General features: G+C 40.4%; 1 protein-coding gene across 4 annotated transcripts; it reads right to left on the reverse strand.

Annotated features, from left to right (window-relative positions):
* Positions 1-46983: 46983 nt before the first annotated feature.
* On the reverse strand, positions 46984-219714 carry ARHGEF28 (Rho guanine nucleotide exchange factor 28). 4 transcript variants are annotated; one of them, XM_075179790.1, is made up of 34 exons: positions 219619-219714; positions 182971-183011; positions 168509-168656; positions 166675-166968; positions 151594-151777; positions 146898-147078; positions 140016-140085; positions 106304-106434; positions 104647-104942; positions 98488-98686; positions 97936-98047; positions 94968-95007; positions 90195-90318; positions 87301-87421; positions 85875-85930; positions 85213-85264; positions 82950-83097; positions 82590-82711; positions 82138-82278; positions 77888-78135; positions 75664-75786; positions 72390-72507; positions 68352-68606; positions 66087-66163; positions 63766-63944; positions 62913-63004; positions 61926-62108; positions 61688-61825; positions 60752-60837; positions 59587-59625; positions 55770-55817; positions 54993-55472; positions 53357-53624; positions 46984-50013 (listed from the first exon to the last, which is right to left on the reverse strand). In XM_075179790.1, exons 2-34 carry the CDS (start codon positions 183001-183003, stop codon positions 49838-49840), a joined length of 4962 nt encoding a protein of 1653 aa, XP_075035891.1. In that variant the 5' UTR covers positions 183004-183011; positions 219619-219714; the 3' UTR covers positions 46984-49837. The 4 variants fall into 4 exon arrangements, with proteins under 4 accessions (XP_075035891.1, XP_075035899.1, XP_075035917.1 ...); XM_075179798.1 differs by lacking the exons at positions 151594-151777; positions 166675-166968; positions 168509-168656; positions 182971-183011; positions 219619-219714 and adding an exon at positions 147301-147430; XM_075179816.1 differs by lacking the exons at positions 146898-147078; positions 151594-151777; positions 166675-166968; ... (1 more) ...; positions 182971-183011; positions 219619-219714 and adding an exon at positions 141358-141451.
* Positions 219715-249948: the final 30234 nt, after the last annotated feature.

Below are 249948 nucleotides of genomic sequence, written 5' to 3' on the forward strand. Positions count from 1 at the left end.
GACCTTTTTATCAGATGCTGCTATGGTATACTGAAGTAAAATTACATAAGTGTCAAAGGCTTTTATTGACAATTACATTAAGTTTATGCAAAGAGTCAATATTTGCATTGTTGCCGCTTCTAATTGAAGACTGCAATTCGACCCTAGCATGCTGCCAATAAACTTCTGGGCCATATACTGACTGATGGACTACTATTCTTGCCTAATCAATGCTTGGAGTTTGTCAGAATTTGTGGGTTTTTGCCTGTCCATCCGCCTCTTGAGGATTGACCACAAATTCTCAATGGGATTAAGGTCTGGGGAGTTTCCTGCCCATGAACTCAAAATTTCGATGTTTTGATCCCCGAGCTATTTAGTTATCACTTTTGCCTTACAGCAAGGTGCTCCATCATGCTGGAAAAGGCATTGTTCATCACCAAACTGTTCTTGGATAGTTGGGGAAAGATGCTCTTGGAGGATGTTTTGGTACCATTCTTTATTCATGGCTGTGTTCTTAGGCAAAATTATGAGTGAGTTCACTCCCTTGGCTGAGAAGCAACCCCACACATGAATGGTCTCAGGTTGCTTTACTGTTGGCATGACACAGGACTGATGGTAGAGCTCACCTTTCCTTCTCTGGACAAGCATTTTTCCAGATGCCTCAAACAAAAGGAGATTCATCAGAGAAAATTACTTTACCCCAGTCCTCAGCAATGCAATCCCTGTACCTTTTGCAGAACATCAGTCTGTCCCTGATGTTTTTCCTGAAGAGAAGTGCCTTCTTTGCTGACCTTCTTGACACCAGACCACCCTGCATAAGTCTTCGCTTCGCTGTGTGCACAGATGCACTCACACCTGCCAGCTGCCATTCCTGAGCAAGCTTTGCACTGGTGGTGCCCCGATCCCACAGATGAATCAACTTTAGGAGACAGTCCTGGCGCTTGCTGGACGTTCTTGGGCGCCCTGAAGCTTTCTTCACAACTATTGAACATCTCTCCTTGAAGTTCTTGATGACCCGATAAATGATTGATTTAGGTGCAATCTTACTAGCAGCAATAGCTTTGCCTGTGAAGCCCTTTTGAAGGATGACTGCACGTGTTTCAGTGCAGATAGCCATGGTTAACAGAGGAAGAACAATGATTTCAAGCACCACCTTCCTTTTAAAGCTTTCTGTCTGTTATTCTAACTCAATCAGCATGCGAGTGATCTCCAGCCTTGTCCTCATCAACATTCTCACCTGTGTTAACGAGAGAATCATTGACCTGCTGTCAGCTGGTCCTTTTGTGGCAGGGCTGAGATGCAGTGGAAATGTTTTTGGGATATAGTTCATTGTCATGGCAAAGAGGGACTTTAAATTAATTGCATTTCATCTGATCACTGTTCATGACATTCTGGAGTATATGCAGCAGACTTTGTGAAAAATAATATTTGTATCATCATCAATACTTTTGGCCATGACTGTACACAGATTGTACAGTCATTGACAGTATTTTTATTGCAAACGAGTAGGCTTTCAAACTCATAATTCATTTATTTGTCTGCAGATTAAAAAAAAGATCTGTGCATAAGTATTCAACCACATTTTGCTACAATAACAATTTTAAGTCTGTTAGGGGCAAGTTTCTACCAGGTTGCACAGTGTTTGGGAGTGATTTGTCCTTGCAGATTAGCTCCAGGTTGTTCAGGTTGGTTGGATGATGTTTATGGACTGCAGTTTTCACATAGTGTCACAGACTCAGTTGGATTGAGATCTGGACTTTGACTTTTCCATTGTAGAACATTCACCTTTTTGTTGTTCAACCATGTTAGTGTTGCTTTGGCCTTGTGTTGGGATCATTCAGCAGACTAAAGCAAGATGTCTCTCTGTATTTTGCACCATCCATCCATCCCTCCTTCAATTATTAACAAGATGCCCAGTCCCCGCTAAGCAAAATCCCTACAACATAATTTTGACCCCCCCCATACTTCACTGTGGATGCTGTTTGATGAGTAATGATCAGTGTTAAGTTTGCCACACATAGTGTTTTGATTTGGGGCCTGAAAGCTCAATTTTTGCATCATCTGACCACAAAACCTTATCAAACATTATAGCTGGGTTACCCTGTTGTTTTGGAAAACTCCAAACATGCTTTTATGTTGTTTTTCTTCAGTAATGGCTTCTTTCTAGCCATCCTCCCATACTGGTCAGTTGTATGCAGAGCTCTTGATATGGCTGACTGGTCACCATCACTCCAGTCTTAGCCACAGAACTCTGTAGCTCCTTCAAAGTGATAGTTGACTTCTCTGTGGCTTCCCGCACAAATCTACTTCCTGCTCTGATGCGGAGATTTGAGGAACGGCCTTGTCAAGGCAGTGCCTGTGTGGTATGATGCAGCCTCTATTTCCTCACAATTGGTACAACTGTGCTCACTGGGATATCCAAGCACTGGGATATTATTTTGTAGCCTTTTCTTATCTTGTGCATGTCTATAGCTTTATCTTTAATCTTCTTTGAATGCTCTTTAATCTTCATTTTCACAACTTTACTTCAGATTCACAGATTCACTGTCAGTATTACCAGTCTACCGGGGAATACACCTTCGGTGTATTCCTGTCGGTGTATCTGGTATTGGCGATCCGATCATTGTTCTAAAGATTACCATCGATTTGCAATAGGGGGTCTTCTATCCATAAAAGCTAAAAAAAATGTAATGATTCACAAGTAGACACTTATTGAAAGCCAATTGTTAGGGCAATATCTTTCATATGTGTAAAGCTTTCACATAGTGGGTTTGAATACTTACGCAAACATAATTTTCCTTTTTTTAAATAAAAACAAAGCAGTCAGATAATGAATCATGAGTTTGAAAATTTACTTTAAGATCTTGCTGTTTCACAATAAAGATATTGTCTGGAAGAATACATGTAAGTATAATTTGTAATCCATACAAATCTCTTAACATTTTAGGGGTCTGAATACTTACAAGTCACTGTAAATTGGCCTAGTTTTGGCAGAGGGAGCTACCATTATGATGGTTTCATAAGAGCTGGCCTACATGCTGGCTTTGTTACACGTGGCATCCTACTATTTAGGATTGAAGCTTGTACCCTAAGCCGTCCTAACCACTAGTCCCTCTTCTATTACAGAGAACATTCTCTCACTTTGTAGCTCAACATAATCCACTCATCGGATTATCTCATATGAAAGGATTTTTCTCATTCCATCAGTTACATTTTTACCTGATGGAAGTAAGAAAACATTTGGTGTATCCGCAATGAAAAAACTCCATCTCATTCCTACTGTGTCTCTGCTACATTCAAACCTAACACCAGCCTTTTTCCAAGAAGCCAATAAAAGTTCACATTGGAGGTCACTTACGAAGCACAAAACGGCGAGGCATAGTGAAAATTACCTTTTGTGCGTGTACCTACATTTTTGGTAAAGTGCCTGTCAGGTTCCGTCCCCGCTGATCCCCTGTCAGTCGGGGACGGACGCCTGCCTTCCGGGCCGTAGCACTCTGTTGCTAGGCAACAGACTCGCTGCGGCTTCCGCTCCCGGGTCCTGTCGGGCGCATGCGCCTAGCAACTCGACGCTACTTATCCCTCCTGAGTGCCGCCTCCTGGCTCCTCCAGTCACCTGATACCCTTTCTTATTTTAATCTGGCTCTGGCGCCATTAGTGTTCCTGGTTCTTCCTGCTCCTTTTCCCTGATTGTGCTGCAGTGTTCCTGCTCTCTCGTTGTGACCTCGGCTTGTTGACCATTCCTCTGGATTCTTACTGGTACCTTGCATTCCCAATTGGCTTGACCCAGACCGTCTGACTCTTCTACACTACACTGGCAACTGGCTAGTAGGACCGCGACCTGCGTGCCCTGTGCAGCAAAGTCCAAACCTCCTTGCAGGGGTTCCTGGCGAATACCAGGGGTACATTAGACTCCACACCTGCTAGTAGTGCTAATACCGGTTAGTGTTCTGCTCATTGTAGTCCTCAGTAGGCCTATGGCCTGAAAGTGCCCAGGTCTGCACAGCAAGATATCAGTGTTTGAGGAAGAGCAGAAGATTGCACAGGCTGAGGGGAGGAGTTGGAGTGAGGGCGTACCTTGCAAACTATGAAATAAGTGCATCGGTGGGCAGCTTATGGAAAATTGTAAAAATGAGAATTCATTTCGGAGAATATGATGATTACTACTATAAAGGGGTGAAGGGAGGTATTTCTTGTTCCTTATTGTGGGGAGAGGAGAACGGCCATTTTCACTCAGCGACAGGACATGAAATCTGTACCAGCTCAGAGCTTGTAGTCTTCAGGTATTTTCCTATTCCTTTAATGGGACACATTTTGCACCTCAATGTTGCACCTTGGCAAAGAGAGTGTATTTCTAAGCACATTCTGCGCAATGTAAACAAAAGCTTCACAAAATATTGAGATACAATAAAAACAATCCTGGTGTCCCCTCGCTCTGATTATTATCGTAGATTTGTAAGGCGCCGCAGTGCTCCGCAGCGCCGTACAGTAGGGAGAACAGGACATACATAAAACAGGACATACAAGTCAGACAAAATAAACGCAGACATGAAAACAAAGGGTATGGAGGACCCTGCTCATTAGAGAGCTTACATTCTAAGGGGAAGGGGGCACAGCTGAGACAAGAGGAGCGAGTGTGGCTTAGAGTGGAGATTGGGACAGCTGTGAGGGTGCATTAGTGTGAATAGTATCATCAGGGATAAGGTTTAACGTTAAAAAAAAGAGATGAGTTTTTAGAGAACGTCTAAAGCAGTTGTCAGGGAACAGGGGTAAATTACCCCAAATGGGGTAAAAATTTAATTCCCGGGGGTAATGCTGCAGATTCACAAGCTGTCAGTTGAATTGTAGACCCCTTTAAATGTGAATTTGATGTTGTACCAGAAGAGCCTCAAGGGTTGGCAGAGGCACTTCTTGAGCTTCAATGCAATAATGAAGCACGTATTGCATTTGAAAACAAAGCAGATCTGTCATATTTTTGGATGTCAACAGCTGCAAAGGCATTCAAAATTGCACATGAGGAGGCAGTCAAAAAGTTGCTGCCTTTTGCAACAACCTACCTTTGCAAAAAAGGATTTTCCACTCCAACGAACATAAAAACAAAGCAGAGAAATTGATTGGACGCTGAAGACTGTATCCAAATTGCTCTGACATCAAAATGCCCCAATATTGATACTCTAGAATCGAAAATGAAGCAACATCATTTCTCCAAAACCTGAAGTTTTGAAATTGAAGCTTTCAAAGAAATTTTTAAAAGATTCAATAAAATTTTGAATTGCAATAATTAATAATAAATAATAATTAATAATATATGATTTCCTTCTTTTCAAATCAAGGGGGTAATGTCAGCATATCTAAATATATTTGGGGGTGAAAGGTAAAAAAAATTCCCTGACCCCTGGTCTAAAGACTTGAAGGCTGTGGTAAAGCCTGATTGGGCGTGGTAGAGAATTCAATAATAATTGTAGGTGCGAGTGAGAAGTGGTTACCAGACACGAGACAAGGCGTAGGATAGAGGTTGCTATTAAGATATATTTACGGCCATAAATTAGCCTATACTGAGCAGCATTTTCAGAGAAAAACAGGAAAGTTTTCTATAATGAAAAGGGTTCTAAGAGATTGGACTCTGATGCAATACTTACACTTTACACTGATTTTTGCATCTCGCCACACCTCCAGTTTACATACATATCTCCAAAGAGTGGAGTGGTAGCACTTCTGCCTCACAGCAGCACTGGGATCATGAGTTCAATTCCCGACCATGGCCTTATCTGTGTGGATTTTGTATGTTCTCCTCGTATTTGTGTGACTTTCCTCTTACACTCCAAAAACATACTAGTAGGTTAGTTGGTTACTATTAAAATTGACCATAGTCTGTGTATGTCAGGGAGTTTAGACTGTAAGCTCCAATGGGGCAGGAACTGATGTGATTGAGTTCTCTGTACAGTGCTGTGGAATTAGTGGCCCTATATAAATAGCTGATGGTGAGCATAAGTGGGCACCTATACATACACAGAGCAGATCATCCAGGCTTATCAGTGCAAAACCAATGTCTTCTGTGATGTGCATTGATTGTGCTTTGTGAATGAGGCCTAGGGATCATATCATCTTTCTCTGCTTTCATGCTACTTACCTCGAGCTGCCTTTTCCCAGCAGGAAAATTAGTAGTGTGTCGTGTGCCTTTGTGAGTCTTGTCTATAAATGTCATTTTCTAATCTCTTACCATGAATACCCCTATTGCTTACAGGGCTATTCACATGGCTGTTATTACATATAATATGCAGTTAGTGTTTCATATAGTCTTAATGTTTACATACATCTACGGAACAGGAAATAAATTAATCCTATAGGCTAAATGTAAGGTATATGTTCAATTGTTTGGAAAACTCATATATTGAGTGGCACCAGGCCAAACCGGTTACTTTGGTGCAGATTAAATGACCCAAACAAACTGCTGCAATCAAAATCGAATTTAATGTCAGCCAAGACCCAGTATGAACAATAGGAAGTCAAATAATACAAACAATAGTACACCAAAGTAAAACAGCCTTAGAGCCAGCGTAGATGTTAAATGTATCCTCATGTTTCACTACATGTAGAAAGTTTTCTAATAAGCCCATATTCATTCTCATGTTACAGCTCGGTTTAGCAGCTGACAATTTCATTACTCCAAATGTACGATTTGACAAATTGTTCCTTTTCCTCTAACTTCACGTATATCTATACAGCCCCAGGGTGGAATGAAAGGGTTTAATGTCTAAATGTTTTATTTATGGTGTCAAAAAGCTTTCAGCAGAACTAAAATCCCTGCAAGTTATTTAAATCTAAATTCGGAATCTAAAATAACATATTAAAATTAATATCTTACCTCTTGCTTAACTCATGTTGGAATTCATTACATCTCTTCCCAAATCTTAAATCGAATTTCAGTATCAAATGTGCTCCTCAAACTATAGTTACACAAGGGAAGGGAAGGGTGTCAATAAATTGCTCAGTGTTTTAAGACATCCTATTTAATAACAGTGCAAATAACAGCTGTATCCCAGCATTTAATGTCATTAGATATATGTGCGCAAAACTGATTACATTTAATATCTGAATGCGGTCTGTGGATTAAAGCACATTGTGCTAATTGTATTATGTAGGGTCATTTTAATAAAGGCACTCAATAATTATTTGTCTGGGGCCTATCAGAACTGGAGACCCTCCATTAGACATCCTAGTAATTAAGATGGGATACTAATGGTCGCTAAAACAAAAAAGGTAACAAAAAACAAATACAGCATAATATCAGTGGACAGTTAGGGGGTATATTTACTAAACTGTGGGTTTGAAAAAGTTGAGATGTTGTCAATAGCAACCAACCAGATTCTAGTTATCTATTTAGTACATTCTACTAAATGACAGCTAGAATCTGATTGGTTGATTGGGTATATAGTAAATATACCCCTGGAAGTTTTGTTGATCTCTATCCACTCTTGAGAAAAGGTGATTCACTTAACTTTTGGGGTACATGTATAAATTACTCATTGTCTTCAAAAGGATCATTGAGGTACATTTGCCAGATTATTATCAAAGATGCATGGAGACTCACTTATATAATATTTGCTTTGGGTCCACTCGTGTTTTGGACCCTCTGTCTGCAATAAACCTACATGAGCTGTAAATTCTAAATGTACTCTCACCAGGCAGGTGGTTTTGGGATTGTCAGTGTCATGTGGGACGCCAGAAGGTCTCAGTAAATCCTGCAGTTTTATTGAGCTGTCTAATAAAATATCTTCATAAAATGCTATATAAAAATGTGTGTATTTTGGTTTATAATTTGTTAACACTTCTGTGTTTTAAATAGCTATAAGGTATTTATTGAAAAGGAATATAGTAACCTACAAAATGTGCAAAGGATCTGTTCTTCTGCATGTGGGGTGTGTAGGGATGTAGCACATTTGAGAACAATATATTTCTCTAGCACTTTATTTAATGATTTACATACTGGTTAATACTCTCATCTGTTTTAATTAGGGGTGTGCACCGGGCACTTTTAGTGTTTTGTGTTTTGGGCTCTGATTAGCTTGAGGTTTTGGCTTCTGATTTGTTTTGCCAAAACACCTGACGAAAGGTTTTGGTTCTGATTTAGGGTTTTGGGTTCTGATTTATTTTTAAAAAAGCATAAAAAGCGCTAAAATCCAGTTTTCTGGGGGTTTTTTATACTCCTACGCTATTATTAACCTCAATAACATTCAATAACAATCATTTCCACTAATTTCCAGTCTATTCTGAACAGTTCACAATATTGTTTTTAGTCCAAAACGTTGCACCGAGGTAGCTTTCTGGACTGCGTAGTGGAGTGGCCCTGGTACCCAATTTGGTACAATACCTCCTCCAACTGGTCTTAATTCCACTGCACATATGGCTGCTCCTACCTCCTCCAACTGGTCTGAATTCCACTGCACAGATGGCGGACACCGGATGCACGTCTAACACCAACATAGCTGTTAAGGCCGCAGTTATCCGCTTTGCCATAGGATGACTACTGTCGTACTTTGTGCTCATGGCAAACGACTGTTGGACGGTCACATAATGCCAAAAAAAGAGGTGCAAGATGGAATTGTCCCTGAGCCCTCCCACCCTTATGTTGTTGAAATAGGACATGCACACTTTAACAAACCAATCATTTCAGCGACAGGGCCTACCAAACAACTGTGGCTGAAATGATTGGTTTGTTTGGGCCCCCACACCAAAAAAGCTATTCATCTCTCCCTGTACAAACTAAACTGGCTCTACTGAGGCAAGATGTTGTCCTCATCCTCATCCTCAGATTCCTCTCCCCCTTCAGTGTGTACTTCCTCATCCTCACACATTATCAATTCATCCCCGCTGGACTCCACAACCACAGGTCCCTCTGTAGTATCTGGAGGCCAGTGCTGTACTTGATTGAGGAATTGATAATTCATTTTTATGAACATCATTTTTTCAACGTTCTGCGGAAGCAACCTCCTTCGCCGCTCACTGACCAGGTTACCCGCTGCACTAAAAACTCTTTCGGAGTAAACACTGGAGGGGGGACAACTCAGGTAACTTGGGACTGCACAAACAATGAACGTAGTAATAGAAATGGCAGTTCCTCTTTTTTGGGACTGCACAAACAATCAACGTAGTGATAGAAATGGCAGTTCATCTTTTTTGGAACTACAAAAACAATGAACGTAGTAATAGAAATGACAGTTCCTCTTTTTTGGAACTACAGAAACAATGAACGTAGTAATAGAAAGGGCAGTTCCTCTTTTTTGGAACTACAGAAACTGTTATGTGCGTATTGTCGCTAACCAATAACGATTGTCGAACCTCGAGTTGTGTTTACAACGCACAAAGATTTATTCGCAAATAATAGAATATATATACTCAAGCGAAGTAATAGTAAATACAGCCGTTACTTATCGCAGGCGCTCTGGATCCAGTGCAGTCATTCAATCCTGAAGTCTGGGGACAAGATGTCTGCATGCTGGATCACAAGCTGCTGCTTCTATACACAATCAAATACAGTAATACAATGAAGATGGTATAGCTTGCATCTATTGTTCTAGGTCTCAGGAATGTCCAAGGGGTTGTCAATCATTGACTGGTTCATCCTAAGGAATCCAAAGGAGGGGGTCATCTCTGCAGGGGGTATGCTCTGCTCTTCCCGCCAAGATTCCTTAGTCTTAAGTAGTTCATAATTACCTATCATTCATAACTTGTGTATGCACTCTGCGATTCCCTCGCAGAGTGAACCAAACAGTAGGATATGTAACAAGGTTCATTATGATACCACTCACGATGTTATTCCTTCAACCCGTTCCGTATATTTCACTAATATGCATGTAACTCTGATATAACATATAAATACTACTATATTTCGACATAACTGACTATGTGTTGCAACTACCATTAATGTGTACTATTTTATAAGTATGCGTGTTTGTGCGAATGTATGGTAAAAGACCAATTACTGTTGCTGCCACGTGTAGTGGATGCGTACACCCTTTCACGCCGTAGCGTGCCCTTGTACGCCGTAGCGTACTGTACGCATCTTTTCAGACAAAGACAACCAAGTTTGCTAGACTTTAATTGAAATGACTTTATCCAATTTGCTGACTTCGACAAAACAATGAACGTTGTAATAGAAATGGCAGTTCCTCTTTTTTGGAACTACAGAAACAATGAACGTAGTAATAGAAATGACAGTTCCTCTTTTTTGGAACTACAGAAACAATGAACGCAGTAATAGAAATGGCAGTTCCTCTTTTTTGGGACTGCAAGAATATATTGCTCTATAATATTTTTTATACTTTTTCAATTATTTTTTAACATTTTTTTAAAAAAAAAAAATTGGTATTTTTTTTCAATTTTTAAATGATTTTTGGCTAATTAAAAAAATTGCTATGGACTTATCAGAAACAAATACAGGACAAAAGCACCACTGGACTCAGCAGCACAGACACTGGCCAAAGCACCACTGGAATCAGCAGGACAGAGCACTGGACAAAGTACTAATGGACTCAGCAGGACAAAGCACCACTTGACTAAAGTAATCAGCAGGACAGAGCACATCAACCTCCCTCTTCAGTAACCACAGGGAGAATGAAGATGGCCGCCGCGAGCGGGGCATTTATGAGATCCGAGTCTCGTGAGATCCGTCGCGAGACTTGGATGTCATAGCCTCATTTTTGCATTCCTTTGGCGGCCAGAAGTACCCGAACAGTGCTCGGATCCCGTCGGATCCGCACTGTTCGGGTGGGCTCGTATTAGCGAAATCCGAGCCCGCTCATCTCTAGTTTTAATTCATATCCTTAAGTTGGTAGCAAGATGATCTGAAAACACTAATATTTGTCTGATGAATGGAAAAGAATATTTATAATTGTCATAATCTCTTCAACACTAAGGTCTCTGTTTATTAAATGGAAAAAATCCCCATCTCCGGGTGTAGTGACTGGAGATGGGGCTTCTCCCTAACAAGGTGTTAGCGCACCAATAGAACTGCCATCACCAGAGGTAGCCACTGCCAGCAATGAGATTCACCAGGCCTCGCCAGCAACAGCTGCCCCATGTGGCAGCTTATTTAACAAGGATCGTGGGTGTACAAGTACCATTACTTCATTTTTCTGTTATCACAATTTCAGGATGCTGATAGAAGAAGATAATGAATTAACCGCATATCCAATGAGTCCCACAAAGGAGTAAGTTTTCTTACCAATCCCAGACCAGTATCACTCAGCTGCCCTGGCGATATTTTATTAATAAATTGTGGCCACATTCTCTCAATTTTAGGTTCATACACGCATCAGTATCAGGCCAATATGTTATCGGCACCAATAGCATTGTGCTTAAATTAAAATAAATATTTATATTTTTTTCTGTCACCAGAAAGAGGCATAAAATTAAATACATTACATGGATTTTCCTTTAAACTGTTGTACTGGACCGCCCTGGAGTATGGATCAGTAAAAGAATGAGAAGAATGACAACAGAAGCCGTAAGTCGAATGCATTTAAATTCATGTGTTTGTGCGTGTTGCATTTACTTATACATTCTGGGTTAAGTCTCCTGTATCTCCCAGTCAATAGTATTCACAGGGAGGGTCTTAAGCTTCTCTATATACTCACCCACCCCCCCCCCCCCCCCTCCCAGTGGATGCTGGGTCTCTTTGTTTGCTGCACTGAATAGGACACACATACAGGGGAACATGATGGCATGATGGTTCCCTGGCGGTGCACTGGTGCCATCACAAGCCTCTTTGGGCGGGACATGCTGGGGGGGTGAATGGCCAATGATCGGGGGAAGGGTAAAGGAGAAAATAGTGGGGGGGAATGACAGAAGAATGAGGGGAGAGGAAAAAGGGGGGGGAAGACAAAAACTAAAGAGAGAGAGAGGATATGGACAAATGTGGATAGAAGAGCAGACATAGTGGACTGGGAATCAGCCCCTTGGTGGTGACATCTGGTGAAATATTTTGCCTGATGCCAAGGGTACCTGTACTGCAAAACCTAACCTAAGTCCTTCTTATTTAGTAAGACAGACCAAGAACATGTTCACCATTCGTAATAAAACGCTACCCTAGAAGACTACAAAGCTATTAGTTATTTTTTTAAAATGATGTTTTTCTGTAATTTGTGAGCACGTAGATAAAGCAGAATCACATGATATACTGAACTACTGGTGACTTCTAGTACTTAATCTACTAACCAACTGCAGAGAAACAGAACATATATGACCTAAATATGACTTTATTTGGAGATGAAAGTGAAACGCTCAGGAATGCAATAGCATTTTAAACCTTTGAAATGGGAAAGTTTTAGGGGGATTGATAAATAGTTGTATTTATGTTTTTTAATCTGTCTTTGCTTTGTAATTGCAGATAAATGATAGTGCCTGCGTATGTTTCGCAGATGATGAACACATTATCTGTCTCCTGTCTATCATTTCATTCCAACCTCTGTGTGATATCAGGGATCAAGCACGCACTTAGAATAATAGGAATGCAGCATTTGTATAGAGAAAAAAACCTGCACGCTATAAAACCAATAAGTTCCTGCTTTACTTATTCCCACACAGAGGGCATCTCATGCACTAGCACATTCAGCTTATTTTTAACTACTTTAATTATTTTTTTTTACAAAACTAAAAAAAAAAGTCCTTTGTATCCAGCTCTGGGATTGAAAGGTGGATATAAAAACTGTGGGACTAACGGCAGGCATGACCTGAATAGCTGTCAGACAGTGGTAGTTGCAATGGTAAGCTGCTGCCACAAAGTAGACAGTCTAGTGAGAGATATGGCTGGGTTGATGACCTAAAGAACCACTATATGTAACAATGCAATATGCTTTATATGAAAAATGTATTCCCATATAGCGGAATAAGGGGAATAACAAATGTTGTTAGTGTGTGTGTGTGTGTGTGTGTGTGTGTGTAACATTCTGGAGATGTACAAAATAACTACTCAAAGGAGGTATACTTACTTTGCACAACATACTGAAATACTGAGCATATTACACATAGCAGTACCTTCCTCCCTATACACACATATTTCTCTACCAGTCGTGCACAACATTACAGTAGTGGTGCCAATCATTGTATAATCAGAGCCCACCATTCTCTAAGCTGAACCCACCAATATATAAGCATTGCCGTCCATCCTTCCATCACACCAGCAATTTTGCCATCGGCAGCTCCCACCATTATGACAATAATGTTCCTCATTGTACATATTACGCTGATGCTCAGCCACACTCCTCTCGCTTCCTACAGAAAGAAAGGGTCAGTACAGTGTAAGCTATGCAGTCATATGCAGTCATGCTCCCACACTCAGTAGAAGAGTTGTATTCAACCCACTCAGGCAGAGATGAGAAGGCACCATCTGGGACACACATCATTATATACTGAAGTCTGCAGGACGCAGGTCAACTCTTCCCTTCTGAGCCTACAACGTTTTCCAGGATTTGCTGTGCCAGGGACTATGCAATTAATCCCAGTCTGTCCAGGAAACCCAGACTGTTGGCAAGTATGCAACATTTATATTCACAAATACTAAATAAAAAGAAAATATGTAAATCATATGCTTGTAATTGCGTAGGATAGTGTTTTCATACTATGTGCATACATCCCAACTGTCCTGATTTCAGAGAGTGACAGTCCTGAATTTAGGGCTTTGTCCTGCTGTCCTGCATGGGGGGAGGGGACATGTTTGTCCCACGGGTGGAAATATTGGGGAAAGGGAGGTAACTACTGGGCAGCTTTATAACACTAGGCAGTACATTGGGGGCGTGTCATGGCATGGACAAGCCCCCATTTTGCCATGGCCACACCCCTTTCCTGCTGGAGGGGACAGATTTTACAGTGGCTATAAAAAGTATTCACCGCTTTGCCATTTGTTTTCACACTTTATTCATGGAATCAAACTTGATTTTGTTACCACTATGATGTCAACAACAAAAAGTCTCAAATGATTTTTCCTAATTAATTACAAAGAAAGAATAGATTTATGAAGTGTTCCAGCTATTGTTGTCCCATAGACAGAGGATAGTTTCTCTCATCTCTGCCATGGAAGACTGTAATGCTGTCAGAATTGCCAAAGCCAATCAGTGACTTGACTTCCCTAACAAGATCCCTCCATGTCTCTATATGTACAGCTGCTCAGTTTTGAAGTGCGGTCTGTTCTAGACAAATATTACAGATGTTCCCGTTGTATGACTACAACTGTTAGCAGGGTGTTATTTAGGTGTATTTATATGCATTATTTCGATCAATGATAGAACTGCGTATTTCAGAATAGAGGAAACTCGTCACTTACGGCATAAGCCGCGCATTTCTTTCATTTCAGCCATCTGTCAATTTATAACTTTTTTGACAGATTACATTATGATGCAAACTCAACTATCTTAAGAAAAAGATTTTAAAGGCGTTGGAAAAATGTCAGATTTGCACATTTTGACCTGTAACGCTGAAAGTGACTGTGTCACCATCTCAGAGAGTCTAGTATATTTCAACGTATTCCCACATTTCAACACTTTTTATACTGTTTTGTTATCAAATGAATCTGCACTCTCACTTACATTTGTAGTAAAAAGCAGTTATATATTCCCTACATGTCAATAAATGTTCCAATTAACATGGCTGAATGCACAGTATAGCAAATGTTGTTATTACAATAGAGATGTGTGCATTTGAGACTGATCATTAACGCAAAAGTTTACACATATTTCCGCAGCACAACCTGAAATGTCAGGAGCCTTAACCAAACATAAAACTAGACTATCTGGAAAGGAGAAGTGTAATCCTCTATCAACAACAAACACTCCAGAGGCTAAACTGCATGGTACTAATAACTGGTGAGGCGAATATAGCTGTATATGTTACTCAGAAGACAATGGATGTTCAATTGTGCTTTACAGTGTGCTCCGAGATGTGCCTATAATTTCATCTAAACAAACTGCTTCAATGGAGTATGTGTTATTATGTTTAGTTGATATCTTAATGAAAGTGAATTTTTAATCACTGAAAAGCCACCCAAGTAGGTAGAGTGTAGGAGTGTCCGCTACAGTGTCTGGGACCCAAACAAAACAAAGGACCAAAGCAATACCAGCGTATGTCATGACTCCCAACTGTCCCGATTTCGGCAGGACAGTCCTGATATTAGGGCTCTGTCCCGCTGTCCCATCCGGGCACATATTTGTCCCGCAGGTGGGAACGTTGGGAGTTATCTTCCGTCCACAGCTGCTCTGTGCTGCAGTATTTGGAGGGTGTGGGAGATGTCTAATGTGGTCACAACCAATGACCAGCTGAAACGCTGGGAGGTATATATGGTGCTATGGGCCACGTTAAATTTTAGCCACGCACCAGAATTCCCACACAACGAATATGAGGTAACTGTGCAAAATAACATATATCCCATATTATATATATATATATGCACGTATATGTGTGATTTTATATATATATATATATATATATATATATATATATATATATATATATATATATATATATATATATATCACACATACACACACACACATATACAAAACAAAAATACAGTTGTTGTCAGCGCTTATCCTTAACACTGAATATCTGTCAGTATCTAGCAAAGTGGAAACATGAGGTATTAGTTCATATTTTGATTAAAACATTTAAGCCTGCATCCCAATGTCATGGGTACCTCAATATATGCAGGTCCTACACTGACCTATATGCTTTAAACACCATTAAAACGCAGTTAAAATCAGATGCACTCACCTCCCAGGTATAGGGGCTTACATCTAGCAAGGGCTGGCTTGTGAGCCACACCCAAATGTGTCTTAAATAGGCTTGATGGACAGCTGCTATGACAAAAAGGCAATATTTTAAAACAAAACTAGAAGAAAAAAAACAAACCCGCACGCGGTATATCCCACATTATATATGGTACCAGCTACATGGCAATCAGCCCACGCTCGGTATATCCCATGTTATATATGGTACCAGCTGCATGGCAATATATATGCCCACATATGTATACAAAACAAAAGACAGTTGCTGTCAGACACTATATATCTCTGTATCTGCAAAATGAAAACGTGAGGTATTAGCTCATATTTTTAATCAAAACATTTAAGCCTGCATCCCAGCATCAAGGGTACCTCATTATATGCAGATCCTACACTGATCTATGGGTTTCAAACACCATTAAAATGCAGTAAAATCAAAGGCACTCACCTCCCAGGTATAGGGGCTTACATATAGCATATATAAAAATCCTACATATAAGCTTTAAAGAGCATCTGATGCTAATACAGAGTAGAGGAAGCCATTTTGTGACCAAACTAGTGAGAATGCAGCCTATACATTGATACTGATTTCCTGTAAATTTGTTGGCTATATTAAAAACCAGCTGCCTTCACAGTGTGCAGACGAGAGGTCAGTTTAACTTGCCATTTCACTGCTGTAAAAAACATACTTACAATGGATTGTAATGACTAAACCTGGCAAGGAAATGGTTAATCTGTGTGATTTGCTAGATACTGATGGTTTTATACACTTTAATGATCAGCATGAATGAATTATGATCTTCATCTGGATATTTGATAATATAACACTAATTATACTTTAATTAAATGCCTCCTTAAATTAGTTTTACTGAGCTAAGTTTTACAAAGTTATTAAGAATGTGTTGGGAAGCATGTAATTAAACGCACAAACTACAAGGAGGAGGTTATTCGATATTCATCTATACCCCATATTACATGCGCCTCTCCAAATCCCCTTTCTGAACACGCACTGCTAGGAAATATTACATGAGATAGGAGCCTTTATATAACGAACAGGGGCCTTATGAGACATGGTACTAATGCGCACTGAGCATTCAATGCAGCAGATAAGGTCATCAGGACACAGTAACCTCAATTAAATGTGCTAGGTCAGATACCCCTAGTTTTTAATTAATTCAGGGACATCTATGAAAAGTGGTGCACAGGAAAGAACTGTGAAGAAGTAACTTTATCTGCAGTAGGGGAGAAGTGCAGATGTGGGAGAGGAATTATTATCACAACGTAAGCAAGAAGTCTGGTCTGAAAAGAGAAGAGGAACAATGGTAGTGTATTGGCTGTTATTTGGCATTGTTCACAGAATATACGATAAGTGCTTCTGTACAAATGGTTATAAAATGTATATCTTTATAACTAAACTAGATCAATGGTAAGGGAGAGCTTACAAGGATGAGGGTAGAGTTAATGACACAAGTTCGTAATATCGTAAGTGATAGTGAAAACTCCATTACTGTTGTAAACTTTAATAACATAGCTCACATTCATCTGCAGTAAAAATAAGTAAAATAAAGCAAATTCATTCTCTTGTAGAGCCAATTATGCTCTATTGAAACTAGAGATGGGCGGGCTCAGTTCCCCGTGAACCGAACCCAGTCCAAACTTCACCTGTCCGAGTACCTCTCGCGCCAATTCGGATTCAAAATTGAGGCAAAACGTCATTGTGACGTCATCGGAGCTTGGTTCTCGCGATAATTGAAATCCATAAATAGCCGCCTCCACAGCAATCCATCGCCATTTGACAGAGGGAGAGAGCAGGGTTAGGTCGCAGGCAACATTAGAGCAGGGAACATTAGAGCATGGACAGAGCAATTATTCTTGCAATTCTTCTAGCAATTCTTCTAGCAGTAAGAGAGGAGGCATTTTTGCAAACCAACTGTTTGGAGTGTCATATTCCCTCCTACAGAAACTATTTTCTGGCTGCAGAAAGTCTTATCTAGCAGCACTATCTATTGAATATTTTGCACTACAAGTGCTTTGGGCTCATTAAAATGGATTCAAATTAGTCCACATACGAGCAGGATCAATAAGCAGGTGCTGGCACTAGTCCTGATGGTAGTCTTCCCTGTATGTCATCTGGTAAAGCCTATGTAAATGTACATAGTCTTTTTAAGTCAGGGAAACAAACAAAAAAAATAAAAAATGTAACCGTGTTGAAGAGAAAAAGAGCTGTAACAGATGAAAAGTAAAATGGCAAGAATTTTTTTTTGCCAACATGCCATTCTACACATGCAGTGGCAAAGAAACAATGAGGCCTTCGCCTTTCTCTATTACTGCCAGATATAAAAATGTTACTGAGCCTTCTTCTTGTAAGTTCACTCGCGAGCAAGCAAGACCAAGTAATTTGGAGTCCAAAAGTGGTGCACAAGTACTGTTACGTGTGAAAGCCAAGCTGCAAGAAAACAGTAAGGCATTAGAGAAACATGTATGCTCAGAATCAGAAATTACACCAATCCCTGAGGAGAGTCCATCCACGAGTGGTATGTGTAATCGTGACCATTCTGATAGTGTACCCATGAAGAAGGGCCATTTCAGCATTTCTGATGATGTGTGCCTGAACAGCCCGAGTGTAGCCAGTGATACACCAAGTGAGGATGACACTTTGGAATTAGAAGAGTATGAGGGCGAGATTTGGGTCGCCGACGAGGGCGCTGATGAGGATGCGGTTGATTGTGTAAGTCCTGCACCAGTGGCAGCAGTTCTGGCACGTAAGTTTCTGGCACCAATTTGCACTTTCCAAACATGACACAGGTGGCAGACCACAACAGTTTGACATCTGGCCTGGTTTGAAAAATTTGACCAAAAAATATGTGACCTTGCCCATAACTCCAACCAATTCTACTATTAACATGCAAAGGATGGTGGTGGGCCTAGCAGGTATTAAACTGTATTTTTCCTAATTTGCACTAATAGGGTTTGGGTGTAACATACACCCAAAGACGAGTGCTCAATTGCTAAGAGTCATTGTTGAAGAGGAAGACAAGCAGGCTTATATACTGCATTATATAGGTAACACCCAAAGAGAAGTGCTCAATTGCTAATTGTAATTTCTGAAATAGAAATAATAGGGCTGACAGTCCTGGTCTAAATCTGCAGTTACATTTTACTGTACCATTCAGAAACAGGAGAGGGGGCAGGGTTCAGTGCTAATCTTCCTCAAACAATACCAATTCATCCCCTTTTATTGGAATCTACCATCATAGAAATCTGTGTACTATGATGTAATTGCCGATAATGGGCTTCCAAATGGAATTAGTAGTTCATTTTAGGGCAGAGCTGTCACGATTTTTGGGCAATTCTTTTACAGCAGAGCAAATATCAAAGTGTTGTGTAAACTCATCTGCATCACCACTGTGTGTCTTGGGAAAGCAATTTTTTTTCCAACAAGCAGTTGCCAGAGAAACTTAAGGAGAACACGTCCTTACAAGATGTTGATAGCTCTTGGATCCTGGCAAAGCAAATTAAGTATTTAATCTGCAATTAAAATATAGTTAGCACATTTACTTTGTTTTATTTCATACGTTAAATTTCTGTAGCTCCTTGTCAAAATGTATTATTAACGCAATCACTTGACTCAAGCTAACCGTGTCTGCACTCTCTTCACAGGTGACTACTTCACTGGACTAAAGTACCCTCAAATGCTAGTCTTCTTGCAGCTGCTGCATTCTCCTACATGCTGTTGCAGAAACCAGAAAAACTCACCTGTTCCTTAAGGCCTACCAACCATCCATTTAACCTCTCATCTCTTCTGCTCATGCTCCCTTGACCCCTCTTCTCTCTCCCCCCTTTGATTCACTGGCTCCCTTTTGTGCCTGATTTTGTTTACCCTCCCTTAGGATGTAAGCTCGAATGTGCAGGGCCCTCTTCCCTCCAGTCTTCATACCCGTTCTTCTGCTCCGTCTCTACTGTATCTGCCCTTCCGGAGTTTCTGAAGTACTGGTACTGTGTGTTTATTGTTCTGTACTGTTCTACCCTGTATAGTCTACTGTATAGTCTACTGTTTGTACTGTGTGCGGCGCTGCGGAAACCCTACAAATAAACAATAATAATATGCCTCTTAGTGAAGCCGCTGATACACAGAGTAGCCTACTTCTGAAAAATGTGACGTACTTGGGTACATGCTGTTGCTGTCCCTGCTGGTGAAGGCGAATGACCAACCCAGTGGGTTGTCACAGTCATATAATCTTTAGTTTGCCCAGTTCCGCTTGTCCACATATCTGTGGTTAAGTGTACCGTGGGTAGAATGCCATTTTGAAGCCCAATAATAAAAATTTTACGAACCTTCCAGTACAGGTGAGTAATAGCTTTTCTAGTAAAATGGTACAGTGATGACATTTGCTAACAGGGACAGAACACCTCAATTAAATGTCTTAAACCAACTGTATTAATAGTGGACATTGGACGCAGATCTAATACTAGCATAGTACCCAGAGCGTCTGTGATCCACTTTGCGACTGGGTGACAGGTTTCATACTTGCTTCCTCTTGCAAAGGATTGTTTAACAGTCAATTGTTGCTTCTGGGGATATTGATGATGAAGGTGTTGGGGTGTAGATTGCAGGTGCTGGGATGTAGATGAGAGAAGGGAGGTAGGTGATGCTGGACTGCTTGTTGTTATTGTTTTTTAACCTAAGTTTCTGATTTTCCCAACAGCTTTCCATGAACTCGCTGAAAAATGACGTAACATGGATGAGGATCCTAGATGGTTAAGGTCCCTACCTCTACTGAGTGTGGCTTTAACAATGCTACAAATGGCTAGACAACTGTTGTCAGTATTTGTGTAAAAATAATTGCACACTTAAGAGGTGGATTTTTGGTCTTATGCCCAGGCATGACAATGGCCTTTTTCTTATCACTGGCAAGAACGGCAGCAATTTTTCTTTGAAAGTGTATGTGTCACTCACCGGACTGTTAGTGCCTCTAGGTTGGGACATGGGTCTCTCTCGTTCCTGCCGGCGCCTCTCCTGAGCCGCGGCCGTACGCCATCTCGACTAAGATTGCGCATGTGCAGAAACCCTAAACTGTTAATACCTCGCCTCTAGTCTCATTGGTTAATTAATCACCTCTCAGTACTTAAGGCACCTGTTGCCCTATTACCTTTGCCTGTTCTTGGTTCTCATTCCTTGAGACTCTGAGGTGTTTCCTGTGTCTGCTCGTGTTATCCGTTTGCTCTGAACAAGTCTCCTCTCCACATCGGTAGTAGAACTTACCCGCTGCAGACTACTCTCGCTACCTCCGTTACCTGCCTGCTTCTGGACAAGTCTTCTCTCCACATCGGTAGTAGAACTTATCCGCTGCAGACTACTCTCGCTACCTCCGTTACCTGCCTGCTCCTGGACAAGTCTCCTCTATACATCAAGGGTACAACTTGCCTATTGCAGACCACTCACGTTGCTCCGTTACATGCCTGCACCTGGACAAGTCTTCCCTTCACATCAGTGGTACAACTTGCCTATTGCAGACCACTCACGTTACTCCGTTCCACGCCTGCACCTGGACATGTCTTCCCTTCACATCAGTGGTACAACTTGCCTATTGCAGACCACTCACGTTACTCCGTTCCATGCCTGCACCTGGACAAGTCTTCTCTACACATCAGTGGTAAAACTTGCCTATTGCAGACCACTCACGTTACTCCGTTCCATGCCTGCGCCTGGACAAGTCTTCCCTTCACATCAGTGGTACAACTTGCCTATTGCAGACCACTCACGTTACTCCGTTCCATGCCTGCACCTGGACAAGTCTTCCCTTCACATCAGTGGTACAACTTGCCTATTGCAGACCACTAACGTTACTCTGTTCCATGCCTGCACCTGGACAAGTCTTCTCTACACATCAGTGGTAAAACTTGCCTATTGCAGACCACTCACGTTACTCCGTTCCATGCCTGCGCCTGGACAAGTCTTCCCTTCACATCAGTGGTACAACTTGCCAATTACAGACCACTCACGCTATTCTGTTGCACACCTGCGCTGGACAAGTCTTCTCTACATATCCGTGGTGAAACTTACCAGCTGTAGACCATTCATGTTTCCTTGTGATATAGCTACTACTCTGTATGGTACCTATTAGCTGGACTAAAGTCTACAAGTGCCTCTGTATTGTAGCTGCAAGTCGCTGACTCTTCTACTATATTGTTGATTGGTCTTTGCCTAACGTTATCCAGTTATCAAGTACTGGCCTGCTATATGCTACCCGCGTGCTAAGGCACTTGGACTCTTTCCTCATTTTATCCTAGTTTACTAAACTGCTGTACCATCACAGTTCCACAGTGCCAAGACTCAGCATTTATACTATTGACATTCCTTTCCTCTATTCTACTGTATGGTTCCACTGATTCACCACACTACCCAGGAGGTCCGCACTTCTGGTAAGTGTAGCTACACCTGGTGAATTCTGGGTAAAACTCCTAGTGCCCGTGACAGTATGAAAATCATATTGTGACCTATGAGGTGGTCAAAATTGAATGGAAATTAGTGATAGTGAGGTTAATAATAATTTAGGTACAAAATAATACCTAAATTAAGTTATTTTAGGCCAAAAAAATAATTTTTTTTAACAAATTGCAAAACAAAACCAAAACACGCAAGGGCGTTTTTGGCGAAACCAAAAAACACAAAGGTAAAACCAAAACACGGGGGTCAGTGACCATCTCTATTTGAAACCCATGACAAGGGTTAATAGTAAGGTTCTTGTACATTGGTCAGGACATTGTGTCCTATGTTATTGGGAAGTAGATTGTAAAATAATTGTGCATTTTCCAGTAATTTCACTTTAAGTCAGTCCTGACACCTCCTGCCAGAATATGTACTTTTCTTACCCAAGATGCTACCAAAGCTTTTATCCATTCTCTCATCTTCTGCCTTGACTACTGCAACCTCCTTCATTCCCCTCACCCATCTATCCCTGCTTTAATCCATTTTAAATGCCAAAGCAACACTGATCTTCCTCTCTCGTCGCTCCTCACTGCAAATTCCTACATTGGCTCCCTCTGTCCTCTAGAATCCAGTTAAAGCTACTCATCCTTACCTACAAAGCAACACTGCCCCTTCAAACATCTCAAATCTCATATCAAAATACTTATCGCTCACTTAGATCTACCTCTGACCTGCCTACGCCTCATCTCTGGCAATCATCTCCTACTCTCGCCTAAATGACTTTTCCCGTACCGCTACCCACTTATGGAATTCCATATCTTGCCCGATCAGACGTCCCACAACTCCCTGAAAATGCATCTCCTAATTTAAGTTTAAAACTATCCACACTAATGCACCCTTTATAGTCGCTACATTGACCCACACTCACTTCTCTAGTCTCAGCTGTGCCCACTTCCAATTTGAATGTAAGCATTTTTTTTCCGATAATTATTACAGAGAATTTTAAATACAATTGAGCCATAGGATTGGACATGGATTGCAGCTAATGGACATTAGACCTTAGAATACAACTAGTATCAGGGTCAGAGCATGAGGGGGTTGACTAGTGTCACTGGAATACCGCTGGTCCCTGAGAGGTGTCTCATATGGTTCTTAGATGGAGGGAATACAAATAACAGTAAAACAGTAAAACAAATAATGGAGACTGGAAATCTTCTTTAATTATAGATACCCAGTGTGAAGGATGGCGTTTGGTTGAAAAAATGGAAACAGATACACTATATGGACAAACTATTTGGCCACACCTAATTATTGAATTGACATTTTCAATCAGAGGTGTATAAAGTCAAGCACCTAGCCATTCAGTCTCCATTTGCAAACATTTGTGATCCAAAATGGGTTGTTCTGAAGAGCTCAGTGACATCAAGCGTGGTACTATGATAGGATGCCACCTTTGCAATAACACAGCTCATGAAAATCCCTGCTGGATATTCCATGGTCAACTGTAAGTGATATCATTAGAAAGTGGAAGCGTTTAGGAACAGCAGCAACTCAATCATGAAGCGGAAGACCATGTAAATCAAAGACCGGGGTCAACGAGTGCTTAGGCGCTGGTGCGTGAAAGTTGCCAACACTCTGCTGATTCCATAGCTAAGGAGTTCCAAACTTCCACTGGCATTAATGTAAGCACAGAAACTGCTGGCAGGAGCTTAAGTGTATAGGTTTCCATGGCCGAGCAGCTGCTTGCAAGCCTCACATCACCAAAACCACTGCCAAGCGTCAGATGGAGTGGTGTAAAGCACACCGACACTAGACTGTGGAGCAGTGGAAACATGTTCTGTGGAGTGATGAATCACGCTTCTCTGTTTAGCAGTCAGATGGGTGAGTCTGGATTTGCCAGGTGCCAGGAGAACGTTACCTGCCTGACTACACTATGCCAACTGTGAAATTTGGTGGAGGGATAATGTTATGGGGCTATTTTTCAGGGTTTGGGCTAGGTCCCTCTCCAGTGAAGGGCAATCTCAATGCTTTAGCATACAAAGTCATTTTGGACAATGCTATGCTTCCAACTTTGTGGCAACAATTTGGGGAAAGCCCTTGTCTATTCCAACATGGCTGTGCCCCAGTGCACAAAGCAAGGACTACAAAGACATGGATTGATGAGTTCGGTGTGGAAGAACTTGACTGGCCCGCACAGAGCCCTGACCTCAAATCCATCAAACATCTTTGGGATGTCCAACATCAGTGCCTGACCTCATAAATGCTCTACTGAATGAATGTGCACAAATTCCCACAGAAACACTCCAACATCTTGAGTGGAAGCTGTTATCACTGCAAAAGGAGGACCAACTCCATATTAAAGTGTATGTATTTGAATACAATGTCATTACAGTCCCTGTTAGTGTAAATGGTCAAGCATCCACATACTTTTGTCCATCTAGTACATATTGGATCTAACTTTAGTAAATTAGAGATCATGTGCGTTGTGAAATATATATTACTTTACCTTAAACTGCATAAAAAAAAGATAATACAACTGTATGTTTATATTTATAATGGTAGTAGAAGAAGAAAATAGATTCCTGTTCAACCGAGTCAAAAGCATTGTCGACAATGGCTTAGGCTTCACTGCTCTACAGTGTATGTTCATCACTGGAGGTTTCAAAACAGGCCAGAAGTGTATGTGAAAGAATAATGGGTTATACAGAATGTTCACATATCTATTCCCCAGCAGAGTTATAATTGGATATTTTCTTGCTTCCAGTCCCATATGTACAAATTCTACCACTTTATCATTTAACTCTATGACTTGTACACTAGCTCGCTCTACTCCCCTAGGAATGTGTTTTCTTCTAACAAGTGAAACAGAATACAATTTTATATTGAAACACTAACCAGTCGAGCTTTTGATATGAATAAAGTTCATCCAAACACAGTTGAGAGGACAATAATAATTTCCTGTTCTCAAAAAGTAGAAACTAATTAGTTTCTCACCAGATTTCATTTTGCAGAGGATATTTCTATGTCGAGTGAAGAATCCTCTTCATTTCCCATGTGATTTGCTTGATTTTTCTAAAGCATGTTTCATACTGTTGATGATAGAAATAAGAAGCCATACAAATGTGCACAGCATTACAACTAATGGTAAAGTATTTTGTTTTCTCCACATCCTAACCCCAGAGACCTCCAACAACAAAATCATCAATTCACAAGTGCAACAAGTAACAAAACCTCAAATATTATTCTCTTTCTGGGCACTTAATTAGATGACTCCGCTTTATTTGCAAGTATGCTTTCTATTCTCTTAAGTAGAACTTTTGGCTGTATGAGGCTTAATTAATAGAATGGACAATTTAATTTCAGTATTCTACTTTGCACTACTTGAATTTGGTCAAATTTTAGATTGTTTTGTTTTATTTCAGATAAGGCCTTCTTTAGCAGCATATTAGAATATATTGTTTACTTTGGGGTCTTATACGGGCAAGTAATGGGATAAAGGGGTAAAATAATTCCTAATTAGTGGCAACCCCAATATTTACACCAAAATACAATGTTCTAGTTCTCCTGAGTGCAGCACCCTGAGCCATGACCTGCGGCTATAGCTGTAATCATCAACTGCAAGGAGCAGGAATTAGTTTATTGTTCTAATTTTTTTTACTTTTAAGGTGTGTTTGTCCAGTTCTGACCACTGTATTCTATTCCCCGGTTATCTCCAGCACGTCTATGTACATACCTCACAACTGTCTTGATTTGTCGGATAGTCCAGATTTGCATAACTCAAATGGATTTGGCTTGCACAAAGCAGGCAGAGTTTCATACAAATTTTGGCATTTCTGGTCAGATTGGGGTGAAGTTTAGGCTGATTGAGGGTCTTATTGTGTCCCAGTATTGGGAGTCTAAATGCTGGGAGATATGCATGTGTAACCTATTAGCCAATCAGATCACAGGAATGCTCACAGCAGCAAAGAATGAGCGTGCTGATCTTGTGATTGGCTGTGACCTGTCTAATCATGTAATTAGGTTACTGAAGACATGTGAAAGGGGCAGTGTCATAATATGAGGATGGCAATGAACCCAAAGAAGAGAGAGACTTAGATAGTGGAAGGAGCAAGGTCCCTCAGTAGCACAAAGTAGTAATGTGAGGTTCCTGTCATACTGACGCAGAAATATCATGGTGTCAAACTCACCTCTCAATATGAAACAAAATTCATACACCAAGTTTGCTTTTTTTTCTTTAAATTACTTTTGGATGGCAACAACGGTGAGTGGAGTGTATTCCTCTACAAACTAACATTATTGGATTTGGTGTTAATCTGGACATAACTTGATGCCATAACGATACATAGCATTTTCCTTACCACTAAATGAGGAAGTGATTTGCATTCAGCACACAGCAGTCCCCTTTAACACAGTGTACGGACGATCCTGGGAGTAGGGATCAACTCATTTACGTCCTGCTCCTTCATGGGATACTTTAGTTTTTCTGTGACAGCCCGGCTCCATTGATGGTGCCACCCATGGGAATGCACAGTTGACATTAAGAGGCCATGTAAGAAAAAGTGTGTTGTAGGTATATTTAGCTAAAATATGGAACATATTTGTAAAACACCTCAGTTATGCGACCACTTATTTGGGGTGTCCTGTTGTTGTGCAGTATCCCACTTGTTTTTCCCTTCACTTCTACTCCTGCTTTGGCATGGGTGTGGCATTAACAACCAGGGGGTCCCCTACATACTAAAGGATGTAATCACTGTGGCAGTGTAGTCACCACTAGTTGCAGTGCAGTGCAAATGTAAATATTATGCACTAGGTCATCTCGAATCAAAACAAAAACTTTATTAAACGCTGTCTTCACCTCCAACACATAAGCAGATTTTTTTAAATCTTTTTGCATATAGATATATTCTGATAACTCATCCAGCATACAGTTAGCAGCAATAAAACAGTTGTGGCAGTTCACATAACCGGTTTCATGGGTGCAGTTGTTATACCACATCAGTCAGAGCTGATCATGTACACAGATGGTAGGCATCGACCAGAGGTTCTTATCCTCTTCTTTTGCACTCCATATTCTACATCAGGGACCCTCATCTACAACTATAGCCACACTGCCTTCATGTAGCAGTCCCCTCACGGTATGAGGGTACTTTCCAAGGGGGCATTCCTACTATGGCTTTGCAGACTGATTCCCCAATATCCAGGGTCCTTGCTTCATCCCTTTACTGAAACTGATAACTTTTAGGGTACACTTACAGATTATTTTCAGCAATTAGACATCCTAGCTATCAAGGATTCTTCCACTACAGACTTTCAGCCTCTCAATGTCTGACAACACTCCGCTGACTGCAGGGGCCAGTCAGAGAGCACCATCTTAAAACGGTGCTCTCTGAATGGGCGCTCTTTCCTCAAGACATATCTGCCGTGAACCCAGGTCCCAAAAGCCAGGGGAGCCCGGGGCATTGCCAAAATGGCTGTCTCTCTCCAAACACGGAAACTAGAGTCTCGGACTCTGGTCCCCAACATGATATTGGATGCTCCCATCAATGACGTGACCCATGTGTCACAGATAGCCTTTCCCGATGTGAGGCACTGACTCACTGTACTCGACATCTCCCCCTGGCGACATCTGCCGTCACCGGGGCCTACACGTAATGCTACATGCATTACACATGTATAGCATATTATAGAATTTTTACACAAATATATATTGGATTACTACCTCTAATAGTAGTCGTTGGGAGGTACAAGGGCAATATAGAGAATTAGAAGATTCTTGCACACAAGAGTAATAAGTTATATTTCATATAATATACCGTGTAAAAATAAAATGGTGTTTCAGTGCACGCCACACAAGCACTAGTGTGAGCAGTCCGCAGCACAATATGGTTATTTTATTGACATGGTGACATAACTGATTGTTGTACAATCGAAAATCCTGAAGTTATTTATTTTATGAAACAAACCTTTACTTAGGCCCAGGGGCGTAGGAACGAAAATTTTCATTGGGTGGGGGGGGGGGGGGCGCAAAAGGCTACTATAGGACTTGGAGCCCCTTTTATTTCCGTTTGGTCAACAGTTGTAAATGTCTGTAGATATACAAAGACTCCCAATCCTATGTTAATTTTTGTCAGAGTTTAAGGAGTAGACCAAAAATGTATTTATACATTATTAAATATTATTATTAATATTCAATAAGTACAATAGCTGTTAGATAGATAAATTCAATTGTTCATCTTAAAAATTAAAATTTTTCATACACATTAACGTAGTTTTTATTCAGATTTCATTGACAGCCTAATTTCATTTGATTGAGAGTATTTAAAAAAAAAAATGTATGTATCTAGCTCTCTGTCTATATGTCTCTACCTACACACACACTTCCAGACTGATCTTCCTCTCTCATCGCTCCACATCTGCTGCACCACTTTGCAAATCCCTACACTGGCTCCCTGTGTCCTCCAGAATCAAATTCAAATTACTCCCCTTTACCTACAAAGCCCTCAACAACACTACCCTTGCATTACATCTAAACTCACATATCAAAATACTCTCTCTCCCACCCACTAAGATCTATCTCTGACCTTTGACTTGTCTCATCTCTGGTAACCACCTCGCACTCCCACCTACAAGACTTCTCCCGTGCTGCTCACCACTGACGGAATTCCCTACCATGCTCAATCAGACTTTTCCACAGCCTTCAAATCTTTAGATGATCTTTGAAAACCCATCTTCGATAACACTATTCACACTAATGCACCCTCACAACTATTTCAATCTCCACTCTGAGCAACATTTTCTCCTCTTATTTCAGCTGTGCACTCTTCCCTTTAGAATGTAAGCTCTCTGATGAGCAGGGTCCTTTATACGCTTTGTTTTCATGTCTGCATTTTTTTTTGTCTACCTTTTATGTCCCTGTTTTATGTATATACCGTTTTCCCTCCTGTACAGCGCTGCAGAGCATTGCAGTGGCTTACAAATCTACGATAATAATAGTCACTGCCTCACTGGTTATGGTATGTGCTATAAATTTAAATTGCTATAGTTCATGTTTGTTACTGGAGGCACCGCACGAAATTCAAGGTAAAAGTAAAGTGAACAGTTGCTCATCATCAATTCAGATTATTTATTAAATGTTTATGAACTAAACAATTAAGAGTTTTTTTACATAAACAAATCAATCTGCATTAAATCTAGACTAAGGCAATCAATATTAAAGAACTAAGACAATCATTTAAAAAGTATCACGAGTTTAGAACAGATGCAATGACTTCAGAAAGTAGCATGAAGGCTTTGTGTAGAAGTTCATGAGGGGCGAAACACAGTCATTGCCTACCCAACAGAAATCACGAGGAAGCAACTGCCCCCCCCCCCCCCCCAGGTACCTACACCCCTGCATAGGCCTGGGGGTAAATGTATCACGATGCAATTTTTTTGGGCAATTTTAAATCAACGCAAATCTAGAGAGATCACCGGTGAAGTACAAAATCGCCATATGTATTAAGTAGGGATTTTGACTTTCCAGAATCAAAACTCTGGCGATTTGTGTCAATTTTAAAACACTTACGTTGTAGTCAAACCCCCCCGGAAATTAAACACAAGCTCGCCCGAGTTTCAACAGAAACTGAAACTTGCTTGAGATTGAACAGAAATAAAAGCATGTAGTTTCAGCTATCTGGTCAATGATAATATAACAGGAGGCACAATGGAGGTTTACATAAAGCATGTTTTTTTGCAGAAGAGGGGCAAAAATGATTATTAATTTTCTTCTTACTGAGTACAATTTATTTTAGGAATAAATTACTGGCCCAAATTTAATTTTAAATTATATGTAAGTTTTTTTTTAAAAAAAAAAATAATTATAGTGGCTGACTATTTCATCAACAGTGGGGCAATATTTATATTTTTATATGGTAACACTTAAAATTTTCTGATGGGGACACTATAAAAAGTACAGACTTGTGGCACAACAAGTGTCAGCATGCACATGAGCACTTGTAGTGCCACAAATCTATACTTTAAATGGTGACCTCATCTGGAAATATAAAGTGTTCCCATATCATAAAATGATTAATATTACCCCACTTACACTTACATATAATTTAAAATTAAATTTGGGCCACTACTTTATTCTAAAAATAAATTGTCCCCTGTAAGAATATTCCTAATCAATCATTTTTTCCCCTCTACAACCAAAAACATGGTTTATTTAAACTCCTATTTTGCCTCCAGTTATATAATAACATTACCCTGCAGTGTAACAGTGATGTGTTTGTCAATCTCGCCTATAGAAAGCAACGTGTTGTATCGGGCGATTTTGAATTCAAACTCAGACGAGGTTGTAAAATCACAGCTTCATATATTTGGTGATTTCTAGAGCTAGAGTGTTGGTACTGTGACTTGTAGAGATTTTGAGAATGGCGATTTTGAAACAAACACTCCTCTGGCGATTTTGAAACAAACACTCCTCTGGCGATTTTACATCAAATCGATGGTTAAAAAAAATCGGCAGGGGGAAAAAAATAAAATAAAAATAATCGCTGAAAATGCAAAATTGCAGCTTGGTACATTTACCCCCTGGAGTTTTACATGCTCTCTACCTGTTACCGCTACAATAATGCTGCAGAGCTCCATGTGTCTGGCCACCACCATATCCCAGCTGTAGGAAAATTTAAAGGTATCCTACTAATTATTAGAAGCAAGTCTTATGCTTGCAGGCATACAGATAATAAAACCAGGCACAACCTAGTACCCCTACAATGTTGCATTCTTGGTCCTAGTCCGTGTGGCCTTACCACATATTCATTTTCTTCCTTATAAATTGAACATGTTTTTAATATATGACCTTTTAAAATATTGCAAATGTTAGAATGACTGTTTCGTTGGCAGCCCATTTTGTTGCTGTTCTTCTTAACTCTTTAGGCAAACGTTCCACAAAGAAGAAATATCAAAGCCAGGAAAACGTTGCAAGAACAATATGACAAACTTTTCTAAAGAAATCTACAAAACTTATTTACAAGATTTGCTCAGGTGTAGAAAAATGGTGTAAAAACTGATAACGTATGAGTTCGATTTCACTAGACAAACTCTTGAGCGTTATCTATAGAGCATTACTAATACAAAGATGGGCAGCAGTTTCAAAGCTAAAGTAGGTGCTCAGCCTTGGGCTTTGAGGTAAGTGGAGGTGGTAATGCAATGTTGCCCACCCCTCCACCTGTACATTGAGTCTCCGGCTCTCAAACAGGATGCCGGGCAGGGTAGAACGACATCGAACTAATACGGCTTATCCTTTCTGCACTATGTTACCAACCAGTTGGTGCATTTGGTTGACTTTATAGAATGATATGTTCTTCTAGAAAAGCAGCCAAAAGAAACATTTTTATCACCAATAGCTTCTTTTGCCATATTCTCACACTGCAAAGATGGATTATAATAGTAAGAAGATACTAGTCACAGGAGAACAGAGGAGTGTAAAATTAAATTATAGTTTAGTGCACAAATGGAGTCAAACTGCGTTTAAGATGTTGTCAATTAATAATCTACAAAAAAAAAGTAATCCACCTCTTTAGAGGGGCACAATGTATACGGGGGAGAGGGAATTTCTGGACCACAATTATTTTTTTTATCCCGGACTAGGACCGTCCAGCAGGAAAGTAGGTGAGGGGGCAGGAGGATGTAGTGTTTGATGAATGGATGTGCCAAGGCGGGAGAGCATGGGATGGAAGGGAAATGGAAGAATTTGTATTTATTTCAAGTTGGGCACAGACTTAAAAAAAACAAAAAAAACAAAAAAACAACTTTATATAAACTACCACTAAATCTATATTTTACATTTAAAAAATTTTTTACTCCATGTTTTTATTTAGAAGTTGGTTTTAACATCATTGTCATTTTAATACTTCCTTCTAGAAAAAGGCACAACTTATAAATCATTAGACATATATACCATCAGCAGCTGAAGAGTCGCCATTGACTGCTATAAAGGTTTCTATTGGAGGATGATAGCTGCTTTCTCCCCTAATTGTTATGCTGATACTTCTGACACTTTCTGCATCATGTTTTCCTCATACCTCATCAATTGTACTGTAAGCTCATTTGTGAGCGGCCATCTTTACCTTCTGTTTTAGGATAGTGCATGTAATTTGTCTGTCATGTCATGACCCTCTCTATGTACAGTGCTGTGTAATATGTCAGTGCTATATATTAAACCAATGTCTTTGATATAGGATGAAAAGCTTACTCTATTTTTATATGTGATCATATTTCACTCAACTTTGAGCCTACTCCACTTTTATACAATATCCCCAGTAGAAGTGAATGCAATCTTTCCCTGGATATTCACTTTACTGACAAACACACAACCATTATATATTAGATTTCATACAATGCATTTTTCAAGAACTAGAATTAAACTTTTAGGTAGAAAATATAGTTTTTTTTTCCCACAAGATTTTGATTGTAATTGTTGCCAACCTGGTTTCTTGAACACTGAGGACATCATGTGGCTGACTTGGTAATGTCAAGATGAAAAGCTCCAAGACCTTTAGGGGCCTATTTACCAAACAGTGTACTCTTATTAAAGGACACTTACCGTGATTCTGGCGCACTTTGGAGTATCCTTGAAATTTATGATTGTTGCATCGCAGCAGATATCGTCAATATCTGCTGCTTTGCATTCTGTAACGTTTTTCTAAGCAGTCACCATCAGATAGTATGGGGACTGCTCCCTATCGCAAACTAACAAGTTCCGATAAAGAGATTTTTTCGGAAACTTTTTAGGCTAATGTTCCATCTTCGTAATTGGACTTTTCTTTACTTTTCATTTCTGTCCAGCTCTGCTCTGAAGAGCAGAGCTGGACAGCGCATGTGTAGAGGGATCATGTGATTCCCTCCCTGTCACATGACAACTGTTCGCTCTTCACACTGCACAGTAGGGTTCTCTGCGCGCATGCCCAATTTTTCGATCGGTGCATGCGCACAGGGATTCAAAGCAAGAAACCAGATCGCAATCAGGACTGCAAGTGAAGAGCAGTGTAAAGGTAAGTGCTATACTTCACAGGAACAGCCGTTTTCCAGAACGGCTGTTCCTGTGGAGATTTTTTAAATAAATATGCAGTGGTTGATAAATGTGCCCCTTAGACACCTTTAGTCTTACCCACTAGCATCAAAATACATTAGTTCACAAACTTTTAGATATTTTTAACACTAGTAAAAGTATGTAAAGATGTATGGGAATTAAACCCACCGGTTCCAATTACCCGATACCCAGTAGCATTTTAAATTGGGGCTAGGAGCACCCGTCTTATGGACACTGCCTGCACCATTTACTTGTGCTCACTGTTCGTGAATGCATTGTGGTCAATGAAGTGTCCTACATTAACCACGACTGCAAGTGCAATCACCACTGTAGGTCAACACTATAGTTCTGAGGAGTATCTATACTTTCTGGTTGCTGTACAGATCCTGAATGCAAAGTACCCAATACTCTGTCTATTCAGAGTCTCTTGAGTGTAGCCAAAGGTGTACTCAATGATCAATTGATCACTACCTGGTCCACTATCACTGCATTCCAGTGAATGCAGTGCAGGGCATGGTACAACAGGGGGATTTATTGACTGTTTTGCAGGAAAGCTGAGGTCTACAAAAAACATCAGAGGGCAACAACCTAACAGGTGACCTGTATGGAGCGAGAGTTAAAATTAGCCAATTTGCAGAAAACTATTGGATCGGGGGAAAAAAGCTCATCGGGCCAGAGAAAATATTTTATCTACTATGCCCTTAAACAAGCCGTCCATACAGCACCTCTTAACACATACTTGCCTACTTTTTCTAATTCCTCTCTGGGAGATCCAGGAGTGGAGGCTGTATGACATCTGTGGTGGGTGGCGTGATTTGGGCTCGTCACTAAGGCCACTGTCCTGAAAGCGGGACAGTGGCCTGATTTCCTGAGGGTTCAGTAGAACTACCCAAAATTTCTGAGTCTCCCAGACATTTTGGGAGACTAGGCAAGTATGTCTTAACCTTTGTACTAATGCCTTAGTCTTATTGACTGTGTGTATATTCCTGAAGTGGAACTGAACCGAAAAAATAAAAGCAAATGTAATTCCATCTAAGAAAAATTAAATTGAAGCCTTTATTAGAGACATTTTTTCAGACAACAAAACAACTGGTAGTCAACCTTCTCTACTTCTTTAATAAAACTCATTTTGATGAAGCTGAAGACAGAGCACAGTCATGTTATAAGAAGTTGTCCATCTGTACTATAATGAATATGAAGAACAGAAAGAGATTAAGTAGAATTTATTGTAGTGAACAATGTTTTATGACAGAAAAGTACAAATAACTTGAGTAACCAGACACAGGCAGGACAGAGATGATTAATCTGGAACATGGGCAACTCAAGGCTTGAATGAATGGCTGGCTAGTTTCCAAGGTACGAGATTTAGAACCGGAGTCATAAAGGCAGGCATACTGAGCGCATGGTGCAGTTGTCCTCAACAACACATAAATCAACTCTGCATAGTCCCGGAGTCAGCAAGGAATGGATCTCAAGACACGTGTGGTGTTGACTATGGGTGTACAATCATGGCCAAAGGTTTTGAGAATGACACAAGTATTGGTTTTAACAAAGTCAGCTGCTTCAGTGTTTTTAGATCTTTTTGTCAGATGTTGCTATGGTATACTGAAGTAAAATTACAAGCATTTTTTTGTCAAAGGCTTTTATTGACAATTACATTAAGTTTATGCAAAGAGTCAATATTTGCAATGTTGACCCTTCTTTTTGAAAACTTCTGCAGTTCGCCCTGGCATGCTGTCAATCAACTACCGGGCCACATACTGACTGATGGCCGCCCATTCTTGCCTAATCAATGCTTGGAGTTTGTCAGAATTTGTGGAGGGTTTTTTGTCCACCCGCCTCTGGAGGATTGACCACAAAGTTCTCAATGGGATTAAGGTCTGGCCATGAACCCAACATTTCAATGTTTTGATCCCTGGGCCACTTATGGCAAGGTGCTCCATCATGCTGGAAAAAGCATTGTTCGTCACCAAACTGTTCTTGGATGGTTGGGGTTGTTCTTAAAAGAATGTTTTGATACCATTCTTTATTCATGGCTGTGTTCTTAAGCAAAATTGTGAGTGAGCCCACTCCCTTGGCTGAGAAGCAACCCCACACATGAATGGTCTCAGGATGCTTTACTGTTGGCATGACACAGGACTGATGGTAGCACTCACCTTTCCTTCTCTGGACAAGCGTTTTTCCAGATGCTCTAAACAATCTAAAAGGGGATTCATCAGAGAAAATGACTTTACCCCAGTCCTCAGCAGTTCAATCCCTGTATCTTTTGTAGAATATCAGTCTGTCCTTGATATTTTACCTGGAGTAGTTGTTTCTTTCCTGGCCTTCTTGACAGTAAGCCATCTTCCAAAAGTCTTCGCCTCACTGTACATGCAGATGCACTCATCACACTTGCATGCTGCCATTCCTAAACAAGCTCTGAACTGGTGGTGCCCCGATCCCACAGCTGAATCAACTTTAGGAAACGGTCCAGGTACTTGCTGCACCTTCTCGGGCGCCCTGAAGCCTTTTTCACAACTATTGAACCTCTCTCCTTGAAGTTTTTGATTATCCTATACATAGTTGATTTAGGTGCAATCTTACTAGCAGCAATATCCTTGCTTGTGAAGCCCTTTTTCTGCAAAGCAATGATGACTGCACGTGTTTCCTTGCAGGTAACCATGGTTAACAGAGGAAGAACAATGATTTCAAGCACCATCCTCCTTTTAAAGCTTCCAGTCTGTTATTCTAACTCAATCAGCATGACAGAGTGATCTCCAGCCCTGTCCTCGTCAATTCTCTCACCTGTGTTAACGAGAGAATCACGGACCTGATGTCAGCTGGTCCTTTTGTGGCAGGCCTGAAATGTAGTGGAAATGTTGTTGCCATGGCAAAGAGGGACATTGAAATTAATTGCAATTCATCTGATCACTCTTCATGACATTCTGGAGTATATGCAAATTGCCATCATAAAAACTGAGGCAGCAGACTCTGTGAAAAATAATATTTGTGTCATTCTCAAAACTTTTGGCCCTGACTGTAGTTTCACTCTGATGTACTAGACCAGACACTGCAGGATGTGTGCCAGATGTATGTCGAATATGAAATCTCATTCAGGATTAGAAATGGAAATTGTACAAAAAAAAGTTTTTTCATAATTTTATTTTTCCGTTGATATGGTTAGGCTGTCCTTACTGTCTACTGTACCTAAAATACATTTTTATAGTTGCTCCTGATTGCAGGTTACTTGTCTATTTAGAAGAACCCTGGTACCATATAATATCCATTTCCTTTTTCACACACAGTAAATCCACAAATATATTTAGAAGAGGGTTAAGGTAATGATAACGAGGTCAAATTTATGATTCCATTCCAGTGAATTAAAAATGAACTTTTGTTATGGGGCTATAATAAAATCCTAAGAGCTTGTTCATTTTATGTTCAGCATTTAAATGTGTTTAATCAAAACTATAAACGGGGTTGATCAATGGATCTACGGTCCCTTGATTGGTTTCAGTTAGAACTCAAAGACATTGTTATAGCAGACTATAATGCTGTTTTTGTTCTCTGGTGTGCAAATAAGAATGGACTACAACTTTTCGCTATGACCGCCGTAGGGCTGAACAGTATACATAGGTACTGCACAAAGCCTGCCATAAAGTGGTAAAATGCCCCCGTCATAATGATTAGGCATTCAATAAAATCAAATAAAAATATAAATAAAAATAAGGCACTGCATGAGGCTTCTACAACCTGCTTATCAAACTGTTACATTTCATTATTATGCCAGATTTTAAAATGTTAAAAATACTGTAGTGCATGTATTAGTGGAGAGACTGCAGATCTGACCAGTCTTTGGAACTGTGCGTCATATGGAAACACTACAGGAATTAATGTAACATTTGACAGAGAAATAAGGAATGGAAAAGGTCATCTTTACTGAAAGGCTCTATAATTGCATTTAGTCTGGTTTTTGCGTTCTCATTGCCCTTTAAAGAGAACCGATTAACAGGACAGCATGATGGATAAAACCTGCAGCATTGATTGCATTTCATTTTTACAGAGCACCTGCTTACTACTTTGACTACAATTACAATTTTGGCCAGGGGAGATACCAGTTTTCTGCAGAGTATTCCCCCTTCTCTGTCACTCCTCTCTAGTAGAACTGCTAGTGAGCCATAAAATGTACATATCAGACAAATACAAGATCTTTACAGGGAAACCAACTATCATGAAAAAAAGAATGTTTTGAATGGTGTATGCATACCTCCCAACATTTGGGTAGCTGGCATGGCACCAAGGGGTGTGGCATCCTGCTGTGTGCTTATTTTTTTTATTGGGAGGTAGAAAATGCAACAAAATATAACCATGACAGTCGAAAACATAGAAACATTTGATACAAAGAAAAGGTTGTTCAACTTGTACATAATCAACAAATCACCCAAACGTCGGGAGCAGCCAGCTGTCAAAATCAGGCAGCTCAAATACACAGCAAGCATCACCAGGAGAGGCATGGGCAGAGGACACCCAGGTGTGAAAATATCATCGGGTAGTGATAGTGCAACTAGGGGATTATTAGCATATATCCGCAACTCACACCATGCCATATGATGGATCTCCTTTCTTGAACTCCTAATATACAGAAGTCTGGAAAGGTTTCTATCAGGCTTTCTCAAGTGTCAAGAAAATGTTTTACCCTGGAGTCCTTCTGTAAGGAGGTCTCAATCCAATCCATGCGGAACATGTGATAAAGATTCTCTCTAAAGGGCGAGAATATAGTTGGGAGTGTTCAGGGCCCAGATGTGGAGCACACTTTTTCAGGCCGCAGTCAAAATAGCGAGCAATAGTTTTCTACAGCCCCTGCTCACCTTGCAGTTTGTTGGTAATGTCCAAAAAACTGCCCACTCCAGGGACAAGGGAACTAGTTCACCAAATGTGTTATGGAAAATCTGGGTCCAGAAATGTTTAATTGGAGGACAGACCCAGAAGCAATGTGCCGATCAATAGTCGTATTTTGGTGACAGCCAAGTGAGTAAAGGCATTGAATGGATAAGAATTCATGCAGTCCTGAAAGTCTGAGTTGTGAAGCAAGGGAAGGTGCATGGAGGCATGAGGATTCAGGCGATACAGGTGGCAAACTAATTGTCAAAGTTCACGGAACTAGATTTCCTCGCAGGCCCGGGGCCTTATGGAGCTTCAGATTTTTGATTGCGAAGGCCACATCTTGTGGTGTAATATCACTTGCAGAGCTGCTCTTTCGTCCAATGTCAATGAGGATAACTTTACTTCTGTTAAGTGCTTAAATATCAAGTGGTAGTTAGGTGGGCCCCACTGTATAGTTTGGAGTAATATCCTGAAAATCTGCAAGAATCTTTGAGTCAGTGAGGAGTCTGGTGGAGGACGGTGATTTAAGAACTATATGGCCGGTATATTTCTGGGGTTTGGTTAAATTAGATAAAAGTTTGCCAACATTGTTGCCCCATCTAAAAAATGTATTATTTGCATATTCAATTTGTAATTTGGCTTAGGAAGTCAGGAAGCTTTCCAGCAGTTGGTGTGCTTCTCTGTGGGCAGCGAGAGTCGCTTCTGATTTGGTAGAGGCATGACAGGCATAAGTCTCTGAAGATGCTTTATGAAGGGCCTCATAAGTTTCCCTCGTCTTTTTATTATGGTTAAAAGACATATGTTATGATAAGGCCAAGAATGATCGCTTTCGAGGTTTCCCAGAAGAGTATGGTGTCATCCCAGTGGTCAATGTTGTCATCAAGGTATTCATCCCATTTAGGTCTCAAATACTGACGGAAATGCTTAGAACTATGCAGATGTGAAGGAATCCCTAGTGTCAAGTTTTCCGTCCTGAGTGTAGTAACAGAGAGAAAGAGAGATCATAGCATGGTCCGAAATAATGTCAGCTATGTCCACCGTGCAAACCAAGGGCATCAAGGAATTAGCCACGAGAATATAGTCTATCCATGAAGAGAGTCGTGGACGCTAGAGTAATAAGAGCATGTTCTGTCAGTCGGGTTCATGTAAGCGCCACAGATCCACCACACCTATCCACCAGTCCAAAGAAACAGTCAGAGTTAGTTGGTCTAGTATGGAGAGGAGTGCTAAACCTATCAAGTTTCAGATTTACAACAGAGTTAAAGTCAACTGCAATTATCAGGTTAGGGGTATCACGTTGCAAGGCCAGCTAGACAAGGGACCAAAAAATCTTGTTGTGCCACATTAGGGGCATAGATATTTAAGAGAGTAAAATTTGTGTCATTGATCTGCAGTTGGACGATCAAGTAGTGTCCATCAGGGTCCGCAACTGTGTTCAAAATAGTATATTGAAAGCGTCTAGCAATTACTATTGAAATCCCTCTAGAGTTTGTGACATATGGGGCTGCAATACAGTCCCCTATGCAGCCAACTCACAAGGCGAGACCGTCTGCGTCCCTCTAATGTGTCTCCTGTAAAAAGGCCACGTCAGTATAAGATCTTTTTAAGGTGGGCAATGACTTTCTTACATTTGATGGGGATATTCAGACCATCAACATTCCATGACACTAAAGTAAAAGTTTGTGGAGGCATTGGGAGGGAAAGGTCATGACACGTGGACTGCATGGCTAACCTGTCTCCACTAGTGGGTAGTATATAAGACGGACAATGTTTGAGAAGAGATCACTTAGAATCGCCTCAACGGGCAACATTAAATAATGGGAGTGAAAACTAAGGGACACGTTTCCACAAGTGATACAATAGGGATAGGACATTTAGGAACATTATGAAATATATACAAAACACAGTGTGATGCAATTATTAAACCTCAACCATTTTCTAACATTTTCCTAACCAAATCAAATAGCAAATGATCTCCGGAGGGTAAAACCAGAGATAAAAAACATATAACCAGGATGTATTGTGGGTATAGAGAGAACGTTCACGTTAAATTATCAAGATATATTGATTAGTCAACATAATTACTACTACTCATGGTCTCCTGATCAATAACTTAGGAAGGGCTATACAATTAATCAAGGTGGGGTGCGAGGAGATGCCTAGCCAGAGTGAATGCTTGAAGGTGACGTTTTGCCACAGCTGGGTCATCAAAAATACTAGTTCAGCCATTTTCGATCAATATGAGTTTGGCAGGTTACAGAAGTGCAAAGTGTCTTATTAGCAGCAAGTAATTTGCAAACAGGTGTAAATTCTTTGTATAGCGGAATAATCCTAGAAAATCAGTATTCTGTTTTCATTGATCACCAAATATTTCAGATGTCTGAAAGCTATTAGACAGATACGTAGATTTCAGGGACAAGAAAAAAATCCTAAGACAGGGCGAGGCCTGGTAATATCACTCTCCTTAGTCGGTCTCAAGCGATTGGCTCATTCTGTGTGTGGAGCTATCATTTCGTTATGAAGATTTTGGGCGACTTATTTCTTGGCTGAGAAAGGAAAATAGGTGAGGGCCTTTAACCGATTGCGGAATGCCTATGAACCAAAAGCTATTTATGCAGCTACTATTTTCCAGATCACATAGTTTTTCTTGCAGCTGGGACAATTGTTGGGACTGTTGTTCAGATTCATAACAATCAGTCATTAGATATACTACATAGTCGCTACACCCTAGGTTTAGGGGAAGCTGTGACGGCTATGTAGTATATACTATATAGTATATACTGTTATTTTCTGTTGAATTCATGTATGATAATGTATATTGTATGCAACCTTGTAATGTAATCTCAACACATGCTTTGCTAGATGACATGAGTTGAAAATAGCTAGACAAAGGAGAGATAGGATCTTGGAGGAGTTTGAAGACCTAAGTTGCAAACCACTTAAGCAGAACGAGCAGAGGTGAAAGATTCTCTGAGGTGACCAAACATTTATCTTAGTGATAGATAATTTACTTTGGAAAGCTGTGTGTCATTTTGGGAATCAATCTGACTTAATTGAAAGTGTAATTCCTAAGGTGGGGGTGAAGAGCCTGTAAGAAGGGTTTAAAATCTTCTGCTTTAGACATTACATTGTGCATTTCATGAGGGGGTCTATCAAGACTAAAATGTCCCATCCTTCTTAACTGTGTTCCCTCACATATCAGGTGTTAACTAGTAAGTAGTGACTTTGATTTCATTTCCTATTTTCTGAAACTCATTTGTGAAACATATTGTATGTCTTGTTATTAATTTTTGTAAATAAGCCTTGGAAACATTTTTAAGATTAAATAAATTTAATCTAATGTATTCTCCGTGATACTTTGTGAACTTACGAAGCCCAGGGAGGCTCATGCTACATAAGTATGTGATTTAAGTGTGAGACATTAATAAGTGGCTCTGGTGAATGTAAGGACACCAGAATAAAACCTTTGTGGTGGCAGAAAAGGTGTACTTATTGCTAAGTGACTAAGGCGACTCCAATCACGACCAGCTGTTCAGATTGCTGTATCTGGGACAGGCTGGGCGTTCGTGATATAGGGCATGGAGAACTGGGACTTGTTACTGTCTTTCCTGCCCATTCACCACTTCTGCCCCTTGGCGCGAAAGGCCATTTGCGTTTCCGTGCTCTGCGCCCTTACAGTGCCGAATGGTGAAGTTATATTGCTGTAAAATTAAACTCCATCTTAAAAGCTTTCCATTATCCCCAGAAACTATATTCAGCCAGTTTCAGGGATTATGGTCTGTAATAATGGTGAAATCCAATAAATACATGTAGGGCTGTAGCTTTTGCAGTGCCCATATAATGGCTAGGCACTCTCGTTCAATGGTCGCATAAGCCACCTCTCGGCGGAGTAGTTTTGGGTGCTCCTCCTCCTGCACTGTTACCTGTCTAAGGACAGCACCTAGTCCATAGTTAGACGCATCGGTCTGTACTATAAACCTCTGTTTAAATTCTGGGGCTTGTAGCACAGGGGACTGGGCCAGAGCAGATTTCAGAGCTGTAAATGCATTCTCACAATCCTAAGACAGATATTACCTGTTTTTTTGTGGTAAGGGGTCGGCCACTCTGTGATTGCCTCTACCTTGCCAGGCTCTGGGTGGAAGGTACCTACATGCCCCCCCAAGTACTGCACTTCACGCATGCCAGGTTGGCACTTCTCTGGCTTGATAATCAGACCTGCCTCACACACTATTCAAATGTATCAGGTGCTCCTCCCAGGTCTGGCTTAACACCTCAATGTCATCCAGGTAGGCAACTGCATGTCCCTCTTGGCTCTCTAGCAGGTCATTGACCAGAAGCTGGAAGGATGCAGGCGCATTTTTTATTCCAAAGAGCATGACCAAAAACTCTAAGCCTAAATGGCGTGATAAATGTGGAGTGCTCGTGTGCCTCGGGTGACAATGGGATCTGCCAGTACCCTCTACTGAGATCCATGATAGTGATGTAGCGTGCCTTGGCAAGCTGATCTAGTAGTTCATCTATCCTAGGCATAGGATAAGCATCAAACACTGTGGCATCAACCTCCTATAGTCTACACAGAACCTGGTGCCCCCACATTCCTTTGGAACCAGTATCACTGGGGCAACCCAATAACTGTGAGACTTTTGAATAATGCCTAGCCTCAACATCTCGTCTATTTCCAATTTCATTGCTTCTAGCACTTATAGGGAATTATGATATGCGGGCTGTCTGGTTGCCTGTGTTTACATGATGTGTGACCAAGTGTGTTTTTCTAGTTTTCCCTGTAAAATGGGACTGATAGGGCCGTAGCATGGCAGCTAGCTGCTCTAGCGGAGAGTCAGAGAGCTCTTCACTGCAGTGGGCGTCTGCTAGGGACCACTGCCTCTTCAGCAGCAGTTGCTAAAACTACCAAGGGGTCAGACTCCCGATAGTTCTCAGACAAGCTACACACAGCTAATACACAAGCTTCCCGTTCATAAGCTTTGAGCATGTTGATGTGATTTACCTTCTGCCACTACATAATTGACATGATTATTGCGCTATACTATGGTGTAGGGGCCCTCCGAGGCAGCTTGAAACTTGTTCTGCCGCATAGGGATCAGAACCAGAACCTTTTGCCACACCTCAAATATGCGTTCTCTTGCATTGCGGTCATACCACAACTTCTGTTTCGCCTACGCAACTTTCAGGTTGCTCTGTGCCATCCCCATTAAGGAATGCAATTTTCCACTGATTGCACTACATAGTGTACCACTGATGTTTCTGGGGTGATCAATTTCCCTTCCCACTCTTCCCTAATCAAATCTAACGGGCTGATCACCCGGCGCCTGTACAGGAGTTCAAAGGGTGAGAAGCCCGTGGATTCCTGCGGTACCTCACGGTATGCAAAGAGGAGGTGCGGCAGGGACCTCTCCCAGTCTCTTCCCTGCGACTCCACAAAAATCCTAAGCATTTATTTTAGGGTGCCATTAAGGCGTTCACACAGCCCGTTGGCCTGCGAGTGATACGGGGAAGTAAATAAATCATTCACTTTTACAAAGACTGCATGAGGTTAAACATGATCAGTTAACATTCCTTTTGGTAACCCGACCCTGGAGAAAATAGTTATAAGGGCTGCTACAGTCAGAATGTACTCTATCCCTGAGCTACTGGGAATGACTAGGGGACCCACAATATCCACGGCAACCTGTTCAAAGGGTTCTGATACGACGGGCAGGGGAATGAGAGGGGCCCTCCCCACATCACCAGACTTCCCAACAACCTGGCACACATGGCATGAGCGATAGTACTTGGCTATGTCAGTCAGCATGCCAAGCCAGTAAAAAAAAAAAAGAGCTTTAGTTCTGGCAACAGCCATTAAATGTCCTGCTAGGGGTATCTCATGGGCTACTTTCAGCAACACTTCCCTATAGGTTTGATGTACAACTAGTTGCCTGTCAGCAATTACATCTGGATGCATACTCGTGACACTTTTCTCTTTTTTCCCAAAAAATGCTATCTTACTTACTGTCAAGACTGGACTGATTGACCCTCCTCCTTACTGTCGATAAACTGGGATCAGTGTTTTGTTCTGTTTTAAAAGTGTCACTTCCAAGCTTGTCGGTGTTGCACACAGCATGAGGTTGTTAATTCAAATCAATGCCTGAATCTGCAGCTTCTACAGTGAGGGAGGGGGGTGAAGGGGAATAAGCTTCTAGTGAACTTCCCTCCATACTTTCAGGGGTTAATGCCAGCTCCTCTGTGCTGCTCTCCGGGTCACTACTGCTAAGACATTGGATACATTTTCACAATTTGGGTCACCTTCAGAACTGGGCACATGTAAATCGATCAGACTGCCTAAAACATAAGCAGACATAGTATCACATTTAGGCACAATCTCACATTTTGCCCTGATCGAATTCACAACCTAGGGGATTTAAAGTGTTAGTCTCTCCAACAAGAGAATTCTCAAACATATTGGCACATAATTCCTCCCTCTGCATCACAGGTACCTGCAAATCTGCATGAGTATTCTCAGCAGCACATGAAATTTCATTACATATTTTGGCACTCATGTTATGCTGGTCAGCAGAATTCACCTGAGGAAGAATAGAGTTAGTTTGCACCAGTGCATCAGAAATTACATCACTTTAATTTATATAAGCAGCGTGCATCCTTCCCAAATCAGTCGCCCACAGTACTGTGGCAGGCAGATTAGTACCCCAGCATCTTGTATTCCTCTGCCAGATCCCAATCTAGGTAAACACTCCGACGGCTGGTATAAATACAGGGAAGGTAAGCCCGAAGAGGGCCAGACTCCGGAGACCAAATGGGTTCCTCAATCAAGTAAATAAGCACGCACAGGTGTTAATGATGGTAAGCCCAGTACAAGGATGATCTTATAGTCCCCAAAATAATAGCAGTAGATATCCAATGTTAACAGATTATCGGGCAGCGTGCAGAGGGTGAATAAAACGCGGCCATCTTAGTTGCACTGCCCACCAGAAGCCATGCCTATCGCTTCTGGTGGGATAAGTTTCCCCATACTGTCCTCCCTTCCCTTTCATTGCTATGCTATTTCATGCACCACAGCAGTGAACAGACAATACTTCCCAACTTTCCCATCGGAGTTACAAAGCTGTATCTGGAAGCGATAGCAGGACAGAGCCCTCAAATAGGGACAGTACCACTAAATCAGGATGGTTGGGAGGTATGTGTATGCTTTTAAATGTAGGGCAGCGTCATTTAATCATTGTTACAGATAAAAACCATTCCATTTTTAGAATTGTATTGCGTTTTCAGAATCACTGTGTGCAGGAACATTGAGTTTGTCACAAATTCACTAGGAAGAATGGATGTGTACATGCTAGCAGTTGACACAACGGGACAAAGAGGCGCAGAGACCAACATGTCCCCAGTGTTCACCAGGGACCCCAGCGAGGAGTCCTCGCTGGGTGGAACGTGCATGTTGCGGCCCTCAATACCAGTTGCTAGCGAGGTAGCTGCAGTCAGTAGTAGGGGACAAGCCGGGGCAGAACGGACAATGAAGTACCGAGGCTCAATAAGCAGAGTAGTTTGAGTAACCAAGATCAGAACTAGGAGATCCAAACAGAACCAAATACATCAGGCAGAGTTATAGTCAAAAACAGACTGAAGTCAGAACCAGGATACCTAAACTGGATCAGAATCAAGGAGGACTGATCACAAGAACAAACATCAGATAACAGGAAAGGGGATTTTATACTCTGGTACGTGATCAGTGCCACAGACTGCCTTATAGGTAGTTCAATCAAGTTACCGGCAATAAGTGACATCAAACTGACCACAGATATAAAATATATAAGCAACAGGATGTGTATGTGCCAACAGGGCAGCAGAGGATTCAGAAGTCACGTCCCATTGCTTGGCCAGGGGGGTAAGCACTACTGGAACAAGGCACCCTTCCCTGCCGCACAGGAGGAGAGCTGGGACGGTGACGGACAGTCTCTAAAAGAAGTTTACATGGCAACTTGGTATTACTTGACGACATGTTTCTCCATTCAATTAGCCTGAATCAAACTACCTTGACCAGTGATGGGCACCCTGATACACCCATAACAATCAAAAGGGCAGCACATTACCTTTAATCTCAGTAATATGTTAGAACAATAAATTTCATCAAAGAAAGAGACACCTATATGTAATAATATATCAGCAGGCACTTTAAACAAGTACGACAAGTCATAACAAACAAATCTGACAATGAAGCAGGAAGGAGCTGCGGACCAGGTGTGAAGGCTCGGAGGGCCACATGTGGTCCTAGGGCTGAATGTTGCCCATCACTAACCTAGATTATAAACAACGAAGATAGCCAATTAGTGATAACACAGTACATTGTGGGGAAAAAACTGCAGTTAATTAAGACAATTATTTACTATCCAACAGTCCTAATTTTCCATGACGAAAAGAGGGCAGGACTTACCAACAGAGGGATGTGCCTTGACAATTTTTCCCCTGGAATGTTAGGAGCGTAATGTAGGGAGGTTTAAGAGATCAAAACAATGCAATTCTTAAATTTATCAACAAGCAGATAATACATAACTTTGCAACAGAAGCATTTGTATACGTTTCATATACATATATATATATATATATATATATATATATATTATAAATCTCAATGGCTTAATTCATGGATTTCAAACCAGATGTTTGCAAGAAAGATTTATTAATACCACAAAGAAAAAACTGTAAGCAGTCTATTAGTGTCACGTGGATGAATTGACAGGAGCAGTGACTGGTGATATATCAGTACAGGAAGTTAGAGCAACACGAACCTTTATTTTAAAACTTTATGCAATATTATTTATATATATATACACACACACACGCATACATATATACACACATATATATGTACACACATACATATACACACACGGCTGATTTGCATCCATTGTACAATCTCAGATTTTGCTGAATGGGAGCTAGCATTTTTATCTCTTACTAAGTCAGTGCAGTGGCGCACGCAGGGGGGGTTTTTGAGTCTCAAGAAACCCCCTCCGCTAACTAAGTGCCCACCATAGTGGCACTGTCCTATACAGCAGCCACGGCGCTGTCAAAGCGTCCGAGGCGCTGTCAAAGCGTCCGAGGCGGTGCTATATACAGCAGATCTCTCGCGTGTTTTTTTTTTGGGGGGGGGAAACCCCCCTGCGTGCGCCCCTGCAGTGGTACACTGCAGCATGAAATGCAAGCAAATAAAATCCTGGAAACAGAAACTTTTTGCTTGGACAGCCTACATTTCATATAAGCAAGTGAGGAGATGGAAAAAAAAAATCATCTGTAGCACTTACAATTATCACAACTGTGTTCCTATTTAGGTGGTATGTATAGTACATGTGGCATTGAAAATGTTTCTTACGGGAGGGGAAGCATTTTGGGAAGCACTGGACACCCCCCTGTGGTACATGACCATGCCTCTTCACCTGCAAGCTGCTGCACATTGTCCAGATTCCTCCACTTGGGTAACTGAGGAAAATATGGTGTTGCCCATAGCAACCAATCGGATGTGAGCTTAGATTTTCTAAACTATACTAGAAAATAACAAATCTAATTGGTTACTGTAGGCAATCCTTTATACACAGCTGCCTGTGGAACATTTTTTATGAATGCCCTCACAGACCCTAAAAGGGAAGTTATTTTTATTAACACGAGGCAGTAACAAGGGGTAACAGTCCATGACAACATTCTGTCAGCACACTGAATACTTGTCTGAAAAAAAAGAGGTGTTCTCGTATTCAAAGAAAGGTAGAAGAGCACAGGTCACCTCCTTAGCAAAATATCAGTTCCAGTTTAATTCAATATTAATAACTTTGAGCACCTCATTGTAATTATTTGGTTGGAGTCTATCAGAGCATCAGCCAAGCAGCTGACACACAAGAACTGCTCCTGACTGTTAGCCCCAGAGAATGATTTTGTAAAAATAACATTTCACAAAATGTCTCAAATATTAGAAGAGCGCCCAGTGAAATGAAATGTATAACATGCAATTTATCCTATCCTCAGACAAATCTAATTACAAAACAATTTAAAGAAGACCTACACACCTATACTTACTGGAGTCACCCACTCTGTGGGCTGGATCAGTATTCAGGCAATACATTTACTAAACCCCGGAGTGATCAATGAGGCATACCTCCGACATTGAGACATTGAGAATCGGAACAAAAGAAGCCCTGACCCCATTCTGCCCACAGATTGGCAAAACCCCTCCCATTTATGTGCAAGCCCGGCCCCTTTTGAAACACACAATTCAGGACTGTCCTGCCGAAATCAGTTGAGAGGTATGTTGACGCATGAACTTTTTGTGCGACAAAAAATTTGTGTCTATTATTGTTGTCATACCTTTGGATTACATACAGCAAGCTTTAAAAAAAAAACAGTTGCCATAAATGTATAGGGAATTATAGGGCACAACACATAATCCATTCACCCATTTAGTATTATTTAATGAAAGTGATGGTGTACATAGTCACTGGTATGCATGGATATAAACGGCTTACACGTGGTGTCGGACAGATAATAGAATGCACGTATGCATTTTCATTTTCTATACTATTTATGCTCCTGCAGCAACAGTGAGGTGATAAGTGACTGCTGGTCAGTGTTTTCTGAGCTTTTAGACATAGAACAAGTTGAATGAATTGATTTGATTTAAAGCTTCACTGAGAACTAATCTTCATTGTAAAAAAGAACAGATGTGCTCATGTTATCTTTACTTTTACACATAAATATTACCAATTTGTTTTACACCACAATTATAAAACAGCAATTACTATAGCTTAAATGGTATCCATTGCCTTCAGACAGCAGAGGCAGACATTCTGTGGGCTCAATCAGTACTGATGAGAATACTGCCTATCGATTCACTACAAACTTACGTCATTGCTGATACACGAGGCACTTTGTGCCTCACGCCTCACTGATGTTCCTGCTTTCTAGTGAATTCATTGCCTAAATATTGGCTCAGCCCACATACTGGCTGGCACCACAGTGTGGTAGGTTTGGATGCTGTATAATGCGCTGCTTGTAGACAGCTGACACATAGAGTTCTATTCATTGACACTCTGCAGAGATTTGGCAGGTTCAACCTGTGTTCATCTATCACTTGGAAAGGTGCTAAAGCTGTAAAAGGTACAGTTACAGCACGTAAAAAAAATAATAACTTAGCTGTTTTCCACAAGAAAAAAAAATAATAAAGTTTACCCCTTAACAGCTAAAGGGTACTTATAAAGCAGTCTCCAGGGCCAGACTTCATATTCATTAAATATTTGCTGTTTTGTCAATTTATTTAGTCCGATGAATAATCCATCAAAATCTTCTTGAAATAATATATACCAAATATCCTCTAGCATCAAGCAGATCTGTGAATTCAGATAACCTCTCTGAATCTAAAGTCCGTCTTGTAGCAGTGAATATAAGATTACTGAAGAGTCAATAAGGTATTAGTAGCAGATCATAGCACTGGTTGCACTGGGCTGATTTCAGTCACTGACCATAATGATAGCCAATATCTCAAAAATGGATATTTGCACCGTGTGCCTTATTTAAGAGGTACTGCCAATCAATGGCAATTCCTACAAACATATAAAGGGAATTACATTTACAATGTCTGTGATCTCATTTCAGAGACAATGGTTTACAGGTTCTACCAGCAAACAGAATTCTGGCACCAAACGTGACAAAGTTTCCTGCTTCCCATCAGATGTAAACAATATTCTCTTCCACCCGAACATTTTCTATGTCCTTTGGAGTGTCAGCATGGTGTGTTTTCATGGACTCTGAAGCTTGCGATGATTGAGAGGTCCCTGCGTTTAAATTGTGTCCTGAGGAAGCCAGTAATGTTCCACAGAAAATGACATGGGCTGCGTTAAGATCTGAAACACAACATATACATTATTAAAGTCAAAGTTGTAATGTGAGATCTTATTCCGTTAACTGCATAATGGGGGACATAAATTAAAGTTAATATGAAAAAAAAACTAATACTCTAACCTATAATTTTACAAGTATTAAATGCTGTAATCCCCTACAGGAAAGTATGATCTAATGTATTTCATTTTGGCTATAGCAGACATTGAACTGACTGTGTATTCCACCATATCTAACATCATTAGTTGATATGTTCCAGGACATTATACTTATTCCCTATTAGAAAATAGGAACCAAATGTGGTATTGAGACGTTGTTAAATATTCCTTTACCAATGTCTGAAATGTTTCAACAGGAAAAAATACATTTATCATACTTTTCTTCTCAATATGCCCTAGTCAGACATCCTTGATTTTGGCTGAATAACTTACATATTGAAGTGCACATAAGTGTCTGTTCTCCCAAACATGGAAACACCTGGAAATCTTATTGAACTCTGAAGATATTTCATCTTGCGTATTTTCCTGCAACCGTCCCACCATTGTGGCACAATGGTTAGCATTGCTGTCTCACAGTGCTGGGGTAGATTCTGTCTAGGGTTGAGCTTGTCTGTTATCCCTGTGTTTTGCCTGGGTTTCCTCCCACCATCCAAAGAATGAGTGAATGAGTGTGTGTGTGTGTGTGTGTGTGTGGTAGGGAATTTAGAATGCAAGCTCCAATGGGGCAGGAAGGGATTACATATTTCCTGTACAGCAGTGTGTATTACTGGTGCTATATAAACAATAAATAATAATAATAATAATAATGTTGGCACTTCCATATAGACTTAAAAGAAAAAAAAAAACAAAGAATAAAATTTTTCTGTCTTTGTTTGAAGAGCGTTCAGAAAAGAAAATGTGAATATGCTGTGTTTATGCTCTACCTTTGTATAAAAGAACCTTCTGTGGGAGATAGTTAATTTACAACTGTGGTCCCAGCTGCTGTTTTATTTGGGTAAGTGTGTCTAATTGTCTGCTGAGCACATGTCAAGGTGCTCACCCACAGCCGTGACAGACTCTGCAAAATGTACATGGTGTAAAAATGTCACTACAGAGTTCAATCCTTTCAGTAATATAAAGCACTGCCCAGTTTGGCCTCATTTAGGACTTAAATGTAATAACGAGTGTACATTGGGACGGAAACACTTGTGCAGGTGGAAGTTTCTATTACATTGGTCAAAGTGCACTTAACTGGAAAATCCTAGTCATTTACCAGGGAGAAAGAGGCTGTGGGTAATACGGAGTCTGCCGGTAAAATTAAAACACCTTCCCCTCAATGCCTTCTCCACCCCAACCAGCTAATTTAAATAAACAATCCAAATGAAATCTTGTTTTCCCACTTCAGCACAAAACTTGAGTTCCTTATTTGCCTACACTTAGTAAGGAGTGCCCCCAATCCGCTCAGCTCCTCTCATCTGACACTGCAAACGTTTGCACCCCCACACATTCATCTGATTCACCATCAAAACAGGTCCGTTAGTACAGCAGGGATGTCCCAAACAGCAATGTACATAAGACCGTTGGTGAGTTTGCTCCACACTCACCAGGCAGCCATAAGTGATCCTTGGTGTCCCTTCTGCTCCCCCCTCCCAATAAATCTCTGATAATCAAGTAAAGTTTTTTTGCCCGCAGTATACAGGTGGCAGATGGGGATTTTAAGCAGACGCACATATAGGAGAAGCCCTTCTCAATAGAAGGAAAATAGGTTTATTTATTAAATGTGAATACTATTATTTTAATGTTGGGGCTGGAGGAAGGCCTAATTATTAATCGTGGGTGCTATTGATTTAATGCTGGATCTGGCTGTAATTTTCTAAATGTAGCCATTTATTTTTTTCCAAATAGGTCCTTCAACATTCCAGGATCCGGACAAGCCACAACTAAAGAAACCAGAAGCCACAGGTGGTGAAAGTGAGAAGAACAGGTAGGAGAGAGCAGCAGATTGTGTTAAATGTTGTGATTCTAGTAGGGACAATGGCAATTTTTGGTGAGTATTGTGCCCAATGTAAGGTGCAGGCCAAGACTGAACTCTTTCTGTACATACTGCATTCTTTCTATACTACAGTGTGGTGCTAGATGTCCCGAAAGTCAGGAGTGCTGGGACATATGTCACGTTTTGGTGAATTCAGGACCTAGTGATTTTGATGTGCTAGCTACGCCCCAACGGCATATTGACAAGCCCCCAAATGTATGACCACACCCCTGAAAAATTTTGCACCGCCGCATGGCGGTGCAAAATCTTTTAGCTTACTCGACTATGAGGGCGGCCCCATGAATTTGTTGTACTGGGGCCCTGAATTCCTCTTGGCAGCCCTGCATGCCCACGTCCCCCCGGGAGGATCCCGGATGCCAAATACAAAAAGTTGGCAAGTATGATATAAATAGTTTTTTGTTTTTTTTTTTAAATCCATCAGATAAATCCTATGGGAAATCTTTCAATTATGTGACACAATATTACAAAAGACAGATATGATCTGCAACAGCATTCTGGGGACCAAATGAGGCAATGGAACGTGGCGGTCCTGAGAAACATCCCAGGACACAGTTCCAAAAAAGTGCTTTGCAGTACAGAGGCTGCTGTTTATGTATCCTTTCAAATAACAGCTTGTATGGAAGGGGTGGGGGGATGGGGGGAGGTCCGACGTGCACATATTCACCATAAGTCATCAGTTAAAAAACTAGAAAATGTCACCCCCATATGTAGAATATTTTTTTTTTCTGCTTAACGTTTTGCATGCTTAATACTGTTATTAATAAATAATGATTGTACCCATAATTTATAAGTCAATAGTTCCTCCTATGTTCTGAAGGGCCAGATAGCCCAAAGAGCACGCAGCTCCAGCAATCTCATGATGGCGGTTTGTAAAGTGCTGCTTTGTTAAACTGTGGTTTTCACACGTTTTGTTGGCCTTTAGTAAATCAAACCGCTTTAATCAAACTGCCCTTTAGTAAGTGTAGCCCTTAGACTGCAAGACAATCATTTTAGGCTATAAATATAATACATGGTAACACACGGTAGGAAACTTAATTAGGAAAAAAGGTAAAAAATGTAAAGAATACAATATTTGCTAAATAAAATTATGTAAGGATATTATCAGTACAGACTAAGTTTTATGGACAGAAAAAGGATTTCTCTTTTGGATTTTACAGCCTCTTAAAGAACAACTTAAAGTAAAATTGTGCCCCCCATATCCCTTCTTTCCAACCTCCCCTGGGGGGAAACCTTTTTCTTAAGAACGCTGCTATAAAGCAAAAAAATATATTCCATAAACATAAGACAAGAGCTAACTAGTTAGGAAACGGCTGTTACCATTGTTACAGGCATCTTTACTGCTGTGCCGGGAGGAATTCTCAAGGCTCTGTTGTCGGGATATTAAGGAGCTCCAGGGTTCATTAGAGCTGTCCACAGGGCTGGTCCTAGACGTCTCTACAAAGTCAGAGGTATTATCCACGTGAGCATCTGAATAAACCGAGTTTGGAAGTGTTGCAATATTGTTGAGCGATATATGACCCAGAGCATTGTTAATATAAACAGAGTCTTCATTTTGTAAACTGTCAGGCTGGGAGTTTCTTACACCCTGTTATATGAAGAGAAAGGTGAGAGTGAGCTCAGCTGCACCGTTTACAAGAACCAGAGAAGACTTAGCACGTCTACTTTTTCTAACACGTTTTCCCATAACCTCTGTCCTTGCTTTATTAAACTTGCAGTTTCGGGATGTGTTAATATAAAGAAATAACTTTCCATTTAGTTCAGGGAAATGCCTTTACGCACCCCTTAGTATAGTATATTTGTACATTTAATGACCTAGCCATACAATTAAATAGCTGTAAACGCTGTGCTGAGTACAGAGGTATTTGTATTGTTACACTTCTCACAACACAAATGGTGAGCGATGAATTAAGCATACAAACAAAAACGGAAATTGCACAATACACAGAATAAGTACAGTGCATTAAGTGTGGAGCCACCTTTCCTATAAACACAAATTCTTCCAGGAATTTATTACTTGCTAGCAAAAACACTTGTGATAAAAACCTACACTTACAGCATAGAAGCAAGGATTTAAAGTGCAAAAATATGTACAAAGTATCTGTAAGCCAACTACAACTTATGAACTGTCTATAAAGCACTGTGGAGTATGCTGGTAATATAGAAATGCATGATGACAATAATTAGCTCTGGTATATGTTTTCATTATACTCTTTAACCAAGGGATTTTGCTAGTAATCGACAATTGGAGAAAGGGGTTTTCACCAAGAATGGAACAATCTACCAGCATTGGTGTAGTTTAAAGGCCATGGTGCATAAACTACTTCTCCTACTGCCTTCATTGTATAACTATCAAACTCCCTTCACCTATATTCCCATTACATTTTTCATACTGTCACTTCTGAATGTCCACTTCGACCACTGATCCATATGGCATGCCAGGCATTATTCCCAGTCTCCTAATGCTGCTGGGGTGAGTACTGCAGTGAGCAGGGCCATCAGTTACAGTCACTAGATTTTCTAGCAGGTGACAAGCACTTGTTAGTGGTTGTTATCTGCACCCTGCATACAGCTATTATCCTTTGGGTGGATTGTAGGGTCTCACTGTTAAAACATGACAAAGGTGTCTTGGGGTTGGTCATAAATACAACCACTACAACCCACACTGGTACACAATGGCCAGACAACAAACTTAACTGGCATGAGAGCCCACTCAGGGTTTGACCCCGAGACTTAAAAATTTAAACTTTAGTTCTTTTGTTTTTCACCAACTTGCGGTTACTTATTCTACATCTTACAACGAGCAGCAACTATCAAAACATCCATGTTGGTAAACTGGATCATTTCAACACTAAAGAGGAAACACCTTTGTATTCATCTGCAGGACATTATTGCTACATATCATTCAAACACATCATGAAAGATAATACTGATGTGCTGATCTTACAGTAGCTACCTCTGTTGTATGGTGTGGGAACAGCAGCGGCAGGCTGTTCTGGCCAGTGAGCTTCCAGTGCTTGAGAAGCTTGCTCTGTACGCAGAGCTCTTCCCTTTCTTTCTCCACCAGCCTCTGACCTTCCTTCAGTCTGTCCACGTTTTGCTGGAAGTCCTGAAACTGCTGACTCAGCTCTTCCCTTTTCTCCTCCAGGAGATGCTCCTGACACTGGCACTCTCTCTCCCTCTGCTGGAGCATGCTCTCCTTCTCCTCCTGCTCCCTTTCCTTCTGGTCACACTCACGGGCCCAGCGCTGCTGTTCCTGATGAAACTGGTGCTGAAGTTTCTGCAAATTCACCACCTCTCCCCGGTGCTTCTCTAGGTGGCGGTACTGTTCCTGTAGGAGGGTCCCGCGGAGAGCAAAGCCCTTACTGCCCGGCTCATGATCCTGAAATAGCGCCTTGTGGAGTTCTATATGGCTGTCTTGCATGGCTACAGTAGCCTGCCAAGAGATGTAAGAGATGAATACATTTAGTCTATGGAACTGCAAACATGTAAAGAATTATTCTAGTTATGTTCTATTAAACTAGCCACTCATCTATATTCAAAGCATTTGCGTGCTTGTACTGACACCTAGTAAGTGATCTGTAACTTATCTGCCACACTCACTTTTCTGCAAATTCTACCTTGCTAAATGAACAGTACATATTATACACCATCAAATATGTCAAAACTATAGTCAATGCTACCTGGCTGCAAAGTTTATATTATGTAAAGAAGTACATTAACAAGCACACACCTGTATACTGTACAGGAGACGAGTCAGGTTTTGGATTGTTTGCAAAACCTAAAGGAAAGGGAAATAGAAGTTAAAAAAGTAAAATGAAAAAGTATTGATTTAGTCATGACTCATCTTTAGTAATCTCCCCTCAATATGAAGAATCAAAAGCTGGAGCGAGAAAGTTAGATGTCAGACATGAATCCAATTGAAAGTCATTGGCGGGACCTGAAGCGGGGTGTTCATGCAAGAAAGCCCACCATCATCCACCATCATCCATGTGTAAGGAGGAATGGGACAAAATTCCTCCAAGTCGATGTGTGGGACTGATCAACAAATACTGGAAACCTTTCCTTGAAGTCACTGCTGCTCACACCAGTTACTGCCAGTTACTGAAAGCCTCACATACTTTTTCCATCAAAGAAATGTAAAGGTTGGACCATATTGATCAAAAAATGAATGAAAAAGTATATCCTTATGTGTGGGTCCTCTTTATCTATTTTTTAAGACTTGGATTAAGTTCTGTATATATTTAGGGTCACATTTATGCCCAAAATCAGAAAATTCTAAAGGGTTGACAAACTTTCTAGCACATTGCACATGGAAATTAAGAGAACGTGGGAGTCACAAACTCATTTTTTTTTTATCATAGTTACTAAACTGTTCCTATGTTCCTAATTTCTGAGGGCTGACCTGCAGGTTTTAAAGATTTGTCCCTGGCAACGTCCATATTTTTTACTATTGATTAACTGCATAAAAAAAAACCTGTTATTTTTATTTATACAATAAGTGTCATTTTTACTATCCGTTTCGATTCTATACACTTCATTCTCACTTTTTTTCCTAAAGTAAATAATTACTGAAAAACAGTAGTTAAAAACCCAGCATAATATTAAACTCACTCTCCGTAGTCATGTCATGGTGTAGGGAGTGTAGTGCTGTCATATACTCAGCTGTCCGGCATCAAATGTCTCTATGAAATGTACGCAAAAGCTGTGGTAACTATGGAATATTATCCCACAAAAAGCCTGCACCCACTGGAGGCCGTTTACAAATGCACAAGATTAGCAGCAGTGCTCCTCGAAGTCGTACGTTAAAGGTGCACCAGGGCCACCGAGAGGGGGGGGAGCGGGTACTAATTACCCGGGCATGTCAGGAAGCCTGGGGGCCCTTGCACTGCTGATTTTTTATTTTTTTTTATTTATTTTTTTCAAAACGTTTTTTTTTCATTTATTTTTTTGCGGGGGGGGGGGGAGGCTTGGTCGTTGGTGGGGGGAGCAGTCTAGTTTAAAAAAAAAAAAAAAACATACTCACCTGATCGCGGCGCCGGCATCCCTCCTCTCTACTGCTCTGTGCTCCATTCAGACTGTCTGAATGCCGGGTGTGATGTCATCATGTCATGCCCAGCATTCAGTCAGTCTTGAGAAATGGAGCACAGAGTAGCAAAGAAGACCAAGAAAGGAGAAAAGGTAAGTGAAGGGAGGAAAACGAGGGGGGACACAGAGGGGTTAAAAAATGGGGGGAGCAGCATGACAGGGGTTAAAAAATGAGGGGGGCACAGAGGGGTTAAAAAAAACCGGGGAGGCAGCATGACAGAGGGGTTAAACAATGAGGGGGGCATAGAGGGGTTAAAAACGGGGGCAGCATGACGGAGGGGTTAAACAATGAGGGGGGGCACAGAGGGGTTAAAAACCGGGGGCAGCGAGGGGTTAAAAAACAGGGGTCAGCATGGCACAGTGGGGTTAAAAAATGGTGGGCAGCATGGCACAGTGGGGTTAAAAAGGGGTGGAGGCATGGCACAGTGGGATTGAAAAAGGGGGGGGGAGCAGCATAGTATAGTGTGATGAAGGGGAGCCAGATGAAGGGGGCAAAAGCAGCATGGAGGGCGCAGTGTGATCATAAGGCATGGCGATGATGAAGGGGCACATTATTGTAATATTGGAGCTGGAGTAGGGCCTAATTATTAATCGTGGATGGTATCGATTTAACGCCAGGGTTGTTTGGAATTATCTAAATGTAGCTATTCTTTTCCAAATAGGGCCCCCAGCATTCCAGGATCCAGACTAGCCGCAACTAAAGAAACATGCACTAACAGGTGGTGAAAGTGAGAAGAACAGGTAGGAGAGAGCAGGACAGTATGTGAAATGTTGTGATTCTAGTAGGGACAATGTCAATTTTTGGTGAGTGTTGTGCCCAATGTAAGGTGGAGGCCAAGACTGAACTCTTTGTGTACACACTGCATTTTTTCTATACTACACTTTGGTGCTAGACAACCTGAAAGTCAGGAGTGCTTGCACATATGTGACGCTCGGGCGAATTGAGAGCCTAGTGATTTTGATGTGTTAGCCACGCCCCAATGGCGCATTTCCACGCCCCCAAATGCATGACCACACCGCCGAAAAATACGGCGGCGCAATTTTTTTTTTAACATACTCAACTATGAGGGGGGCCCCATGAATTTGTTGTACCGGGGCCCTGAATTCCTCTTGGCAGCCCTGAGGTGCACCGGCCTCTGCAAACAGAGTGCAGAGAAGCTGAAACAGGGGCACTATGCAAAAGCATAAACTTTAAATCAAAGTCTATCCCCTTCCCCTGTAGTACCACCCATTCACTTACAAAAACTGTTTATTGTTCTCCTAATATTGCTCTGGTCAGCCTCAAATATGAATTATATAAATAACGAGAGTGGAGAGAAATGGAGGACTGTGTTCATCATAGGTGTCATGCTTGTGTTATTTTATTGCCACCTGTAATAGACACAGGACAGGCCTGGCCAACCTGTGGCTCTCCAGATGTTGTGAAACTACAAGCCCCAGCATGCTTTGCCAGTAGAAAGGCAGTCTATAGCTGTCAAGGCATGCTGGGACTTGTAGTTTCACAACACCTGGAGAGCCACAGGTTAGCCAGGCCTGGTATAGGACAACAACTGGTCTCCACCAGCTCTTAGCAGCTACAAAAGTCCTTCATGCAAGGGAAATGACTGAGCCCCCTGGCATGAAATGCTTTTGAAGACGGGCCCTGTCTCCTTCTGGGTGTGGTTGGTTTTTCCGGCTCTGAAAATCCCAACACACCTTACAGCGACAGTACAATAGCGAAGAGTATAGTAGGGACAAGGAGAAAATGTACACTTGCCATCTACCAGACAGGCACCACTTCCAAGTCGAATAAGCAGCACATGTAAAATGCGACTTTAAGAAATCTCTTTAGGAACAAATTACATCACTTGTAATGCGTCTGCATAATATAATACATGTGCCGCTCATTCAACTTGGAGGAAATGGTGCCTGTCTGGTAAATGGTAAGTGTACATTTTCTCCTTGTCGCTCTTATACTCTTCGCTATTGTAATGTCGCTGTGAGGTGTCGGGATTTTCAGAACCAGGAAAAAGACCACCACTGCTCCATCTCACTTCAATAATCCTGCTCCATAAACTGGAATTTTTCTACACTTTTCCTTAAAATAAGACACACTGGTGCACCCAATGTATGCTGAGCTAGGAATGCTATTACTCTGCCTACCCCCTACCCCCCCCCCCTTCCCCAAACTGCTGTCCCTCCGCAAATGTGCCTATATTGCTCAACAAACCTTTGCACCCCGGTGGAAATCTTGTGCATAGTGAGGTGCGTGATTTTCTAAGCTCTCCAAACTTACTGCTCTAGTCTACAGCACAGCCATTGGAGGGCAGTAAGAAAAAAAAATATTGACAAGCTTATATATAAACTCAATAATACAGTTCCAAATAATATACATTATACCAGTTCTTTCATACTACATATACACCTCAGAAGAGTTACACTTTATGAATAAGAATAATCTAATCAATTGGTTGGTCTGTTACCTCTGCTTGCTTATAGCCTGGGGAGTGTGCAAATTCAACCTATAAAACAGTAAAAATATATAAATATATATAAATATATTTAATGTACGTGATATGTTCAGTAAACTATGCTTATTTCATGACCATGCCTTTCTCTGCAGAAGAATTGGCTTATGAACTTTGTATGGTCTATGAGTATAGAACAATTACGTTAAAAATTCATATATTATTCATAGATCTGCAGGGTCTTATAGATGCAGGCTCCTATATCTATCAGAAGAACAACACGTAACAAGTGACTCACAATCTCTCTGCTTTAGTATACCGTGATCCCCTATTAATGCCATTTATCTAAACTGAACCACCATGATTCAGAACACAGAAAATACTAAATTGAATATTAGAAACAGATGTGGCTGATTACATATAATCGCTATGAAAACACATTAATGCAGCTGAATTATGGCATTGTCATACATCACTATAGTTTAAAGAGTAGACCAATAAGTCAGTAATCCTGGTTCTTAAATCAGTATTGGCCCAGGTAACCCCCTTGTCAGTAGTTAACGGCTGCCCTATGCTTTATGAACCACAAGCTCATTTCAAATGGTATTGGGTTTTTTTAGTTACATCAGGGTCATTGGCTCGCCCAATGTCTTTACTTAGCACCATCTTGTGTTCAGAATGAGTATAACAAGTAGTTCTCAGTCCTCCAGATATGACCACAGCTTTGTGTTCCAGTAGTCATAGCACACAATTGTTGTAAAGTTTAGCAACAATCATATTCTCTGGGACATTATATTGACTTTAAGATATTGTTTTATGTTTAATCTTATAAGTTGTTATCTGCTCTTAAATTTAAGCTGTGCTATAGCAATGCAAAACCCATGATCTAACCCCTCTCCTCCACATACATAGTTTAGCATATTTTAGCCATTAAAGTCCAAATGTTATTGCTTGAACTGTCAGCAGCAGATACTGCATATTTCAAATGGTGTACTATTGGATCAGAATTAGTAAACATGTCTAGTAATTTCTCTTTACTTTAAGGTACTTTTCTTGGATGAAAATATCAAACTTTTGTCAACACTTGTGAAAACAAAAATAAATGTAAAAGTTTGCGGAAGATGCAAATCTGCATTTATGTCCTATGTGTTCAAAGCAATGTACAGAAGGCACCGGTTACCTTTTCTTCAGGGAAAGACACGTCCACATAACTCACTACTTGATCAGTATTACACGAGTCCTCCTCTCTTACGTCAGCAGATAGGGCTGAGAAAGACCAAAGACATTTTTATACAGTAGATGAAGTATAAAACGGCACATTTAAATATGGTTCACGCTTAAGGCACAAACACTTTTATATATAATACAAGTGATTATATTGTATGTAAATAATAGAAGTATAAACGTAGTTCTTATGCCAACGCTACTAATTGTCGAGTTCATCATTTCAGTGTTCATTAGACAAAATGTGCATTATAAGGTATAACTCACCCCTTATTGTAAATTATTATGGATATTAGAAGTCACCTTGGAGATTCGTGACCTGTACAAAAGTCATGTGTTTGTTTTTTCAGTAGTGGCCATTATATCATACATATCTTATAATGAAAGCAACAAGGCTACATTGAGAGGATTCTCAATGTATTAGATATGCTCAGTACACAGACAAATTGTAATTGAAATTCCTTAAAATAAAAGTTTCCTCCTCTATAACTGAGCACATGTAAAGTGTGTGAAGGAGAGAAGCCTCTCTCTACAGAATCTGACAGCATGTCAGAGACACACTCTACCGAACACTTCACAAAGGGCATCACTTACATTAGGATATTTTCTTCTATACTTTGAAGCTGCGCCAACATATTTTGGGTGATTTGATGCTCTATTCACTATTGATGTCATTACATTTTAAGCACCAATAAACCTAAGATGCAATAAGGTTGATATAAGAGAAGTACAACAAATCAAACACAATCACATATATATATAACAAATTAAAAATATATGTAAATGTTTCAGACACATATAAGAACTGGAGATTTGTTACTTTTTCTTTTACATCTGTGCGTATGATTTTACAACTGTTTTTGGCTGAGAACATTGGAACACAGCTACTTACAGTTGTAGTGAAGCTCGTCGGCCTCCTCAAATGGATTGGTGCTGGAGTAGCCCTGAGATCTGCTGGGTGTCTCGCAGTGCTCTGCTGACCAGGTTAAAGTCTCCATTTGTGATGTTAATGATATGTAGAGGCTTTCAGCTTTTCAAAATGAAAAGGGCAAAAGATTAATTTACATATCCTATTATAAGAACGTATGTGAGGGCTGCAGTTCAACAACATCCTGCTTGGTAAAACCAACCTTCTTTTAGTGCAGCCGCCAGCAAGGATGCAGCCTGTGGGATCTCTCCGGAATCGGCCTTAATGAGAAGCTGTGGCTCCAGGTGCCTCTCTTTCCCCCCACACAGAGCCACCAGTTCAGCAAAGTTCTGCAGCTTCTCTTCCAAACAACTACAAATCTGCTGGTCGTGGTAGCTCAAAACTTCTGCAAAAATAATGTACAAGTTCCCATCATGAAAGCTTAATGATTTCCTGAGTTGTTTCTAAGCTTAGGATTCCCCACAATGCTTTACACAGAAGCCTTCTGCCCCAGTTTCCCTGTCTCCCCGAACTTACAAGCGGAGACAAAGGAGGACAACAGGGCTGGCTCCAGGGTGACAGGAGAATTCTGGGATTAGATCAGGGTCTCCAACAAATATCTCTGTGACATTGTAATCCGATGCACTGAATACAGTTATATAGGCTGATAGTAAATAAAATAAGATTCTTGAGCAGACTCTTTTTTTTTTTTTTTTTTATACTTACTGCGGAGTACTTCCATTAACTCACACATTATATTAAAAGAAAAAAAAAAAACAGATACTTTTACATAATTAGGTATTTTAATACAATGCACACTAAAACTTGCTTTGTAGTAATAACTTGTGTGAATATCGCTGGGTTTTGAATCATCAGCCATGAAAGCCTTAACTATAAAAACACATATTACAAGTTAGTAACGTAACTTATTTGCATACCGAGCAATATTTCAAATGTCCAAAGTAGGAAACCAGATCAGTTATAAGACACATTTATCTTTATGTTATTTTTTTTCTAGACATTCAGCTTTATCAGAAATAAGCACACTGGAGACTACTGCAAATTTTGAAGCCAAAAAGATACTTTTTCGTTCCCTCCTATCCAAAAAGGAAAGAGGGGGATTTGGATCCAGAAGTCGGACAACCGACATGTATGTAGTTAGACAATGCTCACTCATGATTAATAAGCACTAGGACTCTTGTATACAAACCTTGATATTTTTGGGTTTTTGCTACTTGTGCTTCAGCAACCCGCTTATCTTCATCAGATTCACAGGTCTTTCCTTCTTCTTCTTCCGGACAACTTTGAAATAGTAAGAGTTAAAAGAAAAAGATTTATAAGAGCAACTATAAAAGACAATAAGAAAACAATATGTAATCCCACTGGCTGACAAATGGATCTCTCTATTACTGTGAATTTTAAAACAAAACTATCTTCTAACAAACAAGCACCCTAATTTGATGCTACTCTGTTTATTTTATTGTTTATGTATCAATAAACATCAATGTTTTTTTTGTTTTTTTAAATGGAAGTTGGTAAACAAGCCCAGCTCCCAAATACACACACAAATATGGGGTTATTTAGTTGAATGCATGTGAACTAAAAGGTGCATTTTTCGTGTTATAATACCATAAAATGCTATGCTATTCCTATAATAGGGTTGCTTCTAATTATTAGAGAGGGAACCCCCCCTAACCTTAAGCACTCTTTCAGCACGGTGGCTCAGTGGTTACAGTGCTGGGGTCATGAGTTTGATTCCCGACCTTATCTGTGAGGACTTTGTATGTTCTCCCTGTGTTTGCGTAGTTTTTCCCCCAGGTGCTCCGGTTTCCTCCCACACTCCAAAAACAATGTAGGTTAATTGGCTGCTGACAAAAGTTTGTGTGTGTGTCTGTGTTATTTCGTGTATTTGTGTGTGTGAATTTAGACTTCAAGCTCCAATTCGGAATAAGTTGCTTCTTCAGAGATTTACATGAACAGTGTCAGTGGCATCTGTCTTCCATCCATGTCATCCTCGGAAATCCCAGGGAGTAAAGCACTGACATTAGGAATGATGTTGTTACCTCTGTACAGCGTCCTGTATCTGCCTCATCCAAGAGTTACGTTCTTCTTTGGAACTCGTGTGAATTTCATACATTTCGGGCCCAGCAGATGATGCACTTATTAAAAACATCCCACGTTCCTCATTGGCCACTTCTCGCACTATCAGTTTTTGGAGAGGAATGACTGGCGGTTTCTGATCCTGTATTAAAGATTAAAAATAAACCACATTTACTAAGCAATACAAATATCACACTTTCATTTAAAAGATCATAGAGTATTCAAGAATGAATATATCAAATATAACTGTCTGACCTGGGACCACCATCAATGTAGCAGTTGTACCTTTAGTATCTACAAAACATCCTTAAACTTATTTTGTAAAAGGGTATGGAGGGCAGTCATTGGGGGTCATCAAATGTAAAACTAATGCAGAGAACAGCTACAAACTGGAAGCAGCATGACCCTCCCTTATTCCCTGACTTAAAAAAAAATCCTCCATATGAGTGTATGGAGAACATTACATAATATTTACATCATAAGCAAACCAAATTTATGGGCCCCTTGGTACTTGACGCACCTGCCTCCCTTCAAGGGCGCCAACCCCTCTTTGACCTGCAAAGTTTAAAAATATCTACCATACATACTTGTGGATGCTTCTGGGTCCCTTGCAAACCCAGCTGGAATGAGCCTCAAAATTGTATAAAATATGTTTGCTATATTATGGTTATTTATATATTCTGTCAATAGTGGAGTTCATTTATTGATAGATTAGTTTATGAAGATTACTTTTAATATGTACCTGTCCCCTCCCCCTACCCCCTTTGTTTTAATTCTTCCCTTCCCCATTACGATTTTGAAAAACAATGAAGAAATAATTCTGCTTCATATTGAAATATGTATATTGCATATATTTATAAATACAAAGTTTAAAAAACAACTGCAAATATAAGAACAAGAATATCACCAGTAAGGCTAGGTACACACTGAAGAATGTTTTGATCAATGTGTTATCGTCAACAATTGTACCTATGATTGAAGGTTGGATTGGTCGGTCGATTCATGTGTCCACATTATAAACAATTTTTGGAAGACCAACCCCACGGCCACCGATTTTTCATACACTGGTATACACTTGCATACAGCAGCACATAACTGACATACGGAGTGGGTAAAAGAGGTTTACTATTGATCCTCCATTAAGAGCATATTATTCCCATTTGCCTGACGTTCTGACACCTCACCACATGGGAGAGATAGAGATATCTTAAATTTACATCCACACGCCCAGAAAGGATTCGCTGTTTGAGGAACTATCGGCAGTTGGTCGAGAAATTGGTTGTGATTTTCTCCACACTGCAGGATTGGAAGGCGGTTGGAACGAGATATATAGTTCTGCTGACCAATCAAGTGAAATGACGATCGGTACTTTGAAAACAATCTACCTAGCTTAAGATACACTAATAGCTATACAAATAGCTTTTTACAGTGCAAGGGCCATGTGAGTATCTGCATTAGCATTATAGCCAACTGTCAGGCTATTATGAATCAAAGAAAACACCACTGAGACAGAGCAGAAGGAATGTAACTTGAGACAAGTCAAATGCACAGATCATAACCATGCCCAGGTGGATTCGATTGCTAGTATTTCTTCCTAATGTGAGCAGCCAGGTAACGCTGCATTAACACCGGAATTCTTATGTCTATGTAAATATTCCTCTCTGTCCCCTAATGATTCGTTCAGCTAACCTACAGATGGTTTCCAGAAGATATGTTGTATACTATACCAAAATCTGTCTGATGTATTGTGTTTCTATCAATCTGGTACTTTGTATTTATATGGCAAATTCTATTAGTATGTGAAATAGCTATTTTTGCCAGTTAAGATTTCGTTATAAAGTATTTATTACTTTTAATATTTTCCCGCTAATATTAAAACATTTAAATTTTTGCGAACCCATCATGTTTATTAAATGTTTATATCTAATTATTAAATTATATTTTTTAATAAAGTTCTATTGCGCCTCACAAAGAACTCTAGCAGATATTGTTTGTTGTTGTTGCAATGTAAGTGCTTACGAATCGCGTGCAACCACTATGGGAGGCCACTAATGGAAGGTTATATTTTACAATATAATCTATGTATTTTTTTCATTAGAAACAGAATTGACTGCAAAGCCAGTTACAAGGAGACAAAGTTCTCTTGTTGTGCTGTAACGAGTCTGGGTTTGGTACAGTATTTGCAGCTGGCAGTACATCCTCTTTTCACACGCTGGCTCTAACCAGATCATCGCTTAAATTTATAAGAACAGTTTATTCCAAGACATTCGAGTTACAAACTTACCACGGCAGCAAATATATACTTTTGATCCTTTTCTTGAAGAAACAGCAACACGTCGGTTAATAGAAGCGCTTGGATATCTTCAAGGGGGGAGAAAAATGTAAAAAAAGTTTCTTCATTTCACTTTATAAATCTTTTCTCTGGATCTAACTTTTACATGTGGCAACGTTTTTATTTCTAAACAAATATTAATTTAGTGTGAATGTTAATCATGAAGACAAGAGACAGCGTTCCCAAAAACAGTACAAGTGTGAGGGCTGCACTGTTCGTTCTCAGTCACTATTGCCCCTAAAGTATGAAATCCGGTGCAACGCGTTTCATGTTTATGTCATTCCTGCATGAGCCAGAATCATTCATCAGAACTGTAGGTTCTCAGTCCCAGAGCACAAATGGCACAAAGCCAGCAATATATTTAGCATCCAACAGTACAAATTATTACAAGAGTGTGATCTAGAGAATTGTAGTGCCAGACTTTTAAAAAATGTCCTACTTGTCTCCCAGATTTTAGAATAAAATATTCCTATCATAAAATATAAATATTGCCCGCTTGTGACATTTTGGGCTTGCCAAGAATAGTTGTTATTCCAAATCAATACTCCTACACTACATCCCATCCATCATTGCGGTGAACAGTTATTATAGTATATTTGCTAAAAGAAATGGGAAGTCAATCATTTCATACAATGATGACATCAACCGTTGAACTTAAGATAGACTTCTCCTCTATAAAAGCGGCCTTGCCCATCTTGATAGGCACTCCCAGTTTTGGCTGGTCAACCAGTATGTTTCTTAAAGTTGAAACTCTGATGAAAGGGCAACTGTAGGTGAGGGTCAGTCAGTAGGGTTAGGAGGCATCATCCAACTGTATAATTAGACCCCACAGTGAGTTCCAAATCACGCCATCATCCCTGGTATGCTGCATGTTCTCCAATTGCCGCTATCTAGGCTGCTTTACAAAATTATAAACTGTCCAATGTTCAAGCCTGTATGTCTAGGGGCAAACCAGATTTTCTATTGTTATTGGAAGAAGATTTGGAACCAATTTACATTCCTCACAGAAGAAGGAATCCTTCTATTGACAGCCTCCAGGTAAGTGCTGTGTGGTGGGCAGGGGGGGGTGTAAATATGGAATCAGTGTAAATTAAAAATGGAAACATGGAGGTGTGTGGAGGAATGACGAGGGGGGATACAAAACACAAAGGAATTAAAAATAGACGGGAGCATGAAAACGGGGATGGAAGGAGACTATGAAAAAGGGAAGAAGAAAAATCAGGCATGGAAAGTGACCGACAGCATCTATGAGGGAGAGAAAGTCAGAATTAATGGGTTAATCAAGGTGACAGCATGAATGTGTCAGGAACTTATCCAAGTGGCTGCACTACCAGCCAGGACTTAAGTGCCCCTCTGGGTGCTCTATCACCTGGGCCACGCATTAGCGGCTGCATGGACGATTCAGAACCAATATGCAGACACATGACCACGTGCACTTTCCTGATTGGTGCTTTGCACCTCTGTAACAGGGACTTGTCCTTTCAGTCACTGTGTTTCAGCAACCAACAAAGCGTACTTGGAATTGCTGGTAGATATTGGGCATTAATATGTCTGGCATTGCTGCTACATCCTGCGAAAATGTGCTCGACACTGATAGCACATGATGGACAACCCAACCCCTATTTTTTTTTTCTTACACAACTGCTGGCTCCTAACCTTGGCTCCTGGAAATTACTCTGTAACATGTTGAAGTCTGTCCAGCCTGGCTTTAAAAGTGAAACTGACAGAAACTGGTCTCCTGACGTTCTGCACAATCTCCCTCCTGCAATATGTACAGCCGATTGGTTTTTTTAATGAACACATTAAACATAATTAAGCCAGATTTTTCTTTTCACATACAGCTTTCTTCATGGACAATAGTCAGTGAAGCCACCACGTCTCAGTGGCTTAATCTAATGAATGTTTCCCTCAGAAAGTAAATGTTATATGGACAGATGGACTGATTGAGCTCATGCCAACTACCTTTGAATTAGTCTATATTTGTAATTTTTTTGTTTAGTGACAATGAATGTGTGGTGTGCAGGCAGTGTGTATGTTTTCTGGCACCTCCATTGTTACCTTATAAAAGCAAAATATTACATCTCAAATAAGAATGTTGGGCTTTAGGTGATCTCTAGTCTGACCTCCAGATTCTATTAGTTTTGGAAGGGAAGAATGTAATGGAACAAATAATATTTCCCAATATCAATGTAAAATGATAACTATTGATCTGATTACCTTTAAATCTCCCAGTGGCAGTTTTCCACAGGATGACCCCTCCATGTAGCAGCACCTGGTCCTTGCTCCTTAGATCCTGCTTTGTAAAGACCCGGCCGTTCTTCATTTTTGTCAACGTCTTATTTTCAATCTTGTTTACAAACTCTTCCAGCTTTTGTTTTCTTTCAAATTCCCTGACTCTTAAATCTACAGCAGCAATCATGTCCTTAATTAGGCAGAGGGATCGGCATAGGTCCTTGTGTTCCTCAGTCGCCTCTAAAAACGTGGCATGAGCAGGGTTAAGAGATGTAGTATATAACACACATGCAGCACCAACAACTGAGTAACCCAATGCTAGAATAAGTCATATCCACAATGTCCAGTAATCCAATATAGATAACACTGGTACAAAGCAGCCTAACCAATAAGTACAGCCCTATACATACAAGAACTGTGTTTGTGTGTCTGTTTATATACACCAATAAGCCACAACATTAAAACCACTGACAAGTGAAGTGAATAACATTATCTCATTACAACGGCACCTGTCAAGAGGTGGATATATTAGGCAGCAAGTGAACAGTCAGTTCTTGACATTGTTGTGTTGAAAGCAGGAAAAATGTGCAAGTGTAAGGATCTGAGAGACTCTGGCAATGGCCAAATTATGATGGCTAGACACCTGGGTCAGAGCATCTCCAAACGACCGGTCTTGTGGGGTGGTCCCGGTATGCAATCGTTAATACTTACCAAAAGTGGTCCAAGGAAGGATAACGGTGAACCGGCAACAGGGTCATGGGCGCCCAAAGCTCATTCAGGGACTGAAAGCTAACTTGGCTGGTCCAATCCCACAGAAGAATCACTGTAGCACAACTTATTGCAGAAGTTAATGCCGGCTATGATAGAAAGGTGTCAGAACACACAGTGCATCACACTGCGACAGCAAACCGGTCAGAGTGCCCATGGTGATACCTGTCCACCACCGAAAGCTCTATAATGGGCACGTGAGTACCAGAACTGGATCATGGAAAAGGAAGTTGGCCTGGTCTGAAAAACCACGTCATCTTTTACATCACGTGTGCAGCTGGGTGCATGTGTGTCATTTACCTGGGGAAGAGATGGCACCAGGATGCACTATCGGAAGAAGGCAAGTCAGCAGAGGCAGTGTGATACTTTGGACAATGTTCTACTAGGAAACCTTGGGTCCTGGTGTTCATTTGAATGATACTTTGACACGTATCACCTACCTAAACATTGCTGCAGTTCACCCCTTCACGGCACCGCTACAGCCCTACGACACTGTTCAGGAATGTGTTGACAAGTCAGAGCCATGGAGGCCCCACCTGGCAACTTACAGGACCTGCTGGTAACGTCTTAGTGCCAGATACCACCGGACACTTTCAGAGGGAGTCCATGCCTCGAAGGGTCAGAGCTGTTTTGGGTCACAAGGGGAATCTACACAATATTAGGTGGGTGGTTTGAAAGTTGCGGCTGATCGGTGTATATGTTTCCACATGTGTGAAATTATACTAATATAGATATCTATCTATATATAGATATAGATATAGATATATCTATATAGATATATATCTATATAGATATATATATATATATATATATATATATATATATTAGACACACGCACACATACATTACATATACACACACATAAATACATATATGCACATACATACACAAGTACATATATACAAACACTATATTTATTATTATCTCTGCAGTATAGAACTGATAAGATGTTAAAAGGCATGTGTTATACACTTCTGACATGGTCTATAATTATTATTATTATCGTAGATTTGTAAGGTGCCACAGTGCTCTGCTGTACAGTAGAGGAGACAGAACTTACATAAAACAAGGCAGACAAAATAAATGCAGACATGAAAACAAAGGGTATGAAGGACCCTGATTACATTCTAAGTGGAAGAGGACAAAACTGCAACAAAAGGAGAGAATGTGGCTTAGAGTGGAGATTGGGACAGCTGTGAGGGTGTATTAGTGTGAGTAGTATCATCAGGGATAAGATAAGCTTTAAAAAAAAAAAAAAGAGGTTTTTAGAAAGCGTATAAAGATTTGAAGGATGTGGGAAAGCCTGATTGGGCGTAGTAGAGAATTCCATAAGTTGGGAGCAGCACGAAAGAAGTCCTGTAGGCACGACTAAGAAGTGGTTACCAGAGACAAGACAAGGCGCAGGTCAGAGGTAGATCTAAGAGAACGGGACATTTTTTTTTATATGAGATTTGAGATGTATATAAGGGTGATGTCAGAGGCGGAGGTAGCGAGCTGTAGGCCCCGATGCAGGGAGGCGAGATGAGAGAACTGGGGCCCCCGACCCTCTGCATCTACCATGCAGCGGGCTCAATTATCTCCATGGGCCTCAATGTACCACGCCTGCTGCGCCAATGGTAGTTCTGCCACTGGGTGGTGTTGTTGTTGGACTTTGAAGGTAAAGGTGAGTAAGTTGAATTGATTCTGGAGAACACAGGGAGCCAGTGTAGGGATTTGCAAAGTGGTGCAGCAGATGTGGAGCGGTGAGAGAGGAAGATCAGTCTTGCAGTAGCATTTAGGATGTATTGAAGTGTGGATATATGGGTGTCAGAAATGCCAGATAGCAGGAGGCTGCAATAGTCAAGACGGGAGATGATGAGAGAATGGATAAGAGTTTTTGTAGCATGTTGAGTAAGAAAAGTGCGTATTCTGGCAATGTTTTTAAGGTGGAATCGAAAGACTGTGAGAGAGTCTGGATGTGAGGAATAAAGCATAGGGCAGAGTCAAGTGTGACACCAATGCAGGGAAACTGAGGAAATTAATATAACAATTTAACAAACTAAGATAACATACTATATCACAGATTAGCATATTTTGGGAGAACTGAAAACTGTGCCATTGTGATAAGGAAGAATCATTGTAGTGAAAATACTGTGTAGTAGATATCAGATATTAATATACTCTTATAGAGATTACTAAATAGTCCAGTACATCATTAACAAATGCAGTGTAACTACTGTGACCAATAAGACTTAAAGTAATAACTGCATTTATCCATACACATCCAAATATAGCGATCTTATTCATATAGTTATACTGATAACAACTTGCCAGCACATCTAATGAATACATGCAAGCAAAATGGCTTTTTTGTAAAGAGCCCCATTATAAAGATTGTGCTAATCTATTTTGCAGTTTGCATGTTATTTTAGAGGTCCTGACTAAACCCTTTTTCCGGTATGCACCCCCCTCTTCTTCACCCACCTAATTATGTTTCTCATTATAATACAATACACAGGGTGTTCCATAAGTGTGGAAACATCCTTTTGAAACAGAAATGAGTAAGGAAATATTAATCCAGTGTCTACACATATGATCTGAGTGTGAACAGTATGGTGGATATCTTGAAGCCGGGCATCTTAGATGTAATTCTAATTTTAAATTTTTATTAAAAGGTTGTTTCCACACTTCTGGACCACCCTGTATAAATAATCAACCATTATCAAGATAATGGCAGCTCATAGGGCTGGTGGATATACAAACAAGGTAGAAGCCTTGACCATGCTGCTGGCTTTATTATCAACAGAACCATTACATATAACTAATAGTTGTTCACCTATCAGACGTATAGTCTAGTTGCAGCAATGTAAGCATACATGTACAATTACTATATTTAAATGTGCTAATATTTGTATTACATTACTGTACATATATACCCTTGTAACATATCTATTTGTAAAAAAAATGTACCACAGTAAAGAATATTAATACAGTCAAGGCCTAGGGTAGAAAGACGTCCCCTTTAATGCAGGTAACATTTTCTAAGAACAGCATGTAAGTGCACCTGTTTACACATAGCGGAGGCAGCCATTTTGTGGTCCGAACCATTAATCCTACAAACGCATCTTATCAATTCACTATGAACTGGTGACATCACTGAGACACGGCCAGCATGAATATGGCAGTCTTCACAGTGTGCAGGCGATGGGTGCACTTTAATAACAGTGAAGGATAGCAAGAAGTTGCTTTTGGAGAAGTGAAGCCTGTGATACTGACCGGGTGTGTAGCGCAGTATCCTCTCCACAAGCACCGGGTACTTGGTGATGCGTTGCGTTACAAGGAGGATGCATTCAGGGATACCTCGCCGTCGAGCCTGTAGATTACTGTTTGTCACCTGTAAAAACAATATATATTTACTTAAGTCTTTAGACCACTGTTTACTTGTGAGTTTGATTTCTCAATAATATACAACAAAGCACTATAAGAGATATAATACAATTTCTTTTTACTGCACTTAAGTATGAAATATCCATGTTTACTCTGCAGAGACACATTCAATAGGGATATAGTGACATTTTGTTATTATTTCTATATGAATGATATCTTATTGGCAGATTTCATTAAAAAAAAATTACCACTTAGCTCTATCCTACAGCATTTATTCTGGATGACAAAGAAATTGTCATTCACACAAATGGCCACAGTGAGGAGCTGTGGTATAAGAAATATCAACCTGCCACCTGTTATCTTATTTTTATTTATTTAGCCAATACCAACCAAATCAAGCTTTTGTGGACACCCACTGTGCAAATAAGCTACTTTCTTTGATTTGATTATTCCAATGCTGATGGCTGCAACTCACTTAGTCAGCTGCATCCAGTATTTGGCTATCAATTTTCTGGCTTGAAAAAAAAAACATCCTCTGAATTAATGTTCTAAGACATTTTTGCTTAGCTCATCCTCAAGATACCCTATGGCAGAGGTGCTCAAACTCAGTCCACAAGAACTGCCAACAGTTCATGTTTTTAGGATTTCTTTAAACATTACCAGGGGAGTTAATATTTTTCTGGGTCAAGTTTTGAAACAACCTTCTTTTATTAGTTGATTTTTATTAGCCTAATCCTGTACTATGGAAGATGTAAAAGAAATCAACTGGAGTGAAAAGACTGGCATATATTTTAATACCAGAGGTGAGTACAGTAGAATTCAGGGATGCGGTACCTTTTTCCGGCTGAAAGAATGCAGACAGCATTTACACTGATAACAAAAATCAGATTACTGAGAGACCGACATACACGAAATACAGACTTACCCTAAAGATGGCTCATGTTAATTGTGACTACACAAAAGCCGGCTGTGAAATTGTCAGTTAAAATGGCCACACTGAGATTGCCGGATTTAAGGGGGCAATGGCAGGACCCAGTGCGTCTATGATGTAGCGCTAGGGTTAGGGTTACGATTAGGGTTAGGATTTCCACATTCTAGAAGCGCTGGGTCCTGCCATTGCCCCCTTAAATCCGGCACTCTCAGTACGGCTATTTTAACAGACGAGAATCCCAGAGCCGGCTTCTTGTGTAGTCGCAATTAACATGAGCCGTCTTTAGGGTAAATCTGTATTTCATGTATGTCAGTCTTGCAGTAATCTGCTTTTTGTTATCGGTTTAATTGTTGTCAGCCGATATAATCACTACCACTGGTATCCTCTAACTACAAGTGTTTTATCCAAGTATGCCTCACATTCGTCATAGACACACATAAGTAACAGTGTTTAAGTAAACTGAAAGCTCAGATGAATGTGTTCTCGATAAGTATCATTTGGAGTCAAATTGCTGAGCTTTCTTTAGGATATTCTAAGTCATTTTAAGATTAACATGAGAGGAGGAAGTAATTATATAAAGAATAGGTGGATCAGTTCGTCCAGTCTGATCTCAGTTTTCCAAGTAGAATGATCTGGTTTACAGAACAAACAACTTATGAGTTTGGTGACAGATGCTTTTTTGTAAGGTGTCTGAACAGATTGCCAGTTGGATAATAAGTAGTATATAGGTCATCAATATATACTACCACAGTCTCCTTACAGCCTGGAAAAAACCCTATAATAATAAGTTTACCCATCAGCATCCAGGAGAAGGGAATCTGGTCCACACGTTCCACACAGAAGATACAGAAAAATAATTTCAGGCAATTAAGGAACTTTGAACAAAGTCAGAAGGATTATTGCCCTCTGCTTTCTTGAGAACAACAGATCGCACCATGTTACAGTGCAGACAGTGTTCCAAGAAGCCTGTGTGATAAATCTGGAAACAGAATTTCAATGTCCATCATGTAAAGGACTGCGGTATATCATGCAATATAGTAGTGAAAGTAGGGCACAGTCAGCTTTATCTGTTGAAGGAGCCGATACTGTAGCAGGATCTTACAGCCAGCACTTAGCTGTTTCCGCAGTGTCGATTTTCCAAGCCATATTTGCAAACCTAACAGCACTGGGCCAAATCTCTAATTCCTGGTTATTATACAGCTTTTGAAGACGATCACTGACACTTACAAGTGGCTTCAGGGCAAGGCAAGTTTATAAAACAATAGTACCAGGATGGAGTTACTGCCGGCATGTACCTTTAAATCCAAGGCAAAGCCAAGTCCCACCACGCTGCTTTTTAATCAAATATTCTTTTATAAACCATAGGGTGTTGTGAAGAATTGTCTCAAATTAATTCCAAACTAAAACGGTCAGGGATTATATATTTATATACTGAAAACTAGGCTAGTAGTACATGTTAAGCACAATTTCTAAAAAAAACAAAAAAAAAACAAGATAACCAAAACTTTTTGAATCTTTTTATACTGCTGAGATGAAAAGGTAGAATTGTACTGTATGACTTGTCCAAGGACGGAAGAGACAAAACGAACTGGTGTATGTAACACATGGTATTTGTTACGCTGTTACAAGACTTTCTTATTTTTAATGTATTTTTTCTTTATTAAGTTTTAAAGACATCAATAATAATTGTACCACAATAACAGACAAAGTTGGTCAATTATCAAGGTAAAATACATTATGGCTTAATGAGATAATCAAATATATAATTTTATGATTTCAATATGAAGAAGAAAGAAGGAAGAGAATAGAGAAAGAAGGTAAGGGTAGAGGGAGGTGTTTCCTGGAATAATCAGAAGGTTACTATAACATCACTCTGGTGTTTCTGAAAACTGGTTTGTATAGAGATATTAAAGGTGTAGTTTAAGAGTCCCCATGAAGATGTATTTGCTGGATAGATAGGGATGTGAATTTTTCAATCATGAAATTCGAGCCAGGGACACCAAATGGCTAAATATTTTTTGCCTGCAATAATAAATTATTTGTCATTTCTTAAAGCTGTGAGGCCTCCTAATATTTTTACATTGTCCACGATGCAGGGGAACCAAGAGGAGTAACCCAGGCAAAATCCTCGTACAACCATGTGGGTCTGTGGACTGAGTTCTGTGTGTGTTACAGGCTATGTGATGCACCTGACAGTCTTATATGTGTAATAAGTGTGAAAATAAAACTTACTTTTATGAAGTTTTGGAACTTCTTGTTCTGCTGCAGCTCTTTAAACAAGTTCACAGCCTCAATGTGGTGGCTGCAGAATTCCCCATAAATCCGCTTCATTTTATCTGCATTCTCTGCTGAAAACTACATGAGAAACAAAAGCATGTAAGTCTCACCGGCATGTAAGCAAGTCTCACCGGCATGTAAGCAAGTCTCACCGGCATGTAAGCAAGTCTCACCGGCATGTAAGCAAGTCTCACCGGCATGCAAGTCTCACCGGCATGCAAGTCTCACCGGCATGCAAGTCTCACCGGCATGCAAGTCTCACCGGCATGTAATGAGCACACAAAAAACGAAAAACAATGGAGGTTCCGCATAAGAAAAGATTGAGAGAAGAAACAGCCCCGGTCCCAGCCAGACAAGGGGAGGAATCTTAGGTTGACAGACAGGGTGCACAGCCAGTTAGGGCAGAGATGTTAATCTGCTTTTTCTCCCAATGGGCCTGGCAGGCTTCCTGCTCCTCCCCTCTCATTCTCCCTGCTCCTCAGCTCTGTGAGGGCTGGATCATCCTCCACCACTAAGCACATGTGGGGCTGGTGCAAGTGCCTCATGTGTGCAGAAACCATGCAGCAGGCATGCACAGGAGACTGCCTACAACAACAACCGTCTGCAGATCAACCTAGCAGATTAATGTGGTGATGGTTGGGTGTTAATATAATGCAGAAGGAAGGTATGTCAGGATCCACCTCCCCCTGCACAAAACTGGGAAGATATACCCTATTGCATGCATTTATTACTATTATTGCTGCAGTACCTGGTGTATATTTATTATATTGTAACCTAGTAAGTTTGTAAACATCCACCCATTTTCAGGCCAGCATACTTGTACAACATTGTGAAACAGGAAACCACGTGTAAATTAGTATCTGGACTACTAAGGAATGGTGGAAAGTATAATCTTGACCACTGCATTCTATTAACACATGGGTGTGTTAATAGAGAAACTGCCCCAATTATGAAACATATAAATATTTGGAAATTAAAGATTATTGCAAATTGTGTTTAAATTCAATTTTAGATAATGTATTACTTACTGTGGCTAGTGTTATCTCCTGATGTTAAACATTAATGTGTAATATCACTTTGTTGTAATGTATCCTGTCTGCAAGAAGGCGGTCTGAAGGGAGTGCTGAAACAAGTTGCTATGGGATAGGTCTAGTCACCACATGACTTAACTAAAAGTCCTAAATTAATATCCCAGCACTCATATAAATAAATTAATAAGAATAGTACAAGAATATTTGAAATAGATTACATTTTGTAGCAAATTATAAATTCTGTAGCAAAATATAAATGTTAATATTTTATATTTAGCAATGAGATAAAAGTTTGTAGGGCCCAGCACAACACACAAAATAACAACAACCTTGCTTCTATTTGTTACGTTAAAGACAGATGGATGAGTAATCAGTCATAACAACTCATAGTATCTATATTTTCTGTATATTCTTCCAAAACTAATAATATATAGGTGGTAACTTGAACCAGATCGTCAACTAGAAGTCACACACACACCCCCTCCCCCAAAATAGAAGGTATATTCAAGTCTCTTTAATGACCATATACAAGGTGGACTGGTAAGCAAGTATAATATTATACTGCATGCTCTCATGTCTTCAATGGATTCCCATTACCAGTCAAGAAGCAGAATTTAACATATGTGGATAACCCAATTACAATTTTCTCCAGTATGTGGATTTCAATGGTTTATGGTCTTATTCAAGTTACCAATTATTATGTTGAAAAATATGAAGAGCCTATAAATTATTATTTTTAGGTGCACTTTAGGTGCAGAATGGATAAGGTAGCAGACAATTAACCTACTAGTATGTTTTTGGAGAGTGGGAGGAAACCAGAGCACCCGGAGGAAACCCAAGCAAACATGAGAACATACAAACTCCACACAGATAAGGCCATGGTTGGGAATTGAACTCTTGACCCCAGTGCTGAGAGGCGGAAGTGCTAACCACTAAGCCACCATGCTGCCCCAACATGACAGCTTTAGTCCAATGTTACTTATAAGATGGATCGCTCAGTGACAGGGGACAGCATGTTATTGTCTGTGAATGGGGCTGGGCCATGAAAGTTGGGAGCACTACTGGTCAAACAGAGAACATTATATTTGGTTTCTTTTCATTTTTCTATATATCAGATTGTTTATGCAAAATGACACCACATCCAGTACCTGCTGCACAAGGACATCTCCAATTCTATTGATCACAAAGTTCCTGTCATTGCCTTCCCTGGACTCCTGCTTCCGCTCCCTCAGGTTGCAGAAGAAGGACTTATGGCTCTCCAGCAGCTCGTCCAGGCACGGGAAGATTTTGTCCACAGTGCTGTGGTCCAGCTGCAGCTCCTCCTTCATCCCTTTCCTGAATATCTCAGACATAATGGACAGGGTCTGGATGTGATGCAGTTCCGTCTGCATGAGTTCTGCAACAACAACAGGATAATACAACAATCCTAAAAATAAATGATGGCTTGTAAAGCTGATATATCTCATATTTACAGGCTAGGAGGAAGTCGGGTTGTTTATTCATTTAAGTCATACTTATTCTTATAAATGAATAAACCCTGTCTCAACCTAGTGTCCAAAGTTCTACGTCTTCAGTTGCAATATAGGAGGGAACTTAATTTCAGAATGTTAGGAGGACAATGTTCTAATCAGTTTTAGGAGATAGACATGTATATAAAATATTCTTTGAATTACTATTTATCCCTTGACACAAATTGCAATGAGATTAGTCTGTAGGTAATTATTAAGGACTGCAAAAAAAGGAACAGGATACATGAACTCATTACAGGTCATTTGCGGTATAATTATATTCAATTTGTTTTCACTAACCAATTTTTATTTTTAAACCTTCCTCCATATTCACACTAATATCATTTTTATTATGATTAAATTCAGAAAGACAATTAGATGAGTAGCTTAGCATACACATAAATCAGTGGATCATATAATTAAATCTGCTCCAGCATACAGACAATTATACTAATTCCATATTTCTAAGTACATTTTTCTTATAGACACCAAGCACAAAAAAAACTAAACAAACCAGGTATATGAGCTGAAGACTTGTTATCCAAAGCCTTACAGAAATAACAGCTGCTGCTCAGTAACTTCGTCATACACCCAGACATGACCAAGTGCTTTTTCTGCAAACACTGTGAGGAGCACTGCTAAATAATGGAATGACAAACGGAATGCCAGGGATTGCATGGGAGGATTTGTAGATGTAGGCTAGTAGATATTTTTTTATGTCCTAATAACAGGGAAAAAAACCTTGAGAACAAGCCACAAGCAGTAAAAGGGCCGCCAGTATTGCACCTCCCTCATGTTGGCATCCTCTCGCAGTAAATGTGCTTTACAGTATACCAAGGACCAAGGCGCCTCTTAGGAAGTACTGTACACCTTGGTTTGCAAATATGCAAGTATTTCCTTCAAAGTACAAAAAGGTTTACAGAGTAAGATGGCGGCGTTTGCAGAGGAGCAGAACGTTGTACCTGTCTGTGGAGAGAATTGGATAGAGAGACGGCAATGCAGGACATTTTGTAGAACACTCCATTGCAAATAATGAGCCTTCAATTTGTGGAGTGAGATTATTGAAGGTAAAAGTGTGAAGATGTCCCAGGCAGCTAGAATATGGCGCCTTTCAGTCAACCTTACAGCTGACTCTGGGTATGATCTAGAAACTCCCCTTTGGTTCAGTACTGACCTGTGTGAGTTTTTACATATGGATTCTCCATGACGACCCATTGAGACTCCTGTTGATGAGATTTGGTCCCCAACACCTTATCATCTATATACTACATTCTTTTTGGTGGCTTTGGCGACAATGACCTCTTGGGTTTGCACGCTGCTTGGGAAGCTGACTTAGGTCTAATCAGGACTAGGGTAGGATACTTGACCTATAAGGTCTCTGCATATGCAAAATTTTGGCAGATTCAGGTTTTTATCCTGCATAGCGCGTATCTCACTCCTCTCTAAATCTAGTGGGGGCCATGCAATGACCTGTCCCAAATGTGGGGGCCAGTGGGGCACCTTCTGGCATCTCCTATGTGATTGTCCCATGGTATCTGTATTTTGGAGCAAAGTCATGGACTGCATATTGAAACTCTAAGTGGGAGGTACTCCCTATTAGATTGTGTCTTTTTGGACTAGACCTGGCGGGCAGGATGCATAAACTTATTAGACAGTTACTATCCACTTTGTTCATGTTGGCTAAAGTCATTATTGCCAGGAGGTGGATGGCACCAGGGCGGCGGAGTCTTGGTGACTGGTATGATGTGGTTAATGACAGTTGTGGCCACAAAAGATTCATGTACACTAGTTGTAACATGTTAGATAAGTATGAGAAGATTTGCTATAAATGGTGAACATCGCCCTTTGTCCTGTGAGACTTAGATTGTTGGATGTGAATGGGGCTAAGCAGACACCCAGTCACTCTCTCTGTTTCAATTATTTGCATTTCTTTTGGCAATCTGCATACCTGATGCATTGCTTATAGTTTCATATTATGCTGTTAAGTTGTTGCTACCTCTGCAGCAATTTGCCTTTCTACACTATTTGTATGAGTGACATATGTTAATTGCCCCTGACTGGGTGTAATTTGGGTTTTTGCTGTTTTGGTGGGAGAAACATGTTCAGAAATACCAATAAAACATGAAAAGAAAAGTGTAAAGAGGGAGCATTCCTTGGGAGGAATGACCGTACTAAAGTACAGTAACAGTGCCCCCTCACACACAAGATTAATTCAAGTCATAAAGGAGGTTAAGGAGAATTTTAGGAGAAAAATGCAAATTTAATGTCATTAAGAAGGTGGTTCTGCACAATGCGTGTTTTCACAGCAGAAAAGCATCCAAATGTGCGCAGAGTGGAACATCTAGGCGATACACAGGTGCACGCTCCGTAATTGAAGTCCAGTGTCTTTCATAGGAGAAGAAGTTCAGCAAGTTTAAATTGAAACATCTTCTGAGAATGTAAGACTCCCTGGGAAACAGGGCCAGCACATCTTACAATCTAATGCTCCATTCCAGATGAAAGGAACGCCTGAACTTCACATCTACTATTGTAGTACATAACCTTTGCCACTCTATCCAAATGGCCTTCAGATCTGCCAAAGAAATAGCAGACATGCCAATGGCAATGAATTGTGTTTGACCTGCATAAAACCTATTCTATCAGGACTCAGGATTTCCCGTTTTAGTCTCTAGACGATCGAATGTAAAAGCAAAGAAACTCTGTAATCCTCTGTTTACATTCAGCCAATGGAAAGAAACCATTTGACAAAGAACTATAAACACTACTGGATGAAGTCTGAAAATGACTCTTTGAAGAACATAAACAGGAACAAACTGTGGACAGTGTGGAAAAATGGATTTCCTCAGCCATTCTACTACAAAAACAGGGCTCAAACACATTGCATCAATACGACTTGTAAACTTCATCTCTTTAAATAATAATTTCAATTTACAGTTATTTATCCAGTGTTTTCTGGAGTGAAACACAGAAGAAATTGAACACTAAATTTATACCAGCATAATTATAACTGTGTTAAAGTTTTGTTACATAAAGTCAAGGGGGTATATTTACTAAACTGTGGGTTTGAAAAAGTGTAGATGTTGCCTATAGCAACCAATCAGATTCTAGTAATTTATTTAGTACATTCTACAAAATGACAGCTAGAACCTGATTGTTTGCTATTGGCAACATCTACACTTTTTATAACCCGCAGTTTAGTAAATATACCGCAAGGAGTTTTCTTTCCTGTGCTTGATAGGTTTTGTCCACGCACATAAGAGATGAGGGACAGCAATGAAATGTTTGTGTTCCACTTTTGCTTCGCCCCTGTAGAATATCATTTCTCACTGCATTTGTAAATTCCCATTCTGCAGCATTTACAGTCTATGTAAATACGGATGGTCAATTCATTGTACTGTGTGGTGTGGTTATGGTAGGAACTGAAACATTTAAGTTCAAATACCACCAATGAAACGTGACATTTTGGGGTCAATGCGTAATGATAGGAAAATATCTCATGAATCAATTTTTCTAATTTGCTTTGATGACTCTCGACCTCCCCTACCCAATGAGAGTGGGGTCCCCCCTGCTAAAGTAGAACGTAGCACCAGGTTAGACTGGGGCAGTCACACTATAACAGAGATCCTCAGAGTGGGTCCCCCAGTCATAGTGATACCCAGCACCTGCCTGGTCAATGCGGCTGGAGTTTCTATGTGGGGGCAACAAAATAAAATATGACTCCATTCCAAGAATCCTATTTAATTACCCCAAAGTACACACAGGATATTTACCCCCGTATCACAAAATTCATATTTCTATAGGTTGTCGCTTGTTATCTTCCCATAATACTACGGCCTCCAAGCAGAACAGTAGAAACTTTTACCATACAGAATTTTTGTAAAACTACTTACCAAAAATAACATCTTGTCTCTTAATCACATCTTTTTCTTGCTTAATGCAGAACGACGACTCCACCACTAAGCTCCATGACTCAGCTTCAAACTCCAGGGTATCACTGCTGAAGTCACTGGACAGAGCTGCGTCTTCAACATCTATGTAAAATGATAATCGCAAGCAGTTACTCATTTTATATTCTGTCCTAATGTTCTAAGTATAAGCTCTAGATTATTTAATGCGCTGCTGCCTATGAAATATTACTAATAAATATATCTTATTTATGAGATAACATTTTACAAATATAAAATGTGGCGTTTTCTAAAATATGTTATCTAATGCTATAAAGCCAATAATAACATTGGAATCTCTGAAGGAGCCCAGAGATTGATCAGACAATGTGCAGCTATAGTAAGACAGCGAGCTATATTATACACTTCAATAATGCAGCACAGAGCTGTAATTAAACCTTCAATGGCGAAAGAGTCAATCGATGGAGGGGTTCCCGTAGTTTGTAACAGCTCTTCTGAATGTGACCTGGATCTAGAGCCACTTGTGTCCCCGTCAGATTCCAATGACTGGTCTGATCTCCTATACAATGAGGTGTAACATGGTCATTATTAATATTTCACAGTTCCCAGGGAATAAAGTACATTGTGCAGTCCTAGATTAAATCAACATATGGAACACATCTCAGTGCTTAATATTGTAAGGGACACTGTACATGTCAATGGACAAATCACAGCTTCCACACAAGTAAGGAATAAGCGGTAAATACGCTTTTACAAATTCAATTTAATAAGTGCTTGTTGTCATAAATCTCACCGACCTGTCTATACTAGCTATGGTAACGCTTCTAGACAGGGGGCTTATCGATTGTGTAGAGTCTTTCTTCCCAGAACTTAGTCCAAGAGTCAATGACGTTGAGGGAGGAATAGCGGAGGGAAGCGGCTGTGGGATTTCCTTGAATGACGAATCTGTAATGTTAATAATAATAATAATTACATTTCACATAAATTAACAGATAACACATTGAAGAAATCATGTAATAAAAGAGAAGCATGTCCTCCTTTGAATGGTATCAGGAGAAAGCTTACATTTCATCAGCTAAACCATTGTCATGGTTTCTATTTGGGTTTATTAGCATGTAAAAGCAAATTATATATTATTTAAGGATAGATAGTGGTTTTGCAACCTAAAATAATTGCATGGGACATTTATATATGGAAAACCAAGCTCCAATCTGGGGTGAAACCCCACCAGGGTAGCATTCTAACGAAGGGAGCGAGTTTACTCTTGGACCACCCATATTGCAACGCAAGGGGTGCAAACACATTTTTAATTCATGCAGGGAAAATACTGGCAGCGTTTGCATATAGTACACTGGACAGCTTTATGTGTACATTGCAATTTAGTGTTGCTCTAGGACATGTCCTCTCCCAACTCCAAATCTAGAGATGGGGGGAGGGGGGGAGGGGGGGCATTGTTCCACCACCCCTGGGGCACCCTTCTAAGGTGCAGAGCTGCTCCTTTTTTTGCTTTGCTTCTAACTCTAAATGATTATCATTGTCTACACATGTTCTGTGCACCAGACATAAAACAAAGATAATTGCTGAGGATCAGTGCACATTGTGCACCTACTCGCACGGTCAATGAATGAATCCTTCTGTCTCATTTATAAGGTTCAGGATCAAGGAGAGATTATATAATTGATATAATATATAGATTGATCTAAATACACACTTTTATTTGGTTCACCTTATGTTTAGCAATAATAGATCCAACGTAAACTTGAACTGACGGCAGTTACTTAGTGACATCATATTTAGAATAGTCTTTCTGTACAAGCAGAATGACTACAGACAGTGAGTAGGAGAAAGATAAAAACAAATGTTTTCAAACAAATGTAAACACTTGAGAAAGGCCAGACTACATCTGTGGGCAGAACACAAAGCCTTACACCACTGAAATACTTTACTATTGTTACTGAGGAACTTGTCCATTATACTCTGAATGATCGGTCACCATTATAGAACAAAGAAAAACCACTCAGCTGCTAATTGCAGTCTAGGTCACCTTTGTCTATTGACACTTTTACCATTATTATTACTATGCTGTATAGTGCATATAGTTTTACATAGCACCATATGCAGAACATAGGTCTGCCCTTTCGCTTTTAACAGAAGTTTCATTGTTTTATGGCCTTAAACCCAGAGCTACACCTTCCTCATCTTAATCTACAGATATATAACCATACAAGATAACATTCATGCTGGTTTGGGCTCTCCATTTACTCTGAATTGCACAGCAAGCAACAAGGCATCTATATCTGAATATATAAGCTGTGAGCACATTGTTTAATCGTTAGATTATTGAATGCTGTTACTTTACATCAGAGACAATAACAGACCGCTATATTAAGAAAGGTGCTAGAAATATATTGCACCAGATGGTCTGCCTAGTACACACCAAGGTGCTCTTACTCTCTGCTAGTGGGACACCTCTATAACTAGAAGAGTGCCAAGGGATGCATTGAGGCAGGAAGTGCGCTGTGCATTAGCCAAAAGTCCAACCTCCTTATCAATTTAGTCCCACCCTTGTCAGGAACTAAAATATTTCCCTTTTCCTGCTTAAATACTTAGCTTGACTTAATCATGTTAGTGAGGGGACATCTAAATCAACTTAATTACAGGTGGCCCATTTATGTGCTTATAGCAGTATTATATATTGAGTAAAGTGTACAGAAAAACTGGGAGGTGCAAAATGTGTTTGTTTAAAACCATGAACCTCCGCTAGTGCAAAAATCAGTCATTTTACAGAGTGGAAATGGTCATACACCCCACCACACAGCACCCTCTCTATGAGCTCCAGGAGTGATACCAGTAACAGTCCCTGGTACTAGCGAGTACAGCATAGAGGACCGTACCACAGCACAAACAACAGGGGTATTACCGGGAATGTGTAAAGATGAAAAATTATTCACAGACAAGGTTACAGAGATTAAATAATAATAATAATAATAATAATAATAATAAGTATTTCAAAGGGGTGTACCTTGTCAGGTAGAGTATTTCTTTTTTTTTCTCACTTACTTGAAATGACAGCTGGTTGCTTGTACTTTGGATGATACCGGTCCTGAAATTTCTATGAAAAAAATAAATCTTTTTCAAGCATTAAATGGATATTTATTTTCCACACAGAAGTTTAACAGAATTGAAAGAACAGCCTGTAAAATATAAGTTAATATGTTCTGCAAAACAAGCATAACAAACTTGCCATTTAAAAAATACTTTTTTATTGTAATAGCTGTTCATATAATTAATCTTATATGACCCATATACAGTATGACAATAACCCTCCATTAAAAGGAGAACGCTTGGATCCAACTGATAGAATTATGGGCATCGTGCCACAGGATGACCACCATTTGCTGGGTGCTTACCTATGGTGAAACACTGCTTAGACCATTATCCAGGCTGTAGTGGACAGAGGGATTTGTTTCCAAGTGTGTCAGTGTGAATGAAATGCTGCCTGGACTAGTTACTAATCAGCTGACCAGACATAATGACCAGAGACCTACTTGAAAACAAAGTTCTTCAGCCCATGCAACCTAGAGAATAGTGGAGGGTGTATTTTAATAGACTGAGGGGGGTGATCGGTTACATTTAAATTATAAGTAAACCCAGAGCTTACTTTTAAGCAAAAGGGTGTCTGGAGTTGGGTATATAATTCTATATACAAGTGATTTATTCACCTTTGTACATGCTGGAGTAGCATCTTTGCAGGCCTTATGTACGTTCACATTACAATCTAAAATAAAAGGAAAATTCCTATTAAAACAGATAAAAAAAAAAAATGCACACAACCAAAAGTTACAATAACAGGTAGCAATATCAATGTAGGAAAAACGTCAAAGAAAATATGCTGGGCTTGTAATGCACTAAGTGACTGTGGAACTCTGCTCCCCATTGCACCATAGTGATTCCGCTGTCACGATGCCTCATGCAGCACTTTGACAGCGGGAACGGCTGTGCAGCGATAGCTGAACAGCGTTCTCCATTCACTATGTTATGATGATAGATTTTCTAATCAGAAAACTGCATGTACTAAAATGCTCCTCTGACAGATTTCTGTCTTTACTTTTAAAAAAAAGCTACTAAAAAAAAATGATTTAATTGGGAAATATACAGCTGGTTAAAACTGTAATGGAACTAATGATAGGAGATCAATGAAATGTTAGCAGTGAAATTCAAAACGTTTGCACTGACAGAACCTGCCAGCGGCTATTTAGAGGTACTGCACCCAATTTTTTAAAACACGTGCTTAATAAAGAAAAAAAAATACAATATTATTTTTCACAAAGTGAACAAGTGAAATTGGGTGCTTTAATATAAATGATAAGGTATTATTACATATATACAGACTTCACAGACAAGTGTGTCATCTATAGTTTACAGAACATCGAAATGTCACTCCCTGCAGGCTAAGGGAACACCCCCGGCCCTGCACACATACAGCTGGCCCTAGTCTACTTTTATATCACTCTCTTCCCATCATGTGTGTCTGTTCTAAAGCTGAAAACACTTCTACCCTTGAGACAATGTTTGCATGAATTTTGTGTTACTTGACCGATATGTTTTGAGAGGAAGTTTTAGATCATCATATATCATCTCATTTGAAAACAGAAAAAAAATAACAACAAAGTAAAGAAAATCAAAGACGAAAATGGGGTTGGCCCGTCACAGAGTTTACAAAAACATGTTGCATTGAAAACTCTTCTGGACAAGTCCATGAAGTGCCTGCTCTGCTTTCATCTTCCATTGATTCATCTTTGTCATTAGCAAGGGCGTGTTAGAGTAGAAGACTGCTATTATATTACCAGGGGTGTATCTAGGCAATCTACTTACTAAAGTGGTGCTTACTTATCTACCACACCAAGTACAGTACACATTTATAGGTGGATTGTTTAAAATATAATATATATATATATATAATATAAAAATCGACCAGCAAGTTAAATACCACAGATTCATGCTTTAACATCTAGAAAATTTGCATTTTTAAATGAATTCCCTGCATTTATACTGCTTTTATTATTTCTTTACTGTAGTAACATTTAACCCCTCTGTCATTGGTTTGCAGGTATGAAAGTAACATTATCACATCCATTGCTTACTTACTGGAACACTGTAAGGATTCCTTCCCAAGGAGAGCTTTCTCGCACACCAAACACGGTACCACGCCGGAGAACGTACCCACTACAAACTGGTGTCTGTTCACCTTCACATCCTTGTTTTTTGTCTTCATAGAATTTGCCCCAAAAAAGATAAAGGAATTAAACTCTACACAACCAACTTGCCACATATGCAGTGTTCCGTAAGTAATTACTCCCAACACCTCATAAGAAGTATGTATTGAGGCTAATAAAGCTCATTCTCATTAAATGAGATACAAGATGCTTCAGAATAACTCTGAGAATGTATTATCCCCAGGGAAAGACCAATTTACATTGTGGCTTTGAAAAGACCATAAATACATTTTTCTTTCAGCAAAGTGTTGTATTTTTAAAATGTACTGAAAGCAAGAAACAAACCATCAGCTGAGAATGACAGGTCATGAAATTCAAAGCTGTCCTGTGCAGTAACACACAAGTATTTCTGTTTCACTTTAATATAGATTTGTTGAGAAATATGGCTAGAAACCCAAAAAGAGCCACCTTATAGGTGAAATGGTAACACTCTAATATTTATCTAAGTACTTGCATATTTTTGTTTTATTTTTTTTTAAAAAGACACAAAAAAATTATTCATCTAAATTAGTTTAAATCAACTCCTGTTAAGTCTCTGTAACATTAATTTAATCACATAAATAGAAGCATGAGTCATGTTATTTAATCAATGAAATCTAATAAACCGGTCCATGCGTAAAATTTATTTTGCGTAAGCCTTGAAATGTTATGAGGATCATTATGTGCCCAATATGGAACGTTATGCTACTCTACTTTATAGAATTGCCCTTATGGAGAACACTTCAGATACCTTCAGTAAAACTTCTACATAAATACAGACATTTCACGTCTCTCAAATCTTTCAAGAGTCTTATTTCGCTCTAGTCTCCTGTTCTCCCTCAAACTTCTGGATTCTTGAGATCGGAAGTAATGGAGTCAAAAACAGACATGTATTACCACTTTGGTAGCTGTGAGAGAGTACAGTCATGGCCAAAAGTTTTGAGAATGACAAGTATTATTTTTCACAAAGTCTGCTTGCTCAGTTTTTATGATGCCAATTTGCATATACTCCAGAATGTCATGAAGAGTGATCAGATGAAATGCAATTAATTTTGAAGTCCCTCTTTGCCATGACAATAAACTTTATCCCAAAAACAACATTTCTACTGCATTTCAGCCCTGCCACAAAAGGACCAGTTGACATCAGGTCAGTGAATCTCTCAATATCCCAGGTGAGAGTGCTGATGAGCACAAGGCTGGAGATCACTCTGCCATGCTGATTAAGTTAGAATAACAGACTGGAAGTTTTAAAAGGAGGATGGTGCTTGCAATAATTGTTCATCCTCTGTTAACCATGGTTACCTGCAAGGAAACACGTGCAGTCATCATTGCTTTGCACAAAAAGGGCATCACAGGCAAGGATATTGCTGCTAGCTAAATCAACTATTTATCAAGAACTTCAAGGAGAGAGGTTCAATAGTTGTGAAGGCTTCAGGGCACCCAAGAACGTCCAGCAAGCGCCAGGACCGTCTCCTAAAGTTGATTCAGCTGTGGGATCGAAGTTCCACCAGTGCAGAGCTTGCTCAGGAATGGCAGCAGACAGGTGTGAGTGCATCTGCACAGACAGTGAGGCGAAGACTTTTGGAGAATGGCCTGGTGTGAAGAAGGCCAGCAAAGAAGCCACTTCTCTCCAGGAAAAGCACCGGGGACAGACTGATATTCTACAAAAGGTACAGGGATTGGACTGCTGAGGACTGGGATAAAGTAATTTTCTCTGATGAATGCCTTTTCATATTGTTTGGGGCATCTGGAAAAACGTTTGTCCGGAGAAGGAAAGGTGAGTGCTACCATCAGTCCTGTGTCATGCCAACAGGAAAGCATCCTGAGACCATTCACGTGTGGGGTTGCTTCTCAGCCAAGGGAGTGGGCTCACACACAATATTGCCTAAGAACACAGCCATGAATAAAGAATGGTACCAAAACATCCTCCAAGAGCAACTTCTCCCAACCATTCAAGAACAGTTCGGTGATGAACAATGCCTTTTCCAGCATGATGCCATAAAGCAAAAGTGATAACTAAGTGGCTCGGGGATCAAAACATCAAAATATAGGTCCATGGCCAGTAAACTCCCCAGACCTTAAACCCATTGAGATCTTGTGGTCAATCCTCAAGAGGCGGGTGGACAAACAAAAACCCACAAATTCTGACAAACTCCAAGCATTGATTAGGCAGCAATGGGCGGCCATCAGTCAGTATGTGGCCCAGAAGTTGACTGACAGCATGCCAGGCGAATTGCAGAAGTTTTTAAAAAGAAGGGTCAACACTGCAAATATTGACTCTTTGCATAAACTGTATGTGATTATGAAATGCTTGTAATTTTACTTCAGTATACAATAGCAACAAAAATGTCTAAAAACACAGAAGCAGCAAACTTTGTGAACAACAATACTTGAGCCATTCTCAAAACTTTTGGCCATGACTGTAGGCACACAGAGCAGTACAACAGAGGCCACGCTGCCATCCTCTAATTAATGAGACAGCTCTGGACAGAAGCAGTAGGTGGCTCTTCTCACCAGGGTACCATGACCGGTCTAGAGGTTGTGACAGCATATTGCCACTTCCCTTAGTGTGTTGAGGCAGCAGAGTGGGTCTACAGACTGGAGCAGGAAGCAGTAACACTTCTATATTGAATAACCACAAGCAAAGACTTGAGGAGTTTGTATATTGTTCTTTAGTCCTGCTTTTAGTGGTAACAGATACAATCAACCTACTTCTACACTCTGATATAAGCCCAAGTGTAATGTTGTTATGGTTATAAAAATGTAACACTAGGGGGCACTGGTCACCTTGCTTTTGTTCCGTGTGCTAGTCATCCTGCTCCGTAAGAAGCTGAAAGTGCGGCTGACTTTGTTTTTCTCGGATTCTGGTTTTGTAGGGGTCATATACCTGTCCCATTCCTCTTCTTCAATTCTAGAGAGAGAAAACCATTGTTTACAAAATATATTATATCCCAAGGCAGTAAACCAGACCCGACAACCTGTGTTTCTCTTTATAATTATACACTAACCTAAAAGAGAACTAAAAAATGTAATATTGTTTGTTTTGTATTTTATTTATATATTTTTAGAAACAGCATTTAAAACTGCAACATAAAAAAATACAGCAAACTTTGCATCCGGCTACAACCACTTAAAATATTTACTATAGAAAAACACACCTTGCGCTACATCCAAATTACACTCAAGACTTTCACCGCTCTCCAGTAAATAATTGGTTTACAGCATTTTACAAACTTTAAAACATTTTTTATTATTCTTTTGATGATACACACAAGGTAAACTCTTCTCTCAAGATCTGTCCACTGAGTTTCCTCTGAGAAAGGATTCATCAACATCATCATTTATATATAGTCCGCAAATTCCGCAGCACTTTACAATTGGCATTCAGCAGTTGTCTATTTTCCTACATCTAAGTTATGTTTTTGAATAATTTTGAATTATGGAAGAAAAACTGTAGCCAATTAATAGAATCATTTTGTTGATTCCACAAACTTTTTTTGTACGCTCCTGTTTTATTGTCCTTAAGTCCATGGGGTAAATGTATCAATCTGCGGTTTTTGCAAGTCGGCGATAATCAGCGACTTTGCAGGGCAGATATCAAACGGCAATATCTTTAAAGGCAAAGTAATGACATATTAATTATAATGAAGTTATGATAGATGAGCAAGGGCTCATACCCACTGGCGTTTTATTTGCATTTATAAATGTATTAAAAAATCAAGAATGCAAAAGCTTTTGATATTTAGTTCTATTGGTGTGTTCGAGATTAACGTAGGCTTCCAGATTAATTTATTTAAACATAAGAAAGATGGGATAGTGCTCTGTAAAATGCTACTGCAACTAAAATGTGAAGGGATGTAGTATTACTAGAAACAATGGTTTCTTGTGCCGTACCTGCTTAAAAAATGCACTTAAAAAAACTTCAGTGGGTATGAGCCCTAAGAGATATACAAGTCTGGGCCTATCTTATCTGCAGCGCAATAAAATAACACCCTCCTATTTCATCACACAAATAGTTATTTTTTTACCATGTATACAAATATTGTGTACATATAGTGTAATAAACTATAGATGTACCAGCCGGATGGGAAGCAGTAGCTTAAAATTTCTCACCTAATACTTAAAACCTGCTTGAAACATCTTCCTCTTTATAGGCTCACCTCTACGGACATATTATGTCTGCGTATTTTTCCCATTTTATGTGGTTATCAGAAGCCTTTGTGCATATACCCTTACATTGTGTAAAAGAAAAATGCTTTAATTATTATTTCAGTGCCTCAAAAAGTGTCTAGGTCTACCACATGGAAGAGTCATGATTGGAACAAGCTCCCTGCATTCAGTCAGACATCGGCAGGAACAGAATCCTATGAGGTTATCAGTACTAAGCGTTCCTTTACAAATATACGTGCACTGGAACGTAAGGCACACAATAAGGACTTGTGGTCACATCATTATATTTTACATCTAACAACACAATAAACATTTGTAATGTTATTTTATGTGACTACTATGTCTGGAATTTCCATTATGCAACAAAATGCCTTCTTACTGTAGTCACTGCTATTCATTACTCATACAATGGAAAACACCAAATAAAATTTGTGGTTAAAAATGGCATTTTTTTAATTAGAAGAAATTAAAAAAAAAACATTGGTAATTATATTTCCTAGCTTTGTGGTTTCTGACAGTTTTATGGTTTGGTCCAATAAGAAGTTTTTATGACCATACTTCTTCAGGAACTCCAGTTGGAGATCCCTCAATGTGCGAACTTGCCCAAGGGCCTACTCCTATTGCCAAGGAACACATTCCCATCAGCCGCAGCCCTTTCTTTATCATTGAACGATAATGAATCTGTAGTTTTGGCACATCTTCTTCTGACAATGATATTTTGTTTTGTTGTAGAAATGTCTGGGAGTCCAAATAGACATCTGCTGTGTTGGTACAAGATGACTCTTTCTCTTGTTCCTTACCCATCCATGTTGTTGTAAAATAAAACATATTACCTGGGCTGTTCTGAAGCTGTCTATCCTCTCCGACTCACCCACAACAAGAATGTTGTGCAGATATGGTCATATCTTTACTCCTTGCATCGTTAATTCTGCTACCAATTTAACTAGTGCCTTGGTGAAAGTTCTGCCAGCCCAAAAGGTAGACATCATACAAAACCTGAGAAATTTCCTGTTCTTTATGATATCCATAGATCTTCAGGATGCTTACTTTAATGCTCCTGTAGCAATAAAGTCCTCTTTGCTGACAAACTTGTGGAGTCTTCTAAAATTCAAAACCGTGCAAAAGGCTCCTGAAACTTTCTTGACAAGGAACAGTCTGGAATAAAAATCCCTTCCTACTTGCTCTGGGGAAAGCTGAGGAATTGCACTGATCCTCAATAGACCTTGCAAACTTACACCTCTATTTTGCTTGATGGAGTTTCTGACCGGACAAAGAAATTTCCTTTGGGGAAATGTCTGAATTCTATTCTATAACCTCTATTTATAATGTCAAACACCCACTGATCTGATATGAGGTGGGTCCACACTTCTGAAAAATGTTAAATTTTACCCCCTGTAATTGTTATTGAGGACTGTTCCTGACAATAGCAATTGTTGTGAGTTTTAATTTGTTGTTACATCATTAGGTCTACATGGCTGGAGGAACTGTCTAGGTGCAGTCTGGAATCGCTCTAGAATACTACCTTCCTGGCTTATAGCTGCTTGCCACCTTGGACTGTTGCAGAGACGATAAAGACGGTAAATTTCTAGTTCTGCGTTGTTGTGGAAACCAGTCTGATTTCTCACAAGACAACTAACCTAATTTTTCTCTAAAAAATGGATGGTTAGCCAGACTGTTCTTTGATTGGCGGTCTGCCCGCCCAAGGTCATAACCATAGAGTCCTCTTGCAACTGCTGCGGATGCCTTAGCTCTTGCAGAAAAAAAATAATAATATCCAAACATGCTTCACAGAGTAACTCTATACCCTTGGGCATAATTTTCACACTTTTACTAAATTGTGTCTGTTCACTTTTCCCTGGATGTTTGTATGGTGATTTTCACCCCATAATCCTATGGCTACTGAGGTCATAGCCACTGATTTTATAGTGATACAAGAAGAAACATGACTCCTTCCAGTGGAATAGTTGCCCTAGTAGACATAAGAGCTATGGCTGCATCTACTCTTGGAATTAAGCTCCACTTCTAAGGTCCTCATCCCCAAATGGATAGATCCGTTCCAGTCTTTGATGTTTCTTCACCTGGGTCCATTCATTATAGATTAACTCTTTCACAAAATGATGTACAGGAAAAATTCTAAGACACTCTTCAAAGAGAGAACCCTGAAATTGCAGTTTCACTCATTACAATGGACTTACAATATATATACATTTAAAAACACCCCAAAGTTAGGGGCTTACTGTGCTGTTACCACATGAGGCTGCTTGACTTGTTAGAAACGATAAGACAGCGCTCTCCGTTTGGACAGGGAACACTTATTTATAGCAGTTCCGAGTATTTTCCTGGTACCCAGTGATGGTTTGGTGCGCTCAAATGCGCAGACACAGCTCCAGCGCTCAAAGGGATGATATACTATACATTACCAACGCTACTCCTGGAGGTAGCAGCATGGCAGTCCCCTGGTCACCGAACTAACTTAAGCTTACCCCAAAAGTGGTGCGTCACTGGAATGAGAAAAACTCTGGTCTACAAACTTTCAAGCATTCTCTGAAAACCCACCTCTTCAGATAAGCTTATAATATTCCTCAACCACCCTCTTAACCTCACTAGATTATCATATTACCACCCGTTACACAATTTCACACAAGACAACTACCCCCTGACCAACATTGTTGTGTGACGGGATCATTTAGCTTACTAATCACTTTTACCTTTGCATTCTTGCTGGACCAAAATGCAAAATGTAGACTTAGCATCATGTATCAAACTCCCATTGTCCCATAGATTGTAATCTTGCGAACAGGGCCTTTTCACCTCTGTCTGTTTTACCCAGTTTATTAGTTTACTATGTTTGTCCCCAATTGTAAAGCGCTACGGAATATGTTGACGCTATATAAATAAATGATGATGATTATGATGATGATGAACCCAGCACACAAAAAAGTAAGAAACTCCTAACTTACCTGACAGAAAAAGAAGTGAGTTGAGAGGATAAGCTTACTTATATACTTTCTCTGAGGGGGTGGTTTTGTTTGACCTGCCTTTAGCTAAACAAAAAAAAGCAAACCCATAGACCAGGCTGCCATGGAAGAGTGAAGAGGAATAAAGAGATTATTGCATTAGCATCTACCATGGTGGTGCCTGCTGCCCTACTCAGCCCACCAACTACGCCAACGTGTGCCTACTGCTGAGTACAGTAGACAAAAGTCCCAGCAGAGCTACCAGGATCATGACCATAAAACGGTATAATCTAATGGTTTCATATTTCTTCAATATTTTACTTTGAGCTTTTAATTTACAAATTCTGACTGACAGTGTATTCAACATTCATACAACTATTTTGCTGCACAAAAAAAGTCCCCAATAACATACAGAGCACTAATACTACAGTACCTTTTTTCTCTTGATTGGTCGGGAAGGCTGTACGCTCGTTCTGTTAAAACAAATAAGCGTAAGATCCATTAGGTTATCACAGTAAAAGTCACTTGGTAAAAAATCCACCACCATGTTATCCTTTAAATCATAACACAATGTAACAAAATAAATAAATGTTAGTAGACTTAATTAGAACATCATCAATGCAAAAGTGGGCATCTAAAAATACAGTTACCCATTAATCTTTATGGTGTGACTTGGTAGCTGATAAAAGACAGACCTCAACATCCTTGGCCAAGTAGGCATATCATGCAGTGAGTTAACTAGTTCTTAGGGTCTGATGTAGCGTTGAACAGAAGAAGACCGCTATAGTGAAATTTTCCTTACAGCTCACGTACAGTAAAATGTGTTAAGATTAATGCGCACTTATGGAACGCTATACCTGCACACGAACAGTATATCAGGGGCGTGCAGACGTAGAGAAGAGCCCCCCTGGAGTTCCAGCCCAGTTACATTTCCAGATACATCTCTTTGCTATATTTTGGACTGGATGCTTCTAAAGCAGGGAGAAAACGAGCATGATATACCCCTGCAAAGCAGCAACCAGCACCAGGTGAAACCAGCCACAGCCCGGTCACCACAGGTTGGAATTTCCAAGAGAAATTGGACCCAAAGAAAACGTTCCTCAAGACTATGTCTTGTTGTTGTCCTACTGTGGGGTTTTTTTTTAATCGCCAGAGACTATTTCAGGACCAGAGAAAGAAGAGTCCCTATGGGGTTAGGATGTTTATAGATAAAAGAAGGCTTATTTTAAGGAAAACCACCCAGGTGGTACCTGGCAAGGCCCCATTACAGTAGCATAGGGCTGGGGGTGTCTGCGCAATATTTCTGGCCTTACTTACCTAGGGCATTCCTCCCCATACTGACAGGGCTGGGGTAGGTTTCCTAAGTCAACCAAAAGCTGCAGGTCTTCCTGTTATAGTGCAAACAGCCGACCCTGTACAGTAGATCATCATCAAGCTTATGAGAACTGCTATATCTTTCCTCTGGCCACTTCAAGATGCGTTCCTCATGTGGCTGCATATTCACATGCATTCTGAGTTACTCATATCTCGAGTTGTAACTCAAAATACACAATTAAAGCTGCACTTTTGCGATGGTACGCCTAGTCTGTAAATGTACAGCAGACCCTTCAAATGTAACAGACACTGGAGAGCCAAAGGCTGGCTGTCACTGTAATACTAGTTTATTTTAAATGGAAATAAATAATTAAATCATTTGAAGCATATAAGTAAAATAGTACAAAACAATGTCCCAAAAATCTCTATTGAGCCTTTATTAGAAGTTGAACAAGTAGAATTTAGGTCTCTGCCAAGATGACAATGTGTTACATAAGCTTGCTTTATAACACTCTAAGATCATCAGTTTTCCTACTGCAAATACATAGGTGATAATGAATTATTCTGCTAGCAGAAAAGCTGATTGCACACACAAAGGACGCTATGCTGTAGGCTTATTCTATAGAGTCACAAACAAGCCAACCAATGTAGCTAGGTTAAACGGACTGAAAGGTCAGGGCTACACGTGCACATATATTACTGATAGAAATCTAATACAACAGATTTCCATTTTATTGTGTCCAATAGAGCAAAATAGGTAAGTTGTTTTGTAGATGTCAAATTAAAGATGTTATAATGATATTACATGTAGGTTGACTCAATAAATAATTTTCATTAAAGTCAGTTAATCCGAACTGACAAAAAGTGCTTAACAAGAATTGTGCATTGGGGTGAAAGCTATGCAATTTGTGCAACTTTGCAGTGTAGGCCGGCCTTTTGCAGTACATGAAAGAGAGGACCACCACCTATTAGAGCATTAAAGTGAAAGACTGATGGAAGGAATTTATCATCATTTCCCTGGCCAACCCAGAGCTTTAACAAAGACGTAGGACCTGAACGAGGGTTCAGCATACGTCCAATTGCAGGCAGCAAAAATGAACTTTGCATCCCAGCAGGAGCGTGGCAAAATGTGTTTGGGTTAAGCATCACCTGCAAGTAGAGCACAGTATAGACGTGCACATGGAGATGTGTCCTAGTTAGACTTGGCTGTATCTCCAGATACTTTGGGCAAACGGACACATTAAATACTGCTAGTAAACTAAAAGCGTCCATATGTGTAGGCTGCAGGTGGCACGTGATGGAAGATTAACATGTTTAGTAGAGCCACCTAGAAACAGAAAACTGTACTGTGTGTACTATCTACATAAATGTTTAAAGAACATATTGGGCTGAATAAATTCCTTCCAATCTACAAGAAGAACATGCAGCAGGCCAGACTTCCGTTTCCCGTATCACCGCTGCATTACTTACTACCCGGGTGAAGGAGAGAGACTGATTTAGACAATGAAAGTGCCTGAAGAAGTGAGCGACCACTGTGGCTGAAAACACCGTCTACAAGCAGGAAAACATTCTTTACGCAGATACATGTGAGCCCGTGCTTCTAAAGGCCCATTTAATAAGGCATACAGCAAGCCTTGCAGCCAGACAACAGAACATGTGTTATTACTATGTTAGAAGCAGAATATATAAACATTTCTTTATTAACCTCGGCGAAGCACAGTTTAGTTGGGTAGGGTTAAACACAACATGGGGCTTATGTGCGAAATATTTAGATTTAGAAGTAAATGAGAGGGTCTGTTAAAATGGATGGCTCATCTGTTGCCAACTGGTGTAGTATTAATATACTTTTGCATTTAAATTATTATTATATGACTTTAATAGCAGCCCAAAAGGCAATAAAAACCTGTTTTATATTGCAATTGCCTACAACACCCAGTTTTTGTAAAAGCTGCAAGAATATAAAAAAAAAACATTTTTTATTTTCTTTTATCACAAAAGGATTAATATGGAAAGTATATATTCTACATACTACTAGTCCTGCTCGTCTTATTTCTTATACCTGGAATATCTAGAACATGAACGCTCACCTTCCCCAGGATCACCAATGGAAAGATCACGTGTCAAGCGAGGCTTCGCAAGAAAGTTTTTTGGAGAGGAACAAGAGTAAGAGCGGAATCTAAGACCAGAGGCCAAAGGATCCTGGGAAAAAAAATATATACATGATATATTTAAAAAGTGTAACTTACAGTGGATGCCTTTAACACATATTTACATAAAGATACATTTACTGACTGAGATTTGCAGAAATAATTAATGCCTAGCTGTTCAAAACATAAATTAAAACGTGCATTAAGGGGGAATTCAATTCTTTGCTGTGTGCCAGCAGATATCATGGTGCGGTAACGGAACATTGTCGATTTCCTGCAACTTTCTATGTGGTTCAAAGAAAAACTAGCGAAGACACAGCGCCACGGAGTTCCTTCACGGCCGTCCCGGACACACTCGGTGGCACATGGATGGGAATTGAGTTTCAAAAGTAATTTCAATTCCAACACTCTAGAAAAAAGTGATTTATTCCATACACATAAATTAAGGTAAACGACCACATGAAAAACAGCCCGATATCTGAATGTCATTACCTTACTGTGAGAGAAGGGTAAAGTTCCTGACTGTCCGATTTGGAAATGTTGATCAGCATTTGCCTCAGGTGAGTCCAACTCATCACCGCTGTTCCCAAGAAGGTCGGAGGAGTCCTCTTTAGCTGGAGAACTAGAATCGTGATATCTGCTGTATGTCCCCTCACCTTCACTGTCAGCATCAAGTCCATCTAAGCTGGAACTGCAAACAGGAGATGGTTGATCTCACAAGGTCAATAAAACATGTACACTATGCAAAACAACCCGAGTAGTAATGTGATGTTATTTCTACAGCCTTGTTAGCCATGCAGAGTACTGTACGTCACACAACTAATGAGATTCTGCTACCAGAATCTCATCAGAACCTCTCTGGCAGAGAACACAAACATGTTAAAGGTGATCTGTAACATTGTTTTTATGAATATACTTAAATTGATCATCTGCAAACATTATTTTTCTACTTCTTTAGGGCTTATATAAAATGTCATTTAAAAAAAAAAAAAAAAAGGCTGTAAACAAATGTAGACAAAACCTTACACTTCTTCAAAGCATGATATCAAAGTCTCTGCAGAGTAGTGTACCGATAACTTAACAAGGAATTCCATAGAACTCCATTATGTTGTATGAATTGTTGATGCTTATGAACGTTTAAAGTGCTGTGAACTGAAGGGAAGGGAACAGCCGTCATAAAGTGTGTGTGCGTGTACAGATTAATTTCTTTACATTATTTTCTTGGAAGATCAGCATCAAAACACATTTAACAGGCTTTACAAATGTGCGTTAAATGCATGAAATTAAGGCCCATGTGAGTTCATGTGGTTTATAATAACAAAGTTATCAGCTTAGCTGCAGCACTAAGGCTTCAACTAAGAGCTGCAACAAAGTGAAAATCAGCAGAATTGGTTATCTGCCAAGTTGGAATATAGTGAATAGCGAATGAAGGAGGAATTAGGAGCCTATATCTTTCAATTGATATCTACAGCTCTCAAGTAGATATGTAAGAAACAGCTTTTTTACAGTATATGTTTATTGTTCCCATAAGAAGACAGCATAAACAACGATTGTGGCAAATTATTTTATTATAGTTAGAGAAGTTTACTGCTATGTTGCACAAGTCCATAAAGCAGTTCAACAAGGTTTGGGCGTATTGGGCTATTCGAAAGGGAGATAAAAAGGCTTCTAACTAATAGTGTTTGAATCGTGGGGACCCACTAGGTTTCATTTGTGCATTTGCATTATTTTCATTTTCCCTCTATTGTGGGAGATATGTTGTTCATCATCGTCACAGATTCTACCAGCCTGTGTCTTGCTTTGATTTGCAAGTGTGATGCAGACTGATGTCTTGATTGTTTGGTTTAAAATGTTTAACAATCATTTAAATCAGTAATCTTTTTAACATCAATCATTGCGGCACGCTGTAAAAAGTTGCTTAGTAATTACCATTTTTCCTTGTTGTGTTTCTAAAGCTGCTATTAATGATTTATAGTTCTGCAGTGTCATGTAGCTACGAAAGCAACCACAGTCACATGATGTAGTGACGAGAGGCTTTGGAATGCCCCTCTGAGCTCAGTCTGCACTGTAAAATGTTCCCCTCCTTCCATCATATGACATGTTGAGAGTCTGAGAGAGTGACTGCCAGCCATAGTTGTTTACCCTCAAGAGAAATTTTGAAAAGGAGAATAATTTGTTGGAGGATAGCTAAAAAAAACAAAAAAAAAAAAAACTGACAGATGCATGCTTAAACGGTTCTTTGAATTTAAAAACATGTGGCATTCCCTTTTAAAATCACATACACTATCATAAGCCTGTAACTCTGTTATACTATACAGCAATGTAAACAGCGATATACACTACAAAAGTATTAAAACATGCAATATGCAAGGTGCTAGTAAACATTTAGGAGCCAAATGGAGATAATCCACAAACATCCTTATAGGGCTTATGAGAGGGACAGCTGGGAAAAAATGTTATTGTCTGCTAGAGTATTGAAAGCGCTTTAGTGTACTGTACAAAAGTGGCTTAAGTACCTTTCATAAGACTGCACCAAGGCCATAAAAAGGGCACTGCGACCGATGTCGCTGCACAGGGGAGTAAGGCCGTGAGGGTGTGCCAGGACTGCCATCTATTTGCCCTAGTAATACATGGCTAGCTCAATGGCCCCTGACATAGCTATACTTCCTGCTGGAAGTGAATGTGCAGCAACGCTATCTCCACACTCCCTACCTTTGTGACAGCCTTCCCTCTGTTCCCCGAGTATGTGGCTGTTTAGTTTAAACCCTCCATCCATGTGTGGAGTGAAAGCCTCTCTCCCCCTTCCTCCAATCAGCGTGTGACAGCCATCCCGCAATGCCCAGAGCTTGTGACAGTAATCACAAGCTCCTCAGTCTATGACAGTGCTCCCAACATCCCTACAGCCTGTGATAGACACACAGCCTGTGAGAGCACTTTCCCCTCCCTATAGCTTGTAACAGCCATCCGTCCATTCTCTCATTATTATTATTATTATTATTATTGTAGATGTGTAAGGCACCAAAGAGCTCTGCAGCACCGTACACTAGGGGAAACAGGACATACATACAAGGAAGACTTCATGAGAGAACTTACATTTTAAGTGGAAGAGGGCACAGCTGAAACAAGAGAAGTGAATGTGGCTTAGAGTGGAGATTGGGGCAGTGAAGGTGCATTAGTGTGAGTAGTATAAAAGGTAAGGATAAAATAAGCTCTAAGACAGAGATGGGTTTTGCTGTCTGAAAACAGCATCTAAAGATTTGAAGGCTGTGGGAAAGCCTGATTGGGCATGGTAGGGAATTCCATAAGTGGGGAGCAGCACGGGAGAAGTCCTGTAGGCGGCGGGAGTGAGAGGTGGTTACTAGACACGAGACAAGGCGCAGGTCAGAGGTAGATCTAAGAAGGCGAGAGGAAGAGTATTTTGAGATTTAAGGTGTATGCAGGGGTAGTGTTGGTGAGTAATTTGAATTTGATTCTGGAGGACACAAGGAGCCAGTGTAGGGACTTGTAAAGTGGTGCAGCAGATGTGGAGCAGTGAGAGAGGAAGATCAGTCTTGCAGCAGCATTTAGGATGGATTGAAGTGGATATATGGGTGTCAGGAATGCCAGAGAGCTGGAAGTTGCAATAGTCAAGATGGGAGATGATAAGAGAACGGATAAGAGTTTTGGTAGCACATTGGGTAAGTAAAGGGGCAAATCCTGGCAATGATTTTAAGGTGGAGTCGACAGAACTGGGAGAGAGTCTAGATGTGAGGAATAAAGCAGAGGCTGAAGTCAGGTGTGACATTCCTCTCTCAAGATGCCACCAAAACTATCATCCACGCACTCATCATCTCTATTATTGCAACCTACTCCTTACTGGCCTCCCCCGCTTCCATCTCTCCCCCCTCCGCTCTATACTCAATGTTGCTGCAAGACTCATCTTCCTTTCTCGACGCTCCTCCTCTGCCTCACCTTACACTGGCTCCCTTCCCCTACAGGATCCTTTTCAAACTCCTGACCATCACTTACAAGGCCCTCTCCCAATCCACTGCCCCCTATATCTCTAACCTCCTCTGCATTCACACTCCTGCCCGCTCCCTGCGCTCGGCCAATGACCGTCACCTCTCCTCCCCTCTCATGACCTCTTCCCACTCCAGAATCCAAGTCTTCTCCCGTGCAGCCCCCCTTCCCTGGAACGACCTCCCTCACTAAATAATAAAAATAATAATAATAATATGGTGTAAACATTCTGAATGTCAACATGTTCATTGTTGACATTCTGACTATATCCCCACTACAAGATATGGTGGGCACCAGAGTTCACTTTCGCCAAGGGCTCTAAAATGTCTAGTTCCAGCTCTGGACTGCACAACACTTGAAGTGGTAAGAGCAGTTTACACTAGGTAGGTAGGAGGTATTTCTTCTAACAGAAAACTTGCTTCTAATTACTTTTCTCTGGTGTCATTTCTATCACCCTGGAGGCAAAGCCCTGACATGCTGTTATCACAGTAATGATTGAAGTTCAATAACTTTGGCAAAGGATTCAGGTTACCATTTCTAAACGTACACACCCTTCATTTGCCTTTCTAAATGTTTATAGTCAAAAACACAGGCCTGAGAGCAGGTAAATCCTGCTGATACATCACTTCTGCACTGATGGGGTAAATTCAGTATCAGCACAAATAGATCACATATCACACTAATATAAGGAGGGACTGGTCTGGCAAAGATGAATGTGACCTATTTAAAGCAAGAAAAGTGAAGATAAACATAATATAGATTTTGTTCTAGATCACTAACATTACACAACCTGTTCCTAATATTACAATGTGTATTAGTGATACTGTGCTCCTACTTTTATTACCATCAGGTAAAAATTAATTCCATTATATATATATCACCCACTTGAGAACATCACCCTCATTATAACATACATTGAATCAGGAGAGAGCATTCTATATTCTACAAAAGGCTGATATTTCTGCACTGAAGCAATGTGTTTCTTTCAAAAGCTATTAAGTACTCTGTCACAAATCTCAACCAATGTTACATGTGAAAACAGATATATTTTGCTGGTGGCGGCCAATCAGCAAGTATAATCAGAATCATTGAAAAGTCACATTTTTGTCCCACCAAACTACACAGAACATGTTCCCAAGCAGCGTGAATCCCTTATCTCCAACTTCTAAGACGCTTTGGGGCTGAAGCAGTATTTGAACGCATTTCATTCTAAATTTTCAGGCATAAAATGTGTTAATTGCAAGTTGCATGCAGCGCTGCATCTGTAGCATATACGCCAGGTTTACACTTGTACCCAATTTTTGAAACATTTGTTTTAGAAAATACACATTTGCTATAGGGCTTGAATAAAATAAAACAAAAAAACTCAGGCATAAAAACACAGGTATAAAGCTCTTTGTTGATAAAATCCACTCATTAAAGCAAATAATATATGCACAAGCAATGATAAAAGCACCTATCAGCTTTAGAGGTGAATCCACTATCAGCCAATCAGAAGCGACTAGCTAGTGCAGGTGACTGTCTTCACCATCAGCGTGTACACAATGCACCTGCCCTCAAGCACCCTGAATTGATATGGCTTAGACACAAATATATTGCTGTCAGAGTGGGCCAGCATCTTACTGTCCTCAGCCAACATTAGGCCATCATTTCCCTACCGTCCCACATCTCCAGTCAAAACCAGGTGTCATATTCAAACAAATCTGCACTCGCACATACACCCTGTTTTGTGGACATGCCCAGAACCAATTTGTGTATTTTAAGCTAAGCAAGCAGTCATAAGTCTAACTCAGCATCAGTCCCTTTATCTTGTAAATTGTTGATTTTCTATTACATTAATATATCAGTAAAACAGTTGTCAGCATATTTTTAAAAAATTGAATTTTTTTTTTTTTTTTTATTTTAAAGTTAGCAACTTTGATATTGGATAACAATTCTAGAACTACTCAGAGGAAAGTATTGCAATTATGCCATTAGATAACAAGTATTTTTCTTGGAAACTTGGGGTGTATTTTGATTTTGTGTGCACTTGTGTTATAAACCCCGGATTTCACCACACAAAGCTATCAGTTTCACCTAACTATTTGGATTCCCTACAAAAGTACATGTTGATGAATAACATAGTAGTTCGTTTTTATTATTTTGGGTTTGGTTTTAAAAAAAAAAAAATTTTTAAATATGTTTTAAAAGATCTTAGTCATGGTGTTTAAACAACAACAACAACAACAACAAAATACTTTCTGCAGAAAACCCCAAGTCCCAAACATTCTGGATAAAAGTATCCATCTCTGAAAATATTACTTTGCATTACTTTGTATTACAGCTCTTCCACATAATACCATTCCCCTTATAATGTCACTCTCGCCGTCCGATACAAAAGAAAATAAGACATTTTTCTGCCACCATCCACTCTAGATAGGATGTCAGTATTGGACAGTGTGTCTAGCTGGCATTATAGAAAAGCAATAAATATAGTGATCTGTTTAATGACAGCAGCTTTGCTGAAACATTGCACAATACAGTTAAAGAGCAGAGTGAACAGACTGCTTCTCTGGCAGTAAATCTTCACCAGCTTAAGCTGTTTGTTGTTTTCTGCGCTACATTTTACTAATGCATTATGAGTATTACATATTTGATATTCATGTTGTTTACCTTCTTTTCTTGACATTTGTGTAAGCAGCATTTCTACCGGCACCATATCCCAGCGTTCTGCATTGTCGACTTGTGCCTCCAGGTGTGGAAACCCTAGAAGGCGAGATGTAGGCGGACGAGTCTGCACTTACTCCATTGTTTATCTCTGATGGGATATTCTCAGGGGAAGCACAGGCAGAGTGACTGGTATCTCTCTCAGAGCTCTCATATGCTGGGGTGGAGTCAGATGGTTCCATATAGGAAACATCGGTGCCAGCATTGTCCAGGTGAATGAAGCTGATATCTGAATCATTTACCTAAATATAAAGAAGATTTTACATGGACCATTTTACACATTTAGCACTTTGCAGCCTAACTAAGCCGGCTTACACTACTCATGGACAATTTAAGTAACCCTAACTGTATAAATTGGGCTTTGGGCAGCACAACGGCCTATTATTATTAATATTTATTTATAAGGCGTCCGCAGCGCCGTACAGAGACAAACAAAATTACAATACAATGGGAGACAGCACAGTACAGTAAACACAGCAACTCAGTAAGCTTAATGCACAGCTAGAGAGGGCGGGGAAGGGGGAGGGAGGATCCGCAAACGACGGGGCCCAAGAAGGAGGGTGCGGAAGACAGGGAGACCACCAGGGGGGAGGAGGGAGCGAGAGTGGATGTGGGGTGGAGGACCCTCGAGGAGGAGGGCTAAGTAGCTGGAGAGCAGAGTTAGAAGTGGTGGAAACAGGAGGAGAGATGGCCCTGCTCAGAGGAGCGTACAATCTAAGGGCCTAGTGGTTAGCACGTCTGCCTCACAGCACTGGGGTCATGAGTTCGATTCCCAACCATGGCCTTATCTGTGTGGGGTTTGTATGTTCTCCCTGTATTTGCATGGGTTTCCTCCGGGTGCTCCGGTTTCCTCCCACATTCCAAAAAACATACTGGTAGGTTAATTGGCTGCAATCGAAAATTGACCCTAGTCTACCCCTCTCTGTGAGTGTGAGTCAATAGTAGGGAATTTATACTGTAAGCTCCAATGGGGCAGGGACTGATGTGAATGAGTTCTCTGTACAGCGCTGCGGAATTAGTGGCGCTATATAAATAAATGATGGTGATAAAGCTCAATAGTTGTCTTATTAGTTGTGCGTACAAATCAGGTGTGAGGTTGACCAATTTTTGACCTAAGGTCTAATGGGTATATTTACTAAACTGTGGGTTTGAAAAAGTGTAGATGTTGCCTATAGCAACCAATCAGATTCTAGCTGTCATTTTGTAGAATGCACTAAATAAAAGATATAATCTGATTGGTTGCTTTAAGCAACATCTCCACCTTTTCAAACCCCCAGTTTAGTAAATATACCCGTAAGTCTATTTGTCTATCCCAAGATTTCCTGAAAAGTTCTATATCCTATAATCACTTGAGATTATATTTAATATGATCCACCCTGCAAACATATAATTTTGCTTTTATACAAATGTGGTTTTCTTTTTCACTCTTCTGAAAATCTAATAAAATCCCAAACACAATAGTGCTAAGTATGACCAATGTGGTTATTCTGGTTTTGTGTCATGCAGTACAAAAAGCAAAGGGGATTCTGTATATAGCCACCAAGAGCAAGCAATAAGACAGACTGCCTTTTTATATCCGCAAAAATGATTCAAGTGAACTTACTTCATCTACTACCATAGAGTTGACGTACACCTCATCATTCCCATTAAGAATGGCAGAGAGTCTGGCTGCAGCCAGCATAGTGGGTGGGTATTTCAGCCTCTTCAGGACATCTACTGATGAATGCCTTTTTTCTGCAAGAGACATAAACCCCAACAAATCATAATTTGGGAAGAAAAAATGTTACACAGCTATTGAATATTAACCCGATAGACATCTGGGGGTAAATGTATCAATATGCGGGTTCTTCAACACCCGCGTGTTCAGCCTCTTCCGCGATTAAATTTCAAGCGGCGCTGCATTGTAAAGGGAAGTTAACCCTTTACAATGCAACGCCGCTTGAAATTTAATCGCGGAAGAGGCTGAACACGCGGGTGTTGAAGAACCCGCATATTGATACATTTTCCCCCTGATGACAGATGCCTCACCATTTCATTCTGCTACACCATAAAAAGTTTTGGTAAAAATTTATTTACACGCTAACAATTTAGTTTGGATCCTATTGGCACTTTGGTCAAGGAGATAACTATATAAACTGAATAAAGCTTAGTTTCCTTAATCATTACTGCAATCTGTAATTGGAACAGTCACTGACCAGGGCCATTTATAAGCATCAACAGCAAAATTAAATGTGACCCTGCTATATATTATACAGTACTAGTAATAGTTATTGGTGTCATAGAAAATGTGAGCATATACATGTCATATACATGCCGGAGGCAGCTAAGAGGATGGACAGTTGGGAGTGGGAGCAGATTACGCTTATTTTGTAATTGAAACATTTGATGAAAGAGAAGCAAGGTGCCCAAGAGTAGGGGTGCCCATAGTTTTGGTACATGGGGTAACAGATCTCACCCGGGACAAGGCAGAGGGCTGTGGTCTTCCTCTGCATGCTGTTTACCATTAGATAAGGCTCAAGCACACGGAAGATCCAGCTGTAAAGAAGTGTTTCAGCACACATGTCCATCACTCCAAAAATGTTAGTGTGGATTATGCAAGATCAGCAATGGGTTAGGATTATGCAGAGCTTTCTTCTGTAATATTGCATGAATTCACGGCGGTTCACTAGCTGACACTAGAAATAGTAAAAGAACTCGGTGCTCTGGAGCTAGTGGGAAGCAGTGAGCAGGTCACAATTATCATTGGCAAAAGAACCACAAAACATACATTAGGGAAATAACTTTGAAAACATGCAGTCTTAAGAGATTTCTATGAGCAACAGCATGTGAATGTAGTATGCAGTTGAGCCTACAGGAAGGTAATCCAGCAAAGTCTGTTACAGGAGCTTCCACTCAGTTACCTGCTATGGACCACTCCCAATGTGGTGCAGGAATCACCAGCTGGCACAGGAGCTCTGCTAGATGTCTCCCTACCACAACGTCTCCAACACAACACTCAGTCCAAGACCACCACAGTAGGGTGCAAACCATGCCCATAGGCAAACCGAGAGGGGGGAGGGGGTCCTAGTGCCTGGAAACTCCCCTCCAAGCCTGTAGCACTGTATAATTGAGGTGGCTGGACCATGCTCCCGCTTCACACAGCTCTGCATGAAAAGGAAGAGCTGCGTGCACCTAACAGTAGTGCACGCAGCATTGCCTGTGCATACTATGGGGGTAGGCGAGCAGCCAAGCACTCTCTAAAATTATAGCCACGCCCCCATGCATGCTGGTCATGCCCACTGGCGGCGTGGTGTGGAAATCCCCCCTCTACAAATCCTGTGTTTGCCCCTGATGCCCCACTACCAACCAATACTAACTAACCTGGGCATCTCTGGCACAAGACAGATAGAATGGGGAGATCAACAATGCTGTTCTCTGGTCACACTTTAGGAACCCTTGATCCTGAGTGTCAGTTTTATGTTGTACAAATCCCGGGTCAGACATAGCTATCACAGAGACTCCTCTGCTTCCACTTATTGCTATGGTATTTAAATAAACATATAAATTAGTCAGATGCTATTAAGTTATATCATATAGAACGGTCCCATTTTGTATATGATAATCAGAACCATGGGCCGTGTTAGTAAATTTGCAGGCTACTTCACTAAAAACTCATGCTCTAGGAGCAAAGGTGTAATCAAGTGTTAACCATTCCCAGAGTATAAATGTGCTTTATACTCAATATATTTATATGTGAAATCATCCATTATAATAAAACAGAGTATATTTGTGTGCAATAATTGTGGTGCCAAGAGTTCGCTCATGCTTCATCCCAAACAATACCTCATGGTGGGCTACATACAGTTCAGAAATATCATTTATTTTTTAGGTCTAAGGATGTATGTAGAATGTAGAAAGTTTTAAGTTATTCCTCATCCACCTACCACACAAAATTATTTACACTTTGGTGCGAATGAGGCTTAGAACAGTTCACACCAGATGCAGATAACATTTTCTAGTCTTGTTTCTTATCTCCATGTCATGTATAGTACTGCTGTCTGTGGGGATAGTATAAGCTGTATGGCATGTAGATCAATGGATCTCTGTGCCATTTCCCAAAAAGTTCTCATATTTAGAGAAAACTCTTGTCTGGACAAGCTCATAGGGTCAGATGCATAGGTCAGTATAGATAAACCCTTATATTGACTCCCAAAAGTACAACAAGACCCAGCAAGCAAAGTTAACTATCAGCTGGATAGTAAGAGATAGTCTAACCCTTCATAATAACTGCTCCATTTATCAATAGTCACCCGGCCATATAGTCTGTCCAGTGATCTCTGTCCACACCAGTCCTCGGTGGCAACCAACTCAATGTGTAATCAGAGGAGAATGTAACGCATGGGACTCAGAACAAAGTTCTGGCTCAGGTTCGGGATGAGAGAACGGGGAACAGAAGCATTACACTAACAAGATATTTTTAGCCAGCAACAAGATACGACAAGCTGTGCATTTTTATGGAGATTACTGCATTTCTCTCTTCTGACAAGAGGCAGAGGTCCAAGCCACAATTCATCCATAGCCATCACTAATCCTGTACATGCACTCGGTTCGTCAGGGATTAAATTTACCTCTTAAACAAGAGAATGCTGAGGAGAATGATAAACAACGAAATGTGATCATTATGTTACAAACAGAAAGAACTATATTAACCCTTGAATGGCCGTACATTCACATGCTGTTGCTCATACAAGTCTCTTAAGACTGCATGTTGGCTAAGTAGTTAGCACTTATGCCTCACAGCGGTGGGGTCATGAGTTCAATTCCCGACCATGGCCTTATCTGTGAGTTTAAATGTTCTCCTCGTGTTCGCGTGGGTTTCCTCCGGGTGCTCTGGTTTCCTCCCACACTCCAAAAACATACTAGTTGGTTAATTGGCTGCTATTAAAATTGATCCTAGTCTGTGTGTCTGACTGTGTGTCTGTGTTAGGGAATTTCGACTGTAAGCTCCAATGGGGCAGGGACTGACGTGAATGAGTTCTCTGTACAGCACTGCGGAATCAGTGGCGCTATATAAATATATGGTGATGCTGATGATGTCAAAGTTATGTCCCTTTAATAATGTATGCTTTGTGGTTCTTTTGCCAATGAAAATTGTGCTCATTAACCGCACTACTTAAACTGTAAAAGTACACAATTAACAATTTAATAAGTCAATAATTATTTCATTACTTTCACGAGTAACATAATGGCACATGAAACACATCTGAGCAAAAATATTATAATAAAAATGCTATTTACGTTGTTTTAATTTACAGACTCTACTCACTGTGCTTCTGAGAAACTTTCTGCACTATCATGAAACAGCATAGGCGCATGGTATAGAGATCAATGGATCTTTGTTCCTTGTGGTTCTCTCATGCAGTATTCCATGTGGAATGTAATGAGGAAACACTTGTGTGGACCAGCCCTCAGTGTCTGATGCATAGGTCCATAGGGCAGCACAGTGGCCTAGTGGTTAGCACTTCTGCCTCACAGCACTGGGGTCATGAGTTTGATTCCCAACCATGGCCTTATCTGTGTGGAGTTTGTATGTTCTCCCTGTGTTTGCGTGGGTTTCCTCCGGGTGCTCCGGTTTCCTCCCACACTCCAAAAACATACTGGTAGGTTAATTGGCTGCTATCAAATTGTCTCTCTCTGTCTGTCGGTGTGTGTATGTGTGTGTGTTAGGAAATTTAGACTGTAAGCTCCAATGGGGCAGGGGCTGATGTGAATGAGTTCTCTGTACAGCGCTGCGGAATTAGTGGCGCTATATAAATAAATGATGATGATGATATGGGTAAACACTTCTATTGGTGCACAACAGAGTCTACAAGTCACAGCATGCCTTACCAGACCAATATAATACACAAATGACACAATATACATTCTCTTATTATAACTCCTGAAGGCTCTATATTACATGACAAGTAGTGACTGGGCTCTTTAAATCCTTTACCACATGTAAGTAAGGTGTGGGTTTATCAATAATGAAGGTGTAGGTTTTTGAACTAAGTGTTCACATAAGTGTTCCAGTTTTTCATTTAAAAATATGGGAGACTTCTTTTCTCTAGAGAGTAGCGATAGAACACATGTAAATTATACACATAATATATTTGTCACTTATGTCATTACAACTTGGTGTATTCAATGCACATGAAGTTCATATTAAACACAATGTGGCTTAAATGTATTCTTTATTGGCCTTATTAACAAGAAATAAAATCTACCGAACCTGCAGATTGCCCAAATTCTTAAAAAACCAACCTGCAGTGTCATATAGTTGTCATAGGCCAATCAATGTCCTCAGAGAACACTACCACTACACTAGGGCTCTCCAGTTGGACTGGGCTGGGGTAAATAAACCATTTTCTTAGCTCCCTCATTCTGCTGCTCTACATCACTTTCCAAAGCTTCTGTGAGGGGAAAAATGCTGCCCCTGATCCAGTACCCAGGCCCCATTGGAATATTTCCATTGTTTTAGTTTACATTATTTAATTGGAGAATCGGTTGTGTATTGCCCGTGTGTCTTTTATAGAACACTGGGAGTTATGCAGATGACCTCAATACCATGCTCAGCTATGTCAATCTGTACAATGATATAAAAAAAAATGCTGCAACATATTAAACTACACCTGTATGAATATTTAAATATACATAGCTATGTAATGCCTGGAGAGCACTAGTTCTGTTAGTTCCATATAAGTGTCTAAGGACATGTCAATATTCATACTTAAGAATTGTAATAATGATCTGCTTCAAATCAGTTTCACCTCTGAGTGCTAGATGTTAATTTTAGTATCGGTTACATTTTCTGTATATGGCTATATATAATAAAATAAGTGTTTACAATAAAGTATAATTGTGTCATGTTCATGACAAGTTGGGGACTATAGCCCCCTATCTCTGCATATTCTGCATAATGTCTGGGACTGTAATAATTCAAATGTACAGCAGTAAGTGTCCTTAAACTGTGTTCAACTCTTCTCTCCGGTACAAACCACACTCATACTCACAAATCCTATTGACAAAGCAAATTATTGGTTCTCCCCCTCAGGACTTGCACTGAGCAGCTACATATTTTGAATAAACCACACACTGAACAGAACAAGAATTCTTTTGACATTTGACTAATGCAGTGAAAAGAGTTTTGCACCTTTCTGCATGAATGGGTTACTAGGAGACAAAGATCTCATCTACCAGAAATAGAATCTCTATGGGGGATTAGTTGTGCCGTTTAGGTGTTGCTCGCTCTCCCTGTAATAGAGACGTCACAGGAGATGATCGGTCCACACACAGATAAGATATGTAAATTAAGTATCACTGAAGGTGCTCTACTTACAGGAAGAATGGGCCATTCACGGATCAGTGCCTGAACCACAGGTGACACATCTATGTTGAAGCACAGAAACCAGGAGAGGAATTCAGCCGCACACGTGTGTCTAATCATAGTGTGCCTAGACCCCTTAAAACTTGTTATGATTCAGACCCTCAACACTTGAAATTTAAATGTATTGAACATGATTTAGTAGATAAAATTGGTGGAGACTTTGAAAATCCACTCTGTTTTTCATTGTGACAATTTACAGTCTAAATACTGTCAGCTCTTTTGACCTCAATGATGGCTGTGACATTAGTCTTTTTTTGGACATGGACTATTTTGAGAGCATTAGAAAAAAAAAACGAGGATTTATAAAACCAAGAAAGAAGAAACAATCTACATGTGAGAAATGTCCGACAGGAGTCAAATAGCACATCAGACCGTGAATGTTATCTTATGATTCTTCGCTATGCTTGTCCCAGGAATGAACTTTCAGTTGAGCAACATAAAGAAAACGCATTGGGCTCACCGCCCGAAACCAAAGGACCCCGACTCCTTTCGTACAAGACAAAAGATCAAATTATCATGGCAAGCAGAACTACATACTGCACTCTTTTTGAGGGATCTAAACAACAGCTGGCTGGTGTAAACATTAAAAACTTAAAACGGACAGAGCTTCTGGCTACACTTTTACTTAGGGACGGTAGAATTAATAGATTGAAGGGGACTATCAATAAATATAAAAAACTATTTTAAATCCATCAAGAAACGACTATTTTAAAAAATGACACTTAAAAAGTATAAAAGCCTACTCTTCTGCCAACTCCGCCATCCACAAACTCATGCACTTTGGCAACAATATAAGCCCACAAAGCAAACCAGGGCCTGTGACATCACCAATATTTTGTACTGCGCCTCAGCTGTTTCCACAATGTGCAGGCGACAGGGAAGTCAAACCCTTGTGCAGCGTGCATCCATCCCACTGGCAGGGTAAGATGGTGAATATATCATCTGTATACAATGTAGGGAGCACAGCAGAGCGGTGTCGCAACCAGTGGTGATGAAAGTGAACAGCTCTGCGTGGTGATAAAAATGTGCGGATAATAAGCACATAAGGAAGATGTAAAAGATAAAGCAATCCTTTAGTAAAAAAGTCACAGGAGGGAAAGCCAGTACAGTGAGTCAGAAGGTAGACAAACTAAGCACATGAGGTTCCGACAACATTTCATGTAGAAATCACTACAAAAAGATGAAGCTAAAAAGAGAAAAATATGGAATAGAAGGAATAAAATGGGAAGAAACATAGAACAGGTCAGAGGAAACGAAAAGTAGAAGGGAAACAATTAAGGAGATCTTAATACTAAAGGGAGCACCTCAAAGATCTAACTTATAGTTCTAAGATATACCAAACATTTACATGAGACAAATCAGATCTTCACATTCTTCAACACTGAGAAATATTTAGAATACTGAGGTTTTATTATTATCCATCCGATTTTCTTTTCAATGCTTTGAAATCCAGAAAGCGCGACTTTGGCTACAGGGAAAAACAAAAATCAGCTTTTGTACACATCTGTTAGTACGCAGGTCTTTGTAAGCAGAAAAAAAAAATCTAAACAGGAACTGGGTGACAAATTTAAACCCAAGACAGAAAACATAATGGTCCTAAAATCTTCAGACCCAAATGGAAGAGCCCAATACACAAAGCAGACCTCGTTCTGACAGTACACTCAGATCTAGGATATGATGCTGTGCCAATGGGATACTATTAAAAATTCAATAGCATGGAGTTTGTTTGTTCTCCTCATGTTTGCGTGGGTTTCCTCCGGGTGCTCCGGTTTCCTCCCACACTCCAAAAACATACTAGTAGGTTAATTGTCTGCTATCAAAATGGACCCTAATCTCTCTCTGTCTGTGTAGACTAAGACTAAGCTCCAGTGGGGCAGGGACTGATGTGAGTGAGTTCTCTGTACAGCACTGCGGAATCAGTGGCGCTATATAAATAAATGGTGATGATGATGATGGATATAATGCAAATACATTTTTATGAAGCTCAGTTTTCCAGAAAAAAACATTTTTATTTTTTAGTTTTTATAAAGGGACCACAATGAACGGTTTCCTGGTGCAATTGGAAGGAAGTGGTTAGAGGAGTAGCTGAACATTGTGTGCCAGGTGTAATGGGTTCATGTAGACAATTACACCTGGACCAGTGTGGACCATCTTTATTCATGGGGTGATGGACATGTATATGAATGTTTGCTGGTCTGAGTGCAATAGAATCTATCGGACGGCTGGACATTTCAGCTGCTTAAGTCCATAAAATATTCCAACCGCACCTGTGATTAGCTGGGTATATGAGAAAATAAACTGCCCAGTTACCAATCACTTATATTAGAGTTATGCAACTTCAGAGACTATGAAGATTTTAGTGAGACAGACCCATCAGAATGTTTGGTATGATAATGTGTGCTTTTATTTATAATTACTAACTACTACATACCAAAAATTATACAGTTAAATGATGCAACATTGAAAGTAGAAAAACATGCATTTACAACAAGATGTCTGGGCAAGTGGTTTACATAACACACACACGTATAATGCCTTTACTGCTAATATATATCAGATGAGGTCTGTATCAGGGCTCTTTATGTTTACTACATGGTTGCTATACATATCCAATAATCATCTGACTTGATTATTTAATTACCATTCATTTTCTACATTTTCTCTTTCTTCTTTTACAAACAAAATAGAACAGGCCTTTCATAAGTCACATCATTTCGTGGGTTCACCAAAGAGACCATACCCCCAGCTGTGTGAACATGGTTTAATGTTTAACAACCCCACGTACTGCACAAATAGAGCCCGTGCTCTGTGCAATCAAACCACATTCTGTATATCTCTAAATTGCTACAGTGATGCTTTGGCCATAGACAGACATGATTAAATGGAAAATAAAACTAAATCACAACAACAAAGCTATCTCACAAAACTAGAGAGCTTAAATACAAAAAGAGAAGAGGAAAGAAGACTGTTGAAGTGGATTACATGCATCCATATAAACATTGGTCCCTAACAACTGGCTACGCCTTCCATATAAACTCAAAACTGCATTTTACAACATAGATCAATAAAAGATTCCAAAATATGGCTCTATAGGGCAAGGAAAGCATGGAAAGCTCACTATATATCTATATTAATATAGGTGAATTGTATGAAGTGGGTGTAAATGACTCTCTACAGCAGTTAGGTCTCATGTTGATATGGTTCACTCAAAGAGACTAGTAACATTTTTCAAACAGTTCTAGCAGAATGTAATCCTCATTCTGCATTTGGCCACAAGTATTCCCAATCCTACCAGAACCCATTAACCATCATCAATCAAACTCTATTTAATCACGTTTCTCAGTATATATAGTTTATGAATAAACAGTGTGAAATGATAATTTTGTGTAATGATGAAACAAAGGCGAAGGAGGTTGCTTTGTAGTGGTTACAGGGTAGGTTGCATGAGGTAAGGATATTGGGCAGGGAGGATGTGGAAGAAGGGGGGCAATAGAGTTAAGGTAAGGTAGGAGAGGCAGATGGGGCAGTGTGGAGAGTTATGGAAAGCAGTCAGTGTAGCGCGGCTACAGGTAAGATAAATGAAAGTTCTTCCTGATTAGGATCTTTCTTGTGCTACAAAAAGTTGTAAGATTTCAGCAAACATGATTTCAGTATGAGAAGAATAAAATAATGGTTTCTCTGTGTTTTAGCCTATTGTCCATTAAACCAATTTAAGCAGACATACCACACGCATCACTGACAAAACATTTACATTTTACAAAAATGTAACACCCCTTGCGGCATGAGAGACCGCTATGCACTTTGTGATGTCTTAAAAGGCTTGTTGAGAGAATCTGCAGAACTTAAGGGTATCAGTGTTCCGGTGGGGTATGTTGTGGTTTTAGTCAAAGCTTCAGCTTCTAGTTTGCGTCATGAGAGGCTAAGCTATACTCCAACCATTACCTGTCCGGTAAACCCAACTGCTGTGCGAGATCAAGTCTGGGCCGCAGAGATGGTGACGATACTTGAATGTGTAATGAGAGGCCAGTAATGTCATGAAAAGTTGAGTGTGTGAAGACTGAGTGCACAGTCAGGGTAGGAGGCTCCTAACATGTTCTGTATATGAGTCGAATGGTGTGAGCATGGGTGCTTGGTCTTAGAAGCTATGATTAATGTAAGCCAGTAGCAGGAGACACGTGGATGTGATTGTATCCGTGTAAACATAGAGGAGTCAGAGATCTGCACTACATGAGTGTCAGCTCTTATGCCTGACTCACTTTCTCTCCTCCCACTCCATTCTGTATTCTCTGCAATCAGGCTCGTCCCCAACATTCCACTGAAACGGCTCTCACAAGAGTGATCGATGATCTATTTTCTGAAAAAGTCTAAAGGTAATTTCTCCATACTCAGTCTAATGGACCTTTCTGCTGCCTTTGACACTGTTGATCACCTATTCTCCTACACACACACTTCACTCCATTGACCTTTGTGACAGAGTTTTTCCTAGTTCAGTTCCTATCTATCCAACTGCTCCTTTAGTGTTTCTACCTCTGGTCCATCCTCCCCTTCACTCCCACTATCTGTTGGGGTCCCACAAGGCTCTGCTCTTGGCCCTTTACTTTTATTATTGTACATCTCTACTCTTGGGGCACTAATTCACATGCTGCCTCCAGTACCATCTCTACACTGATGACACCCAAATCTATAGCTCTTCCCCTGACCTCTCCCCTTCTGTACTATCTTGTGTAACCAACGGTCTTTCTCCACATGGATGTCCCAACACTACCTAAAGTTCAATATGTCCAAAACAGAGCTTATTATCTTCCCTCCTGCCAGAATCACCACCTCCCATCAAATCTCCCTCACTGTTAATAACACCACAGTTTATCTCATTCTCCCAAGCCCGCTGCCGTTGTGTCACACTTGACACCGCCCTCTGCTTTATTCCTCACATCCGGACTAGTTTTGTCTATTCCACCTTAAAAATTTGCCATATTACACCCCTTTCTTACTCAACATACTACCAAAACTCTTATCAATTCTCTCATCATCTCCCGTCTTAACTACTGCAACCTCTTGCTATGTGCATTCCCGACACCCATATATCCATGCTTCAATCCATCCTAAATGCTGCTGGATGACTGATCTTCCTCTTTCACCGCTCCACATCTGCTGCACCACTGGCTCCCTCTGTCCAATTCAAATTACTCACCGTTACCTACAAAGCCCTCAACACCACCACCCTTTCATACATCTCAAATCTCATATCAAAATACTCTCCCTCCCGCCCTCTTAGATCTACCTCAGACCTCTGACCTGCGCCTTGTCTCGTCACAAACATTCACTCAAGCCTATGAGACTTCTCCCGCGCTGCTCCCCACTTATGGAATTCCCTACCAGGCTTTTCCACAGCCTTCACATCTTTAGACGTTCTCTAAAAACCCATCTCTTTTTTAAAGCACCCTCACAGTTGTTCCAATCTCCACTCTAAGCCACACTCACTCCTCTTGTCTCAGCTGTGCCCTATTCCACTTAGATTGTAAGCTCACTAATGAGCAGGTCCTCCATACCCTTTTATTTCATGTCTGCATTTATTTTGTCTGCCTTGTATGTCCTTGTTTTATGTATGTCCTGTTTTCCCTACTGTACGGCGCTGCGGAGCACTGTGGCGTCTTACAAATCTAATAATAATAATAATAACAACAACAAGTGAAACTTGTGCCTAAAGTTGTGAGAGGTAAATAAAGATTTACCTTATTTATTTCCATCAAGCTTGATGGCCGGGTGCCCATTCATTTCAACACTGGTAACTGTATACCGGTCCACCTGCTGTGGCTGCTCTTTATATACCTTGCTGTTATTAATGCTGCATGTGCAGGGACACCTGCTTCCTGTTCACCCACAAGACCCTGAGGTGAGAGAGAGACTGAGCTAAAGTTGGGTGGTTGACACAAGGGTTCTAAAAATGTAAGTGCAAGGACGAAATACACCACCCACCGGGCAAACAGGGGTACAGAAAGTGGAACCAGCACAAGATACAAAGTAACATATTGTTACATAACCTACAATATACGCGATTAGGAAAACACAATCCATTCAAGTGAAGGTTACAGAATATAGATCAAAGAAAATCACATTCCCTCTGTGGGCCACAATACAGTTCATTCTGTTGCATTTTTGTTACATACTCAAACCTTGTAAGATAAAAAAATAAATAAAGTGGAACTGTGGACATTGTTATATGTATTTACCAGCTAGGAAGTAAACGTGAAGTCTGCCACAGAAACTGTAATGAAATGAATGACGCAAGCTCATAAAATGAGATAAATCCACCAAACATCTGGCACAGTTTTACCAACACAGCGTAATTGTGAACCCTCCCATCTGTGTGTAGCGCACACAGTACTCGGACACAGCAGATTAACAAACAGAGAACAACTCTTATTTCTATTACATTTCTCACAATTAATCAAAGCAGGTTTTAGGTTTAAAACAATAATGAAGATTGAGTATAGATTTTATGGCTGGAGAGCTTCCCTGCATACCGTTACATTCTACATGATTATATCCCCCCCCAACAAACAGGATAAGTCTGCAATTAACTCTTCAGTTTCCTGGAGGTTTATAAAGAAGGACCACAGCAGGAAACTTCAGCTGCAGTATTGGATTTGATTAAATCACCAGTAAATAAAAAGAAAAGAAAGAAAATACTAAATATGATTGTCAGGGTGACTAATATCCCTCAATCTTTTGCAGGGGGTACATTATAACTTATAATACAGTAGAGTTTGACACACAAACATAAGAGAAACACACACTTTTCTTGTTTTTAATTGATATCATTTTTTATTATTCTTCTTCCTGCTGTAACATAAACCTAAATGTCCACCTGTTTAAATGTAAATATAGAATTGGCCACAGCACATAATAGTTTGGGAGCTGCAGCTACGAACCTCAGTCAGTCTCTCTCTATATCTATCTATATATATCTATCTATTGTGGCAAAGAGGGATATTTGCCACAGTTCCCCTATAAGGGAACAGGTAGGAAGACGGTTAGTCTGCAGCAGCAGGCTGCAGACAGGGTTAAGTTTTCCCTAGGTTCCTCTCATAGCGCGCGCACACACACACACACACATACAGGTGTTCCACATGGGTGTGATTGGTTTGCTGTGATTTGTTGTAGTGCTTGGTGTGGAGGAAAAGGACACTGTCTGTATGTGTGGGTGGCCCCACCGATGCCAGTAAGTGGCCGGTGAGCAGACAGGGAAGTAATGTCTAGCCAGATGTAGGTGGTGGGGATTTTCATGTACTGTTACTGGATATGATTACTGTACCAGCATTGGAGCTGTTTTACCATCCTGACAACTGCTAATAAACAGCTAAATGGTTCAGCATACCTGTGTCCAATTCCTGTGAATGGTGTACTTTCTCACACTATCTATATACACACACACGTATTTCATTTAATATAATTGCTATATGCAAACTGTTGCTCAGTGTGTGATTTATTGTATGAGAAAGCATGTATCAGAGCAGTCATGCTCTGATACATCCCTACCTGCTCACAGAGTGGATGGACAGCAGGTGCTGTTGAGAGAGTACGTCCCCTACATAAAAGGAAGTCCCTCCACCAATCACCAGCAAGCTCTCTCTTCCCTTGCTTCCTGCACTTGAGTATCAGAGAGTGTGGATTCCCTGTGATGTAAGGGAGGGGGGAGGTACTGTGTAAGTATAGCATGAGTGACACGTCTGTTTTGGACCTGCTCAATAAATGCTTCTATGAAGTTTCAGCATGATAATGAGGTTGCAGTGCATAAAAGTATATACCCCTGGAAAGGGGAGTAGAAAAACAGTAAGTGTTCCTTCTTTATAATGCCAACTTAAAATATGACCAAAATTGATGTTATAGTGAGATTGACATTATAAAGTGTGACATATAATGTTTATAATACATTGCAATGTACTTTTGTGCAGAAAATATACCTGGTGAAGGTGGTGTTATAAAGAAGGAGTACTGTAAATACAAATACACTAGAGTTTCTGGTGCCTATATAATAGTTAACTTTACTAGTCCCATCATTGTTCATTGTAAATAGGTTACACCATGCCTTGGAAGGCAGTAGTAGCGCTAGAGGCCCCAGGCAAAGGCTACCACCGCAGGAGATAACTGGCAATAGTTTTCACTTGGGGCTTTGATATAAAGGATAGATCCCTAAATCCATAGAAAACTCCAGTTGCCACCGGATGCAGGAGATTTCCTCTATTAATAAATAGACCTCATTTTGCTTCTGCCGATTGTAGTAGGAGAGGGATTCATTTTCTAAGAGGACTTTCTGCTAGATTTGGTCTATGGCAGATCAAGAAAAAAAAAAAAAAAGACATTCATTCAATTAAAGTGTATTTGAAAACCATGCATGTATATCTATTTACAGGTTTGGCATAATCGTCCGGGTTCTTAGGGATATTAGGACCAAAGAAGGGACCAGCCCTGCACTGCCCAGTTTGGGGCTGCTTTTCACTATAGAACAGGGACCCAATGCATGAAGTCTTCCTGGTCTAGTGGAAACCAGCCCTGGTTGTCCAATCTCAAGGGTTGGTTGAGAATTCTGTGACAACAAACTACCCATATTTATGGCTCTCTCTGCACTCTCAGGAATATTTGTTCTGTCCACAAAAAATAGAGGTATCCACGGTGCGTAAAAAAGACAGGGATGCATTATTCCCCAATACTTCACTTGTCCCATCTTTAAAAAGCAGAATATAACAGTCTGACAGACAATCTGTCACATCTAGGATACAGGCAACAGACAACCCACCAACCCCACCATGATTCTGTACATTAGTGGTTTCAGAAATAGGTTTCCAGAATTTTTTTCCTTTTAAACCTCATTTAGCGGCCACTATTTCCCACTGCTTTTATATAAGCATCACATTTTCTTTTTCCATTTCCTTCTAATTACACTGGGCCAGTTTCACACACATGTAACCAAAATTCAGAAGGTCATAATGCAAATAACTCGTTTTGAAGTTTAACAAAAAATAAATACGACACAAAACGTCAGTTTAATAAATACAAATCAACAGGTGCAGATGAAAAATAGGTAAACAGAATGTGAATACTAAATGAGCGTACGCCAATTCAATTCTTTATTTTCAGGTATGCTGTATATATGTATGTACAATGTATAAGGACTCTACCCAAATGTTTGACAAGAACTACATTTATGTCTCCTAGCCTGGACAAGATGCTCATAAAAAGATGCTGAAGATCGTTGATGCTGCAGTAGGAGCCACATATACATGTGTGTTGAAGACCACATGACTGTTAGTCAACACTATGCTCAGAATTTCACAATCTTTCCATCCGGCCTGCGCAAGCTAAATTCCGATGAACCATTATCCCTGCATCATACAGCGTTTGGCTGTATACTATGCTTAAATCAGTGAAATCAAATCTATGACCGGAGAATAACCCTTGTGGCTCGATTTAACATTGATCTATATGGTAATTTACCTTACAGCAAATACACTTTTGTGTACACAGTATATAAATTTATATTTAACAACAGTTAACAACAAATGACTTGGTCCCATTGGGCTAACATTTTTAAAAACCATAAAACATGGAACAGGGTGACGTTTTTTTCTGCCCATAAACACAATTTATAACTAAGTCCCCAATGCTATTCCTATTCCACCTTGTAATCTACATGCATTAGCAGTCTTAAGTCTGAAAAAGCAGCATTCAGAGGTAAACACTTCCAGTGGCAACAGCTATGGAACTCCTGGGGACATTAAAAGCACAAGAGACAGAATAGTCACTGACATATAAAAACAATCATTAAAGTCTAAATTTGGGTAAAAGACAAGAACACGGCAGTCATGCAGATCAACGCTATCCACAAGTATAATTTGCATCAATTCCTTCCTTTTTCGTCATGCCCAGAAAAAGTATGTTCTCTATTAACCAAAACAGGTAATGCAACAACATACAGCTACAAACCTTTGAAAGGCAAAACAAGGGAACATAAAAGAATATAATGCAGAAACACCTGTCTGGTATCACGGAACTAGAACGTCACCCCCCTGAGTTTATACAGGTATAAGAAGCAAGTGTCTCCCTAGACTATAACGCACAGCTGCTGACAACAGCTAGACACAGATCATCTGCTGTTGTCTTCAACAGTCAAAAGTGTCAGTTACAAGAAATATAGACAAGCTCTGATGAACACCTTCCACACAGGCAGTATAAAAAGAGAATATAACTGGAATCAAGTAACAAAAAAAAAAAACCAGTACAATATGGTCCATTATATGAAGAGAAGATTACATGTTCATAAAAATCATATCCATTATGTTACAATGTTTCCCCACCTGTTTGAAACACGGCATTGTGGGAAACCCCCAGCTACCTAAGTGATGGAAGGATTGAGAAAAAGAATGACAGCGTGCTCTGGCACTACCTTGTTTGGTTGGCTTCCTGTGAATCCTCATTTTGGGAAAGGAAGGCCAGGAGTAATTGAAAGGAGAGTCTGAATCAGAATCCATTCTTCAGTGGAGAAATAAACAGGTCCTGCTGTAACAGAGGCAACGAGGACTCCGGAGCTTCTTTAAAAAACACACAGATGATGTAAAATAGAGGAATGAGGAAAGCTGGATCAAATTGCCATCTCTGCCCAGGGGAGGGAGACGCTGCAAACGTTTGCTCTCTTTAGGCGCTCAGGCATGTAGACAGATCAGGCTGTACATATTAAATCAGAGGAGGGAATGCAGGGGAAAAACATGTACCAAAAAGTAGAGCTGCATCATGGTCCAGAGCTATTTCAGAGGTCAGTTGGTGCCAATGAATCATTAACTCACCTTTTCATTTCCATGCTAATGAAAACTGAGGCTGGGGTTTGTAAAGTACACTTGTAAGTAAACATTTGGAAAGGAGGGAATACAAAGAGATATAAGAACATAGGCAGTGTTTCACTTTACCGACAGTGATTCGTGATACTATTTGGCTTCTTGTGCTGAACGTATTTATTGGCTACTATTACTTTAACAAGCAGTCTAAGTTTGCTGTCTTAAAAAGTCACAAACAATACAAATCACAAAAAAACTAAATTATATATTATATATACACACACACACATACACACACACAAAAATATACAAAATTCTTTTCAGCAAAGTAATATTGTAATGCCCTGGAAAAAGCAATATCTGTATAAAAAGAATGTATGAATGTACAAAAATGTCACTTGAGAACCAAAATAAGGGGAGAAAAAAACATAAAAATTGGTTTGTTATGCATTTTTTTGGCCATTGTCCTGGAGTTAGACAGGGACTGTCATAGATTTAACGAGTCTGGCACCTTTAAAGTAGCGATGTAACCTTTTATAAAAGGACCCAGTGAGTGATTTACAGCAAGCACACCATTCTTACACTGTATCCCTGAACAACTCTCTGCACACAAGTCTTCTACTAAGACCTATTCGCAGCACCACCAACTGATTCACAGCAGATAATGTCTCACATCTCTTTAAGAGGTCTAGGAGCCACACAGCAAATAATAATGAATTATAATCCCCATACGTATTAGCCAAGCCACAATAAACATTTCAATAAGCTGTAGCGCAGTAATGTTCCTTTTTTTTTGGTTTAACAATCCACAGAGAAGAAGCCTGCTTGAGGATCAACTTAAATGTCAAATTTGGAGGACTATGATATTTGAGCCTGTTAACATTCCTTCTTTCACTTCAATTATTGTCCAAACTAGTGCGTCCGACAGTAGCGCTTCTGTACTCTCCATGAAATTAATTCCCTCCTCTGCATTTGTGTTTCAGCTAATGCATAGCAATGAAACAGTTTTTGAATGCAGCAGAATAAAGAATAAATATTTAAATGAAGCCTACACACTTGGTAATACGCCAGCCCTCTGGCAACAATTGCTATAATTTTGCAAATAGTCAAATCTGTATTTATGATGCAGAGATTTTAGGATTACAGTAACATTTTACAAGCGTGTTGATAGAGATAAACGAACAGAGAGTGAAAGGGTCACATTATTTATTAAACTAAGATAAAATTTAGCAGAAAGGTAAATGAACATTAGGCACAATAACTAATAACATTTTTACTAATTTGACAAACAGGTAGAACAGAAAGAAAGCACTTTAAGAGGCCACAGATAATGTGGCACACAACACTCTAGTACACAGATAAGAGATCTTTGACAATTATGGTTTATTAAACAGTCAGATTCTCATTTGTTCTCTTTCCATAAGGTCTAATTGGTTTGTTCCTAATGTTGTCCTTCGCTGTCCAGTAATTTCACTTTACTCATCAAGAACGTCACATGCCCAGGTGGTAACTTACTCTCTCGTCGCTGCATTACAAAATGCGTTGACAATTTAATTTTGCAAATGTTAGTGCTCCTGAACATGCTAAATCGGTTTATGAAAAAGATGTCTGTAACCTTAGCCTCATCAGCAGGGATTTGTGGGCCAAGACGGCAGCATCTGCAGAGAAGGAAAATGTTACACCTTCTGATGGGAAGGACTGGGCAGTTTGGGGGTGTTCCTAGCAGAGTTTGGGATAGACGCATGAATGTGCTTATATATTCACTCACATGCGAAAATTAGATAAGGGGCACAGGAGGAATATTTAGGAGTGTCCTCTGTTTTCAGGAGGGTCAACAGCATTTTCATCCCTGTAAACAGTGCATTACCATTGTCCTCTGGAAAATGTGACAGTTGCAAATACATCTGTGCACATGCTAGTTGCTCTGGAAACTGTTACAGTTAGTGAACTCTCCCTGTGCACCCACTGGGTGACCTGGAACATGTGACCTGCTGGGTGGTCTAGAAACTGTGACAGTTTTTTGCAGTCACATATATCAGAGCATCTTGCAAAGACCATGGCCAGCAATGTAACTTCAATGAAAGAAGTAATACATATATTGTAGTGTATAAAGAAATCATTTAGTTCCTTTCATATAGTGATTGATACATGTAATATAGTGTATAAAAAAAGTTATTGATTTCTGTTAATAAAGTAATTTAGCTATTACATTTCAGTCTACTTTAAGGCGGTTACCTTCTAGCTTCTCTAGTAAAAACATTAAAAGTGCCGCCGCCATGGTCAGCTATAGTGCCATCAATTCCACTGCGCTGTATCTGTTAAATGGTAATTGCAAATCTTCGTATAGCCTGCCACAGTAATTTATGTTAAGGAACAGACCAAATTTTTTTGCGCGATTGTGGATTTAATAAAAATAAAAATTATTCAAGGCACGACGCTTTTTTTTATTTTTTTTTTGTCAATTTTGACTTGCTTTTGCCATCTAGAAATGGTGATAATAAAAAAGGTTTTGGAGCAGTACATACATCGTTGTAAAATAAAGCTTTCAAAACAAAAACACGAGGAAGGTGTCGTTGACGAAAGCCAGTGAATCTTACTGCTGGCAAGGTGATCATCAGCAATGGTAGTGTCATTGTCAGCGGTAGCCCTATAATATATAGGGTGAAACAGAAAGAGCCATATTACCATTATAAAAAAAAAAAACCCTTAATAAATCTGCGACTAGAGTTTTCACTGATAATCCCTATTTCACATGGCATAAGCAATGTTCATATATATCTAGCATAAAACATTTGAGACCAAAGCAAAATTCCTATTCTGTGTTCAGTAGGTAAAAATTCAAAATTAAATTCAGTTTGGTCCAAATTTCTAATGGAAAGGTGATTGGCTATATAGATTAATGAGACAGGTGTGACAAGGAGTTATGTTCTACAGGCCTCACCAAGATTAACAGTAATTGGCATAAAATGACTGCAAGACCGAAACAAGTTGGTTTTGGCTGGTACAATTAATAGCTCCTTCACACAGGTGCTGGAAAAATGGATAAAATCTTAGAAAAACTAAAGCACACATTAGACAGGTTTTTGTCATGCATTTTTAATATTTCCCTTGTGTTTTCCATGCATTGTACTTTTACTAATAAAATGCATTGTACTGCTACTGCCCGATAAGACGAGCAGTAGGGCATGCAGTGTTCTAACATGTTAAATGCAGCATGAACATTTTAGAACACAGTGGCACTACTAACTATTTTACTGTTCTACTATTAATGTATTTTTCATGTCCTAATTTTATACATATTTCACTGCATACTTTTCTACAGGCGTCCATATGTACATATGCATATTACATCCACAGTTCAATAAATGGTGGAAGAGAAGTTTTAGTTTTTTCCTCTTCAATCCTGCAAATAGTTTAGGAATGACCCCAGTACTGTGCCCCATCAGCCGCCGTCGCAGAAAACGTACGAGTAATGTTATGAAAGAATGCCTCTTCCAAGCAAAAAAACAAGTAAATATATAACTCAAGATTAATCAATAATCTTCCTCCAAGCATCTAAGTAGAGCCGAAACAACCGGGCATGAATACTTGTGGTTTGGTATTTGCTGAGTTATAAACTGCACAATCTCTAACTTGTAACGTTGGTTTGTTACTCATATTCAAGTGGTTCCCAACCTTTTTGCCTTGTCATGTCATCTACAGACAGGCTACAGAAAAGTCATGACCGGAAGAAAAAAAAAAGAAAAAAAGCAGGAGAAATATTAGCAATTTCTTTTAATGTTGTATTAAAATTATTTTCACATCACACCCCCCTGTGCACATATTCCACTTGTTTCTAATAGTTTTCACCCACCACAGCTAAATTATAGTGACACATCCAGCCTCGCATGCAGACCTATAAATGCTCCATAGAATCAATGTTCTATATTGTCAAAATCTTAACAGACTGATTGCAATGGTTTAATCAATAAAATAAAAAAAAGCATCCAACATTAGTGTGACTAGACGCTTCTGTGCAGTTTTTAGACACCACCAGCGCCGATGCTAGGGTTCACGGCGCCCTAGGCAAAATTTCGCCGCACACCCCACCGCGGACACACTAAAAAAAAAACGTAGATTTTACTTACCTTTTCTCTAGCTGATCCGCGCCTTCTTCACACAGGAGGCGGAGTGATGCATTCTGGAAGGGGAGGGGGGCGCGGGGAAAGAACTTTATTCACACTGTCTGTCTGACAGTGTGATACTTCACAGATGCGCCGGACACTGAAAAACAGCGGCGGCGCTCTCCTGAGCCGCTGACTAGATTAGAAAATCTAGTCAGCGGCACCCTGCAGGTCCCGGCGCCCTAGGCAACTGCCTAAGGTTGCCTAATGGGAGCGCCGGGCCTGGACACCACATGATGCACAGTACATTACTGAATGAAATATAAAGGTCTGTAGTGGCCTGGATAGAAGATCATATAACACTGTATATAAAAGGAGCAAAGCAATACTATTTACACCACATTTATACACATAGCCATCAAACATTACTACATTATAGACTAAGGACCTGCTCTTGGCTTTCCTCCAGAGCCGGCAATTTGCCATTAGTACATGTTCACCCAGATTACATGGCTTTACTTGTAAAGAGGTGTATAGTATAACATTAAAAATAATGTCATACCAGCCATTTATTTTAGAAATGTTATCTTTCAGGTATTCAAGTTTCACACATTCCTCTTACTGACCGTAATTCAAGGTATGCAAAGGAAACAGACTAGACACATTCAGTAAGTATATTAAAGGGACTCAATACAACCCGATCACCGCTACTGTAACCTCGAGGAAAGGAATAAAGATGAGATGAATAAAGTTCTGTTTCAATGCACCATCAGCTGGTTACATTGGACATAGGTCTGCCAAAACATTGCAGGTAACATGGGACTATGGGATAGGACCCCCAACCAAGGAGTATATAGCTGTTCATCCATCTAAAGCATAACAGAGAAGCGCAGGCAAGTCCTGGTTTTTATTCCCAATTTTTTAACACTATAAATCATCATTGTTTATTTATAAGGCACCCCAGATTATACAACACTGTACAGCAAAGCTACATCAATACAAAACAAATTCCTACAGTAATAATAGACATAAATACAACAACTTTAGCATAAAACAAATACAGAAACACTTAACTAACATAGTAAATGGCACAAACAGCATACCACATACAGAGTACAATGTAACAGGGACATACAGAGAGGACTGAAAGACAGTAGCTTAAGAGTAGAGAGGACCCTGCCGGTGATAGCTTCTAAAGGGAGGGGAGAGATAGAAGAAGTGGACAGAGCAGACATGTGAGAGAGGGAACAGAAGGCAAAGTGGGGGTCTAGAAGAGGGGAGGATGAACAAGCTTGAAGAGTTTGGTTTTGAGGGAGAGTTTAAAGGATTTAAGGTTGGGGGATAGTCTTTTCTCCCTGTCTCTCCATTTCTCAGTTTGCCTTTCCTATGTATATGTTAGGAATTCCAGCAGCCAATACCACAAAACCCGGAGTCTGCTCCGAAAGTCCGGTGTTCACTGTTGCCCCTAGTGGTGGGGACAGACTTGGCTGCAGACTAACGGAGGGTCGTGAGATGGGTACCGGCTGCGAAGAACCCAGGAATCAGGAGTAATGGCAGACAGCGAATCCAGTAAACTAGTCGAGGTCAGAGGTCACTTGCAAGCAGGAGTAGTCGAAAACACGCCAAAGGTCGGGGTCACAGGCACGGTAGCGAGATCCAAGTTACAGGCTGAGAGGTCAAGGGTCACTGGCAAACAGGCAGAGTCAAAGTCCAGGCAGGGGTCATACACAAGAAATCAATCCACAGGTTGTCACCAACACGATACAGGAGCAGGCTAGCTGACAGGCAAACTGAACGCTAACACCGGCAGGGAGGCTAAGCCTTCCCTGCCTTATATACTGATATGGGCCAATCAGGGTTCAGCCCTGTGATGACAAGCAGGCTCAGACTTCCTAATGATGTTTAATTAGCCCGCAGGCTATACTTAGCGCATGTGCCCGGCTGCAGCGCTTAACACACTCAGCGTCCAGCCGTTGCCTTAGAAACGGTCGGGCCGAGTAACCGGAAGTGACGCCCTGGTCGTCATGGCGACGGCCGGGCCGCGGACGCCAATACAGGAAGGAGAGTCGCGGCGGTGCCCGTCGTGGCTCCTGACAGTATATCTATGAAACGTACCTTGCACATCGCGTTTGTATCTGTGTCCAAGATCTGACTATACGTTCAACACATCTGTCTATCCACCTATCTGTGTCTTGTTAGAAAACTAATCTGAGTTAATGTTCAATAAAAATGAGGATAGATGGTGGAGGGGACTTACAGGTGCCCAGAATACCCCCTCAAAACTCAGTGCTAACCACTAAGTCACTGTGCCATTGTCGTCTATTAGAATAAGGAATCTCCCCTAATTTTTCCTCGCAGCTGTATGGGGTGCAAGGAAAGAGGAGTGGAGATTTCAGTCTCAACATCATTGCGTTGCGTCTCTGTGAACTGTTCCGGAGACAACGCGCTGAATTGAATCCTTTAATTGGGAACGAAATGACTACAGTCTCACAATTTGAGCAGTTGTCATCGATTTAGCCCAAACTCAACATGTGGCCAAACAGGAAATTTATTTGCGTCCAGATATTGCCATATATAGGCACCTATAACTAAGCCAGCATACTTACATTATCATCATTTATAAGGCGCCACAAGATTTCCGCAGTGCCATACACAATACAAACAATAGACCGTACAGAGAAAAACAGTATAGAACAATAAACTAGTATTACCAAGACTCCAGAAGCTCCAGGCATAGCAATTATAGTGAGGCTGAGCAGAAGAAATGGTATAGAGACAGGAGGGTAGAGGGTCCTGCTCCTAACAGCTTACATCCTAAGGGGAGGGCAAACAGGAGGCAGGCACAAACGGAGCCAGCAGGGATCAAGCGCATAAAAGGTACTCTGCAAAGATAACTTTTAATCAGGAATATAGCAATACACGTTGCAGTATTTTTGAAATGTATTACTCATAGGAATAATGGTACTCTACTAATACACAACTTGTAAACAACTGGTAAAAAGGTACACATTTAAAAATTGTGATTTTAGGTTTGCGCTAAACAACTGAAACTTAAGAGTTTAAATAAAGAAATTGACTACAAGCCCATCATACTAGTAGAGCAGCTCCAAGAAGTAATTGGGTAAGAAAAGAAAACCTTTCATTGCAAGCCATGTTGCTCTAGTTGACAAACAACAGGAAGCCGGAGGAGTGTGTATGGGCTGATAGGATTCCTTGCTCTACTTAATCTCTGAAGATGGAAGAGACAAGAGCATTTCTGTGGGAAGCAAGATGCCAAACCAAAACAAAAAAGACTAAACATTTAGGGGGAAATCCTGTCACACATACATGCTAGAGAAATCCCACTGTGCATATCTTTGCAATTTATTTAAGAATAAATAGACACATTGGCAAAAAATATCCAATAATCCAGTGATAATTTGGACCCAAGAGAGACCAATGAGACACAAAGTGCCAGTGTGAGGCAACTGGAGTAATAACCCGATCAAGACTTTCAGTGTAGGACTACGAGCATGAAACCTTGTATCAGAAGACTAACAGAAAGACATGAATTCCAAAATTAGAATATGAAAGCTGCATAAACACTTTTGCTACTCAATATAACTAGATACTTTTTAGGCTGGGCACACACTACAGAAATCTTCTGCCGATGCAATATCTTTAAAGTTATTTTTAAAAAGTCACAATCAGCATGCCGATTCCTGGGTACACGCTAAAAACATTTCACACAATTTACCTTCAGATCTGTGCTCTTCCTGTCATAACCATCGGCTGAAAAGATTTGAAAAGACACTGCACACTCCATAGAGATCTATGGACACTGCCGGTCGTGAGTGCACACACACTGCAGAATTGGAATGTTCCATCGCTGAATGACATTTTTAGTTTGGTTTAAAAAAAATCAAATGAAATGATTCAATAAGCTTTGGAACGATAATCATTCATTCTTGCACTGTACACACTAATGCAATATCAGGCCGAACAGTCCTTTATCGTGTGAATGGCCTGACAATCAGCTGAACACACGGTAGTGTGTACCCAGCCTTAGCCTCACAGTCTCAATTTATTAGTGTTAAAGTGGACCACAATACCTACATCGCTGAGGCGATCCTACTGAATATATAGGCAGCATAATCATACACTATTAGTTCAGCTCACACAATAGCCGCCTCCCCTTTGTGTTAACAAAAATCCGCTATTTTATCCCTTCCCTGCAATACACGCAAGACATAACAAATCACAGGTGTGCTGGCCAACAGTGTATCCCCTATCATACAATTATGTATAACTGTACACACCCAGGCACTGTGTAATCACAGTATGGTAGGCAATCATTAGTATATGTACTGACTGAATCCATTAACAAACAAATAAATCAAGTAAAATTGTTGTTAGTAAAACACAGACCATAAACAATTTATTTGGGGACTAGTTCGCTTTCTACAACCTTGAGTTTCCAATGATCAATACACTAGATATATACACACATTTTTCTTCACAATTAACCCTTACTGACATAGTGCCAACATATAACACAGAACTTTACAGAGAATGTTTAATCATTTACATTATTACCTGCCTGTAATAGTCTAAACTCACAACCACACACACTAACATTAGTCATCCAGTATGTTTTTGAAATGTAAGTAGAAACCAGCACATGTAGAGGCAATCGGCACAAACATGGAGGGAAACATACAAACTCCACATAGATAAGGCCCTGGTTGGAGCTGCGGGACAGCAATGCTATCCACTGTACCAAAATACTGTCTATATATGTATAACACATACACACTCTGAACATTGTTTCAACAATGGAAACCATCATCATCATCACCATTTATTTATATAGCGCCACTAATTCCGCAGCGCTCTACAGAGAACTCACTTAAGTCCCTGCCTTATTGGAGCTTACAGTCTAAATTCCCTAACATACACACACACACACACACACACAGACTAGGGTCAATTTTTTGATAGCAGCCAATTAACCCACTAGTATGTTTTTGGAATGTTGGAGGAAACCAGAGCACCCGGAGGAAACCCATGCAGACACGGGGAGAACATACAAACTTCACACAGATAAGGCCATGGTCGGGAATTGAACTCATGACCCCTGCTGTGAAGCAGAAGTGCTAACCACTAAGATGCCGTGCTATTAACCATAGTTAATACCATACTTACCTACTCTACGGAATTCTGATAGTTCCGCCCAACCCAGGGGAGTGTAGGCCTTCCTCCCGTATGCCACCCGCTTCTGGTGAAGTGGCCAGAATGGGGGGCCTCAATGAAGCAATTTGTGAAATTCTAACCTTATCCACTGCGTCCCGATCATGCCTTCATGCTTTTTTGCCATGGGGAGCGTAGCCAAAATGACACTTCTTGCCAAATAATGATTCAAAAGTATATTTCAAATTATATGTGAAGATTCAGAAATTATTTTATTTCCTGTTCTCCAGTTCTTGCTATGAGACATCCTCCCTCCGACCAGGATATGGATGGGGATTATTTTTCCTTGTGGGGAAAAAAAGAACTTGCCAATATTAATATTAATGATAGATTAACAGACTGGTTTCATGTAGCCCAAGACATACGAAATGTTTGGTTTTAGCTCTTTCTCACAGCTTAACTTTTGCTTGCCTGCAAGATATTCTCTCTGAATTTATTTGGGGGAGGTCACAATGACATTCAAACATATCAATCTAGTCAAGGCTAGGCAGAAAATATTTCTAGGACAGCTTGTCCTACATATACAATATATTTGTTAATCATTCTTAAATAACTCCATTCACATTTCTCTCCTGAAACACCTAACTAGTAGGTGGAGGATCAATTGAATAGAACGCCCCAGCTAGGGAAATACTCACCCCAGCTACTGCCTGTACCCACACGATTATCTAGGCAATGAAGCCAGGAGAGGTTACATTATATTGTTGAGGAGGTCGGTGTGCCCAGTGATTTATGCCCGATAATAAATGTTTGCAGATCTTACATGTTTAATTGGGGTGGGTTGGGGTTTTGTTTTTAATGTACTAATAAATGTAGGCATAAAACGTGACGTATCTGCATATTTACCAGTTTTTAAACCTAAACAAAGCAGTTTTTGGGCTTTTCATTAAATAAAATCCCTGTTTTCTGTATTGACAATCCAGGGGATATATTTACTAAACTGCGGATTTGAAAAAGTGGAGATGTTGCCTATAGCAACCAATCAGATTATAGTTATTTAGCACATTCTACAAAATGACACCTAGAATCTGATTGGTTGCTATAGGCAACATCGCCACTTTTTCAAATCCGCAGTTTAGTAAATATACCCCCAGGAATGTTCTGATAAACAATACCATGGACCTTATTGGTCAGCCCCCTCCTCCCATATGGTGACTGCAGCCTTCCTGCAGAAGCTTTACTATAAGTGACAAGGCTGGAAGTGCTGGGAGCTTCACTTAAAGAATCATTTACGTGTAAACATTGTAGACCCACCGTTCTGTGACATCACACACCTAGTTGCTCAAATGCTTCAGGTTTTACAGGTAAGTGTATGGACTTGTGGGACAAAATAGAGGCACCATTGGTTGGGTCAAATCCCAGCTTGATATCTTTTACCCCCAGACTCCCTGAAAAAAGGACTTTTTTACGCTACAGAGGAGGTGGTGGAGGATACAAGGCGTCAGTGTATACTGTCAATGGGACGCTTTCTGAACCTTACAGGCACCTTTTTACAGATAAGTGCATTTCCAGGCGCATTTCAACAAAATGTAGTAAAAATATTCAAACAACACAAATATAAAAAAAAAAAAAAGCAGTCCCAATGTCCCCTTCTCTCCTCCACCTCAAGCTCACACTAACTGAACTGTAAATGAAGCTAAACAGAGCATCAGAGTAAAAGGGATGTCCTAGGCTAGCAGTAGACAGCAATTTGAGAGATGCTGGGTGGTTGGGATTTTCCATGTGGAGTGCAGAACAGGTACTTCGTTATGCAACCACATGCAAAAATGAAATGCTACAATACAAACATTTAACAAAATAAAACACAGTCCTGATGCCCCTTCATCAGTAGTTTACACACATACAGGAGAATAAACCATGCATTGTATAGTTGTAGAGTGGAGCTTAATGTGACCGCCATGCACATTTCCAGTGGAACCCCAAAAAGTCTGCCCACTTTCAAGGGTGCAGCTCTAGAATGCAGAATTCAGCTGTGCAGGAGCATTTGTGCACTGGTAGGAGATTTACACAGCAATCTAAATGAGGAGTGTCCATAACACAGTCTGAAGGCCAATCATCAACCTACTATGTGATGGCAGCTGTAGCTGCAAAGCTAAAGAGACCAAGAAAAACATCAGCAGGATAAAGTTCTTTATGGTATAATTAATTTGACACAGAGTTCCCCCCTTACCCCCAAGATGGAAAAAGGATGAGACTATATGCAAAGAGAACATCGTGTGACATGTTCACTGGTCACACATCGCTGAAGCAGTTACATTGTAGTCTAAAGTGTTGGCGTCATTAATTTTTAAAGTATAAAGATAAAGAGCACCTTGAACTGTATCCATATAAGAACAGAGAGCAAACAGAGGAAAATTGTGGAGCAAATCTTGGCAAACTGAAAATTGGAATAGTCTGTGTCCACTTAAGAACAATGTCTGTTTTATAATTCAGAAATATATATTTTTCCAGAGCGTTTTTTAGATGTACTATACAATCTGTGAACATGACTGCTTCCCAGTATCTAGAACATTGAGGAAGTCCTAGAATTACCGTAACTCTTTTTTTCCTAACATTCACATTGTCTGTTGACAGCAGAATAATGTATAACAAAATCCCTGATGTCTTGATTTACTTTTTAAAAAATTACACAAAAAGACAAATTCTTACAGCAATTGCAGTAAAGCATAGCAAAGACATACCGCTGCACCTGCCACTATAGTTTCTGTCTGCACGGTGTAGTTTTATGGTCACCAGTAATGCGCACACTCCACAAAATGGAAAGGCTGTGAATCAGATTGCTCCCTGCCGTTGAGCAATATAATGAATAAGTCATGTACATATACCTATTTTTCCATACATACCAATACATTAGGGGATTAAAGCATTTAAATGTAAAGCATTCTCACGTTAAAGAAAGTTTGAAGCCACCACAAATGGATGGAAGGTGATACAACAGACAGCTGGACGTTGAGCTGCTGCAGCTTAAGAAAATTTGGGGAATCCAGATACACCCCCCTCCATGTGTGTGTGGGGTAATGATTTGGGGTAATCTGGTGTTTTTGTGTGTGGTGAGGTGGTTAGGTCACTTTATAACTTTTTGATGACTTAACCTAGGTTTCGGGTTTGTTTATTACAGAATTTTGACCTTTTGTGTATTTGTTAGGAAAGTCAGGTGTTTGTACTCATTTGAATTTTCTACAATATTACCGACACTTGCCATAGAACAGGACTGGAAGGATAGACAAACACAAAACCTAGGTATTTCATCTGCTAAAAGGACTAGACCATTTGTGTTTCCTAAAACAAATATGATGAGCAAATAAAAGATATTTATATTTATTTGACTTAACCCAATGCCACTTGAGGACTGCAATACAATTTTACTAGATCTTTAAATTATTCAAAATATTACATTTAAAACAAGAGAAAAATGAGGCCGGTGAAACACCCATTGTAGTTGGGAATACAGCAGACAACAAGTAACAATAGATCTGCAGAGGAGGAATGCCAAATTCTCATGACATTACATTAAATACATTATTATAATACATAGCGAAATGCAAAAATGCAACTCCTACTAGTACATATGTATGTGTTATGAATTCAGCACTCTATTTTTCTCCTGATGATTTGTATCATGTGAGGAAGTGCAAAAGACTTTTTTGTTTTGGTTTTGAGTTGCACCTGTGATTTTCGGGGTGTCATGGTCTCCTGTACAGTCGTTATTACACTCGCTATACATTATTACATTTCTCTTTCTAGCTTTCACTTTCCCACTACCATGGTTGCCATGAAACATTCAATGACAAAGATAAAGATTTATTTCACACGTATACAACATGTACTGTGCAAATATGTGCATTGTAAACTGAAAACAATGCGATAATAGAGTGCACCTGTTAACTGCTCCTGTATAGAGAATAAAAAGCTGTATACTTTGTAAAAATATAATGAGGAAGCTTATCTGAAATAAACTCTTCTGCATAATGTATCCCTCATTGACATTCTAACAATGTCATTATATTCAGGGGCCTTAAAAATATCAAGGTAGTCATCCTGCTGTCAGTCCTTTCTACGGTGTTCTCCCAGCATACTGAATGGCTGATGGGACTATTGTACATTGTAAACCATGAGCATTTCTTATAATAGGTATATATTCCAATGTTAGGTTTTATGTGCATCTACTGATGTAATATGAAATGCCAGTAAAGAAGCTTCATATTTAAAATAGGCTTCTGGCTTTAACCATTCAGGAATTAAAAAAAAAAAAAATAAAAAAAAAATCATGGAATTTAAAATATGTATTTTGACATAGTCACACTACTTCACACATATTTCTAAGATCCAGATTTAAATAAAAATAAAATAAAATATAAATAAAAAATAAATAAAAAATAAACGCTATCCACATAACTAATACAGAGATGACCACACAATCAAATCGTAGAGTTGTAGGGAGAAGGGAAGAAGTTGGGGTGAGGAGAGACAGATGGGAAGAGAGGTCATGTCGTTATTTTGAAAGAGAAGTGGGTAGAAAAATCGAGAGAAGGGACAGGAGGGGGGAGGAAATTGAAGGTGGCAAAGAGGGGCAACCTGTGCTGGAGGATTGGGAGGAAATGAGAGCCTTCAAGTAGAACTGTTTAGAGAGTGATTGGGCAGAACTGTAATAGGAGATAATAAACTTAAAATAAAGGAAATCAACATGAGAGCTGTTCTGCACTACAGAATCATTTTTGAAGATAGCAGGTAAGTTTGGGGTGCATTGGTTGAGGAGGGGACCATCGAAGGCTCACAGTGAGAGGCGGGGACCAACGAAGGCTCATAGTGAGAGCCGGGGCAACGGAGTTGAGGGCAGTGGTAAGGGTGCGATTTTAGAAGGAGACAGCCTGATTGGGATAAGAAAGGGTAGTGATGGGTGAGAGGTGTGAGAACAGGGAGGAGAAAGTATCATCATCAATGGCGTCCAGGTTGTGCCTGCTTAAAGTAACTTTAGGGAGGGGCGGGAAGATGCTAAAAGAGAGGAGATGGTGATCAGAGAACAAGGAAGGCGAATTGTTGAAGTTGTAGACAGTACAAAGGTGGGAAAAGACCAGATCAAAGGAGTGGCCACAGCTCGGGGATGGAGAAGATGTCCATTGAGAGAGACCAAGAGAGGAGGAGAGGGGGAAAAGCTTGGAGGCAGCAGAGTCAGAGGCAGTGCCGCCGAGAGGGGGGGGGAGCGGGTACATTTTACCCGGGCCCGGCCCAGCCAGGGGGCCCGGGCCGGTCCCTCTCCGCTAATTAAAATTATATTATTTTTTTTTATTATTTTCTTTCTTGCGATTTTTTTTTTTTTTATTATTATTTTTCCCGCGGGGGAGGGGGGGGGGTCTTATTCGTTGGTGGGGGGAGCTGGAATAAAAAAACAAAAAAAAAAAAAAACGATACTCACGTGATCGCGCGGCCCCGTGTCCCTCCTCTCCTCTTCTCCATTCACACTGACTGCCGGGCGTGACGTCATCACGCCCGTCAGTCAGTGAGGAGCACCGCAGCCAGCATGAAGAAAGAAGACAGAAGAGGAGACAGATGAGAAGAAAAGAAAGGAAAGAAGTTGACAAAAGGTAAGTAAAGAAACGGAGAGGCTAGGGGAGGAAAACAGAGAGGGACAGTACTATAAAGAAAGGGGAGAGAGGAACAGGAGGAAAAAAAGCAGAGAGCCACAGGGGAATAAAAAAAAAAGTGGGAAAGAGGAACAGTGGAGGAAAAAAAAGTGGGAAAGAGGAACAGAGGAGGAAAAAAAAGTGGGAAAGAGGAACAGAGGAGGAAAAAAAGTGGGAAAGAGGAACAGAGGAGGAAAAAAAGTGGGAAATAGGAACAGTGGAGGAAAAAAAGGAGAGAGAAACAGAGGAGAAAAAAAGGTTTGGGGGCTATTGAATGTTGGGGTGAGTTTAGGGAGAATGAGGTCTATTTATTAAATGTGACTATGAATTATTTAATGGCAGTGATGGTTGCAAGAAATAGGTATTGCTGGGGCTGTTTGCAGGAAGGGAAATAGGTTTATTTATTAAATGTGAATAGTATTATTTTAATGTTGGGGCTGGAGGAAGGCCTAATTATTAATCGTGAGTGCTATTGATTTAACGCCGGGGCTGGAGGAAGGCCTAATTATTAATCGTGAGTGCTATTGATTTAACGCCGGGGCTGGCTGTAATTTTCTAAATGTAGCCATTTTTTTTTCAAAATAGGTCCTTCAACATTCCTGGATCCGGACAAGCCACAACTAAAGAAACCAGCAGCCACAGGTGGAGAAAGTGAGAAGAACAGGTAGGAGAGAGCAGCACAGTGTGTGAAATGTTGTGATTCTAGTAGGGACAATGGCAATTTTTGGTGAATGTTGTGCCCAATGTAAGGTGTAGGCCAAGACTGAACTGTTTGTGTACACACTGCATTCTTTGTATACTACACTGTGGTGGTAGATGTCCTGAAAGTCAGGAGTGCTTGAACATATGGGACACTCCGGCGAATTGAGAGTCTAGTGATTTTGATGCTAGCCACGCCCCAACGGCGCATTTGCCACGCCCCCAAATGCATGACCACACCTCCGAAAAATTTTGCACCGCCGTTAGGCTAGCTATGCCCCAACGGCGCATTGCCACGCCCCTGAATGTATTACTACAAACCAGGGGGCGCAAAAAAAATTTGGGGCTTACTCGACTATGAGGGGGGGCCCCATGAATTTGTTGTACCCGGGCCCTGAATTCCTCTTGGCAGCCCTGGTCAGAGGTACCTCCGAAGGTCCGAGGAAAGACAGAGAGGGATGCAGGCAACTAAGTGACTGAGAAATGTGGTCTTGTATGAGCATGATGGCCAGTTATGCAAACATTAATTCAATTTAATTTCACTGAATTTACTTTGAATTCATTTATTGACACACAGGCTAATTGTTAAAAGTGGAAAAAATTGCTGTCTGTGTAGTTTGGTCAAATTAAACACTGTGCAAATCAAATCGGGAACGGTCTGTATTATCTGCAGGAGAGATCTGCCTCTGGGCTCCCCTGCCTGTCAATACTCAGACAGAACCTGAATCTAAAATTAGCCGACATCTACTACTACAGCTGGAAATTTCGCAATGCTTTGTGTTTTTGGTGGAGAAGTCTCAATATTCACATGAAGGTCAAAACAAAAGAAGAAGAGTGTGGAATGGAGTACGGCCTCTGTAAATTAGCAGGGCAGCTTTGTGGATCAAGGGAGCAGGATACAAGTAACAATATAATAAGATATAAACATACCATGCCCTATACACATACTTGTTATCAGTATATATGGAAGAAACTATAGTGTACAATATCAGTGAGAAAAATCATGAGCATTTTTTCACTTGGCTACACAATTTTTTTTTTTATAAATATCTATTTAAATCAGCATCTAGCAAAGCTGTAAATGTGGTCTGGTCCTGAACGCATAAACATTCCCAGTCAAAGGGGACAAAAAGACCACCTTTTGTGGACACAATTTTGGGCAAATACTCTAATTTGTGCAGTTATCTTGTTTGAATAAATAATTATATGTTAGAGGTGCAGGGGTCTCTAACATCCCTCCCTTAAGCTAAAGCTTTATGGTAGATATCGCCTACAAGGTTTATATCAAACATCTAAATAAACATATTAACCCACTTGTGACAATATTGGCAATAATAATTCGGGTGAATCCTGGCAGATAAATACACCAAACACTACATAAATGAGGACGACCATGTGAGATCGGCTATAAAGGACAGTGACATTTTACCTCCTCCTGTACTTGTTCCATCAAAAGGAATCTGCTTCTTGGAATTCCTACAGTGCATGGAATTTACAATCTGAAAGACAGATAGAAGGATTAGTACAGATTAGTAACATTTACATTTTAATTATATTAACTTCCAAAATTAAACTGCTTATTTTTAAAAAAATTCTTGGAAAGGGCAATGGTTACAGCATTCTGCTACATTCCTAAAAAGGTTTGTCCCACATCCAAATTAGCACCAATAATCTTCCCTCTTGGCTGCAATGCAGAGTATTGCTGACTGTAACCTAAGATGATAATGAGCTCAAGACATTACCATCATACAATTTTATTTTCTCTCAATTTATTCATTACTGTATTGCCCGCTCTGGGAGGATCTGATCATGGTCACTTCTCCAGTAAAACGCAGAATTTTTGTAAGTCAGTAAAATATATCCAAATCCTCATATTTCCCAGATGCCTGCTATGTGGAGTTTTAAAATCTGCCATTTTCAGGGCTATATATGTGTCAAATTGTATATTTGACATTAGAAATCAATGTTTTTTTTTTAAGAAGCAACACTAACTAATTTCTACATTTTTTCTTTTTGTTTTCCAATAATGAAAATAGTGATAACGGTTTTATTTGTTGAATTAACCATAACTGCTTGCAAAGGTGGCACCTTTTTTGTAATTATCAAAGAGCCATTATTTCTGTCCCATATCTCCACCAATGTTGGCGTCAATGTCCTCTGATGTGTGATATACATCTCACAATACAACAACTTGTGGGCGTGGTCATGTGAACATAAGGGCTAACCTCATAGGTGGGTGTGGAATCATTGTGGGTGCACTCAAGGCAGGGGCCCGAAAATATAACAGAGCAGGCAAAGAGAAGAGTCACATATCACTAAGTTTGCTCATAGTCTGCACAGAGATATAGCACAGACATCCTGCACAATTAAGTCATTTGTTAGAATGCCTTTAAAGGAGAGAAAAGCTCCAGCTAAGTTCAAGCTAAAACAATAAATTGGATGCAGTCTCTTGTAAGATTATTTACAAACGAACCAAAAATACATTTCCATTCATTTCATCTTAACCACTATAATGAATGTATTTATATCTCATAAAATTAAAAATCGAACTTAAAATGATTAGGGGTTAATTGTATCACAATATTTAATAGTGAAAAACTGAGGAGAAGGAAACAAAGCAGGAGATTAGAAGCAGATCATCGGTAACAGCACAATAGTGTCGGTCTGCTAAAACCAAGGTCTAGCGGAAAAGAAAAAAAACAATTATTCTAAAGATATTTTTTGCCCAAAAATGGAAACACATTAATATTATATTTTTGAGGTTTAATTACCATTTATTGGTGCATGTCTAAGACAATGCAGTAACATATTTTTACTCAGATCGACCACCCTTGTAACACTGTATAATCTCCACGTAAGCTAAAGTCTTCAGGCTGGCATTGTCCTTCTTTTACATTATAGTAATTAATTACAACAGTATTGCCACTTGGATACATTCTTAAAATAATTTACTTCTATGGTAACACAATAGCACATTATGGAAGACTCCCAGTATTGCAACCTATCCACTAAATTAGCACCAATTTGGGGGTGTCATGGAATTGCTGTTACTTCAATTACAGTCCGGAGCCCGGGAGCCAGCCTATGACGGGCCGCAGCCCGGCAGCCAGCCAGCCTGCCTATGACGGGCCGCAGCCCGGCAGAGAGCCTAAAACAGTCTGTGCAACGATTGATTTATTTTAGAAACTCTATTAATCAGATAAGAATTTCCAAAATTTACCTGCCTCAGTAGAATCATGTCCAAACAGGATAGCCACCCCCAAACACGAAAGACTTTGCCCCCACATCTTGCTGTGGTAAGCTATGTGCATTGTAGAGGTCTCCCATATTTCCTTGGCCAGAAATGTATTTCTCTGTGAACATTAACCCCGGCACAAGAATAAAGTAGAATGAGAGCGGCATTGTGTATTCCACATCACACTGCAGTGCAGGTGTAGACATGCCAGGAGACACTTCCTATGACTCACAGTGGTCTTCTCCATGGAGACAGACTCTAGATAGACACTGCCACTACTAATTATTAGGGAAACTGCATGACAAAGTACAGAGAGTAATGGCCTGAGACCAATGGCTAAACAATTACAAGTTATTTTTACATCCAAAATGTTTAATTTGTTTATTAATTAGACTGACCTAGAGCAATTGTAATTTTTCAAAGTCATAAAAAAAAGGCTATTTAGACTAAGCACTTAATTATTCAAAGAAAATGTATCTTCTTGTCAGGTAACTTTCTGTCATGCTCAGTCATATTTTAATTTTTTTTGCTTCCAGAGTGATTATCTATTTCTATATCTTTTGACAGTCTAATACAGCTGCCCTACCACCTAGCACCAGCTCCCACCCAGACGAAGCTCCCGGGATACCGCTAAATGCCGACATTTTCCCGGGCTCTGTTGGTTCTCTAATACCGGAACTACCACCTTTTACTAGATGGTAGAGCAGCATTGTAGTAATGTGCCACTGCCAACTCTCAACAGAGCCGCTTTAAAGGAGGAGACCGTTTTTTTCTAACTTAATTGAAGATGGCTAAGGTGGTCATATGTACCTATTGGTAAGGGGAAGTTAAATAGGTAGGTGGCATTCAAAGTAACTTTTTGTTAACGTATAGGATGAACTATAAAAAAAAAAAATGGGTCGCGGGGGGGGACAAAATAGAAAACAGCGGACCTGGAAATTCTTCAAAATATTACCAAATTTATTTTTCAGTAGTTTCACATTTCAATAAATCAGTTCTTCCACTCGGAGCCAATAACCTCATAATATGAAACTTAAAATCCAGATGTACTTATTCTGAGAGTTCAATTAGTCTAATTTCCCCAGAGATACAAAAAAAATGATAAATGAATTCTCCTACGAAAGGATCTTCCCTTTACAGCAATTGACTTGATAACAAAGACAAAGAAAATAATTTTACTGGTATATTATATTGGTGTTGTACAATCAGCCTGGAGTAGTATCTCCACCACTCTCTCTGTTATAGGACCTGCTTACACCCCTCCAACTAACATCTGAGTTTCTGATATTCCTTGTCTTATACCCAACAAGGAATGAAACTGCACCTTTGAAAATAGTAAGGATAAACTGCTGTTATTTCTACAGTCAGTTTCTTTAAATAGGTTGTAAAATAACAATATGACCTAGACATTGGTATACTCAACAGAAACCTGATTTTCAAGATATAACTTTCAATTCCCATTAGCCCTACATACTTCTTATAAGAATCTTCTAACCAGTGGTGGGATTCAAAAAAATTAACAACCAGTTTTCTGCCCTAAGGACTGTTTTAAGTGTAGAAAAAAATATACCAAAAGGTAGTTTAATATTCAACATTGAATCACAATAGGGATTACATTTAAATACTGGCAATAACAAATAGTACAAATCATTAAGATATTACACAGACAATAGCAAAGTAAAAAACTACAAATATTATAAAAGCTGCATAATGGTAAATTATTTATATCAATATCAAGAGGCGGTTATCTAATCAAACCCAGTTGTGCGTGTGTATAAAATATTTCTTATTGTATGCTGCTAATGTCAAGATAATAATAGTAATGAGTCATGTTATGCCACACATTAGTGCCCCCATTTAAAATATGCCACAGTAATGCCCCTCTTCATCACACTGTGCCATGCTGCCTTTACTTCCCCTTCACACTGTGCCATGCTGGTTTTGCTTCCCCTTCACACTCTGCCATGCTGTCTGTGCTCCCCCTTCACACTCTGCCATGCTGTCTGTGCTCCCCCTTTACACTCTGCCACGCTGCCTTTGCTTCCCCTTCACACTCTGCCACGCTGTCTGTGCTCCCCCTTCACACTCTGCCATGCTGTCTGTGCTCCCCCTTTACACTCTGCCACGCTGCCTTTGCTTCCCCTTCACACTCTGCCACGCTGTCTGTGCTCCCCCTTCACACTCTGCCACGCTGCCTTTGCTTCCCCTTCACACTCTACCACGCTGCCTTTGCTTCCCCTTCACACTCTGCCACGCTGACTGTGCTCCCCCTTCACACTCTGCCACGCTGCCTGTGCTCCCCCTTCACACTCTGCCACGCTGTCTGTGCTCCCCCTTCACACTCTGCCACGCTGCCTTTGCTTCCCCTTCACACTCTGCCACGCTGCCTTTGCTTCCCCTTCACACTCTGTCACGCTGCTTTTGCTTCCCCTTCACACTCTGCCATGCTGTCTGTGCTCCCCCTTCACACTCTGCCACGCTGCCTTTGCTTCCCCTTCACACTCTGCCACGCTGCCTTTGCTTCCCCTTCACACTCTGCCATGCTGCCTTTGCTTCCCCTTCACACTCTGCCACGCTGCCTTTGCTTCCCCTTCACACTCTGCCACGCTGCTTTTGCTTCCCCTTCACACTCTGCCACGCTGCCTTTGCTTCCCCTTCACACTCTGCCACGCTGCTTTTGCTTCCCCTTGCTTCCATTTCTTCACTTACCTTTTCTATCGACTTCTTTTTTCCTCTTTTCTTCCCTTCTTGTCCCCGACTCCTCTCTACGCCGTTCCTCACTGAGCGTCACGCCCGACGTTCAGTACGGATGGAGCAGGGAGGAGGAGTGCAGACGCCGTGAACAGGTGAAACATTTTTTAAAGGACCCTGCTCCCCACACCAACGAAAAGGGTAGACTCTGTCTGTAGTCAAAAGTTCGCAGAACGAACCCTAAAATTAGGTATCGAATCGGTTCTAGCGAACCGGTGAGAACTGGCTGAATGCCACCACTGCTTCTAACTGTGTTAGCCAAGGATCTGTCTTTTCTACTCTTTATCATTAACATTGAGACCTGTCCCCACCTACACCTCTCCATAGGCAGGTACAGGTACAAGTTAAATCATAGCATGTCCAGTCAGTGGTCAATAATGATATACATTCATTTTTATCAGATTCCCTTTAACTACTATGAAGATCACATTAAACTAATGTGAATAGAGTTATTTGTAACAGGTTCACAAATTTCCTCACACCCGGGTGTATAATTAGGGTTTCTGATGAAAAGTGCATTTTCCACAATAATGTTTAAATATATCAACCTCTAATGTATTGTTCCACAAAATGCGCTATTTATACCATTCTGAAGCTCAGTTACAATTTGAATTTAGCAATAATTTTCCTTTCAATCCTATAGTGGTGGTTGTTGCTCCAATAATTCTAGCTGGTGTTTTCCCACCAGGGACTAATGAGGTCCGGCATACCATTGTTTGTGTAACTTCCTCTTGAAAAAAGAAAAAAAAAAGTAGGTTCTCCTTCTGTTTAATTCAGTAAACAGGAAGTCAGCGTTGTTGGCAAGTCCTGCACTAGAGCAAAGATGAGTTTTGCCCAATATTTATTTCACTCTTTGAAAATTTAATAGAAAGCAAAAAAAATGATGACACAGTTGTAGCGCAGAATGGAATAATTCAGGAATTTCAGGAACAGTACCACAATGTATAGGCTAAGCAACACTTCTAGTGTGAAACTCAGTGGTTTCAGAAAATGTATTAACATGCATCAATTACTAATATGTACTTGCCAACCTTTATAATTACCAGGCGCGGGCTGGCATATATCAGCCCGGGGGGGCGCACAGGCGGCCGCATCACATGACACGCGATGCGGCCACGTCCAATGACGCGGCCGCATCGTGTGTCATGTGATGCGGCCGCCGGTCAAAATCAGCGCTGAAATGGAGCGGCCCGGGGGACTGATGCCCGCCTGCCACCCGGGCCAGCCCGCCCCCGATAATTACCATGAACACTATGCTGCTGGATCCATGCATCTAAGTATGTTATACACTCTGTAATATTGTGACAATATAATCTTCACCATACAATATTCACTGAACATAGATAGTAATATTTTTAGTTTCATAGCCAATGACATAGAAAGCGCAGAGAATGTAGGAATTGCATCTCATTCGTATACAGAGAAAGAAATTATACTGTGCAGTTGGTAAATATTGGGGTAGAAGGGGTTATTTGCAAGTATACAAGTTAAAACCAGTTAGAGTACCTTGAAGTTAGGGACAAATGGTAACTATGAACATGAGTGACATCTCGGGAAACTAGGGGGGGTATTCAATTAGGTCTGGGATTCGCGGGCCCGCACCGAAACAGCCCGTAAAGACAATCCGTGGGAGCGTAATAACGTAGGTTGTCTGCGATGTTGCGGTACCATATTAACATACTTACCTGCGCAGCCGCACAGTGCCGCAAATCCCAGACCTAATTGAATACCCCCCTCTGCAGGAAAACGCCACACCACCTGATTTTGGTCAGTAACCGAGTCTCACTATTATTGAGGAACAGTGGTCTCTACTGTAATTGATTGTTAACATACTTAGGGGCAAATTCAATTTAAAGTGTAGTGTCACCAAAGCCTCGTGTGACCACACTCCGCGGTTATGTCCGGCCTGAATATTTCGCTCATGTTTGTCCATAGCTCAGAGAGGTGCAAGCAAAAATGAGCGGAGATTCCTTTACCGCGATAACCATTAGTGCGCACAGGAGCACATCGCTCATGGCTCTGGCGGCTTTACTGTTAACAGAGTTCCCCACATTTATATCGCAACAATTTTGCTACTGTCCAAGATTTCAGGCTTAAGTAACCTGTCTCTTCAGTTTATTTTGAACTACATTTCCCAGAGAGCTGTAAAATATTTTAAGCCATCAACCCAGACAATACTGAGAGTGAACAGAACTGAAAGAAATGGATTAAACAACCTTAAAAAGTAGTATTGTTTTAAATAAAACCTTATGGTTCAAGGAATACAAATGGTTGCAGTTGCACATACATAATTTCTTTGTAACAGCACAGTACATCAAATCCTACCTTCTCAAAGAAGTTAGTGTCACACAAACATTTTCTGAAGAGTTCAATTTCTGATTCCACCGAGTGTCCAGAAGTTTGATACTGGGTTAATGTCAATACTCCAGTGGAACGACAGAACCGTAGAAAGGAATCAGGGTTGATTGACGCTGTACAGAAGTCAAGGAGAGGGAGGTCCTGAAAACTGGAGAGGATAGAGTTAAAACAAAAAACGTATATAAAGAGCCTGAGTACTGATCAGAAAGCCAGTCCGCTCTCCCCAGTGTGTCCACAAGCAGCTACACAGGGGAATGTCATTCCTCTCTGTGCCTGCTCCAGTCATGTTGTATAATGAGATAAACACTGCTCATTAAGTCAATATAATGCAATTGGAATAAAACTAAATTACTGCATGGCTTCTACAAACCTCTTCATGGAAGGGCTCCTACTGACCAGCGAGATCTGTACGACTAGGACTGTTAAAAACAGAAAGCGCCTCAAGGGAGCTCTGCATTGTTTAACTTATAAACAAACAAGACTTTCATAACAAAATGTACAGTAGTCACAGAAGTGCTTGTGTCATTGAAATAGCAGCATGCACATCTGTGACAGAAATGGCACAGAGCGGGGAGTCTGTGAATAAACTGTGACATACCAGGCAACATGGACAGGAATTCTAGTAAACTGGAGACTTTCTGGCCTGACTAAAACATAAATAGTTTAGACACCGGTGTTGCAGACCTAGTTTCCAAAGTCATAATTAAAAAAAAGGTTTGGGTGAATGCACGCAAGTCTAGTCTGGGGTTTAAGCATCATTAATGTGGTGATTATTATTCTGGGCTATAACATAAGGTTTCTGTAGGAATTACAGATATTTTTAATACTTAACTAATTTAGCTCAATGCTGTATAATCTTGGATCAAATAATACCTGAATATTTTAGTCAGATTATGGCAATACTGCATACAGTAAATTAAATGTCATGGGATGGGATGCCTTAACCAACCAGATGGCAATTTCTAAAATGTCATTACTAATGTCCTACTCTTAATAAAACCTTAGTTAGACATAGGGGGAATTCAATTGGCCACGTTACTGCAGAAAGTAACGTGGCCTGCGCACTATTAACGTTATTACGCTAACAGTGCTCACAGTTACTGCATCAACAGTAATAGATTTAGCGCCGCGTTACTCGCGGCAGAATTCCCCCCATAGTGTAACATATAATTGGAGAGATATCACATTTTATTATAGCTTGTGAAGTTTTAAAGGACATGGAGACCTAGCTAAAGCATATGCATCACCTATACACAGCGGAGGCTGCCATTATGAATCAAATATTCACGAGGATGCCGCATATGAATTCACTAGGAACTCATGATATTATTGATGCAAAATTGTTTTAAGTTTCAGTAATGCCAGTTCTTCGTGAAATCCTAGAATACATACACTATATGGACAAAAGTATTCGGACAATTGACCATTACACCAACAGGGACTGTAATTGTACTGAAATACATATACCTAAATATATAGTTGGTCCCCCTTTTGCAGTGATAACAGCTTCCACTCTTCTTGGAAGGCTTTCCACAAGATGTTGGGAGTGTTTCTGTCGGAATTTGTGCCCATTCATTCTGTATAGCATTTATGAGGTCAAGTTGTTCGATGGGTTTGAGGTCAGGGCTCTGTGCGGGCCAGTCAAGCTCTTTCACACCAAACTCATCAAACCATGTCTCTGTAGTCCTTGCTGTGTTCACTGGGGCACAGTCATGTTGGAATAGAAAAGTGCCCTCCCCAAACTGTTGTCACAAAGTTGGAAGCATAGCATTGTCCAAAATGACTTGGTATGCTGAAGCATTAAGCTTGTCCTTCACTGGAGATAAAGGGCCTAGCCCAAACACTGAAAAACAGCCCCATACCATTATCCCTCCTTCACCAAACTTCACAGTTGGCATAATGCAGTCAGGCAGGCAACATTCTCCAGGCATCCCCCAAACCCAGACTCGCCCATCTGACTGCCAAACAGAGAAGTGTGATTCGTCACTCCACAGAACATGTGTCACGGGCACTAGGAGTCTTGCCCAGGAATTCACCAGATGACTGGGCTTACCAGAGTGGTGAAGTTAACACAACGGTCCTCTGGTAGCAGGGTGACTAGCAGAACATATATCACAGCAGATGGAGAGAGAATGCCAATAAAGAATAGGAAAGTCAGTGACTTGCAGCAATCTTGGTCAATGAGTCAGCGACTAGCTGATATTGTGGAAAGGCAGATTTGAACACGGAGATCAGGATGGACGTGAGCAGATGCGGGGAGGAAGCTGGGAAGTCAGTGGTCTGCGTACAGCAAGTTGAACCACTGCTTATGGTGAGAAGACTTGTCCAGGTGCAGGTAGGTAGCGGGGAAGTCAGTGGTCTGTGTACAGCAAGTTGTACCACTGCTTAATAGGTGAGGATGAGTACAGGTGTCGATGAGTGGAGGCATACAAAGGATAATAGGATGCAGACACTGAGAGCACAGAGGAACTTGATCCCAATAGATATGCAGCGTATCCAGCAAAGTCTATAACGGTATGTGTGGCGCTGCTTGGTAGAGACTTGCTCAGCAGAGATATGCAGGCCAATAAAGGATAGTCAATCACAATTGTGCATATAACGACTGAGTAGTATGGTTTGTTCCAAACAGATATGCAGCGTAACAATAACAGTCTATAGCGGGTATGGATACCGCTGCTGAGAGGGGAAACTTGTCCTAGCGGATATGCAGAGTAAGCGTAGAAAGTCAATAACAGATAGGCATACCGCTATTCAGTAGAACAGTCTGTCCACAGGGAGATGCAGGGACTGCAGAGACGCTGAACGGCAGAGACGAGTGTAGGAACCACAGGTGAGTAGATCCGGTCATCAGAGTCCAGCTGAGGACACAGGCAGGAAACAGGAGACTGTAGCAGGTATGGAAACCAGCGATGAGTAGCACAGGGAATCCACAGGAACTGAAGACACTAGTAGTACACAGGAGACAGTAGCGGGTATGGAGACCAGCGATGAGTAGAACAGGAATCAGCAGGAAACTGAAGACACTAGTAGAACACAGGAGACACCTTCAGAGACTCACAGGGAATGAGACTCAAGATCAGGCAATCAGGTAATGAGCACAGGTGCCTTAAATAGGGAGAGTTGCCTGATCAACCAATTAGATTAAAAGCAAGAGTCACAAGAGTTCTTGGGTGCTGCGCATGCGCAGTCCATCAGGATGGCGGACGGCCGCGGTTTAGGACAGGTGCCGGCAGGAAGGCTAGGGAGCCACGCACCAGCGTAGAGGCACTCACGGTCCAGTGAGTGACAACATGTTTCCACTGCTCCATAATCCAGCATCAGTGTGCTTTACACTACTCCATCAGACACTTGGCATTGGTCTTGGTGACGCGAGGCTTGCATGTAGCTGCTCGGCCATAGAAATGAATTCTATTAAGCTCTCTTTGTACAGTCGGTGCTTACATTAATGCCAGTAGAAGTTTGGAACTCTTTAGCTATGGAATCAGTAGAGCATTGTTGACTTTTACGCACCATGTGCCTTAGCGGTCGTGGACCTCCTCTGATTTTACGTGGTCTTCAGCTTTGTGGATGAGTTGCTGTTGTTCCTAAACACTTACACTTCCTAATAATATCACTTACAGTTGACCGTGGAATATCCAGCAAGGATGAAATTTCATGAACTGTCTTAATGCAAAGGTGGCATCCTATCACAGTACCACGCTTGAAGCCACTGAGCTCTTTAGAACGACCCATTTTGAATCACAAATGTTTGCAAATGGAGACTGCATGGCTAAGTGCTTGATTTTATACACCTCTGGCAACGGGTCTGATTAACACACCTCAATTCAATAATTAACAGGTGTGGCCAAATACTTTTGTCCATATAGTGCACTAAGCAATATTTGTTCAGCTCAGAAATTGGCTGCCTACAGTGTCAATCCTGCCAATAATCCTGATTTTCTCTGAGCAGTCTCTATTTTGGTACCTCAAATGGATGTGATCTCATCTGAAATGGGCACAGTTTGGCAACATATAGGTGTGATTGCAGTGCATTATCCTGATTTTCCCATCTACAATTTAGACAGATATGCTGTGTGTAGGCAAAATAGGTACATTGTGATAAAGAGGCATATTATGACATCAGTCTATGGTCAAAAGTTTGACAATTGCAAACATCAATTGAGACATATAAACTGAGAAAATACTGTAATCAGATGATGAAAACACTCACAGACTAAAGTGCTCAAAAGTTAATAATAACAAGTCCAAATGTGAAAATGTACCTAAAAATATCTTTGTCACATAAAACTCCAAAATCATGGGAGATTTCACAACAGATCATCATTTGCTTCTATTTGTACTAAACCAGAAGTGACCAAATAGAACAATCTTTTATTATTCTCTGGGTAACACAGAACCTGCAATGTGGAAGGGGGTTTTGACACCGCAGCTCACCCAATTAACAGGCAAACAAGTAATTTTGAAACCCCAAGTTACTGCTTGTTAACTGGTAAAACTACAATTCTTTGCAGAGATCTGAAGTTATTTTTATGAAGTTATTCCACCATCCTCAAGTTATGCACCCACATACTAGAACAATTGAATTAGTTTTATTTTTAGTTCCAAGTTACAATGATTGAACTGCATCCATTTAAATACAATACAGTTTTGCAGCTCTACTCACTTTCTTAAAAGTTCAACCAGGTTGGTGTGACCATTCCGAACAGCAACTTCTACCGGGGTCTCCCCTTCCTTGTTCACTCTACTTAATGCTGACGTTCCTCCAGGCAGATACATGAGGTAATGCGACAGTTCTCTCAATCCCCATCTCATTGTAAGATGTAACAGGGTTTCATGACAAAGGGTCTCTGTAAAACAAATATAGGTCACTTTTTGCCTACTAAACAAGCTACTGCAATTCCTCTGATGTGTGTGGCAGAGTGGCTCAGCGGTTAGAATTTATATCTCACAGCACTGGAGCCCTGGATTTGAGTGGACCATATATGAGTGGAGTTTGTATGCAATCCACATGTACATAGGAGTTGTACAGGACAAAAAGCATATTGGTAGTACAGTGGCTTAGTGGTTAGCACTTTGGTCTCACACTACTGGGATCATGAGTTTGAATCCCTAACCATGGCCTTATCTGTGGGGAGTTTGTATGTTCTCCCCGGGTTTGCGTGGGTTTTCTCCGGGTGCTTCGGTTTCCTCCCACATTTCAAAAACATACTACGTGACCCCAGTGCTGTGAGGCAGAAGTGCTAACCACTAAGCCACCATGCTGCACAGGAAAATCTATTACTATACAGGTAGGTGTACGGAGAGTGATAGCTCTGTGTCAGACTATCCCCGGAAGTAAAAGACATTTAAAAATAGTAAGAACATGATATAGACAGTTTTAAACCTCAAGGGCAATTATTTATAAAAATAAAATTATAATTGATCTTTAAATGTAAACATTTCAGTCATATAAAAGTATAATATTGTTTAGTAATAAACAGGGTGCGGTAAATAAGAGAGTCCAATGTGGATTTCTTTCCCTTAGAAGCCTTAATTTGTGGCCAACATCTCAGGGTTATACTGCAGTCAGAGCTCATTGTTCCATTTTTCACCATAGTTCTGCTGTTCGTGTCACTTTATTTTATTACATGCGTTTACTCAGCTTTTCATGGTATTACGTTTTTATACAAAGAACATTGCAACACTGGATAAACCGCCCTTTCAGAAAGAACAATGAAGAATGTCAGCGATATGTGTTACATTAGTGTTGGTGAGCCCGGCACAGGGTGTAGGCCTATTTGTTGTTATGTGGGAGAGAAAAGTACAGGAAAGAGTAAAAGACATTACTGGCAGCTTTTAGATCATCCATGTTCCATATGACATTACAGATTTTAAATACTTCAGGCCAGGGGCCCCATTCCAATTCCCAGCCACGCACATCCTTTTACCACATTAAACCATGTTTGTGTTATAATGCTTAATAGTATTCCTTTATCTGTTATTATGTTCCAAACCACCTCCTCCAGACATACCTCCCAACTGTTCTCTATTAGAGAGACACACCTTTTGGACCCAACCAGCCCTGTCCCTCTCTCCTCCCAAATTGTCTCTATTTAAGATCTAAAGAATAGTTCTGCTGCTTCCCAAAAGTTGTTCTGAATCTTGTATTTGACCATGTGGCCATTTCTTTTTGTTAAATACTTCAATATAATAGACCTTTAAGGGTTATGAAGCAAATAGAACAACCTAGTTTCCGTAACGGTTTGTTAGACACACACTCTAGTAGAGAGTACAAGTCTCGTGTCTTCATGGGGCAGGCATTGTATGGGCAAGGATACATGGCACCCAAATCTCACCACTGCATCATTGGCACCAATGTCAGTAGTTTGAATAGTACAGAATGAAAAGCTATGGATGACAATGATAGACTTGATAGGTCTATTTTACAACTAAAATTACCTATTACATTTATCTTCTCCATTGAGTGTCCCTCTGACCATCTGAAACATTGGGAGGTAGGTATACATGTTCATTTCAAAATCACATAGATCTCCCTCTTATAACTGTATATTGCTATTAAAGGGTTCTTATTATAAAGCAGTTTGTTTAAAGATGTTCTGGCTGAACCTAATGATCAAACCAAATTCCCTCGTCATTGAACAATTGTTTATCCCTTTCAAAAAAAAAAAAAAAAGAGCCATGAGGATGTTTATCAAGTATCTGAGAATCGTTTCAGGGCTCATCCTCACTCCCAGGAGAACTTCTACTTCACAGAACACAGCTGGCTGGATGTATTCTGGGAACTGCTTCTTGAGAACATTTTCTATCCAGCAATGTGTGACAGCAACAACCTTTTGCTCACTCCATCTGAGTGAGATTACATCTACTGACATAGATGATCTTGGGAGATGTAAAAACTCTGAGAAGAGTACAGTTTTTTTTCTGTTAGGTGTTATTTATATTCTCATATCATTTCGGCACTGAAAGATCAGAAGAAGGGAGTGAAATATGCTTAGACCGACATGTCATTTTCATTTACAAAAGAACTCGTGCATTAGAGCTCATAAAGTGTGTGCAAAAGCTCCTTATCTGCTATGTGCAAACATAGGTATTAGTCCACGTCCTGCTTTTGGGAAGAGTCTCCTTGTGGATATTTCGTGGAACGTGGAACTTCTGTCACTTCTGGATCACTCCATTAATTTAAACTTTACAATTCTCTCCTAAAATACGGTTGTCGTTTATGCATCTTAAACCACGTTCACTACACGCCCCTGAGCTGCTTGAATATCACCAGCAGCTTCTTTACCTGCCGGATCTGTGACTGCATACTGGTCGTGGAAGGCCCCCCACTGAAAGGGGTGTCCTTAAATAGCAAGGCATTGTCTACTTATGGGCAGGCCCTTTAAGACGAAGTATTGATTTCCACAAGAGGTCTGTTGTGCAAAACGTTTCTCAAGAATGTATTTTTATTCTCACATTTCTTTAACCCCTCATCTGACAAAGCAGATGCTGTGTGCCTGTAAAGCTTTATTAACGGAAAATCAGCTCCCAAGATAAAGCAAAAACTAAAGTCTTTCACTACCCAGGTACTTAGCCCAAGCTCCAGGATTACAGTCACATGTATTAATACCAGACACTGGACATCTCAGTCACAAAATGATTGACGGAATATCTCAATTTCTCTATTTTTTTGTGACAATTACAAGTGACAATGTCTTCCTTAATAGGAAGGGAGGTCAGTGAATGTATTTAGTACACTAGGTTAACTAGGGACACAAAGCTGTATATCAAATATAACAATTAAGATGAAAATCTATTATTATAAAAGTTTCAAAACATTACACTTTAACTGATGTGGGGAACAACCTGTATTGGTGAACATGGTAAGACCATCACGGGCGCAGTGCTAGCACTGCCGGCAGTATTCCGCATTCTTAGAAATCCTGGAAACCTCATACTAAAAGCTCCTGCCAGGTATCCAACTCACACCCGTCACAAATACAAGCATTTACGTTGTTCTAACAGTACAGAATTGTTAATAGAAGCACAGAAATGTATGACGTGTGTGGCTTGTGGAATTTAACAGTTCTCAACTAGTATCTCTATTGCCCATCCCATCCACCCTGTATAGACATATTGCAGAATTATTCTGGTATTACCTCTGCTGTCATAGCTTCCAACAGGGACAGTGATGCCAGCATACATAAGAACTGCACAGCAACCATTGGGCATGTTGTATTATATGTGACATCACATTACAGGTAGGGTGGCTCGGTGAGCAAAAGACTTATTAGATTGGTGGGACAATTAAAATACCAGTGTCGCTGTGTTTCTTTCAAACATACTGTATGTGGTTCAAAACATTGGAGGATACTTGCATTTTATTTTTTTTAATCTTTGTTACTTTTTAAAAATGACACTCCTATTATATCTTTATCATGGGTGAAGTAAGAATCCACAACAGTAATGTGTGGACAGGTAGAAGACATTTTTGCATGATACACACCAGTCTTGTGCACTGTGCTAATTTTAAAAAAATACAAAAAAAAAAAAATCAGTATTGTTTTTTTATACCTTTTCTGCTATATAATGACCACAGTGAGCAGCATTTCTCAGTTTGTGACTGACCTGCTGCAATCCCTGACTGTGACTGACCTGCTGCAATCCCTGACTGTGACTGACCTGCTGCAATCCCTGACTGTGGCTGACTTGCTGCAAGTAAAATACGTAGGTGGCTGCTGTTAAAACAGCAATATTTGACAGTATGACAAGAGCTAATGACTTTCTGTGATCTTCCTTTACAGTGTCCTCTGTACTTTGCATGCATCAGATGCGGACCTGTGTCCATACATAATTGCTGTGCAATTATTTGCCTTTGTCTGCATCGTTTTTTGTTTTTTTTAATTCTTGCCTTGACTAAAGAAAAAAAAGAAAAAAAAAAAAAAAGGTTTGAAAAAAAAAAAAAAGAAAAGAAAAGAAAATAAATAAAATAAAAAAAAATGTGGCAAGCCCGTGGGTGTAGAGCATGGGACATGATCCTGACCAGGGATCTGTGTGGATTTTGTATGTTCTCCCCATGTTTACGTGCGTTTTCTGACAATCCAAAAACTTTCTGGTAGGTTAATTATCGGATGTCTGCCTAGTGCAGACCTGTGGCTCTCCATGTGTCATGAAACTACAAGCCCCAGCATGCTTTGCCAACTACAGCAACCAATCAGATTCTAGCTAAAATTTGTTTAGTACATTCTACAAAATGATAGCTAGAATCTGATTGTTTGCTACAGGCAACATCTCCACTTTCAAACCTGCCGGAAACTTACAGCTTGATACATTTACACTCCTGGAGCGCCACAGGTTGGCTAGGCCTGGCCTAGTATGTGTGCAGTGCATAATATGATGGTATTATATAAATAATATTATATAAACATGTTATAAAGATAAATCACGAAACAGAAATAATATCCTAAAAACACCCTACATGTACAAGAATGTATTTTTGATAATTATACACAATTAGTACTTTGCATTTGCTCTGACAACATAAATAACCCTGTAACTTCACACCTCTGCCCCCATAATCCATATATAAATACCCCCCATTATGATTTTGCTCTGCAGCCAGCAATAAATGCTGCAAATAGGTAAGTGTAGGTCATTAGAAATAAGTCTCTTTATATGTCTCTAAAGGGTGAAGATAATGGTCCAATATAGACACAAAGAGGAGAACCATTCATAGCACAGTTGAGGAAAAAAGTGGTACAACATAAATCGAATACAATAAAAAAAAATGATGATCTCGGAAATATTCTCTTAAAATGATTTGCAAAAGATTCTGCCAAGGCATAATGTTTCCTTTATACCAGATGCTAACGATTCAGATTCCACCAGGGAACATGAAAGGGACACAAAACTACAATTAAAATGTCTTTCCATCCTTATTACCGCATAAGTAACTATTAACACCGAAAATGTGTAAAATGCACCATACCTAGAAATGTAGATATTTGAAATTGTATTTAAATTTACTGGACAGTTCAGTGTACACTAGAAACCGAAGAATAAAATAAAAACAAAGCCTTTTCATGGTATCACAATGTCTAGTGTGCCGTACTTGCAAACGGTCACAACTTTCATAGTCCCGATTGCCAAAAAGCAGAAAAAGGGTGCAGCATTACATAAATACGTGTAGTTTGGCCAGGTGGAAGTATGGTCTAATTTGCCCCAGTTTTCCCATCTGAAATTTTGAAATGTTGGCAGGTATAGGGGCATATTTAAGAAAGCACGATAGTGCTTTTAACGGGTCATTAAGGTGCCTCCTGTCCTCCGCAAATTTATTAAGGGTGCATCGCAGCAGATATCATGGATATCTGCTGCTTTGCATTCCTCTTCGTTTTTGGGAGCAGTCACCATTCAACAGAATGGTGACTGCTCCTGGCCGCAATCTAACAAGTCCCGGAAAAACATTTTTTTCGGGAACTTGTCATGTTAATGTATTATCAGAATTGATGAAATCCACTGCTGTCAGCTCTGCTCCGAAGAGCAGAGCTGGACAGCGCATGTGTGGAGGGATCACATGATCCCTCCCTGTCACTCAGCGCGCTCTCTCTGCAACGACAGAGAGGGGATCTGTGTGCGCATGTCCAGTTCTTGGAACTGCACATGCGCAATTGAAGAATGAAAAGAACGAGGAGAAGACCTGGAGACAGCGCTTCCGAAGAGGGGGGGTAAGTATGATTTTTTTACATCGCAGAAACAGCAGTTTTTCGGAACTGCTGTTTCTGTGCAGGGCTGTACATAAATGTGAGAAATAGTTCAATCCTTATCATTGCGATAAGGATTGAAAACTACTTTTCACTTTATGTGAATATTGATAAATGTGCCCCATTGTGTGTTTAAGAAACAAATATCCCCTCATGACCAGTTATATCATTTTGCTTTAGAAGCTCCTAAAATGTTTACACAAACAGCTTTTATATCAGGCAACTTATATATTTTAGGTTTAGTGGACTTTAAGGGCTCGTTGTCACAGAGACCAATATGAGTGAATAAGAAAAATCACTTGGGTGTAATGCCCCCTAGTGGCGTAAACATGACACATGAAGTGGGAGAAGTTGCGAGTTCTGCAGCCAAGTGATTTAAATGGAGTTTGGGGTCTCCAGAGAAAGAGAGCAAGAACAGAACTGGAGTGATGATGTCCTGAGATCTGAGGAGTGTACAGCAATAGGTAAGAACGCCAAAACTAACCTGCGCATGAGTCAGATGATGACAGCATGGGGCATGGGTGCACGCTAAACAGGTCCATGTGATCCAGAGACTAATCATTTATCCTGTAGCTGAAGTTGAGCTCACCATTAAGAAGGTCGGAATAAGAAAGCATAAGTGTGTGCTAAATGAAGAGTATGCGTCCACCTTATTGAAGAGGACTTAGCCTAGAGACGAGTTCTACAAGTGAATTTAAGGGGAAACAAACAATCAGTAACCCAAACACAGTCTAGGAGGAGAAAAGCTGTTCCACGAGCAGCAGTCCCACAAGGAGGGCTGTTCACACTCCAGAAAAGTCATCATTTATTCATCCAAAGAAGATGACCTAGCGCCCATCATTGTCCTCAGTTGTGTTCGTGTACCACTTCTTCTGTCGGAGGTACATTACACAAATGACAGTGTTAGAGTATGTGTGTGTGTGTGTGTCACCTGCCTGTCTCCTTTAAACTACAGGATCCTAAGGTGGGAAAAACAGAGTTACTGCCAGGTGCTTGACCTAAGGGTAATACCAGGTAGGAGTGAAGGACGATACATTGTCACAGTACACCCATGGAAGCAGGGATTCGTTTTTTACTTTAAGCCTAAATATATCAAGAAAAGGGATATTTCTGGCCTCTTTATGAATATCCCACCCAAGGTCTCTCTCTTTCACTCTTGTAGTGCATAGGTAAAAATGTAAGTTGGTACCAGGACAGTTTGCTTATTCAAAACTCACTATTTGGAATACGGGAAAATATCAGTACTCAGTGCGCAACTTAAAAAAAAAATTGTATAAGAACTGGCCTGACAAGTAATTAGGAGTGAAGTTTATGCTCCATAACCGCATAACAAATGTATTTCCATTGTAATTATCGTTGTCATCTTATAAGTAACATGTTATTCCTTCCATTTAACGAAGATCAAGCCAATGGTTTATCAGAATTTTCTCAGCTTAAGAGAAACAAAAATGACAACCGCACAAGTTTCATTTGTCGCTCATTAAACTCTCTACTCCCCTCATGTGTTAATTATTCAAATTCATTATATCTTATATCATCACGATGGGAGATACCATCATTAGGACTTGTTCAGATCATGTGTAATCATACAAGAAAAGACTTATTTTCTTGAGATGCACTTGAGTATATAAATGTAACCTTACCGCTTACATATTAAAATAAAAGGAAATATAAACATAAAATAAAGTAAGTGATTAAATATTAAATAGTGATTTAATATTGCTCTGGTGTGTGCAGTGTCTAACTTGTCTGTATATCTGTCAATTGTTTTCAGTACCAATATTTACTTATCATTCAGAGTAATCCACATTATACAGTAACCTCGTTGTTTTGGTCTCTCTATATTCTTGCTGGATACTGTATGGTTCTATACCGATAGCAGTATCTCTAGATTGTCTTGGAGATATCATTTATTGGTTTTCTAGTTTTGTTGTTAGCAATTGTCACTTTTTAGAAGAATTCTCTTAGTAACCTTTCTTTCGCCCTAGCTCGGCTAGCCAACAGTTTATCAGTATTTTCTCAGTGGAACACAATGCAAGAAAACAATTTCCGATCATCACACAGACATCATAATCACTAATCCTGGTGCCTGCAGAAGTGTGATCTGTAGAAAATCACAGAAACACCTGGCTTTATATGCAGCAGGTGAGTTTTATCATCCTTATCAGATGTACGTTGCTATGAGCAGGATCCCAACAAACAACCGCACACCTGTCAGTAAAACACTTTGCACCTGTTAGAGGGATAGTCGTTTTAAGGAAGTTTAAAAAAAGGGACCTTTGTTTGAAAGGGATAAAAATAAAAAACAAAATAAAAACACAGCTATAAATTTGAAAAATAGTCCTTTGGATACCTGAATATGGCTGTCTGAGAGGAAATGGTGACTGTTCGCAGTGGGCCACCCATTATTTTCGCATGGACCTTCAGAAAGATTTCCAGTCCACAAGAGGACTGACTATCCCTACACTAGAAGAACAGTTAAATGAAAGGGAGGCGAGGGCGGGATTAGGATAAATGCTGGGTCTTCCGCTAAAAGCTAAAGAAAAACAATGACCCCCCCATTGGTAAGAAAAGGGTTGTGGTCAGTAAAACTCACCCTGAGATTACAATACACACAAAAAAGTCGCACCAATAATTCTGAGCTGTATGATGTTTACAACCTCTCTGTACAAATCCCTGAGCCCCGTTTGGTTGTAGATGCTGCTTCTAGCTCTGTACAAACGTTGATACAGTATGATTACGTGTCAGTAACAGATGCTAGTTATGAGTACGTGTTTCAGAAATCAGTCTATAATGTAATTCCTACCCTAGCTATCCTATTGTGCTCACTGTGAACTGGAATAAAGAAAACAAGGCAATCCCTACATAAAACAGCGAGACAGATTGCAGAACTTATCCCAGGGTTGCACAAATCTCTATTCCCATGGCCTCAGAGCAACCTACCTTTCCTGTATGTGTATACCCTGCAGTGGTCCAGCTGTTTAACTTGGAGGTACAATATGACCACGAAAACACATTAAGTGGAAAGTTTGCATCAAGCTTACAGACAGCACAACAGGCCTTATACATATCCCACAGAGCAGGGCACCAAGGCCACACAGTCATAAACCGAATGCTGCACAGAGGAGGAAATCACTGGATAATGGTGCACAAGAGACATGGGAAAATCTGACCTGTTTGAAGAGAATTTCCTCCTTTGTAGTTCATGACAAAATCTGAATCTACAAACACAACTGTGCATGGGAAACGGAGAGGAAAATATAATCCAGTACAATACAGATTTGACATTGGCAATTGCATAAGTGGGGAAAATCAGAAACATGAAAAACTAGAGCAAAACTACAACAGCAAGCAAAACTATCTGTGGAAAGTCCAGTAATGAATATGACAATAATATTGAAAAGAAATAGTGAAGTCTCCAATGACATTTTAACAACATAACTAGGAGCGTATTATTATACTTTCACAACCAGACCATTTTCTTAAATATTGCAGAGTCCGTTAAATGAACATTAATCACTTTCACATCGTTTTTGATGGAGGAAACAAAGGGATTTGCTTCGGTAGTATAGAGAAATATATATTTATATTTTTTTTGTTGAAAGATGAAGAAAATAAGATTCTCCCCCCAAAAAAATTTTCCGTTGAACACATCACTCTGGTTCACTCTCTATAGAGTTTTAATTCCAATTAAGAATTCATGAACCCACCCCCTGCTGTGCACGAAGAACCTTAACCATACAAAGGAGATATGCAAATCCCATCAAGGACCCGCCCACTTCATTAGAAGGTGGAGCAGGATCTGGGAGGGTGGCCTTCTCTGTCGGGGGTCCGGGAGAACTCCCCAAAATTTGTGAGTCTCTCAGACATTCTGGGGTAGTAGCTAATATATTCCAAGACCAAGCAGAAACCAAATGTTTTTAGGAAGGAAACGCTTTTTTTTTGGCAGTGGAAGCCATATAAATTTCTTTCAGAGTGCAATTTTGCAAATTGAACACTGGACAGCAGGCTTCAAGTTTAAAAAGGTACAAAAGCTGCTGTTTAACAAAAAAACAACAAAAGAAAAACAAACAAACAAACAGTCTATGCTGCAGTGCAACTGACAGGCTACACTGGATCTCAGACTGCTGGGAGGCACAAGAGACCCGAGACACAGATCTCCCCTGCAGCTATAATAGGCTAGTTATGGTTCATGGCAATATCAACTGAACATTTTTACGAGGTGTATTGGATCGATTAGTGTTGAAAAAAAAGAAGAGAAATATTTGACTCTTAAATGTATCCCTTGATTAAAAAAATAAAATAAAATACAATAGTTGCAAAAAAGAAAAAAAAAATATGCAAAAAAATTGTAAAAATCAGCATTTATGCCCCTGTAACTCCCTCAAATCTCAGCGGTAATTCAAGACAAGTAGACAAGTATATTCTGTGAACTTTTTCAAAAGTAAAGTAATTATGCATGGAATAAGTGTGAAACAGGACATTTTTGTCTCCATTTTGTCTGCTTTTTCTCTATGTAATGCATGTATTAAAAACACACACAAACCTATTTCAGTTGCCGCCAAAAGAAAATCCCCCAAAATAATATGAAACATATAAAGTTGAGATGTAAATCAACTTTTCTATGAAAAGGATTGACAAAAAATAAATAAAAACACCAGACATAAAGACCATCAATTAGTAAGAAAAACTACAAAACTAAACAAATCTTTGAGGGTGAATTTATCTATAAAACAGAACAACGTCTCCAATAGAATGATAAAATAAAAAGCCATTACTACAATATGTCACATAGGTAAAATACGAGTCAGCGTCACTTAGGTACATTTCTAAAAACTTTTAATTATGCCCAGCAAATTTAAGATTCCAAAAATTAATTGTTAGAAGCCATTGGTCCAAAGAGTCTGACTTGAACAAGTGTAAACTATACAGTTATAAACCCAATTTGAAACAATAAATGCAGATTATCCCTGGAGGCATTTCCCAATCACATTACACATCTTAGAGATTGGGTGAAGTCCCACACTGTATGGGGGTAGACAAGGATAAAAGCTAGCACTAAAATGTCCACTTGTGATTTGTAAGTGTGTCTTCCCCCTCACTGATTGTCAGGTAATGACATAACTGGAGAATTTCCATATCTCTAAGATGTGTAATGTGATTGGGAAATGGGAAGTGAAAAGAGGAGCTTTGATTGGCTCCTCTTCTGATTTTTTTTTTTTTTTCTTTTTAACCTTTCAATAGTGTTTGGTCTCACCGTTCAGACTGGCATCTACACAGGTCGGAACCGGGAATAACCCTTCAAAAGACCTGGGTTCAATTCCCAGTTCATCATCATCACCATTTATTTATATCGCGCCACTGATTCCGCAACGCTGTACAAAGAACTCATTCACATCCGTCCCTGCCCCATTGGAGCTTACAGTCTAAATTCCCTAACACACACACACACACACAGAGAGAGAGAGAGACTAGGGTCAATTTTGATAGCAGTCAATTAACCTACTAGTATGTTTTTTTTGGAGTGTGGAAGGAAACCGGAGCACCCGGAGGAAACCCATGCAAACACAGGGAGAACATACAAACTCCACACAGATAAGGCCATGGTCGGGAATTGATCTCATGACCCCAGCACTGTGAGGCAGAAGTGCTAACCACAGCCACCGCACTGCCCAGTTCATCCGACCCGGGTAGATGCAGGGAACCTCGTTCACACTCAGCCTCGAACCAGGTTGCCAGGGTTCGTCCCGGCAATAACCCGGGTTTTTAAAGCAGTGTGAAAGAGGTATTAGAGATCACCATAAGAAGAAATGCCCCTGAATAGAGGTGTGCTTTATATACCAGCCAACAGATTGAGATGTCTCGTTACATACTAGGCATATACATGCTGGTTATATACTGGGTGTCTGCCTTGCACACTAAGCCCCATAATGTACTTTGCATTGTAGAATGAACAGGATGAACTCTGTATACTTTCATCATCTATTTATATAGCGCCTCTAATTCTGCAGCGCTGTACAGAGAACTCACTCACATCAGTCCAATAGACTCGCGTATGCAGAGTAGCCCTAGTATGGGCACTGTGCATTGTAGTCAATGAGAGGTGGAGCAGACAGGCGTCTGTTTGTTAGGATAATAGCAGCCCTGTGTACTACATGTTATATTGTAGCTGTGTAATACTAATTTTATGCTAGATATTCAAAAATGTATTTTTAATTTTATAATTTCATTACATGGGCAGCACGGTGGCTAAGTGGTTAGCACTTCTGCCGTACAGCACTGGGGTCACGAGTTTATTTCCCGACCATGGCCTTAGCTGTGAGGAGTTGGTATGTTCTCCCCGTGTTTGCGTGGGTTTCCTCCAGGCTCTCAGGTTTCCTCCCATACTCCAAAAACATACTGGTAGGTTAATTGGCTGCTAACAAATTGACCCTAGTCTGTGTGTGTGTAAGGGAATTTAGACTGTAAACCCCAATGGGGCAGGGATTGATGTGAGTGTTCTCTGTACAGCGCTGCGGAATTAGTGGCGCTATATAAATAAATGGTAATCATAATAATACATGATGAAAAAAAATACACTAACCATATTTTTAATTCAATCTCTGTAATTGCTTAATGGAAATATTTGTAGATTTATTATGGCATGCCAACTATAGGAATTTTCTTATTTTCTATGAAGGAATTATGGATCATCTAGATGAGATTCCATCACTGTATTGGAAACAGAACATGAGAGAAAACTGCTGGGAAAATACTGCAGGGCAGAGATCAGTTGATATCCACATTGCTTTGTTATGAATCATACATAAAATAAGAGGCATGTAAGGGACCACAGAAAAATGATGTCTTATCAAGTCTGCTTGTAGGGCCCAGGTTTCAGCATATTTCCACTCCTATGTCTGTGTATGATCATCTTTTATACTATTACAAGTTATTCTTGTCAAATCAAGCTACTTAAGGTCTTAAAAAGGTTCTTGTCATGCATTTGGGCCTAGCCCAGGCCTCCTCAGGGGAAGAGCGTTACTTCCCGATGCAAGCGCCCTTTTTAATGTGTGTTCATGAGGTAAAATTACCTCACGAAAATGAGTTTGACCCCTCAACTCGTAAATTTAGCCTTTACTACCCCTCCCACGGGGGGAAGGGGGCATGATGGAAGTTAACGGACTTCACTATTCTAATTTTTTTGTCAAATAATGTCAGTATACCAAATTTCAGGTCAATTGGATGAGCCCTTTCTGAGAAAATAGTTTTTTCCACACACACACATTAACACACGCCGCTAGGCTTTTACTTTTATATATTAGATAATGCTAAGAATTTAGTAGGTCAGTGTATAACTCCGCCCAGCAGGTGGCGCTGCAGCTTGTTTTTGTTTTTTTCACACACAGACTAACACACGCCGCTAGGCTTTTATATTATAGATGGTAATTCCCATCCATCTTATACGGTGAGATGATTGCCACATATGAATAACAGGTAGGGAGCATGGTCTTGTGGCAAGAGATGTGTATGACATCATTAGGGGTGTGGCAAGGGTCCAGAAAATATGTTTAAGACTACATATAAACTATGCCTAGCCTAGGTTATTCCCTGTATTAGGTACAAGAAAATATTCAATATGATGTAGCACTTATCCTTGTGCATCAAACCTCTGTTCCATAGATTGTAAGCTTGCGAGCAGGGCCCTCTAACCTCTACGTATGTATGTATTACCCAGTATTGTTTAACTACTGTTTGTTCCCAATTGTAAAACGCTACGGAATCTGCTGGTGCTATATAAATAAATGTTGATGAGGTCTTTAAAAAGTCTCATAAAAGATGTAGAAAAACATGAGTGAAGTGGTGTACCATAACCCAGTGGATCCCAAGGCACCGTTAGGCTCTCAATAATTTTTCAAGGCACCCGTAAGCAAAAATAATTACCAAGCAGCCCTACGCCTTGCTTACCACCAACCCTGGCCACAGCACCCCTGCGAGATCGCCGCAGCACACAGTTTGTGAACCACCGCCATAACCCATTGGGGTCTACATTTAGTGAGAAGAGTCTCCTTAAAAGAAAAAAGGGGTGGTCTGCCACTAAATGATTACACATATTGTTATACTGCACTGAGGTGCATCAGGCCCTCCCTTGGAATTTGACGGATTGGCTTCAGGGACGGATTCGGCACTTATGTGTCAGGGAAAGGACTGATGTATATATGCGACAGGTGAAACAAAGCTTTGAGACAGTCAATCAGTAGGTGGCTCCAGGAAAAAGGTGGCATTGTATAGATCTAAGTATCCCAAGGCCCGAGGTGAGCAGTGTAACAGAAAAGCCTTAACTGTACCCTTAAGACATCGAACGAGAGAAGTGCAGTCAAAAAAATGAATATGTAGCCAGCTCTGAATAAATAGTACAGCAGTTTGGTTCACATGTAAACTGCTGGCACACCCCCTAAAGTATGCATTTCTCTAGACCAATTCTAGACATTGACCCGAAATTCAATCCACACCCCACAATACTGTAGTAACACATTCATAATATTTATAGACTAGCTGGTGCTGCACCCTTTATGTTCCCATCATAACAAACTCATCAGAATGCCATCACACTGAGACATCTACATGCATACAGCTTCTGCTCTAACAATTAATTCCACTACACGCACTACAGGTCTTTCTTGAAGCCCAAGGAAAGACTTCATGTGAAAATCTTGACACTATAATGAAATTATTAAATAGGAAATGTGTTTTGTAACAAAAAAATGTCATGTTTTACTCTTTTTTTTATATCAATTTGGGGTGTATGTAGAATAGATCCTCTGCGTTTCTAGAAGAGCTTGCACAGCAGTCAGATCTCTCGGTGGAATTGACCACTGTCAGCATCAGTAATTAATGTTCTCTTACCATTACCTAGTGTTCGCAGCAAAGAGAAGAGAGTTTGGCAACATTGTTTATTATAGTATCCCCTGAAACAATGAACTCTTGTCTGGTAAAGCACACGAAAGCATCAGAGAAATCCTTACCCGTTTCAGAATAGGATCCAAGAATATTCCAAGAAGGTGTTAAGTCCTCATGTGCTAAACACAGCATCATATTTCGGTCCAGCAATTGTAAGTCATTGACGGTCACATCAAAGTGACTGAGTATGGTCTGATGACTGGAGGAATTTAGGTTGTCACAATGGCTTTTGAGAAATTGAGATATACTGCATGCTTTATCCTTCACATAGGTAATAGCTGTGCACGCCACTATTACTGGAGAGTAGCCATGAGTGTGCATACAAACGGTCAAAGTTAATGTCTCTGGGCAATTGTGACCTGAAAAAATATACAAAAAAAAAAAAAGGAACAAAAACAACATATTATTACAGTAGGCAGATGAGACACTTGTTTTGCTCTATACCATCATCATCAATTTATATAGAGCCACTAATTCCGCAGCGCTGTACAGAGAACTCACATCAGTCCCTGCCCCATTGGGGCTTACAGTCTAGATTCCATAACATACACACACAGACAGACAGACTAGGGTCAATTTTGATAGCAGCCAATTACCCTACTAATATATATATATTATTACTATTATTCTTTATTTATAGGGCGCCACATGAGGTTCGCAGAAACATACAGAGGGAAAACAACAAGACAGTACATAGTATAACATTACAATACAGTCAACAAATAACACTACAACTCTCGGCACAGCTACTAGGGTGCAAGGGGTACATTCAGCACAGGCTGTAACCTGTGCCCATAACATAACATATATTAAAATGCTTGCTTTATTTAGCAGTTTTTCTCTGCTTGGATATTTTTGAAAGCAAACGAAAATATATGGAAATAACATTTCTAACATAACTGTTTATACCCTGAAATCTATTGTCTGTAGATACTGTCAAGAACATGACATTTCGGCTTAAAACACGGCTACTTCTTGAATTGCAGCATTCTTATTGTGCTCAGTAAGAAAAAGGTCTGTAAAGCAGAAATTACTTTAAAAATATACTATTTTTGTATATTTTCCTTCTTCATATCATCACTCAAGCATGGTTACAAATCCTACCAGCCATAGCGAACACTTGTGCATAGCTTACGTGATGGCCAAGAACTTAGCAGTTTTGATTGTAGGTCAATTGACTTTAAAATGGCCAATAAGCTTATAAAGATTTAAAAACTTGAGCAAAAGGACACCTTAAAGCACGCCCTGCACCTACATACTGGATCCAGCCTGTGGGCTCAAATAATATTCAGCCTATCAATTCACTGGTAATATCCCTCAGGTATGAGTTACTGTGTGAGTATTCATTCAGCTCATAAAAAAAGGAGACTGCCACCACTGTGTGCAGGCGAAGGGTACACTCTAGAAAGATAAGCAACGGTTTTATGTAATACAACTGGATATATGAGGAAACTGCATATTTTATCTGAGTAGCCTGGTATGGAACTGCTGAGTCAATGTAAAAATGCCCAGTTATTTGTTCTATAAAGTTTCTTAATGGGGATGTTCACTTTAGGACAACCCCCCCCCGTTATTATACCCTGCCCCCCACCTGCTCACAGAACCCTCCCACTTTTACAAGACTACAGTGCAGTATGCTGACTTACATTACAGCCACTCAGCAGCTCACAGCAGTGTATTACAAGTCATCCGATGCTCTTAAATAGAGCTCTATGGACTGGACAGATGGAATAGTCTAGCACTTTAAAACACAGCTGGATCGGTTATACGTTACACATGGGGAGAGGAGGACGAGAGGAAGGTTAGATTATATTGGGGGGGTGTATCTAAAAGGGAGCAAACCCTTTAAGAAACCAAGTAAACAAGTGTATAATATTTCGCTTTAACAACAAAACTAACCTGGGAGAATGGACCGCAGAGAATTAGCACTGAGACGCTCCGCAAATGTAACATGCCTGTGACTGGACCCATTGTAAACAAAGTAAAACTCTGCATCTTCTGGGAGATGTAGATCTTCACCAAACTGTGCAAATACAGTCATCTGACCCTGGAAAACAAACAGAGCTTAGCCTGCAAAGTCAACGTCTACACAGAAGCACGGTATATATATTTGACCCTTTTCAGGGCTAGACAGAGAAACCCTTTACACATTTATTTCAAACAGGAAAAAAGAAAAATCTATACACAGTGTTTGCAGTGACATATACATAGAATAGTATAATTTATATATATATATATATATATATATATATATATATATATATATATATATATATATAAATAATCAGTGCACTCTTTGTTTAATAAGTAAAACAAGCAGAGATCCATGACATGGCTAAGAGTACACGGGAGGGAACATTAGTAAAGAAACAGAAATTTCTCGGACATAAAGGCATTAATAGAAAGAAAAAAGAAACCCCTTATTTTGTTGGGTATTTATTAGAAAGGGAGAAAGGCAGGCATTGGGGCGGGAAACGATGGGGAAAGAAGGGAGAACAGAGTCATGAGGGGGAGATATGTCAGAGGGGGGAGGGGGATGTCATTGTTTTTGTTCACGGATGGGCCAGAGAGGAAAGAAGGGAGATGGAGAAATGAAGAGAAACACAAGGAAGAGGGCGTGCCATTGGCTCCTTTTGGACAGACAAAGAATGGGGAACAGTAATGGGAAGAGAGAACAGAGAGATATTGCAAGGAAGATACTAGTATGATTACTGGGAGCCCACTAATAGAGAAAGGGAAAAATAACACCACGAGTCCCAGACCTTGTGAAAATTAAGGATCTTATCATGACGCAAACATATAATGTACTCCATGGCAGCTATATACTAAGTACAGGAAACCACCAACTGGAAGCAAGGGGAGAGGGAGATCTTCCAATTCTTAGCAATTTGTAGACGAGCTGCGGCGCACACACGTTGCACCAGTATGTCATGGTGTTTAGAAAGCGGCTTTATTGGATGGCATAATAACATCACCAAAAGGGTCTAAGGTCACACGAGTGCCCAAAGTCTGGGTGAGGAGATCAGCAACTTGGACCCAGAGACTGGAAACAAGGGGGCACTGCCACTAAATATGATATAAAGATCCCACATTACCTCCAGCACTTGTTAGGAGTCCCGGGGTAGAGTCTATGAAGTTTGGTAGGCTCCATGTACCACCTGGTATAACTTTTATAAGCATTTTCCTTAACTGAGATGTGAATACAGGATTTAGCAATACGTTTAATACGAGTTTAATGAGTGACCATTCCTCCCTGTCCAAGGTTCTCCGGGTAGCAGATTCCCAAAAGACTCCAGTGGTAAGTCTGCGGTAGACAGGATGGCATTGTACATAAGGGAAGGTCACCGATGGCCCAAGTATGAGAAATGCAAAGACGAAAAAATGTCAGTTTTCTCACAAAGGTCTGGGAATGCTTGAGGTGCAAATTTGCCCGCTATATGTGTAAACTGGGTGATTGCTGCTTGCTTACAGAGTAATGCAGACATTGGTGACTTACCTGCAGGAAAGAAGGGATGTTGCCACAGTGGTATGAGAGAAGGAGGGCATCGAGGGCAGCACAGTGGGTCAGTGGTTAACACTTCTGCCTCACAGCGCTGGGGTCACGAGTTCAATTCCTGACCACGACCTTATCTGTGTGGAGTTTGTATGTTCTCCCTGTGTTTGCGTGGGTTTCCTCTGGGTGCTAGGTTAATTAGCTATCAAAATTGACCCTTGTCTCTCTCTGTCTGTGTCTGTGTATGTTAGGCAATTAAGACTGTAAGCTCCAATGGGGCAGGGACTGATGTGAATGAGTTCTCTGTACAGTGCTGCGGAATCAGTGGCGCTATATAAATAAATGGTGATGATGATGAAGATGATGATGATGGAGTTCATGAGCTTTTAGAAGTTTGTCCCAGATATCAAGGGAAGGAGTAAGTCGAGGCTGGTCTGTGATTTTTGGGGAGCCAAGGGAGAAATTTGAAAGAGTGGCTGAGCGTAGGGGCATCTTCAATATCTACCCAACGTTTCACCAAGAAATGAAGTGGCTAAGGTTAACCGCGTGATAGCATTTTTTTTGAATATAGGCAGGCCAAAGCCTACAGTTTTGATATATTTAGCAGGGCATGAGTGCTTGGTTTCTTCCCGTTCCAGATGAATTTACTATAAAGTATCTACACTGTGGCCAGAAAGGATCCCAGGACCAACACGGGTAAAGTCTGAAATCCGACCGAACCATGAAATATAGATTAGGCTCCAGGTGGCGAGATCACTTTAATAGAACGGAGGAGCGGAGAATAGTTCGCATGGAACAGTGGTTTATATTCTTATACGATCTGAATACCACCCAAGTCTTGGAGAGACATCGGGTCTCCACTGAAAATCAAATTTAGACTTGAAAGAACGGTACAAATAGGGGCAGGGATATGGAGAGCGAGGGCTTTAGATTTGGAGTTCTTGTACACAGACATTAGGCCATAAGATAAGGTTAGGTAAAGAAATCAACGAGTGAAAAAGGGTCAATAAGACATCATCTGCAAATAAGGACAATTTATATTGGGATGGCCCTATCTGTATCACCCGTATGTCAGGGTTCAGTCGGATTGTGGCAGTGACGAGTTCAATGCATAAAGCATATAGTAAGTGTGAAAAGGGGCATCTATGTCTGGTGTCGTTGCAAAATATAGACATCGAGGTGGTCAAGCAATTATCTAAAAACGCAGAGATGGGGAGATGGTAGAGCACCTGAATGACCCTCGGAAAGTTGGCAAGGAGGCCATAGTGTTGCAAAGTCCTGAACATGAAAGGCCATGATAACCTATCAAAGGCCTTTCAGCATCTAGTGCCAGTATAACAGGAGGGATTTTACCTTTATTAATATGTGGGAGGATATCAATTGTTCTTCTAGGTTTATCCGGCGACAGTCTAGTGGGGAAAACTCTGACCTAATCAGGGATGTCAGAAAGTTATTGAGACTGTTTGCCATGACCTTTGCAAACAATTTGACAATCTAGCATCCCATCTCTGCCGGCAACTAATTGCATAGTATTGTATAGTGATGGTTACATTATATTGTTTTACTTCCTCTTAAATGTCGCAAGCTGGGATCCCTAAACTATGTGTGGTTCCCCAATATGTCCCCTAAAAGAGTTATCATCTGGTCTTATCATGGCATGACAGTCACCTGCAAGCCCCTTTAGATGTTGAACTGACCACTGGGTAAAGACTTTACTATACTACCTCTGTTAGCGGTCAGTCATGTTGTGCCGAAAGTGGTGGTCAGCTGTAGGACCACTTTTCCGAAAAATAAAATGAGCTAACAAAGGGTTGGAACAGACATAAATCGAGTAAACTTTTATTACATGACAAATAGGTGCCTTTTCCTCTCCAACAAAGTCTGCTAGACTTTCCAAAACTATTCTCCACTGAGTAATGCTGCAACAGAAGGATCTAAGGGAAGGCTCGGGAGCACCCATCTGATAAGGTACCCAATTTGGCAGACAAGTCTTTACCAGAAACCAGCTCCACTGAGGTCACATCACCATGGGAAGAACTTCTGGACTAAAAGGGTGAACGCGGGGGGCGTGGCCTGGCGGAGCATGGCGTAGGTTGCAGATACCGGAGCTCCCCAGCCTAAATATCCTGGTCGGACATCCTGATGACCTGTTACTCCTTCTTACCGTAATAATTTTGTGGGGGAACTGTCCTGGCACTAGCAGAGGCAAGTTTGGTGTATGCTGGAGGATCAGGGCGGCTGTGAGAGTCACGAGTGACCGGAGCGCTGCTGAGGCGGAACCTGCTGGCGGGGAAAAAACTGAGCTCTAGCCGGAGAGTAAAACACTGAAGTACAACACTTATTTGTTCAGAGTGGGGACAGCTGGCTCTGTAGAGAGAAGATATCTGGCAGTTGGAAAGGAGTGGAAGGTCAGTACTCGGGTTCCCGCCGTGAAGTGGTTTGAGGCGCCATCTTGGGAGAGTATTGTCGGAGGGAGGCAGAGTATATGCATCTCTGTATGAGTAAAGGCTCAGCTGACAAAACCTATCTGGTGTGGGACTGCTGTTTGTGCCACAGTGAAGAGAATACTAGGTGTATCTGAAGGCTCTCCCTCTGTGAAGTGCCTGAATACAGGGGCTGCCTGAAAGTACATGTGTCTCAGTGATCACTTAACATAGTGCTTTTATCTCCATTTGAGACATCCAGGGTGCTGTGGATTTGAGGACTGGGTGTCCTGCTATAACATCCAAGTTTATAAGCTGAGCTGTAAGTGAATAACCTAAGAGTGCAACTATCAACATCTGGGCATAGCAGGTGCCATCATGGGAAAGCACACTGCAAGTAACACTGCTGCCAGCAAGCTGGAGAAATATGCTCGCTCTAATCCTGCTACAGCGGCAGGGGGAGCTCCTGCATCTGAGCTGCGGGTACCCCAGTCTTCTACAGACGCAGAAACACCTGCTGATTCTACTCTTCAGGAGGTCCTGAAAGCCATCGCTGCCTCTGAAAAGAAGGTAATGGATAAAATCGGAGAAGTGCAGGTTGATTTGTCATTGATGCGGCAGGACTTTCAGAAAATTCGGGAACGTGTGTCGGAGACAGAGGCTCGCATCTCTATACTTGAAGATACTACAGTTCCTTTACCGCAGAAAGTTGCCGGTCTGGAGGCTCAGATGGTGTCGGTTAGACAGAAAATGTCAGATATGGAGGGTCGCCTCAGACGCAGTAATATTCGACTGGTGGGTCTCCCTGAGAAGGCAGAGGAAAATGCTCCAGAGACATTTCTGGAGAACTGGATGATCCAGCTATTCGGCAGAGAGGAGTTCACGGCCCAGTTTGCGGTGGAAAGGGCACATCGGATCCCGACACAGAGACCACCTCCTGGTGCACAGTCGCGCACATTTATTGCCAAGATGTTGCATTATAAAGATCGGGATGCTATCCTGCGATTGGCTCGGATTAAGGGCCCCCTGATGTATGAAAACCAGAGAGTTGCTGTATTTCCTGACTTTTCGGTGGATGTGCAAAAAAGCAGAGCTCAATTTATACAGGTGAAACGTTGTCTTCGTGAAATGCAATTGCCATATGCTATGCTCTTCCCGGCAAGATTGAGGGTGATTGCAGATGGGACTACCCTTTTCTTTGAATCATCGTCTGAGGCGACTCACTGGCTGGATAGGAGAGCTCCTAGTGGTCTTCGTCCGGATTGAAGATGCTCCTGGTGATGTATTGGTCTATTGAACTGAGATGATACCATTAAGGACTATGTGCCTTTGATAGCTATAATGTTTGGGATAATTTATATCACTTGGATGTATGTTTATATAAAATTGAAAAGGGTGAACGCAGCCTTCAGCTGGGTGTTCTATTGCGGTAGAACTTGATTAGGGGATACGCATGTTACGCTGTTGGACTGGTCTAGAATTGCGTCAGTGTGTGGGTTTTCAAACATCTATGGACCTTGTTACCTGGCGTACCCGGAAAAGCGGGAAGACATTGCACTTGGTCCCTGCCCAGCTGGCAGAATAGTAAACAATGTAGCTAGGTGGTTGAGAGAGCACTACTCAGAAACAGGAACATCACTCCAGAGAAACTCTGACTATAGGCCCTTTAGGGTAGGGTTGGTTAGAAAGTTGCCTTGTGCAGTGAACTATTTGCCATTTGTTAAGAGGCACATGTACCCCTGTGTAATAACATACAATTGCACTTTGCCAGTTATCCGATTCCAAACCCTGTAGGTTACCGGGTGCCCTCAGTTGGCACAAAACGATGCCTATGGGTGGTAAGTCTGCATGGCAAAAGAGCTGCACATAAGCCTGGTGTTAGGTTTCAAGGTTACCTTAGTCAGTATTTACGCCGGCCTTCCTAGGGCGCGGAGTCTAACGGCCCTCCCGGTCTTCTCCAAGAACCGCCGCAAGGCAGGGTGGGTTTTGCTGCCGGAGAACCGCAGGTCGCGGCCCCCAGGTTAGCCGTATATTCAGAAGGTAGTAGTCTGGAGTAGAGACTGGTGGAATGCAGGAGTCAATCCACGGTACAGCCCCAGGAGCAGAAGCGTAGTCCAGAATAGCCGGTTCGGTACACAGAGATCCGTCCGTTAATGCAGTACCAGGGATAAGGCAGAAGAATGGTCTGGAGAATAGCTGGTTCGGTACACAGAGATCCGTCCGTTAATGCAGTGCCAGGGATAAGGCAGAAGAATAGTCTGGAGGATAGCTGGTTCGGTACACTGAGATCTGTCCGTTATGCAGTACCAGGGGTTAGGCAGTAGAATGGTCTGGAGGATAGCTGGTTCGGTACACAGAGATCTGTCCGTTATGCAGTACCAGGGGTTAGGCAGTAGAATGGTCTGAAGGATAGCTGGTTCGGTACACAGAGATCTGTCCGTTATGCAGTACCAGGGGTTAGGCAGTAGAATGGTCTGAAGGAGAGCTGGTTCGGTACACAGAGATCAACAGTCACAAAGGAGAACACCAGGGAAGTCAAAGCACAGGAAGTGCAGCCAGATACAGGTAACACGTTGCTCTGACACCTACAGTGTGTCAGAGCAGTCCTGAAGTAGGAGTTTGAATTCCCCGCCCAGATCAGCTGACCTGCCGCCGGGACCTACCCGGAAGTGCGGCAGTACAGAACGAAGGAGCGGCGCTGACACAGGTAAGCGCCGTGACACCTGGTATCTGGACAGCAAGGAAGGGTAATTTTTAATTTATTTTGTTTAGTCTCCAATGATATATCCAGGGGAAATGGTGGTTCTCAGAGTCACACAAGTAACAATTTATTTTTATGACTAACAAGTATTGTATGTCACTGAAATGTAAAAAGACACCAAATGCACATTTTCAACTGTTTAAAATGTTGTCTCTCCTGACATCTATTGGAGGTTGGGAGAGGTTCCAAAACTTTAAGTCTCTGCTACCAGTGTTGTTAGCTGGGCCTAGATACGGTTTGCCTGTCAGTTACTAATTTGTGTACTGGGCCCCATTGTGTGAAGTTGTATGCAGTGCAACTTCTATTCTAGAACATCTCCTTGTAAAAGCCTCACTTTGTTGCTTCATGGTTGAGCATACTACTTGAAGCAGTGCTCGCATGTTCTGGAAGTGCACTATCTGGACCTTTTGAAAAGATATGAGGTTTCTTTTTCTACCAGCAACCCCACCATCCGACAACTGTTACTAAATTTCATTCAATGTCCATTCAATTTCTTATGTCCCAATGTAGAAATGTTGCCAGGCTCTCCAGCATACAATATACTCTATGTAGGCCTCACGTCGTAGAGTAGGATATGAGAGTTTATCATCTAAATCAGAGGTCCCATGCCCCGAACTTCATACCACAATGTAAAGCAATTCTCCCTACCACGGTGGTCAAGGGGTGATTTAGTGTGAAGTGTAAAAGCGGACTGTCTGTGTATGCCAAACTTGCAATTTGCATCTATACACCTACGTATCAACACCTATGTTTTGAGTTATACATACCTTCGGATACGTGCAACCTTAAGTGCGACATATGTGTTTGTCCGGGGCAAATAAAAGCCATAACCACACTTATAAACTACACCCACCATGTGTAGGTGCAGAATCAAAGCTAGCTTCACTTTCTGGAGAACAATCTCCGCTTTATAAAATCCATACAGGGAATACAAATTAATTTTAACATTACTAAGGCCCAGTGTAAATAGTTTTATGCCTTGGCAAATTTTATATAATCCATAACCTGTCTGTATAAATATTACCGAATTACTTGTTTAGATCAAGAATTGAATTTAACCTCTACTGTTCCATTTTCTGCATTCACTTTTAACTATTTAGTTGATAAGTAAATTTAGATGCTTAATTTAAATATCAGACTGAAGTTCCAAATTTCTTTGGAGGAGGACTAGGTTTAGGTATTTCACATGTACACAGTTATATGTGCCACCCTGTATTGTATTAAATTGTTTGGTTCTTCCACACTCACAAATTCTATATCTACATAGATCTAAATAAAAATATGAAAATATAGCACCACAAGTGTCCAGTGTGTTTTTCTCAGTACAAGATATAAAGTACTAATGGACTATTTGTCCATGAGACAAACAGCTGAGTGTTATCAACATCTTCTTTGTACTTTAAAAAGATATGTCCACTCATACTAAAATGATTATAAGCGTTATTTATATAGCGCCAAAGTATTATTCACAGCTATACAGAGAATATTGAAACATTCACATCAGTCATTGCCCCAGTAGCATTAACAAAATACATTCCCTGCCAGACCGACACACAATGGCTAATTTGTCAGAAGTCAATTAACCTCCCAGTATATGTTTGATCCAGGACCCCTGCCATTGGGGATATACTAACTTCCCAGTATATGTTTGGTCCAGGACCCCTGCCATATGAAATATACTAACCTCCCAGTATATGTTTGGTCCAGGACTCCTGCCATTGGGGATATACTAACCTCCCAGTATATGTTTGGTCCAGGACTCCTGCCATATGGGATATACTAACCTCCCAGTGTATGTTTGGACCAGGACCCCTGTCCTTGGGGATATACTAACCTCCCAGTGTATGTTTGGACCAGGACCCCTGCCATTGGGGATATACTAACTTTTCAGTGCCACTGCAACAGATCATTCTCCTGCTGCACCAGGAAGATTAATTGATCATTTCTCCACTGCTGACATCTTATGCATCAAGATCGCTGGTGAAATCTAACATTTTTTTCAGCACTTCGTATTAATATTATAATACAGTTGTAAGGCGTCACAGTCCTCCGCAGCGGTGCAATATGTAGCGTTTTAAATCAGTTTGGAGAGATCAACAAACGTGGGGGCACTGGTGCACTATTATGTTACAAAAATGTTCCACTTTTGAAACTTGGAATGTTGAGATATATGCAGTTTCTATATATTTACACACTAGGCTCGTCAGGCGCCGTCTCCGCACTGACACTAGGTGCGAGAAATAGCGGCCTGCTTGCCCCGATCTTGTTTCCTTTCGCAACGCTGTGTGACCGCCAATCACCTCCCACCTATTAGGGCTAATCTCTGGGGTTAAATAGCAGCCTCTGGTAAAACAAGGGTGCCAGAGTATTGTTTCCACACCTGCTCCAGCACTTTGCCTGTTTGTCTGAATCCTGCTTCCGTTGTGACCCAGCTTACCTCTTGACTTCCCTTTGGATTATGTTTTGGCACCTTATCGCTAGTTCTGGCTCTCGAACTCCTGGCTTGCCCTTTGAATCTTCTTCGAGTCTCCCTTTGTACCTCGTTTCTCGGCTGGTTCTGACCCGGATTGACTGACTACGCTCGTATACTCTGTTACTACACCTGTGGCTGTCTCGGAGAACCACAACCTGCACACTGTCTTGCAGCGAAGTCCAAACTCCCTTTCGGGGGTTCCTGGTGAACACCGGAGGTGCGTTAGAATCCGCGCCTCCCTGCTCATCCGTGCTAATACCGACTAGTAACGTCTTTGCAGCCCATGACGAGGCTTTTACATCTGCCTTACAATTAGAGCTGTCAGGATGCCCTGACCATATATAAAGATATATAAAACTTATCTTTTGTATATAAAGTGGAAGTCCTACATGGTTAGAGCGCAAATGGTCTATTTTGTTGTTTGAAATTTGCCCTGACCATATGTCTGCCTTCGTGCTTTGTGGTAATCAAGCATGTAAATTTTCCATAGACAGCCATAAAACAAAGAAACAAAGACCGAGATGAATCAATGAATCATTTATTTAAATACAAAGAGCCCTCAACTATTTTTTTTTATTATTCTGTTTTTTACATAGACATATCATGACTAATAAAAGGTACCATACTATATATAGCACTTTGTTGTTTTTACAGCGCAGAAATATAAATATGTGCCAATGCAATAATATCTTACACAATAAAGTTGGGAGGTAAATTTTTGTGACTTAGTGGTCCTAAAAGCTTAAATTGAAAAGAAAAAACACACACACACACACTTTTCATTGTAATGTCCTTTAACCTTTTGGGTAGTTTCAGCTCCAATAAAAGCACTGTGAGATGTTCTAAATAGAGATAAAAAAAAGTCTATCCCAACATTTCAGAAAGGACTGATGCAGGTGAGCCCCTTTGAAAACTTCAAAAGTTCTTTCTGTGCAATTTGTATTCCATGAAAAGCCATTTAGCAACCTGTCACAGCCATCATTTCTTCAACCAATTACATGAAACTTTAGAAACTTGAATTATGCTCTAAATGGGAATTAAATAACATGGCAGCAACCTTTCCTGGTTACGTTGAATGATTTCATTTGGACATTTTCTATGCCCTTTCTTCTTTAAAAATGTAAATTGCTAAGAAAGGTTTGCAGCGAGGTGGATTTAATAAATCATGTGTCCCTATAGTAAAATGCTGTGATTAAATCACAGAGAAAATGACCAATGCGTCACAACCCTAAGGGTGGGATTACAAGACTAGTTTGAACACCAAAGCTTTTCCAGTAGAAAAGTACTTTCATTCATAGAACTCAATTACTCCTAAGGTGACATGTTGAGGTTAAACAGGAACGCTCTTCCTCTCACACGGGAGCCATTAATCTTTGAATCACAACAATTTTCTGAGCTTAACCTTGGGATACAAAGATCAAATATACATATTGAAGTATATGTTGCCCATACCAAAATAAACATAAAATATAAAGAAGTCACTCGTGCCAATTTTTGTTTTAATCAATGTCGTAGGTTTTTGACCAAACCATCCTTAAATTGAATTGATCTGTCTGGCCCGAAAATAGTATTGGCCGATCATCAGATGGCGAGTAACATGGGCTCCTTTATGATCTGCCAGTCCACCCAAGGTGGTGTCATATGGGTACTTTTAACACTTGTCCTTTTGACGCTTATGATATGCTCAATTTTTACAGTGTTTTACCTGCAGCTCTTTTAAAACATACATTTTATAACGAGTACTTTAAACTGTGTGACGAGATATACTCCAGTATAATGTACTGCACTAGGAGAGCGTTTTTATAGAGCACACTGGACATTCGTCAAAACGCTGTTAGCATCTTAAAAACTGTAAAAAAAAAATGAGTTCCTTCTATTTGGAGCAATTAGACCGTGCACTTTAAACTTAAGAGTTAAACGTGGCCATGTGACAACCCTAAATATTTATATGAGCATTTATTTGCTGAGCCATTAGGAATGATACCGAGACACTTCATAGTACAGACTTATATATGTTCCCTAATAATAAAGTGATGGAGAATCTAGTAAAAAAAAAAAAATTGTGGATTTTTCCAGATTCACTAAAAAACATGTTGAGATGTAGTCAATAGGTTATTTCCTTCATAAGTGGAAAAAAAAAACTAACACACATGTAAAGCTAACGTAAGAAATTAATTAGAAAATATATATGCAAAAGTCCCATGTCCTCAAAGCAGCAGTACAAGTACACATTGCAATTCTTCAGCTACTTATACATGATAAGATTTTGCTTGGGCCAATACGGAAGATTGGGGACATTGACCTTGTTATAATGGAGGAAAGCAGAACTTACAAGCGGGACATTCCTATTAAAGCTAATTGACAGACCTTTTATTATGCCTAACTAATCCTCGACTGGCCCTTGCTCAGTTTTGTCTTATCCTCAATTGTTTAATATATTAAAGTATCTAGAAGTTATCTAGAACTGAAGTGCTGATCTAGAGTATACAGGGTGGCCTAAGCCTTCTACTAGGGACTAGAAGAAAAGATGGTATAAACGCCTCATAGGCCGGTCCCATCGTGGACTTTCTGGGCCGGACTCAGCCATGAGCCACCCAAGTTGCCTTCATGGACTCTGAAAAGGATAAGGAACAGTTTTTCCGCTTGCTTTTTTTTTTTTTTTTTTAACCCTGCCCCCTGCCCCTCCCCACCACTAACACCCCCCCCCCCTCCTTCATGGATCAATGACCCTGATCTGTTCCTCTCCTACCCACCATTTCTCCTGCACTCCTAGGAGCCTGCAGAGATTTCACAACTGCATCACTTCCAGGAGGCAGACAGAGAGGTCAGAGCTCAGAAGTGTATCATGGGTCATTATTAATGTTCTGCAGGGACTGGATGGTGTGTAGGGGTCATTAATGTTCTGCAGGGACTGGATGGTGTGTAGGGGTCATTCATGTTCTGCAGGGACTAGATGGTGTGTAGGGGTCATTCATGTTCTGCAGGGACTGGATGGTGTGTAGGGGTCATTCATGTTCTGCAGGGACTAGATGGTTTGTAGGGGCATTCATGTTCTGCAGGGACTAGATGGTGTGTAGGGGCATTCATGTTCTGCAGGGACTAGATGGTGTGTAGGGGCATTCATGTTCTGCAGGGACTAGATGGTGTGTAGGGGCATTCATGTTCTGCAGGGACTAGATGGTGTGTAGGGGCATTCATGTTCTGCGTGGTCTAGATGGTGTGTAGGGGCATCCATGTTCTGCGTGGTCTAGATGGTGTGTAGGGGCATCCATGTTCTGCGTGGTCTAGATGGTATGTAGGGGCATTCATGTTCTGCGTGGTCTAGATGGTGTGTAGGGGCATTCATGTTCTGCGTGGTCTAGATGGTGTGTAGGGGCATTCATGTTCTGCGTGGTCTAGATGGTGTGTAGGGGCATCCATGTTCTGCGTGGTCTAGATGATGTGTAGGGGCATCCATGTTCTGCGTGGTCTAGATGGTGTGTAGGGGCATCCATGTTCTGCGTGGTCTAGATGGTGTGTAGGGGCATCCATGTTCTGCGTGGTCTAGATGGTGTGTAGGGGCAGTCATGTTCTGCGGGGTCTAGATGGTGTGTAGGGGCATTCATGTTCTGCATGGTCTAGATGGTGTGTAGGGGCATTCATGTTCTGCAGAGACTAGATGGTGTGTGGGGGGGCATTCATGTTCTGCAGGGACTAGATGGTGTGTGGGGGGGCATTCATGTTCTGCAGGGACTAGATGGTGCGTAGGGGCATTCATGTTCTGCAGGGACTAGATGGTGCGTAGGGGCATTCATGTTTGCGTGGTCTAGATGGTGTGTGGGGGGTATTCATGTTCTGTGGGAACATTCATGTTCTGCAGGGGCTATTAAGATAATGGAGGGTTGCTGGAGCTATAAATATATTTTATGGGCTGTTAATGCAATGTGGGGATCTCTGTATTGAAAAACTATAAATTTGATGCCTGTGTTGTGGGGGAAATATGTATATATATCTAATGTGAATGCTGTTAATTTGAAGTCATGGCTGGTTGGGGGATTAGGCCTATTTCTAAAATGTGAATGCTACTGATATAATGTCAGAGTTGGTTCACTCATAGCTTGGCTTTGTGAATAATACCCAAACCCTATCGCAAACAGTGTCCCAACATTCTAGGATCCATGCAAGCAGCAATGGAACTTAAGACACCAGCTACAGCAATTAGTCAAAGGTAGGAGATCAGTCCAAGTGATTCTAGAGGGATAGTTTTTATTCTGGGGTTTAGTATTCAATGGAGATATCTGACAGTTGAGTGGGCATCTATGACATTATTTTCTTTCCACCTCACCACCCAACTAGTATCATTGGTCTGGTTATAGACCTGGACCCACATATCATCTACTGACAGTTTGTTCCAACTAGAGTAATAAGACCTGTAGTGCAAATCAGGTTTTGTGTTGTTGAATGCACTTCTTAAGCTAAAGAGTTGGAAACTAAATGTGCCTCATGTTAAGTTCTCACGCAAAAAAAATACATTTTGTTTTGTGGGAAGTAATGTTAAAATTATATTTAACTGGTGTAAAGTGTTCATTTATTGGGGTGTTGCCTGGTGCGTATGGAGAGGTATGGGTAAGAGGGCCATTTAGTGATAGGCAGGCCTCCTCTACTAGCAGTGACACAAACTGGGACACTCGGCTAGAATATGCCCTTGGGCCAACAGTTGCCAGCTATCTGGGCCTCCTGCCAAGGAGGTTTTTATGTCTTGCCATCCAAATCTGTGCCCTGCATAGTGAGGTCAACCGCCAAGTCCTTGCCTACTAGGCTGGAGGTTTTTTGAATGGTATCAATTACAGGATGTGGTATTGAAAATTACAATCGAATAAATCAGTTCTGGGTCACGTTCTGGTTTATTTCCCACAAGATAACAAGCAAAGAAAAGGAAACATAGACCTATTTTATCAGGATGCACACACAAGTACATCATTTCAGCCAAAGCCAGCGACTTGAGAGGGATGAACCGTCCCATAACTATGAAAATAGTCAATGAGCTCAGAGAAAAAACAAATAAAGTTAATATCAGAGACAAAAAAAAAAATTAGCCAATTCTGACCACCAAGAACAAAATAGCATCTAGTTTCTCCTCTTTCAAAAATACACATCTTGGAACAGAGAGAATATTAATAAGATTTTGCCTAAATTGTCAGATTTTATTTAACACAAAATGTATGTACTTACATAGAGAGGCGCTTCTGTGTGGCTCAGCTTCATCTCTGCAACTGTAGAGACAAAAACAAAAACTATTATCTAACTATAAAAAGAAAATAAGAAAAATAATAAAATATTTATTATATGAGAGAGTGAAAGAGATATTATACACACACAGGACTGGTATAGTAGAATAAGATCATCCGTTTGGATTTGTGCGCTACTACAACAATAGGCCAGGTGGATCTGTTACATTTTTCTTCTACCTCAAACACTGCACCCAAAGGACTATTCAAATGAAAGGTGTGTATCTCTTAGGGCACTGCTAATCTCCATCTGCTTTACAAAGAACTGAAAGGACTTCTGTGTCACGCAAGTGGTTGCTACACACATACACGTCTGCAGATACGAGGACTTAAGAGATTCAGTAACAAAATCAAACTCCAACCTTATATTTGCAGAATACAAATGACTTCTTCAAGATTCCAGTTAATTTTGTGAACTCTGAAGACACACAACTTTTCACCTATACTGCCAAAATTACAGTCACGGGCAGGAGGCATGACCGTGGAGCAACAATGCTTGACTTGTTATATGCTTTAAATGTGCTATCTCAACACGGACAGTGTCAGAGAGCTAGTTAGCACATGAATGTGTTTACATGCATCAAGCAAACGTAATTGCAGTTGGACAGGAATAAGACGTACTTGTTTTCATTCTCTCATGGCTCTGGAATCTTATTTGACTAGAACGTGGAACTGTGAGCATGGTTATCTTTCTAAGTGCTATATTAGCCGATTAATTACAGCACGAGTGTTGCCAACATGTTATTTAAAAATTGTAAAAAAAAAGTGCAACATTAATGTCCTCTGAATCACCATCTTTCATTGTCATTGAAACAAAGTGCTGTGCAACTTATTTAATAAGAAAGTTCCTCTACCATGATACAACTTTATATTTGACATATGTAATATAGTTAGATGGTCAAATGCAAGGGGATAGCATTGTACTTCTTAGACTCAAGCATTGCTCCAAGCAGTGGTCTTCCCTGAAGTGATATCATAGACTCCTATACTATATGGTGTAATATGACGTTATATGAAGACATAAAAGTTATATGGAGCCACGTGATGAGACAAATGGTCTTCGTATAACAGTATATTTTTGGAGTATTGCGGTCTACCCTAGCGCCTATGCAGAGTTATTTTCTAGCCTAACGTGTCCGTTCTAAACTAACTTGTTAAAAGCAGCCAGTTCTATGATAGATCAAGGGGAGTTACTTTATATCGCAGAATCAAGCAGTCTCAATAGATTTGGGGCAGAGCTACCAGCTTTATTGATGGCCCCAAGAAGTTGGGAGCACTCTACTATATACCAGCCCTAAATATTTAGCTTGACCATCAACATTTATAGCAGTAGGGAATGCTCAGACTCCCATGCAGCCATGCTAGTTAGCTGCTGGAGCTGGCAATAGAGGGGCAGCGACAGGAGAACTTGTACTCTGACTCACAAGTTAAACAATAACCTGATACACTTCAGAGGCTGCATGGGACGGCCACTAACCCTCAATAGGGGCGCACATCAGTGATAACGATACATTTAATCAAAGAGACACTTATCTGCATGTTGATTGGCTACACAACCTGCTGGTACTATCAATGTAGGAGGATACCGGGTATAGTCATTGTGTGGGGGCACAGACCTTCTACTTGGAGGGGAGTTGGTGAATTGGTGGCCATGTGGTGTGCAGACATCGCGCCGCGCACATTGCCGGCAATTAAGGTAAAAATCCCAGCTCCTTTTTCTTCGCACCTCTATGGGGTGCAAAAGAAAGAAAAATGAGCAGAGATTTTACAGAGATCTCCACCGTGAAGTGTCTCGCGATCCGGAGACACCTGCCGGCTAATTGAATTCCCCCCTAAATGTGTTTCTAAATTACAGGTAGTGGTGGGAATGAAGATCATTAGGGTTGGTCCAAAAGCTGTCACCCTGCCTATTGGATATTAATCACACTCTGGAGGCTATAGCACTTAAACGATCATTGTAATATTGTTTTGTTGCAAATAGAGTGAGGATGGAGATATTAATTGAAATTTGTGATCTCTACCACCTTTTATATGATATCATAATACTTGCATCAGCCCATATGTTAAAATATAGAACTGTAAATATTAAGTATTTCTTCAGACTATCCTGTAATAAAATTGTTGACAGTGGGTCAAATTACATTATACAGTTAAAAATAAATAAAACCTTCATATTTGACATTTATACCTTGGGGGTATTAATGCATGTATTGTAAACTTTCCTAAATGGAAAATCAAGACAAGGTCACTCCTCCAACTCATCCTTATTGCAAAAGCTCCACCTTGTCCATGTCCTGAAAATCAGGACTGGTGGCAGGTATGCAGCCTTGGCATTAATATACCCTCACTTTACACAGTTACCTCCTCAACTATAGTACAACCTACCACAGTAGCCGAATACTATACATCAATCATGCTGCTTTACTACACTGTGCGCAGATTGGCAGTGTTCACTCTAAGACAAAATAAGATACAGAACAGCAGTAAACTAATTACGTGAAAAGGCCACCAATTATGTGGGTACAGGCAGTCCCTTCCAATATATCCACAGTCCATGGCTTCCCTACACTGTTTATTTATGTTTTACCTCCACTTCATTTAATATAAAAACATGATTTGTTTATAAAAATCCATGAATATTCTTTATTTACAGAATGATTACATTACACACTGAATCACCTCCTGGCCTCCAAGACATTTTTCCATTCAGACAGAGTCAATGAAAAAGACTAAATGAAATTAGAGCGAATAAACCTCTCCAGACACAACTACTGAAGAGAACAAACAGCACTTTGCAAATAAAAAGTATATATGGTTTTTATAGATTACTGAATTATCCTGAATTATGTAACTATACACAAAACAAAGATTATAAAAACGTGGGCTTCGTCTTTAAAGGTCTCAAACAATAATTTTCTAAATCAGATCAACGTTTTCCCATTTACTTTTGTGAAACTGTAGTAAAAAGAACAATGGCTAGACATAATACAATTTCTCAACAAAGTTCACAGCAATGTACGACCTTGTGAGAACGTCTGGCAAGTAGAAAAGGCCGCTCTGTTGTTTTTACATGAAGTTCTATTTCTCTATAAACAAAACTTTTTGAAACGAGCCAAGTCACGGTAAATACTTCCTGGAACACAAGTGCACTTAATTGATCCCCTGGTTTTCAGCTCACAATCCTGCTAAGCCTATGCTGTGCCCTAATAACATAATAGTAACAATAACAAAAACAAAAGACGGTATATAGTTTTAACAATTATTTTCTGCATACTGTGTGAAGCAGGTGGTACGTGGGTAAAATGTGTTCTAAACTAAACGTAAATAATAAATATGTAATTCATTATCTCAAACAAATGAAGTTGAATTCACACTGCCATTGCTGTTATATTATCAAGACAGTCTAAACCACCGCTGGTCTAAAGTAATTCCATTAGCTGAAATGCAGACATAAAACACATGCGGTCTATGCAAAAAAAACATTTACAGCTTTAAAACTTATTTAGAGAATTTCAGTTTAGAAATAAGCTTCATTTTCATAGATATTCTATAAGGATAGATCATTCATACAACATCAAGAGGTATAAACCATGGGATAGCTTTAGCTGCTATTTAAACAGAAAGGAAAATCCTGAGACCTTATCGCATACGTCAATATGGACGTCCTGCACGTTATAAGTTATTTGCAATTAATGTGGGAAACACAAATAATTCCACACATTGTTAGCTCAGTTACATGGTTAAGTAAGGTTTGAAAAAAGAGAAAAATCTACATTCAAGGTATACACATTGGTAAATACTGCTACTTAGGATAGGGTCTGATGGGGGCGGGGGAGATTTTATGTTATGTCTTCAGCCAAACACACAGATAACCTTTACTGAATCTACAATGTAAGGAAGCGGTGCAGCTACCACCATCCAGAAGATCGGCCAAGCTTTGTGTGAGCTCTATATGCGCTGTCATAGAGTCAGCATATTCTCAACGTAGGACAGAACATTGTTTCTGTGGTCAAAATAGATGAAATATATAAAACTGAGTGCACTTTGCTGGTAGGGAGCATCCTACTTGTCCTTTATTCCAAAATTGAATAAAGTACTAGAACCAGGCCTCCAAATTTGGGGCAAATTTTACATGTTGGCTTCTGAAAAACACATGTACTTGTCAAAGCATAATATTAACATATTGGCAAGATACACCACATTAAATATATTTTAATTCTAAAATCTTTTTCAGGGGTCCAGAACAGTTAATGCAGCTTACAAATGAGCTGGCATGAATCAATTATATGCAATTGGGGTGCCATGACCATATTACAACTTAACTCCATTATAATGGTGCCATTTAACAAAAAACAAAGCTACATATATAATAAGAACAGCTTTACAAATATATTAGAAGCCAGTGTTATGCCAGGGATACACTGGGGCAATCTGGCCAATTAGTGAAAGGGTCACTTTGCAATTTGGCCACACACATGGGTCTCGGTCAGATCCCTGAACCATAACATAGGGGCCTACTGGTACATAGGATAACCGGAAACACAGGCGAATAGCTGTTGTCTTCTGACCACAGCTATAAACATGCCTGATAAAGATCCATTACAATTTATTTACAGTTATATTATCCCGCACTTGTTTTGGGGTCACACACATGGATGAATTTGGCACTTGTATTGGTAGAGAACAGTTGGCCGAGTAATTTTTTTTTAAACTTTCCTCCGAAGGAAACCGGAGTTAATATAAAACCCATGCAAAATGCCAAGAACTCTGGAAAATTCCCTTCTGACCCAAGTGGGGATACAGAAAGACTCCAAAAAAAAACAAACCCAGACGTTATCTCAGTTTCCGGAAAATATTGTCGCGCCAATTTTAGATACCATTTAAACATCGGACCCTTGGCCCTATACTACCATAATTAAAATCTTTTTCATATATTTTATATGGGGTGCTACTACTAAACTAGTTAGAATTCAGAATAAAGAAAGGGGGGGGGGGTTTGTTTGTTTGCATGTAGTGCACATTGGGTCCTGTATACTGTCTAGAATCTTAGATGGTTTGTCCTCTTAGGAGCATATTCAATTGTTAGCGCTACACTGAAAAGAAATGTGTCATTACTAGGCCAATGTGAGGACAGGGAGGAAGGACCGTTAAGCTTGGTACACACTCATGCACTGATACGGTAATAGTGCGCGTAAATACCGTTATTACAGTACTTTTCACGCTGGATTTCAGCTCGCAGCTCAGGTAGTTAAGAGCTGAAATCCGCTTAGTATTACCGTAACAACGGTAATACTTTTAATGCCGCGGGGAAACCCAACAATTGAATATGCCCCTTATAATTAAAAACAATTTTATTCCATTCTTATCTAAAATTTTAACTTCTAAATTATAAAACAGAGAAACAGAGGTGTTGTGGTGCCCTAAATGAAAATATTACTTGTGAAAAATAAAATTAAAAACAATATTTTGTCAAATCAGTTCATATTATCTGTTGAGATGTTGCTTACTTTCCAGCTCATCAATTGTAGATTTGTTTATAAAGCAGTTATCCACCTACTTAATACTTTACAACTGAGGTCTCAGATTTCAGACCTATTAATTGGGATTAGAATATTTAGTTGTAACATCCTATTATAATTACTTAATGGTAAATCATATGATTTTCCTCACCCAGCACTAAGATGTGGGTGAGGTTAGTAAACATCAGCTCCTTGCGGATAGTATAATTATATGTGGGTACGATTTAAATTCTTGGCTCCTTGCTTTGAATTCAAGTTCTAATAATTCCCTTAACATAGTAACTATTTTCATTATTTATCACAAGGTAATTTTTGCATGTGTCTTGTATCTACATTGCAACATTATATTATAATCTATATATTAGGCTATAAGGGCAACAATAGTTTCAATTTTCACAGCAGTGTGTTTCAATCGTATCCATTGTTTTGCTCACTGCTTCCTATGTGCTCCGTTCTAACTTGGGGCTGTAAAAGGTACAGGTAGGTAGAATTGTATCTCTTATAACATTTATATTTTAAACTTAGTGCAAGAAGCCCAATGCCAACACGAATTTTGCTGCGCACTCTGCTTTTTCAAGGCAAAATATCGTTAGTGCAACCAGCTGTTTTTAATTTTACTTTTCACATGTAATATATTCATTTGGATACCACAACACTTCTATTTTGCTGTTTTTAAATTTATAAATTGAAATTTTAAATAAAAATAAAAAAAAAGTGTTTTTAATGATAATAGGATGAACAATCTAATATTATAGACAGTATACAGGACACAATGTGCTCTATATTCAAGTAAACTCTTTTCTCTCTATACTGATTATCCCAGTTTCATAAGAAAAGTGGTAATTTATCAAATAAAACATTTGCTAATCAGTTCTGAGCACCATGTGACAAGTTCCAATTTCCTCAATCATGGTATGCGCCAGACACCTGTGTAAAGCTGGGTACACAGATACAATTTCTCTAACAATTTCTACCAATCCCAAAGTCCTGATGAAGATTCATGTGTAGACAGCTACACAATTTATCTTCAGATCTGTGATCTTCATCTCTCATAACCATCTGCTGAATAACAATGACTCTACACACTACAGATATCTGCCTACACTGCTGGTTGCGAGTGTATACACACTTCCACATTTGCCCAACATCATTCCATCGTTGATCATGATTTTTAGGACATTTATAAAGCCAAACCAAACAATACGATGTGCTTTGGTACGATAAAACATGATCTTGGGAGCGCACACACTCTTGCAATATCAGGTCAAATAATTGGTTACAGTCTGATCTGCATGATCGTTGCATCAGTGTGTACCAAGCTTAACGGTCCTTCCTCTCTGTCCTCACATTGGCCTAGTAATGCCAGTTGTTGGCATTAATGGATAAGAAAGCCTGTGTTTTAGTTATTGTGGGTATATTATTTAGCCCTCAGAGACATTTCTGCTTCATTAAATCTGACCAGAATGCCGTTTGTTCCATATTATATTGCTTGGAAAGGTGATGCTGCTGCATTGTCAGCGCCTGTATAGTTGGCTACAAACTATCCAAGAGAAGCAGTATACAGTTTGGTGGATTCATATTTCGGGCAGTGCCACCGATATCATGGTAAACTTACTGTGCTTGTAATTTGTGCAGTTTAATACCCATTCAGAAAAGTTACACCCCTTTTATGCATACCTGCTTGTATACAGCTCTCCGAGAGAATGCAGGTCTACAATGTCGAAGTGGGTGGGTCAGGGCAATGCAATTCACCCTGCCCTGTGATACAACCACCACTGGGCAATGACGCTGTCCAGTAGATTAACAGTGGACAGAGGACTCCCCGAATTCCAGGAGCCTATAAACAATTCAGTAGACTTTGCAGTATATGTTATGAACTGCAGAACACAGCAAAAGCCTCATTTGTAACAGCGGATAGGGATATGCCAAGCCAGTAATTTATATGCCTGGCCAATAAAGATTGGACTCTGTGCCAAGGTGATTAATAGGGTACAAACAAAACAGTTAGAGTTATTTGGCTTCCAGAAAAGGTGACAACTATAGCAGTAGGTCAAACCTAAAAAAATTAAAAGCGGAAAAAAACCAAAACATTTTTCCTCAAAATCTTTCCAAACTGGAATGATAAAATAGACGTTAATGTATGGTCTTATACCTTCTCTCGGATAAGTCACCATGCTCTTCAAATATTTTATCTAGATCACAACTCCTAAACATGTGTAACAAATACTCTCATTGGTCATTTTAGTAGGTACACTATTCTAGTATTGGGTAGGATGCCCCTTTGCCCCCACAACAGTTTGAACTCAACAAGGTGCTGGAAACATTCCATACAGATTCTGGTCGATGTTCACATGACCACATCATGCAGTTTCTGCAGATTTGTCGGCTGCACGTTCATGCTGCTAATATCCCGATCCATCATATCCTAAATGTGATCTATTGGATTGAGCTCTGGTGACTGGAGGACATTGGAGTACAACTGAACTCATGGACATAATCATGAACCCAGCTTGAGAGGACGGGTGGTTTGTGACCCATTATAAGATAGGTAAATTGTGGCCATAAAGGTATGTACATGGTCAGCAACAAGTGGCTGTGGAATAGAAATGAAGCTCAATTGGTACTAAGAGCCAAGCCGGCATGCTACTTTCGCAAGCCCACGGAATTGAAAACGAGGCAAAACTTCATTGTTATGTCGTCGTATCTCTGATCACGCGAGTTTTGGATTCTACAAGTACCGCCCTCCATGTCGATTCAGCGCCATTTCACCGAGGGACATAGAAGGGGTAGCACAGTTCTTGGCAGTCTCTACTGTAGTTGGGCAGAGTCATAGGTAGAAAAGAAAGAGGAGGGTTAGCAGTGTTCTTCAAAGTCTCCAGTGACATTCAGGAGAGCTCCATTGTTAATTGGCATTGCTGAAATAGAAATAATAGGTCGGCAGGCTTGGTCTTCTAAATCTGCAGTCACATTGTACTGTGGGGGGGGGGGGGGGGTCAGCGCTCGTCTCCATGTATTCGCTGTAGAAATACCACAGTTATCCAAAGAACGGGTGTGCTATGAACTGCCGTGTGTTTGTGTCATTGCTCTGTCGCTTAGCATCCAGCCAGGTCGCTGCAGTCTTTGTTTGAAAGTGTATAAAAATAATATTGTGACATGTGAGATGGTCAAAATTGACTGCAAATGGCTTGAAATTAGTGTTATTGAGGTTGTTAATAATAATAATAATAATGTATGGGGGAAGAAAAAAAAAGAAAAATTATGTTGTTTTTGTAAACAAAAAAAAATAGGGATTTTAGAAAAAAAATAGAATCCAAAACCAAAACACACAAGGGCAGTTTTGCCAAAACCAAAACACAAAGTTAATCCAGATCCAAAACCAGAACATGGGGGTCAGTGAACATCTCTACCATAAACACATAATTTGAGGTGAGTGTCATGAGAGCTGCAGAACAACGTGCAGTATTAAAGTCCCCTTAAGACAGATTTGTAAGTGTGTTAAGTACACATGCCTGTTAACTGGCTATGATAATAGAGCAGCATGGAGAACCTTGAAAGGCAGCAACACATTGTCAAGGACATTCTACCTTAGGTAAACTTAAGAAAAAAAACCAAAAAAACATAACATTGTGCACAAATGTTAGAACCCTGACTAATCATGTTCGACCCGTGCCAAGGAAAGTGAAGAAGGATAATTATGCTCATGTCATTTTATTGGCCAATTCAAAAGACATGTAATTTTATGTGCTGAAGGCAGTAAAAGGAATATAAATGAAAGTTATCTTTTATTTGAAATTAGATGGCCTAGCACACAATTGTATAATAACTTTGCACTGCACCACCAATTTTGCACACTACTGTCTACTCCACACTGGTTATAAAGTGAAAGCAGAATGGAAGAGGTCACCAGATTACATCTTGGCCCCCCTAGTGTACATACAGAACCAGAAATTAATAGGGGAGGAGAGGAAACAGACAAAAACTAACAAATGTATGTACCGCCTTGTGTCTTTAATTAAGAAGAATTACACAATGAAGCAGTAGGGAAGAGAGGGAAACTTGTCCTACAGTGGACAATCCCATTAACCAGCGGGACACACTGGTACCCACCTATTTATGCAGTAAAGGCCTTACCGTCCCTACCCATCAGCTTCTGACAGTTGACTAATGCCAGCGGTCCGGATGGAAACCCCTCTGCTTAATTCTACATCGAACTTGTTACGTGCTTAATACTGAGAGCAGGGAACCTCCTACCCGGCTGATTATCGGGACTTCCAAACCCATCTAGTGACATTTCCAATTGTTCAAACCTAGGACTGTGGATGCAGCTTATCAAGTGTGTAGCAGAGTTCTATAGGATTTATCACAATTCAGCCAGTCAAGTGAGATACCAATTAAGGTCGTTCATGACACAGGACAATTGATATCTTGGAAGAGTTTTACTGAATTTACTGCATGATCAATGTGTGTCGATCCAGCACAGCAGTGATTGTTTGCATTTTTATAGGATTCTGTACAGCTATGTATTAAAACATTGTATTTTTACTTATTAGCGTTGGTTTGTAAATTGATGTTTGAGCTGTAGATAAATCTCTGTGCTGTACATTTTCCTTTTTTCTTTAAACAGTTGGTTTGTGTTGGTTTGTGGGGAATTTACATTTCCTCTGTATAGCAGCGGGAGTTACATAGCTCTGAGCATTATTCTTAGACTATTATAAGTATTAGATTATTTTTTAGCTACAAGTATGCTCCTATGCATAAACTATAGTTACACAAGCAATAATTTGAACACTTGATCATACAGTGTGCCATTAGGAGGCTGTGGGCTTTTGTTGTTGTTACCAAATGAGGATTTTGTCTGGGAACAGAGGAAGAGAAAGCTGCACATTCTAGTGCTTTATACTTTGTAGCTTTTGTTTATATTCCTTTATTTCAGCTTTTGATCTAGGTCTTATTTGCCTATTTGTTAAGCAAACTTCCAGTTCCTTTTAAATTACAAGTGCAGTAAAATCTCTGTTAGATAACAGTTGCTTACAAAACCCGGTGCACATTATTATATATAGTGATAATTCCTAAAGCCTTCACTCAAGTGAACAAAATTAAACTGCTTTATATTCTTAATAGGAGGAGAAATTCATCAACAACTTAACATTTCCTGTTGCTCTTCAAAAAATGAAATACCACAACATAATGTACATATTAACGAGCTAAATAAAAACAAATGAAATAACAGGAGTGTTTATACTTTAATAAATCTGCTCATCATGCTCTCCTACCCTCTTCTGCAGTAGGATTCTATGTAAAGGTGAGCACAATTGCATTGGAGTTTCTAGGTTTGCTTCACTATTCCTAACTATTTATAAAGATGCATTTCAATTCATTCTGCTCTGTGGTGTGGTAGGACTGAGAAACACTTAATTTTACACAATTATACAGAACGAGGCAAATATTTTGCTGAATAGTTTTGATAATTTTGCTAACCAAGTCAGTGGGAGGGGGACAGTGATGGAAATACAGGGGTGCATGGCCCAGGCGCCCATCCCTGTGCCAAAGCCCCTGCTGAGAACATAGCGGAAGACTCTTGAGCATGTGAGCCCAGCAGGACACGCGTATGCTCAGAAAAGGCCCCAAAGCTCGCCTCTCTTGAGAGCAGAACAGGGGATCAGGGGGCTACAGCAGCATTGCCTGGCCTTATAGTCTTGATCTGCATAAATGCATGTGGTGAAGTTATAAACAACGGTGATGTCACAGCAGCTCAAATGACTGTACTTGCTGCACCTACAGACAACAAAAATAAATATTTAGGGTCCTTCAGCCATTTTCTGAGCTGAATCGATAGCCATGAGGATGCAGTATTAGTTTACAAGGAACTAGTAGCACCATGGATTGCCTTAATGATTTCCCGAGATCTTTCTGAATTGATAGGGTGAGCAGTGACACAGCCCACAGAATGACCGCCTCCAATTTGTGCAGGCGTCACGTCCACTATAATTAGGACAACCTTTGCCCATTTCTGATTAAACCCTTCCCTTCTCAAACCATTTCATAGTGGTGTATCCACTTGGTCACCTTCCATAGTGGCTTTATCAGCTCACTCACTACACAGCTGTTAAATACTGATAATTACGCCAAACTTATGTCCTCTAGACTCAACAAGAATACATGCATTGTTTCCAAGTTCCTTTTGATGCTATCAGCAAAAGCACTTTTAAAAATGTCATTGAGAATTGTTAAACTAAAGAAACCTTTGTCACATTGCCAATCCGAACCCTATTATCGCAGTATTCTCAAAACAATCCTTTGAAGCAACTTTAGTACTAACGCAAATGAACACATATTAATTAAGTATAAACATAGTAGTTTCACTTCTTTGGGGTTTCCAAGAGAAAGCAAGAAAGAGGTAAATATATTATATTATATATACAAACACACACATCCTATGTTTGTCGCAAAACTCATCCCGACACTCCATCACTCAGCAAGACAGTTGAGTGACATCTCAGAAGTAGAGTGTTGGAGGACGTTAGAAAGCCTACAAAACTTTTTCTGTATTTTTCCCAATAAAGCAAATCCTCCAAGTCAAGGTACTCTGTTAATAACCTAAGTAGATCATCAATCACATTTATGATATTGTGTGCGTCACAAACTTATACACACGCGGAAGAATCCAGTCCAGTTGTAAATACATTTGACAAGCAGAGAACATAACTGGACTTTCAACCCGCTAGCACTTATGTCAGATAACAGCAAGGTTACACGTTAAACAATAAATCAGTCTTCTTGTTTTAGCTCACATCGCTTCACTATAAATCCCATCACCTATTATGTGCAGGTTGTTAAAGTATCGGGGCTTGTTCTCATGGGTGTATTTACTGGTTTGGTATTCGTTCAAGAATGCCCACATTGACTTACAAGGGATGAATATGGGATAAGCATAGGGAGTATTAATATTGACCACACAACATGACATTGTTGTGGCTGGATCACCGATAGATAACTTATTGTATAAATTTATTATAATTAGTAGCGCAGAGCACCAATGTATATAATTGCAAATGTACTGATTTTTGTATTGGAAATGTATTTATTTTTGAGGCTGCATGCAATTTAGGAGGAAATTTGCTTTTGTAACTTGTGAAGGAAGGCAGGAAATCCCATGCTAATTAAGTTTTTTATCTGTATCTTTTTAGTCTGAATGCACAGTAGGGGGTCGTTATCTTTCTATTCTGTAAAGTTTTTTTTATCCTGTGTCCTAGAGCCTGTCTGCAAAATGGACCAGCAAGTGATTTTAGAAATCACAGATTGATGTAAATTTTGTTAAATTTAAATAGTGTTATCTCCAAGTCAAGAGAATTTTACATCCCGAGGGTAAACATCAGGGGGTAAATGTATCAAGCTGCGAGTGAGTTTCTGGCAGGCTTGAAAAGTGAAAATATACCTGTGACAGGATGGACCGCCTATGCCACCCTGTCTGTTGTTGCTGGGAACCGGCTGGGCTTACTTTGCCACCGTTCCCTTTCGCTATCCCAAATGAGCCCTCTTGCCGCAGTAGGAGGGGCTTACAATGGTGCCACCACTGAGCTCCTTCTATGGCACTCAGAACCACGTTCCTTCTGGGTAGCTGACGCTGCTAGTGTACCTCGTTACTGGTGTACCTGGGCTGGTACTCCTGACCTCTCGCTATAGATCAGGGAAGCTGTGGATGGATCCCCCCTGGCCTATCACACTGACCAGGCTGCATGGGTAGCAGGCAGAGCGTTGTACTGGAAAGCTTGGGTCCAAACCTCAGACAGCCGGAGAACGGATTAGATTTAGGGTCTAATCTGCAGGTCACAGGAATACAACAATATTGAAGATGTTTTCAAGCAGGTCTTGAAGCAAGATGTTTATTTGCGCTCATTGGTTAAAGGTCCCAGTGATCAGGTCAGTTGAAATCAGAAGAACACATTTCAGTGTACAATTCAGTGCATTTATACAGATTTGGACACAGGCTATTTTTAGAATCAGGATGTACTCTATTTACACAAACATGGATTTACATGTATTGGAAAGCTAGCCATATTTACACTTATATGTGAAATTCTAGAAACGCTGTGATGTCCTACACCTGGTTTTCAGAAGCAGAGAATCCAGGAGCCAGTCTTAATTAAAAAATTCCTGCCTTCAATGTTAGACCTTCACACATCAAAAGATCTAATTAACATGGGGCCTTTCATCAGAACGTTCGGAATACATATTCACACAGAACAAAAAAAAAACAAAAACAAGCCAGTTTCCCACATCACAATACACAAGAGAATTTGTAAACAAAGGCTCATTGTATCAGATATATACACATCAGAAATAGGCATATCCTATAGCAAGGTTAAACAAGAGACAAATTTCTTCCCCTGGTCTCAGAAATAACAATTTCCTATCTCACAATATCAAAAATAAGCGCACGTGCAAATTATATAAATAAGCGCCCTGCGCTATTTGTTTTAAATAAATTTATACCAAAAGTTATTTAAATAGTGATCCAGTCACAGTACCTATAGCAACCAATCAGATTCTAATTATTTATTTTGTACATTCTACAAAATGATAGCTAGAATCTGATTGGTTGCTATATGCAACATCTCCATGTTTCAAACCTGCCGGAAACTCGCAGCTTGATACATTTACCACAGGTGTAATATCTCAGACTTTGGGGTATCACCTAGAATAATGGGGGGCTGGGATACCCCCTGACAACATGTGTGTCAAAAACTGTATAAAAAGAGCCCTGTTTAACCATGTTCTGTATTATTCCATGTGTAACTTCTGGATTATCACTAGTACCTCAAACTAGTGTGTAACTGTCTTTTTAAGGACTTCTTGAGCTAATAAACAGCACTGCTTAAGGATCCTACTGCAACTCCTACTTCCCTCATGTAATTCCTATGACCTACAGATTAGACCAATCTAATCAGTTATCCGGCTGTTCTGAGGTTGGGAGCCAGCGTCTAGTACCAACGCCATGCCAGCTACCTGCAGCTCTGACCAGTGTGATAGGTCAAGGGGAACCTTCCACAGCAACCCTGATCTGAAGGAAGAGGTCAGGTGTACCAGCCCAGGTGCCTAGCAAGGTAGTACCATAGCAGCGAGAGTTACCCTGAAGGAAGCGGTCCTAGGTGCCAATGAAGGAGCCTAGTGGTGGCAGTAGAGCCCCTCCTACTGTGTTAAAAGTGCGCAATTGGGATAAAGAAAGGGGAAAAATGGCAAGCCCAGCAAAGACTGTCCCCAGCAACAGGACTGGGTGGCACAGGAGGTCCATCCTATCACAATAGGCAACAAAAAAAACCTGCGTTATAACCAAAATATTCAGACTACACATTCTCAATATTTAATTTGTGTTGCATTACAAGCGTTTTTATAGGAAGTTTATTAGAAGTAGTGATGAATCCTTGAAAATATTTGAGTTACAACGAAAGCAGTAGAAATGTCTGCACACGCCATGATACATGTTGCTATTAATAATGATGTAATTTGATCAATACAGCAGCATTAAAAATATTACATTAATAAAGCTGTAACTCATGTAAGTGTTTATTTTCTCTTCATTCGATATCACAACTGTTCAATAACTTAATTGGACAGAACTAATTATGTAAAGTGAAATCTTATTTCTGCAGTAGACGCTGCCATGTTCATATAGTCTGCAATACAACAGTTTCAATCAGTTATTATTGTAATTAACATTTTTTAAAAGGTATTTCCGGGAAATCCAGTTAATTAGAAACTCGCTGCCCTTTAATGGTTCAACAAGAAAAATTGTCCTTCTTGTGAGGATTAATGTCCTTTTTAAATGGAAAAACACAAGCAAAAAAAGAAACCGGGTATGAATTGATACATATAAAAAGCAACAGTTGCAATACAAGTTGCTGTTAAAAATGTAAAAACGCTATACATTCTTTAGTTATGTTCAAATTCAACAATTACTGCAAGTTCTAATAAATATTCATTATTTTTATTATATACATTAAGAAAATATTTTAGACTAAGCAGCCAATCATATTACACAGAGGGGAAAGAAATGAAAACGGATACATTATGTCAAAAGTCATTTTTGGCCTTTTTAAAATGCAGCCGCCCCACCCTGTACATGCATTGTGGGGAACCTTCCATTGACACCACTTTCTTCTGCACCTCAATGTGCCACAAACAAAGGCACCACATGCAGCGCAATTCAGAGAGTAACATGTCAGCCCTCCCCTAAGTGCCATGTCACCGAGATATTTTCTGAACAAAGAAATTAAAAAATTCAGTTTTGGGTAGAACATCCTTAAATCAATCCTGGTCCCTAAAGCTTATTTACCTGGGGTCCGGAGTTCAGGATATCAGGCAGATCCCCCAACACGGATCTCCACTGCATGTCAAAACACTGCTGCATGTAGGAGCCCCTGGGCTCCAGCTAGGGGGGAGCCTGCATATTTCGCTAGGTGTTAGTATAAAAGCTTTAAGGAACCCCCAAAAATTTCCATGTAGGACAAAATTCTCTCCACATGCTACAAATACATTTAAAAGGTACAAAACCCTATACATAGGCATGACTAGTTTATTTAATAAAGCCCAATTATATTAAAGTGAATCTTCTGAAATCTTTACAAATGTTCGTACTAAAAAAAAAAAAAAAGAAAAAATAGAAGAGAAATAGTGAGAGCCAAAGACCACCTTCAGATGACTTTCAACTTAATGGCTTGTATATACCCTCTTACTATGTTTACGGAATACATTGCTTTATCTTTCCTCTGTATTCTTCTATATATGTCAAACATCAGAGAGGTGTATTTATGCCCTGGGATATAACAACTCTTGTGCTCCCAGCATTGGGTACATTGTGTCCAAAGAATACCTTTGTATCCTATCCCAGGGCAAAATGCATAAACAGATCTGACCGATTATGTAAATACATAAGTAAAATGCACGTAATATATAGGATGAGCAGGACCGGTGGACAACAATGACAGTCTAGCGCTTTCAGTCTGGTTAGGCTGTAGTTAAATCTCTGCGCTGTACGTTTTCCTTTCATCAGTTGGTTTGTGGGGAATTCACATTTGCTCTGTGTAGTTGTCCTTGGGAGAGGGGCTTGCTGCTACCTGTCTCTGGTGCCCAGTTGGTGGTGGTTTACCGCTATAAAAAGGGGACACCATGCCGCAGGGTTCCCCGTTATAAGGTGACCGGACCTCTCTGGTTAGCCTGGTTTCTACTTTAGAGGGGGATCACATGCTGTACAGAATGTTGCTAGTAATGGATTTTAGAGGGGGGGGGTAATAAATTAACTTTGTTTATTGTTTATTTTATTAGCAGAGGTTTTCCTATTAATTTCATTACAATAGTGTTTCTAGAGGATGATAACTAGGGATGTGCACCGGCGACTTTTGAGGTCTCGTGTTTTGTGTTTTGGATCCGGATTTTCGTTATTTTTGAGGTTCGGATTTGTCTCGCAAAACACTTGACGAAAGGTCTCGGTTCGGATTTAAGGTATTGGATTCGGATTTTTTTTGAAAAAAACATAAAAAGTTTAAAAATTAAGTTTTTGGGCTTATTTTCACTCCTAGGCTATTATTAACCTCAATAACATTCAATAACAAGCATTTCCACTAATTTACAGTGTATTCTGAACACCTCACAATATAGTTATTAGTCCAAAACGTTGCAACAAGGTATCTTTCTGGACTGCGTAGAGGAGTGGGTCACCACAATATATATTAAAAACCCTGAACTTTTAAGATTCGCACCAATAAATGTACCTGGACTGCGTAGAGGAGTGGGTCACCACAATATATATTAAAAACCCTGAACTTTTATGATTCGCACCAATAAATGTACCTGGACTGCGTAGAGGAGTGGGTCACCACAATATATATTAAAAACCCTGAACTTTTATGATTCGCACCAATAAATGTACCTGGACTGCGTAGAGGAGTGGGTCACCACAATATATATTAAAAACCCCGAACTTTTATGAATCGCACCAATAAATGTACCTGGACTGCGTAGAGGAGTGGGTCACCACAATATATTAAAAACCCTGAACTTTTATGATTCGCACCAATAATTGTACCTGGACTGCGTAGAGGAGTGGGTCACCACAATATCTTAAAATCCCTGAACTTTTATGATTCGCACCAATAATTGTACCTGGACTGCGTAGAGGAGTGGGTCACCACAATATCTTAAAAACCCTGAACTTTTATGATTCGCACCAATAATTGTACCTGGACTGCGTAGAGGAGTGGGTCACCACAATATCTTAAAAACCCTGAACTTTTATGATTCACACCAATAATTGTACCTGGACTGCGTAGAGGAGTGGGTCACCACAATATATTAAAAACCCTGAACTTTTATGATTCGCACCAATAATTGTACCTGGACTGCGTAGAGGAGTGGGCACTGGGCACCACAATAAAATATATAAAAAACCTTCAACAGATCTGCATTACACTACACATACGGCTGCTCCTCCATCCTCTCCATCATATACATGTTGGAGTTTTAGCGTGTGACAACCTCTTGTTTTTGATAATGTCAGTGCATTTTGAATATTTTTCAATTTGCCCCACACCACTGAATGTACTTTATCTATGATACGCAATACGCATCTATCTATCTTGACTGCGTAGTGTGGTGGCCCCAGTACACAATTTGGTACCGAGGCCACAATATAATTAAAAAACCCTCCACGTGTCTGAATTCCACCAAACAAGTATCTGGACTGCATAGTGGGGTGGCCCCGGTACCCAATTTGATACCGGGGCCACAATACCTCCTCCAAACATGGTACAGACAATTCGTCATTGAGATCCCAGACAGACAGGGTCAAAGTGTTATTGTTTGACTTTGTAAACCCAAAAAACTGTCCCTGTTGCACATAGTCGTGCAATGAAGACTGACTTTTTCATTTAAAGGCACGATCTTTCAAGTGTAGTGTTTGTAAGTCTAAGTCATATTATACTTTTGTTAAAATTGGTTTATTTTGTTCCTCTTTATGGTAATTAGTAATAGAATTAAAGTATGAAATAGAATTAAAGTATGAAATAGAATTAAAGTATGAAATAGAATTAAAGTATGAAATAGAATTAAAGTATGAAATAAAATTAAAGTATGAAATAGAATTAAAGTATGAAATAGAATTAAAGTATGAAATAGAGTGGTATAGAGTTGTAGTGTGGTATAGATAGAGTGGTCCACACAATATAATAATAAAACCCTCAACTGGTCTGAATTCCACCAAACAAGTATCTGGACTGCGTAGTGTGGTGGCCCCGGTACACAATTTGGTACCGAGGCCACAATGTAATTAAAAAATTGGGCATCAACTGTCACCGTTGTTTAATATCTGATACACCTAAATATGGACTGCACAGTGGATTGGCCCCGGTGGTAAATTTGGTGCCGGGGCCACAATACCTCCTCCAACTTCCAAGTGTAGTGTTTATAAAGACAGACAGCGTCGAAGTGTTATTAGTTGACTTTCTTAACCCTAAAATTGTCCCTGTTGCAAATATTCGTGCAATGGACAGTTACTTTTTTATTGAAAGACTCAAGCTTTCAAGTGTAGTGTTTATAAAATATAAACAACAATACAGTAGTTTTAGAGCACGTCAATACCTCTTGTTTTAAATTATGACACGGCATTTTACTTTTGGTTTAATTTCTTGTATTTTTTTAAATTTGGTTTTACTTTTTGAACATGGCAAACGACTGTTGATTGGTCATATAATGCCAAAAAAAAAGGTCCAAGATGGAATTGTCCTTGGGCCCTCACACCCACCCTTATGTTGTTGAAATAGGACATGCACACTTTAACAAACCAATCATTTCAGCGACAGGGCCTACCAAACAACTTTGGCTGAAATGATTGGTTTGTTTGGGCCCCCACACCAAAAAAGCTATTCATCTCTCCCTGTACAGACTAAACAGGCTCTACTGAGGCAAGATGTCGTCCTCATCCTCAACCTCCGATTCCTCTCCCCCTACAGTGTGTACTTCCTCCTCATCACACATTATCAATTCGTCCCCGCTGGACTCCACAACCACAGGTCCCTCTGTAGTATCTGGAGGGCAGTGCTGTACTTCATTGAGGAATTGATTATTCATTTTTATAAACATCATTTTTTCAACGTTGTGAGGAAGCAACCTCCTTCGCCGCTCACTGACCAGGTTCCCCGCTGCACTAAAAACTCTTTCCGAGTACACACTGGAGGGGGGACAACTCAGGTAAAATAGAGCCAGTTTGTACAGGGGCTTCCAAACTGCCTTTTTTTCCTGCCAGTAACAATATGGACTGTCTGACATGTCTACTTGGATGGTGTCAGCAAAGTAATCATCCACAATTTTTTCTATTGTCACAGCATCCAATGCAGCGAGAGTAGACATGTCTGCAATGGTTGGCAGGTCCTTCAGTCCGGACCAGATGTTATCAGCATCCCCGCCAGTGCCTCTTTTGGGAAAACTGAGCTTTTTCCTCGCAGCCATAGATGTGGAAGAAAATGAGGGTGGAGCTGTTGGCATGTCACGGTCCTCTTCAGAGGACAATCTCCTGACTAGCAGGTCTTTGCACCGCTGTAGACTTGTGTCCGCCGGAAACAGAGACACAACATACGCTTTAAACCGAGGATCGAGCACGGTGGCCAGAATGTATTCCTCTGACTTTAAAAGAGTGACCACCCTCGGATCCTGGCAAAGCGTACGAAGGGCTACATCCACAAGAGCTACATGCTTGGTGTAATCGCAATGGCTTACCAGCTCCTCCCTCACTTTCTCCAGCTGCTTCTGCAACAGCCTGATCGGAGGAATGACCTGACTCAAGCTGGCAGTGTCGGAACTGACTTCTCGTGTGGCAAGTTCAAATGGCTGCAGAACCTTGCACAACACGGAAATCAGTCTCCACTGCGCTTGACTGAGGCGCATCCCCACTCCTTTGCCTATGTCGTAGGTGGCTGTGTAGGCCTGAATGGCCTTTTGCTGCTCCTCCATCCTCTGCAGCATATAGAGGGTGGAGTTCCAGCGCGTCACAACCTCTTGTTTGAGGTGATGGCAGGGCAGGTTCATGCTTTTTTGATGTGCCTCTAGTCTGCGGTAGGCACTGGCTGAATGCCGAAAGTGTCCAGCAATTTTGCGCGCCACCGCAAGCATCTCCTGCACACCCCTGTCACTCTTGAGGTAATGCTGCACCACCAAATTAATGGTGTGGGCAAAACATGGGACGTGCTGGAAATTGCCCATATTTAATGCCCGCACAATGTTACTGGCATTGTCTGACACCACAAATCCCCATGAGAGTCTAAGTGGGGTAAGCCACTGGGAGATAATTTCCCTCATTTTCTCTAATATGTTGTCAGCGTTGTGCCTCTTATTAAAGCCTGTAATGCACAATGTTGCCTGCCTTTGCATGAGCAGCCATTTTGTAGATGCTGCTACTGATGCAGCTGTTGCTGTTGCTGCGGAAGGGGATGCATCTACCCAGTGGGCTGTCACAGTCATATAGTCCTTCGTTTGCCCAGAACCACTTGTCCACATGTCCGTGGTTAAGTGGACAGTGGGTACAACCGCATTTTTAAGAGCACTGAGGACACTTGATCGTACTTCTCTGTACATTTTTGGTATCGCCTGCCTAGTGAAGTGGAATCTCGAGGGGATTTGGTACCGGGGACACAATACCTCCATCAACCCTCTAAATCCCACTCCACTGATGGCGGACACCGGGCGCACGTCTAACACCAACATTGCAGTTACAGCCGCAGTTATACGCTTTGCAATAGGGTGACTACTATCGTATTTTGTGGTCATGGCAAACGACTGTTGGACGGTCAATTGTTTTGTGAAAGACTTAGCGGTCTTACGACTTCCCCTCTGGGAAGATGACCGACTAACAGCAGCAACAGCAGCAGTGGCAGTAGTAGGCGTACCGCTGCAGGATTCCTCGGATGAATCCCGTATTGAGGAGGACTCAGTCTGGCTGCTGACTTGGGCTGCAGGACTGAATCTGATGGAGATTGTGGAGGAAGTTGACGAGGAGGGTGTTGCTGGTGTGTATCCAACTGCACCACGGGATTTAGGTGTCCCTGTACCGATGAGGGTCCTAGCCCCAGTTCCTGAACTAACCACTGAACTATGAAGGTTATTCAGGTGACGTATAAGGGAGGATGTTCCTAGGTGGGCAAGATCCTTACCCCTGCTTATTTGAGCTTTACATAAGCTACATATGGCCATACATTGGTTGTCTGGATTTGGATAAAAATAACTCCAGACCGAAGAGGTGCATTTTTTGGTCTTCTGACCAGGCATGACGATGGGCTTTTTCATCCCATGGACATCAGCTGTTTCCCCCCCTGGTGCCTCATTTACAATAACCACATCACCATCCTCATCACCAAGTTCCTCCACAGCGCCAGCTACATCATCAATAGCCTCCTCCCGAGCCACCTCTTCCCGTACAGTGATGGGAAGGTCAGGCTTGACAACCACCAACACCCTTGGACTCGCCTTGGGGATTTGTGATAATTTCTCTTTAGAAGGCAGAGTTGTTTGCTGTTTTGTTGCTGACAGCATAACTCTCTTCAATTTTTTGTAGGGGGGGGAGGAGGAGGAGGGCTAAGATCCGTGGGTGAAGCTGAACCACTAGTCATGAACACGGGCCAGGGCCTAAGCCGTTCCTTGCCACTCCGTGTCGTAAATGGCATATTGGCAACTTTACGTTTCTCCTCAGATGATTTAAAGTTTCTCTTTTTGCTACATTTTCTTAACTTGGGCTTTTTGGATTTTACATGCCCGGTACTACGAGATTGGGCATCGGGCTTGGAAGACGACGTTGATGGCATTTCATCGTCTATGTCATGACTAGTGGCAGCAGCTTCAGCATTAGGAGGAAGTAAGTCTTGATCTTTCCCTACTTTATCCTCCAAATTTTTGGTCTCCATTATATGTAGCACAAGATACTGCAGAATGTGTGAACTTGGTAATATTGCAGTACCAATGGACTTATACTGCTGTATTGGTTTTGCAAATTTGGTTATAATTATTATATTTATTTTTTTTTTTTTTACTTTTTTATTTTTTTTTACTTTTTTTTATTTTTTAAAAACTTGGGAATAATGGGGAAATAACTATGCCCTTAGAAGCACAGAGCACAGGACACAGCACCACTGGACTGAACAGGACACGGCACAGGACCCAGCAGCACTACGGAACTCAGCAGGACAGAGCACAGGACACAGCACCACTGGACTGATACTGCAGAATGTGTGAACTTGGTAATATTGCAGTACCAATGGACTTATACTGCTGGATTGGTTTTGCAAATTTGGTTATAATTATTATATTTATTTATTTATTTTTTACTTTTTTATTTTTTTTTACTTTTTTTTATTTTTTAAAAACTTGGGAATAATGGGGAAATAACTATGCCCTTAGAAGCACAGAGCACAGGACACAGCACCACTGGACTGAACAGGACACGGCACAGGACCCAGCAGCACTACGGAACTCAGCAGGACAGAGCACAGGACACAGCACCACTGGACTGATACTGCAGAATGTGTGAACTTGGTAATATTGCAGTACCAATGGACTTATACTGCTGGATTGGTTTTGCACATTTGGTTATAATTATATATTTTTTTTTTAATTTCTAATTTTTTATTTTTTTTTATTTTTTAAAAACTTGGGAATAATGGGGAAATAACTATGCCCTTAGAAGCACAGAGCACAGGACACAGCACCACTGGACTGAACAGGACACAGCACAGGACCCAGCAGCACCACTGACCTCAGAAGGACAGAGCACAGCACACAGCACCACTGGACTGATACTGCAGAACACAGCACAGCACAGCACAGCACAGCACAGCACAGCACAGCACAGAACTAAACAGCACAGAACTAAACAGCACAGAACTAAACAGCACAGAGGACCACCTAACACACCCTCCCTCTACCCTGATCAATGCCCGAGTGAAGATGGCGGCGACTAGCGGGGAATTTATAGGATCCGAGTATCGCGAGATCCGACAACGGGATTATGAGTCAGAGCCTCAGTTTCACTTTTGAATTTGGCGCCAATACCCGGATCTGTCTCGGATCCGACTCGGATCCGCAACGTTCGGGTGGGCTCGGATTTCATAAATCCGAGTGCGCTCATCCCTAATGATAACACAGTCAAATTAATGGGGAAAACTCTGTACTACGTGCGTTCTTCACACATTCGCAAAGGCATGTAAACAGTACCCATCACATATCTACACTGGTACATCACTTGAACGTCATAATGGACACATGCGTAGCATTTGTATTCATATCCACAATGTCACACTCATTTTCCGATAGTCTAGGTCTGAAAATCTGGACAGTCCAGCCAAAACCTAGCCTATTGTACGCTTTGCCCTTGCACCTAAACATTGTTAAAGGACTTGTAATAATGGTCTCTAATCTAATGGCACTAGATGACAACACTTGTCAACAGAACATTTAGAGACTCAACAATCATGTGAGGGAAGGGGGTATAGAACAATGTATGACCATGTCAGGCTCCTAGTGGATGGTTTACATAAATAAGCAGACACATAATCAAGACAGAGATATATGCATCACAACTCTTATATGTATTGGAAGCATGGACACACCAGTGGGATCACACTGATTAACTTCACAAAAGGAATTATGTTAAAAATTATCCGCTGGAAGTCTACTGGTAAACATGTCACGGTTATTAATTCATATTTATTTTAGGAAGGAGTCCTTAAACTACTGTTACATATGGTACATACTCTTTACTTAAGATTAATCCATACACCGTGTGTTATTTAGCTCAGAGCACCCGTGGCACCATTTAAAGAAAGTTGTGTTTAACATTTTTCACACCACTTATATATATATATATATGAGTCACATACCAGATTTCAAGCAGTCTAATATATATATATATAGATATAGAGAGAGAGCATTACTCCCCAGTATACATTAATGCTATCAGAATTTTAGCTTATTTAAAAGGAATGTAGGAAGAAAAAAAAAATTCAAAGCAGTTATTGCAATAACCATTACATCACTGGGACAGATACTTATGTATTGGCGCTGGAAGGACAGAAGTTGCTGGTGATTGGTGGAGAAACCTCCTATGATGTAAGGAGTTGTAGGTACTATGTGATTAGAGCATGACAGACAATTTTATGGAGCATACTAATGAAGTCAGACAAAGGGAACCTCAAAGGAAAAATAAACACCACAAAGAAAAGACAGGGGAGGAAAAGACACCATTGATAATGGACATCATTTCAAGTAGGGAGTCTCCAGCTAGAAAGTGCAAATTTGCTAAACCATGTTTCTCTGTAATTGTGCAAATTTGAGATGGTTGCCAGCAGGTATCTTTAGATTTCCACAATGACCAGTCCATCTCCCGACGTCTCTACCTATTTTAACCCAACCCCACCACCGCTAGCTGGACAAAAATGTGGTTCACCAACCGCTGCTCTAGTATTGATGACTGATAATGCTTCTGCCTTGCAAGAGCAACACACTCTTTCCCCAACACCAGCTACAATGGTTATCCCACTACCTTATGTATCACTTGTTCCGCACACCTGTTAGATTGTAAGCTCAGCTGGCCAATGTCCTTTTTACTTACTGCTTCATTTCAATGTACGCAATTTGTTTGTATCATGATCCCCCTTAGTGTACAACACCGCATAATATGCTGTTGCTTAATAAAGGAAAATAATAATCAGAAAGTAGGCAGAATTAGAGTTGGGAAGGGGGCAAACCTTAGCTCAACTCCAAATTAAAATAAAGCTGCCCAGTTTTTGTGTGTAAAGGCGACAATATTTTCCAGCATGCAAAAAATATATAATAAATAGTATTCGCACCTACTGCAACACAGCGTGGTATGTGAGCTTACACCTTCTAGATGGATTTGTTCCTAACACTAGCTGAGGCCCAATACGCACAGAGGATTCCATGGTGGTAGAAAACCACATTCACACCCAGTGTAGTTTGAGTCAAACAATACAATAACCAATTTCCCTTGCTTTGTGCTTATTTTATGGTTCAGCCCCTTTAATAACAGTACAAATAGCAACACAATATTAGGTTTCAGTGAAAGATGGATGAAATTAAGCAAATGCCTTATTAGATTATAGCTTACGGTTTTATGACTTAACCTTGAAAGCATGAAAACTGGAGTGTGCCTAGTTCTTCAGCTCCACATGCAGCAAACTAAATGCTTGTAGCATTGCTTAAAGCAACCAAGAGGAAAACCGCCCAAAATGTGTGAAAAACAAATGCTCATAAACTTTAAATAAGTAGAACTTTCGCACAAGGCAAACTAACTGCTTGTGCAACACAGAACTGCGCAACACAGAATGTAAATCACAGACATGTATCTACAATATAATAACAAAGTGTGTACTAAACAGACCTGCATATAGATTGTTTATCAAGATAGCTTTCCACAACACATCTGATCACTCCATACTAAACACTTCTATTGGATCAGAAACCAGTGACAATATGGAGTTGTTCAATACATCCATACAGCTTTGTTATCCACTCTTCTGGACCAGATCTAACATCATACTTTGTGCTGCATTGTTTTAAACAGGCATAATTGACATGTAGGTTTCTCTGGATCTACGTTAGGTAGAATATTAGAATTTATTTTTATGGGCATTACATAGAGGAAAATAATTAACATAGGAAACATACACTTTTACAACAATAACAATATACAGTCCAAAATGTCACTGAGTAGTTATCCCCGGGTTTCAGACTGTCAAACATCTGTGTACTTAACCAAGGCTTGATATTTATAAGGCCCAAAAAATAAAGGGTATATGGTAGTTTACATTTTTTTCTCCCCCTTGTGGTATACACAACAATACCTGTAAGCAGAGATTCCTATTTTGTGTGAAATGGGAGTGGTACTAGAAATAGAAATTTACTTGGGAGAGGCAGGTATAATTTGGGGGGAAAACGGTGGTGGTTTTGATCCATTATTCATTCTATGGGACATTTATACATTTTTGCAAGAGTGCCTGACACAGACATAAAATGCATGAATATCCCGTACAATGTGTGACATGTTTAAGTAGGGGTTAGAGGAGGAACAAAAGTATTATTATTTGTAATACTTTAATATCTTTTTAAAAATTGGTATTGTTTTTTTTATACATTTCAGAACATATTGATTATTAACCTGTTGAGCATAACCTATAGTGAGGAGAGGCTGTGATCACTCTACCCTGCACATTAACAGTACTAGATCCATTGTTATTTGAATCTGTCAGCTGCTGCTATCTAAGTTACTTGGCATTCTAAGAGTACCAGTGGCAGGGAAAAGTCAATCAGGAATTAATCTACAGTAGTACAGGGGTTCCCCAACAGACAGGGAATTCCTGGTTACATCATGATGACATCACCAGATTACACCGCCCTCCAAGGCCTCCACCCTGCTCTTAAAACCGCAGAGTAAAAGCCTCTTCTGGGCACATGTAAGTCCAGATGGACCTGTGCGTGCTCCTTTGAGAGCAGAACGTGGGCTTAGAAGGCTGCAGTGGCATCATGGCTCCCTTGTCCAAATACTAGTAGGTGTCTGGCACTTCACTGGTCCTCTCCTGTGCACAACAGTCTGTAATCCAGTACATAGAGCGGATCCATTCATTCACATGAGTAGTGTACAGATTCAGTGTAAGGAGTGGCTGTGGGCACTAGGCAAATGCATAAATGAACAGATGTGAAAATTGCTGTAGGATGTAAAATGATATCTGCAACAATATACAACTTACATAGAAATGCCAGCATTCAAGTCCCACAATATTTAAACCTGCGTAGCAATCAGAATGCTGCTACACTTCCACATTTTGCTGCACTACAATTTCCAAAGTTGTTCACAGAATCCATGTAGTAGTTCAGTTGTTACAGCTTCAGACACAGTAAACTGAACTAAAGAATCGTCAGCGATCGTGTTGTAATTCAATATATGACATGCCCCAGGTTAGTAGGGTGTTAACATGCATGTATTGTAGTAAACCTGTTAGGCCACTGAGCAAAACTACCGGCATTCATTTATTTTTTGTATTGAAGTATAATTCAATTGCCGCCTACTGGTTATGTTATCCCCGTTTGCATAGAATGTGAACAAAATGAGCTTTCCTGTCCCAGCAGATACACTTTCTGTATGGTTAAATTAGAGACAGCAAACGTTCAACGACAAACAGAAAATCCAGGAAAGCAGCCACTCCCTTCCACACCCTGGTGTCAGATCCTCTTGTAACAGGCTCAGCAGAGTGCAGCATGCAGGACATGGGAGGTGTTTGAGTCATCTCTCTATAGGTCATTATATGCATATTATAGATGTACTTTTCCAGGTGTATCTGTGATGTAATATCAATGTGACAATTCACATAAAACCTGAATACACAATTTGAATTTGTTGGTATGTTCTCCCCGTGTTTGTGTGGGTTTGCTCTGGGTACTCCAGTTTTCTCCCACACTCTGAAAACATACAGGTAGGGTATTTGGCTACCGACGAGATTTACCATAGTGTGTGCACCATGTAAGGAGTTCCACCAGGGCAGGGACTTATGCAAATGATTAAATATTCATTACAAAGTGCTGCGTGATATTTAGGCGTTATATACATAAAAGGTTAAGATAATTTATTAGTGCTTTACAAAACAAAATGGTATGACCGATGTCAATGTTTGTCCCCTCCCATATTCCGTATTGTTTGCCTGTTTCCTCTCTTCTCCTTATTTTCAGTACCTTCAAAGTTTAAAAATGTTCTCAACAAAAATGATTGAAAAAAAATAAGCTTAATAAATAATACTACATCTCATATATCCAGACTTTGTGTCCCTGATTCCTGAAAACACCAAGTTACTTCAGTATTATTACGCATCTCGAAGTTGGAAATGTCCGATGGGCGCAGGATGCTGACCGCAAGCGACTCCGACTACTGAGGTGTCCGTCAGAAGACCTTAACGTCAGTGCGACTTGTATCCCTTTTAATTTAAAGCGGCAATGTCAAACCCAGCAGGTTAAGTGTATAAACACTTAACCAAACATTGCCGCTTTGGTTAGCAGATTAAATTTTTAGCTATGATACGAGCTGGATCTTTGCTGTGCGATTAACAATGAACCCAACCATCCCCAGCACTGCTCCACTACTGATATGATCATTTAATATGCATTTGCCAGTCTCTGTTACATCTGAATTGCAGTTCCATCTATAACTCATACCATAATAGTGCTCATTTGACCGGGAGACAAATAAGAGAGAGAGCGAGAGAGCGAGATCAATTTAAAAGCAGCCAGTTAAACTACCAGTATGTTTATGGAATGTGGGAGGAAACCAGAGCACCCGGAGGAAACCCACGGGGAGAACACGGGGAGAACACGGGGAGAACACGGGGAGAACACGGGGAGAACACGGGGAGAACATACAAACTCCACACAGATAAGGCCATGGTCGGGAATTGATGTGAATGAGTTCTCTGTACAGCGCTGCGGAATCAGTGGCGCTATATAAATAAATGGTGATGATGATGATGAATTAATTTATCCACAGGTTACAAGTTTAAAACTTCCTAGTTTCACTTGGTTATCTTTGTAAGGATTGGTAGCACATCTGCTTTCTGCCAGTGTTGTGGCATTAACCCAGTTGTAAATGAGTCCATAAACATAAGCCATAGAGAACCAGCAAGTTCATTAACTATTTAGCACACTGGCGCTTTATCTGTCTTATGGTTGTTTAGAACAATAAGAAGTAACATTATTTGGATAGGCTGTTGCTACATAACCTATTTTAGTTTTCAAGGACAACCTGTTATAGACAAATTTACAATTGTCCTATTCTATATATTTCTTTGTGATAGACTTAACTGTGACCCTGGGGATATTAAAAGCATTTAAATACCGTCATATCCTTTCTATGATTGGAGCTTTTCAATAACCTTATCTGAGGTTTGCTTTGAATGTTCTCTGATCTTCAGGATGAAGCTCTTGTTTGGAAAGTCACTAATCAGCTCTAGGGCCTCCGACTAACAGGTATAATGAAGCATTTTAAATTCTAAACAGACAACCAATTACACAAAGTTTTATTTGGTTGTATCTTACCAAAGTGGTAATGATTATACTTATATAACCAACCATTGGTTTTTGTTTGTAATTAAGAAAAGCCATTACACCGGTTTTCTTTTATTTGTCATTACAAAGTGTTTTGTTTAATCAGTAGTAAGAATTGAAAAATAAATCCTTTTTTTTTTTTTTTTTTTTTTTAATGTAAGAAAAAAAAAATGCAAAAGACAATAAAAAATGTTATTTCTTTTACTACTTGTTAATTATATGGGCACCACTTGACTCTGCCAACCATAATTTTCACATATCATTGCGTTCCCACCATCTCTGTGCCACCTCTGAATATTCCCTGACATGACTACGCAATGGGGGGGGGGGGGGGGGGAGGGGGAATTTAAATGGTCGCAAGGATTTATTAAAATCACTGCTTATTTTCCCTCACATACCATAGAGATGCGAGTAGAAAATGAGCGGAGATTTGTTACTGTGTTGGCCAGCAATGTGCTCGGCCGGATAGCCTATGGCACCTCGCGGCCAATTGTATTCCACCCATGTTCAAACACAGTAATATATTTTAATATACAAGATGTTTGCAGATCTAAATGAAATAATTTGTTATTCATAAACACAGCTGCTACAGTTGTCTCACCAGAAAGCTTTTTTATTATTATTTTTTGCGATTAGAACGCACTACAGGCTTTTCAGTCGATTATAGTGTCAATCACACAATAAATGTCTTTTGGGCCCATCATCGCATTAGTGTGAACAATGCGACAATGAGCGATTATCTTTCCAAAGCACATTGTATCATTTCATTTGACTTTTAAGCCAGACTAAAAATGAAAGATGCCGTTCCAATTCTGCAGTGTGAATGCACTCACGACCGGCAGTGTTCATAGATCTCTATGGAAGTTTGCAGAGTTAGGATTTTTTCAGCCGATGGTTACAACAGATAAAGAGCACAGATTTGAAGCTGAATCGTGTAAATCGTGTACAGTGTATACACATGAATCATCATGCTGATCTGGAGAAATTTCCTGTAGTGTGTACCCAGCCTTACAGACTACACTTCCCATGTAGTCTAGCCCCAAGTCTGCCACAGCCTTCACCAGACAAATGCAAATATTGATCAACTTGTAATCACCTGGACGTTTGTTACAATGCTGGCTGATTTATTACTATGGATGAACGTCTTAAGCCGAGTACACACTACAGAAAATTTCTCCGGATGCAATATCATTAACGATCTTACCAATGACAAAGTCCCGATCAGCATGCAGATTCATGCGTACACACTATACACATTATACAAGATTTACCTTCAGAGCTGTGCTCTTCATCTGTGTCATAACCATCTGCTAAAACTCTATGGAGATCTGCCTACACTGCTGGTCGTGAGTGTGTACACACTGCAGAATTTACCCAACATCGTTCCATCGTTTAAAGAGATTTTTAGTCCACTTCATAAAATCAAACGATACAATGTGCTTTGGAACGATAAAACATACACACTAATGCGATATGAGGCCTGGCGGTCGTTTATTGTGTGACTGGCACCATCATTGGGTGAAAAACCTGTAGTAAGTACCCAGCCTTACTTAGAAAAGCAAACAGTTTTGCCCAAGATTCAAAGCATGTTTTCAATTAGCTTTTGATTTAAAGGAGTCCTAGATTCTGCATGATTACTGATAAAACAGAGATGAATAGGGTGCAGCCATCCTGGCAGAACATGCCTATAGACAATTATTGCAGTAAAAAACACAATATTTTGTGTTGCCACACACAGACAGCCATATGTTAGATAGATCGCATGCATCTGGCAATTCCTCGAGCATAGATAAAAATTGGTTAACAGGGTTGACTTGAGCATCCATGTGATCTTTAGCCAACCAGAATTCCAGCCAGACTGACCAAAATCCAAATACTACTGATCAGATTTTCAATAGGTTCGTTGTTTGCTTTGGCCATACACTGGGGGGAATTTAGTTCCCCCCGGAGTAGCGCAGCATTAATCCTATTACCGTTAATACGACAATTTTAACACCGATTTCTGCTCGAGGCTCAGGGAGCCGTAAGCAAATAGCCGGTGTTGAAACGGTAATAGTGGGCAGGCCGCTTTACTTTTGACAGTAACGCAGCCAACTGAATACGCCCCACAGAGTGATGTCAGCAAGTTTAAAAAAAAACAAGAAGAAAAACACAATAATAAATTAAACAGTCAGGCAATCTTGTCTTTTTGACCAATTTTATTGAAAAACTGCAGAAGCATAGCGGAGCATAAATCTAGTAACAAAAATCAATAGCTTCCAAGGACCTGCAGAGCAAGTCTATATGAGTCAAGTATGTTGAAGAACCATTAAGCCATACACTGTGTCCTTTCAAAAATCAACAGGGCGCGCTACACAGAGTGCAACAGGGCGCGCTACACAGAGTACAACAGGGCCCGCTACACAGAGTACAACAGGGCGCGCTACACAGAGTACAACAGGGCGCGCTACACAGAGTACAACAGGGCCCGCTACACAGAGTACAACAGGGCCCGCTACACAGAGTACAACAGGGCCCGCTACACAGAGTACAACAGGGCCCGCTACACAGAGTACAACAGGGCCCGCTACACAGAGTACAACAGGGCCCGCTACACAGAGTACAACAGGGCCCGCTACACAGAGTACAACAGGGCCCGCTACACAGAGTACAACAGGGCGCGCTACACAGAGTACAACAGGGCGCGCTACACAGAGTACAACAGGGCGCGCTACACAGAGTACAACAGGGCGCGCTACACAGAGTACAACAGGGCGCGCTACACAGAGTACAACAGGGCGCGCTACACAGAGTACAACAGGGCCCGCTACACAGAGTACAACAGGGCCCGCTACACAGAGTACAACAGGGCCCGCTACACAGAGTACAACATGGCGTTCAGTCAGCTAGACTGTGCCACTATATGCAGTAAGAGATGAAGAACAAAGGGATTGCAGGAAAATGGTGTCTATAACTTATGTACCACACATTTCATTGTTGTCCATCTGGGAATTACACACAGCACAGCAATAGGGATGATGACAGCATTTTTCCGCATTGTGTTCCGTTAGGAATGAAATAGTCCCCGTACCTTGACCTTTATTATTGTATTTATATTTGCTATGAAGCTGAGTGCATGCCACCATTCTGTTCAATTTTAAAAACCTGAAAAGTAGTTTTCATTTATGTTTCTGTTAAAGCTCTTTATAAATAAAAATAACCAGCCATTGTTAGTATTTTTGTCTTCAATGGTCAATAAATTAACCTTTACCTCTCAACTGTTCCAATTCCATCGGGATAGTCCTGATTTTAGGGGACTGTCCCGATTAGCCAGGAGCTTGTCCCAGCATGAGGGACAGCTGGGATGTATGTCCACTCTTCACTTTACATACATGCTGAGTAAGCCAGTTAGTGGAGCTCTCTTTATATAAGGGAAGATGGGAGGGAGATGTAGGTGGTTGGAGGGAGACGCTAGCAACGCACTCCATGGTGCTGGCCACACCCACATACACCACTGGCCACACCTCCAGTGGGACGGCACTTCTCACAATAGGCCCTTTATAATTTTCAGTCCCAGGCCCATCTGGCCCTGATAGAATGCACGGCCTTACTAAAAACTACAATATAGGGCTGGTTTATGATCAAAACTATTAACTGTATCGGACATGAAAGAACATATAATAGACATATGGACCACAACATGAAACCAGCACTGTGTCAGTATCTAGCAGGGGAAAATACATGCCATTCAAAAAGCAACAACTAAAAAACAAGTTTAATAACACACAACTACGGTTTAAGCAGCGTTATTCATAAACAGAAAAGCAAAACACATTATTAACAGCTACCTAAACATAAACAGAACTAAAATTAAACTATTTCAGGAACCAAAAGTGGTTAGGAAAATGACACTTTCCCATTGTCAAACCATAATTACAGGCTTTTAAATGAATATCAGTACAAGATAAATGTTCATATTCTGGTACAAACTATGAATTATATGTATTGTTTAATTGAGTATAATTATGTAATCTATTATACAGTAATAGAGTGTTGTGACATTAATTCAGTTAATTAGGAACACTGTTTACACTACAATGTAATAAAGATATCACAAGCACCTCCGAGATCTGAACAATGCAACCTTGCGATTTTATATAGTCCTGTAGTATCCTTATTATATACAGTCCATATGCATTATCCCATATATTAGTAGCTAGGTTATGAAAATATAAACTGTTCCAACACTTAAGCCAGAATTACTACCAAAAGGAAAAACAATGACAGAGCTCCAGTTAGTAAGTGATTTTAGTTAAAAAATATTCTTATGCATATTTTTTGTGTTTATTTTTCATTTTAATCAATACATACCAATTTGAGAATGAAAATGAAATATTACTCTTTATATTGCAGTGTAAATGTATACAGAAAGTTATGACCTTCTTAGGCTATGGTTAATGATCGTACATTTTCTAATAATACAATTCAAATAAAATATTACCTGTGACATACTGCATAGTTACTATGGTAAGGCCTAACTGGCACTGGGATGCAGAGGTGGAACTAGCGAGCTGAGGGCCCCGAAGCAGGGAAGCTGGGAGGAGATACCCGGGGCCCGCAGCTCGCTAGTTCCCTGTGCGGCTTGCCCACTACCTCCATGGGCCCCGATGCACCGTACCTGCTGCACCAATGGTAGATCCGCCACTGCTGGGAGGCTTTTAACATAGATTATTGAAATACCCGTTGTCACAAATAGTAAACACTGAAACTGTTGCCGATAAGAAACCTGAGAGAACATCATCATTAAAAATAGAGGCAAGCAGCCTAGAGCTCTCTAGCAGGGGCAAGCACCCTAGAGCTCTCTAGCAGGGGCAAGCACCCTAGAGCTCTCTAGCAGGGGCAAGCACCCTAGGGCTCGCCACCAGGGGCAAGCACCCTAGAGCTCGCCACCAGGGGCAAGCAGAATAGAGCTCGCCACCAGGGGCAAGCAGAATAGAGCTCGCCACCAGGGGCAAGCAGAATAGAGCTCGCCACCAGGGGCAAGCAGAATAGAGCTCTCCAGCAGGGGCAAGCAACCTATAACTCTCCAGCAGGGGCAAGCAACCTATAACTCTCCAGCAGGGGCAAGCAACCTATAGCTCTCCAGCAGGGGCAAGCAACCTATAGCTCTCCAGCAGGGGCAAGCAACCTATAGCTCTCCAGCAGGGGCAAGCAACCTATAGCTCTCCAGCAGGGGCAAGCAACCTATAGCTCTCCAGCAGTGGCAAGCAACCTATAGCTCTCCAGCAGGGGCAAGCAACCTATAGCTCTCCAGCAGGGGCAAGCAACCTATAGCTCTCCAGCAGGGGCAAGCAACCTATAGCTCTCCAGCAGGGGCAAGCAACCTATAGCTCTCCAGCAGGGGCAAGCAACCTATAGCTCTCCAGCAGGGGCAAGCAACCTATAGCTCTCCAGCAGGGGCAAGCAACCTATAGCTCTCCAGCAGGGGCAAGCAACCTATAGCTCTCCATCTACGGTGGAATTGCCTCGGTCCTAGAGGAAAAACTAAAAACTGAGGTAGACATCTGTGACACACTGATTCTTGTAGTTTTGATCTGCTAGGAAGTCAAAGACTCCATCTCTAATTAACAATTTAAACATTTAGCTCATTAAATGAGGCTAACTATTAGACCAATTGGCTTTAGTAGACTTGTGGCATCTATATATTTTAAACTTTAATACTGTACATAGATAGGCTAGAAAGCATCATATTGTACATGGGTTTATTTATTTGTGTAAATAAATGGGTGCACACAGAACCTCATATGTTCAGGCTAAGCAAATGGAAGAAAAAAAAGGGGTGTAAGTAAAAACCGGAATTGTCGGAACACCAGAATGATTTGGCTACATGCAGCGCCCTCTGCTGCCTGGTGTCTTGAGTGAGGATTGTGATTTTTGTGCCTATACTGTATAGTGCATTCTGCTCTGCTACACAGATACGTCCTCTGCAATATGTGAAACAACTATTCCACATATTATATTGCATTGTGTGTAATAAATTACATATATATAATATATCGGAATGGACCATTACCCATCCATATTCCGTCTGCTGGAATGGAGCTCTGAGGACCTTAACCATCTAGCTGTTGGATTGGAGCTCGGAACACCTTAGCTATCCATTCCGGCTGCCGGAATGGGTCTGCCAGTACCATAGCTATTCATTCTGGGTTCCGGAATGGGGTTCAGAGTACCTTAAGAAATCCATTCCAAGTGCCGGAATGGATGGCTAGGGTACTCTGAACCACATTCCGGCACTTGGAATAGTTCTCCAAGATACTTTGAACCCATTTCTGGCAGCCGGGATGGATGACTAAGGTACTTATACATTCATTCCAGCAGCCGGAATAATTGTCTAAGATACTGAGAGCCCAATTCTGGCAGCCAGAATGGATAGCTAAGGTTTTCAAAGCCCCATTCCAGCAGCTGGAATGAATGGTTAAGGTCCTCGGAGCTCCATTCCGGCAGCTAGAATGGATGGGTAATGCACTCAGCGCTCCATTCCAACATACATTCAGGCAGGTAGAATGGATAACTAGAACATATAGATATGACATACAGAAATATATATATAAATATATTATGTGTGTAAATGTAAAAAAATATATATATATATATATATATATATATATATATATATATATATATATATATATATATATATATGTGTGTGTGTGTAATCGTTGTTCATATTACAGAGAACATATCTGTGTATCAAAACAGAGTGCACTATACAGGCAGAGAAATCATAGCAAGCTTCACTCAGGCACCAAGCAGCGGAGGGCACTGTAGTAAGCGTCCCGGCTTTTACCTAATAAAAAAGTGCATTTTGCTCTCCCCATGCAATAAGTTTGGATGTGCCAGCGTCAGTTTGGAAGCAGCTGCCCAGCTAGTAAAGGGAAGTCATAGTCTACCTGTGTGTTCCCTGGAGAGTTACTGCTCCAGTTTGCAGTTCTGGGATGATGCGTCTCTGTAGTTGTCTCAGTAGTTGTAATACCCTCAGCTGTTCAGTTCCCCTCCAGAAACAGGTGGCGTCCTGTGGACATGATACTTCTCTGCAACATGCAACTTCTCCTCAGGCTGTAGTGTCGTTTCCAGGGACCTCAGTACTGGCTGAGCGAGTAACAGGCTCCTGTTGTGACTGAGGGGATCCAGGGCTGGGGAGGCTGGCAGCAGGTCTGTGTGCTGTCCCCTCCCAGTCTGACCGCTTGTCCCTCCCCAGCTGTCTGGCCTCATTCCGCCCCATCTACAAGGCTGGAAGTAGGACATCTGGACCACGTGTAGTTTGCTGGTAATTACAGTCAAACATTTACATACTGCAGAGAGCTGGCTGTCAGGGCTGGGTGCGAGCCTTCCAGGTTATACTGCTGTCGCCTTCATGTGATTGTTACACACTTTATTTACAGACTGCTGGCAGTGATTTGGTGACTACACTGAAACAGACAACAATTGCTTCCACATTTGACATTTTAGGAAGAGTGTTATTTTGTAATGTCATGCTAAGATATATACATAATTTCCAGGGGCACTTTACTTCTGAGCCTGTAAATCTAAGCCCTTCATGCAGTCTGGATAGGACTTTAACAATCAGATCATGTTTATTGAATTTGATTATAATGTAATTGTTTTTATTTTAAAAACTCTTTTAACTAAAGCCTCAAGTATGAATATATTGAAAGTGTTGTTGTTAATATGCAGAAAGATATATATATATATATATATATATATATATATATATATATATATTGCTGGAAATTTTAAATATATTAAATTATTTGTATAAAGGTGTAAGGCTACCTCCAGATAATCGTGTTTTGGAGCTAATTTGAAGTGATTTGTTTTTATAAGTACAGTATATTTACTTCATAAAGAAAACGTCCATCCGGATGCTGCATGATCATGGGGGTATATTTACTAAACTGCGAGTTTGAAAAAGTGGAGATATTGCCTATAGCAACCAATCAGATTCTAGCTGTCATTTTGTAAAATGTAAGAAATAAATAACTAGAATCTGATTGGTTGCTATAGGCAGCATCTCCACTTTTTCAAACCCACAGTTTAGTAAATATACCCCATGGTGTCAAGTCAGAATTCTAGACCAGTGATGGGCAACAGGCAACCCTAGGCACTGTCAGCCCTAGTTATTCTCTGCTGGATGCCCACGTTGTGAGGATGGGGAGCAGTGGGTGAAGCTCAGCAGGTCGTAAACAGGATAAAAATAAACTTGACCTTTTTATTTGCCTGCAGCAGCAGACTTCCATGAACTACACTGCACAACACAGGGTCACCTAGCACATCGAAGATCAGAGGAAGATGAACATGCAGTCTGCACAATGTGCTGTGCCTTCTATCCAGTGTGAAGAGCTGTGTGATTCCTGATTACCTCAATATAGCAAAGAAAGGAATATTTAGGCAACCCTGTTATCAAATCTGGCACTAGTTCTGGGGCACCGTAGGTGGCACCTCTCTCGCAATAAGCCCCCGCTGCTGCTTACCTTAGCAGGCGGGAGGTGGGGGTGGCATCCTCTCTTCCTAGGACTGGAAGTGTGTTGCTTGTCTGTGACATCATAGACAAGCGCCACCCTTCCAGCGTAACACTGACATGAAGGGCACCAGCTTCACATGTAACAATATAACAATGCTGGCTGCTTATCCTTCATGTCTGTAGTTGGCTCTCCATGTGGGGGCAGTAAAAATACTGGATGAGTGACATGTCACTCAGTGTTTTAAGCTCCCCCAAACCACTAGTGCCCTATTCTACCACCTAGGTTTACCTAATGGCATCGCCGCTGGCATTTGAAGAGCTCCCCTGCCATAGTTTGTACATGCGCAATGAAGCCCCAAAGAGGCTCTCCTATACCAAGGTGACTTCTGATCACTGATCTGTTCAAAGCGAGGACTCACTGGCTAAAGAGGGAAGGAGCCCGCTGTGAAAACAAAAATCATTTGTGACCGCAGACATACCAGCGGGGCCCCCAGGAAAGTGCGGCAAAGTCCTACAGGACTTACGATGCGTTCCTGGTGGGGAGTATTCCTATCTTTATGTGCATTGGCACACAATCACAGCCAATGATCCTGCTGTTGTGTCTTTATACAAGACATGGAAGTGGAATTCCTGGTGGTAACCAATCAGATTCTAGCTGTCATTTTGTAGAATGTGCTAAATAAAGGATACCTAGAATCTGATTGGTTGCTATAGGCAACATCTCCACTTTTTCAAACTTGAAGCTTGATGAATTTACCCCCTTGGTTCCAAATACAACCCTATTCCTTCGTGTTGCCTCATTAATCAGAAGCAACCAGTGCTATCATTAGTTGTAGCGATATATATAGAAAAGCAACTAGCACAACTAATGACAGTCTTGGGTGTATTTTGCTTTGTTTGTAAACATTTAGGGGTAGATTTATCAAACCGTCTAAAAAGGAAAAGTGAGGTGTTGTCCATAGCAACCAACCAGATTCTAGTCATCATTTTCAAAAATGTACTAGATAAATGCTAGCTGGAATCTGATCGGTTTCCTTTTGATAAAGGAAAAGTGGAGGTGTTGCCCGTAGGTTTGATAAATCTACCCCTCAGTTATCAGTGATTTTTGATCGCTACAACATGTTTTGGATTGACAGATAATAACTTATTTCACAAGCAACTTTTATTCATATATTTTTTGAGGAAACAGAAATAGCTTTTGTTAACATATTGGGGCATATTCAATTAGGGTTCCGGTTCGCGGGATCGCGCCGGAACGGGCCGCGTACTTAATCCACGTTACCGCAATAACGTGGATTTTTGTTCGCAGCCCATAGGGTTGCGAACGAAAATCCGCGTTATTGCAGTACCGTAGTACCGGCAAGAACGCGCACTTTTCGCGGTAACGCGCGTTACCGCGAACCGGAACCCTAATTGAATATGCCCCATTGAATTGAGCCTTTTGTTTTATGGACATTTTATAGTTAAGAGCAGCCAAAGAAAACTAAACATGTATCCACAATTCTTCAGAGATACCACAAAATCCATAGTTGGCAACTGTTCCTGATTTCCAGGGCAGTTCCAAATGTTGTTTGTTTCCAATTTTTGGTTTTAAATTTGCAACACCCCTTGACTCCTGCTAAGGGGTGTACATGTAATATTGCCGTGTGTGTATCACTTACTACTTCATGCGCAGTGCCTCCACCAAGTCCTCTTAGTCTGGGTATGTATGGATGTGGATGTAATGGCCACCAGGGGCAACTTGGGGACCCCCTGTAACCACACATGTCGTACAGCTCTGACTCCGATGAGATTGTTCTTTTATCTAAAAAAAAATACTTTGAAAATATATATTTTATATAGATGTACAATTAGGGAATACATATTAGTTAAAATCACCAGTACTTTTATGAGGTTGAGTATTAAACTCACTATAGATATATTAATATATTAGGATGTTATAGTATCTATGTAAATTTTATATTATACTACTATTTCTAATAAATTTCAAAATTTAATTTATAAACTAATCCTAATTCACTATAAAATATCACTATGTCTAACACCTATATATTGATCATATTACACTAAATTACACTCATTACTTAGAATAAATATTAAATAATTAATATTATAACACTCTTAAAACTTCACAGTTCACAGTTGATTCTTGCAATATCCCTGACTTCCAGACCAGGCTGTAATTGGTGCACTTATAACACCCCTGGTAGCTACTTCTCGCTTTTCACACTTTGTACAAAAGACAATATTGTAGAACATATTCAGTAAAAAGAAAAAACAGAATTACATAAGCATTGGTTTCACAATATAAATTGTGAAAATGAGTTAAACACATCAAAGTGGGTTTCTCAATAATATTGTAAAGGAAAAAAGATTAGGATGAAATTTTGGAAGAAAGGGAGAAAGTGTTGGAGGGTGGGGGACAGGGGGGGTTCAAGAGTTCACAATTACCTGATACCTAGGACAAGGGAGCCATGTAGTCTATACCATGGGGTCCATATCTTGTGGAAGGTGTTGTTAAGGTGGGCTGTGATATATTCAATGAATGAAATGTGCCATAATCTGTTTATCAGTTCGGGTCTGGTAGGGGGAAGTGTTTTCTTCCAAGCTCGAGCTATTGGAAGTTTGACTAATTTGAAGTGCCAGACAGTCCATTGATTTGCTTATGGAGGGAACAGGTTTGTTGAGTTAAAATATAGCGGGTCCCTGGGGAAATGAACAGCTATGAGTTGGTGAAGAAGGGTCAGTGCAGTATCCCATAGTGATTAGATAATGGGACCGTCACACCAAATGTGCAGATAAGTATCTTGTCCACACAGCCTCGCAACACCTGTCTGATGTGGTTGGGAAAATGCGGTGGAGCTTTATTGGGAACAGGCAGCACTGTGGCATAGTGGTTAGCACTTCTGCCTTACAGCACTGAGGTCATGAGTAAAATTCCTGACCATGGTCTTATCTGGGTGAGTTTGTATGTTCTCCCCGTGTTTGCGCGGGTTTCCTCCGGGTGCTCCGGTTTCCTCCCACACTCCAAAAACATACCGTGGGTTAATTGGCTGCTATCAAATTGACCCTAGTCTTTCTCTGCCTGTGTGTATGTGTGTGTGTTAGGGAATTTAGACTGTAAGCTCCAATGGGGCAGGGACTAATGTGAGTTCTCTGTACGCGCTGCGGAATTAGTGGCGCTATATAAATAAATGATTATGATGAGGTACCAACTACAGTATATTTTATAAGTCGTTTCCCTGACATTCGCGTTGATGGATACCTTAGCTACTCGTTTTCGGATTGCCGACCATCCCTCACCACCCAGAACCAGCCCTTGGTCTTTCTCCCATGCCTCCTCGTGGGGATCCAAGGGGGGTAAGTCCAACTTGAGGAGGAAAAGATATAGTATTGATATATTTCCTCTACATCCCACTGCGTAAATGCAGTAGCGCTCAAAGGGCAGTAACTGTCTTAGTTTTTTAGTATGTGTTTGTGAGTAAATAAAACTGCGGATTTGTAGATCTGAAAAATGCAATAATGTGGGGAGACCATGTCCTGCTGATAGATCCGCAAATGTGGGGGGGCCGAATTCACCCATTATGTGACGGAACCTGTCTATTTTTTTGGACTTCCAGGGTACTATCATGGATGCTACATTTTATTTTCTCCAGATAGGTATTTGAATTCCATATCACTAACACTTCAGATGATATAATACATTGAGATATAATTCAGTCTCTGAAATAAGTGTTTTTAATGACTCAGATAATATATTGAATAGACCTATATTCCTACCTATATGACTGTCTCTGAAATAAACATTTAGGGGCATATTCAATTGTCGGCAGGATTACCGAAAATCCCGCGGTCCGCGCACGATTACCGTTATTACGGTAATCGTGCGCTGAAAAACCGTTAATATGGTAATTTACTCACTGGAAATCCAGCGAGAGATTATCGTATTAACGGTATTAGTTTTTCCGCGGCGGAACCCGCCGACAATTGAATATGCCCCTTATAGTGATGCAGATTATATCTTGAATGTATCTATATCCCAGTCTTTGAAATAAATATTTATACTGATGCAGGTGTTAAATCTATATCTCCCTTTCAGTTTTGGTTTATGTGATATTTTCTCATGTTTACTCACAAGAACAAGAGTTTAATTATACCAATACCACTTTTCTTACTGTTTCTTTTTCCAGAGGGTTGGGTATTGTTTTAAATATGTTTCTCCTCACAGACACTTTGGTTTCTCTCTTTACATATATTTCTATTATCAGATGCTTTTTCTCATTAAATCTGATCTCCACAAATACAGCTTTTTACATATACATCTCTTAATAGACCAATTTCATTAATATATATCTTTCTCTTCACATTGATCTGGCTCCTCTCTCCATCACTCTGGTGTCCAGTAAAACTATTATTCCTCCTCCCTCCACTGTAACTGACTCACTCCCTTGTCAGTTCTAGTGCGATTGCACAATATCTGTCTGGCCACGGGCAGTCTGGAATAAGTAGTCCCAGCCACTGCCAGCTTCTATATTAATTTTTAATCTCTGCTCGGCGGCAGATGTAACAAATATTAATCAATGACTATCAGTATCTGTTCTTATTTTTATGGCATAAATGTTATAATATATAAAAAATAACAATATCCACCTTACACAACTCCTCTTTAAATAAAACACTCTTTTGCTCTGTCACCATTTGAAAGACTTCACCCCTTGTACACTACTCGAAAGACCACAGTCCCAAAATATATTAGGGGGCACATGTGTTAACTTGTGGATTCGTACATTTTTTTTGTATATGCACATGAAATCCCCTTCAACAGTCACTGCATAGGAATGTAGCATAGCATTGTGACCGTGATATTTCATTTAACATTTACTCAGTTTGTATGAGTTTTGCTGACTTGATTCTTGTTTTATAAAATCATAATAAAATATTAATAAAACCTGAACGTACACATCCGTCATTCCATGAATAGCTGGATTATAGGGGAATCAAGTCCGAATTCGAAATAATGACCAAGTAACCAAAGATAGATTTATTTTTTTTCCAAGGAATGTGCTACCTGCGTCATTTATTTGCGTGAGCGAGCACAGCATAGTTATCAATTGTAACAGTCTTTCAAAACTCTTATAAACCAGTGCTATATGGTTATTCTTTTATAGACCTCAGGGCCTGGATAACAATCCAACAATGCAGTACATGAATATTTCTTTCTTTTGTGAATTTATAGTGATTTATAGATTAAGCATTTTAAATATGTTTTCTTATGCCTTTGCCTTAAAATTTTGCTTTGCTGAAGTCATACTTTTAAAGAAGACATTGTGAATTTAGGCAAGATATTATTTTCAGGTTACCGGTAAGTCCAAGAGGAGGACCTCCGTGACTTTACTGTCTTCTACAAGTGAAAGTTTCCTTTCACAGTTATGTTTAAGGGGCAGATATATGGGCCATCTATTTAGGCCTCATATATCAAACTGAATGACTTGAATGACCTTTTCATGAAGGGAGAATATATATGGGCTTCATATCAAAGTTAGTGACTTTCATGAGAATCTATCTAGGCCTCCTGTCAAATTGATGGAGTTTACTGAACTTGATTCAGATAACACACTGGTCCATGTTATACCCATCTGTGTGCTTCAAAGGCTGCGCTGTGCTACAAACCCGTCGTCCCTTTTGTGTTTCGTTAGTGAGATAACTACATTAATTAATGTAGCCTTTTGACTGATATTAAATTAATATACTTGTGCATTGAATAAATTGCTTCAGCAACTTTGTCTGTTACTTCCTTGCATGGTTGGTATGCCTAACTCTATTTCCACCTCTAATATGGTAATGACCACAACCCAAGAATAAATAAGCCAGTGCTTGGTTAATCCCATATTATTTATGGTGCCAACATATTGCTTTATGTTGTCTTAGCAGTTGTCCATCAAGCCTATTTAAGACTCATTTGGGTGTGGCTCACAAGCCAGCCCTTGCTAGATGTAAGCCCCCATACCTGGGAGGTGAGTGCCTCTGATTTTTAACTGTATTTTAATAGTGTTTGAAGCATATAGGTCAGTGTAGGACCTGCATATAATGAGGTGCCCTTGACGATAGGAAGCAGGCTTAAATGATTTGATCAAAATCTGAACTAATACCTCATGTTTTTATTTTGCTAGATACACACAGATATGCAGTGTGAAGGATAAGCGCTGACAACGACTGTCTTTTTGTATTGCCCACAAGTATGGCAATGAACCCACTACCCGTGGATGGATGGATACAGACACAGAAAAGCCGGGCAGCAGACCATGATTGCCAAGCACAGCATACTGAATCCTTCTTAAAGTGTAATTTATTTATTTTTTTTTAATTGACTTAATCAGCATCTACATATATGGAGAACCTGGTTGTAGGCACGGGCCCTGGCCCTTTTGAGATCCTAATAAAACCTCTGGTCCACATGGCTTCATGTATGTTTCCAGGCATGAGTGAAATACTAGTACTGACATAGTGAAATGAAAATAAATAACTGTTGAAAATAGTAGTTGAATGGAATCAATTATGTCTAAGTGAAGCTGCTGGTCGGAAACTGCAAGAAAGTAATGGAAAAGCAGCTGCTTTTTATATTAGATAGAATACACGCTGATGCATATTGAAAAATGTGTGCTTCATGTTCTTCGTGTCATCTCATAACTTATATCACTATAGACATTCTGTTTATCGTCAATGTCATTTCATTTTGTCGTTTTGCTTAAGGGTATGATGTCCGAACTCATCACTTTGCAGAGAAGCCCAGGTCTGCCAGGGTTCCAGGTTCAGACCTATTGCCAAAGGTCTTCCAATCTGGAGAGGAAAATGTCCAACCACCAGAGCAGTCCCTTAAAGGATATTATTTGTGATAACTCATACAGCAGTGAGCAGCAACATTTTAAATAAACTGACTATTTCAGTCTGTTTAAATTGCGTGGAACACTTATTTGCTCCCAAGGTGTGGGACACACTTGGTGATGACACAGCAACAGACATCTTTTAAGTGCATTTTGCTTGAGGGTATTTGACTAGGCCTGTCGTGCATATTTGTGATGGGCTAGGACGAATATATGTATACTAATATACTATGTACTTTATGTCATGCAGTGGCATGTTTCACACATATAATTTGTTTCTATTTCAGCTGGTTCTATTAAAGCTGCACTATCACCAAGTAAAAGCTGGTAATGCAGGGCTTTCATCCCCCCTAGCCAGAGCCCAAGAGGATTCTCTTAGCAGCCATTTTTCCCTGGTTTAAATAGGTGAATATTCTATTTTTCTGATTCGCTACAGGTTGTTTTGGCCTTATGAATATTCTAATACTTTGATTGGTTACAGGCTGGTTTGAACTGTAAACCATACTTGCACACTCTCAATGTCTGGAGACCCCCGAATTCCGGGTAGGTCTCCTGGTAGAGCAGGCCAGTCTTACGCATCCTGCCCGTTTCTTAATGACGTGATTCGGGGTCAATTTCATTTTTCTAGCTCAGAGTTGTTTACATTTTAGTTTATTTAATGATAAATGTCATTAGTTGTTAAGCGTGGGGTCTAATCCCATTAAAATTATATGTTCTATAATAAAAGCTATGCATGGGATTATAAAATGTTTTGGAGGGCCATATGCAGGGGTCGGGTGCCGCAAATCGGGTCCCGGCAGCCTCTTCTCCTCTCAGTGTCTCAGTGATAGAGAGAGGAGGAGAGGCTGCCGGGACCCGACGAGCAATCACGTGACTCTTTTTTTTTTTCTTTAAATCTGGACTGACCGAGGAGGAGCAGCGCGCCGGAGAAGAAAGGCAATAGAAAGGTAAGTAAAACAACGAAGGGACAGAGGTGGTGATGGTGATTGGCACAGAGGTGGTGATGGTGAAGGGCACAGAGGTGGTGATGGTGAAGGGGCACAGAATTGGTGATGGTGATTGGCACAGAGGTGGTGATGGTGATTGGCACAGAGGTGGTGATGGTGAAGGGCACAGAGGTGGTGATGGTGAAGAGGCACAGAGGTGGTGATGGTGATTGGCACAGAGGTGGTGATGGTGAAGGGCACAGAGGTGGTGATGGTGAAGGGGCACTGAAGTGGTGATGGTGATGAGCACAGAGGTGGTGATGGGCACAGAGGTGGTGATGGGCACAGAGGTGGTGATGGTGAAGGGCACAGAGATGGTGATTGGCACAGAAGTGGTGATGGTGAAGGGCACAGAGGTGGTGATGGTGAAGGGGCACAGAATTGGTGATGGTGATTGGCACAGAGGTGGTGATGGTGATTGGCACAGAAGTGGTGATGGTGAAGGGCACAGAGGTGGTGATGGTGAAGGGCACAGAGATGGTGAAGGGCACAGAAGTGGTAAAGGTGATTGGCACAGAAGTGGTGATGGTGAAGGGCACAGAGGTGGTGATGGTGAAGGGCACAGAGGTGGTGAAGGGGCACAGAATTGGTGATGGTGATTGGCACAGAGGTGGTGATGGTGATTGGCACAGAGGTGGTGATGGTGAAGGGCACAGAGGTGGTGATGGTGAAGAGGCACAGAGGTGGTGATGGTGATTGGCACAGAAGTGGTGATGGTGAAGGGCACAGAGGTGGTAATGGTGAAGGGGCACAGAAGTGGTGATGGTGATGGGCACAGAGGTGGTGATGGTGAAGGGCACAGAGATGGTGATTGGCACAGAAGTGGTGATGGTGAAGGGCACAGAGGTGGTGATGGTGAAGGGGCACAGAATTGGTGATGGTGATTGGCACAGAGGTGGTGATGGTGAAGGGCACAGAGGTGGTGATGGTGAAGGGCACAGAGGTGGTGATGGTGAAGGGCACAGAGATGGTGAAGGGCACAGAAGTGGTGATGGTGATTGGCACAGAAGTGGTGATGGTGAAGGGCACAGAGGTGGTGATGGTGAAGGGCACAGAGGTGGTGATGATGAAGGGGCACAGAATTGGTGATGGTGATTGGCACAGAGGTGGTGATGGTGATTGGCACAGAGGTGGTGATGGTGAAGGGCACAGAGGTGGTGATGGTGAAGGGCACAGAGATGGTGATTGGCACAGAAGTGGTGATGGTGATTGGCACAGAAGTGGTGATGGTGAAGGGCACAGAGGTGGTGATGTTGAAGGGCACAGAGGTGGTGATGGTGAAGGGGCACAGAATTGGTGATGGTGATTGGCTCAGAGGTGGTGATGGTGATTGGCACAGAGGTGGTGATGGTGATTGGCACAGAGGTGGTGATGGTGATGGGCACAGAGGTGATGGTGAAAGGGCACATGTGATATTGTGAAGGGGCAAAAGTGACAATGAAGGGGCACAGTGTGATGATAGAGGGACAAAAGTGACAAGAGCACATACTTGGATTTATGCGTATTATTTTTGGAAACAACTTAAGTAAGTATTTCTGCCCTGACTTCAATATTTATTAAGTTGTTTTAACCCAACTACTTAAAAAAACGGGACTGCTTGGTAATTATTTAGGGGTGCCTTTTTCTGCAGCAGGGTGGCCTTGCTCTTTTCACATGTTAGGTACGCCCCCAAAGATGCAAGCCACACCCTCACCTCCTTTGGCGGCACATGCTTTCATATCTACTTAACTATAGGGGTATATGGTAGGCATACGGCGGCACATGCTTTCACTTCTACGTAACTATAGGGGTATATGGTAGGCTGCAAAAATATAGTGTTATGGATTGTTTCAGGGAGGGGGCCCAAAAACAGTATCCTGCCTAGGGCCCTATGAGGTCTAAATCCGGCTCTGGCCATATGTGGACAGTTGTTGCCCATCCCTTTTATATATTTAAAAATAACCACTACCACTTGCTGCAACAGGTGGAAGCAACACGTAGTAACTAGTCTCCAGGTGTTACCAGTCGACTGGAAGAGAAAGCTGGAATGTGTAGTTCAAAACTGACAGATGAGCCACAAGTTGCCTACTCCCAAGCTAGAGGTTATGAACATCAATTTTCGTCACTACTGTGGTTATAGTTAGAATATATCTTTCATACGTCCTCAGTTTTAATTACCTGTAGGGTTAGGGTTGCTATCCCTCATGTTTGGTCAGAATTGATCAGGGGTCCAAGAGTCTTACATAGTAACAAGAGGAAAGTGTATTGTTTTGCAGGCTGGTTGCTATTACTATTAGACTGAGTTTTGATCTGGATCTGTGAGTTAGCCTCTATCCTCTATCGGCATTACTGACAGAGATCTCCTACAACTATTTCTCTTTTTTTTTTCTTTTCTGTTTTGCTGATGTATATTATATACTTCTGAGCACCCCAGCAGAATCTATAGAGCATTCAGCTATTATTACCCCAATTACTTAGTAGGATATAATGAGATCAAATTATTACTACTAGTGAACACATGGGTATAGACTTGGTATTTTTCTCTTGTGTGGATGGTTAATCTTTGCTTCTTGCTCTTACTGTCACAGTGGTGGTGCTTTCTGTGGCCCATTCATTCCTGTGGGCTCATATCACAGATAGGTCATGGGGGAGGAGTGTACAGGGAACAGCAAGCTCCAGTGATAGGGATTGGGCCGTGGCTGCAGCTTACACTGACAAGTTGCGCATACTGAGTCTGCGACATTAGCTTATTATTGTGAGTGCATCTATTTTCACTGTGCTGTGGCCATTTTGTCATGAACAACGGAAAAACTTTTGATAAATGACATCTTGTTCATGTGCCTTTCAACATACATCCCAACTGTCCCTATTTAAGGGGCACAGTCCCGATTTGAGGGGTTTGTCCTGATGGTCAGATGGTTGGGAGTTATGGCCTGTTCACTGCAGATGGGATAAGAGGCAGCCTATGACACCAGTAGCTGTAGGCACACCTTGTGGCTGTGCTCCATCGTTCCATGCTTACACCCCCTGCTATGTGCACTATGCCTCCATTTAAAAAGTACAAAAGCTGAGAAGTATGATTTCAATGACATACAGAGTCTTGTGCATATATAATGTACATAACTTACAATGTTTCTCCTCCCCATCTTAGGAACCTCATTAGCATGCTGACGCTTTATAAAACTGTCTACGGAGGTGGTTTATATCAGAGCTGCAACATATGCTATGCCTCAGCTGTCTGCCAGAGTAGAGGACATGTTCTATGCATATAGTATCTCTCTCTCTCTTTCTACATTACGGTTGCAAATTTGGCTCAGTAGTGGTGCAGCTACCAAATCAGACCAGGAGGGACATTGACATCCGCGGCAGGAAGGAAGGTTGGGCAGTCGATCCTGATCTCCCTTTCACACCTGGAAGGTTAAAAGGGCCATTGGCAGAGCAGACAGGGCAAGAAGCAGACAAGATAGGCCAGGTTTTAAAGACGGGGTAGGGAAAAGACAGCATTCAGTAGTCTAAAAAGGGAATCATAGAGATCAGCGAGCAGCACACTCAAAGCAGCAGCAAGTGAGAGTGACCTGCTAGGACATAGTGATAGAGGGCACAGGGGCCAGATTAGAATTCCAGTTTAAGCATGCACCAGCATGCAGTGTCATAGCCCCCACTCATGATTCCACAAGAAAGGAATATATACATCTTCATTTGAGAGATCAAAGGAAGAGAAGGTGTCAGAGTGTGCAGGGAAGGAAATCAGCTGGTTGTTTGTAGAAGAAGAGGATACCATTCATGTCGGATCTTATGGGCACTGATAGTAGTTGGAGGATTTGGGGTAGGAGATTTGAGAAGAGATTTAAATGTATTAACAAGGCATTTGTCATTAGAAGCTGATCCAAAGATGAGTGATTGAAAGTATATTTGTTTGACATTGTGCAGATTAATTCGGTAGGTGTAGTAGATAGCAGTATGTGGGAGGAAATCATTAGAACTACATTATTTACGTCAATTTTGCTTTGCACGAAATTTTTTGAAGCTGTTGTGTTACTTTAGTGTGACAGCATGGTAGCGGTACAACCATTATCAATCAGCCAGCATCATCCTAACCAGTCATCAGGGATGGAGGGGTTAGCGGCGAACAGACAGTTGGGATACATGCATCATTTCATCGGTAGCCTGTTTGTATATCTATCAGTTTTAGTCAGTTCCATAGTTCATCGTATTGATTGGAAATTAACTTAGATGGTGTAAACACCTTTGGGAAGCCGAACAGTTAATAAACATTTTACTTTGTGTTAGCATCACATCAGTTAATCAGAGCAGTGAGGTTCTGAAACAGATGTATGTCTTAATTTGTGTCTCATATGTGACTGTAGTTAATAGCTATGCTGTAGTCTTACCAAGATATGGTCTACTACATTTTATTTTCATTTGTGTTTTGTTTAATTATTTTGCTAATGTTCAAATCTCGTGAGCTAGCAGAACAGAAAATCATTAATAATACACTCAGGAAAGGGTCAAGTGCGTTCCACATTTGGAGAGTATCAGTCAACTAGAAAATATACTTTTATGTTTACCTAATTCTGCCCTATATTGCATGCAAGCATTAGGGTTATATCCATTGCCTGCATCATAAGACGTTATTTAAGGCCGCTAGGCGAGCATGACATGATACTGGATGCACTCTTGCGACAAAAGTGGGAGGTTTTTTGCAAGTACCTGCACTGCATGCTCAGTGGGTAGCTTTAACACGCCCCTCCCATCTGTGGCATATAGGCGAGACGGTACAAAATGTTTTGGTGGTGAAGTCCTTGGCACCAGAGACATGATGAGCCTGTAGTGCAGTCTGGGGAAATATGGAGGTACTTTAAGTCAGTAAGGACATCAGAGGGTAAGAACCCCCTATGGATACAAGGATACTATTAGCATTGCTGGGCGAGGGATGATACTTGGGCATACTACTATGCTGACTGGCATTTCATTCTCTAGACTGTATGACGAGAGAGATTCAACAATGGCTTTTATTGTATAATAATGATAACGGGTGGAACCAGATCTGTGGGAGCCAACTACAGTAGATAGATAAAGGAGCTAATATGTAGGGGAGGCAACATTATTTACAACCGCTCTCATTATGGCATTCAGTTGGGTATTTTCAGTCAGTGAGCTAGTGGCAGAGTCCAGTAGCTTTGCGGGCACAAGTTTACTACTGAAAAAATGTGTCAGTGTCAGCTAACATCCTCTCACGCCGCTCCTCCTCTGCCTCCCCTCTCTGCCTTGCCTTACACTGGCTCCCCTTCCCCTACAGAATCCTTTTCAAACTCCTCACCACCACTTACAAGGCTCTCTCCAACTCTACTGCCCCTTATATCTCTAACCTACTCTCCATTCACACTCCTGCCCGCTCCCTGCGCTCGGCCAACGACCGCCGCCTCTCCACTCTTATCACCTCTTCCCACTCCAGAATCCAAGACTTTTCCCGTGCAGCCCCCCTTCTCTGGAACAACCACTTCAACGACTGCTGTACTCCATGTAGAAAATAGAAATGTACCACATCTAGAAGTTGCATATTTGATTGTATATTAAAATGGATATATACTTTTTATATAGTGTGCTACATTCCATTCTTTCCATATAATAGTACTTTGGTAGAGGTCCCTCCTTTGATTAGTACCTGTTCCTCCTATCAGCCACTGTGACAGATCTCTCCTGCTCTGAAGACACCCAGACCCTGGATATATGTGGGTCTCAGGACCCCGCTAATTATAACCTCTGGAGCTCCCATCAATCCCATGGCTGCATTTGAACAAATGTGCAAAACACTTTTAGGGGTATTCAGCAAGACCTTGGTTCAGTCATATGCTTGGGGCCAGCCAACTAAATGGGAATCCTATTTTCTCTTTGAAAGAACACCATTATCTCTTCCAGGAAATATGCATGCTAATCATTCACATACACAATTAAGAATTATATCTAACATGATTAAAATGAATCACAGCCAGTGTGTTAAATATAAGCATTGTGTTACAGTAGAGATGTTACTAGGCTTCTGACAATCCAGAATGGACACATAATTCCTATTAAGCCTAATAATGTTCAGTGATTTGGAAGACTGGTTTGGCAAGTTTCATCTTTGGGAGCATCACAGCAGTAGGAAAAACAAAAACGAGAAAGTCATCAGCTTTCACTGCTGTTACTCCCACTTCAGACATATATAAATACAATGCAAGTTAGTTAGTTTAGTATGCCTGGTAATACAGTAAGATTCATGGACAGGGGACTCTCTTTTGGACTTAAATCTTCTTATCACTCTTTCCTACCAAATTGTCCCATGTTTCAGGGAGAAAAGCCCTATATCTGGCTAAAACCCCCATAATGCTTTTTCCCTTTGACTGGGTTAACAAGAGAAATAGCACTACTATCGCAGGAGGTACTCCCATCTCAGGATGGCAAGAACAGGAGGTACTCCCATCTCAGGATGGCAAGAGCAGGAGGTACTCCCATCTCAGGATGGCAAGAGCAGGAGATAATGAAAAAAAACTTTATTTAAGTGAAACTGAAAGGCCAAGTCAGAGATTTCAATCCCATTGTGCTTGTGTGAACCGACCAGCTATGTCACACATACCCATACACCTGGACACTGACCTAGGGAAGGGCTATTATTGTTCCCAGTCAGTATCTCCAGGCAGCTGTGCATACCCTTTGACAATGGCCCAGCGAAGGGGTAAGTCTACTTCTACTGTCCCCAGTCAGTGTCTCAGTGATACTCAGATGCCCGGCGATATATTTTATTAGTAAATAATGAAGATAGGAAGTTTTCTATCACTGAGATAAGTGATGGTAGAAAAACCATCCCTATCGCCACTTTTTAATAGACATATATGTAAAAATACAATTGCTATAAAAAATTTTTGATTGTTCTGATATTAAATACATTTTTTATTATATTTTGCTGGGTAAAGTAAACCGTGTTCTACAGAGGTGTTTTATGAATTTAGTGGACCACAAACACACACTATACATACCACTCAACATTATAATAAATAAGGCATATCACTACGTCCCTTTTCAGGCTTGAGTAGCATATTCCCATTTTCAGGCCCAAGCACTGCCCTTTGATCTGGATACAGCTCCATGGGTATTCACCAAAATGATGGCAGTCATGACAGCCCTGTTAAGGTCATGAAGAGGTAACTATTGTACCATATCTGGAAGACGTTCCGATAAAGGAGGGATCTGCATCACTTCTCCTAACCCATTTGGAAATAACAGTGAAGAATCTGGCATCCAATGGTTGAGTGTAAACTATCACAAGCCCCAACACAATGCATGATATTTCTGGGTCTCCTCTTCGATACCAGATGGCAAAAAGTCTTTTTACCATAGGAGAAGATCCTAGTCACTAAAAAAACAGGTGAAGGCTTTGATAACACTGAATCTGGTATCAGTGATGGCAGGAAGCTTAAGAGGAAAATTATATATTCTTTCGCAGCGGTGCAGTACTGAATGCTTCCAATCCCAGATTTTCCATAGTAAACTTCTGGCCAGGTGATCAAGGTCCAACTCTTTTTTGACAGCACAATTCTTTAAACTGCCGCAGACCCATCATTCCCCTCTTTGATGGCTGAAGATGTCTAACGGTAATTTTGTTCAACCCTCTGAAATTTATACAGGGTCGATGAGTCCCATCTTTTTTAGAAACAAAAAAGAATCATGCTCCAGCAGGTGACCGGGATGGCCTTATAAATATTTTCAGAAGATTTTATTGGCTATACAACTCCATGGCTCTGTTTTCAGGAGTAGATAAAGCGTAAAGTCTCCTTTAGGCAACATGGCTTCAGGATCTAATTCAATAGCACAGTTGTAATTTCTGTGCGGAGGTAGATTATCAGCTGCTTTCTTAACAAATACGCAATAAAAAAGTCGTTATAGGGATGAGGAAGACCTTGTGGAACAGGATGAAGCACACACATAGGTAAAAACAGGCAAGAGGCTGCAAAAGTTAACCCCCAACGAATGATTTCACCACTAGTCCAAGCAATAAGGGGATTATGGTGGAATAACCCCTGATGACCTAGGATACCAGGAACCAGGGGACAATGAACCATAAACAGGGACAACAGAGTGCGCCATTGCATCAAAAGTTAACCCCCAACGAATGATTTCACCACTAGTCCAAGCAATAAGGGGATTATGGTGGAATAACCCCTGATGACCTAGGATACCAGGAACCAGGGGACAATGAACCATAAACAGGGACAACAGAGTGCGCCATTGCATGTAGCATGGTGGCTCCTAAAATCAGAGCCCTTTTGCCAAGACTTAACTTGGCTGGCTTTAATGGCATAACTTTTGCGGCTATGATCCTTAGAGCTATGGGTCTATTGCAAAAACTGCATGACTCCACGTATCTAGCTTGCTGAATGTCACTAATGCCAGCTCATGATGGTACTATAATTGCGAGGGATGTGTTTTCATGGCACATATTAGATCCCTTGTCCTAGCAGAGAAATGTTTGAATGTCAAAGAGTATCCGAACCTTGATGCCAAAAGATTCTCTATGACAGCAGATCTGTCAATGTCCTAAGGTAGAAAAGTCCTGAAATGGTTCCTGAAACCTGACAGCAAACCTGAAGCTAAGCCTGTGAATCTAGGCACGTTACCAATAAACTATATAACAAAGTAAAGTATAACATACGGCGCTAAACTTTTGCTCATACAAATATATACAATATAATAGAGTCCAGAGTTATCCAGAGTCCATACCATAAATTAGTCCAGGAATTGATCAAATAATCCACCTAGATATATGTTCACTGAATTTTCAAGTTCTTCTCCCATATACTGAGAATAACTACCAGAACTCGTAGGGATAAAGTCCTGTTGGTATTGTTATCCTCAAAATAAAGAAAAACATGTATCAGAATGAATCAAGTAGTATTCCCCTTATTCAGGCACACCTCATGTGTTCAATTCTAACTTAAAAGATTTTCATATAAAGTCAGAAAGGCCCCTCCACGTGATGTTTTATAGTGGGTCATGCAAGAAAATGTGACTAAAAACATGTATTAACACCATAATATTCACTTACACGATTAATGGTGTAATTCGCCACATATCATCATAACTGGTTTGTTTGTATCACATAAATATTTCTCCTGTGGATTTTCTCTCATACAATTTTCCAAATGGAGAGATTTCAACAAAACAGGGAAGATAAAAAGGATATATAGTGTTTTATCCTTTAATACAAACAGCTACCAATATTGCAATGTAAAGTACAGATAATTAAAAAGGACAAAGTCCAATCCACAAACAGCGTATATATATAGATAGATGCAAGTCCGCCTACCAGAGCTCCGAAATACAATCCGCATATGTTATATCCACGGGCATATCTCCTCTCCATGAAATGAAGGTATTAGCTCTGTAAAGGTGGCACTTGTCCCCGTGTAGCCAACGCGTTTTGACCTCACCCAAATGGTCTTTTCTCCATGGGTTGTCCTTTGCATATATAATACACAAGTAAACCCGTGCATGATACTCATGCATTCTAGTCAAATCAAGTTACTTAAGGTGTTAAAAAGGTTCTTGTCATGCATTTGGGCCTAGCCCAGGCCTCCTCAGGGGAAGAGCGTTACTTCCCGATGCAAGCGCCCTTTTTTAACGTGGTTTTGTCCACATGTCACCACATGTCACCACCTCATCATTTTTCTCTATCACCTCATCCTTCATCTTCATCGCCACATCCTTCATCAAGCTTCATCAAGGTGTTAAAAACTCCCCACTGTCACCCCCGGCAACCACCAGCCACTCCCAACTGTCATTTCTCCTTCAAGAAATATATAGGTCAGTGTATAACTCTGCCCAGCAGGTGGCGCTGCAGCTTGTTTTTTTTTTTTTCAACACACGCCACTAGGCATTTATATAGTAGATGTGGACAAAAGTATTCGGACGCTTGACCATTACTTCAATAGGGACTGTAATGACATTGTATTCACATACATATACTTTAATATATAGTTGGCCCCCTTTTGCAGTGATAACAGCTTCCACTCTTCTTGGAAGGCTTTCCACAAGATGTTGAAGTATTTCTGTGGGAATTTGTGCCCATTCATTCTGTAGAGCATTTATGAGGTCAGGCACTGATGTTGGATGAGAAGGCCTGGCTCGCAGTCTCTGTTCCAGTTCATCCCGTAGGTATTCGATGGGGTTGAGGTCAGGGCTCTGTGCAAACATGGGGAGAACATACAAACTCCACACCATGGCCATGGTTGGGAATCGAACTCATGACCCCAGTGCTGTGAGGCAAAAGTGCTAACCACTAAGCCACCGTGTCTTTGTAGTTCTTGCTTTGTGCACTGGGGCACAGTCATGTTGGAAGAGAAAAGGGCCTTCCCCAAACTGTTGCCACAAAGTTGAAAGCATAGCATTGCCCAAAATGACTTGGTATACTGAAGCATTAAGGATGCCCTTCACAGGAGATAAGGGGCCTAAACCAAACCCTGAAAAATAGCCCCATACCAATATCCCTCCTCCACCAAATTTCACAGTTGGCATAATGCAGTCAGGCAGGTAACGTTCACATGGCATCCGCCAAACCCAGACTCGCCCATCTGACTGTCAGAGAAGCTTGATTCGTCACTCCACAGAACATGTTTCCACTGCTCCATAGTCCAGTGTCTTCACACCCCTCCATCCGAAGCTTGGCATTGGTCTTGGTGATGTGAGGCTTGCATGCAGCTGCTCGGCCATGAAAACCTATTCCACTAAGCTCCCACTGCACAGCTTCTGTGCTTACATTAATGCCAGGGAAAGGGCAGCCTAGACCTACAGAATCGCTAGGCACGCCCCTGGTTGTGGCCACACCCCCTTTCTTGTACAATATCTCGATTCTATCACTGTAAAGGTTGGTATGCTATGCATCAGACTAAAAACAGGGAAACTGTAGAAAGTAACTGTGAAAGAGGGATTGTAATAGAAGAACTACCTCCCTCCCCCCTCCAAGAGACACAATTGACAGATATACACTTCTTGTGTCCACAGCATTTAGAATAAATAAAGGTACTTGTTGATCATACGGGTGCCACGGTTCTCAATGCTTCAACTAATGTGATCCACTGTAGAAGTGGCTGTTTCTCACCTCCTGCTGTCTGGATGACGTGAGAATATTTTCCCTGACTGCAGCTTGGATGTGTGAGATTTTAAAAAGTGGAGCATTGGTATTGGCAAAGCTGAAAGTTGTATTGTGGGAGATTTAAACAGTGACACCCGTATAATTAATAAATACCTAAAAAATAATGGACAAATAAAAAAGAACATCCAATGGGTCCCACAACATCTTCCCCGTGCCTACCCACAGGTAGAACGTTGTAGGTGGGCAACACGCTGCCTGTCTGAACAAAAATGAGTTGGCAGATATAACTGAACGTTCTCCTGCGGACCTTGTCTTTTTGCAGACAGGCAGTGTGTTGCCTACCTACAATATTCTGCCTGCAGAAGCGGGTAGGCACGGAGAAGATGTTGAGGAACATATCGGATAGCTGGACCACAGGTAAAAACCATTACTTGGTTGTACTAGGATATTCAATGTTAGGTGAAATTATCCTTTAATATATATATATATATATATATATATATATATATATATATATATATATATATATATATAAAAAGATATCCAGGTAAGATATTACTAAATGTATAAACTTCCCTTCTAATGATTTAGCATTTTTTAAATTTATAGGAATCTATACAGAAAATGTGCCAGGTCTCTAGTGTGATGTGCTAAGTGTTCACATACAATGGCAGGATGAGATTTCCTTTGGTTATATCCTTCCATGGTTTCAAAATATCACAGAACAACAATTGTTCTTCGAAAAGAAAACAAGCTTGTACAGACACCCGTTAAAGGGCCATCTGTGAGTCTAAACATTAAACCTTACAATAAAGGCAATAAAATACCAACTACTATTTAACCTGCTTGTAACAAAACTGACACACTGCAGATATGTTGAAATCTGTCAACATTGTAAAAACATTTATTTTGTTTTAAATTAAAATAATGGCAACGTACTATTATCTTAGGGACAATGAATGCTTTATATTAAACACTGTGAGTATTATTTCCACGATAACTATTTTCAATTTACAGCATAGCATACCAAGGCGTATAAGATATAATTGCTTCGGAATAGGGGAATAACTGAATTAAATCGAAAAAATACTTGGAGGTATATTTAGTAAACTGCTGGTTTGAAAAAGTGGAAATGTTGCCTATAGCAACCAATCAGATTCTAGCTGTCATATATTTAGTATATTCTACAAAATGACAGCTAGAATCTAATTGGTTGCAACATCTCCACTTTTTAACCCGCAGTTTTGGAAATATACCCCCTAGTATGCACATTATATCAGTTGTGCATGTAGATTTTCTTCCTTTCACTTACTAAACCTGTTTAGCATTAAACTTGTATCATCTACAGAAATATAATACCTGTGACTTACCAGCTGTTGGAGAACTACATGTTGTAGCATGCTCTTCCATGCTTACAAGCGCACCTGTACAATTATAGACATACAAACACTGCTAGCACAAAATTAGTAACACATGCCAACATGAAAAAGGTGCAATGCCAAACACTTGCTTATTTTAGTTTTGACTAATTACAAGAAAAATTTCACACTAAACAGCAACCAGGTCACATTTGCTAGCAATGTAAGAAGCAAAAAATATGTTACTGAACAAAAAGCTCAAGATATATGTGTTGTATTATATATTATTGGAAAAGATGGTGTTAGAGCACAACATCAAATCAACTTAATTGGACTACTTTGTTGTTTGCTGGGTGTGCAGAGATGCAAACAGGCCTATTAATCTAATGTAAGCACTTGTATATAATATTGCTACTTTAATCATAATTAAATATACCAACAAGGTGTTTTAAAAATAATTTCATACATTTTGGTTCCCTGCACCTTCTCCCAAACACATTGCCTGAGACAGCTGTGTCAATTTGCTTTATTATAGCCACATAGGTAAAGTATGCAGTAAAATGTTACAATAAATGAAAAATAAATAAATAAATTTATATATATATACATATATGTGTGTATGTATAATATTTCTTACATATAATATATATATATATATATATATATATATATATATAATCAAAATAAAAGATATATCTGGCGCTAATCACCACAGCGTGACAACTTTGAATTAAAATGATATAATATCAGTCCCACATATAAAATCCATAAAAATCACTTTACTCTCGTAAGAGTGGCAGCCTCAGTAGCCTGAAACCAGATGGTTGGTCCGGACGGATGCAATGCTGTAATACAAAGACAGGCAGGGCGCCTCTAAGTGGAATATCAAATATACAAGGTGGAAATGCGTAATAATATGCGTACCGTAAGGTAAGCAGCAATGGGTCTCCAGGAAAAGATGGAGCAGTCTCTGCTGTTCTTATAGTCCTCCAAATCTCCACCAATCAGTCATACAATATAAACAGAGCAAACATAGTGTAACACTGACATGTAATTGGTAAGGGCCGTTCACCAAATACCCCACAATCCTATGGAGTGTCTGAGATTATTGTCTCAGATTATCATATACAGGACACCCAAATGAGTGCAACAAATATGTAATAAAATCTGCGTACCAAAAATCATGTAGATCTCACGTCTAGGTACTTAAGGCATATGCAACATCAATGACTTGTAAACATATAAAAGACACTCACTGGACTTGAAATCTGTGGACAAACATGAAAGATTTATTCATCATTTCAGGCAATAACTTTGCCTTTTATCTTGAGAAATGTTGAATAAATATTTCACTTTTGTTCACAAATTCCAAGTCCTTGGAAAGCATTTATGTTTTTTTTTTAGGCATCTAGCCCCTTGCATGCTGGTCATGTCCAGTCCAATGGCATGGCTGCACCGACCAAGGCCTCATCTTGGAGCTGTCTGAGGGCCTACAACATGAGGGCGCTTTCAGAATATTTTTCAGGGCCACTTTAAGTTCTCAATGTGCCCCTTATTGTGTCCATGCCTTCTCACTTTTACTAACATAATTAAATTGCATTGGTGTAAATGTTTGTAGTACATGTTTTAGTACATGTTTATGATGAGTAAACATGTTATACGGGATCAGAACTAGACAGGATGTGGCAGGACCCAATAGAACTGAGGTCAGTATTAACTGGAGTTAGCATGTTATCTCCAGATTCCATTGATGTTTGCCAAACGATGACAGCAACATTGTCTAAGATATCTGAAGGTTTGAGTTTATTTTCAGTGAAAACAGTCTGTGTGTACTCAAAAGGCAATATTTAACCTCAGGAAACATATCACAAGAGGTATGTCTGCATTATTATACAACTTCTAGTTACAATTCAGTATGGGCCACTGTACACACTTGTATTTGCTATTTCATTAAATACACAAATACTTTTATATATGTCTGAAGAAACACAAATCCACTCTGCTATGTTTCAAGTAGAACATTTCTTGATTCACTGCGTCTCGAAAGAGTTAAAGGGGTAGTTTACTTTTTGACAGCTCCTCCTTAAATAACCATGCCCCCTACTTAGAGGCTATGGGGGACCACTCTTTCAAAAGCAACCCGTTACCTGAAGCTTAGAGCCTTTCACCGAACTATGGACAGAATAAGTACATTGTTTATTATTATTATTGCTTATGTATATAGCGCCAATCATATTACACAGTGCTGTACTATGTAGTCATACACATCAGTCTCTGTTCCATTAGAGTTTACAATTTAAATTCCCTACCAAACATACACGTTATATCAATACAATGAGAGCAAGGTGGCTTAGTGGTTAGCACTTCTGCCTCACAGCACTGGGGTCATGAGTTCAATTCCTGACCATGGCCTTATCTGTTAGTTTGTTCTCCCCATGTTTATGTGGGTTTCCTCCCACACTCCAAAAACATACTAGTAGGTTAATTGGCTGTTATTAAATCGACCTAAGTCTGTCTATGTGTGCGTATATATCTTAGGGAATTTAGACCAATGGGGCAGCTTATTGATTGCATAGATTTATATATTTCTGAAAGGTGTCCATGTATGTTTGTGACCAAATTGGAAACATCTGGTCATTCAGCAATCAGGACTGAACTACGGGATCCTTCAGGCCACAAATAACGTGGTCAGACGATGAGGACACGCAGGTAGATTGCAGTCTTTATCCAACAACATATTGTGTCATCCCTGATCGACACCTCAATTATCTCAGTCTTATGTTTACCAGCATCTGTAATCTTTTGGAGTCATATGTGCTGTGATTTGCTGCCATTTAGGTTGGAAATTACTTGATTGGGCACAGGAATCTGCTTGTTGTAGCTGTGAACTACCTCTGGTTACGTTGTACGCACTACTCAACCTGTACAATTAGTTTTGATTTTTCTCTTTAAATAAATACAAAAATATTTTTTTTTCGTTTTCTCTTAGAATTTACCTGCTGATGGCAGGTGCATGAAAAATGAGATTTGTATACCTGTAACCAGCTGTCCTGCCAATGACTCCAACGTCCAGCCATAAAGATCAGCCAAACTGTTGTTGTTCTCATATTACATGGAAGTGAAAGAAACAATACATAAGTTCACAATCACTCTCCAATCTAATATTACCCATTCATACAAATGTTTTGTTTTTATAATTAGTGCTGCTAACATAAGTGATACAGATCAGATTTTATGGCAACAAGGGTCTCGAATTTCCTTTATAACAGAGGTGACAGTATGAACATGCATTGGAGTTATCATTGCATATGTGAAGGTGCTTTCTAGCCTCGTTCCTTTCTTTGAAGTCTCTAATCTGTGTCATTTAGTAGCGGGCATGGAATAGCGCCAGGACCTGAGGTACAAACAAGCAATGTGTCAATTGTTCTGTGACAGATCTTGGGCAAGCTTTGCTGTCTGTACAGCTTTACACACACAGGTAGAAGCATAGATTTAGTGGCAGGTATGGTTGGTTTTTCTTACATTTCTACTCTTTAAAGGACCATGAAAGTAAAATACATTGTTCAGTGTTGATCTGACAATTCACTGCAGCTGTTAAAAGTAAAATATTACCTTCTACCACATACAGCTGAAGCTTAACCTAAACCTCTGGAACAGGATCTTGCACAGGTCCAAAAGCTAAGAATGCAGCTATATGAGATACTGTAACTTCTGTAACTGTCCCCCCGAATCAGCACAATGCATTCTGCTAACCTGTCCCTGTGAACTGATGTTTTAGAACAGGCTTGTCCAACCTGCGGCCCTCCAGATGTTGTGAAACTACAAGTCCCAGCATTCCCTTCCAGCTATCAACTGGTTGTCTACCAGCAAAGCATGCTGGGACTTGTAGTTTCACAACACCTGGAGGGCTGCAGGTTGGACAGGCCTGTTTTAGAAAATCTTTAATGATGATTAAGCAGTTATTTTGTTGTAAGTTTTTTTTTTTTGTGCTGTAGATTAACAGCAGACCTGAGTATTATGTGCACACTGGAATTGTCAGAATAGTCTACCATTATTTCCTGTCCTCTGTCTAACTGTATTATATTAGTGACTCCGTAGATCAGTGATCTCACACGATGATTGTTTCACATTGTCGGCTTTACACACAGTCAGCATTTTCTGATGGCACCACTTGTAAAGCTCAGGCAAAATCCCAGTGCGACCAAACCTTTACAGCTATTATTTGTATTTTATCTTTCCCTTATACTGGAATAAAATTTGACTACACCTTCTAGTAGGCAGAAATTACAACATTGGTCATCTGTGAGAGGCCACATTTCCTGCTCCAAACATGCAATATAACAACTTTTGTGAGGATATGTCACAACAGAATAATGGGCCCTGCTGTTGCCCCAGAAAACTAGTCTGTATCTAGAGCTCTAGAAAATACATTGCCTAATATAGCTATTGTCAATAGCAGGACCTGTTCAATCCAGCTCCATAGGAACCTTCTGCAGGCTGGTCACCTTGGAGTAGAATCAATCGGGAAAGTTACTACCACCGTTTAAGTTTCACTGTCAAAAATTTAGAATCTTTGATTGTTATGAAAACAATGTGAGATATATACATCCAGTGTTGTATGGATTACACATTTTTATGGACTACAATCATCAAATCAATAACAATAAAATGGGCTTTCCATAATCTCTGGAGATGGAGACTGTGAAGTCATCAACACAAGAACTGGGGAAAAAAAGGATTAGTTAGTGAATATAGGTACAAAGGACACCATATATGTACGATCACTCAACTTGACAGACTGCCATAATGCCATCTCCAATATGCTGCATTCCCTATCACCCACAGCCCTCATCAACCATATGTATTAATAGCTGCACATCCTCCTGGAGCCTCTCTGCAAATGTTTGCTGGTCCTAAAGCTAAACTACAGGTCTTTATATCAATCATGATGATGGTTCTGTGAGGGTAATGTTTGTGGTGAAAGGGAATAGAGTAGGGGATGCAGCACAAGTATCAAATAATGGTCTAATTAAAAAAATGTTGTATTGTGAACAAAGTGCTGCAAAGAATACACCACAGTGTACTGCTAATTGTGACAGAGAAGTCAGTGGTGTTCATCTTACTCTAGATAGATTATTTTCACTAAGGACTGAGGAAACAGTCATGGAGACAGGAATGTTGTTTAAGCTGTAACACATTATTTCCTTGCTTTTTACTTAATGTCTGTCCGTGATGTTGTCGACTTCTATTCAGTTTCCTCCGATTGTTAAAGTCCAAGTGCAAGAATGCAGATGGGCAATCTCATGCTACTTGTGTGGAAGTGACGTGAAGCAGTGATCCCCACAACAATGAAGTTCTGTGGGCTCACTTATGGTAACTGTGCGTGTGTCATCACATGGGCTCAGAGGAAGGACCGCACAGGCCAGCAGAACATTGTGCTGAGGAAGTGGGACTTGTTATACATTGTCATGCTCTGGTACCATAACAACAATGCAATACAAGTTCTGGGACGATTCCATTAGCCGGGCTAAGACAATCATTAGTGAGAAAGTGAGACTGCAAATGCCCAAAAAATTACAACCAGACGTTAATCAACAACTCATGTTCAGATGAGTACTTGAATGGATAATATGAACATTTAACCTAATGTTCTTAATTTAATGCTACATTTCACACCACTAAATATAATCATGCAGACATATAGATTCATGTATTGTCACCCATTAAATGTATCCCCAGCAGTCTACCATAAAACATGTTCAATAATTAGATGCCAAATATTTATATCAAAGGCTAGAGAAAGCATGGGGAGAAGTAAATGCTTACTGTACTTTTATCCAATCTTTTTCTTTTATTTTAAGAACGGTAACAACAGTATGTGTTAGTTTGCTAATTTATCATATACTGTATGCAAAAAGATATTTACACTTTCAGTCTAAATTTCCCAACAATACGTACAGAGACTAGGGTCAATTTAATAGCAGCCAATTAACCTACTAGTATGTTTTTTGGAGTGTTGGAGGAAACCCACGCGAAGAACATACAAACTCCACACAGATAAGGCCATTGTTGGGAATTTGCAAATTGAACTCATGACCCCAGTGCTGTGAGGCAGAAGTGCTAACAACTAAGCCATTGTGCTGATTTTATTTTGCACCTTAAAAGCTCCAATGGGTCATGGACTGCTGAGAGTTCTCTGTACAGCGCCGCAGAATTAATGGCGCTATATAAATAGCTCATGACGATAATTAGCCCTCTCAACTTTCTACTGCTATGCACTTTGCGCTGCTCTAGCCAGACCCGTATGTCATCCCTGTCTCCTATATCATTATTACACAGCTGGCACAACAGTTCCAGAGTGATGATTGGTACTGTGGGACTTTCAGCATGGGCAGCTGCAGCAAAGTAATGATGGAAACAGAAAGTGGGGCCACTGCCGGCCTTTACTTGTGGGCTGCTACAAATGAAGACCTTTGAGGGATCCTGATCTGATCCTGGGAGGCAGAGGATGGGGTCCTCAGAGGAGGAACTTCCACAGTTAAGATACAAGAAAGTAGTAGGGAGTTAGGTAGAAACATTTTCCACCAGAATTAATAATTATCCTTTAAATGTATTATATAGAGGATCTGGGTTTTTATTAGTAAAACCCTGTACTGGTAACTAGTTCCTAATGCTGTTGACACACATAAGGACATTAATGTACTCTGCTGTGTATATGCAGCATGCCAATATAAAGCTAAAATGTACAAACGGCTTCCGCTGAAGGAATTTTTGATGCAACCTCACTTTTCCCCATTGACACTATATTAAGCTCACTTATGATGAAAATCAGACTACTTTCATATAGATCACTAGCCGGAAGTGTATTCAATTTCAAAAAGTGAAAAATATAAGAAAGTTGAATAAGGCTACAGTAAGAAAATCAATGTAATATATATTATAGTATACCTTTAATGCAATGAGCCTGCAATGGTTTTGCAGCATGTACGTGTCATTCCTTTGAACTAACTGCAATGTAGACCAGTTGTATGGGTCTTGTTTAATGTCTGATCTGGAAATAGCATCATTACTATTAACCTTTATTTATACAGCTTCAACATGTGAATGGCAGTTAGTAATGGCTGCACTTCAGATCAGCTCTGTGTCCTACATCCCACATAATCATTTTGATATAAACATGAGTTTCAGAAGGCAGTGGAAAATGACATTGTAATGCCAAGTGTCATCACAGCAGGATGGGGTTGTTTCACAGGCTGAGCTGTTGCTACTCCTATATGTTTCCACTTCACACTAATAGCACTTACAGTGGTCTGGGTCAGCTCTACCAGGGCAGAAATGTGACAAAAGTGACTTGTTGGATAGACATCCTTTGACAATGCGATGCTGAAAATCACAGAGTTCTTCAGAAGAACCCATTCTACCACTAATGTTGGACTATGGAGATCACATGGCTGTATGTTTGATTTTAAGCATCGAGTGTGGCTGAAATGACCAAAACACATTGATTAGAAGGGGTGCACACATACTTTTGGCCATGAAGTGTACAAAATTTATTTGCATCCTCAGAATTGTCTGTTTTAAGTCAAATCTACAGCTTGTACGCTTCTAAATCACCTATGAACTGGTCAAACTGTGGTGACTGCATGCTACCACCTAGAGGCAACTTATAGAACAAATAAATCATGTTCCTTATGGTGGAATGTAAATACTATTATATGTACCGGAAAGGAGGGTTATGGGCATTAATAGGTTAAAAAACAAAACAAAAAAAAAACTGCCACATTAAAAACAGGCTTATTTTTGTTCTAAAACAATCATATGTCAACGGGGCATTCTGCAAATGTACAATAGTATTAGGATGCAGGCTGGGTGATCCCCCTTCTGGGACCTGTAAAAACTAATTATATGTATTTCTATATAAAACAGGAAAGACATTCATTTATTTTATACCACATGCCATCAAATACACCAATAAATCACTTGTTAGGAAAAAATAATAAAAATAAATAGAGGAACAGAAGAAAGGTTGAATAAATGTGAGCTTTTCCGGCGGCTTACCAGCTACAACCACTCTACTAGGAATAGCTGACGGGTAGGATGGAGCGTCTGCTACACTGTTACCTGCACCATCAGGGCTGCACTTTTATTCTTCTGAATTATTTAATATATTATAGAGGTCACATTCACAACATTATAACAAGTTCTTACCACTGCAACAAGGAAGGTCAGGCAGAAGTGACTCATACATAGCAAGTTGGGGCATGAAACATGGCAGGCAGCAGTGATGGCCACATGCTGTATCTGTAGAACATGGGCATGGCAGAATATAATAATGTGCTATGCACAAGCAGACAGGAAACTGCAGCATCTGCATAGGCAAATTGTCCTGTTTTGTACAACTCAAGACACAACCAAGGGCTACTACTA

The sequence above is a fragment of the Mixophyes fleayi genome, chromosome 1 (genome assembly GCF_038048845.1).
Source record: "Mixophyes fleayi isolate aMixFle1 chromosome 1, aMixFle1.hap1, whole genome shotgun sequence".
Taxonomy (NCBI): Eukaryota; Metazoa; Chordata; class Amphibia; order Anura; family Limnodynastidae; genus Mixophyes; species Mixophyes fleayi.

Bases quoted from the DNA above. Each gene is read 5' to 3' on its own strand.
- ARHGEF28 (XM_075179790.1), bottom strand. From the start codon at position 183,003: ATGAAGCTGAGCCACACAGAAGCGCCTCTCTAT. The intron at 75,787-77,887 runs GTACTGGATGTG...TTTCTCATGTAG, and splicing joins GAGATGTCCTTGTGCAGCAG to TTTTCAGCAGAGAATGCAGA. The intron at 60,838-61,687 runs GTAAGTAGCTGT...GGTCTTTCTCAG, and splicing joins CGACGAGCTTCACTACAACT to CCCTATCTGCTGACGTAAGA.